Source organism: Liolophura sinensis, chromosome 6, assembly GCF_032854445.1.
Source record: "Liolophura sinensis isolate JHLJ2023 chromosome 6, CUHK_Ljap_v2, whole genome shotgun sequence".
In the NCBI taxonomy this organism is placed as follows: Eukaryota; Metazoa; Mollusca; class Polyplacophora; order Chitonida; family Chitonidae; genus Liolophura; species Liolophura sinensis.
The window spans coordinates 63,278,407-63,566,764 of NC_088300.1; the positions used below are offsets into that span (position 1 = coordinate 63,278,407).

The following is a 288,358-nucleotide window of genomic DNA, read 5'->3' on the forward strand; positions in this document are numbered from 1 at the left end:
AGCAGCTTAATTTTCTGTCACAATTTAAGTTCATAAAAATCGCCTAAAACGAGTCTCCGCCTAGTTAAAAGGCCAGAGCTTCCGGGACCTTGAAGGTGACTGTACCCTGGCCTCTTTGTCTGGAAGATTATTACAAGTTATATTATATGAAAATTATATGACTCTCTGCCAGAAGAACATTTTATCCTTGCTCCCCATATTTTTTATTTTAACAGAAATCTCCTAAAAAGCATCTCGTGTTATCTAAAAGGGTAGATTTCCAGGGCCCATGGGGACCTTCGCCTTTTGGGCCTGAGTAGTATTTTTCTTGGTTCCCATACCTCACGAAAGTTTGTGCTGTGTCAGTCATAAACCTATTCTGCGCTCCATCCCCCACCCACTCTCTCTCTCTTTTTGGAAACTTCAGGCCCTATGATATATTATATATATATATATATATATATATATATATATATATATATATATATATATATATATATATATATATATTCCCTATGGTATATATATATTGTCCAGATGGATCGAGTTCAATTTGCTTTCCTCTGTGTTCATCTTTGGTATCTAGCTGAGATAATATTGTCCAGGTGCATACAATTCATTTTGCTCAGCTTTGGGTTCATCTCTAAGATTTAAATAAGGTATATTGTCCAGGTGTGTACAGTTTCAATTTGTTCAGCTCTGAGTTTATCTCAGAGCTGAAGGAAACCGAGCAAAGCCCGGGAGAAACCCACGACTATCTGCAGGTTGCTGGAATACTTACCCACGTACGATCTGAGAGGAAGCCAGCATGAGCTGGATTTGTACTCACATAGCGACCCCCATTGGTGAAAAGTTTTTAATTCATTGCTACGCGCTGTCACGGCTAACTACCTCTGCCACATCCTGCGTCAGTTATACCTGGTATAATGGCTTTATTATGGGTTACATTGTCCTCTCTGGTGTTGGCAATATTTTACATAACGTCTGTTTTATAATTTAATTGCTTGGTGTTTCACTCATACGACGGCAGTCAACATTATGGTGGAAGGGAACAGAGCAAAGCCCGTGGGAAATCCACGACTAATCTGCAGGTTACTGGAATACGTACCACGTGCGATCAGAGAGGAAGTCAGCATGAGCTGGATTTGTATTCCCCATTGGTGAAAAGCTCTTAATTCATTGCTCCGCGCTGTCACGCTAACCACCTCGGCCACATCCTGCGTCAGTCATACCTGGTATAATGGCTTTCTTATGATTTATATTGTCTCTCTGGTGTTGGCAATATTTAATATAACGTCTGTTTAGGCCATCTGATACACATTACGCTGTGACTTCCGATCACAGTAATACCTGACACAATGTCTCTAATGTTCATCTTATATTGGCTTTCTTGTGTTCGCATTATCTTATTTATGTCTATAATGGCTCTCCAGAGACAGTGATACTTGACATAAGGCTATAATGTACATGATATACTGCCTCTATGGTGTTAGCATTATCTTATATGGTGCCTTAAGTGCCATACTCATTTATTGTCTCTATACGTGCGTTACTTTGGCTCTCTGGTGTTAGCATTATCTTATATAGTGTCTCTCCTACGGCCATTCGATGCGCGTTACACTCTGACATCTGGTGTCGGTTAGATCTGGGTATCTCGTACAGCCATCTGTTACACGTTACCCTGTAACGTCAGTTATATAATACGTGATCATAGTATCTGACATCCTCGCGTTGACCACCTCTGCCTCTTACATCTGCCACTATCCAACGTATAAACCTGACAGTATTTTGATACTGTGTCATTTTTCGAGGGAATGTTTCGAGGTTTTCGGTTGTGTGTCACAGATATGTGTTAAATGGGGTTATCTGACACAAATGTTGGCTCTAACTGCCCAGGGAACATGAATGAAAACAATTGTTTGTGTACTGAGGCTGAGCCACTGATCGCTGGTTAGAATACAGTACGAAGTGCTCACGTAGATCTAACCAGGCTCTGTAAAAGCTCTAGGTGACGGGGCCAGGCGGGGGGTGTTGACAATACGCTGCAGTGTGAGAGCCTCCCCACCCCTCTTTCCTGCCATCCACTCGCTGATGCACCAAAGCGGAGCACGTTCCAGATCGACCGCTATGTCACATTGGCCACCTAAAAATAACCCAGGCGAACGACAGATGTGATGAGGGGGCATATACGCAGCATGTCCATATGCAGCGAATATTACAATGCCAGTTTAGAGTAATTGTAAGACAGATTAAGACTTACGATTAAAAGTTTTTCAAAAATGTGTGTATTTGCACAAATTTGTAATAGCTGTGACATCCCGCGAAAAAGTTTATGTCGTCTTACCTCTCAGGCTTCGTTTAAAGGGAATGTTTTAAGATGTCAAAAATTTGACCGACCGATGGACCGACCTTGACCTTTCGGAAGTGCGGCAAAGCGACTCACAGTGCTGCTTGTCGCAACGAAAAGTCTAGAAGAAATGGTTACCCTTATATTAACCCTGTGGGGCAACTGTGGCTGACAGGCAAGCGTGCACTTTAATAGTTGAAGAGCCACTCGCCAATGTGGTCGATGTGAGTTCAATTCCAGCTTTTGCTGACTTCCTCTCCAGTCGTACGTGGGAAGGTATGACAACAAATCACTGTTTTTGCTGCAAACGTTTATGTGTGGGATGGGTAGTCTACATCAGGACAATGCGAGCACCAGTGCCGCAATTTTTATAGTGCTGCCTCATTGGAATGTCGAACACTTGGGCCAGCCAATCCTTGGTCTTTCGCGTTTGACGAGGCGTAACAGTGAATGAAATTGGGGGATGTGGGGGGGAGTGGGGGGGGGGATAATATAAATAATGCGTCTCAGGTGCGCTTTGATAACAACACTTCACATATCCAACCTGGCGACAAGATGCATCTGAGCAGTCCCTACTCCGAAGATTAAGCGAAATTAGACACAATTATGAAAGAAAGCTCCAGGGATTCCAGGACACTCAACCTATATTAACTTACAAGAGAGCTGTAATGCATGTACTTGTCAATTTTTTTTAAAACTTAGAGTGAAGCGATTAATTGCATGTCACTGACACTGTAGTTTTTAGTGTTTTGACATAAATATATCAGAACTTTAACCCATATACAACCAATAAAATGCGGTGTAGATAACGAGTTTTTAAGTTTTATCAAAAAAGTGGGCCCTTGATCCTCACCGCAGAAAATGAGGAGAGTCGAACATTTGAATGATAACGCGTTTCACGAGTATAGGGGTTTTGGGTTCGACCTATTTCGTCGTTAAAGGTAAAGACAATCCTGCTGTATCAGGTGACAAAATATTGGGCAGCTTTTGTTGACATTAATTTACCGATCACCTGTCTCACCGTGTCTTTAAGCCAAAATCACACCTTCTTCCTTCAGGAACTTTTCACAAATGTTCAACTCCTCAATTCTCTCCTATCGTTCGTCTTCTATAAATATGCAGCTTTTCAGGACGCCAGTGTTATACTAATGAGATCAAAATCAAAATAAGTAAAATATAAACGATAATAGATATCGAACTCAAAACTCCTGATGAAACCGATGCGCTAGCCTGACCAATGTCGATGGACATCTGTTTTTGTTTTTTGTTTGTTTATTTTTTTCTTTGTTTTCTTTCTTTCTTGCGCGCTTTGTAGACTACAAGTTTACACAACATTATCAACTTAATTTCGGATGAGTTTTTGGATGGAGTAGTGAGAGTTTTATGTATGGACAGTTCCTTGACAAAAAATAATGCATAAGTTCCACATCCCTTTCGTCTCAGGAAATGTAATTCCTTGAAAGAAATTGAAAGTTGCTCACTTTTATGGCCTATTATTTATTTATTTACTATTGTACAAGATTTACTTTTCATTATGTATTTGCTTAACTAGTAAGTTAGTCAAATTAATTTGGTATCGCAAATTAATGGTGAAACCAATTGTCTTTTATGCATCATTGCTAACTAACGGATGTGTTTGTCTTTTTATTTACTATTGAAATAATTATTTATTACATTTTCCCTTGGGAACTGGGCTTTGCGGTTGTTTTTGGAAATTAGTACTTGGAACGCCTCTTCATGGTTTAACGACTGGTACGCCAATGTCGGAATTAAATAGAAATTGATAGATTGGCCACATGGTTTATCTATTTCGTTAACTCCTCTATTCCATACTGAGACACTGTTTGTGATTATTGCTTTAACACATCAGTAGTCTTTGGCATTAAGACAGGGGAACTGGTGAAGTAGCCGACTGTAACTGTCGTCCCACTCATCACCCCATCGTCGGTATGTCAGGTCTAGATCATACCACTACATTCCACCCGATCTGTACTCTCCCCTATAAGATATTTAGTTCTTTCATCAGATGTACATATACCTCTATTGCACGTCTGACCCCGCTACTGCATGTAAGTTTTATACAGGTTTTATTCCCTGTCCAGTTTTCGGTACACATGCACCTGCATTCCATCTAGGCCTACATCTTTACTAGATCTAGACCCACCTAGACCATCTTAATGAAGCAGCACAGTGGAAATCTGTCCTGCAACAAAGAGGCATATTACATGCACTCTAAGAACCCCTTCATCGCCATATGACTGAAAAATGGTTCAGTGCGACGTTAAACCCACAGCACTCCCTCACTCACTAGTTTTTTGTGGCCCAGGCATACCGCGATTAATTCATTGCTGAGCCTAACTTCAGCTGTTACACTTTAACCTCAGGCATATTTGAGGAAATCGTCTCAAAGATGCAGGTTACGTTAGAACGATGAGAGCAGTTTGACGAGGATGGATTATTAATTTAAAATACCTAAAGATGGTTCTATACAACACAACAAATCGTAATCTGTAAGTAATGAAGTTTAACGTACCTGTCTAACCTACTTCACGGCCCGTTTTTACTTCATGCTTAGAATTAGAATTTGGCGCCAAGCGGCGAATAATTTGGGAAAGAATACTGAAACATGACATTCGGAAGAGTGTAGAAAAGGTCGCGTCCCTTGATAAGCCGTCTATTTTAATCCAAACTCTCTGTGTTTAATCTCGTAGAGTTTTATAGTATAGTCTACGTATACTTATCAGGTGTCCCAATCCCTCAGGTGTGGCTAATCCCACACCTCTCCCAAGTAACCATCCCCTCTATTCCACACACCTTTTCTCTCCCACACGTTCGTGAACGGAGCGCCCTCTAGGTCACATGCTCCTCTGTACACTGATGTAATTATAAGCGGCCAGTCGCAAGACCCTCTCATGTCTGCGTGTTATATCTGGTATAGTTTGTTTGTTATTGTTTGTGACTTAATGAATCATTATATCAGACAGATAGATCGTGGCAATATGACCTTCGAGAAAATCACATTCGAGAGGTTTCGCAGGTAATTTAACTGGATTAAAATCTAGTCTGCCGCCAGTCTGTGGCTAGAAAGTTTTTTATTTTACGACATTCTAAAGAGATTGTTTTGACAAAATCCCCTGTAATTTGTTTAAGATAAATATCTGAAGTTCAGCGAAAGAGATATTCGGATTCAATAATACAAGACTGAAATAAAATCCACGGCGTTTACGTTCGATAGCATTTTTACAACTTCTTTGTGCTATCCTGTTAAGGCTCACGGAACAATTCCGTACAAAGGAATGAAAGTTTTTTTTTTGTAATCAACACATATACCTCATGTGGTGGGGCTTTACACATTATTATGGTTTTACATTGTAACATTATGTTTATCAGGGTAACATATTTTATGTTGTTCTTATGTGGACTATAAAGCGATATTAAAGGCTGTCGAATATCACATGTCTCATGATGTATTCATTTTTATTAGACATCCCTTAGTCTTCATCAAAATTCAGATTTCACCTGAAATCTTTCTTTTCTCTTATCAGTTCGAAAATCTAAACCCAACTTTGATACACTGTCCAGAACTACACGTTTACATTTTAAACATCACACATACCTTTTCACATTACGCCATTACCTCTCCATGTGAGATGTTTTGTCAGAGAAAGAGGAGTATATGTATACAGGGTAGCAAAACATTCATTGAGACAGAAGTCACCTCAGTAAGCCAGGCCTGCAATTAGGAAAGGGAACTTCTCTGACTTAGCCAAATCCATGAGTTTTCAAGGTGTCAACAAATTCCCCCCGCCCCCCCCCCCCTAAAAAAACAGAAGATTTTGATTTATTTATTTATTTGATTGGTGCTTTAGGCCGTACTCAGAATCATCTAAATACATACATTCCAAACTGACTGAACAGTATGTAATGAAGGCTTAAATCTATATACACTTTCTGAATTTAGACGTCAGTATCGCTTTACAGGAAAAATTAATTTACCTATATCACAAATTCCCGTTTTTCTAAACTGTGGGATACAGTTCATATAATCCAATATCCCAGTTGATAACGTGAGTGAGTGCTTGGGGTTTAACGTCGTACTCTCATTTAATTTGAAGGGATTATTAATTGATTTCTGTATTTTATTCACCATGAATACTTATGGATGCTTATATTCATAACAGAAAGGTGGACTATGGCGGGGTTAAAGTCATTAAAATTGGTTGTATCCCAAAATATACATACATGGAATATTTAGTATTAATATGGGACTGACACGTGTATTTAGTAATAGTTATACAATCTAGTAAAATTCACTGTAAAGCGTCGCTTCACCTTACATAAATTCTTACTTCTTACTGCTCATAATTCTACATGTACTAACGAAGTGGTTTCTCCTCAGGCAGATGTGGCATCGCTCGCACTCCTTACATCATCGGCGGCAGTCCGTCATCACAGGGAGTCTGGCCGTGGCAGGTGTCTCTTCAGGTGCGCAGTGACGTCTTAGCTCATCGCTGTGGTGGTGTGCTGGTCACCTCACAGTGGGTACTCACCGCCGCTCACTGTGTGTATGGGTATGTGAACAATGTGTAGAAAAAAATATCCCTTAATCTAGTTCTCCATAACATACTTTTAAAATGTGTTTGATCCAGGCGCCAATCCTCATCAATATTGGACGAACCAGTTCAATAATCATGCGGCCGACTTTCTTAAGAACATTTAACACAAACCACCAAAGAACTAAGAAAGTATATTGAAGTAAAAAAAAAAATAGCACGGTGTCATTTGAAGAAAAGCGGTTTTCAATGATGCTGGAAAGAGAGTACGGCGTAAATAACGAATCGAATAAATGAATGATACCGGAAAGACGCAGGGAATGTTCTATAAAGCTGTGCATTTAAACAATATAGGTTTATATTATATTATATATTTATAGGTTTTCAAAATACTTGTGTTTATATAATGTAGTACAAGGTTGATTATCCATGTCAAATAAATGTAAAACTGCATATTCGTTGCTTATTTTCGAATCTTAATTTATCATGTATTCATGCGCTATGGTGGTATTTTGTTATTTCACTGTTTTTCAGCATTTTTAGTGCGCCGCCCTTGTATGTTGCTGTGATTGGAGAGTACAACTTGGTGGAGCATTCTGGAGACGAACAATACCGAGGCGTGGAGAAGATAATCCGGGTAATGTTTATATTAAGTAATCCTCAGATAATGCAACATTTATAGTTCTAAATCCTCGATTTGCATGTTACCTGGAAGCTCTCTTGGCTTACCTGTAGAGTGAACTATAACTGTTAAAGTAGAAATTCCAGCTATACATACAATGTTATGAAGATATATTGGCGCCATGGATCTCTTAATCTGATTCTTGGCCAGAAAACGCCGCATGTTTGCACCATGGCCATCTTTTGATTTATTGTTAGAAACTTGCACACTCCTTAGCCTATACACCATATCAGGACAGCCGGGGTTTAGCATGTTAAAAAAAAATTGTGGAACATAGTTTTCATTTATTTGAATAAAAATATTGCTTAAACAAAGATCCACCAGTCGAAACTCGACTACACCATTGAAGTAGAATAGACTAGGCTTTTTAAATACAGAATCGAGCGATTTAGACCTCAAAAACAAAAGAAAAACGTTTATGGCCTTATCCTTACTCATATCTTATTCTTCTAGGAAATGACCATTTCAGAAATGTCAGGTTCCCTTTAAGCCAAACCTGAAGTCGTAAGAACATATTAGTAGTTAGCGCTATTTTGTTTGACCTGACATCAGAGTCGTGGATATTCACTGAACGGGTCCGCGTGGTACATGGGCGATAACTCTTGCCTGACAGGCAGTCCAGGTTCGAGTTGAAGGCAAGCGGTTCCATTTGAATTTGAAATTCCCATCTTACATCTTAATTAAATCAATCAATCAATAAAAGTCATATAATTAACAACCTTGGATTACATCTGTATCTCCTCAGGCTTTATTACGGTGTGGCGATTTCTATCCGTCCGATTGTCTGTCCTCCACCCAGTTGTTTTGGGTGTGCAAGTTTAATTTTTAGTATATACATAGATCTAAACACAGGTGTCGATGCGCCTTATATTTATTCATTCCTGCCGATGCCATAGTAACCGGGTTACCATTTTTCCTAAATCTATGGTATATATATATTTGGGTGGAACTTTGTGTTTGGGCGACAATTCCAATTGATTTACATTCACAGTTTTAATTTCATAGTGAATACATATAGATACAGAGGTGGCAGTGTGCCTGGCCTTTCTTGTTATCCCATGTTAAAAGGATTGTCAATTATCCTATTTGTATTATATAAATAAGAATATACTTGTTAGGGGCATAGACTGAGTTCACCTGGAGTCTTTCTTTCATGAGCTGTCCTCTTGTCTCCCCTTAGCACCATGACTACACGGCAGAGGGAGGCTATCCTAACGACATCGCTCTCGTGAAACTCTCGCATTCTATCGATGGTCAGTACTCGGCCATTCTCCCCGCGTGTATCCCGTTCCAGGGTGAGGAGTACACATATCAGGACAACTGCTTCATCACGGGTTGGGGAGAGACAGAAGGTGAGAAAACACCCGTGTGTACACGTAGAGGCCAGTTCCCCAGGAGTACGTACTGATGGCGGAGCGTATAGAGAAGAAGCTGCCTATTTATAGTTGATCCACAAAACAGAATAACATAACAAATAAGCAAAATAACAAATAATTCCACCCGTATTCTTAAGGTAGCTAACCCTCAGGTCCTTAATGGAACAATCAGGGATACATGTTACAGCTATTGACTGACATCGGTTAAAGATGCTGAAGACAAAACCATTGGGGACAGCCTGAAAATGACCGTCTGTATTCTCATCCTATTGACATCTTTTTGTTTAGTGAAGGGCTAGATTTTTATCCAAGTTGAAGTATCATTTGTGAGTAGACCGCGGATAATTAATGTTAAATGCAAGGTCTATATGAATCCATTATACTCTTTACATTATCGTTGACGAACTCCTTTCCCAACATATCGTCAGAATCATGGCTTTGCTGAAATCGTCACAATACGGTAGTAGTGTGAAGTAAATTCATTCATTCATAATTTCATTCATTCTTTCATAATTTCAACATTGGAAAAACAAGATTCATAACTTAAAGCCTACATTCAGAACTTAGCCTCAGTGGTTTGTGCTTAAGTTCTGGAACTATTACGCAACTTTACACAGGTGGTTTCCGGCAGTTACAGTTTCCTTTGTGTACTATTTTGTACAGGTCACACGGACAGACGAATCCTACATGAGCTTCCCATACAGATACGGTCCCGGGACTATTGCCGGAAGGTGTGGGGAGACACATACGTGGAGCACTCACACATCTGTGTCGGAGACGGGGACACAGGGGCCTGCCAGGTAAGCAACAATTAAACCACATCTCTGTGGAGTGAAATAGCGCAAATGTAACTGGTAGTCTGATTGATTGATTAATTGATTGATGGGATGTTACACAAGTGACCCACAGATTTAGCGAGTTCAGTGTGTACAACATATTCGTAAATGGCAAGTCACCTCCAACGAAACGAGAGGCCGGTTTTGCGGCATGCTTTTATAACGTCTATCCCCGAAAGGCCGGTTTACCGGCATTTGACATAAGCCTATAAATAAACATGAGTTCTGGCAGAGTTTTAGCCAATCAACTTGCGTTTTACATATAGCTTTTTTATTTATTTCTGAACCTGAAGTACATGTGAACAGGTATGATGGCACAGAACACAAAAAGGTGCCAGTAAAATGCCCCAAAGCAGTTCAAGCCTACAATCAGTTTATGGGAGGCACCGACAAAAACGACCAAATGACCAAACTACATAAAAGTCGACGGCATTATAAATGGCCTCGGCGTTTGATGATGAAGTTCTTTATGTGGGCTGCATATAATGCCTTTGTAATATTAGGTTTTTATCACCCCCATATGTCTCAGGGACACAGGCAGCTTACATTCCACATGATCATTGAGAAGCTATGTCATAATCTAGTTGGCGACTTTCGTAGGTGTCCAACACCACAACCCCGCCAAGACATTGAGAACCGCCTCATTGACTATGGGCAACATGAAGTTCAGAGAGCCCCTCATGCTACTACAAATAACAGATGTGTGGTTTGTTCTGAAAAGCACACCAGGGCTAAAAATTTTAACCCAGATGCTCCTTATAAGGATCTTCCAAAAAAGAGCAAAACTGTATTTTGGTGTGTCCAATGTAAAGTATTCTTGTGTATAGGGTTACCTTCCAAAAATTGCTTTCATGACTGGCACCCAAAACTCCAATACTGGAGATAAAGTAAGTCAAAGCAGTGGGAAACAGTCATTATGTGTTTTATTCAGAATATAAGATATTTTTCATCACTAAACAAACATAAACAGTGTTGTTGTTTTTTTATTGTTAGTTAACGGGGAGCTCAGGGTGGGGGGGGGGTCTATGTCGTCATAATGGCCAGGGTTCAAAGGGTTAAAGATCACCTTGCGGTCCCTACCGATCATTTTTAGCCACCATGACACCAACAACTGCGAAAGGTAATCCCGAAAATTCACTGTGGATTATACCAAGAGATTGTGTGTCGGAGCATCAAAACCCCCGTGCAGCCATCTTACCTCCATTTTTGAATAGTGCATTAACCGCTCATATTAACACATCATTCAAAAGTACTAATGCATAATGCTGAAACCCTTTTATCTGCCCTGAAGGAAAACAAAAAGCTTCAATCTTGGTCGTACATAGATATCTGTAAAGCATATTTGATGAACACTCCACATCTTCCGTTTTTGGCCTTCAGGTATTCTTGCATTGGTATCATTTAACTACACCATAATACTGCTGTAACGGCTGAGTATTTATTTATTAGCGTGAATGCTGTTTAATGCCAATAAAGACCATGTAAGTGACTGTGTCTTAACTGTCCTGTTATATATCCCCCCACAAGAGCGATCTTGTTATGTTCTTCTTTGGTAGGGCGACTCGGGTGGTCCGTTAGTCTGCCGCCGGCGGGGACGCTATTACGTGGCGGGACTGGCTTCCTGGGCCGTGGTTGGCTGCAGAAGAGCGGGTTATCCTAACGCTTTCACACGGGTCTCCAACTTCGTCACGTGGATCGAGGAAACGATAGAAAGGAATTGATGTTAACATCTTGTTTAGATATTTCAATTCATATGAATCTGGTGATAAAGTTTTTATAGATGTAAAACTATGACAGTGACATGCAATTAATTATGTCAGTAATAGCTTGCTCTCCTGGACAAATACAAGCTGATATTAAAATTAATAAAAAAGGTTTAAAATAACTAGTATGGAATAACTATATAAGCATATCAAATAATGATGACATGCTGATGATATCATTACTTCATGATCATTATGTGTAGTTTTGTAATGTTTACAAAATTGTAATTGGAAGAATCTTGATCACCAGTACTCCAGAGTACTCTACCACAAAATCTCTGGTACTTTCAGTTTTCTCGGGGCAAAACAGCAGTGCACTCAACATAAATCAGCTTTGCTGTACTCGCGAGATAAATCGCATGCCCTTTGAAGAAAGGTCACCAGTAACTAGCTATAAATCAATGGTACTCCACATATAAATAATTGGTACACTCGGAATAAACCTTACAGCCGAATATTCTGGATGTAGATTATGCGTACGGTGTCCCTTTATAATAAAGCACCGGAACACGAGATGAGGACAATCAACTGGGCCTATTGTGATAAGTTCACAGAATACGTTTGCAGAGAAATTAAATCTAAGCAGAAATGTGAAAAGCGGAAATTTAAGGAGACCATGTCAAAACATTACATTTTGACTCCGAAGGATCCTCGCAAGATAACTATGTTGGCGTCGATTTTAGCCATTACTCTCTAAACCTATCATTAACCAGCTATATGTCGCATAGTACAGACATAAAAGACTCTCGCTTTCTTGGAAAATCATGGTCGATATTGTTTATTGAATAAGTTAAGTTAACTACTGTATAGTGTTTCAGAACATTTGTCATTCTCCTAAGGTTATCTCCCTTGAATTGAAAATCTGCAATTTCATCAAACCAGCAATAAGTGTAGGCCTGTATGGTGTCTGTTGGGGGTATGTGAGCAGGTGTGGACCTGGACGTTAAATTAGATTAACGACAACAAAGCGATAGTCTTTTGGTTTTAAGACAGTCTGTTACAGAGAGTTTATGTTAATATATTCTATATTAAATTGTATCATAACTGTGATGGTTACGTTTTTTTCTAGATTTTTATATGAAATATTCACCTGGGCGCAAATTTCTGTATTATATAGAGAACATTTAGTCATTTTATAATATAAATATTTCAATGTGATATCAACTTATATTTAAGGTTTACCACTCACCCAATACACAACTGGTAGCCTACACACATATCCTAAAGATAATGAAAAAAAGAACCTGCCTAAAACGATGATTTTTCAATCTTCTCCCTATGCAAAGACTGCATATTTTGGAACCAGGAAATAATTAATCTGACTCGTTTCATTCAGTAACCTCAAACTCAGTCGTTTCAGGTTAGTCGTTGTCCTCAACTAGTCGAACCTGGAAATTAAAAACATAATCATGGTTTACCAGCTCATAGACTCAAACAGCATTCAAACAGCTTCAAGCACCATTTCGGATCACGTCACTGGATTGTTCTGGAGGCTAATCTTAGAGCTTGAAACAGATCAAACAGATTCTCTCAAAAAATCCTACCTTGATCCACTTTCATAAAACTTTCAGTCTCATTTTATCGTAACTTTCTTCGTAAATCAGACAGCCTTATGGCTCTACACTCAATGAAACCAACGTCATTTATTAGAAAAGTAACGAGAAAACTGACTTACGAAGTTTCATTGGTAAGCTCTCAGCAAAAAGATGTTCTTCTTATGGAAATAGATAACTTTTTTGACAGTATCAATAAATACATCGAAGCTTCAGGATGTTAAATCCAGAAGATGTTACCTGGTCCTGCAAAACGTGTGTCCTTCAAAATAAGGTTTCCAGATCTTTGTAGATGCGGGCATTTCTCTGTCTATGCAGAGCTAATGCCATTTTTGAAAATAGTAACAGCTGTCAATTCCCAACCTTTCGTTCAGCATAATAAAGACTTGGGTCTATGATTAAAACAATGCCCAGTTTTGTGTTTGTATCTTGTTTTTCTCTGCTTTCGTTGTACTCAATAATCACCCGTTCATCCGAACACCATCGAGCACGCAGTATATGCATATATTAATAACTTTAAAGGCATACTACTACATCAGTACTTCTTTATACTACATAAAACCATTTTAACTCATTTAAATCAAAAAATCCATTTCTATGGTTGATTGTTGTTTAACACGATATTATAGGATATTTTACATATTTGGCGATGGTCGGGTGCAGTCGCGAGGATACGACAACAAATTGTCGTATACCTTCAGCTGCTGTCGCACACGATCCTACCTAAATTAGACTCGAGCAAACGCTTTGTTCAAGGGCTGGTGGTCTGTTTAGTTCAAGGAGGCCTTCCTGCATGTTAACCGGAAACAATGAACTATCTGCGATCGCACCTCCGACACATGCACGCGGTTGCTAAAACTGCACCCCACTCTAAAGAAAAAGAAGTACACCATCTTCAACAACAGCAGCAACCCACCGACCTCACCTCCAAGGTTGTTCGTCACATGTAAAACGTCAGTAGACGTCAAGTGTTGACTTCCATGAAGATATTGCAAAACACATGTAAATTGACAAAAACACAGATCCAATTGAAATAAGCAATTTCATCATCGATCAAAATTTGATATTAACACAGCCCAAATATGAAAAAAATGAAATTGTCTGCAGATTTCCATATAGATTATAAATCTACAAACCAAAACGGTGCAGGAAACTTCAAATTTATGCACCGTTAGCAGGATTAAGGCGATAAACCAATCAACTAATAAAAGAGAAACTGTAGCACTTCGATTTCCCTTATATATGTAGAACACACCAAATTTGTACATAAAACTACGTTCAATAAAAGATGAAGTGAAACAGAGATATAACAATTCAGTATCGAGAACTGTTATTGGGTAATACAAGCGCCAGAGACGTTCATATGGTTGTAATGATGTATATCTCATGTGCTTCACAACGTACCTGTCCAAGTACATCTACCGGACAAACTTCCTGACTATAGGGAAGAGCGGAACCAGGCTGAGCCAGATTCTAAAACGCCACCTTATTGGTGAAAGGATATGACTGGTTCCGGAACAAGCCGGATAGGCTATAACGATGATTCTACTTCACATTGAATACAGAGCATGGCGTGCGCGCGGCTGTCCACTGGTGTGGTTAAGTGGTTCAGTGGTAGTGACTAACACATAGCTGTGGTCCGGAAATCCCGATCAGCCGAACTACTTTAGACCTCCGCCTACCGTACACTCTCGTAATGACAACCGCACCGAGCCAATCCTTCACCACAACGATTCTCACAGCCACTGGTGTGAAAACAAGTGTAAAGCTGCTTCCGCCTATAGACGACTGCAATCGCGATCATCTTGGATCTAGAATAAAATATCTTCGGAATCCATTGCACATGGAACTGGGACATTCTTTGCACTTTCCTATCATCTTTGAAAACTGATGACTTCTTCTCTTTGCATGAATCCGTCTTAATTTCATACTTAATCTTCTTTCTTAGTCCTTTGGATGTTTGGGTTGAACGCTGTTTTGGGAACTGAAATTGCAAATATTGATTTGAAACGTTCTTTTTACTTGACGGCTGGTATATGAATGTCTGTTTTGACGCCTAGATTCACCATTGGCGCTTATACAGGCCTCATAGCTCCGGATCCGAGGATACGTAGTCTTGAGGGGGTATAATGTAGCTTCTGTCTCGAAGTGCGTATCGAAGGTTGTATCGGTTAATTTTCCGAATAATCCATGGATAGGGGTTGTGTATCCTTCGTGCTAAATATGGCTACCACGCTGGATATATGGATATAAGAACAACCACCATGAAAGCGTAATTGAAATGAAATTACACGGTACACAATTTGGATATTGATGAATTTCATTCCATGAGACTTTGGAATGACTACCCCAAACATTGACACAAGTCAAAACTGCAGAAACTCCAGCGACGACATCGCTAAATATCCAGCACGAGCAACCGAAACAACCCACATAGACATGCGTCGACGGCGGATTTCATGGTTATAGTTCAGCCGACCCATCATCCTACCCAAAGGCCTCTTTCATGGCCACACACACACACTTTTAAAAAATCGTTTACGATGGACATATTTGCCATATTAGTTTGTACACTTTTAGTTAAATGTTGGCCCGATTTCATTGACGTAAACTGCACAGCACACTTATGCGATTTTATAATTCTTAAACGCAGTTAAATTTGGACTTTTTAAGAAAAACCCAACGTATTTTAACATTCCTGACGAGTTGAAAATAATGGGGGAAAACAGCAAATGTCAGCGATAGTAGAATACGTTTTGCTATTCCATACAGCTTACAACGTTTGATAAAGCAGTGCTGTCGATGTGATTTAAATCGTATGCAGGCCTACACCGTCTTACTAAATCTGTTGCGTGCAGAATTTGGAGTATAATATTTCCTCAAAGCAAAGAGCGCACGGTTGGGTCCTTTTAGGGGCAAATCACACGAAGCCCGGCTACCATGTAGGCCTTATAAAAAAAAAACACGTCACTGGACGAACTAGTTACGACAGGCATTTAACAGGGTCGAACAAACTGCAGTCTTTAATATATTGGGATACCCTGAAGCGAAATGAAAAAGAACTGTTGACATTGTGAAGGAGTGATAAGAGGACAGTCTGTTTGTTTTCACTTACTTTCAGCTGGGTTATAGTATCTTGACTCAGACAACTGTCTTCCACCCGTAAACATTACGAAATACATGCATTTTACTGGTACTCAATTAACCGATTGGATGTTTTCTCTCCACTGTGATCTGTATTCTGTTTTGCAATAGATGTGTGTCAAAAACATATTTCCGTAATCGTGAAACATGAATGTATATTTAAACACTCAGTTGTGTTATATGCTCTATGTACATTTTGATAGTAAATTCCGACCAAGGGGGTATATACTACAAATTGCGAAGTCATCACTGCTGGCATATATGTTAGCCCAACCTGCCTAAACTGTAAGTGAAATCATTGGTAAGCGAAGCCAATCCATTTGAATCATTCTGTCAAACGTAATAACTCTAGTTCACTTGAACGTTAGCGCGTCTCAGCAAATATAAGAGCCGCACGTGCAAGCTGACGTCACTTACTGCATACGCTGTGCAAAAAATTAAAACAGCAAAGGGAAGACTTTTCGTTCTTATCTAAAAAGTCGGGATGCATTTTGTTCAGCTTTGGACAGCCGCGCTTTACTTGGCGTTCGGGCATGCTGCTGACACTAAAAGGCCGGCACCACCAAAGTACAGCTGGACGAGCATAGATTACGACTGGACTAGGCCATGAGACAAGCCTTCATCCAAACAGGAAAATACATTCCCCAAAACAACGGAGTGTCTGGGATAAAGGTATACAAAGGGGATGTGTACGCAACGATGCCCCGATATTTCGACGGAGTCCCTGCTTCGCTGAATAAAATTGTCACCAAAGATGGTGAAGCCGTCATGCAGCCATTCCCTGACTGGGACAACTACACCATAGGTAACAACTTTAAAATATTTAATAGTTATTTTTTGAAAATATTTGTCTGTGACGGGATATGAACGCCATGCCCATAAGTATATCTTCTTTTTGGCGTCCAGAGGTCAATGTGCAGCTTTACAGGCGATCAGTTAATTTGTTTCGGCTTCTGTATGGTGTAGTTTCTGTCATGAGCGGAACAGTGTAGATGCATTGTTCAAAGCCCGCGTCTCGCGAGAACTCTGGAGCACCTCTATAGACAAAACTATAATGGCTCTCGCACGCAGCAACCAGCCATTGGCAGCATTTTTGAAAGTTGCCAATAAATTATTCACATCCTGGCTTCAAAGTACACTTAGAATTGCACGTGAAACAAAAGTGAACGATGTACCAGCGAAGGAAGAAGAATGAGATTTACACTATAAGTAGGCCTAGTCCCAACATGGCCGCACTATAGTATGGTTTAACAAAGGCAACAAAGTCGATCGTTTCTTCTTGTTTTCTTGACCTGTTGGGTCATGTTCGGGGGGCATGATCAGATGAGTTTGTCACTTGTATTCAGTATTTGATCAGCACAAGTTCAACGATGCTCTAGTATACGGAAATTCACTGAATTTGTTGACGATCTGTTGACGATCTGCTGGCAGTTGACCTCTGGAAGAAATTCAACAGAAATAAAATGGGTCGTATATATCTTAAAGCTGATATCACGACGTAGAACCGTCAAAGGTAGTAAAATTAGCTCCATTTTAGAATGGGCATTCATGGCTTATTTGTAAGTCACTTGACAAAGCGACACTGCATATGGCCACAGTCCACAATTGATTTTCCATTTACTTACATGTTAACGCCTGGTCTCACATCACTGTCCCTAAAATTTTTTTACAGCCGATAGGGGTCAAAGCCACTCAGGCAGAAGCCGGTAAAACAGGACATTTCACTACTTTTGCCTAGTATGCATCTACGACCATTACCTGGAAAAACAGACAAGTTTGCACCTAGAATGAAACTTTGAAGCCTCTGCCACATGTACAAAAGGATACCACATAACAAGTACAATAAACGAAAAATATATCCAAAAATAACCAGGGATTACAGTTGTGGATTGTAGCCATATAGCGGCTGCTTAGTTGGAGATTAAAAACTTTATTATAGAAATGGGGATTGTAAAGGGAGATGTCACCAGCATACCTCTCAGTACCTGAGCATAATTTGAGTCCGTAATCACAAAGTGTGACATTTTAGAAACAAAATTTGAAATATGAAAGTGTTAAAGAACAATGCATTTGTTGCCTCTAAGAAGTTGAAGGTGATATTTCACCTGTAATTCATATGTGTATTCTAATTTGTGCATATTTTTTGTTCTCTTTTTTTATGTTAAGCATACTTAGCATGTTGGCTTGGCGCAAATCATCGTCATCATCCTCGCCGATTTGAAAATGTAGCTTAGAGTTGCTGAGTCAACACGTTTGAGTGAGTGAGTGAGTGCTTGGGGTTTAACATCGTACTCAACAATTTTTCAGTCATATGACGACCAAGGAATCCTTAGGGTGTATGTAATGTGCCTCCTTGTCGCAGGACGGATTTCCACCGCTCTTTTATCTAGTGCTGCTTCACCTCGCCCGAGTCATTATACTGCTACGGGTCAACCAGTTGTTGCACTGTCCCCTTCATGCTGAACGCCAAGCCAACACGTTTGAAATTAGCAGTATCGCAAATAAAGGCCATAATCCCCCTAGACGTAGAAATGATAAAGTGTGTTTTAGCCCTCTTTACTATACTTTAGACCGGTGAGATTTAATCCTAAGTAATGTCATATATCTCATCTTAGAGTTGTAAATCCCTGAGTTTGGAAGCATTTTCATCTAGCCCCTCAAATTCCAGTCTGTTTCCATATCTAAGTGATTTAAACAATATTTACTTCAATGACTGGGAAAACGGATAGGCTCGGATAGGTTCAGTGCTTCTTCACAGCAGAATTATATCTTTTGACAGAGAGACAATCCCAGTTTTAGAAAAATATACAGGAATATATTATATATATTTAAATTAAACTCACTTATACATAAAACTCATCTATGTGGTGGAAAAGCATATGTATTATTACGAAAGAAATTTCAGTGTGGTACATCCATGATGGTCTATACTTTGAGGCTGTGTATATGCCTCATTTGGGTGTAAAAATAAAATCGTGTTTTTAAGGAAGGAAGTTGAACGCTATAACTGAAACAGCATCCCTATACAACACTGTGTTGTTGCCCATATTCAGCTCTACCAAAATCGCCTTTCGTATAAAAGTGACACATAACGCCACAAGCTCTGCACATCGATGTGTTGGTCGATTACATTATTGCAAAGAAAATGCGGTTAGAATACTATTCAAATGTTTTCTTTTCCTCTAATACATCAATCAGTGACTCAGATTGTTTACAAGTACATCAATTTGTCAATCAGCCGAGATGTTCTTTTTCAACAATGAATGCCTTTTTGTCTTTTTTACAGAAGACTGTAATGGCTTACAATTTATGCAATCTATGGAAATTGACCCAAATACTGGATTAATGTGGGCCATAGACGGTGGTCGGACAGCATTATTCGAACCCAATGCCACAAGAAACTCTTGTCCCGCCAAAGTCGTTGGATATAACTTAGAGACCAAGAAAGAGGTACTTCGTTATACATTTCCGGCGGAAGTTGTTCCGAGAAAAAACAGTTTTCTTAACGACGTTGTTCTAGATTACGTCAACGGTACCGTCGGTTACCTTTAGATCATTAATCCTGCCATAGTGGTGGTCGATGTAAAAGGAAAGCGTTCTTACCGACTCGAAGACCCTGAATCGATGGCGCCGCGAGAAAGCCTACCAGTTGATATCGACGGAACACCATTCGATCCCAAACTTGGCATCAACGGAATAGCCATGTCGTCGGATTTCCGTTACGTGTACTTCTCGTCGATCAACGTGTTGAAGTTGCATCAAGTCCCCACTGGTGTTCTTCGAAATCAAGCCTCTAGTATATCCTCTGCTATTCGTGTCGTCGGCGTTTAACAATCTCAGTCTGACGGCATGGTCTACGCACATAATAACCTGTACTACGGAGGCCTCAACGACAGTACCGTTATGCGTTGGAACGTTGCCAGCGACATCAAATCGACGCCGAGTGGGTCGAAAGGGGAGGCAACACTTGATACCCTCCTTAAAGATGACCAAAAAATAGCGAGGCCCGATACAATGGCAATCGATCAGGACGGGTACCTGTGGGTTACCGCTTCAAATGCTGGACGCATCTTTCTTGGGCAGCCTCGATTTTTCAAGGATCATTCGCACTTACATCGGGGAAAAGCGCTACCTTGTAAAGAGGGAGGACGTAAATGCAGTTAGCCGAGTAACGTTGGCACAGACGCTCCTGTCTTTTTGCCTGTATGCAACCCTCTATATGGTCAAGTAAAAAGTCCATTATTACTTTGCAGAATACGGCATAACCATGTACTTCGAGTACATGTACTAATTCAAAAAAAATTAACATGAACGCTAATTGAAACACAATGTACTCTTAGAACAAAATCGGCGGCTAAATACAAAATAAAGTTTTTATTAGTGGTATATTCCCACATTGAAAGCACTTAATTAAAAAAATATATTTTTACTGATGCTCATATGAAAAGAAGTGATTTATTGCAACATATCAAAGACACAAAATGAGTAGAAAAAGCTTTTTGTTTTTATTTTTCTTTGTTTACATCAGGGGCCGATTTCGTGTAGCACACTTAGTTAAGTAAGCCCGTGTGTGGTAGAGCTATAAAGTGCACTTAGCTAAGGGCTACTCACACTAAGTACGCTACTTTTACTAAGTACGCTTCATGAAACCGGCCCCTGGTGACTTAAAAAGCAACCGCAGGATTATCCTAATAGAAATGGTGTACTGCTTTACTCTGGTGCCCTCAACCCTTAAAGATGGTCCCCGTCTATAAACTGTTTGCGCGTGGCTGCTTGTCGAAGAGCTCGGTGCAGCGAAAAAAATTTACATTTGGTTCCTTATTTGGTTCTAACTTTCCTTCCACCTGTGTAGCATGCCAAAGAACTTAGTCGTGTGCCTTGAAGAACCAATCTTTCTTAGAGTGTAAAGAAAAGAAAGTTAACGTGGGTTTCTTATGACGTATCCAATAATAATGTTACTGGTGAGGCAAGATAAAAAAATATGCAAGGAATTCGTAAAACTGTCACATCTGGCAATTGTGGTTCATTTTTGTGACTGACGGTTTATATGGACACACCTCAGCGACGCTTCATCTGACGGAAAGCAACTTAAGTCATGTAAGACAAGGCAGTGAAACAACGTTCTCCTGTCAACATGGTTGCAAGAATGTATAAACCATGCACAAGACAGCCATAGGCCCTGAACATTTCGTGTTTATATCTGCTAGGAAAATTTGATTTGATTGGTGTTGTACCCGGTACTCGAGAATATTTCACTTATACGACGGTGGGAGGAAACTGGGCCAAGCCCTGGGGAAACCCACGACCGTCCGCAGGTTGCTGCAGGCCTTCCCACGTACGGCCGGAGAGGAAGCCGGGATGAGCTGTACTTGAACTCATAGTTGGTTGGAAGAGGCTACCTCCTGAAAAAGATCTAACTCTAAGTAATTGCCCGAGTGTAGGTCAGTGTAAAATGAAAAAGCATTTGCTGCGGGAAAATTTGCGGTTCCTTATACATCATGGCCGGAAATCGAAAGGGAGACACGTGCGGGTTATGGTATACCACAGTGTGCAGAGGTTTATGAGAAAGATCAAAGCGCAATAGGCCTGGTGTTTAAGGTAGACATGATTCCCATACCAGAAGGAGGCGACCTACAATAAGTCAGGTCCGTGTACGTACATACCGAGGAAATTATCTTTTCTGTATGATAGGTTTCACAGTGTGCTCAGTTTCCTTGGCTGACACAAGACTAAAAATAATGAAAACAGAATTGTTCCGGACCAAATTATTACATTAATAACCAAAATGCTGTTCCAATTAAAAGTCCTGTCCTGTAATACTAGTAATCGGTACTAATAATTCATAAAAATATTAACATTAAATAAATTTGTAAAATGCACGCGTCTGCAAATGGAAGAAGTAAGTGGCCTGTGCATCAAACCAGCTCCACTAGGTGTAATCTCGGAAGAGCATTGGATATGCTTTATGAACGGGTAAGTCATATTGGTTACGACCGGCCCCGATAGCTGATTTGGTAGAGCCGTAGATCCAGGGTCAACCCTGGGTGGGGTCACACCTAAGACCTGAAAAGAGGAACATGGCGTTCAGCATTAAGGGGATAGTGCAACAACTGGTTGACCCGTATCAATATAATGACTCGCTTGGGGCCGCTTACTTGCCTTCGATAAGTCCTTTTTCAGTGAAGCAGAACCTGATACAAGATCGACGGAAATCCGTCCTACAGCAATGAGACACATTACGTGCACCCTAAAGGGTCATATGTGTGAGTGAAAAATGTTACGTACGAGGTTAAACTCCAAGCATTCACTCATATTGGTTACGTGCGGTGAAGAGTGTTGAACGAATTGTCTTATTTTAAATAAACCTTTACTTTAGCAATAGTTGATTGGCATTGAAGAGCTGAATCCCATGAATGCGTATCTTATCAACGAACTCTTGATTTGATTCATTCACATGTTTGACCATATACATGACATGAAGCATGTTGTAAGCGGCTTTAGATTATACCAAAATAAACACCTCCATGTGTTTAAAATCTGTTACAGGCTATAGATGGAAGTGTTTAAGATATAAACACATCAGGGCGTTTATTTATACTAAACAGTATGATTAACGTTAAATGTTATGTTAATGAAGTAAACATCTCCTTGCTTTCACTCACAAAAAACTTTGTGCTTAAGAGAATAAACATCATGTCAATAAAATAAGCACATAACTAAACGTACCGAAATGTTTAAAATCTGTTATATTTATGTGTTTAATTATACGTTCATTTCCTAAACGCTTGGTTTTACAGTGATGAAATGTATTAATGTTATCAACACGCTCCTTTGTACAACTCTGCCAAACGATAATAAGGCCAGAGTATGCCGTATATATTTTGGTCGTATTTAATTTGATCTACCCATTCTAAAAAAAAAAGGCCAAAGAGTGACGACACGTACATGGCTATGGAGTACATACGCTCAGCTCGGCGTGTACGGATTGAGTGACCGAATATGTTTTGTACAATCACAATTGTTAAGGTGGCGCCTATTGGAAAATTTAGGTACACCGTAAAAAAATGTTGGTTCATATATAAGTGGCTGATTTCGGTGCACGAATGCCATGCGCCAAACTGTAGAAGATACACTTATCATCATTTTGGACATGCATACCATGCAAATTATTTAAATGAGAAAGACAATAGTTTCCCCGTCTGTTAACTGAACTCTAAATCAACATAATGGTCAATGTGTTGCAGTTTAGGCCTACAGTCAAACAGCATACCCGTAGCCTGTAGTGTAGAAAAGGTAATGGTCGTTTGTTAGAAGTTTGAAGTATACTGTTTTTAATCTCCACTGGCTAGAAAACTATTACATGCTCAGCCATTGTATATCCAACATGATGGCAGACATATCTCCTACAGGACATAGAGAACATTTTGATGAATGACATTTCTAATTTGACACGAAAACCTGTATGGACTGAAATATATACTCCATACCTCTTGAATTTCATAATTCCTATTTTGCGCCCGAACGACTCTTTTTCTGCTACTCAGACCAATTAAATGTGACAAAAAGACGTTAATTGCCTTAATTCTGCTGAAGTGTGTGGGTTGCAATGCCTCACATTGAAAGAATTTCTTGTCTAATTTCGTCATTTTCGTCGTCACAAAATGTGTTTGTTATCAATAATTCTCTGAGGAAGGCAAGGAGCGTATATCACCCCCACAGCAAAATATTCAAATTCTAAAACACTAAGAGGGCGGTCAACCTCGACGGGTTGAAGAATGAGTTCCAACAAAGGGAGAATACTGTGCTAACCACTATTACCAGATAAAGCAAAACTATACAGCGTGTCCAAAACGATGGTAAATCGTTTAAAAGATACTTGGATACAGATTCGGGTGAGCACCAGAATGCAATGGATTGGTGCATAAAATTTCATCAGAATTTGTCCGTGTACCTTAGCTTCTTCCGTGAAGTTGCTAAACGCCAGTAGAAACAGGCCTAACCTCTGTGAATATCTTCGGATAATAACCATTGAAGCATTTGATCTAATTTGTCAGAGTCACTAGACAGATGGTGTTAATCAAAGTGCAGAGTGTGTCAAGTTATGGTCTGTAATAAGGTGTTTTATTTTTTGTCGGTCACATATTGGGCAAATATGAATTGATGGTAATGATTGTATTATCTATAAATCAACAATAGCCTACATTATTAATTATTAAACGGCACGCTGTTTAAATGAATTACATGTAGTCTCAAATTATCCACACGTTTCACCATAAGTTAAAAAGCTATTTAGAGGCTGAACATTTTACCAAAGATTCAACCTGTGTACGTTAAGATTACTCACGGCATACATATGTGTCGACGTATACATGTAAGTGAAATAGCACCTAAAAAGAAAAAAAAAACGTTTCCGGAAAACGAGTAGGAGGGCAATGATTGGTCAGATATTAGAGAATATTTGACAAAAGTGCTGTGACTGAGTGTTCTTTCCATAAGATAATGCTTCCAAAGTTAGTGTCAAGTTAATTGCTGTGATTCCGGGTGACAGAAATTATTTTCGCCGATCAGGAGACACTTCTATAACTAGTTAGTTGTTGCCATGGTGATTTTAACCACCACCGGTTTGTCTTCTGATTTATTTCAAGAAAATTGTCGCCTGTCAACATGTATGTTATTTTCACGTATGTTTTAAACGTAGTCTCAAGCTTTCAAGCAGCTGCATGAGCTATGTGGGTCAACAAAAATTTGCCTGAATAGCATTTTTTTGGTGTTCTCATCTCACAGGTTTCACAGATAATAAAGGCGGGTTTTTTTTAGACAGTACTGGAATTGATATACCAACAGTGAGCTAGGACACATTGGTGTGGAGGAAGATGAAGGAAACATATGGAGACCAGAAAAATGTCCTGCTGACACACAGCAACACTCGCCTAATTGGGAACAACACAATTTCACTTTCATCTTCCGGACATGAGGGTTAAAAACCGGAAAGGCAGACGAATGAACGGTACAGATAAGCCTGTTTCTCCAAAGAAACGATCGTCAGGTAGGACTGAGATGCTTAGCCTAACCTTTAAGGCCTATATGAACGCCAGTCAAAAGGATTTGGTAGACTAATCAATCATCTGTACCCCTTAATCGCCAGATTAATGATTAATCACCAGAAGCTGGCTACGTCTATATAGCCTCATCAGATCTCGTTATAAGCAGGATTACCCAGCCGCTGATGGCGTTCAATGTACAAACTTGATTAATAGGTTCTGATAGCTTAATCTAACCTGTTCCTGACTTTCAAAGCAGTCTGTCATTGGAAACATCTCATACGCAAGTCTACATCGATAATATATATCGGATATAAGCTAGGAAAGGTGTTATCCGCATTTTCCAGATTTGAACCGTCCTGATTAAGATGTCGGTGTAGCCTGTGTAACACCCGTGTTCAGGCACAGCTGGAAATGTCGTTTTATCTATCTCTGGTAAAGTGATCGATTTGAACATCGCGTATCTCAAGTTTGACGAAAGTCACATTTCAGCAGTATTTTTGGCCATGCGTCCTATAGAAGCAGTGCCGATATACTTATATATCGTTCTGAATTGTCACCGCCCATGACACTTCGTTCAGTCAAGCCGTACTGGTATGCATTCAAAAAAAATAATAACCTATTATTTTCAACAAAAGTTCTTATGTCTGAGTGTTGCTAGAATGTATTCTGTTATTATAACATATTATCATATTAGTGTATTGCAATCTTTATGTTGAGTGTTAAAATGTGTGTGATAGATATAACGGAATAATCTGCCACAATAACAGAATACATTTTAGCATCAATTAAACAACAGAGTTTCTGTTCAAATTAACATTACTAGAAAGCATCGGGGGTGACTATTCTCTTCCTGGGGAAAATTGCTTGCCTAAAACACATCAGTCCAGACGGAGTATTTTTTATTTCCTTCTGCAATGCAGATACGTCACTGTTTCTGTATAGTTCTTGCTTGTAAAGCACAGATGATAGTAAATAGTTCACTGCAGATAACGATAAAAGCTTTTACACAGCTTGGATCCGGCTTAGGTGGGTAGTACGCTATGCAGCTAGATAGAAAATGTCGCTCAGGTCGATTGCCAACCTGCGGTTAAGTTGGTATGTAATAGGTGTAGCTGATAAAATGGCTATAAATATACCGTATGGCGTTAAACCCATAGGATAATGTTCTTCCGTCTAATGGTATTTGAAACTTGTCTTACGAATTATATCGTGAATATATGACAGTGCCTTCAATAGACATTTATTGCGAAGCAAAAATTCACTCTGTTGTTTGCCACCGACAACTCCATCACGCTACACAGAATCGAGTGTGCAGACTGCCAACTGGATAAACCATCCGTACAGGCAGTTCCAAAGGGTACACAACACAATAACCTGACAGGAACTGCAACAGAAGCCTAGCACGCTGCACTTCAATGCGGGCTGACAGTTGGTCACCATGCATTTTGGCCACAAGGAATTGTCATTGGAGGAACACAATGTGTCATCTCTGTAGACATACTGTATAATATATTTAAACTGTTCCGCGATTGTCGTGTTCTCGGCATGGTGTGAATGGTGAGGGAATCGGGTCTGATGCTTGACAGCGGACGATGTGTAACTTGCAATGCAGAATCTATAATGTAATACGCCCTGAAGCTCATATGTTGATGCAATGTATACAATCAATTCAATGTGATGGTAGGAGGGGAGATCACTCTAACAGGAATCACAAAAAAGCAGCTAATTACAGTTAGGCTGTAACGTAGTCCGTTTTGTCAGAGCTATGCCCAGTGATTGATCGGGAGGCTGTGCACAGTGTGAAAGCCGAATAGGGCTTTGAAAGAACAAACATATATTTGCCGTTCTCATACAGGCTATGGCTTACACTGCATAAGGATTATCACGTAGTGCATAAACAGGAACAAAAAGAATATAATCTTCATTTTTCCAAAGCTAAAATTTCACAACACAGTATCAGTTTTTACCGATCTAATAACACATACCCCATTTCTCCACCAACACCCCACCACCTCTATCCCTACCCTTGGGAGGAGAGGTGAAATTGCTTCAGAGAAATACTCTTGTTTTGGGAGCTCCTTATCCGTGTGTTTTCCACACAGGTCATAATGACATCGGTGAAGCAATGCGGAGGGAGCCGAGTCCATCCCGGATCAATACATAGGCTGTCGCCTGCATGAGATGAAGACGAAAACAACGAACAGGAGGAAGTGGAGCACTGTACTGTGTAACAGATGATGAGACCAGAGTGCAATTCAGAAGCCGCTGAGGGCTGATTGATATGATGTCCATTAATGGCTTCCACTACAGCCCCTTGTTTTGCTTAACACTCTGTAGCGGCAACGAGAGCCCATACCCAGTACAATCGATACAGTAACTGACAATTCATTGCCACCTGAGAGTGATCGAAATCTGTGTAGTTCACCGCAGAAAGTAAACAAAGCCATAGTGTGTGTAATTCTCTCAGTAACGTAAATGACCTTAAATTTTGGGACGCATTTTGGTATAGACGCTATAGGGTTTTGGAGGTGTATATACAAGGTATAATAATATCATTAATGTGTTTTCGAACGTAATTAATATATTGGACCACAGCCATCGTGCATCGAAGGATTTGCAACGTGATTCAGACCAGATCTATAAACATGAACAAATGCCAAGAACTAGACGATTTGAAGTTCATCGATATCTCTGTGTTAATGAGTACATAATTATAAATAAATGACCGTGGTCTACTAGAATTGATATATTGTAGTGACGAGTGGAGTGAGATCGCACAGGTACAATAATAAGGTAGCAGCTGTGACACACAGTAATTCAGTATATTATTAATTTGGTAAGAGCATTATATTCAACGGAAAATCAAACAATACCATCGGTAACCGTCTAATACCCGGGCTGGAAATCGAACAGTCTATATAGTGAGTGACAATGGCGTAATATCAGCAGACCTGGGAGGAAATCGAACCTTGTGGTGACTGGGGTTTTACCGAGCGGAAATGTTCCGTTCTTTACAGCACAGCATATAGTAAATGTTATCTCTCTGGATTTGTCTGTCACAGGCTTACATAAACCTGGCTTACATAAACTTGTAAATTACTGAGTACACGGCGTAAAGCATCAACTAAGTAAATCAATAAAATTGATGTGGTAATCGCGTGACATGAGCCAAAATGGATCAGCTTCTTACGGTATCCATCCGTGCCAGATATAACAGGCCGATGACAAATAGCACGAACGTTGTGATAGATATATAACGGTGCAGGATACATAAAGGATATATAATCATTTGACCATTTCGCATAAGATCTAGTCAGGTACAGACAAGTCATCAAACTTTTGATCATAACGGGTGAGACACAAACTATATCACGCAAGATGTCCATAAAAAATAGCCCGGCAAGGCGTCTGATAAACTTATAGGCTCACACGTCAATAAATCAGTACAGTACTAATGTTCACAGCCCAATGGGCATAATCAATCATGCGTTTTGCGGACTGGGACGCAGCTCTATCGGCAAACCCTCACAGACAGTTTTATATAAGGGTAATTAAGACGATGGATTACATGCATTACCAGTGACAGAGTGATTCAATGTGGCCTCCCAGATGTGATATTTATATATTCAGTATATTTGGGAGCGATCTGTCAAGATCGATCATTTTATGCGACTGAGTAAAACCCTGTACAGCTGGAAGCCATGATGGCCTCGTCATTAAAATTTTAAGTGTACGTAGTGCAGCAGTTTTAGCATAACAACACTGTATATATACATATATATATATATATATATATATATATTATATATATATATATATATATATATATATATATATATATATATATATTACTGAACAAATTCAAAATAATGTGCTTTAGAATAACAGTACTAACATTTCATGTGTTACTATTTTAACCTTAATTTTAATTATCGGTAGACTACATCATACTGGTGTTTATACGATTGGTTTATTTTTTCACATTTACAGTAGTCTATTTACGAAAAAAAAGGTTAGGTGATGATGTACTTTCACAGCACCTTGGTTACGCACCTACGAAGCTGGCTGTAAATCTATGGGCAAAATGATGCTGTCTGTCTACCAAACAAACATGCTGCCAGCAAATTTCAGTGTAAAAAAACGCACCATTTGTTATTACAGCGTAGATTGGTGTGATGTTTTCATGTCATATTTTACAGCAGATGCAAAAATTTTTGTTTACAAATAAGTTATTTTTTTATTTTTTCATTTCATTACATGTTTTTTGCAGGAGCTTATACCTTTAGTGTACAAAGTTCATGTTGCGGCTAGACCCCACTTCCCTGTCTTTATTACGCATGTTTCCTTATCGCTTAGACCCGCTCAATGCGCCCTCTATCTGGTTACCCTCGCTAAAGCCTCCGGCAAACCTGTAAATACGGTGGCAATCCATGTTAGGCAAGCAAAGATTAGAGGTAATGCAAGTCACCCGTGCGAGCACACTCGATTACACGGGGAATACCCGGATTGACACAGCGCTGCCAATCCCCGCCCAGGTGCTACCGGCTCCCCAAAACCTTGAGGGTTCCATCCTATAGAGCCGCATACCGAGAAATTCTCACCCTTGTGTCGCCAGGCCGTATCAACACAGTCAGCCGACTCTAGATAACAGCCCACGGAAAACCCAGATCGCCCAGAACCACACACTGACATGCTTTTAAACACCGCAAATAACAAATATTGCCAAATTGCCACACGGACCAGTAGAGAATGCGACATGCTTTTTTTTCCTCTTCCACCTGGGCTTAAAACTAATACAGAGGTCTTGCTGTCGACATTTGAAGAACAAAACTAACTAACAGACATAATGACTGACCAAGTCAAAGTTGTATTAGGGGCTGTTTTCCCCTAATAGGTCCAAATGTGAAAGGGCAACTTACAATCCATGAGTTTATAATGCATACTGCCGTTGAAGTCTTTGTCACTAACGGCACCATGAAAAGAAAAAAGACGTGTGCCAGTCGGTGTGTTAAAAGTCAAAAGGTCAGACGTGCTGTTTTCTCGGTCATTTCTCATACTTCTGCCATTTTACGTCGCCACAAGGACTCTGTCTTGTACAGAAAAATAACATCTATAGCCAGGAAATATTGTCCTTGACAAGTCACTGGTTTGAGGAAACTCAAATGTGATTAATGTATTTATCCATGTATATAATTACACCTGTGAAAACATTTTTCGTATGTAAATCTCAGTTATCCAACATATTATTCATTATCAGTTAAAGGCTATAATTATTAATTTTTTATTTGGATTGTGCTCTACACCTTTCCCAAATATGTTTACATTATACAAAATGATACTTCTGATGCAGAGCTAGATTGATGAAGCTTCGAACTCTCAATATAAACCATAGCGTAGTTGTTTAGGGCCTTATTTCACTCAGCGTCGAGCAACAATGAAATAAATAAATAAAATAAAAATATCACTCAACTAAAACAAAAATGAAAAATACAAAAAAAAGATAACATTATTGATAACGGCAATAAATGCAATAAGATGATTTTAAAAATTATTATACGATGCACACAGAAAGAACTTCCAGCAGGAAGCACATGTCTATGTGATCTTTGCGGGCTAATGCTTTCACTTTCACATGTTGAGCCAAGTACATGTATACTGAATAAATGATGATATTGTCATATTCCCGCTTATTTGTCTGAGATAATTTAGAGATGAAAAACAGCGCGTGCAAATTATCGTTGTTAGCATCTCAGTACAAAATCCTTTTTACCTCATCCTAATAGCTTTTGCATGCTGAAGGTCATACCTCACATAACATAAACATTATTTTATGTAACACTACACTGTTTGAAACCTTTCCTTTCACATAATAAAGCTTGCATTTGGTTGCCATAGCAACCGCCACCTGCATGTGTAAAACCAAAGATCTATATACGACCCATGTTTATTTTCCAGTGGACACTATCTTGCAATCAAGACAGGGGAATTTCTGATGCAAGGTATCATAGATATTATATAGATGATACAGCATGGTAAAACAAATGTTAACAAGCATTCTGGTGTCACCTATCGGTTTGAGCCGCCAGGATGTAACAGCTTTGTCTTCGGCCATATCAAAATAAAGACGGCCATAATTTTACAGTCCGAAGCTCGAATTTGGTCAGTAAATTGTTTCGGTGAAGTCAGGTACTAGGTTTCAGTACAGAATCAGGACTTTCTGTCATATTCCATACAGGACAACATGTCCGGGACTTTAATCTGATCGGTATCTCGTCATGTTGAAGCTATGTATCAAGTTTCAGTTCCACAGGGTTAACCGTTTTTAGGGGAAAAAACAGCTGATTTATGGGTGACAGACGGATTGACAGACGAGATGTAAACCTATATAGTCTCCTCCGGTACCGTAACGGGACAAATAACTTATTATGTTTCAAGTAAGCATTATTTAAATAACATCAGAACGGTGTCTACCGGCTTGTGTAGGGCCGATCTCAATCTGGATGCAGCTATAGTGCTGCTTCACTGTAGAATCTTTTCATTCCGTTAGCCTGCCTAAATATAAACTGTTTATATATATAAGTGGTATAAGGACGCCTGAGCAGCTTTCTATACATTTTATCGGACTTGTAAGGAGGTATAAAGGATCAGATATCTTTATCAGGCTCGATCCTTCTCATTCACTTTATAGACGCTACATTTATGACCTAGATTTAAACCACCCACAAACAATAGCAACAACTGTAATTTGAAGGAGATACATTGCACTTCGCAAGATTTAAAGGAAACTACAGAATGTCCAATTGGTACTTCGTTTTGTATTTGTAGAAATACGAAAGCACATTGTTAATTGGTCTTACTTGGATAGCAAAATCCCGAAGGGTCTTGCATATGGCGTGTACATATCTAGCATTTGTTTCACCATGACTTGTGTATTGTGATTTCAATCAACTTTACAAGGTATTGCTACAAATAGATAATGTGTCAGTGATATTTCCTCAAACGTTTTCACTTCTTAAATTTACAATTGCAATACTGGTGTAAGTAAAAATGGACAGAATGTCCTGGCACAAGATTTTCTGGCACAACTGAGCCTAACTGCTTAACCTTGGGCTAGGGGGCTATTTCTACACCCACTTAGATATCATATCGCCTCGTTGAATATATGAACTGTTGCAATCACAGGGCGACCAAGATGTATACTTTGATAACTTATATACTACCATATTACACGATTCTGAATGCTGATTAAATGTGTACGCTCAGAAGATTCCTTGCGTCTTTTCGGCATCAGTTGACTGTTTCTCTTTACATAAACCTATCCAAATTTCCTAATATTGGTGTGTAGGGATTCATTGACTTGGAGTGTCAATTATGGCTTACCACTGGTATACATATGTCTGTTTTTACGTTTTGATAGTAAACGGTCATCAGAATTCCTTACTGTCAGTATTATTGACTACGTATTAAATGGCCCGTAGCTGGCAACTACTGCAGCAACTTATCATGAAAGATGTTCCATTCGGACTTCAGATTGTTGGTTATCTTCTGTAATTGAGATCAATACACCTTCTGCTTTTCTCGGCAGATCAATGTTATCCCTATGTCTGATCCTGAGGTATCGCCAGGCTTGGGATGTTTTTAGTGACGATCTGCCAGACTTCTCCACACATTTTTGGTCGTAGGAACTCTCAAGCCCATAAACCTACATAGACAGATTTCTTTTCATGTATACACAACAAATTCATAGGCAATTTATCCTAGCTGCTGTAGAAATGGCAAAAAAATATATAGATCTGGTGACTATTTCATTGGGTAATATGCCTTTACGCTCAGATTTAACCAATTGAATGCAGGATCGTACGATGCAAATACAGAAGATATACTATTAAATCAAAGAAGCCTGTTCAGATTCATTTGGAGAAAGGAGAAGAACCATTTGGAGAAAGGAGACCAACCATTTGGAGAAAGCAGACCAACAGTATATACATGAGAACAAATCCAGAGACTTTGTTCCCATTTTCCTCACAGTGCAGGTTTCAACAACTGACAATTTTCGGACAAACATCAGCTCTCTTCACAATGAGGAGACATTATTGGAGAAAGCGTCTTGTTAAATTTATACACTACGATTCTCAATAAAGCGCAAATGTTTCCAAGATGTTGAGGTCATTGACCTTGCATGAGTGGCGTACGTGCGATCTTGATAGTGATAGTGGGCTTTCTGTGTTTCACAAGCAAACGGGACGTCCATTACCTCACTAGAACTCCACCAAAACAACGATCAAAAATAACCCATTTGACCTACATGTTGTAACCTCGTACACTGTTATTCACCCGAACATACACGTACCAGCTGACGCGTTTGAAAAAATGAATCCAGTCTATGGTGCTCGTATGTAGCATTTTGTGATACGGCCCACTTGACGTTATATATGTTGACACGTATATTGTCGCTGTATTAGATTTGTAGGCCTATATGGTGGGTAGGTTGTGATTGAATTTGTCGACATAGATGAATACAATATCCTGTCTTGGTACATTGCGAGAGTAAATACGGAGTAAAAGCTGTATATATTCATAGTCATTTGTGCCCATAGTGTAACAATGGCCACATGACGCTTATATGTTGCAACGTATATCAGTTGTCATTCTGAGTAGGTTTCTACATGTTATGTGGGTAGAGTTTAGATCTGTCGACATCAGTGAACAGAATATCTTCTTTTGGTACATAGCAAGAGTAAATACGGAATGGCCTATTGAAGTCAACTAATCAGTAATGTTAATACCATTGATGAATGTAGACAACAATAAAGATGGTTATTGATAATGATTATTTTTGTCAGCTTTGGTGCAAAAATATCCGATTTCTGGTTAAATTCCAATTAATGGCATGTAACCATGATTCTGTCATGTCAGTATTAGTGTTGTCTCCAAATAAGCGACTTTTTGTGTTTCCTATCTTCTCGCTGCATGACAGCAAGATGCCGATTGTATAGTGGGTTTTTCCACGGCTCTGTTCAATGTTTTCCACCCATAATATTGGTGACCGCCGTCGTAAAAGTGAAAATTTTCTTGAGTGCGGCGTGAAATATGAACAAATAAATACATAAATCTAGCTGCATGTTCGAGAAGGAAACCGCAAGCCTAGACGTTTTGAAAGGGGTAAATACATGAGACATTATTTATCTTTAAAATTGAGGATGTATATAACTGAAAATTTTTGCAAAGAAAGTTTTTACCGTTTTTCCACTGTGACGCAAAATATTGGCATGGCTTAGCACTTACACCACGGGTTTCTATTAGTGGACCGCTATTTATCACAAAACTCTCAAAATAACTATTTGTACGCTAATACGCAAAACGTGACCTCCTTGGCATTTTCTAACCTGGCACATTTTATCAGGTTACAGTCCTATGGACCTTAACCCTACATGTACTGTAAGTCACAGCTGACAATTCCGCTTAATCGCCAGGTCAAAGATCAGTATACAGCTAGGCTTATTTACTACAAGTGTGCTGTCATATTACGTGTATACTTATACGATAGAATAGAGTAAGAGATAAGGGGCTCCAGCTGCAAAATGTATACACAGGTAAAGACTTTCCTCTGGGCGGCTTAATAAAACTAGAACCCATGGGTTTAAAAGGGATCTGGTTATTGTGCAGTGCAACTGCAGGATAATAGGCTATTAGCCGCACGAATGTTGGTCAACTGATCTAGCGATACACTCATATACCCAGCAGTGCTGAATCTATGCCTCGAAACAGACATTCGTATACCAGCCGTCCAGTAAGGACATTCCAGGTCAATAATCGCAAGGCCAATTCCGAAAAACGGCGTATAAAACAAACAACCAAAAAAGTGTATAAAGTACAGTATTCACATCATGTACCATGCTAGAATATCGGTTGTCGATAACAAACTAGATGTAGGTCAGCTGCGCTATGACTGCAACTGTTCATATATCCAACGTGGCGATCTAATTCAACACCATGAGTGTCCGGCGACTAACCCCGGGTTGAGCGGAATTAGACACAGTCATGAAGCAGAGCAGAGCGCGGAATCTAACTAAAGATAATTTACAATGTCTAAATTGAAACTACCCCTCTTGTCGTAAAGTTTGCGAGAGAGGAAACCGTTTTGGTCTTTGTACAAATATAGGTCCAGATAAGATGTACCATCTGGAGAGTCTGTGGTTTCCTTTGAATCCATTGAAGGTGGATAAATATCCTCCACAACCTTTCCTATATACCGATTATTTAAATCCAGAAGATCATCAATGTGCCGTTCTAGTGAATGAGAAAGATAGAGCCTGGAGAGGATTACTCGTTAATAGTTTCTGCATATAGTCGTATTCATACGAGAACAGGTAAAGGTCGGTCAAAAGGGGGGCACAGTTTGTTCCCATCGGAATTCCTATACACTGTTGACATATGGTTCCCCGGATTTCACATAGATGTTATTAATGAGAAATTCAAGAAACTCAATTAACATAGAAACATCCAACGAATGGTTAGCCTTATATGTAGTGGAACAAAAGAAGGCTTGGTTTATGTATGACATTAATTTAGCGGTGACCGGTTTTATTAAACGCCGAAACAATTAGTGATGAATTTCTGTCCGTGTGAGGAATCGTAGTATAGAGTGCAGAAATCCCAAGTAAATATGTCCTCACACTTTAAGTGTATTAGAGCGTCTAGTTTTTCAGTAAGATAGGTAGAGTTTTTAAGTATCCACATACACTTCACTCCTGATTTTTTTGCAATTTCACAACAGTACTTGTTCCAGAATGACTTCTTGTAGTGCTTTCGTTAATACAAAGTATTGATACAAATTTGGTTGTTCATGCAGCTTTTTGACCCCGCAATAAATCGAGCTTTGTATGGTGATTTATGCATTTTTTTGTATCAAGTAAAGCTGTGGTATGTCAGTGTGACGGGAAGGTACGGACGTACTCCTCTGATTGAGAAAAGACTGATGTTTTTTAAATAGTTCCTCCAGAGTATAGGCCGTTATGGAATACGTTGATATTGCGGCAGTTGTTATATTAAACTCCTCCTCAGAAACTTGATAGTAATAATACTTGCAGACAAATAATATATAAGGGTCTTTGTCCGGAGGAACAATAACGTATTTTCTCTGACAATCGTCAAGTACCTTTCGCACGGTAAAATCCTCCAGAACTTGTTTGGGTGTCACTTGAGCAATAATATTGATATGGTGGATTGCATACGCAACCTTTTTCTTAACTAGATCGAGCCAAGTGTCAAGGACTGAAGGTTCTACATTCTCCCGTTTATACCGTTTAGTTGCAAAATTTTCACGCGCGGAAAGGACTATCTTCTTATTAGCTCTCATATTTATCTTCCCTGCTCTCTATATTTCGGAATTGTCACCAGCAGATTACCACACTGACTAGTTGTATTAAACGGTAGTTCCAACGGATCTGTGACTATCGGCTGCAAAACATAGCGTTTTAAACGATGCCATTTTTAGATTGGTAAGGCTTACATTTATGGTGTGAAGATCAATATGCTGTAACGTATTCGATGGAATGAATTTTCTTTGGCAACGACGAGAGCAAACTTGTAATACTGAACCTAATTTCGGTAAATGGGAGCTGTGCAGTACGTGGTTTGTGTTCGGCAATGCTTTTCTCCCGAAGATAGAAATTCTAGATTGAGAGTAAACCAAAGCAGCGAAGATAAGGTGATCCCTAGCAAATGATCAAAAGAAAGCGGTGAAATCCGGCCTATTGTCGATTTAAAACAGAAAAAATACGACACTGGGTGGATTAGTACCAACCCATGCAGTAATAGCCGGTTTTCAGCTATCTACTTCTACACGTAAACATTGAGTGATGTGCTGGATAAAAGACAAAAATAGGTCTAGGCCAAGGGTGGTCATTGAACCCATGGGATACGTGATTACACTTAATACCTTACGCACATGTGACCTCTTATTGCGTGTATCCATATGTATACATATGTAAGTGGGTCAGTACTTGTATACGACGGGACAGGTAAATTATAAGAAAAATATAGCCTTTATTGATATTCAAATACAGGATCTCTTGTATAGAGAACAAGAACATGTATCTATCTGCTTAATTCTCTGGCAGACTCTTTTTAAGGGTCTCAAAAAAGAGCCCCATAGAGCTGGTAACGGTTCGATACATAACACATCCCATATATGTATCTCAGAGCCAGAGTTTACTGAATTCATATTAGCCCATATAACTACATATGTACTTCCTGCCCCAGAAGGCTGATAATATGCACTTCCTCCAGCTAATGGCCAGACGACAAAACATACCCAGATCAGTTAATCGATACAGTGTAATTGGCCGTCAAATCGGTACAAAAATCGTGTCAGCGGATACGGGGATGACAGGCACTCATAGACGGAAATCTTGATATACCGGGCAGATTCACGGGTAAATCAGATAGACTCAGATGGAATGTCAACACATGACCTGGTACGCTGAACTCTATTATCACTTTACCTGACAGAAAGAAAAATTGCCCGTGTATTAAGCCACTTACATTTATGTAAATTGTATCAGGCCTCAGAAGTCGCGTTCATACGTGCCTGCGATTTATCGCATCAACTCGCCGAATTCTTTTATATAGAAAAACTAGGATTTCATACGTGTCGCTCACACGATAGGATTTGTCGAATTCTACATTCAAATCATATGAAATAGCCTTTATCCTATTTTCATTCAACTAGTCAAATTCAACGAGTCGATACATCAAATCGCACAGCTTAAAGTAACCAAATGGTTTCGTAAGACGCGATAAACGTTAAAGAAAGCTTTCCATACAATTAAAGTTATAAGCCTGGAAGTATCTATGACTCGCCTTGCATGCAAACAGTAGATTAAAGGGGTATATATTATTCACTTATCTGATTGAGATGTACATACGTAATGCATAGTCTAAACCCGCGATATAGCTTCTTCTATAATTTTGCAGTCCTAGATATTTTCTTCTTAACATCAGTCCTTTTCTTTAAAAGCAAGATGCATGGTCCGCTTTCTCAAGACTCTTTAAACCCATATATCCCAGAACTGTTAATCATTTGCACATTTGATGCAACTCGAAAGCAGCTTCCACCTTTAAACTGTTGATATTTACACCTCGTGTTACAAAGGCACATTGTCCAAACTCCTGGCGACCACAGCCACATGCGCTATCGTTGACTTCTTGTCGGGAATTTCACACATCGGTTAGAACAATGGACACACGTGGAGGTTAGTGCAGGACAGCCTAATGTGTGAACAGGGCATACCTCCATTGACCACTGGACTTCCTGGTCTTGAACAGAATAGAGGCCGTGAGGTATAGTCCCTCCTTTACCTTGTATTAGCTAAGAGCGAACATTAAAATTTACACGACTTCCTCTACTGACACAGTAACCGAAGGGATTGTATTGATCGTATACCACGTTTTAGACAACATACCAAGTACACCAGTGCGTCATAGCAACAGTTTGACGTAGGCCTACTGTCGTTCCATTAACTATAACATATCTCAGAGAAGACAATGTATTAAAAAATTACTATCGAATTGAAACCGAGTCGTCGTGCTTATTTCCTGTTTATCATTCATTATTTTCCCGGTTTCTTGGAATTTCAAACATCATCATGGCATGTAACGCATCGTCAACTCATGTAAGTACATGTTTCCTCCATCCCATTTCACCATTCCCGTGTAAGGTAGACGAGGATACTTAAAAAAAATGTGCACTGCGTTGTGAAAGTGGGGTTTACAAATTCACTGAAATTACACATGGTCTCTGTGAAAGCATTTTACACTGCAACGTGACATATTTATATGAGACATCGCAAATGAGGACAAGCGTGTATGCAGTGTGTGTAATGCACATATATACGCCTGAGTATAAAATGACAGTATCATAGCACAACGATTGCCTTAACCGGATTCCAGACCTGGGCCTATTTTATTTTAATGGGATCTGGCTAAAAAGGTGACATGGGGCCTTCGTGGCCGAGGGGGTTAGCATGCCATCGTGGCGCAATGACTCAGGAGTCTCTCACCAATGCGGTCGCTGTGAGTTCAAGTATAAGTGAAATGTTCTTGAGCACGGCGTAAAACACAAGTCAAATAAATAATAAAATAAAAGAAAAGGTTTGCTTTTGCGACAAAAGACATGTGAAATGTTTTCCTTTAAATGTATAGTTGAATTAAAACTGAATTATTTTTACGCAAATGTCTTCAGTTCAGTAGCTACGAGTTGTTGATGGGTTCATCATCTGGGGAATATACAGCTGTTACGTGTAACTTTAATATGATTGGGGTTATCTGATGATAATTTCGTAATGGTTAATCATGATGGACACTAGGTGTCGTGAAATAGAACTAACTTTAATGTGATTGGGGTTATCTAATGGTAATTTGGTAATGGTTAATCATAATGGACACAGGGTGTCATCAAATAGAACTAACTTTGATATGACTGGGGTTATCTGGTGATAATTTCGTAATGGTTAATCATGATGGACACTAGGTGTCGTGAAATAGAACTAACTTTAATGTGATTGGGGTTATTTAATAGTAATTTGGTAATGGTTAATCATAATGGACACAGGGTGCCATCAAATAGAACTAACTTTGATATGACTGGGGTTATCTGGTGATAATTTCGTAATGGTTAATCATGATGGACACTAGGCTTTAATGTGATTGGGGTTATCTAATGGTAATTTGGTAATGGTTAATCATAATGGACACAGGGTGTCATCAAATAGAAAGAACATTATATTATGGCGCAACTGCTGGTGAATAACAAGAATTTAGACACAGGGATGGCGACTGGAAGCACATTTACAGTGGTGTTTTAATGATATGAAAGGTGTTTCCAACAGCTTTGCCTTAAAACATATGTTAAGAGAAAAAAATAAACATGGAAATGCATGTGGTGTGTGAAGGTACAGGCTTCATTTTAAACTGAAGATACCCAAAGACTTTTTGTTCTATCCACTGTCCCTTCTAGTTTAATACCGGCTATATTCTACATGGTATTGGCTACATTATACATAGTATTAGCTATATTCTATATTATATGGGCTCTAATCTATAATAGCATGGACTATATTCTATAATAGTATGGACTATTTTCTATAAAAGAACGTTTAATCACAAAAGATGCTTACTTTTTCGCAGCATAATAACACTAGATTAATTCAAAAGTAATGTCAGTGTGACCCTCTGTGTTTATTTTTATATTGCTGTGGGTGATGTATCTGTTTATATATGCCTGTAGAAGCATTTACCATGAAGGTAATCAACAAAATGTCAAAGCCACCATTATGTTGTTACAGATGATGAATAACCATTTATGATTTATATACATATAGCGGTATATATGTGCATTTTGATTTTACCTTTGGGAAATTATTTGACATCAACGCTATTAATATTCCTTTGGATCGTCTAGCCATGCGTTTGGCTTTAGTTTTATCTATATTAATTTTAATTTGCCTATACTCTATTGCTTACCAAGAAACAGTGTTTTGCATTTAACCTTATCTCCTGTACACCTTGGATCATATGGTAGAAGTTCTAGTTGTGTGTATTATGTCAATTATAAAGATATCTATACAAGCATGACATGTCCCACCGGTTCGTATTACAGATACTCTTTCTACGGAAGAAAATACGACGACAAAACAGTGGTGTTCATGATACATTTCCATTTATAAAATTCTTTTTTTATGGCTTAGATAAAGGTACATGTCACAATTTGAACGAAATTTGGAAGGGGTATGCCGTGTTATATGCAGTGTGGTAACGTCCAGATAACTTCTCACTGATAGCCTACAGTGTGGTAACGTCCCGATAACTTGTCATTGATAGCCTACAGTGTGGTAGCGTCCCGATAACTTCTCAATGGTAGCCTGCAGTGTGGTAACGTCCCGATAACTTTTCACTGATAGTCTACAGTGTGGTAACGTCCCTATAACTTCTCACTGATAGCCAAGAGTGTGGTAACGTCCCGATAATTTATCAGTCAGAACAAATGACTGTCAAACAATTAGTAGCTCACAATCCGAACATAATATCACAAGAACAAAGCCTCCTTAGAGGTGAAACAAGCAGACTTCCCCGGAATAATACTGAAACATCTGTATATTCGCTATTATGTCCAAATTGATGAATATAAAACGATTCTGAATATACCTACCAGAAGTTTACGACGGGAATGCTTCTGAGGTTTATTTAGAGTACATGGGAGCTCGTGCCGGTTTCCTCTAAAGCCCTATGTAGGAAGGTCTAATGAATGTTTATGCGTTCGGACGATGGTTAATTATTTGGTTTGGAAGATTGTTATTGAGCTCGGGAGATGGTTCATTATTTGGTTAGAAAGAGTGTTATTGGGCTCGGGAGATGGTTAATTATTTGGTTTGGAATATGATTTTTGGGCTCGGGGGACGGTTTGTTATTTGGTTTGGAAGATTGTTATTGGGCTCGGGAGATGGTTCATTATTTGATTTGGATACTGGTTATTGACCTGGGGAGATGGTTTATTATTTGGTTTGGAAGGTGGTTATTGAGCTCGGGAGATGGTTTATTATTTGGTTTGGAAGGTGGTTATTGAGCTCAGGAGATGGTTTATTTTTTGGTTTGGAAGGTGGTTATTGAGCTCGGGAGATGGTTTATTATTTGGTTTGGAAGATGGTTATTGAGCTCGGGAGATGGCTAATTATTTAGTTACTCCATGTGGCTGATATATTTTGGCGGCGGTCACATACAGTGTAGCTGACTGTCTCATAAGACGTAATTTTTCGCCTGTGACCATTCTATCCAAAGGTCTGTCGACGATATATGAGTTCAGGCCAGATGCGTGTAACTCCATGGAGTGTATCATCATCGGCAGTCGAGTTATTAAGCGTGACTCACAGCTCACGCTCTCAGCCAGAGGCTGTCTAACCACAAAACACATTCCCGGTTTTTTGTGACCTCATTAGCACATTGTTCTGTAACCATGTAAGTAATAAAACGAGGTCACGAATTCTCTGACTTGTCTCTTACTTATATAACCGCAAAAGTGACAAACAACACATCTAGGCATGTGAATAATGCGTTAACACAATCCCATTAAATAGAGAGCTATATACATGATTTAAACTGCACAGAAATGCACAACAACAACAACACACTATGTCATTCTCTGTGTACTAATTGCTTGTATGTATACCGTTTCGTTATTAAAACATTTACATGCATACATGGAAAGAATCCGAGAGGCACCTTAGCCATTAATGTTCATAATCAGGTTTATATCCAAATAGCATGTAATTAAGTATACCGTATCCTACAAATCGCAAGTGATTTTTGACCTACATGTGTACATGTAAAAACATCAGTTCCTTGCAATGTTTACCAAATGGGAGTATACATTACGTGAAGACATCCTCACAAAAATCGTTTAAACTAGTTACCTTGAACGTGAATTATTGGGCAAAAAAGAGCCTTGCAACCGTGTGTGGATTACTATATAAGCTGTACAGAAATCAAAACAGCAAAGAAATTATTTTAGATAGGACTGCTTTCCGCTCTTGCATGCAAGCTCCAAAATTCGCGATGCTTTTTCTTCGATTTTTGACAGGTACGCTTTACGTGCTGTTCGTGCACGCTGGTCACATGCATCGGTTACTGAATACCGCAAGGTGGTCGCCACCAAACTACGAAGTGATGTACAGCTGGACGAGTGTAGATTACGACTGGGCCAGTCCGACCATGAGAGAGGACTACATCCAGACAAAAAAATACATTCCCCAAAACAACGGAATATCTGGGATAAAGGTATACAGGGACGACGTGTATGTGACAATGCCACGATTCTTTGACGGCGTTCCTGCTTCCCTGAATAAAATTGTAACAAAAGATGATGGTGAAGCCGTCATGCAGCCATTCCCTGACTGGAACAGCCACACCATAGGTAAGCCAAGACATAAGTATATAAAAACAAGTACATTCCATACACTAAAAAAATTATTCTGTTATTTTTAACAGAAAATTGTGTTAAATACAACACACACATTCTATTAATTCAACATAAAGATTCCATTACATAGCATGATATTATTTTGAATGCAACACAGTGCCTTGTTATAATAACAGACTACATTCTATCAACAGTAAGACAACAGACTTTCTATTAAATTAACAGATTAATTTTTTGAGTGTAGACCTCTGTGATAATGTAAGTTATCAACTTTACACGGGGTTGATTACATGGTAGTCATTAATGCAGTATACTACAAATTGCAAGTCATTGTTGGCCTGTCGACATGTAGGAGAATCTATTCCTTATTAACATATATTGTTTTAAAAATAGTTCACAGATTCATGTATCATGCGAATGGGCAGAAAAAGCCGAACAGATTATGTAAAATGAAAGAAACACATTCAATTTATTAACAACGAAATGAAATGGAAACAACTTTCTCTGATGTTGACATTCTCCAGCCGGGACACCCCTGTCGTCTGCTCAGGGAACCTCGCTGCGTGCCCACGTGACGACGTGACCTAGATACCATGACGTGGTGGGGCTAATGTAAGCAGAGGTGTACAGTTAGTTGAACCTTTGAATACAATTTTCTGCCAGAAAGGGTGATTTTCCGCAAGAGACTTCACAGAACTTTGTGAACATCGCAAGCTCCAATGAATCGTGATATTTCTTGGTACTTCTTTGTGTGCCATAGTTTATCTTGGGGTGGTTTCGAATTCTTGAACATGTTCTTTTAATCCACTACGATATTGTAGCAATGCTGAAGATATATCTTTATAATTCGCTGCAATATCGTTAAAATCAGATCCTGTAGCCACTGCGCTATCATGTTCAATCGTAGTTATTCGTCACGGAATTTAATTGTCGGGAAGAGTCGGGAAATGGTTGGCGATTTTCGCAGACATGTAGCTCAAAAAATTTCAATAACAAACTGCGGATGGTTTTGGGTTTCCTTCCATAGTATTTAAATATTTTTGAGTATGCGGCAAAAACTCCAATTAAATTAGCAAATTTGTTCAAATCACGAACAAGAATGACCGAAATATCTCACACATAATCGCCACCATGGCGAGAAGCGATATATACGAGAAACCAAAGGCTGTGAAACTTATCACACAGTCGCCATTAATTGTCAGCATAACGAAAAACATGTAAAGATAGTCACAAAGTTGAAAGATAGTAAAAGAACTGCTTTGATATCCCACGATCTGTCAGGAATACAGCCGATGTGTCATGACATGTTATCATGTCCAAAAGATATGATGTAATGTAAACCCATGAGCCAGTGTCATTGTCTTAATTCTGCCAAAACATCATCACCTGTGCCTCGTGAATTGTCATAAACCACAACAGCATCGATTTTGTCCGAATGCTAGAATGCCAACAGGCCCCACAAACTCAATGGATAACTGGCTCAAGTTTTTTCCTGAAGAATATGTATCCTACTTTTGTGTGTTGGGTCCAACACGCAGCAGTTCTCTCTACATGGTGCAGGATTGTTTCTCTTTCCAAGAGCCATCTTCTGGTCAACACTTTCCTTAATCCTTGACCCTGCGACACTGCAAGTGGCCAGCCTGTATTTAATTATGTATTTATTTATTTGGTTGGTGTTTCATGCCACACTCAAGAATATTTGACTTATATACGACGGCGGCCAGCAATATGGTCGGAGGAAACCGGGCATTTATAGCCTGGTGAAAACCCACGATGAACTGTAGGACACTGACAGACCTTCGCACGTATATATGTACTCCTTTATTAAAGGAAGATGTCGCCCAACCTTTTCATACCAAGAAAAGTATACGTTCTCTTCGTGGCCATATCTCGACAGTGTCTGAGCTTTGTTGTGGTAAATTGTAGATACATGGCCATGAATTTTGCAAATATGCATATCTCATATTAAATCGTAGTACATCGTCCTGGTGTCTGGTCTGTTCGTAACGTATAGTTTCTTGCTTATTTTTGAAATAACCTTCGTACGTACAGCGTAGCATGTTGTAGTTCAGTTAAAGTAATAACTTGTATAGCCTAACAAAACAAGAAACTCTTGCCCTGCCAAATTTGTCGTGTGTGACACAGACACAGAGTATCGATTGGTCAATCAGTCTATGTTCTCTATTTCATCAATACTTTTTGGTTTACAGATGACTGTAATTCCTTGCAATATGTACAGTCCATGGAGATTGACCCAAATACAGGACTGATGTGGGCTGTAGACGTTGGTCGGTCAGCAATATTCAAACCGAGCGCCACAAGAAACTCTTGCCCCGGCAAACTTGTCGTGTATGATCTAGAGACCAAAAGAGAGGTCCTTCGTTATACATTCCCTCCGAATGTCGTAATCAGAAACAGCAGTTTTCTGAACGACTTGGTTCTAGATTACGTCGACGGCGCCGTCGCGTATCTTTACATCACTGACAGCCTTAAACCTGCTATTGTGGTGTTTGATGTACGAGGAAGGCAATCTTACAGGTTCGAAGACCCTGAATCGATGGCGCCGCGAGAAAGCCTACCAGTTGATATCGACGGAACACCATTCGATCCCAAACTTGGCATCAACGGAATAGCCATGTCGTCGGATTTTCGTTACGTTTACTTCTCGTCGATCAACGGGTTGAATTTGCATCAAGTTCCCACCAGTGTTCTTCGGAATCCAGCCTCTAAGATATCCTCTGCTATTCGCGTCGTCGGCGTAAGGCCATCTCAGTGTGATGGCATGGTTTACGGCCAAGATAACCTGTACTACGGGGGCCTTAACGATAGCACCATTATGCGCTGGAATGTTGCCAACGACATCAAATCGACGCCAAGCGGATCAGAAGGGGAAGTAACACTGAACACCGTCTGTACGCTCCTAAAGGACACCAAAAAAGTAAACTGGCCCGATACCATGGCCATCGACGAGGAGGGGTACTTGTGGGTAACAACTGCAGATGCTGGCCGCTGGTTCTTGGGTCGTCTTGACTTTTCGTCCGAGGGACCAGCTAACATGAGGATTTTTCGCATCTTCATCGGGGAACTAAGCTACCTGAATGAAAGAAAACACGAAATGATAAGCGACGTTAGCCCAGTGACGCTGACACAGATACTTCTACTTTTCTGCCTTCTTGTATCGCGCTGTATAAGCGCGTAATCTGTTCATTATCAGTTTTCAGAATATAGTGTAGCCATACTTCGAGATTATACAACATCTAAATTGTGATTACATGTAAAGGTAATTTTAAAGAAGGAACTGGAACGCTTATTTTAGCATAATTTTTATTACCGGTGCATCCCTATATGTTTGATGTACCTAATTAACAATGTGTCTTTAGAAGTTGTCATGTGAATGAAATTGATTCGACTATTTCAGTGACAAAATTGAGTTGAAACATTCTGCGTTTCATATAATAGTTTACATTTCATGTCTCAGAAAAAGTTTAGTGTTACTTTATGAGTCATATCACCTTTACCAATATTTTAGGCAATGCAAAATTTAACACTTTCACGGTTGTAAGCAATCGGTCATCAGTTATGTGAGTTTAAATGCAAACATTTTGGAACAATTGAAAGACGGAGCACGCAAATTCGCAATATCCCCACGTCCCGCAGAAAATCTTCACGGTCATGAACTCCAGACTCTTACTATGCGATTGAAGATATTACAGAGCAGGATATTACAAACTGGAAATACGAACCTTAACAGGAAGCTTATAAACTGAAATCAGAGATGTATATACGTTTGTCTTAAGTTCTGAAGTGAAGGCACGAATGTTAACTACATGGAGATAAGAATCTTTGTATAGTGACTGCAGGAATGCTCTGTAACCTGGAAAGAATCTTTGTAAAGTGGACACAGGAATGTTCGTGAAGTGGAGATAGGAGTGAAGAATTTTTGTAAACTTGAAGAATAAAACTTTGTAAATTTGAGGTATGAAGTTGGCCGATATATCAGCTTTGCAATGGTATCTTGTACAGTCTATTTCTGGACCGAAATTGTTCCTGATCTTTGTTTGAATGGAGAGCATATATGGAGATATTGAAGAGCATGCTATGATACCAAATGAAGCGGAAACCAAGTCTTTTCTGGATAGCACACGTGTTTTTGTTATCATGTTGTATGTTTATATTTTAATTTTGACAAATATGGTGATGACAGTTTATACATGTTTTTAAACTCAAAGCTGTGAAGTTTTAATGGATTTTTTTTATCAGTCAAGGCCAGTATCTTAGTATTCTGATATTACTTTTAATTTCTTAGTATATATTATTTACATTAAGCCATGCCTGCCGCAAAAATAAAAAGGTGTATTTGTACTGATAGTAAAACCGTGATGAAATAAAGATTATTATCATTATATTATGTGATGATCATTATTGTTTCTTTTTGTAACGTCATGCTTCGGTTAAGCACCATACAGAAAAACACCAAAATCACAAAAACTCTCGATCTATACTTATCTGCGAGCTACCCACAGAATGACATTTTCATACAATATATTGTAAATCAGTGCATGTATTTATTTCTTAATTTGATTGGTGGTTTACGTTGTAATCAAGAAAATTTCACTTATACCAGTATTATGGTGGAAGGAAACCGCAGTATAGGTTTCTGCCTTTGTCCAGTTGTATGCCTGTCTATGCGTGTCTTTATCCAGTTGTACGCCTGTCTTTGTGTGTCTTAGTGCAGTTGTATGCCTGTCTATGCGTGTCTTGGTCCGGTTGTATGCCTACCTCTGTATGTCTTTGTCCAGATGTATGCCTGTCTATTTGTGTCTTTGTCCAGTTGTATGTCTGTCTATGTGTGTCTTTATCCAGTTGTACGCCTGCCTAGGTGTGAGTTTGTCCAGTTGTATGCGCCTGTCTGTCTGTGTCTTTGTCCAGTTGTATGCCAGTCTTTGTGTGTCTTTATCCAGTTGTACGCCTGCCTAGGTGTGAGTTTGTCCAGTTGTATGCGCCTATTTATCTGTGTTTTTGTCCAGTTGTATGCCTGTCTATATGTGTCTTTGTCAAGGTGTTCCTTTCATATTTCATGTGATGTGTTTCTTTGTCCAGTTGTATGCGTGTCTTTGTGTGTCTTAGCCCAGTTATATGCCTGTCTTTGTGTGTCTTTATCCAGTTGTAGGCCTGTCTTTGTGTGTCTTAGTCCAGTTGTATGCCTGTCTATGTGTGTCTTTATCCAGCTGTACGACTGTCTTTGTGTGTCTTAGTGCAGTTGTATGCCTGTCTATGTGTTTCGTTGTCCAGTTGTATGCCTGTCTATTTGTGTCTTTATCCAGCTGTATGCCTGTCTATGTGTTTCTTTATCCAGCTGTATGCCTGTCTATGTGTGTCTTTTTCCAGTTGTATGCCTGTCTTTGTGTGTCTTAGTCCAGTTGTATGCCTGACTATATGCGTGTTTGTCAAGTTGTATGCGTTTCTCTGTGTGTCTTAGTCCAGTTGTATGCCTGTTTTTGTGTGTCTTTATCCAGTTGTATGCCTGTCTTTGTGCGCCTTATTCCAGTTGTATGACCTGTCTATGTGTGTCTTAGTCCAGTTGTATGCCTATCTATGTGTGTCTTTATCCAGTTGTACGCCTGTCTTTGTGTGTCTTAGTCCAGTTGTATGCCTGTCTATGTGTGTTTTCATCCAGTTGTACGCCTGTCTTTGGGTGTCTTAGTCCACTTGTACGCCTGTCTTTGGGTGTCTTAGTCCAGTTGTATGCCTGTCTATGTGTGTCTTAGTCCATTTGTATGCCTGTCTATGCGTTTCTTTATCCAATTGTACGCCCGTCTTTGTGTGTCTTAGTCCAGTTGTTACCCTGTCTTTGTGTTTCTTTGTCCAGTTGTATGCCTGTCTTTGTGTGTCTTAGTCCAGTTGTATGCCTGACTATATGTGTGTTTGTCAAGTTGTATGCGTGTCTCTGTGTGTCTTAGTCCAGTTGTACGCCTGTCTTTGTGTGTCTTAGTCCAGTTGTATGCCTGTCTATGCGTGTCTTTATCCAGTTGTACGCCTGTCTATGTGTGTCTTTGTGCAGTTGCATGCCTGTCTATGTGTTTCTTTGTCCAGTTGTATGCCTATCTATTTGTGTCTTTATCCAGTTGTATGCCCGTCTATGTGTTTCTTTGTCCAGTTGTATGCCTGACTATATGTGTGTTTTTCAAGTTGTATGCGTGTCTCTGTGTCTTTGCCCAGTTGTATGCCTGTCTATATGTGTGTTTGTCAAGTTGTATGCGTCTCTGTGTGTCTTTATCCAGTAGATTGCTTTTGTGTTTCTTTATCCAGTTGTACGCCTGTCTTTGTGTGCCTTAGTCCAGTTGTATGCCTGTCTATGTATTGCGTTGTCCAATTGTATGCCTGTCTATGTGTGTCTTTATCCAGTTGTATGCCTGTCTATATGTTTCTTTGTCCAGTTGTATGCCTGTCTTTGCGTGTCTTGGTCCGGTTGTATGCCTGTCTATGTGTGTCTTTATCCAGTTGTACGCCTATGTGTAAGTTTGTCCAGTTGTATGCGCCTGTCTGTCTGTGTCTTAGTCCAATTGTACGCCTGTCTTTGTGTGTCTTAGTCCAGTTGTATGCCTGTCTATGCGTGTCTTTATCCAGCTGTACGACTGTCTTTGTGTGTCTTAGTCCAGTTGTATGCCTGTCTATGTGTTTCTTTGTCCAGTTGTATGCCTGTCTATGCGTGTCTTTATCCAGTTGTATGCCCGTCTATGTGTTTCTTTGTCCAGTTGTATGCCTGACTATATGTGTGTTTGTCAAGTTGTATGCGTGTCTCTGTGTGTCTTAGTCCAGTTGTGTGTCTTTATCCAGTTGTATCCAGTGTGAGTTTGTCCAGTTGTATGCGCCTATTTATCTGTGTTTTTGTCCAGTTGTATGCCTGTCTATATGTGTCTTTGTCAAGGTGTTCCTTTCATATTCCATGTGATGAAGTAAAGGCCTTGGTATCAAACGACAAAGCCAACATGGCCTAAAATTTTCACTTCAGTCACTTATATGTTCGAACTACACCTGCATATAGGATGTTAATGGCTACCGACATTTACCAGCTACAATCAGTTTCTGTTATCTTTAGAGTACGTATGATATATGTATATATGTGTTACCCTGCCCTTCATAGCAGGGTATCTTCTAACCTATAATATATACATATACCAGTACATGTTACCAACTTTTTCAGGCTCAATGATTTTGTAGGTCGACGGTTTACAAAATGTGAAGTCATCATGTATCGTATATCTTGTGCGTTCTTTGTGTGTGGCGTTCATTGCATGTCATGTGAATCCTTGATGCATCACATGATAGAACAAGTTCATTTAGTATGTAGCACCATATAAGCCTGAATACATCATAAACTGTCACACCTGACATAATCTATCATTAAGAAATTAGAGCTACTCATCCCTCATTAGGGCAAGGTTACAACATTTCATTGCATGCAGCATATGCATGAGTATAACCTTTATTCAGTCTTCATACTTAAATTCATTGGGATTTCTCAGATTTGGTTCACAGGTGAATTTCATATAAGTATGATGCATATGCAGGTGTTAGGTTTATTTATAACATCCTGTCGTTTCTAAAACTGGATGATCCAGTACACTAAAGAAATCAATCCGTTAATTTGAACAGAAAGCCCGTTGTCTGAGTGATGCTAAAATGTAATCTGTTAGTATAACATAATCATGTCGTATTCAACATATTATGTTTGTCTAATAGAATCTTTATGATGAATTAACAGAATATATGTGTTATATTTAAATATATAATCTGTTGCAATAGCTAAATACATTTTGCATCACTCAGATTTTCTGTTAAAATTAACATTAATTGTTTTAGTGTAGCAAGAAATGGCATACCGTTATAAATTTCCTAACTGGCCTGCGCAGGCAATCTTAAACACCGTCGTATAAAATTCATAAGTCTATTCACCGCTAAAAAACTCCATTCAGATATCTAAATATATCGGGGAATTCAGTGACTAGTACTGGAGTTTCGCCGACAGTCTTCGATATTTATTGCAGCAACTTCATGTAAAAGTCAATACATGCACTTTCCTCAGACGAATCACTTTTATCCACAGGCAGTAGAGACAAGAAAATTGAGGAAAATTAATATTATTTAGAAGTTAGTCAACAGAGATGGTTAATGTAAGACCAAAAGAAAGGCGATTGCAGCCCATGCAGGTGTAGGCCTATGCCTCCGGAAGACAAGGCAAGCAGCCAATCCCCTCACTGAAGATTTCTCGCAAAAATCCGGAAAGCATCCAATTCGTGTCGCGTTGTTACGAATTTCGTTTGATGCATTTCTTGTAAATATGCATTGCATTTATGAGGAGAATGGAAAAACGGAGAAATCATTATCAGCTATATTGCCACTCATTACACGCCTGAATTCGAAAACAATGTTTCACTACACGCCGAGCCACGCCGTGTTTATCAAGAAACAGCAACGATACATGTAAAAATGGTTTGCAAAATTGTACGCATGTATACAGAAGTTTAAAATTTTTCCTGCCTTGAAGGACATTGAATCAATCAGAAACACTAACAACCTGATTCTGATCATGATGGAATGGCTTTCCTGCTCAGCTGCATTAGGGCTATCATTATATCAGCTTTAAGCAACCTGCAGATGGTCCTTGATTTCTACCTGGCAGAGTTCCTCCCGCAATAATGCTGGCAGCCGTCGTATGAGTGAAATATTCTCGAGTACGGCTTATAACACCAATCAAATAAATCAATAAATCAGCTTTAACAATACTTTCATTACGCTTAGAAACACCGTTACAGTATATGATATTTGTTTATGAATATCCTTATTTAAAACCGCTCTTAAACCTCATAAAAAAATGTCTCTCATTCAGGAGAAATAAACTTTGCGTGCCCGTGCAGCGTCTACATACTGTAAACACAATGCTCCGTTATACGGAGCTGGACTATTATGAAAGCAACCCCGTGTTCACCTCCAGGCACATGTCTAGGCCTTCACTTTGTACAGGCTTGGCAACAGGTTTGACCTCTATATGCACCGCGAGAGGTAACACATGTAGCCCGAAATGACCGATCACGATGAGGCAGCGTGGCTAGCCCTGTTCACAGTCTGACACCTTTGATGTGATTGATCGGATCATCTCCCGTGCCAAATAATCCGCTGAATAAGGAGAACCTCTGATAGCGTAATTTAACGCTAGGGTCTGTCTGAAGTCCATTTACGTCACGAAAATACCTGAATCTTGAGACATACCAATAGACTTAAATATGTAAATAAACAATCGTGCACAAACAAAGTCGAAAAAAAAAAAAGGACGCAGTGATATACATGATAAATTTATTACATCTTTCAGTTACAAAAGAGCACATTTTATCATTCAATACTCTCATACTTCCTTATCTGCAATCTGAACCGAAATATCAGACTTCCACGTTATGAAAATACTGTCGGTGCCCACATACAGGCTAATACACCAATCTAACTCGTCAGGCCATAACCATAATATTAACAATGATATTTTCATCCCCCGAGATCATGAATTTGTTACTCCGCATTTTCCAGGTTCATGTAACTCTGACCTTAGTAGTAGACCATGTGTCCAGACACAAACAGATAAAAAATAGTAACGTTCACAAGGAACCAGAAAAAAGGAAGAGTCACACAATAAATTCCATAATGTTATCAGACTACAAGTTTGCCTAGAAAATGTAATGGACAATATAAGATGGGTGGTGGCAAGATAAAAACGAATTGTTTAGCTGCTCATTATCACATCCTGAACCAGAAAACTATCAAAATAACAAGGGAATTCCCCATATCACACCTTGCATGTTAAGTATAGATTTCTTGGCAAACACAAGAGATTGAAAGACTGGATAATATTATACTAAGGGCCAGGCAAACTTGGGTCACTCAGTACACAATAAATACAGTGAAAACAATGTTTACACAAATTTGTTTCTTCATCTTTCTGATAATTGCGGATTTTTAAACCAGTGCACTAGCAGGATAAAGTAGTACAATAAATATGTACTACACCAGAAGAATTCACAAGCCCCACAACTTCTCAACACATCAGTGAAATAGTATATAATATAATCCTCCTTCCCACCACTTAGCACTGTGCTGAGGCTAACTCATCAAACACACATTCAGTGGCCTTTTTCCATATTACGATGAAAATCTACTCAACTTATTTGCATAATATAATTTGAGTAAATGTCAGTCAATGGTCGGTGCACTTTCTTTTTATTAATTTCATGTAAAGATAAGAAAAGAAAAAAAAAGCAACATCAAAACAATAAACAGGTCAAAAAGCTCATAATCTCTTTTGATACCAGATGCTCAACTGCTTAAGCTTAACCTTAAGTTTGCATACTCTGTACATTAACCTGCAAATCTATCTAAATTTTACGTTAAAAACAAATGCAATTTTCTTGACAGTCGATAACAACTGTTGAAGAAGAAGTTAGCATTTCCAACCACACTACTGCCTTTATGCCGATTTGATAAGGTTTATTCATATACATGACTGAATAAACACTGGAGCTTATCAGAATGGATTCCAACCACAGGCTCAAATACCTGTTGCACTCCTCCTTGGAAGGGCAGACAAAAATAGAAGTCCAAGCTGCACTCAGGTTAACCATTCCCGAAATAAATATATTCGGACGCGCGAGCACAGCATCAGTTACATATTTCTACCCAGCAAAAATGGCTCCTTCTTTCATCAAGGAACTTGTAGAACAATTATCCATTTTCTCATATACATGTAAAAAGTTACAATGTATAAAGCCCAACATGGTGTTACCTACTGCTATCTCTAAGTTAAAGGCAGTCACAAGTCTATTCTGTGTTATAAGGCGTTATCTGAAGCCGAGGAGCACCATGAACTTTATGCGAGTTATGCCCTACAGTAAAGTAGTACATGTACTAGACTATATTAGGAAGTACAACTGATGTACAGTAGCTAAGGTCTATGTGAATCATATCTCACTCATGTCAAATGCAACGGTTGGGACAGCTATAAATTACAGGCAGGTGACAGGCCTTTGCGAAAAACCAGTAAGCATGGCGTATTTTGACAGTCAGTCGGTATTTTCGGTTCTTATTCAGAGAAGCTCCTTGTTTCTTGTTGCAGTTATTTTCCCCTGGAATAACCCAGACGATAACCCTCGTATCACAGCAACCACGCCTTTGCCATGATTTACAGAGTGTGACACAGTCAATGGCACACACTGGAAAAGATAGGGTCTGAGGTGTTGCTCAGGAAGCCTGCACCACATCGCGGTATTCCTTCATCAGTGACATTCAAGCTTGTTGAACAAGGTCACACAGTAACATATGGCAGCCTCATTTGAGACTGAACAGCTTTCCTCACCAGTAAGGTAATGTTGTGTCTACATGATTCCAGCAAGCAAACTCTGTCCAAGACCCAACCTCTTTCACCTGTGATATTGAAGTCACTCCTGTCTTACTTTCTGGAGATGGTTTGCACTGATCCGAAATGACTTCATAATTCTGGCCATGATTGCTGTCCCAGTACTCCTTTGAGTCGCTGATAAAGCAAACAGCAAACATAATTTTCTTTGTACGATCATAGTTTGTTGGCACGTGAATTTCAAACGTGAAAGTATCATATGCCTTTCCCTGTGCTTCTGATGTGTTAGCAGCATACACTGCTGGCAAGTCTGTAAATGTATCCCAGGAGTCAAATGTTACTCTCACAAAAACACTTTTGTCAAACGAAATATTTTTAACCTTTATTGTCCCCATCAAGCTGTAGTCTTTTAAAATCACATTTTCCAAAGACACACAGTCTTTCTCCAGTCTATCACGGAAGAGTGCATAATCAGAAGCAGGCTGTGTAAAATTCAGTGATAGTGGGGATTTATCTGTGACTCCTGCTGATGCACCTTTTGTCAATGCAGACAATATTTCTGGGCGAATTTTGGGCGGTACATCAGATGGTTCGGTCATTATTCTTACCGTTGCCAAGGCGTGACCCTTGTGATCGGCAAAAGAGACTCGTTTCTTCCTTTTTCCATCCGCTGATGTCGCTGTTGTAGAGGTCACAGGTAACAATGAAGTGTCGTCAACATCAGAGTCATGATCTGCATTGTTACTTTTGTCATTCTCGAAATTCAGTGGCTTTGTTACAATGATAGGTTTCAAAGGTGGTAACCTACGTGTTTGACCATTTGTCTTTGCAGCAAAACAGGAGAACTGTTTCAGTCCTTTTGAGTGTATTGTAATGGGACAATCTCCTGTGTATGCACGACTAAGGAACTGGAAGCCTGCACCTGGAGGGCTTGATGCTAACAGATAGGATGCATAATCGACTGGCATGTTGACCGGCCTTTGGCTGCACTCCACCACATCCAGCATTGGCAATTCTGAATATAAAAATAACAGAAACTTATAAATTCTGTGGTAAAATCAACACCTCTAATATACAGTCAGTATAACTATCAGAGATATAGTTTGATATGCCAAAATAAATGTCAATGAGAAAACCAACTTTGATTTTTTTTTTGATTGGTGTTTTACGCCGTACTCAAGAATATTTCACTTATACGACGGCGGCCAGCATTATGGTGGGTGGAAACCGGGCAGAGCCTGGGGGAAACCCACGACCATCCACAGGTTGCTGGCAGACCTTCTCATGTACGGCCGCCAGCATGAGCTGGACTTGAACTCACAGCGACCCGCATTGGTGAGAGACTCCTGGGTCATTATGCTGCGCTAGCGCTTTAACCGACTGAGCCACGGAGGCCCCGAAAACCAACTTTGAGGTGGAGTTTTAAATAAATCTTGCTAAAAACTAAAGACGTGGTAACCTGAGAGGAAAAGTAAGGTTGAAGGGAATAATAACTGTTTACACAGAAAAGTCAATTTTGTCATCATGCTATTCTGCAGAAAAGCAACAATTGGCACATTCTGTTACATACTAAGTTAACACTGATGTGAAATATAAAACCAGCAAGAAGCAGTTTGTATATACAGTAATTAGGTACACGTACAGGTCGTGTAGGTGTTTAGCACCATACCCAGCGCCACTGATAGCCCAAGGCACACCTGCGGTGTGAATTCGGCTGAGCAACATTCTTATTTTATCATCAGACATATTGCCAAGAAAGGTCAAGGTCGGTGCATCAGCATTTTTTAGACTCGGCTCCCACAACTTCCCTCCCTGAAAGGCAGAATCTCTCGAAATCTGACCTCTCATTTCTTAATTATATGTTCCAGTGTTTTGACAAAACACCACGCACTCGTCAAGAGAATACCTTTCACTTTAGATCAAAATTATACCAAATCACATAATGTTAATCCATGACAAAATGTGGAGGTGGATGGCGGACGGCCACATTCAATTTATTTTCATTACAGCAAGTCTGTAAAACGGCACAAAATATTGTATTAAAGATGGTATTAATACAACAAGGCAGACGATCGAAATGACCCATTGTATTCTCCTCACATAGATATCAAGAAAATAAAAACAAACGGCGAGTTTGGATTGATCAAACCGCTAGAGACGTTCGGACATCAAACTGACACCGCCGGCTCCTGTGTAACTCACTGCAAGAGCCGGCGGGAGAAAACTCTCCAGTATAATGAGACGCTAATGTCCGTTTAGCAGCGATACAAGATAGAGGTATACCTTACCTGGTTTAAAACGGCCTATAGAATATATGCGTTCCGTCTTCCTCAGCCGCTTTCTGCATTGTGACAACACTCAACTGCCTCTCAACCATCATGTTCAGTGGACGTGCCTTCCTTGTCAAGGTCGGTCTTCCAACCGCTGGTGATCACGTGCACACTGACTGGCAGGCCATCATAACCAAGAGATGCGCGCATGCTACCTCGGCTTCAGCGAATCAGAATACAGACACACGATCGTACCAGCCAATCAACGGCTGGAATATGTAAACGTACACTCTATAAATAGTCAGAGACCCACGTGGATATGCAAGACAACAGTATCTTTGCCTTCTTAGACTGAATGAATAGAGTACCTGTTCTACTGAACAGTTCGAGCCTCAGGCGATAAAGTGATTGTCTTTAATCTCAACCTTTGATATGACGCGTTTTAGTGTGATAAGTAATGCTGCTTGCCCTGAATTGACGGTGTGGATATGGACTTCGTGAGGATGGATGTCCATGCGAGTCAACAGAAAGCTTTATTTTATAATTTTATAGAGCTCAAATGATCGCTACAAGTTTTATTTATTTATTACACCACCGATGAAAAATTGTTTATTAATTTAAAATATTGTAAAAAAAAAGTGTAAGCCTTACTGAAAAAAGTGGTAAGTCTTACTGAGAAAGTTAATATGCACGTAACTCCTGTATGTTGGAAAGGAACATTAGGACATTATGAAATAAAATATGTTGAACAAGCCAAAATTTCGAAAATGCAACTTCTGGTTTTCTCCCAGTTTGAATGTTTCTCAAATACATTGCAAACATATTATATTTATTTATTTATTTTTTTCGCACGAAAAAAAGGAAAAAGTTAACTTCTTGTCGAGAAATTCTCTGCTGCTGAATATATGTAAACGTTTGGTTGTCTGATACATCAAATGTTTCTGGAATATGTATGGCGATATATCTTGTCAATGGAGCCCGTGAATCCAGGTCAAACATTACAAACGTGTTTCTTTTCACAGATCGCTTCATGTCCGAAGTTTTAATATGCACGAGCCAATGCATACTTATATGTTGCTCTATACCATGCACAAAAAGTTCAGCCAAGCTCAAGGGCAGACAGGTTGACACTTCCTGATAGGTAATATAAATATACAGTACATGTGGAACCGCTTACCTATACCATGTTGTAATCACGTGACAGGCCACAACAAACTTTTGACGCCTGTATATAAATGAATACAGGCCTGTATCCTTCCCTCGTCCCACTTAACTCAATATAAATTCCATATCCTACTTCGTGTATAAACGGTTACAACTATGTTTATCTCATAGCATGCAATACTTCTCCTCCCGGCTCCTCACCATCACCTCCTCCCCATACAAGTATCTATGCATATATTTAGTGTTCCGTACAATATATCTAACACAAAAAATTAAGGAAAACAAAACCCAAAGACCAAAAACAACCTGGTTGACTTTAAAAATGTATGCAGTTTATATTAGCTTCAGTCCCTTCAAAGAGCGCTTCTTAGCTATTTGTGAAGGGTCGGTTATGGATGTTGCAGCATAGTTATAGTAGGCTAAATTGACGGCCATCAGATTTCAATCCCCGGAGAAAACATATACAACTATTTACAAAAGGAAGTAAATCTTTTTTTTTTTAAATCTAAGGTGTATTTTCTGCCACATGGTCTTTCACTTTTATAGCAAAACATTTTTTTTGCTAACGAAAAGTGCATGTTTTCTCATAGGAAACAATGGTCGGTAAAGTTTCAGAAATAACCCAACTTGTTTGTGCATGTTTGTTTGTTCGTGAGTGTTAAATTGGTGGTGAATTCATGCACTTAACTGCATTATGTTTGGTCAAAAAATAACAAAGGTAATTTTGGATATATATATAGTTTTCCATCATTTTTCCACTATCGCTAACTTATTTCTGGTAATTCTTTCATAGAAGGGGAAATATCTATACTCAAAAAAGTCAATGTGTTAATTTTAACAGAAAGATGCTAGAATGTATTCTGCTATTATAACACAGTATATTGTCATGTTCAACATAATATTCTGTTATAAAATGTGTAATAAAATCTTTATGTTAAATTAATAGAATATGTGTGTTATGTTTACAGAATAATCTTCTGCAATAGCACAGCACATTCTAGCGTCACTCAGACAGAAGACTTTCTCTTAAATTTAACAGATTATTTTCTTAACTGTAGGCTCCAACATGCGTATTTATTTGTATCGTATACAACAGAAGACAGCTGTAACAGATGTGTCAAAACAGATACATCCATATAGAACATGTTATATATATATATATATATATATATATATATATATATATATATATATATATATATATATATATATATATATATATATATATATATCGAGGAACACACATAGTAATGCACCTGTTCTGTCGGATATATATATTATGGTATTTTCAAAACCTGATTTTTCATAATGAGATTCGAAGGTAAACTCAGCACGGCTATAATAAATCATATATATTTAAAAAATACAATATGGATACATATAAATTTTGATTCATTTTTAAAAGACAAAGACAGCATGCATATACTTATTTAAATTTGATTCGTTTCTCTCTGGCCGTGCGAGGGAAGGTTTGTCAGCAACCTGCGGATGGTCGTGGGTTTTTATCGCCACGTTAAAGAATACTTCACTAATATACGATAAATAAGGTTTATCAGCACTGCAGGGGGACGATAGGTATATGGACTCACGGGAAAACCACGCATACCGCATGTCCATCGCCTGCAGGTAACTACGACAGCGAGAGTTGGATATAAACAGCCTAGATTTGTTGTTTTGAATGAATGAATAACTGATGTTTAACGCAACATTGACGGTATTTCAGTGATATCATGGAGATGATTGCTTCCAGAGATACGTTTTGGTCCACTGGTGTTAAATGAGCGCATAGCACAATATATATATACAACAGATGTAAGATGTTTGAACAGAAGTTTGCTTGGCTACCACATGCACTACCTGGATGTATTAACCATTGTACAGAATAGAGGTTATACAAGCTATACAAAAGGGCTTCATGCCATCGGTGTATCGATAATTTACCTATATATATATGCGCAAGTTACGTTACTATGACAACCGCAACCTACTGCGATATACCGCAAAAAAACAACCGTTTTTGTTTCAAACATTTAAGTGTATAATATTCCCAAAACAGACATTTATTTATTTATTTTATTGGTACTTCAGAATATTTCATTTCACTTATACGACGGCGGCCAGCATTGTAGTGGGAAGAAATCTGGCCGAAACCGGGCAGAACCCGTGACCATCCGCAGGCTGCTGAAGGCCTTCAACAGGTAGCGCTTGAGAGGAAGCCAGCATTAGCTGCCAAAAACTGATATGCCTAAGAATCTGAAAAAGTCAGTCTCTCTGCTGCATGTATAAAGCGCTATAAATATAGTAAATTCTATAAAATTACAAGACATTTCACGTACCTTTTGATATGGGCACAGATTATCTCCGTGGTTGTGTTGCTGAATGGGTCAGTGTTTTATTCGGAAATAACAGGTATAAGGCCTATTAATAGGACATTCTGCTACGGACAACTCACATCCAGTGTCTATGTATTGCATGGAATGCCTGTATCTCCGTATATGAGCTATAGACACAATACAACCATCATATCTTCATGGGTGATCAAAGCAGTTTCAATTTAAACCACCAGCGAATTAACAGAGCTGGCCCGGGATCACCAAGCAATCTTAGACTAAGTTAAAATTCAGACGCTCCTTTCCGTTATTTCCAGCTGAAATTTGTGTGTACAATAACTTACCCCACATTTTACGTTGTCAAAGAAGCTAAATTTTGACCTATAAAGATAAGAAAGAACAATTTAAGTGTTTTGAAATTTGACTCATGTCAAAGATCGCTTGGTGATTTCGGGGCCAGGTTTCAAATGCTATAGACCATTTGCTACAATTGGATATATATATATATATATATATATATATATATATATATATATATATATATATATATATATATATATATATATATATATATATATATATGTAGGCGCCTCGTGGAAAGTAGATTAAAGCGTTATTAAGACCAGCCTTTGTGGAAGAGCATCCGCTTCAATACGCGAGTATACATATACATGCAGAAGTGCCCTTAAACTTATTGAGGCTACACCGAAAGCATATAATGTAATCCGTCGAGTAACAGAGCAACGCATACACGCTTTACTGATTATCTAGAACATGAGATGTTGTATCCTGTTCTTTGCCCCAAAATACAAGACCAGAAGAAAAGAAGATGTAAAGGGGCTGAGTCGATGGCTATCATATATTTCGATTCAGGATATTAAGGCCTTTCAGGCGATATCACAAAACAACCTAACCTTAAGCTCGCCTAAGAAACTTTGTAAATTAAATACGAAACGTTCTGACGTCATGCACATTGAAAGTCCGATTTTTTATCTTACATAGACGTAGGCCTAATCATGTTTTTACTTGGCATTTCCCCCCAAAACTTTCAAGCAGAAGGAATAAGAAAATCTTTTCATTATATAATCTGTACATAGTAATAAGCTTGGACAACATCCCTAGGATGTCTGTTCCATCCACCAAAAACATTCCCGAGAGCTGGTCATGGCCGACTGGTAAGGATGTGTGTTATGCACCGCCAGTTGGCACAAGGAATACAGGTCCAATCCTGGATTCTTTTTGAATTCTTGAATTGGAAATTTTCTATAGATTCCCCAGCTCTCAGTGTTCGTGGAGCCTAAAAGATAATAAGCCGTCAACGGCAAGCTGTGCGAGCATTTCTCAATCCGTGGGTTTACTCCGATGCTAAGTTTTGGAAATGTGAAGACATCATGGGAACGATTAGTGTCGTGCACGTTGTTTTAGAGCCACTTGTCCTTCCACGAATATGCGTGCCATGTGATGTACTTCACTGACCCTGCCGTTGTATCATATTCAGACAGCCACTGATTAGGTCATCTGAACCTGCAGGTGAACCATTCAGAAAACTGATAATGACACCTGAATCTGCAGATGAACCATTCAGACAACAAGTGACAATGCTACCCGAATCTGCACGCGAACTGTTCAGTCAGTCCCTGATATGCCACATGAATCTACAGGTGAACCATTCAGACAAAAATTAATAATGCCACCTGAACCGTTCAGGCAACCACTGATGACGCCACCTAAATCTGCAGGTGAACCGTTCAGACAGCGGCTGTTTGAACGGTTTGCCAAGCTCCACACGTGAAGCATTCCGATCGTCAATCATTAAGCTTGGCTGTAAAGTTCAACCAGCTCGCAGTCATTGAGTTACGCTCTACAATTTCGTTTCGTTTCCTAAATCCTGCTCGAAGGAATCCGCAACGCACTGAAGTAAATTTACATAAAGTTTGCAATTTAGGTGTTCAGATATCAGATCAATTATTATTGTTATTATAGTCTCTTTGCTGACAATGGAGTCGTAAAAGAGTCGAGATGAGCGCTTGTGGATGAACGTCCGTTTGAGTAACTCTCGTGTAACACATAATATATACACATAGGAGCTTCGCCAACTATAATTGAGCTTATTTAGGTCACATACGCACAAAAGGAGCGTACATACGCTACACAGACTATTCAGAACATCAGATGTATTGTTCCCTTAACCCAAATTCAAGAACTTGAATCTAATTGTAATGGGACGGGGCTGGCTTTAACATACAATTCAGGATGTTTAAGGTCTTTGGTGCAATTCACATAACAACCTGACCTAAAAGTTCGTCTAACAATCGCAATTTACTCTTATACACAGAATTCATTGAAATTTTCTTCTGAAAGGGCATGAAAGGCTTTTGTTTGGTATTATATCACCTCCTCCCCTCCACAACGTTTCCAGAAAATGGATACAAAGTATTTCTACTACATAGGCTAATGAGCTGTGTCTCCGGGCGTGGATAAAGGGTAATGATGCAAGAAACATAACCGCTGGCAAATGTGATGTGGGTTCAATCCGAGCCTTGGATCGGGGATTTCTCTCATTGTTCGTGGAACCTTCAAGATGACAAGCGGTCGACAACGCCCTTGGGAACGTTTGACCCGTCTTACACGTTTGTTGAGGACCACGTGACTTCCAACCATGTGACGTCTCTACGTCAGATTTGGCAGTGGTTTACTGGGTCCCGATTCCACATGGCCAGTTTTGACTTGTCAGAGTTTAATACATGATTTTAGAACTTATTTTTGATCCCAGTAAATTAACATTTTGACCACCTCATCGATGTCATCTTAAGACAAATGTGCCAAAAACATCAACTTCCATAACTTCAAACTGTGACAACGTTTTGAGCCTTGAGTCAGAAATGTTTTTAAGTAACCGGCTCCAGGACTCCTACAGAAGTAATAACGATTACCATGTCAGCTCAGTGTTACCGGTCAGCATATCTGACAGTAACAAGCACCTGAACTCTGCTCTATGTTGCTGAACCATCCATATTCCAGTGAATATGCCCGGTCTGGTTATTATACATTCTGTAGGAGAACCATTCACATAGCCACTCATTGCACTTGTATAGGCTCCACTGTTGAACAGTCCAATACACTAGGATCTAATGAGTTAGAGTAACAGATAAAAACTTAATTTTGTCCACCTGGGATATAATACAATCTCATACTTTACGTGAAAACCATTCTGAATCCCTTGCTACTAAGCTTGTCTCTACAGCCCTACCATCCTGACAGCCATTATCCTTAGCTGCTCAACATATGATCGTCACTAAACAAGTCTCTAACATGCGGACAATCAGTGGACTGGGCTCCTTCGGTGAACCATTCCGACAGCGAGTAGGCTTTAGCTTAAACACGTGAACCATTCATACAGCCATTCATTACGTTTGGCTCTACCTAATGACAGAGACTACGTTACAAGCCATACAAAGGTGAACCACCTTGACAGTCACTCATTACGCTGGACGATTCGGAAAGTGACTGCGCGAGGATGCACGTACAGGTCAAGCTTTCCATTAGGCACCACCACTGCTAGTCTCTTTCTGTCAGCAATGATTTCTTTCTTTGACTGGGGTTCAACGTTGCTTTGAACATTATTTCAGTCTTATCACAAAGATTTCTTCCTCTAGCAGACAGAACCCAATGTTGACATTTACAGCGCTACCTCACTGAAACGCCATACCGAAGACACCAAAAAACGAACTCCCAACAAGTCACATTATACTGACACCGGACAGACCATTACTTTGCCTATTCGCCTTAAACTAATCATCAAGGAAGGTCGTGCCAAGATTACAGATGTTAAAATCTTAAAGGCAAAGAAAACACTAAAATGAGATATTTATCAAACAGAAGACAATTCAAAATTGTCCAAGAAATTAGTTCAATTTATTTATCAACCCAGTAAAATGGTATTAAAACGTTAGATCCTACGGTAGTCTGTAGTAACCCAGAGCCTATCATTGACATCACATGCATACATTTTAAAAACAGTTTGTTTCTAGGTTCAGTCGACGAATGCATTCATAGGTCTGTGTGCTTATGATTTACGAATGTTGAAATACAGCAGTTTGTGTGTATTACGTGGCAAAGACCTGATGTGAGGTCCAAACATGGTCAGGAAAGGCCACCCTAAAATCCAAAGTTTCATATACGTTTTACTAGGTTGAAAAAATTCTAAGAAATTAAATTTAACTATTTCTGTTGACAATGTTTCATGGTTCTTTATGTGAGATATACTTCAAGTTAATGTTTTTTCCCCCTTTAAATATGACTTGATTTGGGACTGAACCCTGGACATACTGTTCACCATTCAGACATTCACAATGATTACATATTACAGGTTATGCTGCATGTGTACATAAAAGCGAACAAGTCCGTCAATTCCACCCTTACTTGAATCATACTGGTGATTTATCCTAGGCTTAGGAGTAAACATTACATTGACATTAAACTTTTCGTCTGCATCAGAAGACATATCTTCATTAGCTAAATGTATGGGTGATTCTGAGAAGACTTCAAAGTTCAGATATTGGTACCTTCTGATTGTGGATTTTAGCAACATTTTGTTCTTGAATCCTATCTTGTTATTCATGTTAGTCACACCTTCAATATTAAACTGATTTGTACTTGTTTATATTTTTTTACGTTGTGCTCAGTATAACTATAAGACTGCAGCCAGCATTATGCTGGAAGGAAAACAGACAGAGCCCAGGGAAAACATCCGCACAACCATCTGTAGGTTGCAGCCAGGTCTTTGCAGTTACGACTGGACAGGAAGCCAGCATGAGCTGGATTTAAACTCACAGTGATGTCATCGGTGAGAGGCTCCTGGGTTACTGTGCAGTGTTAGAAGCCTAACCACCAACAATGCCTTCATTATTTATTTGATTGGTGTTTTATGCCATACTCAAGAAAATTTCGCTTATACGATGGCAGCCAGCATTATGGTGGGAGGAAACTGGACAGAACCCGTGGGGAACCCGTGGGAAACCCATGATCATCCGCAGTATATTGGCAGATCCTTCATTATTAGGTAGTTGATTTAATATAAGCAGCTGCAATAACATGAAGGCTTGAAATCATTATATCTTGTAGATGTATTCCTCTCATGTATTGATAAAAAAAACACAGCCACATCTAAACCTAATGCTGTGAATCTGGCCAACTATTATACATACTAGTTCCCCCACCATGAATGAAGATGTCAGTATGTCTTTGACAGAAAACTTCAATTTATTTATTTATTTGACTGATGTTTTATGCTATACTCAAGAATATTTCACTTATATGACGGCGGCCAGCATTATTAAATCACATATAACTTAACATGATTTTTTGAAGACTTTTCACTCTTCTGTATTAGTTCCTAAAACAAACCCAGAAAATTAGAGCCAATTTATTACAGATTAATTTTACCACATGACCTTTAGAAGACCGCCAACCTTCAGGTGTGACAGTAGGACCCACGTAGGCTGTGATAACACCAAAAGGGATGTCATCACAAAAACCACTTCCTCCAACCCTCTGTGGTCATACAGTGTCCAAGGTTTTAGCTTTGTTGTAGTCCTTCATAGTCTTTATTATAGGCCTTTCATTTCATCAACGTCACTCACACCTGTTGAAAATTCCACTGTTTACATTTTATACTCTTTTAAACATGAACAACTGTATACTAACACAAAGACATATACAACTGTATACAAAGGCAATGCTTAGTTTTATACTGTCAGCCTTTTCAGGAATATAATGTAAGTACAATTTTGGTGATTATTGCGAGTTTGACCTGGGATGAATCCTCAGATGCCTTCCCCTCAAAACAATGTCTGTTGACAATGTGTAGCCTTCTATGCTCAAAACCTATTCATCCAACTGGGTACATCCTATGTTCATCTAGTGACCTCTCTCCAGGAATACCATGGGCTCAAATCAGTGAGACAGCACCAGATGTGACGAGTGAGGCAACAGGCTTGTACCTCATGAGGTGCTGATCTGCCACCTCCAGGTCTATGATCTCCTCCCTGAAACATGACGACAAAATGGCGGTTAATTAACTTAGAGCAGTAACTGAAGGCAGCATTGTTTTAGTGTAAAATTGTCTCTTTTATGTAAATGCCTATATGATCCAAACTATTGAAAAGCACTTAAATGACTGTGTATTTTAACAGTATCGATATGTCAGTCATGTAATTGTATTTCCTCCTTGCGGAAACTCCTGAAATACAAAGATGGTAAACTGACTGAATGCCCGAAGAGCATCAATCACCTGATGGTATCTCCTCAATAGGCATGCTCATGAATTCATACAAATACCTGTAAAACCATGACAAAACTTTAATTCACAGAATAAAATTATTATCTCCTCCTGAAGCACAAAAGATAAGATTCATTTGTGGAATAACCTTTAGCATTCACAGCTGCATTAACTGGACTGATTAACCTATTTCTTCTAAAATTAAGAACGTCTGGTTTGCTCATTTTAGCCAATATATATGTAATTCTTGCAGGGATATTGATTTCTCACATGGTTAGACCATCTAGTGAACAACATGCTCATATTTTTACTTGAAATGTAATATTCTACTTTCAACACTAATATCCCTCCCAATTTTTAGAAGAATTAGGGTAGATAAAAATCATTCAGCTATTGGGTTTTCTCTATCATTTGTCTGTATTAAGTGATATATTGTTACATTTCAGCTTGAAAGAGGACAGTACTTTTCCCTCTCCTCCTATCGTTTTTTTTTCAACACTGTTATGTAAACCAAGTAGACTGGCTAATTAGTATTTGCTTGCGTGTGGCAGACTGCCAGCTACCTGTGTACTGGGACACACTGTAAGGACTGATACTCTAAGTTCACGGCACACGACGACCCTCTCCCCCAACCTCTGACACCCAACACGCACACGTCTATCAAAAGGTAGATAATAAACAAAAGTCAAGGTGAACACACGCACCTCCATCATGCCCATAAACATTAGGTTACTTGATTATCAGATTATTGATTGCAAATGTAACACCTTCTCCATATTGATACTGAGTGAGTGAGTGAGTGCTTGGGGTTTAAAGTCATACTCAACAATTTTTCAGCCATATTAGGATGAAGGAATCCTTAGGGTGCATGTAATGTGCCTCCTTGTTGCAGGACAGATTTCCACTGCTCTTTTATCTAGTGCTGCTTCACTGAGATGCCTTACTGAAGGCAAGTAAGCCGCCCCGCCTGAGCCATTATATTGATATGGGTCAACCAGCTGTTGCATTATCCCCTTAATGCTGAATGCCAAGCATGGAACATCTTGAAATTGAAAGTTTGGCATGTAAAAACGCAATTTCAGGATTTTTTTTTCTGTTAAGAAATTATATTATATAAGAAATTAACTTTATAAAGAACTCTTTACATTATAAGGTAGCACACGCACTATAAGGTTTATGAATCAATAAGAATCAATGTAAATGTGTCACAAGAGAAATGCTGAACTTAGGTGAAGTAAAATATATTTTCATTTTACAATAGTGGTCAGCTTTACGGGTGGACGAAACCAGAATGCCCAGAGTAAGCCGAGGACCTTTGACGAGCTCCTTGCATAACCTTCAAATGTGTCACTGAAAGCTTTCAATCACAATGGTCGCACACAGTGACGAGGGAAAACAATAAAACCCCTGCCAAGCATCTTTTTTACATTTAACCCATTATTGAAAGAGCACACTATCTCTTGCAAATATTGCTTTTCACATCAAATTCAGATGAAATCTAATTACATCAATTATGCACAGACAATTACTTATTCACATCCTAATAAATACCGCAGGGAAAAAACAGAAACTTGTCAGTGGCTCTTTAATTCACTCTGACTAAAGACAAATAAATTAGCCTGACATGCAAATACATGTAAATGTCACCACGGTTGTACTCATTACACTTTCAGTTAACGAAGCCTGAAGTTTGATTTTAGATAGTATTTCATGGCATAAAAACAAAAAATGTCATGCTAACACATGTACATTCATACAAAGGTCAACTTTCCACAACATTATGTATGAAGCCAAATGTCATGTTTGTCTTTTGTCCCCTGTCAAGCATTAATGTTACTAGTAAATATGCACTGGCTGTATTAAAACGCATACAGTGGCATGTTGCTGTACATGGTATACAGTTGTTACCTGTATGTTAATTTCATCACCACTGTGTAACCTAACACATTATCCAGGTCAGGTCGCACTGCTTACATCACAAACAAGGGCTTGCGGTGTGGAAAACACAAAAAAAAAACAACAACAAAAAAACAAAAGATCTAGAGAGTCAAAGTCTTAGAGACGACAATATGTATGCCAATGTTATTCAGGTGCACATAGTGTGCAGAGGCTGCAGGGCAGGAAGATACCAGACCATCACATGCTGAACAGCTGCTTTATCAGAGGTTCATGTATGCTCCCTAAAAAGAAGCCCAAGGCAGTGAAATTTTAAAGGCAAACAAAGGTCATAAAATATAGCCTTTTGGTGCTCATCCCACTTTGTAAACGAACATCAAAAGATATTTCCAACATTAATGGACCTTTCAGAATCACTGAGAAATTAAGAGAGTCATGAACGAAATTTTAGGTAAAATACAGTATTTGAACAATGCAATGAGCAGCTTCTGGATTACATGTCCCAGACAATAACATGTGTCTGACAGGCAACTCAGGGGAAATGGTGGGCAGGGGAGGGGTGGGGGAAGGGGGTGTTGGACTGGGGGTAGGGGTAATAGGTATACTCACCCCCAGGATATTAGTCATGATGTTCACATGCAGACACCATGACACAATTCTGCTACTGACATACATAAAGCTCATTTGGGCTGGATGGAATTCATGAGTGACATATATCCACACATGCTTGTTTCCACAACCATCAAGTACACATGTCCTCAGTGTACAGCTACATAATTGTAGTGCTTACAAAAACAAAACCAAAATATCAAAACAAGCAGCATTGGCTCAGAGTGATATTAACATGAAGGAAAACATATATGTATAAAGTTGACACCAACCCAACACCTCCCGAGTTACCTGTACTGTAATACTTCATCCTGTCTGCAAGGTTGCTCAGTGTGTATTCAAGCATATTCTGAAGACATTATTCTGTGCTGACTTATTAAGTTATGCTTTTTTGTTAAGCCCAAACACAGGCCAATCCCACCAATGCAGTTTTGTCTCCAAAATCGAAGTAAAAATGTGCATAAGTTGCCCTTTTATATGCACAAAAAGGTTTAGGAATTGGTCATTTCAATTTGTGTAATATTCTAGAAAACTGTATCAGACTATTTTCAGCATTTTCTATGTCCATGTTCACAAAAATTCTTGTTTTTATTTTTATTTAAGCAGCAACTATACAACACTGTAGTAATGTTTGATTTGAGAAACATTTTATGTTGGACTTTGGCAAAGAACTGCTGACAAAGGACCCTTGCATCGTTCTGCCAATTATAGTTCATATCCCTAAGGTTAAAAGTTTCAAAGCAAAGTTTTCCCCTTGTTACAGTGTGGACTACACATATACCAACATCATCAACAACAAATTAAGTGTGAAACAAAACTACTGTGAGAAAAGAAGTTTGTGAGGAATAGCAAATTCATTCTGCTACTATTCAGTCTCTTTGGTCCAAAAAAAAAACAAACAAAAAAAAAAACTACTACTAACTTTATTGAATAAGGAACTTGGAGAGTTTTGTAAAACTGGGTCCTGAACATAACCAACTGAAATTTATAAACTCATGATTCTGTAGGAGAAAACGTTATAGTTTGATTTATACATACATGTACGTGTTTTTATTGACTGTAAATTAAGCTTAAAACAATATAATTGTGTAAAAAGAAGTTTGTGAGATGTAGCAAATTCCTTCCAATACTATTCAGTTTTTTCAAAGCAATTAATAATGGCTCAGAACATGGAGAGCTAATAATGGCTTTCAACTACAGGCACTCTATATATTATAAATTTTGTGAGTGAAGAACATACACCTGTCAGGAGTTTTTTTTCTCATGCAAAACTCCTCCCAGATTAAATTTATTACCCTTAGATAAATAACCTTGGCACGATACCAATGTCTTGTATTCACACCTTACATGTACATGTACCTATTAAAAAGTTTATCCTTCACAGCCATGTTGAGCCCGACCCAATGCACAAACTCCCTAATTACCCCATGCAAATATATCCCAGTGCCACAAATAAAACCTTGGTAGTCCACAATTCGATTGATATATGTCTGGGTTAGAGTGACCTGATAAATGTAGGCTGAACACTTCAAGAGTGAAAACATTGATTAGCTGTGGGGCAAACGATGAAGGCTCATTTCCAATGCCGCTCAGGCCATCGTCATACATATGCCAACATGGAAAAGCTCTCATGGTTTCAAATGTGTGATGAGTGTATTAAAAAACTTTCAGTTAAATGTCTGAGAAAGTTTTCTGTGATTTGCACTTGCAAAGATCAATACAGATCAATGTATTCACCCACTTGTAACCACGGAGCCTAGCTTCAGGCGGATTGAAATACCAGTAGGCTAATTATGATAGTAGGCATCTTTATGAGAGTTTCCATGTGTTTTTTTTATGGCAGAAAGTTTCATGCCCTTAAATCTAAGTATGTAAAATTCCCTTAATTTGTAGACGACAAATTCATATAAATCTTTGTTTGAACATGATGTATAACAAGAGAAAGGGTCTATTTGATTCGATAAATTGTCTATGCACTCCAGACCCAGCTGACCAATCAAATGCCAAATCACTGATCACCACAATTTTTTTACACGGAGAAATAAGATCTTCTCTTTTTATTTGATAGGTGTTTTATGTTGTACTCAAGAATATTTCACTTATACGACGGCCAGCATTATGGTGAGAAGAAACCGGGCAGAGCCCAGGGGAAACCCACGGGCATCCGCAAGATGCTGGACTTGAACTCACAGCGACTGCATTGGTGAGAGGCTTCTGGATCATTGCGCTACGCTGGCATGCCAACCACCTTTGCAAAGAAGGCCCGCGGGAAATAAAATTGATATGTAAAATGCTAAGGTGGCCATCACCACAGTATGAGAAAAAAACACATACATGGTTCCAACAAATGTAAACAGAAATGTTAGTGACAACTTTGTGACCCTGAATCTAGCGGTTCGTTCATGTGGTAGATAGCTTTTGTACTACGCATGTGGTGCATATAAGTTGCAATTTATGCCTATGTTAAAAACATGTTTCAAGTGTAAAGGCAGAATGCACATGGGCTCATACAGGGATTATTGTGTGGGCATTATTTGCATAACACTACAACCTTTAACAATTCAGTTTTCTCACAGTCCAGGCCACCTTGTTCTGTACTCGCATTATTAAGGCTTGTTCGGCAAAAAACTAGGGCATTTAAGAATCTGTATCACGCTATGGTTAAGCTAACCTTGATTAATCAATCCACAAAATACATGAACACTTCGCATGTATGTACACAGATCTATGTAACCATGATACTAATGCTGGATGATTTGGTGGCAAAGGACTGGGAAATTTATATGCTGGTTTGAAATGTGAGAATAGGGGCCTCCGTAAGGTTAGTATGCCAGCATGTCGCAATGACCAGGAGCCTCACACCAATGTGATCCCTGTGAGTTTAAGTCCAGCTCATGCTGGTTTCCACTCCGGCTGAACGTGGGAAGGTTTGTTAGCAACCTGCGGATAGTTGGGGGTTTTCCCCGGGCTTTGCCCAGTTTCCACCCACCATAATGTTGGCTGCTGTCGTATAAGTGAAATATTCTTGAGTATGGCGTAAAAGAACTATCAAATAAATAAATATGAGAATACGCCACCTAACCTCATGGTTAAGCTGTAAAATCAATTAATTCTGATCAACATCAGGGCCCAGTTTCACAAAGATGTTGTGCATGTATGATAATCTCACATGTAGGACAAATGGTAATAATGACATACAAAATATCGTACGACAAACGTTTGATAAAAAAAATCTTGAAACTGGGCCTTCGCTGTTGGAGCTCAATTTAATCTAGAGGTAGTGGTGCACCAAATCTAAGTGAGGTCAAGTCAGACCAAACTTAATTTGTGACGTGACCTAATCTGGATTAGGAAACTGTTTCAGACACGTTTTAGGATACTATGTGACCAGGCACACCTATTTATATTCATATCAAAATATGAGTAATACACAAGATAACTGAATCCACATGTGCAACATGAAATTGAACTTGTATTAAGCCGAGAGATCAATTAAGTTTTTCTCCTTGCAAAAAGAATGGGTTTTTGCTTTCATTCGTACCATCAGTATTACACTACTGTTCACGAATCCTTCAATATTTGATACAAAGTGTATTTTCATAACTTGGGTCATCATTTAAGGGGTGTCACTCAACTGACCCTCCAAAACAGAACTCTAAAGTTTTTATTGGCCTTTCAATGGAATTTCCTTTTCTATTTTCTCCCAATGTTAATTTCTTTAAAATTCCTATTTCTTTCTTTAGCTGGCAAACAAAAAACAAAAAACAAAAAACATTTCCTACCCACTGACAAAGGATTGTGTTATCACCAGCCAATTTTTTTTAAAGGATGGGATTACAAAAAGAATCCATTTCCATACACTCATTTTTTCTAGGACTTGTGAACTAAATCTGCATTTGGATACGCCATATTCATAGCTGCTCAACCTGTAAAGGCATACCCAAATATTTCTCAACTAACAGTCAGTGAACTCAGACTAAGCAGTTATATCATATCTACTTTGGTAAATTACACTGCCTTATGGTATCACCTCTGAAGCAATGTTATTTGGAGGGAAAGGAAATTTTGTGAATATTCCCAAACACAGCACCAATGGAGGCAAGAAGAAATTATGGCATGCCCAGTTTACATTTTTCATATAAAATGCACATTTTTCACATGGGCATCACATGTGTCAAGTCATCCGCCTCATGTCATTCACTATTCCCAAGCTGACAAAGCATTCGTGCTAATCTGGTGACATGCACAACATGAGTGCTAATGTGTTTGTGCCGTAGCTGCGGGTCACCTGAGCTTGTTGATCGCACTTGTCCTTGTACTTGCAGTTTACATTGCCTGTCCAGGAAGTAGAGTAGTATTCCACACCAGGGGGCGCCACTGAATGGTCAAGATGATACATCATTCATGGTGTCCTTTATCTGTGCATGTGAATCTACACCACATCTTACATCATCTAGGTCACAGCTGGGCTTTCTGCTCACCATGATAACCATGTTCATGATGCCCTGACATGGCTATTATGCACGCACAACCACATGCTGAGTGATGGCTTAGTATCACACCACAGAAAGGAAGCTCTATGAATACTGTAATTCATATAATGTTAAGCGTTTCTCAAGTGACACATAAAAAGCTAAGTGTTGACAAGAAAAATGCCATTTTACAGCCTTATATGAGCCGAAAATGCATTTTCACATATGGTACGAAAGACACAGCACCGGTAGTCAAGATATTTACATCTTTTCCGACCAGTACATGAACACAAGTTAATCTCCACAGCAAATTCTTTTCTTTTTTTTTTTTTTTGGGGGGGGGGGGGGGGGGGGGGGGAACATGTGCAGAAAGTTGTTGTTAGACAAACCAGAACAGTAGGTTTATAAAATCACATCACAGATATTGAAATGGCTCCAACTTTGAAGCAAATAAACATCTGTACCGAAAACTTTTTAACATGACGGGATACAAAATGAAATATAGATATGTATGTATTACAGTGACCTGAGGATTTGATGAGATTGGTGTTAATATATCTAGATGTCTGTAGATTTACATCATATTCCAGTCAAAACTATCACCTAACCCCTGCTTTATGCTGGATCCTGCCCAGGACAATCAAGCTGTGATTGATTGATTAATTGGTGTTTAACACCATACTGAAGAATATTTCATGCACAAGACAGTCATCAGTTTCTTGGGTGGAGCTTCTGCTGAAAAGCACATGTATTAGAATTGATTTTAGAAACATTTCATCCTGTGACATGTGAAACATGAATCTTCCCCAACAGAGCAAGATCTGAAAATGTGTGTAATATTGGTGAAATGCGCGGGACCTCCAAGAAACTACATTTAAGACCACCTAAATGGGGGATATTCTAAAAATTCCTTGTGCAAGGCTAGGATTATTTTTTTTTAAATTTATTTATTTGATTGGTGTTCTCATCAATATTTCACTTCTATGACAGCAGCCAGCATTATGGCAGAAAGAAAACAGGCATGGCCCAGGGCATACCCATGCCCATCTGCAGGGTGCTGGCAGACCTTCCCACGTACAGCCAGAGAGAAAGCCAGTTTCTGATATAAGTCAGAGGCATTGAAGTCACTGTGCTGTGCAAGCCCTCTAAAACCTCTTGGCCACGGTGGCCCCAAGCTGGGACTGAATCAACCACACTGAGTGTCAAAGCATCTTAACAATTGTGCATGATTCGCCCAACTGTCTGGAATGATCATAATCCCTGATTACATCAGTGTGGGGATTCACTCTACATCTGGTCTCTATAAACCCCCACCACCTGGTTCACTGATTACTAAGCCTAGGCTGGGATCAATAACCGACATTTCTCACCCAGTCAGCAAGACGATTACTATGCAGTCTAGAAGACAGATTCAGGTTTCACAGTATCGATCACAAGTAATGAAATTATGGGGATACCCCCCTGTGCAGTCAATTCATCAATTACACCCTGTGTATGTAAATGTGCTTATTATAAAACATATATTCCTCTCCCTACGTCAAAAACACATCTTTTGTGAAAATAATTCACCCAATTAATGTGTTTAAAAGTGCGTGCAGAGCGAATCATATTTCATAAACATACACGTAAGAGGATAATTAGGCGTAGAAAAAGAGTGAGAGGAAATGAAAATCAGCATGCACAGTATTAAAAATCACAACAATACCTTGAGGGGAAGGAGGGATAAAAATGTGACTCTGTGATCAATAGAACTGCCTGAAGTTCTGAAGACACAGTGTATGTGAGACAGTCACAAACATGCAGGAAAAAACTTTCATCATTTCTGAATGATGTACAAAGTTCATGTGTACCCTAAATAATCTAAAATTTAGCCCACAAAGGTGCATTTTTAGAGAGAAAAAAAATGTCACAAAATATTATTCCTGGTGCTGAAAGTTACAATGTTCCACCAGAATATCATCCCATGTTCCAATCAAGCCTCAAAAAACTCTCAGAATCAGGAAGAATCGCAAAGTTAGTCATGGACGAAATTCATGGTCATTTAGGGTACATTCTTAATTATAGCCTGTGTTAAAACACATCCATGTATGTGGTTTACCCTAGAAAACAACCCAAAACCTTGTCTTTTAGATAAGTAACAGCATCATCATACATACATACATACATGTCCTAGCTCTTCAGGTAAAACTCTCTATCTGTATTAAGCTGACAGGATTTATTTATTTGATTGGTATTTTACGCTGTACTCTAGAACATTTCACTTATGTGACAGCAGCTAGCATTATGGTGGCAGGAAACCGATCACAGCCTGGGGAAAACCCACAGCCATCTGCAGGTTGCTGGCCAGACAGGAAGCCAGCACATGATAAGAGTCTGGTTGCTCCATCAATACAAGATTCTCTTATACTCCATGTAACAAACATGAATCAAGTATGGCTCAGCACACATATACTGTACATACACGTACATTTTGAAGTCATAACTTTATACACGCTGTTATATCAAAGGAAACAAGAAAATTAGTTTTACTGCTTCTGCCATTTACATCCTCACTGATTAACAACAGGACCAAGAAATTCACACTAAAAAGAGCATTTTTTTTTGAGCAAATAAAATGTTACTTTTGGTGCTGAATCTTACATTTTTGTTGTAGGATATGATTCTACTTTGAAAACATTTGTATGATCAATAGAACTCTTGAGAATAATCCCTCATGATTTGGTGGAGGTGAACAGATTTCTGGGTGCTGGTTATTATATGTTTGTAACATGGAAGAGCTGAGAACTGTTTCTCATCAAATAACTGTTATCTAATTTCTACAAAACCAGATCCAATACCACTAAAATACCATAACAAATATAAGGTCATGAATCAACTACATTAAAGAAATAACTTAAAGCCAAAAAATAACATGCTCTATTGTACCTACAGCCTTTGTCGCCCAGAGGAGAATAATCCATTATTAAATCGACTGCATTAAATTCTGCTGACAAATAAAATATGACATTTTTAAAAGAACCCTACATATAGCCACCTACTCTGCACTAAGTCACAGCACTATGGCAGATAAAACACAGTAAGAACAATGCCATTCTAAGACAAGCATGCTTTGCCCGAGTGCTTTCAAACAAGTATTTCGTGACCGCACATAATGCATTGATTGTTCTATGTAAGTTCATGTCTTCAAGTTAATAATGAAATCAGAGAAATTCATATTACAATGAAATACTGTGTAGGTGAGTAATGCATTCATTGTGCATCTTTGAGTTTGTGAAGTAATAGCACAAAATTTTTTGTTTTCTGATTAAGATATGCCAAATTGTGTTGTATAAATATCCAGCTTATCCTGATGAGTCTTGGGAGAAATGTTGAGTTGAAGAGAAATGTTGGAAAGGTGTATATGTGATGTGTGTGTATGTTTGGCGGGTTGGGGGGGGGGGGGGGGGGGGGAGTGCGGGTGGAGTGGGGGTGGAGTTGTGGCATTCCTCACTTCCATGAGTTTCACATGACAGTATGTATAATTTTAGTATGAAAATTTATATAAGACCTCTTTATTTATTCAACTGTTTGTTGCTTAATGCCACATTCAAGAATTTGTCATACTATGAGATCTCTTTTGGGTGCAAATTTTCATCATGTTTTGTGTTGTGGCTAAATATACTGATATGCAGGGCCACCCTTAGTCCGAGAGCTATGTGTACCCGATTTCGGTATAATTCTTACAAAAGAGGTACATCCTCGTTCAATTTCAATGCATGCATGTCAGATTCGTCTTTATTTGCCTTTACGTCACCATTCTCCTGAAAATTTTAGCCGAAGTCAAAAATAGGCTCATATTTAGCAGGTCGCAACATGTTTTGAAATAGGAGTCTGAGAGGCGCGCACGCACAGCAGTGGTTAACTTTTCCGTGAAATTAAAAGGAACGGATGGGGAAAATAGCTCCCCTTTATCACTGCAAACTTAATCTAACAGTTTGCACAAACTGTGGGCTCCGTCACTTTGCTCTGTAGTCTTCAGTTAATTGCAACTTCGTGTCTCTGCAGTCATTTCTGTCCGTCAAAACTGACAGCCAGCTGATCAAACCATAGTGACGTCGTGAAAGATCAACCATACATGTGCGTGGAGGAACACCCCCATTTATTTGGTCCCAATATCAACACAGCATGTAAGCGTCAGTCATAACTGTGAATTATCTTGGATTTACTGGTCATAAAGACTATAGAATGCGAAAAAAATTGACAGAGGAACAGAGAATGTCTTGGTGACAATACTTTATTGGAGTTTTGCCCGGTTAATGCATATACTGCTTCATTTTCTTCAATACCACTATTTTAACCTGGCTCTTTGGCTGTGATCTACGCCCATTACCATATTAGAAGATTACAGGCGAGATCCTTGATCATGATATTCACAAACATACACTATACATACACAGCAATTGCCTGAGAAGAAGAGAATGAGTTTAACGCCAGACAAGGTAAACTTTGGTCCAGACAGACAATGCTAATTTACAGAATGCATATATACATGAACATCTTGATTTTCTTACCCTAATAGAGAGAGCAAATGTTAACTTGCACCCTATTTTTATTTTGGTTATGTTTATATAAAGACAGATACTGTATTTACCCTAAAAATTCCCCTTTTGGGGCCAATATGGCGACACAAGTTTTATTTAGTATTTTAGGGGTGAGGCATCCCTGAAAAATTCAAAAATGGATTCAAAATAAAAGTGAAAATCCACCTTTTCATTCTGCCTGTTTGATGTTTTTATGATTCCCCTGTTATAGATCATGTAAATATGTCTTCAGCAGGAACAATGGCCAAGATACTCCGCAGAGTAAGATACGATGCCACCTTCCTAAAAACACCTGAAAACACATTTGTTAGATCAGCTCTGCAACTTTCAGCAAAAATCATAAAGAATGTGCAATTTAGTCGACTGTTAAAACATGGCCAAAATTTTAGGTGAAATACAGTATGGATGTCATGGGTGATGTGTAGACTTACCCAGCCTCCAGTGTCTCCTCCTCCACCAAAACTCCGTCTGTCTTCTCATTCACCCTTAAGAACACGTAGCTATCCAGGTTCGGCCTCGGAGCTGTTGACAAACAAAACAAGAGTGTGAGGAAAGCAGCTAGACAGTCTGAAAATATACCCTGATGAAAAAGAATTAGTTAACTGGCTGTCTCTTAAGGCTTTATTTACAGGTCAGAAAATGCTAAATATATCTTACTGAATTCTATAATATTTAAAATTTCATTTAATATTCCATTTTCAGGAGATGTAAATTTAGTTTGTCATTTATAAAAAAAAAAGCTTAAAAAAGAAAATAAGAAAGTTTTTGTTGAATTTTCCTTTGAACTGCAAATATATACTGAAAAAATTGAAACTAAACAAATTATTATTTTTATTTCAAAATAATTTATTTCAACATTTGAATCTGAATAAGTCAACTGTTACATGTATTGTTTGGATATTTGTTTTATGTCAGTACTGCTTTATACCTGTTGTGAAGGACAAACAGTTTGCACTGCCTTAATCATAATAGAGGTCAGTATATGCATTCATTCTGCAGACTGAAGACTGAATTTATTTATTTGATTGGTTTTCTATGCCCTACTCAAGAATATTTACGATGACGACCAGCATTATGGTGGGAGGAAACCGAGCAGAGCTTGGGGGAAACCTACGACCATATGCGGGTAGCTGGCTGATGTTCCACGTATGGCCGGAGAGGAAGTCGGCATGAGCTGGACTTGAACTCACCGCAACTGCATCGATGTGACTCATTACGCCAGGCTGGCGTGCTAACCCCCTCAGCCACAGAGGCCTCCTGAAGACTGAACCTTGGTACAAGTATTAAACACATCTCAATACCCAAACAAACATTTATTATCTTACTGTAACATTACTCCTTACAAAATCTTAACAACTTAGTAATGCACAGCCTTGAAAAACAAACAGGCAAAACATAAAATACATGTTGTTGTAAATAGTTCCAAAGTTCAGGTACGACAGGTTTATGTGAGGTATATTCATCTGAGCTACAGCTGACAGTGCAGATAATCTGTGCTCATTTATCAGGTTAAGGTCACCCCAAGGTGGTCGGAGGGCTGTCTGCACTATGTGTTTACTACCATTTACTGTCTTACAAGAAAAAAACAGATTACAGTCTACCCTGACAATATTGCGTGTGATAGCCGTATCGGGTGGCTAGAAATAACCTATGAATGAACAAAGGCTGCCTTGATCATTTCTTCAATATACCTGTCTAAGGATTAACTGAGGTGCCCAACAGACCAATCAAATAAGATATATTAGGTATTAACCCACAAGGGTTAATGCACACTGTGAAATTGGAAACCTCGAAGATCTCTGGCAGTGTCAAATAGAGAATAGATCTCTTAGGATAAGCCTACTGATCATCAGTCTTGATTGCACTGGATAAGTGTGTGAAAGTCTTACATGAACAAACAGTAGTGATTTTATTATTACCTTCTGCTAAAAGATGTCATGTTTTTGTCGGCGTCTTTGGCTGAACGCTAGTAGCTTTACCAAAAGGCTATGGATGAATTTGGGCAATATTTGGTCAGCAAATTGGCTTTGATTAAATTTTGGTGGTGTCCTGGAGCTGGGTACAGATGCGAGAAATTTTAAACAATTCTTGATCATTGTTAAACCAAATGTCAATAACTTTACGGAAAAAGTTATATGCAGAGATTTTGAAGAAACTTTGTGCACACCTTCACCTAGTCACAAGCACCAATACACAGAAGTTTGATGCCGATTCAGAGGATTTGAATATAGCAATACTTTAACGTCCCTTTACAACTGCCAGAAGTCTCTCTCTGAGCAAAAAAAGAAAAAGTTGTCCACCGATTTTGATGTAACTCTGTGCACAAGCCCCATGTAATATATTACATTTTGGTGGGGATTCTTACCTGGAATTATTTAAACAACTCTTCAGAATGGTCAGATATGACACAAATGCAAAGTCCTGTTTTCTTGTCTGTAGTGGGGAATTTGTGTATTAAACTGTTACAGAGGTCTGTACCCTCGGGCTGTCTTCCGGATTACTTATTTGTCTGATGTTTTTATTTTTGTCACACTCAAGACTAATTTACTGATGCCATGGGGGTTGGGTTTATGCGTTCAGAACTGAGAAGGACACTGCTGCACCCTGTCCAGTGGTAAAGTGGCTACATTGTGGTGTCAAGCAGGAAGTTAATCAACCTAAAACTCACAGCTTCAGCTGCGGCTTTAAGGCAAAAGGTTGGCAGTGTATAAGAACCTGCCATGGCCGCTGATCTTATACCTCGGTTTCTTCTTTCCATATCCAAAATAATGAAATCACCCAAAACTACCTCTACATTTCCTTTTAATCAATGTAAAATTATCATACATTTCAAATTACCCAGGGAAAATGTCTAAACATCTTGGTCAACATGGACGGTGACCACTTACAACTCAAAGAGACAAAAAAAAGCTAGTGTTATGATTAAAGGGACTCATTGCCTAACATCTATCACGAGAGTTAGGGTGACACTGCATGAAAGTTAGAAGGTAGAAGCAGCAGAATTTGGAGCTACGCACAGTTCAGATTAATAAAAGAAAGAAGAATGTACAGAGTTTGGAGTGTTTAGTGAATGTCACTTAATCATACTTCATTTGTGATGCAGCTCTTGACAGGAAGCTGAATTACCTCCTGCTACAACTTAGCCTATAGGTTAACCTGTAGCAGCTGAACCTGAAGGGGCTATGCTACAGCTAAACCTGCAAGAGCTAAGCTATAGCTGAACCTGCAGGGGCTATGCTACAGCTGAACCTGTAAGAGCTAAGCTACAGCTGAACCTGCAGGAGCTGTGCTACAGCTGAAACTGCGGGGACTACATGTATGCTACAGCTGAACCTGCAGGAGGTGTGCTACAGCTGGACCTGCAAGAGATGAGCTACAGCTCACAGTGCTGGGGCTACATGTAAGTTTAAGCAACAGCTGAACCAGCAGGAGCTATATTCAAGCACATAGCTTCACTGACCAAAGCATGCACGTACATATACTTGTCTTTTTCAGAAGTAAGGCCTGGGGAGATAAAACTGAGCAATAAAGGCATGCATCACACACATGTAGTTGGCCTTGGCAAGACTTTATACAGTGGCATGGTCATAAATCAAAAGTAACCTGGTACAACAACTGGCAACATCCCTTAATAGAGCTGAGCCTCAAAGTTCGTCTCAGCTGAGCATTAACCTTGACATATAAAACAGTGGCTGGGTTGTCTGCCAAGGCAGCCAATTCATTTCTGTACCTAAGCTATGTCACACTACCCTGTCCCTTATAATCTGTATTACATCGGACATTCGCACTGAATCATTGACGAGTCCAAATAAGTTACAGTCTACATTTGCAGCCAAGCTACATGTACCAGGGTTTTATCCAGAAATTTCCCTGAAGTCTGCATTTAAATTTTATGAAAACATTAAATTATTCTTAGTTTTAATACTAGATAAAAGACTATAACATTTTAAGAAATAAAAAAAGAAATTTGGTAGTGAATTTGAAAGTTTTATACTTAACTTTTATCCGTTAGTGTCATTTTCTGAAGATTTATTTATTTATTTATTTACTCAAGAATATTTCACTTATACGACGGCGGTCAGCATTATGGTAGGAGGAAACCGTGCAGAGCCTGGGGGAAACCCATGACCGTCAACAGGTTGCTGTATGGCTGGAGAGGAAACCAACATAAGCTGGTTTGAACTCACAGCAATCACACTGGTGGGAGGCTCCTGGGTCACTGCCCCGTGCTGGTGTCATAACCCCCTCTGCCATTTTATCTAGCTACAAATCTATCTACCACTGCCCTACATTAAAGAAAGGCTTGATGATTTTACACATCAGTTAAAGTCACTTTACACAGTGCACAAAAGCTATAATGTTGACAACTTTGACGTGTATGTCCAATTAATTTTCAAAATAGGACGCTCAAGGGCTCAAGTCAGTTTGTGGTCTATTATCCCCTGGCCAATGATGTGGCAGAATGAAATCCACATCTTGTCACTGTTTATTCTGGGTTTATTTTTAAAATGTATTACACACCAATAAAGTAATTACATTTACTTTCTTCACGTGATTCATGAGTGGATGCTATCGGCACAATAAGACTCCAGGCAAACATTTCTGCTACCCGAATGCTTGAAGAGGTAACTATTTCCTAACAGTGACTCACAGGTGCCTGTTGGCGTTTAGTACAAGCTACTTCAGCATGGTATACACACCTAATAGGAATCAGCCGCAGATACTGTGCGCAAACCACTACACAGTGCTGAATATAACACCAGCACTTGCCACAGTGTGAAGATAACTGGCTGAGATACAAACACTTACAGTATCCGTAACAGCTAATACCAAAGGCTACGTGTCTTTTTTTTTTAACCCATGAATTCACCTTGATGTGTGTTGGAAAGCGGAAATCCTATGCCCTTGTTTCAGAATCAGGCCAGGATGATCTGTAGCAAACTGTAATAATCCAAGTAAGAAATTATTAGGTCCTTCCTTGTAACCAGTTAGCAAGAACTACTGGTAACATACATAAAGGTGCTGTTTATATATATCATTAGATAGAGAAAAAACACTAGTACTTGTTTTAAGAGCCAAATGCATTTACAAGATATCCCTGTTACAAAATCTTTACTTCTGTTTGTTAAATCAGGTTTCTTTGCTATGGTTTAATGCTGTGATTATCATTACATGTATGGTAAATGACCTTAAAATTTCACCCAAACAGGGCATTTTTAGCGACAGATAAATGTCAGAAAATATCTCATTTTATGTTGAAACTTATGAAATTACATTTTTACAGATGATGACATCATTCTACCTTCCAAATAAACCTCAACATAGTTTTTCCAAGATCAAAAGAGCTTTCAGACTCTGGCAAAATGTGCAACTTAGTCATGGGTGCTATTTTAGTTGTCTAATGTGACAGGCCACTCTCGATGTCAACATAGATTTATTCCTAGTACTATCTCATTAAAACACCATGCCAAGACACCAAACACATCACCTAACCCACTCAGAGTATTTACTGACACTTGTCCATCCAGTAGTTGGTCTATCAATTTCCCCTAAGCACCAAAACAGGAAGTTCCAAGATTGTCTCTTTTATAGCCTTTGGGCGGAAGCCATGGAACCCATTTGGGATTGAACTATCAAGCTCGTGTTTACCAGCTGTTGAGTGTTGTTCCATCTAAAAACTCCAGGCTTGATTGGGTGGTGTAATCTTGCACAAACACACTCATAAAGATACACTATGATCATCTTCACTTCGACACTAAGCCTGCTTACGTAATATAGTCAACAGCCTAAAATGTCGTCTATGACTTTATAAGCTACTCATTCCACCATATTCTGAGAGTTCTTGATGTCCTAAGAATAGTGTATTGACATCTTTTTTTTTCTTCAGAAAGGTAGGATGATATCCCTGGGAAACTTCAAGTTTCAGCACCAAAAGTAATGTAATACATTTATTTGCCTCTGAAAAAGTGATTTTTGGAGAGGCAAAATTTTAGATCATTTACTGTACAAAGGCTGTCTAATTTGCCAACACAGTGAGAGTATGGGCACATCCCGCAGCAGCTTGCAATGTTATCAGCTGATACATACGCACAAACCTATATGTATATATATATGTACATATATCTATATATATATAACCTGAGGATGAGCCTAGGTTCGTAAGACTTGTAGTGATGTAACCAGGCCAATAATCAGTGCACAAGCTCTTGCTTCTATTCTAGAGATCACTGAGGATATTTTTGTACAAAAAGCTTGTTAAATGTTTAATGTGGTACTGGTATTTCTCACAAATGGACAGAACTTTCCAGGTCAATGTGTCCTGTTGTGTGGCCTAAAGTCATGTCAAGGTCATATTATGGTAAGACATCCAATGCTTGACCTACATTTGGCCTGAATAAACATACAGGGTCACCCTATATTCAAATTTGTCAACAAAAGCCACTAGATTCAGTTTAAACTGCACAGATAGAGAATAAAATTACATGTACCCTCATTCTTCAACCATATAAAAGAGCAATTTTCATTGTAATATAAGTACATTTTTATTTGGAGACAAAGCTACATTGATTGGATTGGCCAATTCCAAGGCTTCACAAAAGACACATAATTTTATCAGTCTAAACAAATTAATGCCTTTAGAATAACACCTTGCAAGCAAGCAAAAAGGTTGAATAACTGCAGCATGCATTCTTAAAATATTTAATATTGAAAACATTCCCATGAGAAACAAGCACTGACTGATATTAGATGACAATCTGTATTACAAAATATACATGAACACTAACCCTCATCAAATCACGGGTATGTTTGACATGTAGTAAAAACTGACACCCAATGTTAAGATACTGTACTCACTCAATGAGAGTGGTCATGTTCTCTGTGCCAACCCCACTTATACACTTGTGCACACCAGTTTTTAACGCTAGGTCACCCTACCCTGAGGACATATATGGTTACAGGTAGCTACTATAGCCTGAGGGCACAGGTATCATAATGGAGGAATCTGTGGGAGTGATGGGAGTGACTAAGGCATTGTGGTGGTCTGCCTTCATGTACACCCACCTCAAGTACCATGTTCTACATTAATTAGTTCGCATGACATGACCTACTGCGTTTCACCATGTGAAAGGTCTACGACCTCTGGTTCATCAAACTTTAATAATTTTGTTTAACGGAAAGATGATGAAAAAACAGCTCTGCATTAATTCAAAATATTTGTGCATAAAATAAGAACGAGGTTTACCAACACAACCATATACATATCGCAAGCAAGATAAATGCTATCAGTTTTTTGTACTGGAAAGTTGTGAGAGCAGATATTGCGTCAGTAAGTTATCACTGCTGGGCCGGGGCTTTCTTTTGTTCTAGGTAAATCAAAGATCTCAAAACAACTCACCTGTCTATGAGGGGTTCATGGCTTACAGGTTGACAGGTAGATGTCTTTAGACAACACACCTGTCTAAGGGGTCCATGGCATGCAGGATGACAGGTAGATGTCTTTAGACAACACACCTGTCTTCATGGGGTCCATGGCATCCAGGATGAAGGGTAGATGTCTAAAGACAACACACCTGTCTAAGGGGTCCATGGCATGCAGGACGACAGGTAGATGTCTTTAGACAACACACCTGTCTTTGTGGGGTCCATGGCATCCTGGTTGACGGGTAGATGTCTCAATACAACTCACCTGTCTTTGTGGCATTCATGGCATACAGAACGAGGTAGATGTCTTTAGACAACACACCTGTCTTTGTTGGGTCCATGGCATACAGGTTGACAGGTAGATGTCTTTAGACAACACACCTGTCTTTGTGGGGTCCATGGCATACAGGTTGACAGGTAGATGTTTCAATACAACTCACCTGTCTTTGTGGGGTCCATGGCATACAGGTTGACAGCTAGATGTTTCAATACAACTCACCTGTCTCTGTGGGGTCCATGACATGTAGGTTGACAGCTAGATGTTTCAATACAACTCACCTGTCTCTGAGGGGTCCATGACATGTAGGCTGACAGGTAGATGTCTTTAGACAACACACCTGTCTTTGTGGGGTCCATGGCATACAGGTTGACAGCTAGATGTTTCAATACAACTCACCTGTCTTTGTGGGGTCCATGACATGCATGTTGTCAGGTGGATGTCTCAATACAACTCACCTGTCTCTGTGGGGTCCATAGCCTGCAGGTTATCGGGTAGATGTCTTAATACAATCTTTTTGAAGTGAGATTCCATATTCTGTGCATACCTGCAGTAATTGAAAATCTTTGTTTATATGTAATGGGTAAGCTGTTAGCATTCTTCCACTTCATAAGTACAATTACAAAAACTATGCTGTACATCTGATGGAGAATAGCATTATAAATAGCATTAAGAAAAGATCAAGCTGGTTACAGTTTCTCTGGTTAGTGACTTGGAATATGCTTTTGCATTTTACACACACTAATTATAATTATAAGCATATTACCAAATTTAGGTTGCAAATCTGGATAATTCGATGTCAAAGCAGGAAAAACGCTGTGTCAAGACGCAGTGACATTTGTTAGTTGAAACCAATGCCAAACTCTACATTTTAAAACACCTAACTTTGGACGGTTTCCAGACAAATTGCTCATAAATTTACAGACGCAGACTAATTACAGTCAGCCTCACCCTTGGGTGGGAGATAGAGTTACTCACTCGCTGGCAAATTTAAACTCAGCTGGGGACATCAATGCATTATCATCAGAACTCCGATCTTTTTCTGCCTCCAATGTGTGAACTGTAAACTTTTCTATCTGAAATGTGTCAAACAAATAGCTTTTCTAAGATTATATGCTCTCATTTGATATCTATCATCATGTTCTTGTCAACACCTGCAAATAAAACACATAGCCAATTATTTTACAACTGCTGAGTCCTATGGCTCTTTTTTCAGTAACACTAAGATTCCTGTGGGAGTTATCTCCCTTTAAAAGACAGAATGCAAATCAGTTAATTGTGAAATACAGCATAACTTTGGAATGAATGTTGGGGTCTTGTTGTGCGATGGATATCCAAACTTATCTGTACCTGAACAAGAAAACAAAACAAATAACAGTTTCTTTAAATATTCATATCTACACTGTTTTTTTTCTGTGTAGAATTATGTCAGAAAGTTACAATAATGAAAAAATGTTTTGCTGACAAAAATAATTTTGAAGAAGTGATGGTCATGTGTGCTATTTATATGTTGGCTTGAAGAAAATATGAGATGTCACATTTCAGTTGAAAACTGCTCTAAAAAGAGCATTTTAGGGAACAATAAAAGTCAGAAAATATTCCTTTTGGTACTAAACTTGTTTTGTAAATTTTTCTTGTAAGATATAACCGTACTTTCCTGCAAACAATTTTCAAATTAAAGACCTTTCCAAGATTAATAGAACTCTCAGACACTCAGATTCAGACAAGATGAGCAACTTAATCATTAATTAAGATCAAAATTTACAGGTCATTTACAGTAATGCTACAGGTGCTCAGGAACCACTTACTTTTTCAAGTCTCCTTCTCAAATAACTGCTCAAAATGTAACGGATGCGGTCAATCTGAAAAGGTTGAAAGCAGTTGGTGACATGAAAATGTTGTAATAGTTGATCACCAAGATATATTAAAGGAGAAGAAAGCTTAAAAACATGACAATATAAGCTAAAGAGAGCACATTTTTTTCTGTCTGGTGGTGCCCGCGATTTTTCCTTGCCATACACGTAAAGCCTGAACACGGCAAAGCTGGCATAAATCGCTGAGTCCATCGCATCCTCCATCTTTAACACCCTGTAATTTATGCTGGGGGTGTGTTGCCTCTCAGCCAATGAGAGTCTTTAAAACTGTCAGCTTGTTCGTGTAAACTCGGAACCTATGTCCAACATTTCGGTTTCCCGATCGTCAAGCGGAAAACTAACTGTACAGTTCACTACCTACTGGGAAGAAGAGTTCTTCCGAAAATGTACAAGCTGCACTTCAGCGGTTTCCGACGGCAATTCTCCTCCTAACACAGAAGACTTCAGGACTAGTTCTTATGCAAATGGAGTCGCCCACAGCAGATGTTGGTGTGGACTTTAATTTATCACCTCGAGCTAAATATTAGAATATTTTTTATGGCTTGAAACCCACGAGGAAATGCATCCTCTTTTCAAAGGTATTTGATTGATATTTAAATTTTCTTCTCCATTCAGTTAAACAGCACAAACATGTTACTGTCTATTCTAATTCTTCTCACATTTTTAGACACCTAGGTCTGCTCGTTTTAGCCAATTTGCATGTAACATAGCAGTAATATTCAGTTTCATTTTTCAGTTAGTCCATCTAATGATCAACATATTCAAATCTTTACTTGTCCAAAAGTTAAAAAAAAAACTGGGAAAGAAATGTATTCAGCACTACTACTATCTGTATCTAAGCCAAGGTTACATGGATGATGTCACTGAACCACCTTTAGCAAGAACATTGTTGACCGCAGCTTAAAATGGTAAAATCATATTTTAAGATACAATTTGGTGCAATTTACATATTTCTAGCTCTCATGTTTTTCAATCTACAGGCAATTGAAATTACATAACTTCAAAATCCTAAAATTAGTTTTTTGGATGATATTTCATCCAGTAAAGCATAAATGAAAATAAATTTGTGTCGTTATATTTTCACTACCTGAACAGAAAATGACAAATGCAATGAAGTTTGTGGCTCTTACCTCTAGTCTGTGAATACTGACTTTGAAATCACCCTTCTTAGCTCTCTTGATATTTTCTTCCATTTCCTTAAGCTGCTCCAACATGCACTCAACCAGTTCTGTTTTAGAATCTAACAGCTCAGGGGCAAATTTTTCATTCAACCATGCCTGCAAGAAATAAGACATTAATAAAAGCCTAATATGGAAATACAAAATACAGATTCTCAAGAAATTTCAATAAGTGACATACCCTAGTTCTTCAACCTTTTCAACTGGCTCTTCAACCAATGGTGTGAAATATTCTGAGAGAATTGAAGAGTGTAGAGAAATAATTTGCACTTTTGTGAAGCTTGCATCCTTAATGACACAAACAAATCATTTTTGTGTTTTTTGCTTGTCAGACAGGCCTACCTGGATGACGTCTTGCAGGCTGACAAATCCTCCATAACCAATGTGTGAGCATATTTTCTAAATTTGTGTCCATTTTTTGGTCAGGTGTGTACCATTACAGAATTCTGCGTTGCGTTATTGCAGTCACACACATCCCCATGATGTGACCTTGAAATCAGTTGTAAAAGAACAGCAATTCTGTCTCCTAGAACCTGTGTTGTTAGCATAGCCAAAAGCCCACTGTCTTCAGCGACTGACTGCCATAACGTCGCAAGGTCAAAGGTTACTATATCATAGTAAAATTGACTTTCTGATGTTTGATCAAAACATTTGGGGGACATCAAACTTATTTAGCTGCAGCCAATAACAAAAGGTAAATGACACAGAAATAGAAAGGAGGCGAGTTTGATTGCCATGGATGGAAAGGAAGTGGAAGTTCAAATATTTCTTGACAATAGACAAATGCCACACAGTTCAAAGCTTAAAGTTTGTCCCTGCAACTCTTAATTTTGGCCGGACCTTGCCACAACTGCGCTCTGCATGAAGCAGAAACACTGGGGAAGACCCCTCCCTTTTCATATTTTCCCCATGTCACTGATGTAACACACGAGGAGCGAAATATCTCCAACTTGCTTACGTGAACATGTTGCCAGCCACCAATTTGTCATCATCACAATTCACGAATCTCCAAATTCTGTATGATGTACCTTTTCGTTTTTGCTGCTGGTGTATATGGTACAGTGAACAAAAGTGGATTTATGCAGGTGACGGCCGGTTCAGGTCAGAGAGTGGAGGACATAAAGAAACGGGCTTCCCCAGTGTGTCTGCTTCACACTGAGCGCAGTTGTAGCGGGGTTCGGCCTAACTCGAACGAATTCCAACATTGCTCTGATGTTAGGATTGGCAAAATTTTCTTTTTCTCATACCAATGTCACATTGCACTCTATTTAAAAACCTGATGCAGTTCCCATGGCACTTTGAGACACAAATTACCCATCAAACACGTCTCCATGGCCTCCATTATGGACACACTAACATTCCTTTTCTTTCCATCTGTCAATTTATGGCAAGCACAATGTTTATCGGCTATTTCCCAGGCCATGTGGACCCTGAGATTCTTTGGTAATGCTCAAAGACATCCGTTGTACTGACAGCCTCGACATATTTGAAAGAGCATGTAACTGCATCAAGTTTTGGGGTCATTCTCGGCCAAACAAAATTTTGTCAACTCTAAGGTCACAGCAGTCTAAAACTAAACTGAGAGGTGTGGAGATGAACTTCCAGCTTTGAACCAGGTAGTGTAAGCCGAGTCAGCATTTCAGGAATCCTGCGAGGTCAAGCACAAATGGACGAGATAGGGTTGGGGCTCTCGCAAACTAATGCAGCTAAAATGTCACATTTTATGGTAGACTCAATACACATCTCTCACACTCTGGTCTGTCGGTCAAATGGTGCCATTAGCAGCTGCCGTAAAATCACACCTGGGTCACGAGCCCCCCTCCCTGTCTCTTCTCAACCTGTGTGAACTCACAAGATTCCTGAAATGCAGACACGGCTTATTCATGGGTTTTGATGTGATGTCCTAGCTGCTCTCAGCCAATCATCAGCACACTCTTTAATCAAGTGACTGAAACACTGGAGATGAAAACAAACCCAATTCAACCCAGGCGAGATAGGTCTTGAATAAGATTTTAGCATGAATAATGAAAAAGATAGCTTTTAGGTAACAATTGTTTTCTGGAAAAGTGATCAGAATGTGACTAACCTCCAGATACGATAGTTTCATTGTCCTGCAGTTGGCTTATCCAACCTACCTGTTCTGGCCCCACCTGCATCCGAGGCCAGGTGCAAAAGGCTCTACATGTACCCGACCACGTGATCTTTTTCTTTGTTGTCGCTGGTTATGTAATACCTTTCAGCTAGGTAATCACTCTCAAACCCATTACAAATTATAGTTTATTTCTCTCAAAAAAACATCGCTTGTATCATTCAAAATAAAATTACCTTGTGTAACGTGCTGCAACAACAATGTCAATCTGATCTGAACTTTATTTACAATTTAATCTGAAACCCCTCCTGGGTTATGACTTACAGGCCTGATCATGGTAACAAAAATGATTTTGTATACCCTTAGCCCCTTTCTCAGTAAGTTACTTACTTCAAAAAAAGGCTGCTTTTTTGTAGTTAGATCTGACATTGAGGTCCTCAAGTTCTGTGAGAAGCACATTTTTTTTTAATGTGGGCAAATACGGCAAGTTTCCACGAGAGATTTGAAGAGAAAATCTGACAAGGTTTAACCCAAATTTATGGTTACCAAACATGAATTTAAAGTGAAATGAACCTTTAAATATGTGGTAAGTGCACCATTCTACATGTGCAGACTATTAGTTTTTAATTTTGACCCGGTTTTTGGTCACAAATGTTCATACTACTGTAGTACTTTAAACTTTAGAAATCAGAAAAACTCAGTATCTTTCCCCTTTAGCTCCATGTTATTTTTCACCTCCTGGTCCTTGCCAGGAAAGCCTGGAATTTGTTGGATAAGTGGCTAGGTTATTGTCGAGGAGCCAGCATCTGCAACGGTTCCAGTCCAATATAGCAAGTTGATACTGATGACAGTGTCTGCCAGAAATGAAATCCAGTCATATCGTCTCAAAGCCAACTCTTCTAAGTCATATTGTCAAGTACCTCAAATTGAATCGTCTACAGTCTAAGTCAGGTCGCCTAACAATGTATGTATTGGATATTTTGGATTACTGGTTCCATTTTATCTGCATTTGTTTACTTTGAGAACTTGTGTTTCATTTTTGATGTCTGTATTTCAGGAATACTCCATTTTTACTGCTCTGATTAGCGATAGCTATTAGCCTTGGAAGCGGATTTCTGGAAGTGGACAAGAAGTTATCTCTCTTTACGTCAGCTCGACTAGCATGAACAAAAAATAGAGACTGAATGGACATCATACACTGTTTTTATTTCCAATAAAATACAATAATACCAATATATGTACATTTTTTAAGCCACATACACTTTGGTTCCTACAGCACATTTTAATTTCAGCCACCAAAATATTTTCATACTAATGTTTCTTTTGAAAAGAGAGAATCTGAAACAAATGGTAGACAAATAATAAGCAATACTTGGACAAAAGACATGAATAAGTGTGTGTCAATGTAAACAAGCTATCTTTTATCCGAGCCCATTAAGGCAATATTCACAGAAAGAGACGAGTTTCTTCAGTTTTATTTCACTGTGCATGAGATATTATCGGTAACAATCTGAAATCGGTTAAAACAATAGTTATATGGATTTATTAGAATCGAACACTTAGAAAATTATAATGAGCTGTAATACCTGGTGCTGGTGCTGAAGTACGGCTGATTAAGGAACGGCTATACCACAGGAGGCAAGTGTCACTATATTTGGGGTTCAATCGGTATGGCTTATATGCCGGAGTATGTACATATGCTCTTATTTCTATGCTATGTTCAGGTAATGTATACATTTACAAACACCATTTGTCTGTTTGAATTATGTGGAAAGTGCATTTACACATATATCTATACATTTCATATCGAGATAACAACTGCAGCTGTACAAGCTGCAAATTTACCATTTATTGGAAACGGTTGATATTAAACATAATGCCGAACTGTTTAGGGGTTTAAATGATCATGGAGATCAGGAAATTCTCAAGGTATACCCGGCTACCCGTCCTGCCAGCTGATTTTGTGCGTCCGACCTTTGAGCAGTAGCAAGAGAAAAATGCAACAGCACCAGAACTTATAGCTCTACCTGATTATGTCCTCTTATATAATGATTATGAATATGACCGGTGGTTGATTCTGTGGCGCCATCTCTCCACATCACTGTTTGTCCAGATGGAACGCACTCTAGTCTATGATTGTCCACACACAGTTTACCATCCAGGTGGCTTTGACATAATCAGAAAGGATTTATTAGAATCTAACACGATCTTCCATTGGTTAGGACATGACTGAGAAGTTCTTTTCTCAGTTAGAAAGGAAGCTGACAAAGTTTCAGCATAAGGCTACCACAGATCACCAGTCAAAGATATTCAAGTTATGGAGAAATTATTCACACAGCATCATCACTGCCGAGCAACTAATAAATGGCCCTGCAAGGGACTAAGATACACAAATCAGTACATCGTCATTATCCTGTAGTAAATAATAAACTGTTATCAGGGTGTATTTATCATGTAAATCCATGTTTATCATTTGTATACAATTTGTTCAAGAAAGATACATGTATGGAAATATTTCTGGTGCATAACATAAACTGTCAATATATGATGAGTATCTTTTGTATTAAATATATGTTATCATGGTGTATTTTTGAAGTAAGACAAATTTATATATACATTAGTACAAAAAAATTTTTGATGCTGGAATTGAAATGTGCTTTAGTCTTAGGAACCAAACCATATGAGGCTTAAAACAGATATATATAATCGTACTTTATTGAAAATAAAAACAGTATATGTATCCAGATGTCAATTTATTCTCTATCTGACTTTTTACTGCATGCTTGGTGAGCTGACGTAAAGGGAGGTAACTTGTCCATTTGCAGAACCGCTTCCGAGACTACTCGCGGTCGCTAGTCTGAGCAGTAAAAATGAAGCTTTTCTGAAATAGGTTTCAAAAATGAAGTACAAGTTCTCAATACAAACAAAAGCACATAGAGGGAACCAGTTATCCAAAATATCCAAAACATAGCCCACATTGGTAGGCGACTTGACTTAGACTGTAGGCGATTCGACCTACGGCATTAGACGATTTGACTTAGATATGACCTATATTCAAATGAGAAAGTGCTGACTGCGCTCGGTGCCTGTAGTGTAGGCTTACCTAGTCAAGTTAACCCAATCATTATACCGGGTTCATTTTTCGTGACCCCTTAGGCAAAGCAAAAGCATAGAAGGCCTAGTATATCACCTCTTCCATTTTCTCTAAAACTTCTGCCGGTGTCATGGCTTCCATCTCTTCGTCGCTTTCATCTTGAAAGCTGTCGAGATCTGCCATATTCTGTTAATAAAACGTTTCAATCTGGTATCTGTTTCACGTTAGCTTCGTTCTCCTTTCTCGCCATATCACATAATTTCCCGCCATCACAAGCATCTGTGATTTAATTGGCCGGATTTAAATCTAGAATTACGGAAAAAAATATTTTTTAACAAGAAAGGAAGTTTGGTTTCCTCTAGTGTGTCTAGTGAAATATAGATGGTGGCTGAGAAGGGCAATATATTCTGAAGACGTCAAGATCAATATAATCAGTTCTCGTGTTGGTGAATTAACAGACGAGATTTGACGAATAGCAGGAGAAAGCAAGATGGCGTCGAGCCGTCGAGCTCTGTTGCCGAATGAACCCAACTCTCCAACCCTTCTAAATGACCCTGGAAGGGAATTATTTGAAGCATGTAGAAACGGAGATCTGAGCAAGGTGAAGAAGCTTGTTACTCCACATAATGTGAATGCCAAAGATACCGCAGGAAGGAAATCGTCACCCTTGCATTTTGCAGCTGGTAAGTACAGATTGTTCGAACAGTTCGATCAACGGCTTTTTCAGTTTTTGCCTGTGAACTTCCTTGATTTGGTGTTATGGATTCTTCTGGACACAAGTTCTTAGATGCATGTTTCTTTCATGAATATTTCGCTGTTATGGTTTTAAAGGTCAGTTTGATTCGACAAGTCAAATGATTAGTTTTGAGTTGGTCACTAATCGTTGTTCTTAGGATCGTCATTTGGTGTTGGTAAATATTAACTGAAAAAACAACAACAAGCTCAGTTCATTCTCGACATTGTCCAAACGAGAAGTGTTAAACAGACAGAATGTCCATTTACAACATTTAATATTCAGCATTTACCTAGACATACTAACATAGGCCTACATGCAGATGAAATCAGCCTCACATACATGATGTAAGTTTATTTTGGAACAAAAATCCATGTATGGGTTTTACTTCAACAGTGTTTAACTTCAGAGTTCAGGTATTTCAGTATATTCAGCACAATAACGTTTTGTACTCAGTAAATTAATCCTGTTACATTGACAAATTCTGTACTTCAAACCACTTTTAACATCATCAGTGAGACAATGCAAGTATGATTCGTCAGATCAGAAAGCTTCAGTTTCAAACCCATCATCTTTATTATTTAATCATACCTTTTATAGTAAGATATGGGTATGTAGATGTTTTATCTTATGGCCATGTTGGCTCGAATTAGAAAATAATGTGGGTTCACAGAGGTACTAAATGGCTGTACATGTGAATTTTTTGGGTGCACTGGAGAAAAGGGAATTTGATTTTGAAAGCTGCAGGAGTTATGTTTTCATCAGATATCATATTTCCAGTTTGAAAGCAGGATATCAGGTCCATCATAATAGTAGGAATTCACTTTAGAAAAGAAACGCTTTAGGTATGATATCACTAGTTTCTCAGCAGAGTAAACCAAGTTGACACTTACATGAACATTATAATCATACTTCATAAAAAAAACTACTGCATGAAATCCCTCCCACCACCCCCAATTTTCTATTTCCCTTTATACTCTTATATGTACCATGGTCCTTTTGAATTAATATTGACAAAAATGCCCCATTTTTCCATCAGATATTACAAGTTGAATTTATCTGTGAAGGAGAGATAGGGTATTGAGAAATCGTGGCTGCCAGATTGGGCAGGCTACGCGAGTCTATTACATGCCTAGAGCAGTTTTTGCTTTCATTTGGCATGCAGGCAGGCATCAAGTCACAGGTCTGGAGACCTGTAAATCACACTAGTCTGCTACACTCAAAACTGCCTTTAAGTCTGAAGACTTTGTTAATGACTTCAAACATACATGTTTTTGTCTTGATATTGTGCAGGGAAGCCATCATGACAGGGCATGGCTTACATGTCCAGTGTCATGAATATCTAGAGATAGTAAGAATTTTGTTATCATTATTTGGCATGATTGTCTTTGTTAAAGAGGTGCTTTAGTGACAAGACTTGAACGTCTTAAAAGCAAGGTTAAATGATAAGGATCGAGATATGTATTTTCATACATTTTAAAAAAAGAAAGTGCATTGTATTATAGCCACTGTTTGTGTATAGCACGGAAAGAAAAGTGTCGTTTATAGTTTTGCCTGGAGTGACATGCCATAACACTTGACGTCACCATCACTGAAGTATAGTTACCAATGACGTTGTACTCTTCAATGGGCATGACGTCATTTCAGCATAACTGCCTTACTCAATGTCATATCTGCCTGATTCATCGTCAAATAAGGAATATTTTGACATGTCAGGAGAATTCTATGGAAACTACCGAAGATTTTGTTTTTGAGGACTCTTCGCTCATAGGGGTTAAATGCAGTTATTCATTGTAAATTTTGTTTGAACCATAGTGCTAGCTACATTCTATAGGGTACCCTTCATATCAGTTTAACATTTCTGCATGGCTTGGGACCGAAGTAGCCCTTTAAGTCTTAGTATTATAACTGCTGTTTTATTTGTTTTATATGTGTAGACACAATCACCAATGCAATGATTCAGGGCCCGACAAGGTCTTTGAAAATCACACAGGCTTAAAATGAAAGGACAAAACTATCATGACTTTATATTCACCAATCTAGCCTTGCAATCAGTGTGTCAAATGAAATATTCATTGTTTTGTATAAATCTATTTATTTCTGGCGCCTCATGTATATTTTATTGTTTGCAATGAGAATTTAAAATTTGGTTTTTGGGTGAGCAATCACGTTGGGATAAAACAGTGAGGTAAAATTGGCAGGAGGTTGGACCATTTGTCAGCTGTTGTACTGCTGTGGCTACTCTGGTTTTATTTTAGTTCTTTAAATACATGCATTGACCAGTTTTGGTAGTGGAAAACAAATCATTATGTCTTAATAAAACTGAGTACATTTACTGTTTTCCTTGAATTGGGTGAGATGTCATTAAACAGTTATGAAACTTGAGCTTGGCAGGCACATTATCATTTTTTCATTGAATGGCCTAACAATTGTACTGGGTGAAATGATAGCTGTGGGTTCACTGTCTCTGAACTGCAATGATCTGTGTCATGTCAGCTGACAAGGAGAGAATGACTGACACCTTTCATGGCTTTGTTAGTGTTGATAGACACTGAGCATTGTCTGGGCTGTTAAGGTCAGCCCTGGCACACAGCTGGACACACCCCTTGTGTCATTGTCACCCCTCAGCCCCTAGGCAGCTGGGCCGAGTGTCAGAACAAGTAATGTCAAGTACCAGTCACTGTGACCAATATGTGCAACAAAACTGTTGAGCTCTTTTCACTTAGGTAATTGATCAATGCTCCATCCATAGGTACACTTAAACAGTCTCCTTCTGGAAACCTGAAAATCACACTGGTCTGATGCTAAAGTAGTCAAAGAAACTATCTTCAAGTAGTTATTTTGACAGATCTGCAATGGCCCAACCCATGTGCAAGAAGAAACATTCCATAGCTAAAATTTACAGTCAGCTAAATGAATGTATGTTATATGTTAAAATCTTCATTTTGAACACATTAACATCGGCGACCTCTCTTTGAAAACAGGAATTCTCAAGAACTGATTAGCCATTTGGACAAGAAAATACATTAATAGGTTCTGCTAAATGCCCTTTTGTGTGGTAGACATAAGAAAATTGCCAGAGACCTTTTGTGGTTTTTCTTTTTTTTTTTTTGTTTCCCACACGAAACTAATGTATAAGATGTCAGTCAGCAGCCTGTTGTTGAATTATTCATGTATGGATGTGTTTTGTGTCCCTGCAGGGTTTGGTCGTAAGGACGTAGTGGAACATCTGCTGGACTGCGGTGCTAATGTCCATGCTCGTGATGATGGCGGGCTCATACCCCTGCACAACGCCTGCTCATTCGGGCATGCCGAGGTGGTCCAGTTACTGTTGCGCCACGGAGCCGATCCCAATGCAAGGGATAACTGGAACTACACCCCTCTTCATGAGGCTGCCATCAAAGGGAAGATCGATGTCTGTATAGGTAATCACCCTCACTCCTTCTCTCCATCACCTCCTTACCTTGTTGTACATGTACATGTAGCAAAAATGAAGTAACCCATACTGACATGAATTAAATTCATGTTAATGTATGTAATGTTAATGAGTTTGGAGTTTGAACTTTTTTGTTGCTTAAGGTGAAAAAAAGAATGTCATACTTTACTATGTGACTGGTTAAAAATGTTTAGCAACTTTTGTTGACATTAATTTACTGATTGCTGTGTTCCACAGGCACATGTGGCATAACTCTCATTCAGGAATTTTCACAAGCATCTGTACCTCATTTTTGGTTATCATTTGTCTACTTTAATTAACCTGTTATGAAACTTTTTCCAGATGGCCATGATGTAGTAAATCAGAAATAGTTTCCTAACATTTTTGACTGGTGTCATGGTACAATGAGACTTTCTTTTGTTTTGTTTTGTTTTTTCTAGCTATAAAATAGTTCACACTCGAAACTCGCTTGTTGGAAACACCTTTAGGGTAATGTAGATACATCGCATGTAACTGCCCTGTGTACATGTATTATAGTTTTGCAAAGGGTGTACATCCAATTTAGTTGTCAGCATGGCGTAACTGTTGGCATGTGGTTTGGATTGCAGTGCTATTGCAACATGGGGCTGATCCTAACATCCGGAATACTGATGGTAAGACGGCCTTGGACCTGGCTGATCCCACATCAAAGGCTGTTCTCACAGGTAAGATAGTCTTAGGTACATAATGTAAACATTAATCTTTTAATAAATTTAGTACATTCCTCATTCAAGCTCTTAACTGAGCACATATTCATGAAATGTAGCTCACTGCAGGTCACTCTCATTCTGTTGTTTATCTATTAAATTTTTGAACCTAGCTGAATGAGACGTGTTTGTTCAGTTTGGAAAATTTATTGCGTTGACTAAAAAAGTAAAATGACGTCATACAGCAATCAAAAAAAAAAATAGAAAGTAAAAGGATCATAAGGCTTTTTTCATACAGCTCTGAAAAAATGTTCCTCTTGGAAGGTCTTAGGTGGGTCGCTCTTTAAATCATGACCAGTATCATTTTATCATTTCTGTACTTCAGGACGACTTTAATTGTAAGTCTGAGATAAGAATAGATATTTATGTGATATTTTATGTAAATCGCACGTTTTAATTTGGATAATTTCTTGTAGGTGAATACAAGAAGGATGAGCTATTAGAGGCGGCGAGGAGTGGTAATGAGGAAAAGATGATGGGTCTACTGACGCCGCTTAATGTCAACTGTCACGCCAGTGATGGTAGAAAGGTATGTACCCTTGCTGTATTAACCATGTGATTATGATGGCCTCGTGCAGAGGCTCGTATCCTGTCCACTGCCACTGCAGAAAGGGGTTCCAGATCTGATACAGGTGGCTAATTGACATAATCCAGGATGACCAATGACTGTAGCGTTGTAACATGTTGTGGTTGTTACTGTGACTGATCAAAGCAGGAAGGTGAATGGGGGCAAAATTTTACCAAATTCATTTGATAGAAATAAAGTTTTGGAGAATATTCGTGGTGATCAGTGACCCCAGGTAGTGTTGAAGTAGCTTCGGTTACAGTGAAATGCAAGAGCCGATAGTCGACACCCTGCCACTGTGTAAGTGATGTGGATGGATTAGTGTAAGGATTAGTGTATGGTTAATTGTTAATTATTCATGATTAGCTACCCATGTGTATATTGTTAAAATGAGTGTAAAAAAATATTGAAAAAAGCAAAAAAAAAAAACCTGGATGTAGATCAACGTCGGATAAGTCGGGATCTCAAGTCTAACCAAAGATGTCTGTGTCATGAATCGGAACTTCAGAGTTGTCCACTATAGGCTCAAATTGATACGGCTGTCTATTTGCTTCTGTGGCTAGAATCCATCTCAAAAATGACATCGTTTTGATACGAATTCCAATGTTATTTAGGCCAGTTAGACTTTGGTTGGCCTTTTATGACATCATCCGCTGAGCTTTACTGGGCAGCCTGCTGGAGATCGGCTGAGGTAGTAAATCTATTGTTTTGGTGGATTTAAAGTCATAATTACGTTTCTCAAAGGCCGTGTCGGTAACATACTGTTTAAGCAGATGAAAATCTTTATAATTAGGACAGGTAGCTAAATCTGGACACTACTCCTTCAATTAATTTTTACTCATTTGCCAAGGTAATTTGCTTGTAGGATGTGTTCATGTATATTCTTTATTTCGTCAAAGAATATCCCAAATATTTTATCTTTTCCAGTCAACCCCTCTGCACCTAGCTGCTGGTTATAACAGGACAAGAATAGTGCAGTTGTTGTTGCAGCACGGAGCTGATGTTCATGCCAAAGACAAGGGGTAAGGCCTGGGTATTTCCCTGTTCAATCTGATTGTGGATCCACCTTTAACATAATCACTATCCGGTGCCATACCAAAAGCCATTTGGTTCCAGAAAACATTTGAGCTCTCATATTAATCAAGCTGTATCAAATCTAACAAGTAAATTTACCAGAAATTGTTATACAAGTAATTTTTAATTTTGTACAAATTTCTATCATTTAGAGACTTTGAAAACTCTCAGAAAAGTTGCATTTCATGAAATTTATTTATGCACGGTCACAGTGTCACCTTTAAAGTTTGGTATCAAAACCTTCGATACTTTATTACATTATATGACCCTGCCCTCACACAGGTGAATATTCTTGAGTACAATATGAAGCACCAGTCTAATTAACAATAAAAAATTTGATATTTTCTTGATCACAATCCATGAAAGATTTTGTTGTATGATACTGTTTTAGTCAATAACAATGTCATTTCATGTGATATAAGCACCATGTACAGTTGTGTTTGAACTGTTCGCCATACACTGACACATTATGATGCTTCTTTCACATATTACCTATTTGACTTACAGAGGATTGGTGCCGCTACACAATGCTTGCTCTTATGGACATTTTGAAGTCACAGAAATGTTGCTCAAGGTAAACTTGTACTATTGGTACAACAGTGTGGTGTTTCCAGGCTGTAATACAATGTACTGATGGTGCAGTCTGATTAAAATCACTAACTAACTCCCTATCCCCAATGCCTTTAAGGGGTGTGTCATTCGATCACAAAAGTGCTGCTCGAAACAAGGCAACAGTCGGGGAGAGAGAGGCGAAGCTGGGCATAACTTACAGAAAATCATGAGCCAAGAGGCCACAGCATGGCAGCAAAGTCAGCATTTGTTTTATCGTTGATCTACTCGTAAAAGCCAGTGGCTTCACTTTGATGAATTTAAATCCGTAGAACAAACACTGGTTTGAAGGAAAGCGAGAGTACTTTTTCGTTGGTGTGTTCACCTTGTTGACAAGCCAAGCTACTTCCACTGCAGGGAAATGGGAATTCCCCTTTTTTCCGACAGACTTCTACTATTCCCAGCAAAAGCAAGCTCTGTAGAAAGCTTCATAGTGATTGGTTGTTAATCATGTGAATGACCTTTGGTTGTTTTTGTCATCTCAGTTCACCGAAGGTTACTGAACGCGCCAGGGATAGAATGTGTTTCAGCAAAAGTTGTTAGCAAAGCGATATACGTACGATCTTATTTCAGTCAGATAAATTAATGTTGTTGTGTGAATCTGAATTGTTTACTGTGGAACACTGGAAAATTTTAAGGTCAACTGACTGTAAAAGATGGTTGTTGAATAGTGTATATTAACATGTAGTTACACCTGCCCTTTTGCCTTTCCTCAGTCTGGAGCATGTGTGAATGCTATGGATCTGTGGCAGTTCACCCCGCTCCATGAAGCTGCATCCAAGTCCCGGGTAGAGGTCTGCTCACTGTTGCTGGCACACGGGGCAGACCCAACCCTCGTGAACTGCCACTCTAAAAGTGCTCTAGATGTCGCCCCAACCAGAGAGCTGCAGGAAAAACTACAGTGTAAGAACTTACCTCTCCTTCTTACTGTATTAGTAAGGTTGAAAATGAAATATTTATGAAACAGATAAAGTAGTTGTCATGTAAGCTGCTATTGAAAGCAAATAGTAGAATGAGCACTTTTCTAAATTTTCCTGTTTTTAGATGTGACAAGCTGATGTGTATGTTTCTCTGTGGATTTCTCAAAAACCTTTTAACATGCATGTAAGCCATTCACTTAACCAGTGTCTAAAGTGACTTTTTGTAGTATTCTGCAGCAGTTGCAAATCTGTGCTTTATTTCTAATCATGCAGTTTTGGAAGAATTCCTATTAATATGCATGCATTAAAAATTGTTTTCAAGGAGTTTCTTTTTGTATTTTGAATAATATACCTTTACCAAGGTTGACTGGATTTTATTGAATAAGTGTAACACTTTGATGAATTTCAGATGAATACAAAGGTCACTCTGTGTTGGAGGGAGCCCGACAAGCTGACCTTGCCCGAGTGAAGAAGTATTTGATAATGTTACCAGACATTATCCATTTTAAACATCCCTACACTGGTGACACTGCTTTGGTATGTTGTAAATAAATGTTTATTAATTTTCATAACTTTATTAGGTTATCGGAAAATTCATTGGCATACCAAATCAAATTAACAGGCACATATTTTATTGTATGGTTGTCTGAAGTTGGTTTTGAAGTTCATGGCTTCAGATGAGATTAGATGAGCATGTTTAATATGACAGGAGAGATGATTAATTGTACTTTTGCTTAATTACATATATTTTGTCTGTTTCATCATACTTAATTGTGATACTGAATTTGATTTCAGCATTGTGCATCAGTGTCTCCTTTTCCCAAAAGAAAACAGGTGGTTGAAGCTTTAATCAGGAAAGGTGCAAATGTTAATGACAAGAACAAAGAGTAAGTACCATTCAGCCATGTTTTTAAAGCTACTACAAATGGATGGGTGTAAAAAAAATTCTGAAGTGAATCTGAAGTTATCTTATTAGCATCCATTGTGCATGTACCAAGTTTTTGTATTGTCAAAAATTCATAAATAATTAAAATCCCCATACATTCTTTAGTATGCTGTCTGTGTTTTTGTAGTGTGTTACCCTAATTCTTTATCTTTTTGAAGTGCCTCTGCAACCAAGATTTTATAACATTCTGAGAAAACTATCAGCCATAGAGAAATAATTCGCGCTGATTTTGGAAGCTTACATTTTAAATGACATAGACAATTAATTTTTAGCGTCATTTTCACAATAGGTGTATGCATACGTTCCACTGAAATCAATGCTTTAGTGGTTGAAAAGGTTGAAGACTTACAGTATATTGACGTCAGATTGCATAAGGCAGTAAATAGCACAGTAATGATTAGTGTTGATCCTCTGAATGGATAGTTACTTATGTGTATATGTGGATAGACGTTAAGGTTATTTACATTGTCAATTACCATCATTTCTTCAATCTTTCAGCTACCTGACCCCATTGCACATGGCTGCTGACAAGGCTCACTATGATGTTATGGACGTTCTACTGAAGAGTATGGCAAAGGTGACCATATTTTTGGTATTTTCATTGTATTGGGTGTCAGTGTTCAGCACGTTCCAGGATCACTCAGTCAGATTTACATGAGGAATTTTTTTTACTTAAATACTCAGAGTTGTCTTAGTTCTTCATGATAAATAGAAAATTGGTGGTAAAGTTCAGGAATAATACCACAAGTAAATGCTGTGTCTGATTTAAATCTGAGACAGCTTCATGATCCTGATGCCTGTTGTACACTAACACTGATTAGGTGCTGCTGCTCAGAGGAACATACATTAGAAATGTTATATGACTTCATGATGGAAATACATGAGCTCTGATAGATCTGTTAGGGCACCTTTGATTGTGTAAATTTTTCACGGCCAAACAAAGCATATCAAGACCAATAACAGGATTTTAAAAGATTCAGCAGTAACTTATGAAAGAAACGTCCAGTAAAAAAAGCCATAGAATACCATAGACAGAAGACAGGAATGGATAGTACAGTAAAATCTTGTAGGTTAACTACTCATAAAAATGTTTAAAGGTGGGAGAGCTTCATAGAGGTCATTTTTCCATGTACTGACCACGAAATTGAGTTTTTCTTTCAACTGAAATTGAGTTTTGTTTTTTTTAGGTTTTAATAAACTGTTCAAGATAATAAAATTTAATATTTTTGTATGTTACTATACTTTATTGATTTAAGTAATTATCACTGCCTATATATAACTCAAGCTGGCCTCCTAATTGATACTGCAAATTGATAATCAGCACACAGACTGTGTGTTTACCTTGAAACAAGCTGAAGATATTAGCACCACCTGACCTCAGGGGGGAGGAAACCAGTCAGTCCACTTGTGCTCACATGGAGTCACTCGCGCTACGCTAATGTAAAAAACAGAATGATCATAGCCGAAGTAGGTCAAATTATTCGTGATAGTTGATTTGTCAGCGACCAAAGAGGCTTACCATGGCTCATGTTTAATTTGATACGATTTCATAGGGTAATGAAGATTTCTGTAAAAGGGAGGTAACTTGTAACAGATTGCTTCATGTAACTTTGGATGTGAGTTTGTGTAAATTTTGAATATTTCTTTCAAAAAACAACCTCATACTGATTAAATATAATCAGTTATTGAGTTTTTTATTTAGTCTATGAACCCCTGGGTGGCTGTATTATATTTCATATTTTCTTATATTACAAACACGAGGGTGTAGATATGGAAGAAAAACTAGTATTCTAAATAGTTGAATGATGCTTTTGATTTTAGTGAAATTACAAAATGTGTCCTATTGGCTGTGAGACAGAGGTTTGTCCCAAGGCTCTGCTGGATACACATGTAATACATTATTTTGTTAAGTTACATGTAAATATCAGCAATTTATCCATTCACATGACTTTCATCCAGTGTGGACGGTAATGAATACCTTGTGTGTTCTCTGCAGGTGAACGCCTTGGATGGGCTTGGTCAGACAGCTCTGCACCGTGTAGCTCAGCATGGTAACATCCAGGCCTGTCGTCTCCTCATGTCCTACTGTGTGGACACGAGCATTGTCTCCCTCCAGGGCTACACAGCTGCTCAGCTGGCCACTGAGAACATACAGAAGATGCTTAGAGGTAAACACAGCTTACAGCTGCTGTAGGTTTCACCAAACCTACAGCAGATTCACCAAACAGGCTGTTTCACAGGTCTCCCAAGCAGGCTTTATAACAGCTCCCCCAAGCAGGCTTTATAGCAGGTTTCCCAGTCAGGCTTTATAACAGGTTCCCCAAACAGGCTTTATTACAGTTTTCCCAAACAGGCTGTATTACAGTTTTCCCAAACAGACTAAGAGAGATAGGAATCAGGGAAACTTACTCAACTATTTTGCATTTGTGATACTTATCTGAACCCACTTTCACAGTCATATGTAAATAAGTTTTTTGATGAATCTTCTTGTTAATGCTCTGTCGTTTTGGTTCTGTAACCCAGACAAGGGAAATAAAAGATATTTGCTACTGGTATGTTATAACAGGCATTATTCAAGGAAGGAAGTTATGAGAAATATGACATTGACAGTTTGGGTTAAAGTTTCCCCTGTTTGTCTTTGTGTAGTCCAGTAGTTTTGCTTACCTTTTTATTGACCTTATGCCCATTGTACCTTGACACACGTCCTTGTTTTGGTGAAACCAACTATATAGGATTTATAAATCTTAGCTGGCATGTTTATGTACCGTTTCATATGAGAGCTGGCTGTAAACAGCCAAGGCCATGTTGTTTGAACATTAACACAAGTGGGCAATATTTCCGCCTTATTTCCGACATTAAGCCAGGAGATGAAACTGCCTCATATCTGGTAATAAGGAATAAAATGTATTGTATGAAATATTTTGTGTGTTGATGAAACAACTTCAAACTGCCTTAGAGGTACTTTTAATCTTTAGGCTTTCTTTAAGTTAGCCCATTGTGGGTTGGGCTAAATCACATACATAAAATCCATTCTGTAATCCTGTTATCTTTTGTAAACAAGATGTTGTAAGTGCTACTTCACTCCGAAGATAAAATAGGCGGAAATACTAAACTGATATGAAGGATACCCTGTGAAACATGGCTCAGAAATCTTTCGAAAAGAACAATATATAACAACAATAAGGAAGAGTCCTAAAAAACAAAATCTGTTTCACATACCATAAAATTTTCCTGATGTGATGTAATAATATTTGTTATGTGATTGCCTTATTTTCCCAAATCTGGCCGATAAGACTTTGAGTAAGGCAGTTGTGCTGGAATGATGTCGTGAATAAGGCAAATATCGTGAATTGCCTTATTTTCCCAAATCTGGCTGATAAGAGTAAGGCAGTTGTGCTGGAATGATGTCGTGAATGTTTTGAAAGGACATTGTCATCTGTGGATGTACACCACGGATGGGTGACATCCAGTGTTTTTACATGATGCCACACCAAGCAAACAAACTTGGAAACAACTGGAAACTTTTGTTTCCGTATTATCCTCCACAACACAAAACAGTTGTTACAGCACGATTTTTTTTTACAATTGATTAAAGCCATTCATGCTATCTCGATCTTTACCACTTAACCCTTCTTTAAAGATGCACAGGGGCCGAGGGGGTTATCATGTCAATGCGGCACAGTGACTCAGGAGCCTCTCACCAATGCGGTGGCTGTGAGTTCAAGTCCAGCTCATGCTGGCTTCCTCTCCTTGCAGTAAGTGGGCAGGTCTGCTAGCTACATGTACCTGTGAATGGTCGTGGGTTTGATCTGGGCTCTGGTCGGTTTCCTCCTACCATAATGCTGTTCACTGTCATATAAGTATATTCATGAGTATGACGTAAACACCAAGAAAAAAAAAATAAATAAATAAATAAACATGCACATGTCTTGACAGTGGAGTAGCTCCTTCCCTTCCCTATTGACTGAGCACTGTACTGGTTATGTTTACAGAGGATCCTCCTGTGGGTGGTACTGATGGGGAAATACAACTGCTGGAGGCTGCTAAGGCAGGAGACTTGGAAGTGGTGAAGGTAATGATCTTATCCCTGATAGGGTACACTGTGATGGAACATTCCGGATATTCTCTCTGAATTACCTGAACGGCCTAAAATTTCGTCCATGGCTAATCAGCTCTAGTTTCCAAGACTTTGAGAGTTCTATTGGTTTTAGAAAGGTGTTGTCTGGTTTGTATGGAAGGTACGACGGTATCCCACCAAAACAATGTAAGTTTCATTACCAAAAGTACTATTTTAGCACATTTATTTGCCTCCCAAGATGCACTTTCAAAGTTTTAAGTCATTTAGGATACATATAAATATGTGGATGTAAGATTAATGTGTGCAGCAAAAAAACATGTTGTTCTGATGTTCGACATTTTGTGAAGTAAACCTTTATGCACTTTATTCATTATAATTAAAACTGAGGAAAATATGAACTTTTGGTAACAGGAGCATAGACTGACTGCTCAGTGAAGCGTGGTCTTATTTATTACATTCCCTGACTGTCCATATAATCCTTTCACCACTGCTGATGCTCTCCTGCGACGCCCTGCCAATAAAAACCACAATCATTGCAATGAAACATGTGATACACTCACATGTGAGTCCCAGGGCTAAACGTCATTTAGCGTATGTCTGTCATACCTGTATGTGGAAAATGTTCTCAGTATCTTGCCAAAGGTCTGTGGTTTACACCAGGAACTATGGTTTCTTACATTCGTAAAACTGACCATCATCATGTATGTGAAAAATTAAACAGCAATATAATACCTTGGGTACACATCACGAACAGCATGTGCTTACTGGTGGTCTGTTTGTGGAAACTATTGACTGTCACTAATATGTCCAACTCCTCTGTCTATTACGTTGACAAGGCCCGCGCTATGTGTATGTCTTCAGAAACTGGTGACAAGTCAGCCTGCTGCGGTAAACTGTCGGGACCTAGATGGCCGTCACTCCACACCACTCCACTTCGCGGCTGGTTACAACAGAGTGGCTGTGGTAGAGCTTCTGCTTCAACATGGTGCAGACGTCCATGCCAAAGACAAGGGGTTAGTTCTGTTACTGTTTGATTCTAAGAGACTATTATTCACATCTTTTCATCGTATGTTATTAGCAGTTGACATATTCTGTTGATATATAAAGTTGAATAAATTATTGGAGTGCTACTTCACCTCTAAGAGACGCCAGGGTGAAATATTAAACTGGTATGAAGGATACCCTGTTGAATACAGCTGGCACCACGGTTCAAAAATGTACGCTGAATAAAGCTATTTAACCCCTATAAGTGATCAGTCTTGAAAACCAAAATCTTTGGCTGTTTCCGTAAGGCAGTTACGCTGGAATGATGTCATGCGCGTTTGAAAGTACAAAGTCATTTGTTGCTATAAGTCAGTGATGGGCGACGTCAAGTGTTCTTGCATGACATCACACCAGGCAAAATTGGAAACAGGAGAAAACTTCTGTTTCCATATTATCCTCCCAAACTAGCAAGAACGGTTTTGATGCAGTGCGTTTTTTTCTACAGCTTAAGAAAGCAATTCCAACTATCTCAATCCTTATCATTTAACCTTGCCTTTAAGACCTACATGTCTTAACACTAAAGTACCCCTTTAATGTGAGATCTTTTTTATGTTTCCAAAATTTTGATAAAAAAACAGCCTTTATTTGACACCTCCTTGTCAGATTCACATGTTTACCCATACAAATGATATGCCTACCATACCTTGAATATCTGTTGAGGTTTATTTGATTACCTGTATTTATTTCAGTGGCCTGGTGCCTCTCCACAACGCCTGCTCCTACGGTCATTTTGAAGTCACTGAACTTCTCATTAAGGTAACCATCATGGTATTCAATATGTTATGTTTGCAGGATTTGTTTACATGTAAAATTAACCACAGTGCATGGGTGTGTAACAGTGGGTATCATCTGTAGGCATCTGCTTCACAGTTAAGCTATTAATTTATCATTTCTTCATTTAGCAGAAGTCTTAACTTTAATTCTATACCTCAGTTTACTTCACCTTATCTCACAGTTGATGCAGTGAACAAAATTGTGTCCTTTGCAGCATGGAGCATGTGTCAATGTGGCAGACTTGTGGAAGTTCACACCTTTACATGAAGCTGCAGCCAAAGGAAAATTTGAAATCTGTAAACTATTACTAAAGGTAAGCTCTATGTGTTACAGGTCATGAAAATCATTAATTCATCGGTAAACTTATATTAACAATAAGCTCAGCTGTTACAAGTCAGGAAAATCATTAATTCACCATGCATGAGGTCTACAGCACTGCTTTAACATTTACGTTGATTCAACCTTTTTATTTGACTTCTGTTCAGCTCTTTTATTGAATAAAGCTCATATTTAGGTAGTCATGCATATGATAATTTCATCGTATTTGATTTTCATCCACGTAGCAAAATATTAGAAGATTTAAGCTGATAACTGTTTTCAGTCACTGACAGTTGGGTTTGCAAATCCTGGGTCATAAAATTTTTAGAATACCCTAAATATCAGGAGAGACTCATGCCTCAGATATCATTAGTTTGGGCTCATGAAAATGTGTTACCTGAGTGATGTAGCTGTCTGTGTTTGTGGTTGACAGCATGGTGCTGATGCAAACAAAAAGAATCGCGACGGGAACACGCCTATTGACCTGGTAAAGGAGGGAGATGTGGATGTGACAGATCTCCTCAGAGGTAATCCATTATTAAACCAAGCAAACAATTGAATGCATTTTCTCATACTATCCAAAGTTAAAACAATAGGATGATTGTAATGAAGGAGTTGAGGCATCACCACGTAAATGTAAAAGTTTTCACGAGCTTTCAGTGCCTTAGTTCCTTTATTATTATTATTGAACTCATGAACGACTATGAGACAAAAGCAGTACATGTTCATAACAGACCTGATTAACAGGTAATATCAGATGCGTCTAGATATTGTACATAAAACACATGAGCACATAAAAATAAGATTAGGACATACATTACAAATTGTAATTATACACAAATTATTTATTGAAATAATAATCTGATTGTTTTGAATAAAATTGCATTTTCACGAGTTTACCCAAGATATGGAAATAGATGAGATGTCAGAGATAAGCTTCTTATGAGACGTAACTTTATCTTGGTAATGATTAGGGTGACGATCTCCTATCAACATATTCCTGCACCATTAAATTCGTTTTGAAATGTATTATGCATTGCCCCTCAGCGAAAGCCTTCTTCGTGTAGGTGATTTCATCTTCAGGCTTCTCAGTTTTGGTTTGGTGTGTGTGTTTGTATCAGGAGATGCTGCTTTGTTAGAAGCGGCCAAGAAGGGGAATTTGGCGCGAGTACAGAAGCTTGCCACAGCGGAGAACATTAACTGTAGAGATACACAAGGGAGAAACTCCACTCCTCTCCATCTAGCAGGTAAGCTTATCTCTTCTTCTCACTTTAGATAGACACGTGTTAGTTGTGTCAGTTTATAATATAGGATTGATTCTACAGAGCATTAAGTCAAAATGTAAAACCTTATCACAATGGTTAGCTTTTGATACCATAGTAAGTTTAAATTTGGATACATTTGTTAATTTCTAGGGCCAAAAAATAAGCTCATAAGACTGGATTTAAATGAAAAGAAAAAAATAGTGAGAAAGGATATGAGCATATTTGTATGAGCAAGTCCTATTTGTTTAAAAAAAAGTATATATATAGACAAAGCCGAGTCAGGAAATGGCTTTTCTTAAATATTACATTTAATTTTCTATTTGTCCTGCTGATACCTGTTTCTTTTTTGTAGCTGGTTACAATAATGTGGAAGTGGCAGAGTTTTTACTGGAGAATGGTGCCGATGTGAACGCTCAAGACAAAGGGGGCCTTATTCCATTGCACAACGCTTCATCGTATGGGGTATGGCTGTACTGCTGGCTGTTAGTCACATTGACCTATAGTTTTCTGAACTGTCAATCAACTTATCAACACGCAGTTGACCAATCATCAGCAGTTTTGTTTCATATAGGTCAACCGGATGCCCCACACATTGGTTGCAAATGTTCAATCTTTTTGTGGTGTCATGACATCAAAATTTCTTTCACCGGGAATGGAATGAAAATTAACGAGAAGGGGTGTTGTGACGTCAGATGTGTTGGATCCATCATTCAGTGTCAATAGCTAGTTCATCTTTTTCATTGGTCGTTCAGTTTGTTACGGACATATGGTTACTATGCATGTCTTGAACGCTAAAGGGGACATGGGTATTTGCGACGTACGCATACAAAATAGTTTTTTAGGTGATATGGGATAAATTAGACATCATCATTTTGAGTTAGAATTCTTAAAAACCAGTGAATGAAACAGTTTGATTCCCACACTACATGTATGAATTGTTTCTCTCAGCCCCAGCCTTTAACTGTGAATTTTTACAATGTCTCCTTTACGATGTCTTCTGTTATGTTAGCAATAAGCCGTCAACCACATGTATACGGCTGTTCATGTGTTCTTGCATGAAGTTTGAAGATCACTTACAGTGTGGCATACACATTGAGGTCACAGGCTTCAGGCGTGAAAATTTACTGACACTGTTTCAGCTATAGTTTGGCATTTCTCATGGTTCACACTTTGCTTGATTTTGATTGATTCATCCATCTTGTAGGACAACTTAAGAATTTTTTTTGGTGAAATTTGATTAATATTTTATGAGGAAAACTCATTTTTTTGACATCAAAAATATCATTTTAACATCTTAATGTGCTGCTGAAAGTGAATTATTACAGGCCAAACTTTAGATGAAATACATTACTTACTTGCCGAAAGCTGAGTGGTTTTCTCCGGTCACTTGGGTGTCCCCATAATCGTGACCAACGAGTGTCATATCAGTGAAGTATTCTTAGTATGTCATTAAACACCTGTTAAATAATCGGTCGATCATCTTTCTAGAGTGCTTCCATTCATGGAAAGAAAGCTTTCACATTCATGTATGTGGTGCTCTGTGTAGTACGCCCATGTTTTAATTCTAATTCTCACCAATGCGCACGTCTTTGCATTGCAGCATGTGGATATTGCCGCTCTCTTGATCAAGTTCAGCACATGTGTCAATGCTGTGGACCGCTGGGGTTTTACACCTATACATGAGGCTGCCCAGAAAGGGCGCACACAGCTTTGTGCTCTGCTGGTATGTACTGGTGCACGTTACCTCTGAGTTAAGTGTCTTATACCATAGATAGTGAAACTCCCGACAGGGTCAGGTGTAGTGTGAATTGGAAGTATTGGTACTCACACAGTGAAAGATTTTCTATATTGATTGTTCTGTCTTATATTAATTCATTGTGTAATAAAGCAGTAATGTCTTGTATTGATGTGAAAAATTCGTAAGTTAGCACTCAACAACAATGGAGTTGTTGAAATTTCTTGATTATATGAGGCATTATGCAAGGAAAATTATCTTGGCAAAACTGCCAAGTCCACCAAGTGGAGAAAGAACAGGCCATTCTCAGTTCAACTTTAATCTGTGTAGCTCACCAAATTAAAAAAAGAGTTCAAAGCTTGATACATCTTTGTAACACTTACTGTACCTCTTTGTTTTTTTCATCCAGCTTGCCCATGGGGCTGATCCTACCATGAAGAACCAGGAAGGTCAAACACCTCTTGATCTGGCCACGGTGAGTACTCTCTAGGTCTCTCCCCGTTCCTCAACATAATTCTTTTTTTTAAAAAAAGAGGCAAAAAAAAAGGTCTACAGCATATGTGTACTTATGATAAAGTTTTGCTGTTTTCACCTTCAGGGGATTACTTAATTTGATTTCTGATTGTCTTGAGGCATAATTCCGTTATCATTTATCTAACATCATTACATCATAAAGTATGAAAATCACATCATTGAAGTAGGTTTTAAATGGAAAGGTTTCAGTTATCTCTAAGTAGAATAATTATGAAGTATTCACTAGTGTGTAGTTTTTAGTACTATATCAAGGTTTGTTTTCCCACCCCTCAGGCTGATGATGTGAGGGCCCTCCTCCAGGATGCTATGCCTCCACCTAGCATGCCTCCCACAACCACTAAGGCTGGTGTGGGTAGTCTGCTCACCCCGAGTTCATCAGGCAACAGGTAACAGTCCTGTGACTGACTACATTACACAGTGTGTTCAGTTATGCAGAGGGTAAATCACAATATCTAAAGAGTGTAACAAATGTTTTCCTAAGATTTGTTAGTTCTTTGATTTTTATATTGTGACACTTGTTTTTAGGATGTTTTCAGACCATTGTTTGAGAGTAAAGACCTCAGAAAATGGGAGGCTCATGCTGGACCATAACCATTGAGGTTGCAGGTTCAAGTCCAGCTCTTGATGGTTCAGACAGCGACTTTACATTGGGGAATTTGTCTAGTACCTGACAAAGGGCCATGGCCCAGGTTTCCTATGCTGACAACATCACTGTCATGTAGATAAAAAAAGTCTTCATTGCAGCATTAAATACCAATCAAATAATTTCACATAAATTGTTCTGCTCTTTATTTCAGTTCCAGTAACATGTTTAACAGCAGTGGTGACATGCCAGCAGGAGCAGTGGGTGGACCCTCCATGCCGCCCCCTGGTGACGGCTGTACTGAGCGCAACAGCTCAGAAGGGGAGAGAAGTCTGGAGACTATGAGTGTAACCGCATTCCTAAACAGCATCGGGCTGGAGCAGCTGAGAGACATTTTTGAAAAGGAGCAGATAACTATGGACATTTTAGCAGAGATGGGTCATGAAGAACTTAAAGACATTGGTATCAATGCTTATGGCCACAGACACAAGATTCTCAAAGGGGTGGAGAAAATGATTACTGGACATGGTATGTCACTCTTTCACGTCTCAGTGTCTTTGAGACACCCTATCCTGTTAAATTGCCAAAGGAAAGAGGAACTGTATCTTTGTAACCCAGCAGTGTATTTTGAGTCTTGGCCTCAAGATTTATCTGTCATTGTTACTCAGCTGTCATAGAATGTATTGTTTTCATTCTGTTGCTTGAGATTGTCATCATTGTACGTGAATGTACATGTAGTTATTTTTATGTCTACAGGGTCAGTGTATAACCCTGTCCCTACCCTGGGGACGGTGCTGGTAGATCTCTCCCCAGACGACCCAGAGTACATCTCTGTAGATGAACAGGTACAGCTAATGTTTTACCCTTGTCTATGTAGTGGGAGCAGGCCATGGTAAAGTGGTTAAAGGTGTTTGATTTTCAGTCACACTGGGTGCAGGTTGAAACTCTGCGTTAGACAGGAAGATCACATGCTTTGCACCAGTACAGTGTGTACATCATATGTAGGAAAGTATATCAGTAACTTGCCAGAGTTCAATAGTTTTCTATGCCCATTTAAAAAACTGCTCACCGTACTATAAGTAAACAATTCTTGAATTGAAACAAGAATCAAATATATCAGCCAAATCATCTCTGTATTAGACTCTCACCTTACTTTACAAAATATTTAGCATTGCAGTGTTTTACTGTGCAGACATAAAAACACATGTAAATTTCTACTAGAAGCAGGGAAAATTCTGTTCTCAGTATTGATAATTTTGTCTAGTTTGTAGTATTTGACAAGATCTTACTTTAACTTTACAGATGCAGGGAAGTATTTGTGAGCACAAGGACAATGTTGGGGGCCATTTTAATCGCTATCACATGCTGAAGATTCAAAAGATCCGTAACAAGCGATTGTGGGAGAAATACTGTCACCGTAAGAAGGAAGTGGCTGAGGAGAACCATAGCCATGACAATGAGCGGCTGCTCTTCCACGGTTCGCCCTTCCTCAACGCCATTGTGCACAAAGGCTTTGATGAGAGACACGCCTACATTGGGGGCATGTTTGGGGCAGGTGAGACTGTGTGCAGGAGTAAACACAATCACTCCAGTGGAGCTGTGATCAAAAATTAACCTGAATATTGGCCATTTTGGGATCTAAGACATGTCTGATTACGCTGCTGTTTTGACTTACTTCAAGATGAAAACGGAGTTGGAAAACTGATAACAGAACAGTATGTGCCAATAAAGTTTTAAGGACTTCTTTGGAGAGTCCATGCCCAGTTGACTAGAAAATGTTCTGATGCACAATCGCATTTTGTATGTAGATAATGGTAATTTTCATATTTGTGGCTTAATACAGGCCGAAAAATACATCACCTAGCATTTTGGAAAATATACATCACCTAGCATTTTGGAAAATATACATCACCTAGCATTTTGGAAAATATACATCACCTAGCATTTTGGAAAATATACATCACCTAGCATTTTGGAAAATATACATCACCTAGCATTTTGGAAAATATACATCACCTAGCATTTTGGAAAATATACATCACCTAGCATTTTGGAAAATATACATCACCTAGCATTTTGGAAAATATACATCACCTAGCATTTTGGAAAATATACATCACCTAGCATTTTGGAAAATATACATCACCTAGCATTTTGGACTTGTCCAGTTTTGGTCCAGTTCATAAATCAAATAGGTCCTCAACATAGTGTAAATAAAACTTGCTTAATTTTCACCCAAAATGCATTTTATACAGGCAAATGAATGTCATAAAATGTAGTTATTATTGCAGAAACTTGCAGTTTTCCAGTAAGATATCTTCCTGCCTTCTAAACAAGACTCAAAATACCTTTGTAAGATACAACCCTCAGAATCAGTCAAAATGTGCATCTTAGTAATGGGTGAAATTTTAGGCATATATTTCATTTGATTAACTTTTTGCCTCTTGAACATATTGGTCATCTTGAGTTTCATTGTGTTCAGTCAGAAAATATTATCTTTGTGTTGCAGGTATTTACTTCGCTGAGAATTCTTCCAAGAGTAATCAGTATGTATATGGCATAGGAGGTGGCACAGGCTGTCCAGTACACAAGGATAGGTCCTGCTACATCTGTACCAGGTAAACACACTTAGCTACCACACAGATTGTTCCCGTACTCTCGTAATGCTTCACCAATTTATAACGTTTTGAAACTTAAGAAAGAAACAGACAAGACGAGACCAAATGTATTTTGTATGCATCAAGCACAGGAATTTTGAAAAGCATAACCTTTTATTTTTGCGGTGATGAACAACTGAGATATTGGAGTTCAAAGTAAGCCAAATCGCACCCTCGGAGATAATCAAAACTGCCGCCATGTTATTCATTTTGACCAACCAGGCGCGAATTATTCCTCAAACCCGAGGATGCAGCTGTTTGTGTTAAATTCACTGGAATCCTGTTTAGTCCTTATGTGCGTGGAGTAAAGCAACATTGAGTTGCTCTGTTAAATATGGCACATCCCATCTCCTGATTAAAACTTGATTTATGGAGTGACCAAGCATATTACAAAAAAATGGCTGTTTTTATCTCTCTCTTGCCATATAAGTCATGTTGTCATTTGTTTTCTTTTGTTTTAACCTCAGAAATAAGTCTTCCCTAGAAGTATGCATGTGTGCTGTTTCACAGAATATCCATGTAGGAAAACAACTGTAGGGGGAATTAGTTGATTTTAAATAACTTCTACGAATAAAGGCTGCAAACTTCAGTTCTCACCTTAGGTCTTGAATCAGGTTCCCTGTACTTCTAGTGCTCAGCATAAAGAGATAAGCAAAGTAGAGGTCAGTCTGGTATATGTAGAGTGTGACAGGGTGTTGTGTCTGATGTTTTCTATGATAAATAGGCAGGCATTTGAACCTGCTGGCTACATGTACAAGTAGACATCATGGTGGAGCATCATTTATGTCAGACCATATCACTTATGCTTTAGCTTGTCTTTGTCCTAAGCAATAAGTGATTTCATGTTCCCTGATTAATTTGTGGTCACGTTTTGTGTGGTATGCTTACAGACAACTGTTGCTGTGCCGAGTGACGCTGGGCAAGTCTTTCCTACAGTTCAGTGCCATGAAAATGGCCCACGCTCCCCCGGGGCACCACTCTGTTATTGGTCGCCCCAGTAGTGGTGGACTGTCTTATCCTGAGTATGTCGTTTACAGGGGAGAGCAGGTAAGTTGTGAGAAGAATCTCTGGTCTGTTTTAGCCACAATGTTAATATTTCATATCAGGGGTGGCCGTTGTGAGGGTTTCATTGGTTTGGTCCTTATCTGCTGTTATGCATTTGTGTACAGCCAAGTCTGGTGGAATTTGACTCAGTTTTGTCACAGGTGATATTCAGGACCCACTATAACATATAAAAAGGATCTGTGTTTGACATGAAATATCAAGTAGGGATTACAGTGTGTTTTAAAGTGTGGTGCTCTAATTAAAGAGAGGAATTGAAAGTTGTGAGGTGTTGTGTAAATTGTTTTAAACTTTTTTCATATATTTGTTTTGGTTTTTTGTTATATATTTGTTCTTTGTTTTTTTTTTGTGTGTTTGTTTGTTATTTCTTGTATATTTGTTTTTAGTTTCTTATACATTTATTCTTTGTTTTCCAGGCATACCCTGAGTACCTGATTACATTTCAAATCATGAACACAGAGGGAGATTCCAAGAAGTCCTGACCTGTAGTCTGTCAGGAGAATAGACTTACTGTGTGAATGCTGTCATTTACCCTGACCAGTATTGTGTGAATCAGAGCGTGGCTGTGACTGGGAAATCTATGGCATTTGTTGTGTCTTCTTGTATACTGATCCTGTAACAGATTCACTGCTTTCATCTAACTGGAATGCTACATAAAAATAAAAATGAAAACTAGGTCTTCAACGAACTCGACAACCTAGCTATTCTGGACATACCTTCAGTCAACCTGGCTAATCTGGACACTAAGACGTTCAGCCAACTGGACAAACCAGCTTATGTGGACAGCAGGGTTTCGGTAAACTGAACCTGCTACATGTAGCTAATCTGGATAGTGCACTTTCAGGCAAATGACCCATGAATCTGAACATAAAAGATTCATGCAGCCAGACCACCTAGCTGACCTGAGTTTTAGGCCTTTAGACAGCTGGACCACCCTTCTTATCAGGACAGTGTTCGATTTCATTCTTTGTTGTGGAACGAGCACTTCAAAGGGTGTCAACTTGATTCAGGTGACACCTTCACTATTACTGACATTGATTCAGTGCTTCTAATTCAGATAAGGAATTCATGGTAAGAAGGTTGCCTGTACTTTATGGTGGTAATGTTTAGATCAGGGATTGATTTCATGAAGCACACTAAGTAGGCCTGTGCTGTGACAAGCTATGTTGTGGAGATATAAAGTACACTCGGCTTAGGGCTACTTAAAGGGACACAGAATTGATACTGATTGACTGACAGTGGAGATGGGTTTCTTATGTAAATGTAGCATACCTAATATTCAGCTTAGGCAGTGCATAGCCTGGACTTGCCTATGTCTGTGTTCTGCATCCCTTTAACACCAAGTATGTTTCATGAAACCGACCCCTGGCCCTTTAAGCTGCAGCAAAATCTGATTCGCTTTTATTGTTCAGTGTTTTATGCCAAAATTACTATATGCCAAAAATATCTGCTACTTTCCATGAAAAATTGTATCACAGCTTTAGATGACCACACTACATTGTTTAAATATTCAGACTTTACTGTGGTAGTGCCAGTAGTTTGGAACTGTGTCTCTGTCAATGGTTTGTCATTGTCTCCTGTTGACGGTCTTAACTCTAGCCCCTCCCACACCCCCCTGGTAATTGTACCTTAATAAAGCCATGAGTAAGGTAACCAGAGTCTAACCTTGCAAAGCTTTCATAGCATTACATGCATGTGTGTCTACCATTTCAACACTGTGCCTTCTGTGCTGGTTTGCTGTGGTAGTCATGCACGTTTATATATGCCAGGAGAGCCTTGCGAATCAGGATGATGGCCTCAGATAATTGCTTCTTATCCTTTTGGTGATACAAACCAAATTTAACCAAGGTACTTGCTTTGATAATGATGTGAAATGTGGTTGATTCATCTCACAATAGTTTACTTTAATACAATCACCAAGTGAATGTACCTTGCCTTATCATTTACTGTTTAACAGTAATTTTACATCTTGGACTGATATTTTACTTTTGTTGTACAACAGTGCATTGTTAGTTCATGTTTTTTTTGGAACTCTTTATTTTTCTGACATTTGTTTCTGAACTATTGAGGAAGTGGTAGTTAGTATCAGTAAAGCATAACCAGTTAATCAGATGCTAGTCTCAGTCTGGTATATACTGTACAAGTTTCTGTACAACATATTCAGCAGAGACTTTTTTTGCTCAGACCATGAAAAACAATTATTCTTATTATTGATAAATTAGACTTTAAACTTTTTAATATATAACAATTTTTTGCCATCTTCTTCACACATTTTAGAGTACCTCTTTTTAATTCCTTTATACAATAAATGATGAAATCAGAACTCGTAGAGTGAAAGAAGTTAGGAACATTTTACAGACCTTTTAAAATGTTTTCTGCCTTTGGTTTTCAAATTGAAATGATTGTCTCCTATTGGTTGTGAATTTTTTGTTTCAAATTAATTAAATCAATATGAATTAAGTCAACACCAGTTCATTTCAGTCCGTCACTTCTGAGTTATGGAATGTCTCCTTCAATTTTGATGTCAAAAATAGATTGACTGCATTAAATCTGACAGGCAATTATATCATTGTTGAACCTTGAATAACAACTAATGAAGTTATTGGTGGTCATCGAAATTTGTATCAATGTGATGGTACAATTTCGAAGCTATGGTTTACAAGTAATTTAAATAGACGACGGTTCTGATATTCCTTTGAATTAGTTACACATGAGCTACAAGTATGGTTTATTACCGATTTGTTCAGAGCCAGAATAGCATTTCCTATATACATAGGAGAACCTCTCCTGATATGATTATGCAAATCTTTTTATTTGTGGTCAGCTTGTGAACTCCAAAATTCAGATCTGATGCAATTTTATGACGTAGCATTTATGAGGATTTGCATCCTTTTGTCGAAACTCTTGTACCTTTTCTATCTCCATGCTTACGCTCTCCCTCTCTGCCGATATACAATGTGTTTTTCCAATGCACTTCTTCTGTTGTTGAATGTCTTTTAACCCTGCTTTATTATCTTTAGGTTGGAAGTGACATATGGTTGTGGTGTGTGTATATATATGGAAGAGTTTGTGTAGATAAACCATTGCTGATTAGATTATCAAGTTGTACATAAGTAGTATACCAGAATGCTGCTCAGACCTGTACAAATTGTTGTGTATTTATGTGGTAAATGTCATTAAAGGATTGCAAGTAATCTGGCAGTTTTGTTAATTTTGTTGAATTGGGCATACATATAAGAGGTATGCCAACACTATGACCCCACCAACACCAGGACCCAGCAACACTATGACCCCACCAACACCAGGACCCACCAACACTATGACCCACCAACACCAGGACCCAGCAACACCAGGACCCAGCAACAATATGACCCCACCAACACCAGGACCCCACCAACACCAGGAACCACCAACACTATGACCCCACCAACACCAGGACCCAGCAACACTATGACCCCAGCAACACTATGACCCCAGAAACACTATGACCCCAGCAACACTATGACCCCAGCAACACTATGACCCCACCAACACCAGGACCCCACCAACGCTATGACCCAGCAACACTATGACCCCACCAACACCAGGACCCCACCAACGCAAGGACCCCACCAACGCTATGACCCAGCAACACTGACCCCACCAACACCCCACCAATGCTATGACCCACCAACACCAGGTCCCCACCAACACTTTGACCCACCAACATTATGACTGTTCATTGTGACTAATGCAACTCCAGTTTTACGAGCAATGAAACACTAAAATCCCCATAAGTGGAATAACAATAAACTGAAAACCTGTGTTTTTATTTTGCTTAATGTTTTGCGTGTTTTTCTGGTTTTTGGAGGCTTTTCGATCATAGAAATACGAAATATGGTGTTGCCTAAGGCACCATGATAAAATGAGAATCGAAGAGTGTACAAATCTCCGATTATGGATAGGGTCAAAACCATGGATGGTTGTGGGCTTCCTCCGAACATAATGCTAGCTGCCATCATACGAGTGAAATATTCATGATTACCCCACACGAGACAAAATACTCTTCATTGGATAACAATGGTCACATGAGGGACATATTTCCATATCCTGCAGCCGACATCGTGTGTTTGCTGACTGGGTTATCTCCCTTAGCTTGATTGTGTAACAATGGTAACATCGCTGAAGCAATCAGTCTTACACGCCAAATTAATACGTTCTTTACAGAATAAATCTGTTACATGATCACTCCGTGACCAGATAAGGAAATGCATGGTGCCTGTACCCATTACACTGAGTGATGACTGGCACCATAAATTTCAGTATCCTGTCTCTGAGTAACCATGTAACAAATAATATGGCGAAAAACACCAAATAAATAAAACAGTGCCACAGTTGGGATTCCTGTACTTTACCACAGGGCCATGTCCAAAAGTTACAAAAACTTAACAAAACATTACTATATTGATTTCATAGCAATAAATTATATTTTGTCTCTTAAAACAGAAGTCGTCTACAACAATAATAAATCATGCGAGAACATGCTGACATTCAATTTGTAATCCACTGCAACAAAATTCTTATAAAGACTGTGATTAGTACACATGTATAAATAGTCCAGAAATATGCTAGTTTACAAGTTGTTTTATTTTTTATATTTATTTGATTCCTTTTTCAATGCCATACTCAAAAAGTTTCCAGGTATACAGTGGCGGTCACTTTTATTGGTGGAGGAAATCAAATTGCTGGGTATAACCCACAAATCTTTGGCAAGTTACTGATTTACATACAAAATTTAAATAAATTTACATATATGAACACCACATTGTTGGGAGACAAATCGTCTTCAAGAAACCTTAGATTTCCAAGAGGGACACACAAGTATTGTTGACAGCACCAAGGCCCGCCTAACAGGGAGAGTGAAGTTTTCCGTCTAAAGACAGGCTTGAATCCACATAGCTTATGGATAATCAGTTCATTTACAGTCACTTAATGTCACATCAGATTGTTCAATTGTTGTTTGATTTGTAAAATGTACCAAAAATTGAAGAGACATGGTCACCCAAATTTAAACTGTGTTAAACTTTGAACAGACACATTTCTAACTCCTAGTCTAATGAGAAGATTATTTGTAACCTTTTCTCATTGCTGGGTAAGTTGCTGTACTCTGCATGTATCAATGTGTTCATCGCCTGATTGAAAGTCCGTATCATACGGAACTTTCTGAATGCTGCGCGTGTACTTTCAGCCTTTCTGATTGAATATTAATGAGGCTAAATGGCTCGCCCTCTTTGTGTTGAATTCAAATAATGGCAGGACTTCTCCGGGCTTGTACAAGCTACATACTCAATTCTTACTGGCTCAGTCGGTTAGCGCGCTAGCGCAACGCAATGACTCTGGAGTCTCTCACCAATGCGGTTGCTGTGAGTTCAAGTCCAGCTCATGCTGGCTTCCTCTCCGGCGATACGTGGGAAGGTCTTTCAGCAACCTGCGGATGGTCGTGGGTTTCCCCGGGCTTTGCCCGGTTTCCTCCCACCATAATGCTGGCCGCCGTTGTATAAGTGAAATATTCTTGAGTACGACGTAAAACACCAATCAAATAAAATAAATAAATCAATTCTTACTGAACTCAAGAACTTTGCTAAGAGGTCACACTCCAAATTTTGAGCACCCATGTCACTTTAATATTGGTAAACCAAGAATCACGCAAAGTCCTCAAGTGCAATTACCTGTACATTTACAACAGACAACTCTGAAAAATTACTTTTTTTTCAAAGGTTGCCAACATTCCATGTTAAATAACCCAGGTTAATTATGCTTTTGATTCTGTGGAGTAAGTGAACCAGAACTCCTGCATGGCCTCAGCATGGAGGTGGAATATTTGTAGAGTGGAGGTGAAATAGAATAGCAGAATCATTCTATCCTGCATATACATGCATCTCCAGGGTTATGTGTTATATTGGCATATCCCCACTGTCAATAAATCCAATCCACCCAGATGTTTGGCCTTTTTATGCTGTAAGCTGTTACCAACTTCAATGCCACGGATATCAGAACAGCCTTACAATTTTTCACAGAAAAAAACAACAGGATTCCTTGGGAGCCAAGTTCAGCTGTCAAAGTCCCTCTCAGGCCCAGAGAACATAGATTGTGCTTGCATCTGTGCTCCTTTCTCCATCTCCTTCACCTTCTCCTGAGCTTCTTTCTGCATCTTCTCCATTTTCTCCAGGGTTACACTTTTCATGGGAAGCAGTTTAGGTTTGCACAAGACAAAGTTTGAGGCCTCTTCAGTATAAAGGGCTCCCTGCTTCGGTAAAACCTCCTTGAACCCAGTTTTTGTTTCCGGCATGCTGCTCATTCAAAACTACAAATCACAAAGGTACTATTAAAATGATGTGGATTTAATTTATTTAACTGGTGTTTTACATTATACAAAAGAATATTTTTATGTGGATTTTGTTTCACAATGAATAAATAGTATGGGCTCAAATACTACTGCAAATGCTTGGACCGGAAATGAGAGACTGTTACAGGTCTAAATGGATGTACACAGTTTCCTTATATAACATAATTAGAATGAACTACCATTAATGTTTCAACAGCTTCACCATCAGGCTGGTTTCAAGATCATACATTGAAAAGAAATTTACGATTTCAGAAGATTTAGATTAATCTGTGAACTGTGGCAAGTTCCGACAGATGCTGTTTACAAGTTTTCTCTTAGTACATTCATGAACTGATCTGACTTGCTTCTTATCCCTAGTGGTACATGTCAGTTTCATTCGTGGACGGAGCTATAGACAAAAGGCTAGAGGCAAGCCAGGCTCGCGTCAACAGATCAACATGTTGTTCTAATCATTCCACGGTATTATACCTTGGCAGTTTACCTCAATTAACCAAACTGTGGGATAAATTACCTGTCTCTCGTCTTCCAGGATTATCTGTTTATTTGCTGTTGTTGGGCAAACACGGTTCGCTGAAGAGCGGGGCTAAAGGGGGATCACCAGAGGATATTTCGGAATTAACCAACCGCCAATTTGGTTATCTCCCCTGATACTGTCTTCCCTATTACAATCTTGTACTCCATATATTATCTCACTTTTTGTTTCCATTATGTCAGCTGCCTGTTCTTCCACATACATTTGTAAAGTTACACCTATTCAGTTATCCCACATTTTGAAATGGGTACCTTCCCGATTTGCAATCAGCTCATCAGCTTTATATATGCAAATAACACTAAAATATGAAGATGTTAAGTTACAAACTTTTTATCCCTAAACTTTTTTGACAGGTTAAAAACTTTCCGGGATCATGTCCCGATAGTGCATAGTTTTCGCCACTCAGACATTTGGCAAAACTATTAAGTTAACACAGTGCAGGTACTATAGATCTGTACTTACAGTTGTCCATCATTCAAGTTGGTATATACATCAAGTACATGTACACAAGTTCACATGATGATCGACATTTGATCATGATGATCAGTATTTGATAGATGTATTTCTGCTGGTACAAGACTTTGTGAATATGACACTAAGTTCCTCTTGGCTGGATAGATATAATATTTGAATCAACTTGAACTGATAATAAGTACTGTACCTTGTTTCACATAAAGTTTAGCGATGCATTTATTTACTAATTTTTTTTTTTTTTTTTTTTTTTTTTTGATTGGTGTTTTACACCGTACTCAAGAATATTTCACTTATACGACGGCGGCCAGCATTATGGTGGGTGGAAACCCGGGGGAAACCCACGACCATCCACAGGTTGCTGAAAGACCTTCCCATGTACGGCCAGAGAGGAAGGCAGCATGGGCTGGTCTTGAACTCACAGCGACACTAATTTATTTGACTGGTACTTAAGAATTTTTCACTTATACGATCACAGCCAACATTATCATGGGACGAAACCAACCAGAGCCCAGGGGGGGAAACCATGACCATCCGCAGGTTGATGGCAGACCGTCCCACATACCGCTGCAGAGGAAGCCAGCATGCATGACCTGGACTTGAACTCACAGCGATCGCACTGCACAGTGAGAAGATCCTGTGTCATTGTACCACGCTGTCGTGGAGATGCATTAAAGTTGTCTAATTATATCGCCTTCAGTCACCTTTTAGGCATACTGCCACTCAGATTTTTTTTTAGTGGAGTCTAATTACAAGTTTTCTTAGTGAAGTTTGATTAACTTTGACCCGAAAATATGCTGCCATTGAAAGTGTCATTTTAAAGGCCTTTATGTGCTTCTGAAAGGGCATTTTTAGATACCGACATCAGAATGTTAACATTTTTTGACAACATATGGGCAGAAACGAATTAATCGATAACAGAAAAAAATGGACTATACCGATCACAAGAAACATGAGGTGACAATTGAATCCTGGTTTTTCCAATGGAAGAGCCAATCACAGGTTGTAATGTGAAAAGTTTATTCCTATGATAAAGTGGTGACCAGTAAGTTACACCCAAAATAAAAAAAACCAACACTGACAGTTCATATTGTTATGAAAAAAACAGATGTTATTAAAAAATGATACGTATAATTTGCCATATCTACTTAATTCAGAAACAGTAGGATGTCCTCTTTGGTCTGATTTTAATCAGTATATATGTTTCATTCATGTTATTGAAAAAGTCTGATGAGTGTTTCTAGGAAAAAATATCATAGGTATACCCCAAAAAATGATTATTATTTAACAAAAAATGATGACTAAACAAACGCAAATAAGACTCAGAACTTCATTAATTAACACAGATGTAGAAACTTACCAAACAAGTAGGGGCCTGCGAAAAATCAAAATGCTATATAGCTTTCATGTAAGATGACCTCAAGATAAATATACTCAACTTGGAAACAACGAGAACGATCTAGACTAGTATATATCAGTAACATTACTTACATGAAGTCAATTGTTTGGCATATAATAATAAAAACATATTTTAACATGCATAAAAAAATCATTTACATCAAGTATATAACTGTAATAAAAAGAGGTTTCAGTTTTGGCCGAAAATGTTAAAATGCTCACAAAAACAAACAAACAAAAAGAAACAAAAGAAAGACTAGGTCATCTTTATGACTCAAAATAAACTTTGTGGTTGAGATTCACCCAATAAATAAACAACTCCTTGAGGTGAAGAAAAATGATGAATGACGAAGTGTTTTCAAGGCGTTTTCCTGGAGCCACCTTTCAGATCCTTGTCATGGATTCTAAAAAAAACAAAGCAACATAAAAAAAAACAAAGAAAAATGTGATACATGCATAATCACCATAACTTATCAGGCTTCACTACAAAGAAATCACAAGTATATGTGCAAAACTTTTTGCAAAAGGATGGACAAAATAATGTAGCGTAACATTTTTAATGTGAATACTGGCCATTGCTACAAAGTGTGAATTTTTAATTACCACATTAGTGCAAGCTTTATATGAAAATTTGATCAATAGTGTATAGGTATAGCATGGGAATTTGATTACCCCAAACAGTCTTCAAATGAAAGCACATATACTGCCAATTTACTGTAGGAATTCCAAATTCCCTTAATGTCAGTACATGCATTTCAAATCTCAAATTTCTCACATGCCTATAATTATTCAAAATTCCTACCCTTTTTGACAGTTATCTTCAGACACTTCTGCAAATTTCCAACTTTCTGCAAGTTTATTTGATATGTGTTTTATCTTCTCAGTTTTTTTCTACCTTGACACTGGTTTCTGTTATATAAGTGAAATATTATTTTAATATCGCAAAAAACACCAATCAAATAAATAATTCAAACAGGTGTTTTATGTGATACACAACAATATGTTCACTTCTAGGTTGGCAGTGAGGTTTACAGGTGAAGAAAATAAATAAACTATGATGTGCATATTTCCCTGCACTCTTCGCAAACTGAGACTGATAGTTGTTTTTGGAATATCTTACCTGAGCATAGCATGGACACATGGAAGAAGTTCCTCCAGGCAGTACTCAGTCAAGGTGTCCAGCCTGGCTGGCCAGGTGGGGGTCAGCTGTAGACAGACCCGTGAGGCGGCAATGCATGATGCCCCAACCATAGATGGGGAGTAACTCCGGAACATATGATCTGCAAATACATGCCAGTAACAATAATGGTGACTAAAAAGTGTTAAAGGCAAGAGTAAGAAATGCAAACATATCCCTGATTTACAAACACAAAGAAACATGTGTACTGGCCAATTCCTTAATGAAATAAATCTTTCAGAATGGAAGAGACTGAGTGGGTCTTAAAGACATGGTAATATCATTTCCACAAAGTCATTTCCAACTTAAGTAAAAATGTGAAATTAAACTTTGGCCACCTGATCGATGCTATCTTAATAAAGTTAAAACATTTTAAAACGATGAGGTTTTAAAATCTTACTTAAGTTACAAATGACTTTGTTTTCATTTTCACAACATTTTAACTTAAGGTGCTATAAGTACTTTCTTACAGCAACTTTACACTGTAACATGTCTGTAAGTCAGTATACTAGTGGTGTTTTTAACGTGTAGAAGTAGTTTATTGTAGCAGCAGAATATTTCACATTGTAATGGTTTATCTGTATTACAGTCTATATAAAGACACAGTACAGTAGACATCAATTTGATGGTGTTCTTCACTCATTGCACATAGTATGTCATTTGATTTACTAATTTATTTATTTATTTGATTGGTGTTTTAAGCCACACTCAAGAATATTAAACTTATATGAAGGCAGCCAGCATTATGGGGGGGAGGAAACCCACGACCGTCCGCAGGTTGATGGCAGACCTTCCCACATATGAACGGAAAGGAAAACACCATGAGCTGAACTCACAGCGACCACATTGGTGAGAAGCTCTCGGGTCATCATGCTGCGCTAGCGTGCCAGCAATCTGAGCCATGGAGGCCCCTAAGTCATTTGAGCAGGAAAATAAATTACACTGTAATGATATGTCTTTGAAGTAATCTGCGTAGTTGTTCACATAGAGCGTCATGGCTTCTGTAGACTGTATGGGGATTCCCTCATACAGGTCTCCCGGGGCGACACAGCTGCTGCTGTAGTAAGGAACAAAGTGCGCTGTTGTTGGTTTAATCACATTCCATCTGAAGAAGTTCAGAATAGCAAGTTCCATCTCCAGGAACTCTGACTTGTGGTAGAAGGAAGGGAGTCCTGGCTTCATGGGAGGAGGGATGAATGAGTTCAGTACCTCCACACCTGGCACATGGTCACAACATTCTTCTATTTTAGCTGAAAAACAGAAAAAGATTTCACTGTAGATACATACATGTATATTTTTGTTGTTGTTAAATTCAGACGAAAAAAAAACCAAACACACACACACAAAAAAAAGAGAGACATGCAAATAATACTGCTCTAGATGATATTCATTATTTATACTGGAATGTTGATTTTTTCCTTTTTTTTCTGCTGTTGCTATATAATAAAGCCATAATCAGGAACTTTTAACATAAGCGATGCCAGCCAGTATATTATGAGGTAAGTAAACTAGAGTAAAGTGTAGTTGTTTTTGATTCCACCCAAGAGAGTTTCACTCACACCTACATGATAGCAATAAGATTAATCAGTGAATGAAGGATACCTGATAGAACCATCACAATTTACCAAATTTGCCAAGATGGCTAGCCTCCCAGCGTGGCACAATGACCCAGGAGCCTCTCAACAGTGTGTTCACTGTAAGTTCAAGTCCAGCTCACGCTGGATTCCTACAGTGCATAGACACATGATTTATAAAGTTTATATACAGATTTTTTGTTTACATACCAGCAATAGTTAGACAAGTTAAAGCTGCTAGGTGAAGCTGGCTGTACTTCAAATCAAAAACACCTTCCATGTAATAATCCAGCAGGTGAACTGCCAGGTGATACGTTGTCTGCTGAATGTTCAGCTTCTCACGGATGATGGCCAACCAATCCACTAGAAACGTCCGTGAAAAAATATGTGGGCTGAGTCCATAGTACGTGGGGATATTCTTTTCCTTCACCCTAAGCATGTTGTGGATATCTTGTGACAATGGGTCCTTCCACCACTGACCTGGCCCGGCCATGGTCAGCCCATGATAATGTGCAAACCGTGTTCGGCATTCTGCAACAAAATAAACTACTGATAATTACACACACATGCAGTCATCAATAAACTAGAATGCATATGTATATATATATATATGTATATATATAGGTATCACTGGCAGTGGTGTATGCAATTAAAGGACATTTGAAAATCTGCCAGATGAAGTCCACACCACTGACATTGCGAATGTAGCCTTCATTTATCTGATCTTCAAATATCGCCATAATTAATGTGGCAGGTAAATATAAGAAATTGTTGAAAATAGACCTGAAAGTTTAACATAGGGCCTAACATTACTGAATTTGGTTCTATTTGTCTCAGATATAACTACTGTAATTCTTCAACCCTTTCACATATTTGCCAGGTGTATATTCAAGCATTCTTGTGTGTAGACTGACAAAATTATACTGAAATCTGCCAATGCAGTTTTTTTCCAAAATCAAATTAACGATATGCATAAACTGCACTGAAAGCTGTTCATTCAGATGAGAAAAGGTTGAGGAATTAACCCACTATGCAACTATATCAGGTTGTTTGATATTGCTATGATCGACATTTTCAATTATTCACCTGGGTTAGTGAAGTCAGTGGTCTAAAGAGACAGATGTATTTGTCCACACTGACACTTTTCGCATCTTTTTTTTTTCTTCTATTTAAGTATATTACCAGCCATAAATATTATTTTTTATGGCAAGTTATTTTTCTCAGGTCATCAATATCTATGTAATTATGAAAAAATCTACTTGTAACTGTTTTCTTCTCAAAGTCAAATAAATGCATACGGCATATGGCATACGGCCATCGATGAAATTACGCAACGTGTTATGTTTTTATGACCTACAAAGACGCGTGTACAGAAGAAAACTGACGACACATACAGTATTAAGAAATTCTCAGAATATATAAATTCTTCTTCACACCGTTCACGAACCATGCAGATCCAAAAAAGTTCTCTACAATCCGGGGACAATGAATCACTTTAACAATCCTTGTTGTGCAATACCGCTGAGAACAACTTCTGGCAACTTACTTTACGCATTTAGCGCCCTTTTCCGCGAAGATAACTCGTCTTTCCCAAATGTTTTGAGATGGATAGACTGGCTTACCTCCCCTATTTCACTCAGCTTTGACTGAGAGCTCAACGAACTCATCGATGTGACCAGTGGGCCTACCTACGCCCGCAGTCTCTAGCCTTAGGAAATAAATTGGAAAACAAAAAGTTGGAAAAAGGTAAAAACCCTGGAAAAAATCTACCACATCGACCGGGACAGTCATTAACATGTAAAAACAAGCCAAAGATACAACTTCACAATGTGTTAATTTACATCAGTATAAAGAATTATAATTAGCTATTTGCAAATTGGCACCTTGTACATGATAGTGATTGCTTGGTATACACTTAATATGGCATGTATTATTGAAATTAGAGGCGCAATAAGAAAGCATGCATTTAAAGGTAATTTAAAAATAAGATATTGAAAAAATGTCACACAGAATCAACCAATGCATGATGCGAGAAAAAACTTTTTATAAATTATGTTTTAGGGTTTATTTTACTTTTTTTATTTTTTAAATATATTTGCTAACTTTTATTATTTCTCTTATTATTTATATATGTTTATTGTTTAGCTAAAATGCCAAATTTAAACTTTTAGCTATATTGCATTCGTATATTACCAAAGTAAATGGCATTTCAGAAAAAAATAATAATATGCACAAAAACTAAGGTTTTGTCACAAAAAGAATTACATCCATGTCACTGTAGTGTATTACTTTGTTCCCCTTTTCTATACAATAAATACGGGCCTTTATACGATGTACCTGTTACTCAGTTCACCTGTTCACTTTTTAAACACTGCTACCTTTTGATTTTTGTCTTTTGATTTTAAACTGAATGCGTGGCAGCTATAAATAAATAGTGAACAACAAATGGTGACATCGATTCAAGAAAGGCAAAAATAACCTCATGTCATATATGGGCAAATATGAAAACAAAGACAGAATAACAAAACAGCTGGGCGGTATCATCAGTGGCTTGACTATCTCCATATTTGGCAACCTGCGGGCAAGTGACATGCGCTCTGCATCAAGCAACTTACTCACTTCCGCGTTTAGGATTTGCCGGCAAACTCTATCAACAAATTAAGTTTACTGAACAAATAAGGGCTTTTGGGTGGCTTCAGCTCTTCTTATCGTTTCGGCGCTTCAGACTGACCAGCTGCAAAGATGGGAGACACCGAAATCGTGCCAAGTATGTATATCTTCACATATACCCCAACTTTCCTCCGGAACCTCCCTTTTTTCTGAGTCTCTCGCTGAACTCTCGTTACTCATTTGTACAAGGAGCTAAGCACTGTGTATGAGTCTGTCTGGGATGCTACTGCTGATGTTGTTGTTGTTTCAGCGGTGATATATATATGTATATATATATTTATATATGAGCTGATATATGGTGTAGAGCTGGAAACATTTGTTATTATCATTTAGCTTAGTTCTATCGTGCGCCCAGCTTATCGGAAAAGCTGCCGGATTACGCACATTCTGAGCCAGCTTACCTGGCCTTGTTGATCCTCGGAAGAGCATTGGTTGATGTAATAAGGTGTTTATTTACGTTCAAGTTGAATGATTATCCCATTCAGAGTTAACTTTATTGAACTGTTCCCTTCACTCACCCGGTTCAGTGTACCCTGAATGTGCCTTTAATTACCTGTTTTAATTGAGAGCTTTTCTGCATTTATTTTTGCTATGTAATTACAGTCTGGTGTTGGTCGCGTTACTGTATCAGTTAGTCAAATTACATGCTGTTAGTTGAGTGAAAGGATTGGTAGGTCCGACAGCAGGCCCATTTGTACCTATAGTTAGACAAAAGGAGGCAGGATTTAAAGGAATAAATCCTGTATTTACAGTATTGACCCTGATTGGCTAATGGCTGTAGGGTTTTCTGGGATAAACCATGCAGCCTTGGTCACGCTTGAGTAAATCTGCCAAACCTAAAATTCAGCTTAGGCTAGACATTACCTAGACATGACTAGATCTTTCACAGATCAGAATCGACATCCGTATTCCTTTAAATGAATGGAGAACACGGAGAGCCTTCATATGAAGGTCACCTAGTGTTTAAAAGTTTCTGATGACCACAAAACCCCAAAATTTCCAAGTTTATGTACTGGTACTGTTGGTGGGAGGAATCCAGAGAGAGCCTGGGGGAATCCCATGGCCATCTACAGTTTGCTGAGAGACTTTCCCGCATATGACAGGTAAGGAAGCCAACATGAGGTGGGTTTGAACTCACAGTGACTGCATTGGGAAGAAGTTCCTGAGTCATAGTGCTGCCCTAGCATGCTAAGCACTCTGCCAAGCACATTTACTTATATGACTCTTTAAGATGTCAGGATAGAGGAAACTGGTGAACTGTACCCCATGAAGTTACCGGAAGGAAACAGGCCGAGGTCTATGTCAGTCCAGTGCATTGAGCTTCATTGTTGAAGATGGACACGATCTTTATTCATTGTTCAACATGTTAAAGAACTTGCATGTAAGTCATCTGAATTGAGGCAGAATTTAACAGACACTTGTGCTTTTCTTTTCTTTGCAGAATGCATATTTGCTGCCTTACCACGAACAGAGCGTGGAAGAGCGATAGTTATCTCCCCTGATCCGAAAAATAAAAACTACCTGTATACAAATGGAAACAGTGTCTATATCCGAGATATTGAGGTAGGCACTACATGTGTATGTTATACTATACAAAGCAGGTCTATTGGAGTTCAGCACAGTTTACAAAGCACTTAAATATTGTTTATATCACAGGTTCATTCATAAGATTGCCATAGTATGGATGAAATATGGCTGACTTGGCATTAGGCCGTAATCATTCATTCATAGGATTTATGTGATGTCCACATGCAAGAGTTTCTCTTTTATTCATTTACATTGGGTTATCATGTATTCATTCTCTTCTGTTTTATCTGAATAATATTATCAGCTTACTGAGGTCATGGTCTTATTGGACATGAACAATTCTGGTTAGCACAGTTTACAGTGGCAGTGTCCCCTCTAAAATGAAGTATATATCAGATGTATTTCAAATTGCATTTATTGTTTTGTTTGTTTGGGGTTTTTTTGTGAGTAAAATTGTTAAAAGATCAGATTCTGTGGTGGTTTGTTGTGACCCACAAGGTACCAGTTGCGTCACATGATCTATGCTCAAGGTCAAATCAGCGAATGCATTCATAGATCTACATGTATTTTGAGTGATGAAATGTAAGAGTATAATGAGTGTTAAGTAGCAAAGACCTTATGTGACGCCACTGGTCTTATTGTGGTCAGAAAAGGCCACCATAGAATATAATATTCCAATGCATTTTACTAGATTAAACAAATTGTTAAAATATAAATCCAGCCATTTTCCTGGACAGTTTTTAATGGTGTATCATTTGATACTTCATTTTAGTGTTTTCTTTGCCCTTAGAACAGGCCTTTGGCACCCCTTGTAAGAGATTCCCATGTACTGAGTCTAATGTACATTTGGGTGTATCCATTATTGATAACTGCTGGATTCTTCTGTCATGTGTCTGTGGCTTACAATTTGTGAAAGTCTGTCACATGTAAATGTTAATAATGTAAGAGTAGAAAATATAAAGATCAAATAATAAATAAATGTATTCGTATGAATACTCATCAAAATCCGGTCTCATTTTCTTTGCAGTTAGCCCTGTATCTTTAGCCCTACGTGAATTCACTTAGCTAGCAAGAGTTATTTCTTTATGATATCTGTCCCAGACTGAATTATGTTATGCATTGTTTCTCCCCAGAACCCAGCGATTAGTGATGTCTACACTCAACACCCTGTCCAGGTCTTAGTGGCTAAATATGCACCCAGTGGGTTCTATATAGCATCTGGAGGTGAGTAGGTGTACTGAAATGTGTGATGTTAGAGGAATAGTGGCTGTTGAGATTACATTGGGGTTTAAAAGTGACCTGAGATTACCTTTGGCATTAAATGTGACCTGAGATTACCTTTGCTGGTAAATGTGACCTAAGTTTACCTTTGGCATTAAATGTGACCTGAGATTGACTTTGGCATTAAATGTGATGTTAGACATATTAAGTATATTGTGTAAAATATTTGATGTTGTTGTGTGAGTAATGGTTAAAGGATTACCTGAGAAATGTTTGTTGTGATGACCTGAGAAATGTTTGTTGTGATGACCTGAGGAATGTTTGTTGTGATGACCTGAGGAATGTTTGTTGTGATGACCTGAGGAATGTTTGTTGTGATGACCTGAGAAATGTTTGTTGTGATGACCTGAGGAATGTTTGTTGTGATGACCTGAGGAATGTTTGTTGTGATAACCTGAGGAATGTTTGTTGTGATGACCTGAGGAATGTTTGTTGTGATGACCTGAGGAATGTTTGTTGTGATGACCTGAGGAATGTTTGTTGTGATGACCTGAGGAATATTGAATTTGATGACCTTAGGAATGTTTGATGTGATCAGCTTAGTAATGTTTGATGTAATGACCAGAGTAATAATTTATGTTTTGACTGTGGTAATGTTTGAATTGATCAGCTTAGTAATGTTTGTTGTGATAAACTAAGTAATAATTGATTGTAATGTTTGAAACGATAACTGGAGTATTGTCTGATTTGATTTGATGATGTAGGTAATGTTTTGAGGTTATGATCTGCGTAATGTTCAGTGTGATGACCTGAGTAATGTTTGATGTGCTAACTTGAGTAATAATTGATCTTTTGACCCGGGCAATGTTTGAAGCGATGAAAGAGTAATGTCAGATTTGATTATGTGGGTAATGTTTGAGGTGATGACCTGAGTACTGGTTGATGTGATGACCCAAATTATGTTTAACGCGATGACCTGAGTACTAGTGGATGTGATGACCTTACCAATGTTTGATCCGATGAACTAGGTAATGTGTGATGTGATGACCTGAGTAATGTTTGATGTGATGATCTGGGTCATGTTTAATGTGATGATCTGGGTCATGTTTGATGTTATGACCTGAGTAATGTTTGATGTAATGACCTGAGTAATTTAATTAAGATAACGCAACTACTGTTTAATGTGATGGCTGGGGTAATGTGAAGACCAGAGTAATGTTTGGTGTGATGACCTGAGTAACGTTTGGTGTGATGACACTAGTAATGGTTGTTGTGTTGACCTGAATAATGGTTGATGTGATACCTCAGTAATGTTTGATGGACTGACCTGAGTAATAATGGATTTGGGCACCTGAGTAACGTTTATTATGGTATATAATACAATATGTTGTATCATGACCATTAAGTTAACTATTATTCTGTTGTAAGCGAATAGAAACTGTCCTTCAAATTTTAACTAACACAACTGGGTGGTGAGTCTGATGATAGATATATCTTATCCTGTGATTACATGTCCCTGTTTCTACTTTATTTTGCACAAGTAAAACATGACAGTTTGCATGTTTCCTAAAATAGATGCCTACAAGTGTATGTTCTTTGTACCCTGAGAAAATGTTAGCTCTCACAATAGCACTGTTATTTATTGCTGCTAGATAGCAGGAAACAGGTTGACTCTGGCTGTAGCCATACACTGAATCTAGTTACACTGTAAGGAACTAATATGTATTAATGGTCCAGACCAAAATACATGTACACGGGCAACTGTGTGATTGGTACATGTAAGTAATCCAGTTTACATGAAGCTGACATAGGCCAAATGTAGTCGTTTAAAGTCCTGTGGCTTCAGCTAAAGACCTCCCCAAGCCCCCCCCCCTCCCCCCCAAAGAAAAAAAAAAACAATCTGCAAATCCTACCATGAGCTATTTTAGAACATTTACCCCTGCACCTGGGGAACACTAATCAAAGTGTGTTCTTTCTCTTCTACTATCATGTGACTACTATACATGTACATGCATTTGACCTAAAATTTGACCAAAAAGCAATTTTAGAGGAAGACATAAAGGTTATTAATATTAGTTTTGGTGCTGAATTTGCTTTTCTTTCCCTGGGAGAAGATCATCCTTCCATAAAAAAAAGTGCCAAATGCCTTTCCAACAATCAGTAAAACTGTCAGAATAAATCAAAATGAGCAACTTAATCAAGGACTTCAGTTGAGGTCAGCCACAGTATGTAACACAATTTTTAGCCAGTAATAAAACATAAAAGTTGTGGAGCGTCTGTTTCTCAGTTTGTTTATTAAAGTCTTTAATATACTTTGTATGACTATAATTAATGAACACTTTTCTAACATGATGTAAAACTAGCTGTGAACAACGGGACATTACTGCGATCTGAAGTTGAAAAACACTGATCATTTTCCATGTGTTAATTATTATTTATTTTGTGTTATTTTTAAGTATTATTTATTATTGGTAATGGGTTCAAATCTGAAACATTGCATTCATTTCTGACTCAAGGATCCGTGGGCAGATGTATTTTGTACAGGACATCTGTACATGTACATGTGGCTTTTAGCACCATAAGATGACTCGATTTACAGGAGATAATAAGGCACAAGAAACTGAAGTTTGTGAAGTGGGACCCGATCAGCTGGTTTAAATGACATTAATCTATCATGTCCACAGAAACATTACATTTATTTACATTGTACTTGATGAGGATGTTGATCTCAGAAAGTATTCATTGTCAGATTCTCGTGGGAAGATTCGTATCTGGGACACAACACAGAGGACCCACTTACTGAAGTATGAGTACCAGCCCTTGGGCGGGTCTATCCGGGACATAGCCTGGTCACCTGACAGCAAGCGTATCGCTGTCGTGGGAGATGGCAGGGAAAAGTGAGTCGTAACCTCTGTGATGTTTTTCCTTGTTAATTTGCATAGACACATTGACGTATATGTTCATGTAATATGCAGTTATATGAGCTGTTACAACAAGGGTGTGACTGTCCTTTACTTACTGACCACATTGCTTTGAGGCAATTTTAACTGCAGCAGGTATGCAGAATATAGAAAACTAATGAAACATGATTAGATTATTATTTGGAATTATATGTTCTTGTGTGGGTTTGGGTGTCAAAAATAATCAAAGTCTATGTTAGGTTTATCTGAAACAAATACTGCAGATACTGTAGGAAAGCAGACCCGGAGAGTTAAAGAGCAAAACAGCGCCTGGCGAAAATATACTTCAGTTGAAAGGAGGATAGTCAAGCTTTCTAAAAAATATCATACTTTGTTGTCTTAATGAGATTTCACGGAATAACATGTGGCACAAAATGACAATAGGGGCCTACTGCTCGAGGCAGCCATCTTGAGAACACGTTGCTATCAGACTGCGTGACCTAAGCTGTGTCGTAGCCTTTACCCATTCACTCCATGAAGTGACATAATATCACAGAACTACTACATAAACCATGATTTTGAGATTGTTTACAATGATTTATTTACGTGTAGCCAAATGGCCATTTCACAGTTTTTGTGGGACAGGTCAGTGTCATTTGCCTACCGCCTCAGACCCAAACCACATTCATCTCCCCAGTAGACCTTTGGCCTACGTAGACACGCTGTTCAAATTATACCAGTGCCACAGATAAGGGGCATTCAGGCATAAATACGCTTAAAAAATTAGATGATCACTTATTAAAACGGGGCATACTGTATACGGCCGAAGATTTTTGTGTAAGCCTAAGTTCCTGAAAGCAAGCGTACATGTGAGATTTAAACCGGACAGTCCTGTCAAAATCAAGAGTAAATCTCCACAGCGAATCATGCGCTGGACGTTTTCCACTATGTGTTAGTTTTTACACTTTCTAGACTACAGCAAAAGCTCATCTGCCACCACCCACAGCCATGGAGAATGCCTACCTTGACATTTGTATTTGTGAGTGTCTGCCACGAAGAAGATGTAGCAAAGGGTTAAAATTGTATTTTTGGTTACTATACTGCAGTTTCTGCTTCTGTATTGCATAAAATTATCCTAACATCGCTTCCAATTGTCTGCTTTCGATTCCCCAGTTCCTGACATACACGTACCTATGATTTCGTGAAGAGGGAAGCTAATGCAGTGGAATAAAAAATATCACCAGAACAGCGAGCAAGATATGCACAGAAACACTTTATATTTATACTATTTTCTTCCAAAAATTAAAGCACAAAATAATAAATTCTTCTTGTCTAATGTTAATTCTAAATTTGAATTTAGCCTATATCAGTAACCGTTTTATCCTCTTTTGATCCAAAGATGGCAGTTGTCAACAAGTTTGTACGGGCCAAGAAATGTTTAGACAGGTAAAAGAAAATTTACCGGCTGCATCAGGCAGGTTACCATAGAAAAAAATAATGCTGCATCCTCTGCTATCAAAGCATAAGGAATGAAAAGTGCAGAATAAAATTACCAGTGAGTGGGTTGTTGAAGTGAACCTCACACAGGTTGATGCGACATAAATGTATTAACTTCATTCAAATTTATTCCTGTAACTGAAGAGCTGAAATAATTCCAGTTATTACTGGTGACCCAAAATAGTGAAGCATGGAGTATTTGAAAAAGAGTACGTTCTGCAGTATCACTTACTTGGAAAGTCAGAAGTAACGTACTCTCTCTCTTTCGAGGTCGGGAGTACCATACTCCTTCTGACAAAAAGTTATCAGTAGCTTTGTATGCAGATACATTTTTTGTCGTTCATATTAGCGTTTAGTCAGCATACAGTTGCAAAATAACGAATATCCAAGTCAGTGAAAAACTTTTTTAGGGATGCCGGAGGTTTATGAGAATGAGAAGACTGCATCTCATCAGACAATGCTTAAAATTAATTACATCGTATGATGCAATTTTTTTTCTCTGAATTTAGTTGAACTGAAGAATTTAAATTTTGTCCTTTGTCTTTCTCACATACAAGGGATGTTTTTTTTTAAATTTTCTTTTATAAAATAAAGTCACGGAAACGCCATGTTTAAGCCCAGGTACTTTCTCTGACATCCGAGATAACTAGGTCAGCCCAGCTGTCATCTTAGAAGCCAAGACAACAAAATTAAAGCATAAAATCCAGCGACAGTCACATGTCTAGATTAGTCTCAGTGGTGCTTAGATTTATTTCCATTTATGTCAGGATTGAGCATGAATCCAGTTGTACAACATACAACAATCCTATAGTAACTCTCTAAGCATTTAATAGGGGTCAGAATTAACGGTACCAGCACTACCCCTCCAGAGGCTATAACCAAAACCAGTAATACCCCAGCAGTGCTTCTGCGGGCTACTCGTAAACTGTGTAGACGATATAGTAGGTCTATCGTATGAACAGTTCAAACAGTGGAAGAAATATCCTTCTATATGCAATTCTGAGAAAGCTATTTATCACTTGGTCCATGACTTTAATCTGCCCTAGCCTGTTGCTTAGACTCTTACACAGGAAATACCTTCAACGTTAGAGAGCTAGAACAAACGTGACATCACCATGCTGGCGATAATGGAGATGCGCTGAAGCTGTGACAGGATTTCACTAAACTTTTACTGAGTTGCAAAAAATGTATAAAAATGTTCAATGCCGGTTTAAGATACTTTGAATGGACATTTTTCAGTGGACATAAACATTAGTCAGGTGCTGTCTTTCACTTCAAGCTGCGACACAATTATTACTGTGAGATTGCTGTGTTTTCATAATGACGTAGTTCAAAAACTTGCATATTAATCTTCTAATTATGAATTAGCCAGTATATAATTGTGTTGTTTCTAAATTAGGCACTGTAAAAAGAGCATACATGTACGTATGATAGGTGGTATGGTATTCAGAGAAAAAAATTGAAGGTTCTGATCATAAATTTCGAAGATAACATTGTGATCTTGAAAATTTTTTTTTATATAATCTAGCTCAAAGGGATGCTTTGTTAAAGCTGCTAAGTCTGTGAAATTTGTGTAAACATAAAAACATGTTTTTTTGTCTAATTTAATACCGCTTGATTAGTTTAGCGTGCAAACATTTTGGAGCTTGAATATGTTCAGGAAGTAAAATGGCTCTGGGTATTGCCCTGGTATTGTACGCGGATGTACATTGAGGTGTTTTGTTTTCAGATATGCCAGTGTGTTCTTGTGGGACACAGGGTCGTCTGTGGGATCAATGGAGGGTCACTCAAAGCTCATTAACTCTGTGGACTATAAACCCACTAGGCCGTACCGAACTGTCACTGCCAGTGAAGACTTCAGACTCTGCTTTTACGAGGGGCCACCCTTCAAATATAAACATTCCATGTCGGTAAGACTTCAGCTGTAAGATATCCCTCAATATGCCAGAATGTTAAATAAAAAGAAACAAACACAAGTCTGGCAGCAACCTGCAGATGGTTGAGAGTTTCCCTGGGGCTCTACCGGGTTTCTCCCACTTTAATGCTAGTGGTCATCGAATAAGTGAAATATTCTCGAGTATGGTGTGAAACACCAGTTAAATAAATAAAGCATGAATTTTCCAGATAATTTTCAGTATGGTTTCATCAGATTATTTCATTGCTTTAATACAATGATTGCCAAAAAAAAAAATAACAGCAGTCTCGTCCGATCCCAAACCAGTATCTGTGACCAAAGGGTCCATTATTCATTACCTGACCGCTGATCATTAGTTGTTGTTGCATGTTTACTGAGTTATTCTCTTTGAGGCATACTGATTTGCATGACTTATGACTACCTGTTCATTGTGTGACTGGGTCAAACGTTGTTACCTACAGGATCACACAGCGTTTGTCAACTGTGTGAGATACTCCCCTGACGGAGAGAAGATCATCTCAGGTGGCTCAGATGGCAAGGTGAGTGTGTACATGTAAGTGTATAGCTGTAACTCTCTATATGGAGGAAGCCCAAATGTCAGTTAGGCTGTTAGAAAAGGGTGATCAAACTGTGAGGAAGGGTTCGGCATTGCTGTCAGAAAATGGTATTAAAGCCACTCTGTCAGAAAAGGGGTAACAAAGCCACTCAGTCAGAAAAGGGTTACCATCTGTAAGAAAAAAGTTCCCCTGGATGTCATTAAAAGATTAGTGTCTAGATTGGTTATTTATTCATAATTAGCTACCCCTGTATACATTGTTAAATTGAGCGTAAAAAAAATATTAGTCAAAAGTACTGTAATTTGAGTAATATGGCATTAAAATAGCTAGATAATGAGGCTGGGTTTATACATTTTTTTCCGCCAACACTCGGTAGTTTCTACCGAATGATATCATACAAGTCCAACCTTTCCTAGCTGTTAGAGATTCGCCATTTCCCACTAGCTGTGTCTCTTCTGGACCAATGAGTGAGCTTCTAACAAATGTAAGATTTTTTTTCAGTATTGCCTTGGTTAAATGCAGGAATATTACTTCCCACAAACAAATTTTTGAAGTGAATCCACTTGGGGAATAGAATGATATTTATTGTGAAGAGGACAGAAGGAAAGAATAGGAAATATTAAATCTGATGAAATGAAATGTAGATACACAGTATAACACAGGATAAAGCTATAGCTTACCAGTATGTATTGCTTTGTTGGAAATGTCTGGACAAAGATCAAAATTCAGTGTCTCAAAACTCGCATTCTGAAGTCGGGCCAGAGAAGTCAGTGTCATAAATCAGAACTTCAGCGTCGCACACTATGGGGTAAAATTGATGTTTGCAGTATATTTGCTTCTGTGTAGCTAGAATTCAGCTCAAAAGTGACATCGTTTTGATACGAATTCCCAGCTTATATAGACTAGCTAGTCTTGTGTTGGCCTCTTTGACGTCACCTGCTGAGCGTTACTAGGGGACTGGCTGGAGATCAGTTAGGGTAGTAAATCTTTTGTTTTGATGGATTTAAAATCATAATTACATTTCTCAGAGACTTTCCTGTTAAACTGGTTCCCCTCTCTGTGAGAAAAGGGTTATCTTCTGTAAGAAAGTGGTCAGCCTCGCAGTGAGTAAAAAGGTCAAACTCTGTGTCAGAACAGGACTGTCCTATGTAGGAAAAGGGTCAACCTCGGTGTCAGCAAAAAGTCCAACCTCTGTCAGAAAAGGGCTATCCTCCATAAGCTGGCAACCTGGCTGTCAGCAAAGAGGCGTCCTTCCTGTTGAATAAGGGTCAACCAGGTTGTTGCCTGATGTCAAGTATTATCTTACCACATGTCAGAGTTTATGTGCAAGCTGCAATAGTGTCATTAAATACATTTGCAGTCAAGTGGCCAGGAAGGCCCGCGTTTGATGTGTATAATGACGATACCATCTTAAGCTGTAACATTTTGTTGCTGTAAAAGTTACTTAGACTGAGGAAAGGAGGAAAGTAAATATGGACCAGATTTTACCAATTCATTGATGGGAGATCATATTTTAAGTATGAAGAGCATTTATGGTTGAGTTCAGCTTGATCCAGATTGATTGACCAGATTTGGTCGCCTGTTCATTTCAAACTGAATGTCAAGAATTGTATTTAGTTATTTATTTATTTGATTGGTGTTTTACGCCGTACCCAAGAATATTTCACTTACATGACGGCGGTCAGCATTATGGTGGGTGGAAACCGGGCAGAGCCCGGGAGAAACCCATGACCATCCGCAGGTTGCTGTCAGACCTTCCCACTTACGGTCGAAGAGGAAGCCAGCATGAGCTGGACTTGAACTCACAGCGACCGCATTGGTGAGAGACTCCTGGGTCATTATTATAATTATTATCATAAGAATTATAGGTTTCAACCAAGTACGTTTGACGATAATTGACATGGATTAGGTGATACCCTGTCTTTATAGTGAACATGTACAGTCAAGTAATCCATGCCAAATATCATGACATCTAAATACTTGTTTTCCCATCACTGCTGATGGTGTCATTGGTGAAGTGTACTTGATATCCTATAATCTTTTGCAATATTTCCAAGGGTATAAGATATCTAGATATTTAGGTATTCATTAATAACGTGTGATTTATTTATGTACAGAATGTATAAACTACCATATATACAGCTGTTTCTGATGAGACCATTATGCCTGTACAATCAAACCAGTGCTCTGTACAATCAAAACCAGTGCTCTGTACAATCAAAACCAGTGCTCTGTACAATCAAACCAGTGCTCTGTACAACTTGCACTCCCTTTAATGTGTGCCGTTTATTTCAGGCTTTTGTGTATGATGGGAAGAGTGGAGAACGTGTTGGGGAACTGGGCAGTCCGGCACATAAAGGAGGCATATATGCTGTGAGTATATACACCGATAGAACTCATATTGACCTCAATATGCACATTTTACCCTTTCAAATGTATATATAAGTATAGATAAGAACTGTTCAGTGTGAGTTTTTGTTTTTTGTGAGTTGTTCTCATGTACATTGCAAAGTTTGTTGAAGTGTTATAGCTTGAGGAAATACCATGTGTAATATAGTAGCTGGTAAATCATTTAACTGACCTACCCTTGATGATCATAAATTTCGTCCATGACTAATTAGCCCATTTTACCTGACCCTGAGAGTTCTTTTTATTTTAGAAAAGTGTTTTGAGGTTTTCTTGGAGCATGGGGTAATATTTTATTGATTTTCACCGTCAAAAATAATATTTTGTGACATTTACTTGCCTCTAAAAATGCACTTTTATTGATGAACCAGGGTGACAAAAACCACACTCCAGTGACACCTTCGCTTTATTACTAACGATTCAACCTGATTGACACTTAATGTGTGTTTATTTGAATTCCTGGAAACCTGAAGTGCAGGATCAAACCCGGTCCAGAACAGAAAAGTGAACAATTCGTGAATGTGGTGTTAAACAATAATTAAATAGATAAATAATGAACTGTGTCCTGTTGTCCTTAAACTAAAAGTGATATTATGGTTAATACAGTTTTTGTATTCACATATTTCTTGCTTATGATTGTGTTTGTTTCACTACCAGGTGAGTTTCAGCCCAGACAGCAGCCAGGTGCTGACAGCCTCAGGTGACAAATCTGCCAAGATCTTTGATGTGGCCTCAGGGGAATGCGTTGTGTAAGTATGAAGGGACAGATTTCTGAATCAAGGGTGTTAAGCTTGTTCCCTGTTTCCTGTGTGCTCATCGATGAAGCATTTGCTTGAATTCCCAACTAGGGCCTCCGTGGCTCAGTTGGTTAGCGCGCTAGCGCAGTGTGAAACCCAGCATTCTCTCACCAATGCGGTCGCTGTGAGTTCAAGTCCAACCCAAGGCCTCTTCTTCTCGGGCCATAAGTGGGAAGGTCTGCCAGCAACCTGTGGATGGTTGTGGCTTTCCCCCGGGCTCTGCCTTTGTTCCACCCACCATAATGCAGGCCGCCATCATATAAGTGAAATATTCTTGAGTACGACATAAAACACCAACCATATAAATAAATACATTCCCAACCATTGAAAGAAAATATGCATGAAATAGATGGGTTATTAAGAAGTATAAAATGTATTGCAAAAGTGAGTTTTTTTGTCATTTTTTTCTTCATATTTTTCTTTCTTTATGTTTCTTAAATACTCTTTTTGTTTTATAGTACCTTTTCATGTACCCTTTAAACACATATAAAGCAAATTAATAAATCAGTGTAGGGTTTAACACTTTCACCAACGATTCTATTCATGTGTATTATGTGGGGGTTTGCCAATTTCTATCCACGTCTGCATGCTATTTGTGGATTGTCAAGGTTTTCTTCTCACTCTAATGCTGACCGCTGTCATAAGATAAAATATTTTTGAGTACACCAATCGGTTAATGAAATATAATTTCCATGCTGTATGCTGAATTCTTTTTTCTTGTGCAGGGTTTTTCCAATGGGCACAGATCTGGAGTATCAGCAGCTGGGGTGCTTGTGGCAGGGGGAGTACATGCTGACTGTGTCACTGAATGGTCAGATCAACTACCTGGACAGGAACAACCCCTCAAAGCCCCTCAGAGTCATCAAGGTAAGTCAGGGTACAACTTTCTCAAAGCTTTCCCATGAAAATATATTATCAACAGGAAAAATGGCCAAGACAGTAAACATTTACCACAAATAAGATTAATATTTTTTTTTTCATTTTTATACCCTCTAACGACATTGGGGAAAAGATTTATCCTGCCTGTAAAAATACAATTAAAATTGATGTCATCTTACCTTTCTTTTCCATCTTAGGCTTAAAAAAATGATTTTTTTACTGATAATATAAGATAATCAGATAATATTTACCTAATTTTAGTTAAAAAGTATATATGTGATGCAAACTGTATCACATGTTATATACCCTAGTTCCTCAACTTTTTCTCGCATGAAAGAGCAAATTTCAGTGCAGTTTATGCACACTTATATTTCTATTCTTCTATTTCCATTCTTCACAAAAGTTTTATTGCTTAACACAGATTAAAGCCTTCAGAATATGCTTGAATTAACAAGCTTGCAAACATGCCAAAAGGTTGAAGAATTACAGTAATTTCTCAAGTACATATGTGATGCAAATAGTGCCATGTGTTATAGACTTGCTTGTAAAAGTTCATTCACCATTGACATAGAGATAAACTGAACATATATGTACAAGTATGTGTGTATGACTAAAGGAGGATGACTAAGGAGGATTGCGTGTTTACAGGGTCACAGCAAGCCTATCACAGCCATGTGTATCCCAGAGGACAAGTCAACCATCTACACTGCCAGCAGTGATGCTCTCATCAATATCCTTGGACATTTCATTCAAATGCCCAAATACTATGTATTAGTGAGACAGCATAGGGCACCACCTGGCTGCAGACCGCATGCCACTGTAGGCTACATTGTATTACCAATCAGCCTCTCAGTGTTTGCCACAAGTAATGTGAATAAGCTGTTGTATCATATTTTATTGTGACTGGTGTTTTTTTTTTTTTTTTTTTGTTTTTTGCAAGGTTTTCAAGATTATATCAGTGATTGCCTACAGACTAGTTGAACGAATTCTAGAAGCGTTCTGTAGAAGGGCAAGTGCCTAGGGGTGATCATGTAGTGAGAACCTTTACCTTGATTGGTACTTTCCATTCTCTATATTTCCATCTAGAATTGACACTGTAAATCAGGTGAACTCTTCCCAAGGTTCATGTCTACATGTCAAAGATCTGCTTTGTCATTCTCCTTAACATTCCCACATTACTGGGACCCAGTGACCGGAGAGTGTGAGAGCATAAAGGGCAAAGGTCACAGTAACCAGGTACAGGATATGGTCATCTCAGACGGGGTTCTCATCACTGTCTCCATGGACGACACAATTCGCTTCACGCAGGTTGATACCAAAGAATACGGGTAAGAAGGTTTTAATGTGCTAGATATTAATGGAAATACATCAATTCTTCATTAATACATTTGATCATGTACATAAACACATGGATGTAGTTACTGCTGCTGCCCAACCCAATCTGGACTCATTGAAATAAACACAAAGCCAGAATGTCAGATTTAATACACTGGTCTTGAGAGTGTGATTTTTATTGATAATAAAGGGACCTCCATGGCCAAGGGGGTTAGCATCACCACAACAGCCTCTCACCAAAACAGTCATAAGGTTCAAGTTCAGCTCATCCTAGGTTCCTCTGCGGCTATGGGAAGGGCTGCCAGCAACCTGTGAATGATGGTGTGTTTCCCGCGAGCTCTGTCCGATTTCCTCCCACCATGCCTTTTAAATGAAATATTTTTGAGTATGGAGTAAAACATCTATCAAATCAATAAAGAAATAAAACTGAGACCCAAGACACAAAAACTGAGACCCAAAACAAAAACTGAGACCCAAAACAAAAACTGAGACCCAAGACAAAAACTGAGGCCCAAAACAAAAACTGAGACCCAAGACAAAAACTGAGACCTGTCCTGTGTGCTACTGTCATTTCATGATATTCATGCGGTGACATTGCTAGCTTTGAAAATCCTGCTGGTGTAAATTATTCATTTATGAGCGTTGGATTATTATATAAGCTATATATGCGTGTTCTTTTTTTTCTCCTAGAACTGACCAGGTGAAACTGGACTCTCAGCCAAAGGCCGTAGCAGCAGCAGAAGGTGGGCTGGCTGTGGTTGCATGTATCAGTGAGGTCAGTTTTGACAGTGTGATATGTAATATATCAGTTTGATTAAGGACTGGGACTGGATCTTTCAGCTGAAGCATCACTCTCAGCCAGTTGGCTCATGACCAGTGAGGTTTCATGTTTCAATCCAGCTTCTGCTGGTTTCTCTGAATATTTAAAGTATACATGGAAAGGAACCATATAAAACAAAGATTATGTTTCTTTACCAAATGAAGAAAATTATCCCCTGGCATTTTTGTTAAAAAAATGTCATTTTGGTAGTATTTTTATACCTGTTAATTACCCCTCTGTATTATGCATATTTTCCATCCACAGTCAGATTTCTTCAGAAATTATGTTATCGTGGAACTCTGTGAGCCCCGTGAACTGTGTCGCCACAGTGTGGGCAAGATGACCTGAACACGCATACCTGATGGCTTCTTCGGGCCAGCTTAGCGCCCCCTCCGCACTCCTACACCTGCCCCCATTTGGTCTGTCCCCCACAAAGTTCATTTTAAACAGGGATCATTGTTGACGTCACTGCTGCATGCACTTAATTTCCGGACTGACCAACTGGGCCTTAAGAAAACTGTACTTTGAAGCCATTTTTACCCCCAAAAGTGAAAGTTGAAAAAGTTGTCTGTACTGTTATGTTATTACAAAGGATAATCTGCACATTAAGAAATGAAACCAAAGAATTTCATGTATCCTTTTAATTATATGATTCCCTTTGTGTAACTACTTGCACAAATTGAGAAAATTGAAAGTGCCATCATATTATCAGTTTGGATCAATCATGCATGAGTTATAACCCAAGAACGTACCATTTTCCAAGTACGTTACCCTAACCCTGATATGCCTTCTAATGGGACATCATGTTTCCAGTTGCTTTAACATGGCGCATCTCAGGGTGTCTTCAGCATTCCAGATTAAAAGTTGATCAAAACACTTTGAAGATTAATGGGGATGAAATGTGGTCAGAAACAGTCAATATTACTGTAACTTAGCTCATCTTAGGTGACAACTTTCATAGTGCTTTCTTTGTTGGTTTTTCTGTGGACATGTTAAGTACCTAATTGCCAAATCATTTAGTAAATAATAATGCACTCTGGTGGGAACTTGTGGTTATTCTGTAAATTTGTCTTTGTGTGGTAGTTCTGTTTCACCTGTACATCATCAGAAACAGTTCAGCGTTGTGGGTTCTTTTTGTGCTGGTTTCTATTTTGTTTTATCTATTTTGTTTTATCAGGTTGTAGTTTTCCAAAACAAAAGGAAGGTGTTTACCCAAAAGGTGCCTTATGAGCCATCCAGTGTGGCGATTCACCCTGGCAAGACAGAAGTGGTAGTAGGGGGTGGTCAGAAGGTAAGTGAAAAGGGGGATGTACCTACACCTGTTGTTAGTGTCTCACATCTCAGCCCACCCCACCCAGACAGAACAGAGGGGTCATAGGTTAAGTGAAATGGGAGATATATCTACATCTGTGTTAGTGTTTCACATCTCAGCACACCCAGACAGAACAGAGGGGTCAGAGGGTAAGTGGTTAGGGGGGTGTACCTACACCTGTGTTAGTGACTCACATCTCAGCACACCCAGACAGAACAGAGGGGTCAGAGGGTAAGTGGTTAGGGGGATGTACCTACACCTGTGTTAGTGTCTCACATCTCAGCCCACCAGACAGAACTGAGGGGTCAGAGGGTAAGTGGTTAGGGGGATGTACCTACACTTGTGTTAGTGTCTCACATCTCAGCACACCCAGACAGAATAGATGGGTCAGAGGGTAAGTGGTTAGGGAAATATACCTACACCTGTGTTAGTGTCTCACATCTCAGCCCAACCAGAGAGAACAGAGGGGTCAGAGGGTAAGTGAAAAGGGGGACGTACCTACACGTGTGTTAGCATCTCACATCTCAGCACACCCAGACAGAAGAGAGGGGTCAGAGAGTAAGTGAAAAGGGGGATGTACCTACACGTGTGTTAGCATCTCACATCTCAGCACACCCAGACAGAAGAGAGAGGTCAGAGAGTAAGTGAAAAGGGGGACATACCTACACGTCTGTTAGCATCTCACATCTCAGCACACCCAGACAGAAGAGAGGGGGCAGAGAGTAAGTGAAAAGGGGGACGTACCTACACGTGTGTTAGCATCTCACATCTCAGCACACCCAGACAGAAGAGAGGGGTCAGAGAGTAAGTGAAAGGGGGATGTACCTACACGTGTGTTAGAGTAAGTGGTTAGAGGGATGTACCTACACCTGTGTTAGTGTCTCAACATATCTTTGGAGGAGGTGACGTTGTGGAGGCTTTATTTGTCAGGGAGCACTACATGCATGGCATTGATTAATTGAATATTTTCAACTTTGCTCTACCTCAGGAGTATTACAGTTATACATAGATTGTTTGGACATGGTATTCGTAAGGACAAAGCATAATGACAGGTCCCAAATTATAGCAGCTTGAAACATTTCCCGTTTTCACTTGAAGTGACCTAGTTCAAATGTCTGAAGAACACCTTCATGATCAAGCTCAGTTTGTATGTTCCACAGGTAAATGGTATTTGTTTTGTTACACTTTTAGGATATGGCTATCCATGTGTATGAGTTGAACAACAACACCCTGGTGGAGAAAACTGACGTGGAGTTGAAGATGGGAGGTCAGATAACCGATCTGAAGTATTCACCTGACGGTGCTTACCTGGCTAGCTGTGATACCAACAGACGCCTCACTGTCTTCAAGATGCCTTCCTATGAGGTAAATAAGAACTTGCTTGCCTGAGGGTAGAGGTAGACGAAGAAACAGGCAGCCTTGTTTCAGCATCACCTGTGTCTGACATTATGTATGTAATGTTAGGCATTTCGGTATTTGGGAAAAGCAGCGCAAGAATATACTGGTCATGCAATAACTGCTTTGAGTTGGTATCCATACTATAACTGCTGCAAGCTGGTATCCATGCAATAACTGCTTCAAGTTGGTATCCATGCAATAACTGCTTCAAGTTGGTATCCATTCAATAACTGCTTCAAGTTTGTATCCATGCAATAACTGCTTCAAGTTGGTATCTATGCAATAACTGCTTAAGTTGTATCCATGCAGTAACTGCTTCAAGTTGGTATCCATGCAATAACTGCTTCGAGTTGGTATCCATGCAATAACTGCTTAAGTTGTATCCATGCAATAACTGCTTCAAGCTTTATCCATACAATAACTGCTTCAAGTTGGTATCCATGCAATAACTGCTAAAGTTGTATCCATGCTATAACTGCTGCAAGCTGGTATCTATGCAATAACTGCTTCAAGTTGGTTTGTATCTGTGTTATAACTGCTGCAAGCTGGTATCCATGCAATAACTGATTTAAGTTGGTAGCCATGCACTAGTTGAATCAAGTTGGTTTCCATGCTTTAAATTGCCTGATTTTGCCTAAATTTTAGGGGAAATTCATGCCGCTCAAATCAAGTTTGAAAACTGCCTTGCTCCTTGTATACTTCTGCATATTTAGTGTAGGATATAAATTATAGACTTTCTAAAATTATATCTGTGTATTTTCTTGTATGTTCACTCAGATATATCTTTGGTAACAAGTTAACTTGGAGTCAAACAAGATATTTATTTATTTATTTGATTAATGTTTTATGCCATATGGGTACTCAAAAATATGTCACTTATATAACGGTGGCCAGCCTTCCTATGTATGGCCGGAGAGGAAGCTAGCATGAGCTGGACTTGAACTTACAGCAATTGCATTGGTGAGAGTAAACAGGAAAGAGAATTGGCTTGTTTGAATATATCCTTAATATTGCACATGTATATTTACACAAATCTGTGTTTTGTAGCAATTTTACCAGGGCACTCATCACACGGCTCGCATCAACAGTGTGGCCTGGACCTCTGACTCGGCCCATCTAGTCACTGGCAGTCTGGACACTAACATTATAGTGTGGAACATGAGCAAGATGGCCTCTCCATATGTCATTAGAAGTAAGTCCAATACTCTGCATGCAGTCTACATTCCTCAGTGCCAAGCGTCAGAGTGTAATTTTGACAGAATATGAGGTTTCTAAGGTTACAGTATCATAGCAACATGTTGACATCCCCCTGTGGCATATCACTTCTTGTTTCAAGGCATATTAAGGCATGTTTGTAGTTCAACATATGCTTGAATTAAACAACAGTGAAAGTATCCTGTAAACTGGATCTGAATTATGTATTTCAGTATAATTTGGCAGAGTGCAAAATGGAGAAATACTGCTAGATTTTGCTGAACCTTAAGTGTAATACATGTATCTACAATATTATTGTGCGTCTCTCTCAAGAATTAAGTGTTTGCAATACAGTCAATCCAATACATTGTATAATGAGGATGAGATGCGTTGGAGCTGTGTCCATTGTCCTGCTACACGTGCTACACTTTAACGTGACCCAATGTCTTAGTTATAAGTAGAATTAGCTTGGTTGTTGGTATTCTTATTCCAGTGCTCATTCCAGAAAGAGACTTAGGAGTATGAAGCTATTAGCTGGCAAGGACTGTGTTTGCCTTTATACTTCATTCATCTCCATGTCACAACTACGAATGTTTGAGTATTTTGTTTTCTGCTACAGGTGCTCACCTACAGAGTAACATAACCCGTGTGGCCTGGATAACGGATAACACAGTGGTGTCCGTGGCTCAGGATAGCACTGTGCGTCAGTGGGACATAGCCCACTAAACCCAGCACCATTACAAGCTGACTCTCCAGACAATAGCCTTATTTCTAACACTAATAGTAACCTTGAACCAATTTATAAAGTAATCAAGGCTTGTCTCAACTCTCCATAATCATGACCTCACCCTTTTCTGCCAATCTCTGATATACGGCATGCTATGTTTTGGGGGTTTTAGCTTTTCAAATTAGTGAAAGAAATTTCATGAGTTAAAAGTTGATAATATTTCTGAGATCTCATATTTACTGATTTGTGTCTGGTTAGTTTTTTTCATTGAAATAAATGCAAATGGAACATGTTCACATTAGAAAAACATGCTTCTGGAGTCTTTCAGACCTGTTCAAAGGGTAGATATGCAAATGTTGCCTAGATTAATTTAAAAGCAGTTGAGTTTGGGCTGATAACCTAAATGAATTGCTGAAGAGCAGTAGTATGACTGAAAATCGAATATAAAATGTATTGCTATTTAATCAACTTGTTTAGTCTATGATAGCTTTGTGCAATCAGATCTTGGTATACCGACACTTCAGCACTCGAATTTCAGGCAAAGGGAAGTTCTCCATTACCACGTTGTACCATGTAAATTTTTAAGGTTTTATAGGTTTAGGACGATCACATACTGTTTCCTGCAGTATCACCAACAGGATTTGGCCAGAAAATGTCATATAAGTGCCCCAGCTAATACATCTGCTTCCGTATCTTTTTTTGTAAATTTTATTACTGTGTATATACAAATATATATATGGAGACTTAGCTGCCTGATGAACTTGTACATTTATGTATGGTTTATATAGAGGAGCTGGTGATGATTGTACCCGGATACATGTTTAGATATAAGCACTACTGTGTTTTCAGCTGCAGGGTTAGTAGTTATTTGTTGCTATTAAATAGTATATGCATTTTCAACTGTATTTATTTCCGAAATTTCCTGTATCATGATTATGATTGATTTGTATACAAATGTAAATGGTTGAAGACCACCATACTGGTTTTATGTACACAGTTGTATGCATGAGGAAGATCTAGGCGTAGTGGTTAACAAGCTAATTTAGTATGGATTAATTTGGGTCATCACTGAAAAATGGCAGTTAAGGACAAAATGAATTGCTGCAACTTCATCCTCCTTGTAGTGGGAGGTGTAAAAGTTTTCGATATGCAGTAGACATGACAGGAGGATGTTTGATCAAACGCTGTGTTTAATTGCATTCTTCATCATCTGTAGTGTAAAGATCGAATGTTCAGGAAATCAGACAAATGTTCAAGTTTTAATTTGCTAACAAGTGTTAAATGTTGAACACGTTTTATTGCTCTTTTTATAAAAGTAAGACAAAATTCATGCTGAGCCTCATCTTCACAATCTGGGCTGCCAGCACCCCATTTCATGCTGCACAGGTGATGGTGTACACGTGTGATAACTATTGCTATCAGGATTGTAGACATAAGTTTAGCTTCAGTGAACTTTGTTCAAGGTTTCTGGGATGTCTAAATGGGGCTAACCAGCCATCTGCAGGGGGAAGCAAATCTTATAACTGATGGGACAGCCATGCCCTCTGCTTACCTGAATAACAATATCAAGTGATTCATGATCATTGAATTGTTATTGAAATACTAGGCAATAACTTATTTAAGTAGGCAGAGGGCATTGCAATCCCAGCAGTTACTACCCTTTTTCTCCTTGATTTGTCTTCCTTTTCAGAGGGCTGGTGAGCCCAATTTAAGTTCCAGTCTGTCTAAGTACATGTATGCTGGGGGTTATTATGCTATTAAGGCTGTTTTAATAGTGTAACAGAGAGCACACAAACGTCCACAAAGCTTCATAAAAAACACATGGAACTCGCTGTATTTTTATACAAAATAAACCAAGACCTTTAATACAGCCATGTTTTGTGTTTTCACTGTTCTGTTAAACAAGCCAATTGCCTATCATAGACCCTCCTTCCAGCCAGAAGATTGGCAATTATGAGCGAACAGAGGCCCTATCTGGCTCAGATAGTTGAAAACTAACTTGCTGCGACATTTGGGCGGTTGACCTATCGGGTGTTCTTGTCAAGAGACATGCCAAGGGACATAAGTCAAGATTCATTTTCAATATGCTTCCGGGACAGTGGTACATGTAGACACATAAGCAATGAAGTTTGCGATGTAGTTTTGTAGATATAGCCATCTAGAAAACCAAACATCACAAAGGGGCACAGTGCTAATACTTTTGCTATTATGGATCCATATTCAATAGGGGAGTGACAAGGTCACTCTTTTGTTGCTAAATGTAAAAATAGTCTTTCTGAATCATGTAACTTGTGAACACTGTTGGTCATCTTTTGTGGACATTAATTTAGCAATCACCTGTCCCACGATGTTCTGGATACACAAATGACTCCGCTTTCCTTCAGGAACTTGTTCACAAACTTGTTTCTCAACTTTCTTCATCATTCGTCTAAACTTATAAAACTTCAGATACCCATGTAAATGTAATCAAAATTAGATGCCTATCATTTCTTGCAGGTCACATGGTATAAGAAGACATTTTTTACCTTCTGCAATAGGAGTCCAAATTTGAAACTATCGCTTTCTGAGCTAGTGGTAAATACAGAAGCACCTCAATTTCTGTGAACAAAGTGTTGATACACAAAGTTCACAGATGGACAATGCCATGCCATAATATACGTATGTATGCTTGGGGTTTAATGTGGTACAAAATTTTCCGACGAGCAGTCACTAATTACGTGTACTTACATTGTTTCCTCTTGTGGCAGGGCAAGTCATGCCGCCAAAGTGCTGCTGCCACTGATGTATCATGCCGAAGACACCAAACATGACACCTCACCCAATCACATTGTAATGACACTGGGTCAACAAGTCCTGTTTCCTTGCTCTAACCTCTCAGTCCGGAACACTAAGTGAGACAATATCAAGTACCATTTTTTAAAGTCTTTGGTATGACCTAACCCGGGTTTGATCCCAGGATCTCTCGACTTTGAGGCAGACATGGTCACCCTTAGGCCACCAAATCAGGCCCCATGCCATAATGGAAATACAATCGATCATTAATGACTTGAGTATGGCATTAACACTAAACTAACAAATAAACAATTAGGCAAAGTACTAGGCTGGCTGTTTTCTGTATACTGAGACAGAGGCACCTGTTAGTATGACATCGATCTTTGTTGGGCGACAAACTGGGTATCCTGTATTCTCAATGTCTGTACTTGATCTAAAACCAATGACAATTCTGTGCTACTACAGCCCACAGTAATGAATAACAGCTACACATGTACAATTCTTCATATTTATCTTTATTCTGTAGAGACAATATATACATGTATACACATATAAAGTCTTCAATCTGTACACAAGATTATTCCAAGGCTCATATACACCACAGAAAATACCTTTTTTTAGTATATATACACTAAAATAATCAGATATATGTAACGCCTAACCTGTATACATGTGGATATAACAAGAATTAAAAATGTATTCTTGGTATAAATAATAGCATCACCTGTCTTAAGAGTTAGAGGAATGTTCAAAAATGAAATCCATGATTTTAAACCCATGAGGATGACATCAAACAGCGCAAGAGTGATCGCTATGCACTGTTTGGGTTAATATTGTGCATGGCTCTTTGACTAGCTTCTGTCATGTCAAAAAAGAATGAAAGCCTGCACGAAATCCAGCCATACATTTTCATCTTTACTAATGTGGAAACTACTTGGTCCCTCAAGTCAATAAGTCAATGGTAAGGCTTATGTCAATGTATTTGTACTTCTAACACGCCATTTATCTGCCAGACACTTGTGCTTAAACTTGTACAAGTGCCATTGCTGCTAAAACACTATATTATAGTCCTGATCAATAAAACTTTAGTCATCATTACCAATCCGGGATAACACCTCACACGCAATATGAGAGCCAAAACTGATTATTTCTGATACAACTAGAGAGTTCAAGAAAACTTTAACACAAAGCTTGAGAATAGGTGATTGGCATTTTGAAAACATGAAGTGGCAGTACCTATACCGCCGTACTTCATATAAATAAAGTAGGGTTACTGGAGTAGAGAAATCTTGCTCCATTATTATTAAGCATAGACAACATCTGCCTTATCACTTCCTCAAAAGGGGTGTTATCAAAAATATCAGGCACAGACTCTATCTTCAGGGTTGTAACATATGCACATTACATGCCCTTACTTTTTACATGAGCAACATGTTCAACAACATAATACATATACATGCAACATGCCTATAATGTTGTAAACTTGTCCTCAGTGCCGACACCATAACAGTCTAACTACCATACTTGTGGTCATTAATCAAAAACAGCTTTGTACGCAAAACATCCCAGGTGTAACATTTAACTTCATACTAAAAACTTTTTACAGCGGTAGATTACCCCCAGGGCTCCCGTAACTACCGCGACAACCATGGCAGTTACTTGTTCTTAATGTTTGGAGGGCTTCATTTAATTTTTACCCAGGGTAGTTTTCTGATATGTCAGCACCTTCATGGTACAGAGGTGACCCGAAGTGAATTTGACCCAACTACCATCAACCTTGCACAGTGCTCGTGGCTAACTTCACTTTTACTGCAGAACAGACAGTATCTCTCCCAGAGACCATTAAGAAGCGTTGCCCACACATTTTCTATGTAAAAGAGATCACACCTCTCCTGTATCCTTCACGTCTAGGGTAAGCTGAACTAAGTGGCTATTGCGGGTACATATATACACACACACACATACATATATATATATAGGTATGTAATGTGTCGTTTGGGTAAATGTCACCTGCGGTTCGATCACAGTAACTTTGGAGTGAAGGGTGGTTATTAATGACTTGTGGTTCACTTCTGGAAGGATCCAAAGGAAGAGAAGGCTTGATCAGTTCTATGTTGCATGGAGCCTACCATGGTGGTCTGTAAACTCATGGTACCGGTCTGCATACCCATATTGCTGCCCTGTCCCATACCACTCATGCTGCCCTGCCCCATACCACCCATCATTCCTTGGGTGGGCGAGGCCATCCCAGCCTGTGGGTGCTGCATCTGCATTCCTAGCAAAGCAAAACAAAAAAAATTTTTTACTTACATGAATGTACCTTAACCTGCACGCTTCTCAGGCCACAAATATCCACCAACTTCACAACATATATACATGTACATGTGGTAAGATATTACTCCATGCTCAGTACATATACATACAAGTAATGAGTCAACTCCTAGTGAAAGAAATCATTGGTTTACTGATGTTACGTTTGTTTATTTCCCTTAAAAGATATTTACCAGTGTTTAACACCACTGCTCAAGAATGGTGTTACAGGATGTAATATCTTACTCAAAAATATTTCATTTACCCCACAGTGGACAGTGTCAAGGGTGGAGGAGACCCTAATGACCAGAGTAAAATGATTGGCCTTAGGCAAGTCAGTGTGAAACTTTCCAAGGAAATCCACATATTTTACCCACAGACCTAGCTTAATGTGGACATTATGATGGTGGATGGTACACAATCTACAGTGAACTTCATGCAAAACCACCTAAAAAGACCTACAACAGCAGTATCCAGTTGTCCGGCAGGTTTCCATGTAATTGTAACATTAAAGAGCTACCACAGACCTAAATGTCTTAAAAGCAAAGTTAAACGATAAGACTCGAGATTGTATTAACATTTCAATTGCTTTCCTAAACTGTACAAATACTGCGATTTATTCGAACTGCTGTTGTTAGTTTCTGAGGATGACACAGAAACAAAAGTTTGTCATTTCCGATTTTGCCAGGTGTGACGTCCTGCAAGAACATGTGGCGTTACCCATCACTGAGGTATAGCAACAAATGATGTCGTATTTTCAAATGGGCATGACATCAGTCCAGCACAACTGTGTTACTCAACGTCACATCTACCTGATTTAGCGTCACATAAGGAATATATCACATCACATAAGGAAAATTTTACAGAATCTGCCAAAGATATTGTTTCTGAGGACACTTCACTTATGGGAGCTAAATAGTGTTATTCATTGTAAGTCTTTTTGAACCATGGTTTTTAGCTATATTCCCTAGGTATCCTTCATATCATTTTAATATTTTCACCTAGTTTCTCTCAAGACTAAAGTAGCACTGTAACAGTTCAGTTTATTCTGTAAGATTTAGACTGAACTACAGCCAGTGGAAATCCTGAACAGACCACTTCACCTAAGACTAAAAGCATGCCACATTTGCTGGGGTCTTATCTGTCAAGCCAGTCCACGTGCTAACAAACTTAATAGTGCTGCCTCACTGGAACACCAACCCAAAGAAAACAAGACATGGCGCCCTGCACACCACCTAGGTATTCTGACAACAGCCCATCAGTACTATCCTCTTTACGCAGAGCACCAATCAAACATTTGGTGTGATCTGGCATGACAAGACAGCTTCAGCTGATCTTACCCATGGTCTGTCCCATCATTGATCGCTGTCCCATCATGTTTGCCTGTGGACTGGCAAGGGTCATGCCTGCCATGCCCTGGTTGATCTGGCCCATGCCTGTGTTATCCATATACATCTGCTGATTCTGGGGGTACATGTTAGGTGAGTTCTGCATTCCTCCCATTGTGTTAGCTGTAGGTGAAAGAAGAGAAGAAATCTGGTCAGGATAGATAACTATATGTAGACAGGAATATGTCCATTTGTCCAAAGAAGAACAGACTACAATCACTGTGGTAATAATGGTTATGACAAAAAAAAAAAAAAAAAAAAAAAGAAAAGAAAAGAAACTGCAGGAACACAGGCACATTTTTAAGGACAGAATGCTGTATGATATCTAGCATAGATATATTTATTTATTTTACTGGGTTTTTTTATGCCACACTCAAAAGTTCCACTTAAATACCACTGTGTTCAGGTTTATAACAGCTAGCAGTAGGAGCTTTGGTCAGGTTATGGGCCAAACATTCCCACTTGACACCGCAAACAAACAAACAAACAAACAGACAGACTATACAGAGAACTTGATCATAAACATCAATCGGAAAGACCAACACTATAGCTGGATGACTGCATCACTAGACTTGTTGGTATTACACAATGGTTGGTGTGTTCTTTGCAAATGAATAATTCTAAAATCTTCATTAAATAAATGTATAAATGGAAATCCAGGTACCAGTTTTCTCACTGATGACTTTCTTAAACCTGTAACCAAGGGGACAAATATGTTGAAGAGCAATATCAGATGTGGCCACTATCAACTAGGTCAGATTGAATATCACCCAGGCCAAGCCATTATCAAGCAGGTCAAACTGAATATCACAGAAACGTAGCCAATATCAAGCAGGTCAGATTGAATATCACCCAGACTGAGCCAATGTCAAGCAGGTCACGGTCAATTTCACCCAGACATAGCCAATGTCAAGTAGGTCACGGTCAATTTCACCCAGACATAGCCAATGTCAAGTAGATCACGGTCAATTTCACCCAGACATAGCCAATGTCAAGTAGATCACGGTGAATTTCACCCAGACATAGCCAAGGTCAAGCAGGTCACGGTGAATTTCACCCAGACATAGCCAACGTCAAGCAGGTCACGATGAATTTCACCCAGACATAGCTAACGTCTAGCAGGTCACGGTGAATTTCACCCAGACATAGCCAACGTCAAGCAGGTAACGATGAATTTCACCCAGACATAGCCAACGTCAAGCAGGTCACGATGAATTTCACCCAGACATAGCCAACGTCAAGCAGGTCACGATGAATTTCACTCAGGCATAGCCAATGTCAAGTAGGTCACGGTGAATATCATCCAGTATGAGTCAATATCACACAGACTAAACCAATGTCAAGCACACTACAGTCAATATGACCAATACTGAGCCAATATTAACAAGGCATGGGCCAATGTCTCCCAGATATGGCATATACAGTATCTATTTGAGTCAAACAAAGGCGCAGTGATTTCGAGCTACTGTACTGTCAGAGAAGGTAAGCCGACACCATACAATATGCCATATACATAGGTGTATCACGAGGGCCAGGTGCAAGAGGAGCAAGAGGAGCAAGAGCTCAAACTGTTTCATTCCCCAAGTACCAAATGTAATTAGAACTGCAACTTTCCACAAACCATTCAATAACAATATCAAAAGTGCCTGAAGATCAAAACTGACAAGGCAAATCATGATCATCACATAATCACCATCTACTACAACTTGTACATAATTAGCACAGTTATTTCTTTTACAAAATGAAAAGTTACGCCATACTAAAGACAAGCTCTTTTATTCTGTACCAACAAAAATCTCATCTCTTTCGACTGGTTGTACATGCATCTCATGTCAAACAGCAAAAGATATACAACAACATTATTGGGTGGATTGAAAAAAATCAACAACTACAATGTACATGTGTCAATAGCAGGTTGCCTGTATCAGACGTGCCCACTACCAAGTAGGTCAGATTGAATATCACCCAGATGTAGCCAATGTCAAGCAGGTTGCCTACATGTGTCAACAGCAGACTGTCTACAAGTATCAACAGCAGGTTGCCTACATGTACATTTGTCGACAGTATGTTGCCTACATGTGTCAACAGGTTGCCTAATGTATCAATAGCAGGTCGCCTGCATATGTCAGTAGCAGGCTGCCTACATGTGTCAATACCAGGTTGCCTACATTTGTCAACAGCAGGGTGCCTACATGTGTCAATAGGTTGCCTACGTGTGTCAATACCAGGTTGCCTGCGTGTGTCAATACCAGGTTGCCTGCATGTGTCAATACCAGGTTGCCTGCATGTGTCAATACCAGGTTGCCTGCATGTGTCAATACCAGGTTGCCTGCATGTGTCAATTCTGGTGAAGTTTAACCTGGATTCCAATTAAAGCAAAATCAAATTAAATAGCACGAAATCAGTCTACTGATCCAACCCAATGCATTTTAAAGTGAATGTTTTTCATGTAAACAAAGCTACAGCATTATAGTAGCTCAAGTCCGATAAAACTTCCTTCATCACACTTTTTGTGCTCAAACGCTGATTTCGAGACTGAGAGGTACAAAATTTGAATTGTGCTTGTGTTTATTGTTGTGCTAAGAATGCATTGCTATTTTTTAATTTATGCCAATGACTACATGTAGTTTCAGGAATCGATACTTTGAGAACAGACACCTCCCAACGGTCCTAAGATATGTTTCCTATACATGTAGCTACAGCTACAAAAGTTAAATGTAAATGAGGAAAAGGACATTGTCAAGAAAAAAAAAACACAAGTGCAAGACCAGAATGTGTAGGCACAACATAGTCTCTGATCATCTTGTCAACATCAACATGGTCAAGTCAGAAATAAAAAACTTCCAACTGTAATGTACCCATATATAAAACATTAAAACTAGACTGGAATTAAACAAAGATTTTTTCCTGAGTTGCTGTCAGGCCACTGGAAGAAAGCATTTTACAATATACTTAAAATCTGAACCAATGTTAGAGAAAGTAACATGTACACAAAACATGCAACTGTGGAACATACACGTGATAGTAAGTCATGCATGCTAATAGTAGGGCATGCCTCTGTTAGCAATTAAAGGAGAAGAAAACATGACACTATAGGCTGAAAAGAGCACATTTTTTTCTATCTGGTGGTGCCTGCTGCATAATTTTGTTACTTTTCCTCACCATACACGTAAAGTTTGAATACGGCAAAGCTGGAATAAATCGCCGAGTCTATCGCGTCCTCCATCATTAACACCCTGTAATTTATGCTGGGGGGTGTGTTGCCTCTCAGCCAATGAGGGTCGTTAAAACTGCCGGTTTGTTCGTGTAAACTCGGACCCTATGTCCAACAGTCCGGTTTCGCAATCGTCAAGCGAAAAACGAACTGTACTGTTTGCTACTTTCTGGGAAGAAGAGTGCTACCGGAAATGTACGAACTGCACTTCTCCTAACACAGAAGACTTCAGGACTAGTTCTTAGGCAAAATGGAGTCGCCCACAGCAGATGCTGGCGTGGACTTTATTTATAATTTATCAACTTGAGGTACATATTAGAAATATTTTTATGGCATGCACCTGCGAGGAAATGCATACTCTTTTCAATGTTATTTGATTGATATTTAAATTTTCTTCTCCTTAAAAGTCATGGTTGTTAGTACACATACTGTTTGATGTGGCCAGTTAGTACCAAATGTACATGCAAATGAGTTAAAGCATTTATGTCATGCGATAACATCCCAGACAGTAACATCAACACCAGCCTCCTAACATGCAAAAACTGACAACATCAGTGTGGAGAAGACACCTGGATGTTTGGTTTCTACAAACCTGCATATCCCATCCCCAGCTCTGGATACCACACTGTTACACGACCAAACAGCGTAAAGCAGACATTAGTTCACTGCATTTCAGTTAATACAGCATGGCTACACAAATAGGGTTTCTATAGCTATATTCTGGCATAAACTCATAGTGTTAGTATTAATTATGTTTGTATATATATATTAGGACGGATATCATACAGTTCCTCATACAATATGACGTTGAGAATAAATACTGGAAACAAAACAAAATGCATGTACAAGAAGTATTAATTTAAAAAAATTTTTTAAAATTTTAAATGTACTTCGTTAACGTTTTCCTACATCATTAACAAGTTAAGCTACAACTTTTGTCATGATACACAGAGGTTTAATGAGTGAGACAATAAAAATCTACACAGAATAAAATTGATTGTCCCTTAACCTTAGTCCAATCTCTTCTATTTGGTGAGTCACTAATATTCTGCCTACCTACATTCAGCATATGATAAACAATGCCTTACTTTCTTCTCATACAGTATACATATATGTTTGTTAAGTACAGGCCAAGTGCCCTAGATCTGCTGGTGTACGTACCTTGCTGTTGTAACTGTTTCATTGTGGGTGGAGCCTGCTTCTGGTAACGGTTGGCTGGGTTCAGGGTGTCCAGGCTGATATCTACCCCAGAGACAGAAGACCATGTGTTTGGACCCTAATTGAACACATGGAAACATTTGTATCATATTTCAGAAATACAAAGTCTCTAGATACAATGTTGAGAGAAAAGATGATGTCATATGATGATTTCAGGTGTTTGGAATTTACTAGGAGTGGATCAAAAGCAATGGTTTTTGTGGGATAGCATTAGACGTAAAATTTTGCTCTCTTTTGTGCCATTAATAACTCATAAACTTGATTTCCAACTTAATTCACTGACTGGCATAATTAATTCTTATACAGGCAAAGTGTACAGACAATATATCATAAAACAATAATATGTTACAAAATACAACAATAAAGTGACTGTAATTGTAAAAAAACAAATTACATGTGACCCATCTAATACAGTGGGGAAAAAAAGCAGCAAAATAATGGGCAAAGAAAAGAAAGCAAAACCAACCTTTGCAGCTGGTGACTTTGTGGTTGTGACAGTACTGACATTGCTGGATGTGGTCTGAAGGAGAAGGGTATATATACGCCATGAAGATGTGCTGGGGTGCAGGACATAAACAAAGCCTGGGTGGGATATGATTCAAAGATTTCCACATAAATATATATATGTATTTTTACTATTACGGTTCCCTTCCAATCCAGAATACTTCTCATGCCATTACCGTTCACCACAAATATGGACAAAAAAAGTCTGTCATAAAACGGTAAATAAATACAGAGGCAAAGTAAAACAGGTGTAATACCACAACAAAAGACAACTAGATCAGAAAACAAAACATACAGGAAAATCTGCCTTAGGTTTAAACAACATAACCACTGACATTAAGACTCTTTGGTAGTATTCTTGTGGTACATCCACCATGACCAGGCCTCATGCACACGTCATGTATACTGTATACAAACATGTATCTACGAACTGAAACCATTTAAGAGTTTACTGTTAGAAGCAGTGCAAGATCTACATGTCAGTAATTTATGATAGAAGTCCATTTCACGCAGTTCTGTAATTCTTCAATCTTTTCGCATGTCTGCAAGGTGTTTATTGAAGAATATTCTGAAGGCATTATTCTGTGTTCACTGATAAAATTATACCCTTTGTGAAGCTCTGAAATTGACCCATCCAGTCAATGTACTTTTGTACATAAATTGCAGTGAAAGTTTCTGTTATATGCGAAAAGGTTGAGGAATTAGGGCATACCTGAGACAGATTCCTACAATGGTGGCCACTGCATAACAAGCATTTGAATTAGTATTAAGATGACTCTACAGCACACTTTGTGAAACAACCTACTGAAGCTGGGCCATGTTCCTTACTCACCTTATTGGCAGAGAAAGCAGAAGTAGTGGGTATATTGGCGAGGCTAGAGGGTGGGATGGCAGTGGGGGAGCTGGGGCTCACCACACCCTGTGTCATCAGGGGGGAGTTAGGATACATCATGGGCTGTGGGGTGGTCAGAAAGCACAGTGTACAGGACCGAGAAAAGGTGATCCTATAGTACATCTACCTCTACTTTACAAGGAAGAAGTGTATCTTTTTAATACTTAATCTGAACACTTGACATAATCTTCTTCATAATTTTCACATATAATCTGGTTGATCTTAAAATTGAATGTAGGAACTAACTGAAAAAGTCTTTTTATACATTTGATTTGAAACATTGTTGTCTTCTTGTTATGCGGGGTGTTTAAATAGCCATTAGATCTGCCAGCCCATTACCATGGTTAATAAATAAGCTTGAAGAAATTGTCAGTTTGCTACAACTATGAAATATCATGCTGTTGTAAGCTGTAAGAAATAGCATATCTACTTCCAACACCAGATAATAAATCCACACGTGTTTTTACAATGTAAATGTGCAGACTTGTGCAAAATGCTGTGTTCATAGGCTGTACTACTATGAATTCTAGTCAAACGTCTGTTCTGTAAAATGTTAAAATGTTACATGATGTGTATGATGAGTTAAACTATTAACTAGTTGATTTAGTAATGGATTAGCCCTTAAAACTTAAAAAGAAGCCACGCCTGTATACCATAAAGGTTACATTATTTTTTGAGATTTTCCAAAAACATTAACACATACTGCATTCAGGTATCTTATCTTACTTCAGGCACTCACTACAAGAACATAACCTACAGACGCTTGCATTCTCTCAGGCTAATGAGTGGTGTACCTACCTGTGACATTCCCATGACTGGCTGTTGGGGAGTCATCACAGGACCTCCCATCTACAACACAAACAGCAACAATATCAGCTTTAATGAGGTGGATATGCCTAAAAACAACATGCTGTGCGCAGACTTGAGTACAGATGAACACAGGATTAGGCAGAAAAGTGAAACAGGCTAAAAAAAAAGAAAAAAAGAGTTCATGTCACATCCATCTGGACAAAACTTTACTGATCTTCTTTATACACCCAAGTTGTGAATAAATTGTACTCACTGGTTGCATTCCCATTTGTGTGGGTTGCATTGGCGCCATCCCCATCATATTCATTGGCTGCCCACCTGCTTGAATTCCTATGGGTTGTGCTCCTGGTTGCATTCCCATAGATTGCGTTCCCATGGGCTGTGCTCCCATTTGCTGTGTGCCCATAGCCTGAGGTGTCATAGGCTGGGCACCCATTGGAGACATTCCCATTTGCTGTTGTGTTCCCAAGGGCATCATGCCCATTGGTTGCATTCCCATTGGCTGACTATTCAAAGTCTGTGCACCCACTGGTTGCATAGGAGAGGAGTTAACTGGCTGTGTGGTAAGCCCTGGAGATGCCCCAAACACATCAAGCAAATCGCCCGAGGAGGATCCACCCGCTGTGCTGGCTGGACTTGTAGTACCTCCAGATGGAAACTTGGAGAAGTCGGCAAAATTGCCTTGCCTGGAAAAGCCGTCAAACTAATTTTCGATTGTGCATGTTGTAGACAAACCGAATGTAGTGTAACAGCTGTTTAATGGTGGAGTGGCATTCAAACATATGCTCCCATGGCTTCCTTATGACTTTTTCATTCCATACAATATCGTTTAATCCATGAATTTCCATAGCCAAATGCTCATGACAAATATTTCTCGACCTCACTAGAAATATTGTATTTCACAATCAGTTTTGCGATTTTTGATGGATTCTGATTTTAGAAAAAAGTTTTGAAGCTTGTTTGGGAGGTATAGAAGAGACCCTACTGGGAAAATGCAAGTTTCAGCACCAAATGCACCAAAATTTTAGGTCAAATTCAGTTAATATTTACTGTAGTTAAGATCTCTTTCTGAAAAATATCAGATAAAAAACAATCTCTCAGACTGAGATACAAAAACAATTTGAATATGTTCTTTATGAATAGCTAAACCAGGAGCCTTTAACCACCAACAGGAAAAAGGACTGCAAACACAGTCTAATACTCACCCTTGAGATGGAATTGCCTGAGCACCGGACTGGAATTGTGCAAAGTCCCCAAATTCCCCCTGACCTGAAACACAAATGGAAACAACTAATCTCTCTCTGTTCTTCATACACATTTGGACAAGTTAAAAAATCCAGTGATTTACTCAGAATTTCTTATTGATGTGCACACTGTTACATATAAATATTAAACCTTATTCAGGAACAAACCAGGCCTTCAGTCTAACATGATGAAACAAACGAGGCATTCAGTATAACATGACAGGACAAACGAGGCATTCAGTATAACATGACAGAACAAACATGGCCTTCACTATAACATGACAGAACAAACAAGGCATTCAGTATAACATGACAGAACAAACAAGGCATTCAGTATAACATGACAGAACAAACAAGGCATTCACTATAACATGACAGAACGAACAAGGCATTCAGTATAACATGACAGAACAAACAAGGCCTTCAGTCTAACAAGATGGAACACATAAGATTCAAGAGCTAAAAATCTAGAAAGTAATCCTTTTGATATAATACAACTTCTTAGACATCTTGTTTAGGATAGCAACTTTTATCCCTCACCCTCCCACCTCAGAGTATTAGAATAAATATCTGATTTACTCATTTTATTGCCGCACTCAAGAATATTTCACTTACATGACACAAGAAATCTGGCATAGACAGGGGGAAACCCACAACTGTCCACAAGTTGCTGGAAGAACTTCCCACATACATGTACAACCGGAAAGAACACTAGCATATTCTGGACATAAACTCACAGCGCTGGTATGGGCGAGAGCCTCCTGGGTCATTACTCTGTGCTGGCATGTTCATCACCAGGCCACATAGGCCCCTCCCAGAAGAAATAATAGCCAATGTGTTTACCTGGTGAGGTGGCAGCAGTTCCTCTGGGGTTGAAGTCATCTCCATTAGACACAGACGTGAAGTCAGCAAAGTCTCCCATGGAGTTCTGAGATTTAATACTTGAGTTTGGAGTTAGACCACCAGTGTCTATAAGGCCGGATACTTTATCACTGGACTGCAGAAAGAAGTAAACTATTATTCAAATAACTGAATTTAAACACGCTACGAAAGGCTATACCACAAATTTTTGGCAAAAAATCTATCAGAGCAAATTTAATCCGATTTTTGGGATTATTTTAGAATAGGCCAAATGATTACCTTTCACAAACTAGGCAATAGTTTGAGCTATTATTGATATCAAATACAAAAAAAATATGATTTTGCAAAAAAAATCACCAGTATAGCCTCTTTAATTTTTCAAAGGCCTCTATCATCCTTTTGCATACTCAATGCATAGTTTAATCAGTTCATGGGTGCTATTCCACGCTTTCTTTGAGAACTGTATTATTGTTATTTGTGATTTACCTCTTCTAAGTATAGCACAGATTCTTTAGTTCTGAATACTAGATCCACCACTAGGCTGAAGTGTATCAGTTTGTGCGAGACCTGTTTTTCAGAATGGTCTAGATGGATGACATTCACTGTCTGACTCTGAGGTCAATGGTTCAAACCTTGGGGTGGTCACAGCCAATTTTCAGCAGAACCCAGGAAGTGTAAATCCCACATAATGTTAACGTTGTTAGATCACAATCATAATAAAACAATTCCACTCACATCTTCCTTGCCATAGTTTGTTGCCGCCCCAAGATCTATCTTCCCCTTCGGTGCTCGCCCAGAGGAGCGCCTGTTGGTTGTGATTTTCTCTGTGCTTGTTGTATGCGTTCTTTCCACAGAGGTGAATTCATCATCATCCCTGAACTCGTCCCTGAACCGACCACGATCTCGATCCCGGTCTCCTCTGTCAAAATCTCCACGATCGCTCCTCTCACCACGATCGCTCCTCTCACCACGATCGCTCCTCTCACCACGATCTCTCCTCCATTCTCGGTCATCATCATATCGATAATCAAGGTCATCACTGAAAACAACAAAACATGACATGAAACCGTTGCACACCATCCCAGGTCATGAGGGTGTTTACCTTGGTGAACGCAGCATCAAAAACTGCAAAATGATCAAATCTAATTAAGCAAAACCAAGGTTGACAACATGACATCTAACTATTGTCCAACACTGTAGGATATATGGGTGTTTCACATCGGTGAATTCAGCACAAGAAATCTGCAAAATGATCAAACAAAATTCTGCAAAACCGTGACTAAGAATGGTGATTTACCAGTAGTGCAGCACACTTTTTAGTTCCATGCATTCTTTCTTCTGTATGTATGTACACTACTGGAAACTCAGAATTAGTGCATTACATGTAGCAACCTCAATTCATTTAACTAACAGAAGTGTCACTCTCACAAGGCTTATCAGTCTGTGACCAGTTTACGAATGTATGTATGCTTGAGGCTTTAAATAACATCATATTTAATAATTTTTCAGTCAGATGACGATGAGGAATCATTTGGTGTGTATATTTACTGTGTCTTCTTATGGTACGGCAAGTCTATGCTGCCACTGACGCATCATGGCAAAGATACTTGACATGACTTGCACAAATCAAAAGGGTGCAGCGCCCCGTCCCTCTCAAAATGCGTCCTCCCCTCTAGAGAGCCATAAATATCCGCCCTGCCCCAAGGGGAAAGGGCTGATGAGCACTATTGTTTATTTATTTATTTATTTATTTGATTGGTGTTTTACGCTGCACTCAAGAATATTTCACTTATACGACGGCAGCCAGCATTATGGTGGGAGGAAACTGGGCAGAGCCTGGGAAAACCGAAAACCATCCGCAGGTTGCCGCAGATCTTCCCATGTACGACCGGAGAGGAAGCCAGCATAAGCTGGACTTAAACTCACAGCAATCGCATTGGAGAGAGGGTCCTGGGTCATTATGCTGCGCTAACGTGCTAACCAACTGAGCCACGGAGGCCCCCGATGAGCTTTATCACCCAGCAGAGCCATTTCCAGCCAGACAGTAGTAATGCCTTCAAAACCTTGCAAACATGAGAAGGTTTTAAGAATTACAGTATATACATGTAGATCAAAGAAAATTATTGAATATTTACTTGTAGTCTGAGGCATCATCTATTCCTCTCCTGCCATGGGCTCTGTTCCAAAAATCTTTGACTTTGTCTAAAGCCTCACTAGCTACAGACTTTTTCTTATCCCAGTCTTCTAAATCATCCAGTCGCCCTTCATTTCTTGGCCTGGGATCTTCATCGTAACGATCACCTTCAACAAATGGTATAGATTTAGGATTAGTTTTTCAACACTTTTTATACTTATCCTATTGCTCCAACATTAATTATTCACCCTTGACAGATAAAAAATATTACTGGTGTCAGATGAACAATCCTTCCAGGAATGTCAAGAACAAATCGTATTATTTAAGCGCATAAACAGCATTCTAATTTGACTTTTTAATAATCCAAAACATGCTTGTAAGTAGCAAGTGATAGCAACAACATTTCCACCTGGAGAATAGCAAAGGTAGGGGTATCTAACATGTCCTATCCGACCCAGTGACTAAACCAACACCATATGTGTTCTGATATAATATTAAAGACTGTAAAAGAGCATACAACTCACTGTATCTGTAGTTTGATGTGGCCAATTCTCCTGACATTCCTACATATTTGTCCTTGTTTTTCTTGGCTTTCTTCCTCTCTTCTCTTAACCTGTCATCGTTCTGTACAAATTCTATCAAATCTTTGGCTTTTTGTCGCACTAAAACACAAACACATATTTGCCATTATTTCATAGAACATTCACAGACATGATTTGTGCACATTTTGAAAAAGATACTGGCAAATTTTGAACAAATGAAATCCACCACACATACTGTTACAACAGTACCATTAAGTTATCATTTGATGCAAGTACAATGTAGTAGGCAATTAGACCAAAGCTTAAGCATGTGTTGAGATATTTATACAACAAAAACATCAGTAGCAAGTTGATGGAAATGTACATGAATTCAGATTTAAGCCCACAAATAACTTTAATCAGATTCACTTTACTATTGGGATAAGAGTTAATTACATGTAATTAATAATATTTAAGTTTGACTTGCCTTAATTCCTCAACCTTTTCGTATATGTAAGACCAACTTCCAATTCAATTTATGCACATTTTTAATTTGATTTTGGAGGCAAAACTACATAGGTTGGATTGGCCAATTTTAGGGCTTCACAAAAACTATAATTTTATCAGTCCACACAGAATAATGCCTTCAAAATAAGCTTGAATAAAAACTTCGCAATCGGGCGAAAACGTTGAAGAATTACAGTAACCATAACCTTCCATACACTTTCAAAGAACTTGCTCTGGGTACCAGTACAACATCATTAATGAGCCCTAACTTAGCAAAGTCCATGGACATTTTTCTCCCTTGAAAATGGAGTAATTAACCTGTGTGAACAATAGACCCATCAATCACTAAGCAACAGAAACTGACAGTTCCTACCATTTAGACCTTGGTCTTTGCCATGTTCGTCTGTAAATGTGTAGTTTTCTAGTTGACGTAGATCATACAGATGTTCCCTGGCACTTGTTACAACACGTTCAGATCCATTTCGCACCAAATAAGACAGCAATAGTAAGGACTACAAAATAAACAGTACAAACATGTCAAACAGATAGAAAGAAAATTCCCAAAACTGCTTTGGAGGTCTCTCAATAAACAGGTTAACAGTGAGAAATGATAGATCCAGATGTGGATGTATACCCAATTATTAGGACTACCTCATTTTTTGTACAGTTTTTATTGCTTGAAGGTATGGTAAATACTTGACAGGAGCATGTCTTGTTTGTGAAATTACACCCATGCCACAGCCCCCCCCCCCCCCCTCCCCATTTCAACCCTGTTGGTTCCAAACTCAAAAAACCGATCACACTGAAAGACGGGCCACAGGTGCCTGCCCTTTTCCCTGTTTCGAATCAGGTGCTGACCACTTTGTTAGTTTTATTTAACTGGTGTTTTATGCCGTACTCAAGAATATTTCACTTATATGGCAGCAGCCAGTATAATGGTGGGAGGAAACCGGGCAGAGCCCAGGGAAACCCACAAGCATCCGTAGGTTGCTGACAGACCTTCCCAAATAGAACCGAAGAGGAAGCCAGCATGAGCTGGACTTGAGCTCACAGCAACCAGGTGCTGAACCAGTCTGTATCACGAACAGTTAACCTTTAAATTGTCTACAAGTCTGGATGAACACACAATAATAAAATATGAAGACACACCTTGAATGTGTTAACATGGGGCAGATGAAAACAAAATGTCACAAAAAAATTAATTATGTATTTAAAATTGACTAGCTTTACACTTACTTGCATGATACAACAAAGTGTAACAAATTGGGGGAAAAAAGAGCGACCTTTGTGTCTTTGCGTAGTCAGGAGAAACATGGTGTTCCTCTAAAGTGGTTAAGCAACAGCTGAAAGGTTTCACTCCATAACATTACCAAAAAGCAGGGTATGTTTTCATCTACAAAATTCATTTGGTTTGTTACTGGACTTGTTTTTCAACAACACCAATTTCGTATATTTTACAGCTGGAATGCAAGATACAAGGGCAGGCGTCTGTGGATGGGCTTGTCATGGAATTTATTACATGAATGTCTTTTCCAATCTTGACACTTTATAGCACTAGTTTAATAAGCATGAATTTTTAACTGTCATGAGCTAAGAGTTCTTAACTTGATTCTTACAAAACTTGAACTTGATTCTCGGTGAGTCAAACTCAAGATGCTTTCATATCAATCTCCTGGTGGCCTGAGAATCATGGAATAAGATATTTTAATCTCGAGTTATAAATATAGAACAATTTTTATTGCAATTTCATACAAACTAGTATGCATACCTTGTAGACCCTCCGCCAGTTTTTTCTGTTTTCGTGTAACAACCGTTTCCACAGCATACCCATGACTTCAGGAAAATGTTCATATGTGAAGGTGTACTGGCCAATCTCATTCATCAAGCTGCCATGAGGTCCCCAAGCCTCATCATTTGTTGCCTCTCGGACTTTGGCCTCCACTTCCGAATAGTTCATCACCACATTGGTGCTGTAATGAGACAAAGCAATACAAAAGTGAATATTGAAGGAGGTTTAACGTAAAGCATAATTTTCCCAATCTTCCAAAATAATATAGTGATGGTACATGTAAATTCACATCATATTGATATCTCAGGGTCTGGGGCCACTTTCACAAAGCGGTGTATGACATTTATTTATCTATCGTACATTTGTTGTACATCACTATTAACGTACCATTGTTCTATATGTGCCATATCATACAAATACCACATCTTTGTGACGGTGGCCCCAGATAACTACACAACCAACAGTATTTGAATAACTAGACAATGCTTGGATTGCCTACTGTGTTTTTAATTTTTGTTTTCTTTACTTTTATTTTAGCAGTCAGGCCTTTATATTCCCTCCAAATCAGGGTGGTAAATGCTGTGTCGAAAATAAAATCCGCCAAAATTAAGCTTAACTTAAAAAAAATCTTAGAAATCAGCGATTAAATAATTAAGAAATGTTTTTCATGTCTTCCCAGTGTAACTCATACATCAGTGTGACAGGTAGGGAATGACAAAGCACGTGTGATTCAACAGGTAGAGAATGATAGATGGGAAAGGTACCAGTTGCCGAAAACTGACTGGAGTTAACGACACTGTGCGAGCACAGTACAACAAGAACAGCAATACATAAGCACGAAGCATACAAGCGTAAACGATGAGTCTCCACTGACGTTTTCACACACGCGGGAAATCGCAGTAGGGCAGCTCAAAATACGCACCTAAAAGAAAAACATGCTCTCTCCAACTGTGTGCCTTTTAAGGAAGGAAAGACCTTATTTCCATCTTTTTTTTTTACACAATTTTTACGATTTTCTGTTCATTAGGTGTGTGTACATATACTGTGTCTTCTTGTGTCTTTTAACATGTAAACTATACACCAAGCTCAATTATTCATGATGAGAAAAATGGGTTTATTAAGTTTGGTACCATATATATAGAGTTCCAACACTAGATATGAGTTGTGGACACAGTGTCGCAATGAAAGATAGTGAGCTATAAATGCATTAGCTTTCAAGATTAAACAGGTAAGTGGAATTAGTGCAATATGAGATCAGGATGTGACACAACTGTTAACTCCCAAGTCCTGAAGTTCTTTATACAAAACTCTGTATAGAAATTTGACTTCATGAGTAAGTTGCTTTAAGGGCTGGACTGTATAGAGATATACAGATGACACCATCAGGTCAAAAATACTATGTCAATAAACATTTATTGTATTTATTTATTTATTTATTTGTATTATAAAATTCAGTTATGGATGTGAAGTATCACATATGCAGTAAGCTTTGCCTATGGGGTAGCTCATAATGAAATAATGTATTAATCAGGTGCACAAGTCACCCTGGCTACGATTTATTATAGCCATGAAGGCTTCCACGGTATACACTCCTCAGCAAATGCCGCCATGTTGAGCAGCTATGTGCATGTCCTGCTTTGTAGTGGAGGAGTGGGAGTGAGTGAATGAGTGAGTGAGTGCTTGGGGGTTTAACGTCGTACTTAAAATATGACGAAGGAATCCTTAGAGTGCATGTAATGTGCCTCCTTGTTGCAGGACGGATTTCCACCGCTCTCTTAACCAGTGCTGCTTCACGGAGATGCCTTACCGAAGGAAAGTAAGCTGCCCATTCTACTGATACTGGTCAACCAATCATTACACTACCCCCTTCATGCTGAACCCCATATGAGGAAGTTACAACTTCCTCTTTTAAGGTCTTAGGTGTGACTCAACCCAGGATTGACCCTGGATCTACTGTTCCCGAAGCAGATGCTCTACAGACTGTGCTATCGGGGCCGGTTGGTGGAGTGGGAAGACGTTGGCATTTGTCGATGGGCGTACACTGTGGAAGACTTCATGGCTATAATAAATCTATGCTAAATCAGGGTGTATGGTGGTGATGCGGTGGATGCAGAAAGCAGGTCTTTAGGTTGGTGTCTTATTTGCACAAGACTTGTTCGAAACAAAGACAACCGGCCTGGACCTTCGTTCAGTACGAAACTAAGAATATGATAAGACAAGGTGTTGCGAGTCTTTCGGGGCTAGACTAACATGTACATGTATCGGAATGTAATCCTTGTTTACCGAATTAACACCTTTGTTATGATATCACATAATAGACAACATAATTTCATAGTCATGCATATCATTTGTGAGTACAAGTCACAAAAGAGGTGTAAACTGCCGAAAAGATGTACGCAACTGTCAAGCTAGCATCTGTCAAATTGCATGGGGCTTGCCACTCAAGAGATGTATTCCAATGTATGTCCACCTGATTATTTGGATTTACAGATATTTAGATAATATACGCTTCCCAACAAATTGTGGTTCGCAACCCTAAATATTTTGTGCGAAGTAGTGGCTTATTTATCACAAACACGATAGCTGACGTGTAGTGTTTTCTAAATAGGTCACTGCATTAGGGACATTTGCAACAACAACGCGGGCCGGAACAGGCAGTCGTTAGTGACCGGCAAAGTGAGATACTTACACTTTATCCGTTATTTCGCGTAGTTTCCACATTATTGATCTCCTGACACAATACTGATAACTTTTAAATTGTCAAAGGGGCAACTCAGTGCCTAGATGGTCGACGATGTGATCACCACCCTTCTCACAATCTGTTCTGCTCTAAGTAATATGGCGCGTGGTCACGTGATCAGATTGACCTCTCATCAATGAGACCGTGTAGTGACATTCCCACGAAAGGAGATTAGATACAAAGTCACAAATTTGACAAGTGAAATTTTTCATGCTTCTCGATAATACGACCAATATGTAGCCCGCAGTGGCTTCTATCAAGGTGCATCATGTAACAGCAATCCTAAACAAACAGTGCACATACATGGCTGGCGAAAGGCCACAAGTCCACTTATATACATGTTAGGTGTGTATTTATGTCCACAGATTGCCTGGCTGGCTCAGATGTTCAAAAGCGTTGGCTTACTGCCACTATAATCAGACACATGATGAATGAGGTCGCGCGTTCGAATCCAGCTCTCGCTGTTTTGGCTGAAGCCTAAGGTCAAAATGTTTGTTAGGTATCTGATTTAGTTCTTATTTCTTAACTGATTCGACCTGTAAAACTGATCGCTGTTATATACAGACACAGCATATATAGCTAGGAATTCGTCGCTGAGAGTGCAAGTCCAGATCATGCTGGCTTCCTCTCCGGTCGTACATGGGAAGGCCTGGCGTCAACCTGAGGATCGAATGTCGTGGGTTTCCCCCGGCTCTGTTGGGGTTCCTCCCACCATAACGCTGGCTGCCGTCGTATAAGTGAAATATTCTTGAGTACGGCATAAAACATCAATGAAATAAATAAATAAATCAAATATATAGACAGGCCAATATACTCATAAGTGAAATTAATATTCTTGACCACGACATTAAGCAACAATCGAATATGAATAAATAAATAAATATATTGTATATACGTGAACAGTGCCTAAGGTGTGGAAAGGAGTTTTTCTGGTTTTACTTAACCTTTTGAAAATTCTTGTGTTTTAAGCTTTAATTATTTGCAACCATGATCTATCAAGCAAATTTTTGTCAAGCTTACACATTTTTAAGCTAGCATACATGTACTTGTAAGCTTTGTAACATGTTGATGGTGCACATATAAAAACAAGCTATTCCAATAATAAATAGATGATGCTTGGGGTGAAAAGGCCTTTCTGGCACGATCAGCACACACATGTATAATTTATGTAACTAATAATAATAAAAATCATGCCTATAGACCTATATTAATTATGTTCGTTCAATCATTTGACTGACATTTCTTCATTCAAAAAATAATAAATAAATAATAATCTGCAAAGTAAACGTGGTTTGACATGTCAGCTAGTCTGACAGACAGGTATGGACAGGTATGTATATAGGCCTATAGGCCTTTCTGGAGACTAAGAATATAGTTTATGATTTTCAAAACTTACAGATGTAAATCTGTTAGTGCTTGTGTAATCTGCCTATTCGCTCTTGCAATCATGCTCCCGATGGGTGTAGTGCTAAAGCACATATAGCCCCGGAAAGCTGCTATAGAAACCCCCTCTGCCCGAATCAAGATTGTCCATAGCTGTGACCTTATCTGTTTTTTTTTCTTTCTTTTATTAGGTCACAATTGCGGGTGTATCTGTGCTCATGCAGACATGAAGTGCACACGCACTGAAACGTCACAGAGGAAAACGTTGGGTTCTACTGCCATTTGGGCCGTCTGTGTAGTTCGTTCTCGAGTCTCCCATTGGGGCTATACATTTTTAAAGATCTATGATTTGTTAATAATGTATATTTATAACCACACGTGGAATCAGTGTATGCATGCATGGGTAGGCTCCCATCTTGACGATTGTTCAGATGGTCAGGAACTATAGTGGGCAAATCGTGCATGCCTATTTTAAGTGGTTTAACATTTGTCAGGTATCTGACTAGGTGGGGTTACCTTACTAGTTTCAGTTTTCACCAACCACGAAGTTATTCTCTAAATATAATTCTCTAAATATAACCACCGTCACATACTGTTGAGTATATGGGCCAAGGAATTAAGGCATCGATATAGATACAGGGATTGGTACAAGGATATGTCTTAACACTGTAAAATGCTGGCAAAGAGAGGTAATGTGAGAATTCTTCTATACTAATTGCTTGATTGATTGGTGACGTTGTACAAATTTTTATTCATATATGACGGTGGGCAGGTTTATTTTTCGAAGAAACCAGAGTGAAACCGTTAGTAAACCACAGCCTTTCGACAGGTATACTTTGCCAACCTCCTGACGTAAAGCCGAAGTCATTAAGTGTGAAATACGTGTACTGTGACTTGGCGAGTCCATGCCCCCTTGGGTGCCTCCGCGACTTAAGTATTATGGCGAAAACACCAGACATGACACCTCATCCATGCACATTATACTGACACCGGGGCCAAACAGACCCGTTTGCTTGCACTAAACTCTCCGTGCTGAGTGACTACACTCGCAGAAATCTTGGTTCTTCATGGTTTTTCAGAGAACTACGTGGTACTTTGCTCTCATAATTGGTTCTCTATGGAACCTGTTGGTATATATGTAATATAATCCAAACCATTTCATTGCTACTGCATAGGTAAGCAATAAACGTCTGTGGAAATAAGTGGGAAATCTAAGCGTTAGTGTTGGCTATAGGTACTCTTGCGGTCGTTAGTTGGCTCTGGTTCAGCCTAAATGGCGCTCTGGTGGTGTGGGTCTAAAAGGATCAACAGTGCGGAAAGACACAGTGCAGGCCAGTGACGATTCACTTTATTGGTCTATAGACCAGCCGTGTTTGCGCGTGGCTGCAGGTGAAAGAACTCGGTGCAGCGAAAAAAAAAAGATTTACATTTGGTTCTTTGTTTGGTTCTAACTTTGGTTCCAACTGTGTTGCATACCAAAGAACGAAGTCGGGTGCCTCGAAGAACTGTCCTTTCTTAGAGTGTAGTGAGGCAGCAAGAAGTACTATTTCTAAGTCTTTGGTATTACACGGGCGGCTCGGGTTTGATCCGGCCAGGTATTCAGGCTTCGAGACGGAGGCTCGAAGCATTAGGCCACCGAAGCGGTCTAATTCCGACAGTTCAATGCATATACATCTGTAATGTTTTAAATAGGCCTCTTTCCTAATCCTTTAATTTTTTAACTCCAACTTAAACCACCCTACCGATTAGTTTCAATTTTATTGGGCTTGGGCGACATGTATCTGCATGTCAGTCAACGTGAAGAACAATCCATGTAGTGAAGGTATTTCGTATATGTAAATACGGACTCGTATGTGAGAGAATAGGTGCTAGGAACTAATCAGGATATAACTATATATGCTCTACTATATGTGTTTTAGGCTTTGCTGTACATGGTCGTGGGTTTTGCCCGGGTTCTGCCCGGTTTCCTCCCACCGTAATGCTGGCCGCCGCCATGTAAGGAAATGTTCTTGAGTACAGGGTAAAACAACAATCAAATAAATAAATAAAATAAATGTAAAGATGTCCCTCTCGGTTGAAGTGACCCAAATAAGTGATCGAATCACCGGCCGCCAAGCCGCCGTATGGCCTAGCCAAGACGTCCAGGCATGTGTTGGTATAAACAACTCCCTGGCAACTGTGATATAGAGGGAGAAGTACACAATGAAAGAGTGAGGTGGAAAATCTATACACGTACCTGTGTATATACCTTATATATAGTGTTATGTGTTCATCATGGCGGACCGACAATATCATCTGAAATTTGACAGTTCCAAAGCGGCTTCTGTGGATGATTACCTCGAGTATAGAAGGTCAGCTTTGTACCTCACATAACAGATCAAATCTAGAGGACTGTGTTATTAAAACGGTTGTAATTAATTGTTTATTATTTTATCATAAGTTAATAATGAGGCTTTGTAGGCCTACCAGTACAGGTATATTACGATTTATGATGTGTCGTGTATATACATCTGTGTAGGCTCACTTACATATGTCAGTGAATGAATGAATGAACGTTTGGGGTTTAACATCGTACATAACAATTGTTTAGTCAGATAGCGACAAGGAATCATTAGGTGTGTGTACATATACTGCATGTGTCTTGTGGCAGGGCGAGTCCATGCCGCGAAAGTGCCGCCGCCACATAAGTATCATGCTTGAGGACACCATGCAGACATGATACCCCACACAGTCACATTATACCGACACCCGGCGAACCAGTCCTGTTTCCTTCATCTAACCTGTCGGTGTTGAGGCAGCAACAAACACCATTTTTAAAGTCGTTGTATGACCCAACCCGGGCTTCGAAGCAGATAACATATCTCAGTGATGTACGGGTAAATGTTGACCAGTTTCCCTCAGTAATAACTATGCGAAAGTTATTAAAATTTAAAATCTGTCGCATAACAAAAGTCTTTTTGTGTTGAAAGGTCAATGTAAAATAAAATAAGCCTGTGTACATGTCATATGCGAAGGTCAGGCGGTATAGATACATGAATGATGACGTTTTTGTTGGCCCTTGTTTTTTGTTACCTTGACCGTATAATACAATAAGTGTCTGGGTCAATAGGCGCTGGGTTAACAATATTTCAGCAACATGTATAGTATTCCCAAAATATGGAGCCTGCTTAACGATGGGCGCAAGTTCTTTTTTTTTTTTAAAGTGTAGAAAATGACATTATGCATTTCGTCGATAAATCTTTGTCAGAAGTCGTTGTCATTGACTGGTAAAAGAAGGTAGGCGCATGTTTATAGATCCAATCTGTAGGCCTAATACCGTTTCAATGATACCAGCTGACAACAATTTTTGTTGATTTATTGGCAATCAAATTGTACAGTTAACCATCATAATTATAACAAGGCACGAATATGAACACTTAGGCAGGCGTGTTGACGAAGATTTGCAATAGTAGCATTACATTTAAAACCAGCATTTCTGAATGTTCCTCTAACTTTTCGCTTTCATTACTAGAAATTTTTCCCTGTCAAAGGAATTTTCATCGCATATAATAGGCCTATAACACTAATGTACTCTACTCCACATTTGTTCCCTGCGTGCTGATGGTCTATTGAATTTAACTTGTATCAATCAGGTATTGATTTTTGAGTTTCTTGACGTTATACTGGGAGTTTGATAACCAAATTCAGCTTGTTTGCAACTCGTTCAGGTACCTGTTTTTTTCCTCCTCACAATTATATGTGTAGAGTAGCCTCCCTCGCAATGCGCTGCATGACTGGATTACTGGTTGCTGTTTATTGACTGCAGGATTGTTGGTGACGATGATGGTGGAAAACTGTTCACTCCCGAAGAATACGAAGCCTACAAGAAGAAAGTACTGCCCATGGTAAGCAGCTTAACACTTGCAGCAAATCCCGATTGTGTAGAAATGTTATCTTCTGTATTGCAATGGTTGCATTCAAACCCGCAAAGGACCTGTCGTCTCTATACGAGCTCTAGCTCTCCAGCTGTAGCTCACTGACTCTCTATATACCACTCGCCAGCACTGCAGCTAATTTCCAAGTCACTTTTGATACACAAAAGCTTGTACTCAAAACACAACATTTATAACCATTTGATTGGTGTTCTACGCCGTTCTCACGAATATTTCACTTGTACGACGGCGGACAGGAAAACCCACGACCATCCGCAGGCTTTTGCCTGACCTTCCCATCGTACACGTGTGTGTAATGCTGAGGCAAACCACTCTTGACAGTAATAATAATTCACGGCTCTATATAAGGTAGCTTATATACAGGTGAAAATGTTTTTAATATGCAACCACGAACATACCTCTGAATTTCAATAATTCGCATATAAAACATGGTGATGAACTGGCTGTCTCTGTACGCCGAGACGTAGAATTAGAATTATTTATTAGAAGTAGAATCAATTCTCCGCCATTTCCGGGAATTAACCACGGTGACGTCACCGCCCTTTGTTTCAAACGCAAGGCAGATGGTACTAAATTTTCTGGCCTCTGAAGATCAAGGTAATTTTTTTTAAAATTTGAACTAAAGACGTCATATGGTAACAGCAGGTCAAAGTTCTGGCATGGAAAGAATTATCCAAGTTGCACTTTTCGATGGTTACATGCAAATGAATGTACCATTAGAATTGAAATGATGATCGAGTGCTGCACGTTTAGATTGTACCCTTGGAATCATTGTCCACCACTTCCTGGTACGAATGTCTGCCGTTATCGGACTAGTTAAACATGAATATTGATTCTAGCCGGCTAAAGAAAATTATTTGTCTAAGGCATTTTTATGCAGAGAACTTTTCCATCTGGTTTCTTCAACAGCGGGAAAAGAATCGGTTGTTTACCAGCTGGTCGTCATCCACTGGTATGGACTGTAAGATGATTGGACCGGAGACCCTCTGCTTTTGTAAACACAGGTATGATTGGTTCGATCCGTGGCTACATGTATCTGCTTCTGTAACCACAGGTAAGACTGGCTCGGTGGCTATCTTTATTACTCTTGTCTGAATGACTGAAAGGCTTTAAAGTCCATAACCTTAAAAAACGCGTTTCGGAAGGTAGGTATAGGGCGATATAGGATTGGTCACATGTAGGCACGTCCTGTACTTCGTTTTTTTTCTTTTTTTTTTGTTTATTTTTGTTTGTTATGTTTTTTTTATTAACAACAGTCTTTTTTTTACAGGTGATGTATTATAAGTCTGGGCATATATAAGATCGACGACAATACAGTACAATATGTCATCACTATTTCACCTTAAGGCTGTTGAAATGTAAACAATTGTGTTAACAATTCTATTAAATGCCAGTTCTTTCCTTGTACATTAAAATTATACCTTTTATTAGCAATACAGACATGTATGAGATTGATTACAATACAATACAAAAGTACAATATTTTTTAATAGATCATTATTCCACTAAGCCGGTTGAGATGCGAACAACTGTGTCCAAAGTTTCCATCGTCTGCCAAAGACTAGTCTTTTGCTTAAACATAAAAAAGATACCCTTTCGATCTCCCAGTATTGTCTATGAACATATTTGAAAGCTGAAGCTTTTGGTATTTGTTTTCTAATGTTACATTGATAAACATACAATTTAGCCAAAATTAACGTAGTGTGTGCCGTTCATTCTCAGAAGAACTATACATTCCTTTAAATTCACTGGGCCACGTGAGGAAGTTTTGAACCACGGGTGTGACCCCTAAAACCCCACAATTCTTTCTTATCCTTATTTAGACTATCTAACCACATTATTTTGCATTTATCTAAATTGACGTGTAGTCCGGAAATCCGGCTGAAGAGGTCTGAAACGAAAACTGTAAGCCGTAATGAAGTTTCAGAACCATTTAACACATACTTGTATCATCTGCAAATTCATTAATTTTGTATTGTGTCTCGCGTACTGTAATTCCTTTTAAATCTGAGTTATTTTTTATTAGTGTTCCTGAAATTTCTACACATATTATTAATAAATATGGTGATAGAGGGTCCCCTTGTCGACAACCTCTTAAAATACAGAATTTGTCACTTAAAAAAACACACTGTATATACAGAGGAGGAAATGTTGTTATATAGTGAGCTGATCCATTGTAACATTGACTCCCCAAAATTGAAAAATTGTAAAACATTTTTCAAGAATGACTAAGGTATTGTATCAAAAACCTTTTTAAAATCAAATACAAACAATAATCCTGGTAAGTCAACCCTTTCTGTTCTTACTAAGCAGTTTTCTCCAAGTATTTTTTATTCTATTAGCTATGCAAGAGAATCCCCTTTGGAGATACGGGATATTATATCCATTGTTTGGTTTATAGTGAGTTCAACTTTTTCGTACGCTTAATTGGCACTTTTGATCGAAAAATAATTTAAGTCTAACTAAAACGATTGAAAAAATCAGCATTGAATCCATCAGATCAAAGATTTTTGCCTCTTTTAGAATTTTTTGAGTGCATCTAGTATTTCAGTTTTAGTGACTGCGCCTTCAGACTGTTAATTTAGCTTAGGAATACTGTCGGTGATTAACATGTTCAAACTCATCTCTTATACTGGCTTTTCGTGGTATAATATTGAATAGAACGGCTATACCGCCTCTGGTATATCATTTTGATTTGTTATTTTATTTGTCGCCAGTTTGAATACATAGAACAGTTTTGTTAACATAATTCTTTTTTCTAACCCACAGAAATAACTTGTAGTTATTTTCTCCCTCTTCAAGATATTGTGCAATAACCCTCACAATTGCACCCTCCGTTTTCACTTTCCGAATTTTCTCTAATTGATATTTAATTCATGTAATTGTTTTATCTTTATATAGTCACATCTTTGGATTTCTCTCTCAACTTTCTCAATTTCTTCTTGATATTTTTGTTTTCTTCCTGCTTTGCTGCTTACGTTTTTCTCCTAGCATGCCTAATCCTGTTCCGTCGAATCTGCATTAGTATAACATCCAGGAGTAGTTATGGATTAATTTAAGTAAAATTTAACACTTCTAGTCTAGTTCTGTCAAAGTATTCGCATATATCGTTTCCGCTGAATATTGTTTTATTGTTTCCAATTTTGTTGATTTCATCAAGTTAACATATTCTATATCTTTAAGTAAGAACTCGTTGAATGTCCAAACACCCTTGACCCCTTCAAAATCCAAAAATTTATATTCTGAAATCACCATGGAGTGATCTGAACTATAAGCAAGTTTGAGAAAAACATCTCTAATAAAGGTAAGACATTCCTCTTTTATTAAAAAGAAATCTAACCTACTCTGTTTAATCGTCGCCAAGCAAAGGCTGGGTTTGATCCACGAAACATTATAGAAACATCTGCAAGTTTTTCCGATTGCATAAGCTGCTGTGCTAATTCTCTTGCTTTGGATTATTTACAGTGTTAGAAAATTGACATGAGTAACAGGGTTTAACACTAAATTCCAATCTCTGCATATCACATAGAGTTCATTATTAAAATCTTTAACAACTTGTTTGATTTGATCCTAAAAACTCGGCACTATGTCAACACTCAAAGCAACGAAGTTGCCATCATCGGCTTGTTTTATTTTTCTGACATTGAAATCAAAGTTATCTCTAAAAAGTATGCCTTCTAGTCTGGCACAAGATAAAAAGGATGAAAAATAACAGTAAGTATTGCCCCATTCGGATTTAATAACATCCTCATGTTGTAATGTTTGTCCTTCAACATACTGAACAAATCCTATCTATTCATAAAGTCAGCAAGACCCCTACAATTGGCAGAGATAATTTGTATATTATTACCCAACATCTTTTCCTGTATTTGTTTCCTGATAAATTTTATAAACACTTGCCTTTCTGGTTATCTTCATGATGGTAAGACATGTCGTTATTTTTTTTCCAAACATGAAACGCATGAGATTAAAATAAAAAACATATGTAATATATGAATGTCATATACTAAGTAAATAATGCATCTATTATACAATGAAGACTGGCATTCATACGATGCCAAAACCCAATAGGTTGAATATGAAGTTTAAAATGTACTTAAATACTTCCATGATCTTGTAAAGATTCTTACATACTAAGGCGAAGAGAGCACAACTTTATGCCCAAGACTACGTCCCCAATAAACAGAAAAAAAAAAACAATAAATCAAATACCGGCAGAGTGTTTTCACTGTGAGAAAAAATTGTGGGTTCCCAATTTCGTGCCAGTTTCATCTTATACGCAGAACCCTATAAACAGCACTTGTTGACAGCATTCTATAAGACGTATACAACCCTGGTAAGTAAGTTATATACTAAATAAATAATGCATCTATTATACAATGAAGACTGGCATTCATACGATGCCAAAACCCAATAAGTTAAATATGAAGTTTAAAATGCAATCGAATACTTCCTTGATCTTGCAAAGATTCTTACATATTAAGGCGAAGAGAGCACAACTTTATGTCCAACACTACGTCCCTAAATAACAGAACCCCGCTCCCCCCCTCCCCCCAAAAAATTGTGGGTTCCCAATTTCGTGCCAGTTTCATCTTATACACAGAACCCTATAAATAGCACCTGTTGACAGCATTCTATAACACGTGTGCAACCCTGGTTAGTGCGAACAATTCTCTTTGACTCAGTCTTTGGTCAACTTGACCTGATATAAAAAAAATAGGCATATCAAGTCTTACAAACATGTTTATGTAATAGGATCATTGCAACTCCACAAACCGACCACAAACATTCCTCTACATCAATGTCAAGGAAAAGAATTACCTTTTCCTTAAGCCACACTGCTCAAGAACTATATGTTTGATTGTTCTGCCCCATTCACTGTTGCTTAATGTTATAGAAACATTTATTTACGTCTAAAAGGAAAGCCACTTGCCGTTTCTCTCAACTTCCAACACTAGCTCCACTCCCACTAGTTTGATGCGTGTCTTACTCAGGTCAGTTTTCCGGATTTCGTAACCTTACCCAGCCTGTTCGGTCCGTTTGATTTTCAGTCTGTTCGCCAAATCTGTACGAATGGAAATACGACCTCCTTTCAGACTGCGTATACATCCTGTCAGCATATCGTACAAAAGCTACAATGTCTGTATGTGGAGGGGTGGAGGGGGGAGTGTGTGTTTGTGGGGGGGGGGGGGGGGGGCGGTCATCATCATTACTTCGTTGGCACAAACAGTACTGCTTGATCTGTCATCAACAGCTGAAAATGTGTGATTGATATGAGAAGACTAGTTGTGCCTCACTGAATAAAAGTAGGTACATGTACGTCTAGTGCATACTCGAAGAACTGAATCTGTGGTGTAACTGGCTAAATCTTGACTTCGTGCAAAATTTCAATTTTCCGAACTTTTGTGGTTTGCGTTTTTCTCATTCTGGACAACCTTCTGGATGAGCCTCTGGAAGAACTTGAATATGCTCCAAAAGTACCTCCATGAGAAATTTTATTACTAAATGCAATGATGATCTTTGAATCAGCTGGAAAATATTTAGGGCACGAGCAGAGCCCTTGTGTTATGTATTAATGCCAGTGTTCTGATCTCTAATTGCTTATATGTCACCCTTTCAACAGGTACAAACAGCACAAGACGGACTTTGAGACGTTAGGGGAGACTCGGCCCATCCTATTACCTTGCAGGGTGAAGGGTTGTAAATGTGTGAGTTACCACTATGTTCCCATGAACGGTAGTCAACCAATCAGATGTACGTGTAAACATACGTCAGAGGATCATCTGGAGGTAGCGCCATTCCTCTGTAAAAAGTGTAAGTGGACCACTCCGGCATCGGCAAACTCAAAAAATCTGTTAATTTTTACAGAAAGTCTGTTGTCTGAGTGATGCTAGAATGTATTCTGTTATTTTAATATAATACTGTTTCATATTGTCTATAATATGCTGTTAATCTATAAGAATCTTTATGTTGAATGTTTAATTAATGTGTGTTATATTTAACAGAATCATCTGTTGCAATAGTAGAATGCATTCTAGCGTCACTTTGATAACAAACTTTCTGTTAAAATTGACAGATGAATGTTTGAGTGCATCTATACACGTCCCGTGATCTGTCTAACTGGGTTAATGGTGTTCGCGAAAGAATACTTTGAATGTGTTGAATTATATAATATTAAATCGACGAAAATTTGAAAGTAAGAAACCCGAAAAACTAAAACTTTTCTTAAATAACACTATAATATTGCTTTTCGTAATCTGCACTAACACAGTTCCAAACACATGCATGAAGTGTAAAGGGTTCTACAGTGCCTTTACATGTGGGTGTGGCGAGCCAGTGTACGGGCACTCTACCGTGGTGGAAACTGCTGCGGAGAGGGAATCTCGTGGGCACCCGGTGGGGCACGCCACGCCCTACCAAGCCATGGGTGGATTGACCGGCTTCTCTTCTCTGGCAGAGGGCTACATGCGCCTGGACCCCAGTGGCCGAGGTAAGCTGCCTTTCATCAATTCGTTGTCACACGACCTTGTATTACGCTTATATACATGCTTCTAAACAATCTATGCCTTTAGGACTGGCAATATTTGGCACATCATACACGCATTTCCATTCACTAAGTTTCTAAACCCGACATGCATTTAGGATTATTTAATCATGGCTGCATTGGTGCAAGATTGATCCAGAAGACCATTTTTTCTGCATGTGACAAACATGTCCCATTACAGAAATGATTTTTATTCACAAAATGAATAGAGAAATTCACAATTCCATATGTTTTGCATGGTTCTGAAACATTAATATTTCCTCTATAACTCAAAATCCAATTCCATCTTCTGTGATTTGTTCTATATACTTATGTTGGAAGTATAAATGGTATAAGAGTCCATTTAAAGTATTTCAGCCACATTAGTTTTTGTTAAGTTTTGTATGCTTATGCTGACAATTCATTTGTTTACCTGTGAAGGTGCACCACCGAAAGCCTTCCTCGAGCAGGCCATCACCGCCCACGACAATCCTTTCCTCAGGGCCAATGTCCACTCTATAAAGGCGTACCAGATGGCAGGAAGATCGGATCGAGGTAAGCTAGGTTGGCCCGTGTCCCCAACATTTATTTTTGTTTTTGACATTATGCATACAGTTCGTTGTTCAAGTTGTATTTCTTCACATACCTTACTCCAGGGGTCGAAAACTGAGTATTCTGCGTGGCACTTATATGACACTATAGGCTGAAAAGAGAAAATATTTTCTATCTGGTGGTGCTTGCTGCATAGTTTTGCGATTTTTTTTCGCCATACACGTAAAGCCTGAACACAGCAAAGCTGGCATAAATCGCCGAGTCCATCGCGTCCTCCATCTTTAATACCCTGTAATATATGCTGGGGGTGTGTTGCCTCTCGGGGCAATGAGAGTCTTTAAAACTGCCGGCTTGTTCGTGTTAACTCGGAACCTACGTCCAACATTCCGGTTTCCCGATCATCAAACGGAAAACGAACTGTACTGTTCGCTATCTTCTGGGAAGAAGAGTGTACGAACTGCACTTCGGCGGTTTCCGACGGCAATTCTCCTCCTAACACAGAAGACTTCAGGACTAGTTCTTAGACAAAATGGAGTCGCCCACAGCGGATGTTGGCGCTGGCTTTATTTATAATTTATCAACTTGAGGTACACATTAGAAATTTTTTTATGGCATGCACCTGAGAGAGAATGCATACTCTTTTCAATTTATTTGATTGATATTTAAATTTTCTTCTTCTTTAAAAGGAAAGTCAACACTAGACCAAATGTGTACACGCATTCCTAGTCCATCCCCTTGCTTCCATGCAAGATGGTATCATTGCAGCCCAAAGTCTAGTATCCGGTACCAAACTTGTAGATAGCAGTGGCTGAGTTCTTAATGTATGGTATAATTCATACAGCGTTAGCTCCGGACGACGAGGTGTTCGACGACCTCACTGAGAGGGTATCTGGCATGAGGAGACCTGGAGAGACCGACATGGATTACTTTGAAAGGCGTTACCAGGAAAGGGTAAGAAATCTCCACATTTTTAACATATTTCTTTGGGCATAGTTCTTCATATCATACAAAGTAACGTCAGTTATCTGTTTCCTCAGGCTAGAAAACAGAAGATATGCATGCTGGAACAGACAACAGGCCGTTGACCAGTCAGGTTGCGTGTTCGATTTCAGATGCCTCTGATTCACATGTGGCTTTATATCAGGCAGAAGGTTTCCTAATTTAAGGGTTTCCTCAACTAAATCTAACCGCCATGTTGTGAATGAAGTATATCTGAGTACACGATATGACCGTTACCGAACAAATTCTCCATTAATAAATACACAGTGTGTCTCTTGAACATTAACAGTCACTTATTAATTAAAGTATTCATTTCATTAACGGCATAATTTCAATCTGATTAAATAATATCGTATGTATATCACTTCCCTAAAAACGTTGTTACCATACGATCTGATTTTATTGAGATTGCGTATAAATATAGATTTCATGGAATGCGATCGATTAGCTGTGTGTGTTTTTTACATTTTATTTGACACCATGCATGCCATGACGAACATGCCCATTGTCATAGTTTCTCCGCTCGCTTTGCAATATATTTATCATTACTAATATGCATATGTACCTCCTTTGTGATATTTAAATATGTATTTAAACAAAATAAACCACTGATATATATTCCACATGAATTTTATTGTAGAGAAAAAACGAGGTCAAAGGCAAAGCAATCGAAGGACCATCAACGACAGGTCGCAGAAACCCAGCAAAAGCGGTTTCTTCTGGATCGGCGAAATCCAAGTCATCTAGAAAATGATGCCAAGATCCTTCCACATTAACATCGTGAGACGTAAAGGCGTGTTTGGAATGACTGGTGGTTGTGGACCACGATGTATATGTAAACCACCCATTGCAAGGCAGAGAGCGTATATGTAAAACGCGCAGCTCCTCAAATTACAAAGATATACGGTCTAAATAATATGAGTAGAACCCTTCTGATAATAATATTAACAAATCATTAGTTACATTTTACAGTATTACATCATGTTAATAACATATGAACCTACAAAGCCTGAAGATAATTTTGAAATAAAAATTCTTCTTTTGTAACGATGTTGCCATCGAAATATTATTTTTTTTTAAATAAAAATTGGTATAAAGCAGTGACCTCTTCAAATCTATGCATCAACATCGGTGCCATTCATTCTGATGGTTCTATATCTTTTCGTTCAGAATCTAAAATAGTTATATATTAAAGCTTTACATGTGCAAAATTATGTAGGCCTACACATTCACCTCCAGTGGTTTATGATGAAATATTGGCTCGACATTTTTAACAGATAGATCAATGCCAAACTTTACCAGTGTGTGTTATTGAGGTTTAGATGGTTTAGCCATGTGGCGATAGTATCAACTTCAGTCTAACAGCTTACTCAAGTCTGTGCATGTATGCATGCCTGGTGTTTAACGTTGTAGTTAGCCATTTTTCAGTGATGTAACGAGGAATCGTCATTAAGTGAGTGTACATATGCTCTTGGCAAAGCAAGTGCATGCCGCCAAAGCGCTGCCACCACTGACGTGTCAAGCCGAAACACCAGACACGACATCCCAACCAGTCACATTATACTGACACCGGGCCAACGAATCATGTTTCCTTAGAACTCTAACTTCTCAGTGTTGAGCGCTAAGCAAGACAGCGGCAGTTAGCATTTTAAAAGTCTTTTTTATGACCCGACCCGGCCTAGTTTGACCCCAGGTCTCCGGACTTCGAAGGCCGAACTCAAGTCTGTGTGTATTCGTAATGATTTTATGTGCACTTCACCCCAACAATAGAATTCTGACAAACTTAAGAGGATCTAAAGCTACCTGCTGATATGAAAAAACACTGATAATAGTCCAGACAAGGGAAAGTACAGGAAATGTAGCGTGTTGACAAATGATGACAAATTTACCATTTCTTGTTGAGCTCAGTATGTAGATAGATGTCTGTTTGCATAGCATATAGTGTTACTTTTGACATGGGTACTGTTGTATAACGACAAATTCCGATCTCACTGCTTGTACATTCTTAGTTCTGCCTCACTAAAACGCCATGCTGAAGACACCAGACAGGACACCTCACCTACTCACTGGAGATGCCGACATACCAGCCCTTGGACCTAAGTCAAAATTTCTAGTCACTTTAAAATTGTTATTTCTGACGTAAGAAGGTCAATGTATTGCTTGACAACTTAAATTATGGGGCAAGTTATTGTAATACAAATTTCAGCTAAAATAACAGAAAGGAACATATCTTATTTTGACTTAAGTCTAAGATCGCTTCATGATCCCGGCGCCTGTTCTTGTCCCTTTGTGCTTAAAGCTAAACACCACACTAGCATGAAGAACATGTCAGATGAAAGATCATTAAATATGGCCCGGGAAAATAGTCTAATTTACTGTTTTAGAATAATTTTCGACCTCGTAAAATGCATTTGCAGTGTTGGATTCTACTGTGACCTTTGCTGTATTTGGATCATTGATGTTACTTCAGCATCTTGTCACTTGGTACACATAGGTTGCTATATTTCATCATTCAAAAATGGGGGCCTACGTGGCTCAGTTGGTTAGCGCGCTAGCGCAGCGTAATGACTCAGGAGTATTTCACCAATGCGGTCACTGTGAGCTCAAGTCCAGCTCATGCTGGCTTCCTCTCCGGCCGTACGTGGGAAGGTCTACCAGCAACCTGCGGATGGTCGTGGGTTTCCCCTGGGCTGTGCCCGGTTTCCACCCGCTATAATGCTGGCCGCCGTCGTATAAGTGAAATATTCTTGAGCACGGCGTAAACACCAATCAAAAAAAATCATTCAAAAATGCATCTTCATTTAAAGCTATGAATGCATTCAACTAATGGACCTTGAACCGAACTATTTCCAGTCAAAAATATAGCTGTGACGTCACTGATATCCTCTGGGTCCCAACAGATCACCATAGAATCCTATGTTTTAAATGCACTTAGAAAAGTTTCCAAAAAACAAATCGAACTATTTTCATGGACAGTGCTTAATGGTCTTTAATCTGATAAATACTTTACTTTAGTGTTTTCTTTGCCTTTAATGCTAAGCGCGATGGAACCATATTTTCTCCATCTTTAGACCATGTGAACCTTTTATAAGTACAGTATCCAACATTTGTTAGTGTTTGGCAACATCGCTTAAAATATATTGTCTAATATGGTTATAGCATGGCGATATATTGCGATCAAACAGGAAGTGTGGCGAATGAATAATTTCCTGTATAACTCAGTCCAACATTCTCCTGTCACACACACTCAAAATAATCATAAAAACCCAGTCGAAACATTTCATTAACTCATTTTGCAAGTATTTATCGGAGTTTTTTTCTCGGAATCCTATGCATCATACAGAGCCTTCTGCGATTTAAACTATTTGGACACTTCGTGCTGTGGTTTATGAAAGTAAAACTGACATTTTCATATTTTTCAATGTAAAGCGGTCGAAATCTAATCACTTACACAAGAATATCATACCACTAACCAATAAAGGCAAACCATTTTCCGATGGTGGTATTTGTAACTGGATCTGCATTTAAATATGGAATAAAAATTCTTGAGAAAATTCTTTGATGGAGAAATAAATCTGCTCTAGAATTCCTGTGTCCCGCGCACTCAAGTTCAGGGGCTATAACTCTTAAAAGGCTAGAAAGGTACATAGTGGCGTCCCTTTAAACTTCCTGCGGAATAAATAAATAACTGAATAAATTTATTTCATTCCATGAAGTCCTATGCACTACTTATATTAATTCACATATACGAGTGCCGATAGCATAATGGTGATCTAAACCAACGTGAAGATCTGTTGTCTTCTGCCAATATGATCAAATGTGGGAAAGTTTGTCCATGACTTGCCAAAGGTCCGCGGTTTACGCCAGGTAATTTGATTTCCCCTATTTATAAAACTGACCACCAACGTTCAAGTGAAAGCCTTCAGTTAAGCATCAATGAAATAAATAAATAAAATATTTGTCTTTACAATATTCATTGTCTTGCAGTCTTATACACATACCTACACTGCAAATATTAACGACGCATGCCATGTATTTGTAAAAACACACGCATTAATGTGCAAAGGCCTTGCTGTTTTTATTTGAACGCAGACGTTTTTTCCATTGCGCGTTAGGGGCCTACATGTATACGGTGGGACAATACACGAATACGTTTTTGTTAAAACATTGGCTGGCATCCTTTTCATAACATCGACGTTTTCAGTAAATTATTTCCAATGTTTTCTCCAAAAAAAATTGTGTTTTATAGAAACGTGACATGTATAATAGACTCGTCAGATAGCTGTTTTCGTTTTAACATACATGCAAGGTTTTGCGGAGTATTACTTCTAATGTTTAATACAAGGTCATTGTCCAGTGTACGTCAGTAATGTCATTCTAGCTCACATCCCCTTTAATTGAAGGCCACCGTTCTAAACTGAGGCAGTCTGGCTCTCCCCAGACAACGTGGGTCCGCTATGATTGCGTGTTGGTCACATAAACCCTAACTGTGTGTGTAGTGGGATTACAACGACGCCAGTTTTTCAGATCAAGTGGAACTGCGTACGCACATGTATTTATACTAATCAGAAATCAGCGTCTGTGTGTTGCCGACCTTTAGGCTCAAACTTACATGAGGCCTATATATGCTAGCACCAGGTCAAAGTTGCGTGTAAGTATGCACAATCTAAAGTTTTCAGCACGTTGGGACAGGATTTCGAGATCAATATCTTGGACGGCAGCGTTCTCCATGCAGTGGGTTATTCCAATAGATGGTTTTTGCCGACTTTTGACCAATGAAGTCAGATATCCAGTCTCGGGATAATGAGCTTGTTTACGCCGTGGGCTCACGAGAATCGTGGACCATCAGTTTTCATTATTCAGAATGATGTTATTTTTCTACTGTTGACCGCAGAGCGGTAAATCCTTTAAATATGAAATGTAGATGATTGACAACATGGATAAGTCCACTGACCAGTGAGCTACACTTTGTTTACAGTTTCATATAAATGACAAAAGTTCCAAACTGTAATATTATAACTTTTTCAGCATTAACACAGGCTAAATTATAATCAGACACTAGTATATTAAACTTGAGAATTTGAACGTTATGAAATGTAAGCTGATAAAATTTATACATTTTGAATGCTGACATTTTATCAAGGAAGCTTTCAACTTTCCAAATAATATTTACTGGACAGACGGCTATATTAAAATATGTCTAATACTTGACGTCCCTGGATGGCTAACTTCATTGTTAGATTGGTGACATCTACATAGTCAGTTAAATCTATTCAGTTTTGTAAACCTACTGATATCATATTATAGCTCGCTGAAGGCCGCTCAGTGATAGCCACTAATCAATCGTCTGTGGACAGATTGTCGTCTTACCACTGCCATTCTCAGTCTTCATCACACCCTTCTCCTTATCACAGAAAAAAAACATGCTTTATTAGAGAGTCCTTGAAGTCTTCGTCATTTCCACTTTACAACCAGATCGGGCAATCTACTGACGTGGCGCGAATGCGGGAAGCTAATATTTCACAGCGATACTTAGCGGCTAACAGTCTGTGACTTACTACTTTTACTGAACCTTTCAGCTGATGTTTGCTCTGTAACTTCCAATACCCACTAGTCCCGCTATATGGCCATTACAACACAAATGATGCACGATAGTGGGAATCCCCGAGGCGCCAACACACCAACCTGTAACAATGTCACGTGTACACCGTGCATCTACAACCTTTCCCTAAACATAGCCCCAGGAGCTACTTCAACTCCTCTCATTATATTAGGCTGGCGGAGTATCGTAGCCACAGGGGGAACCAATGGTAAACCATACACCGATTCACGTCATGTCCGATAAGTCCTTTCCAATGGCTGCAGTCCAAAAGTGGTGTCAACTTTGGCTCTTACCAGTCAGCTCACCCACGCACGCATTATCTCACATATATTCCACTAGGTAAGGACACACGAGACCCAAATTTACCTCACAGTCATCGCTAAAGCAGCAGCCATTTTGCCTTCACCACAGTTATCGGCCTTGAAAAAGTTATTGTTCCTAGATGGCGCATGTGGGTTAAACCTGAGAAGCCTTGTATAGAAATGGTCTGCCGTGAATACGAGGCTGGTGTGCCATTGCTGAATGGACCACACCTGGGATGTTGCGTGTGAGGGCGAGTTGAAAAATAACAACCAAAGCTGACACCACTTTTGGACTGCAGCCATTGTTTGGAAAGAACTTTTCGAACATGGTGTGAATCGGTGAGCCCCCGTGGCTACGATACTCCGCCAGCCCAATATAAAGAGAGGGGTTGAAGTAGCCACCTGGGGCTAACCTAAACAGCGATTTTCGATTAAAAAAGTCAAAAAAAATTCTAAAAGTGGCGGTGAGTGGATTTTGAAGGCAACCAACTTGCAATTACATCAGGAACATTTTGTTTTAACCACCCGTCAGACGGTGATGGTATACAGTAATGCCAAATGGAAAATAATGTAGGCCTATGTATCGTAGGCAGCTCAAATACATTTGTTCCATACGCCATTTGTTCTTTTCACTGAGAAAGAAAAATAGACAGGTGAAATTATAATTTAAATTCGATGGATCTCCATAATACTAGTTGGAGAGGAATAGTTTACACATTTTCGTAGTTATGTCATTTACTACATTACTGAATGAAGGTATAATACTGCTAATATTGCTATATCTGATTCAGTTGTCTGTGAAAGTATTTGTAACTATAGCCCTATGCCCTGCTGCTGTCCTTCCCCATTAACTTGTCTGCATTCTGCAGGTCTTGGTAATGATCAAGGTAAGGCTTACGAATTACTCACCAGTTTCTAACCTCAGCTGTATTTGTAAATTAAACGAGAAAATTAAGAGACGGAGTCAGGCGATGTGTAACCTACTAATAAAATACATCACTTCACGCTAACAGTTGGTTTACTTTTATCCCCCAAGCCATTTGAAGTTCCTCAGAGTTAGCTAAGACTCTCAAAGCCAGTGTCCGCTAATCAGACTTGGTAGACACGCCACAGGGCGATAGAAGGATGAAATCAGCCAAGTGTATATATGGGTGTTAATAAATAATCTTAACTGTTTTTAAAACTGCAACTGTAAACATTTTAGCGCATCAGTCTGAGCTTAAGGACGTTAAGAATAATCTTGTAACCTGATTGAAAGACTCTTCCACACATGGAGAAACCACACGCAGGCTTTTTGTCACAAGCTTTCTGTCATGCCAGACAGATGGCCGTGACCGAGTGGTTAAGGCGCTTGCCTTTTCTATTTCTTTATTTATTTACTTGTGTATTTATTTATTATTTGATTAATATTCTACGCCGTACCGTTTGCCTTTTCCACTGTTCGCGGGGCCCTGTCGACAAGAGGAGCTCGCCGACTCCCGTGTTTCAGTGGCGTTTTGCCCAGTCTTAAGTTCCTTGAAGACCATTGTTCTCCCTCAGCAACATGGGGTTTCATTCGTCAAATGAGGTAACACACCACAAACTGACCTAATCAGTCAAACATTCTTGAGTAAAGGGGGGATAAGCAACAGTCAAATAAATCATGTGGTGCCATTCTATTTTATTTCAATAAAAATCATCATATAAAGTGCAATTTACACACTGATTAAAAACTCAATTGTCGTGACATTTTCACGACGATTTTCAGTGGTATCGTAAGAAGTGAAGATCATAACAATATCCGTTTGATCTGAACCTAAGAAACGCACAAACTGTGGGCGTTCTATAAAGCATTAAGAATTCGGTGAATTTCTTGGACAAATTGCACAGCGTGATCGCAGCAGGACTAGAGTATATCCCAGCGGAAACATTAACTGTAGCTATAACAGTTAATAGCTCCTCTCATAGAGTACTTATTTATGACTCGCAAAGGATACACATACATCGTTAGATCTGCGAAAACTGTTTGTAAGATCTTGTGTATTTTCAGATAGAAACTATACCCACGAGATTTCCATATACTGACAGAAATGGAATTGGTGTGGAAAGTAACTGAGCGTCCCACAAACTAGTTTAACAGTTCTACCATGGAAAATTGCAGCAATTTGCTTTTGACATGAGTAACAAATCTCTCTTGCTAGTATTTCCGGAATATCGAGTTAACAGTGATTGATGTGGTGAAAAACGGACTCGCGGGACAAATCTGCTAGAAATTGCTCATGCAAAAGTAAACATTTCGATTTAAGATAATGCCAACATTTATTTCTTCCAATTCTGATCTTTTACTTGTTTTTCTGTTATGTCTCTTTTAAGGACAAATGAATGCTTCAGCCAAACCTGTGAAGGTGACTCAAGTCTCTTTAATTGTGCACTTAGTTTCTGTTCTATACTTGTAGTCTAGATTATTGTACATTATTCATTTCTTCGATACACAGGACACGCTGATTCCGAGGAAGGATATTACAGCAAATGAACACAACGGATATATTATGATTGCCATTCCTGATTGCACGATCTTCTCGTTAAACGTCTTTGTATTTCAAAACAGTGCGTGAACAAAAATAAATAATAAATAAGATAAAATTGTAATATCCTGAAGATGAATTCTGCGCACAGTGAGCTTACTCCCGACATTTTTCTTACAGGAAAAGCCCGGCAAATTGATAAGATGGCCTCGGCGGGACACCAAGGTTTGCCGAATTTAAAATCTCTAGTCTGAATGTATTTTATTTTGAATTAGACATTTTGACGTGTCAAATGATATAACTGACCATTTTGTTTTTCGTTTGTGGTATAACAGAACAAACCAGCGAACAAACATAACAAACGGACCAACGTCCCCACGTCCACGAGTTATGGGCATACTATATTGGCGGCGTCTCCGCCATCACTTTTTCGTCGGGACAATAATGTGTTATTGCTTTTTTCTGGAAGATTTTAATGGACAAAAGAGATTAAGCACAGCTAGCTGATGTTATTTCGAGCGAAATATTACTGTACAACTTACGTGTCTATAATAGACATAAAACATGGCTAGATAATGTTTCTCACAAGGTTTCGGACGCATATCTCGGTATCTTTTCCATTTAGCAAACGTTTGTATACGTTTTCCATACCCATGCATTTTTGCATTATTTATGACATGTGCAAATCTATCTTCATTTGGCTGGCGCCAGTTTGTCGTTATTGTCAAGTGATTCCTGTTTTGCACACGAAGACACAGGTGGTTAACATAAAATGCACAGGTGGTGACCATAAAATGTAGTTTACTTTCAAGTTGAATCTGGTACCCATTTACATACCATTTTCAAATTTAACATTTTAAATTCAGATCCTAATTCGTAATTAACGCTAACGTTTATAACGAATCAGCTATTCCCTGAGCACAACCTGTTGTCACTGCGGCTCTGGCCAAATCTTACGATCAAATACATCAGTCGTTTCTGTGGTTTATATTTGCGCAATTTGTGCCCATTAAAAGGCGGAAAGTGATGTTTTTCTGAGCAGCATGTACGACAGAAATTGGTAGTCCTATTGTAAAGCCTAGCCTTGGCAAAATTGCCAGGCAATCAAGGCCTACCGTGTCTCATTTACTGTGCTGAACTTTTTCAAGCTCTATTCGGCTCAATTGCTGCGAAGACGCCAGGAAAATCCGCGAAAATAGGACAATCAGTTATCATGAAATTGAGACAGACATGATGGAGTCTCGTCCGAACAGAGATTTTTTTTACAACAGAGCGATTTCAGCTTCAGACGTGACTCACGTTATGGACAGAGGTGCTGAAAAATTGTCTGAGCGTGGAGGAAAAATGTGCCCTCCTTCTTTGACGAACTGGAATTCTAATGACACAGGAAATAGCCCATTGCTGTTTCTCCGAGCCTGAAATATCCAAATACTGCCGGAGAAAAAGATGCTGTAAATGTACCACGTGGGCAGTTTGCAAAAAACACGAAATCAACCGCACTATCACATGTAGTTCATTCAGCTTACGTCCCACACAAAAATGCGTCATCTGGTATAGGCTTCCAAACATAAAGCCAGTTGTTGCCTTGGAAACAGGATTATTATCCTATTATTAGGAGAAGGAGAATATGACTAATATGGTATGTGCCTAACGCCAATATCTTAATTACATCTCAGTGTACATCAATGTCATGACTTGAGTGATAATGATAGTTGACTTTTTAAGTTGATTGATAATGACGCTTGACTTTCTTGAATTGGATATATGACGGTTCACATTCTTCACTTTTTAAATAATGACGGTTCATTTTCTTCACTTGATTGATAATGACGGTTCACTTTCTTCACTTGATTGGTAATGGCGGTTCATTTTCATCCCTTGATTGATAATGACGGTTTACTTTCTTCACTTGATTGATAATGACGGTTCTCTTTCTTGACTTGATTGATAATGACGGTTCTCTTTCTTCACTTGACCGATAATGACGGTTCCCTTTCTTGAATTGATCTCTCGACTTTTGCTTTTGACACAACAACGTTTCACTTTCTTGAGAGAAATTATACAATGACAGTTTAGTGTATACAAATGACTTCTTCATTGTTATCAGGATTTATTATGACTGTTCACTTCATTGACTTAATGCATACCTATGGTTCAATTTCTTGACAGGATCTGTTAGGACTGTACGCTTTGTTCACAGGATTTATTTATTTACAATGATTGGTGTCTTACAGCCTACTCAAGAATAATTCAGCCTGCGGATGGTCGTGGGTTTCCCCGCGGGCTCTGCCTGGTTACCCGCCCACCATAATGCTCACCACAGTCGTATAAGTGAAATATTCGTGAGTACGGCGTTAAACAACAGTCAACGAAATCAATCAAGTCAAAAAGCAGCATTACGGTGGGAGGAAACCGGGCAAAGCCCTGGAGGACATCTTCACTATCTTGACAGGATCTACATGTATAACGGCGATTCATTTTCTAGATACCATGTGTCGTTGCACCATAATCAGTCATTCATTTCCTTAATAGTATTTATAATGACGATATAATCTCCTGACACGATTTATAATGACGGTTTACTTTTTTGGCAGAATCTATAATGATAGTTCACTTTCCTGACAGGATTTATAATGACTTCTTGACACGATTTATAATGACGATTTAGTTTCTTGGCAGAATTTATAATGACCATTCACTTTCTTTACATCAGTCATAATGACGGTTTACTTTCTTGGCTGGATTTATAATGACGGTTTGTTTTCTAGGCAGGTTTTATAATGACGGTTTACTGTGTTGTTTTGCCCAGGTTGAGTCCAATTTCCACCTATACATCTAATTAGAATTATACAGACGAGGTACGTTTGACTGCATTTTAAACGGCCCAAATAATTTATACAGCAAATAAATGGAAAATGTCTTTCACATTGATTACAACTTTACTAATTACAAACCCTAAGTGAAAATCATATGTTTTTAATCATCTGAGTTTGTTGGTCTACACCGAACAGTGCTATTGTAATAGGCGTCATCGTTTGGTTTTGACTGGTCTACAATGTTTTGTTCAAAATTACACTTGTTGTCTCATTTGACCATAGTGGGTCAGTCACCGGTAAATGACGAGACATTGTTTTGTTGAAGATAATTTGAAGGGTAGTCGGAACGGTTACAGAAATTGTCCTTTAAATTTAAATGTAGACGTATAGGAATGTTCAAATTATTACTTAGAAGTAAAGCTTATATGTAATGCATTAGCTTATGACCACTTTTCCGTGTACTTTCCCTTTTTTATCGATATAATTAAAGACGTACAGCACAGAGAGTAAGACCAGAGCAGCAACGGTAGGTTGATAGCTGGTAAATGACCGCACGTTACCGGTGAAATACGGTCTCCTATCGATTTACCTCAGTCAGGGTTTTATTCTATCTGTTTACGTAAACACATAAAAACTAGTAATTTACACCCCCCATCCCCCTAGCAACATGGCTTAAGCAGAATTGGGTGAAAAATATATGTAGTGATGTTAAATGTAATTTATTAGACGTCACTGGAAGCGAGTTACTCAAAGCGTTGTGTCGCCATATTTAGCATACAATCACATTAAAATAATGCTTGCACCTTAGTTGCTGTTGTATTTGAAATCCTCCTGTCTTTTCTCTGCGCCTGTGCACCTGCGTATGACAGATGTGAAGAAGATGACCCGAGGCCTCCCTGGACAACTAGACTTCAGAACAATCCCTAAGATCGCTTTGATGCCAGTTCTTTTTTTCGCTCTGTTGGTTGCAATCACTTGCAAGCTTTGCGGATATCTATTACTTCAGCCGAGGGCTCGTAATCGTGCTCACTTCAAACAAAGACCATAAAAGGGCATCAAAATGATGGCCATAGTCGTATTACATTGACTTCTAAGGCTGTGTATTTGGCATTCTCCGGAATCAATTCATAAGCTAAGTAATTGAGCTAGTTAACAAGCGTAAACATATACGTTACAATCAGCCTGCCGATTGGTTTCGGCGTTGATTAGCTGCTTTGTGTGTTGTTCCTGTGGTGATTGTCGAGATGCCGTTAAAAGACTACAATACTTTGTACTATGACATAGTGTGACCGCAGTTTGATATACATGTACCGTACATCATCATTAGGCCTATATAGTTCTAACGGGCTTTTCTCAAGGTGAAGTATAACTATTTTATGCAAAAGTAAGACAACCATGTCCAGCTAACGTGCGTCATCCCATCAGCAGCATGAGCTACAATCTAACCAGTTATACAAACCAGTGGTCTGAAATACAGACGATGTCAGTCTGACCACCAGCATCATGGACTACACAAGCAATGCCAGTCTAGCCGTAAGTTGTGCGATCTTCAAACAGGAAACACTCCATTAGCAACATTGCCCCATGGAGTTCTATTTTTGTCTTTACATCGTAATGAAAACCTTTGGAATCTACACGCCAAAACAGGCATTTATACACCAGCAATCAAACATAAAACAAGTTGAACCGTTTTGAGTAGTCTGGACAATGAGCCTTTGAGGAAATCGAGTCCTTCACTGCATCAGCTTATTGAGGAAGTCGAGTTTTTGACAACGTGGAGTCTTTGACGACATCGAATCTCTGATGAAAATGAGTCTTTGACGATAAGTGAGTGAGTTGCTTGGGGTTTAACGTCGTGCTCAACAATTTTTCAGTCATATGACGACGAAGGAATACTTAGGGTGTATGTGATGTACCTCCTTGTTGCACTGCTCTTACATCTTGCGCTGCTTCACCGAGACGGCTTACCGAAGGCAAGTAAGCTGCCCCGCCCTAGCCGTTATACTGATACGAGTCAACCAGTCGTTGCACTATCCCCTTCATGCTGAACGCCAAGCGAGGAAGTTACAACATCCTCTTTTAAAGTCTTAGGTGTGACTGGACCCAGGATTGATCCTGAATCTACTGCTCCCGAAGCGGACGCTCTACCAAATGTGCTATCCGGGTCGGTGTTTCTTGTGTGTAACTTGTTGTTCTTTTGGTAAAATATTTTAAGACAGTTTTTGACAGGGTAACCTGTCTTTTTTGAGTAATATTTGGAGGCCCCTGCCTTTCATACATACACAATTGTAAACTGGCCAGTAACGATAACTGTAGATTTAGTCAGCAGTAATACGATTCCGAGCACAGATCAAACATCACAAGCGTTGGAACTGATCATATTTAATGGATGCATCATTTGTAACGAGCCCCCCATGGAAATTAGATCTTCTCTTACATTTCTGTTAATAATCGCTTGAATATATCAGTAATGTACGCGTAGCTTTATCATATTTGTGATGACTTAATTTGAATAGGAGGATATGGGCGCGAAGCTCCCAAAAGTCAATAAAGCTTAGTAAAGTATCCACAGTGGATCACATCCATCAGTACCGTCAACCTCTCGATCTCGTATTCATCCTTTGGAACATCGAACAGGGAAATTCTGTATTCTCTTATGTCAGATCTAAGCCATGGAACCCATAATATAACCGTGGTCGAAATTTTCTGATGCTTGATTCAATGGGTAGGTTGTCATAATTAGACACCATTGTCTGGGGTCGGGACCACATCACTAACACGGTAACTTTGTGGGTGGTGACTGGTAAAGGTCATTAGTCAAGGTTACAGACTACCAGACTGCCCCACGATGCTCGCTGTCACTGGACACTCAAATACAAATCAAATACTGTTTATAATATAGTCTGGCGAACCCACCTTGTGGGATATTACTTGTCACGATCGTTTGCTTTCACCACTTATAAATCTGAAAGCCGTCGTATATTAACTTCTTGAGCTCGACCTTAAACACTTATCACATAAATGAAGAAATTTACTCATTCATGTATTATTATATACCTCGCAGACAAATAAATACAAATCATGGATGAAGTGGTGGACAACATGAAACTTTAGGCGGCGAGAGTATGGTTTCGATGAAGGGAGGCAAAGGGGGGGGGGGCTTTGATCGAGCAACAACAACAGTATACCGACGCATTATCTTATCCCCAGGGCTGTAGTGGTTAAATTGTTGCGCTAATAGAACTACTGCACTGACGATGTTATGTAACATTTTGTCTATTTCTGGCTTAAAATAAGAAGTCATATTGTGTGTGGAAATCTCGTTATAGCGCGAGAGCTGCCGTTTTAATTTATCCCAAGATTGAGACGTGCAAATAAAAATAATAACTGATTGCTTCAGAGAGGAATACAAAATTATTGTCTAACATTCGGTATTAAGAGGAAACTATTCTCATAGACTGAGTGGAAGTGGACAGAAAACACCGGTGGTTCTGTGATTTCAATGAGTATTTTTTTTTTGATCATTTGCTTGGCGTTTAAATAGATTTCATTATATGTATCACGCCCGCGGATGAGGGAAAGACGCAAAGGGATGTTCTGGGCGAATGAATTAATTCAGCATCTAAATCATGTGCCATGTTAGTTCATAAGTTGTTGTTTTTCAAAAGATTATCCGAGTCTCGATTTGATTTCAACTGTACGTATATCCAACGTGGAAATCTTGTTCAGCACCATGAAACACACCTGTTGAGTGGAATTAGACACAATATTGAATAAGGGTGGCATATAGATCCTGGTAAACTTTTAGGGTAATTGCGTTTGATTGATACCTTTGGTGCACCAACAGATCATTCCGCCAGAAGTTGAGGGGCTGATGCTGAAGGCTAAGTCACCTTAAAGCGTTCATCGTGAAACAAACGATCGTCCCATGAGGACTGAGGTAACAGAATCGTGGCCAGCGCTCGGTTTGTCAGGACTAAACCACTGTGAAAATTACAGCTTTGAAAGTTCCACTTTTGCAGGAGAATTTGAAAATTATCCCTCTGACTACTTTGAAATAAAAATGTTCCAGTTTTGAAATTAAAACTCACCTTTTTCACAACTTTACTGGCAGAGTTGATTTTTTTAAAGAGAAATTTCCATCAGGAATGGTGAACGGTAGTTTCCAGAAATATTTCAAAACTGATCTCTAAATGGTATCTTCCCCGTTTATTTGTCGTGTTTCCAACGACTGAATACAATTAATTATTGCAACGCGTAGATTTTCAGAATTTGGCGGACGAAAACATTTAACCTACGTAGTAGTTTAAAGTTTTCCCCTTTTATATATGTATATTATTTTATATTGTATTGCTAACCACCGTATCTATTTTTTTGCAGACAAGCCGTGCCTCGGAGACCTTGCGTCATCCAGCCCCAGTCCTGCATCACCCAGCACCGGCTATATTAGTTGTCCACATAGAAGAGGAAACCAGTCATGTGTTTGGCAAACTGTTCCCTTCATTTCCATTGGGTATTCATTCAACTATATTGTAGTCCCAGGCCAAACACTTTATATACAATTCATTGCACTATTTCCTCCAATTTCTGGCACCGCAGCACAAGGTAAGCAATATGTCATTGTCCAGTAGGAAGGATATGTAATCAATGGATTAGTCTCATGGAATATCTTACTAGCGTGACTAGGAATCAAAAAGAAATCAAATCAGAAAGAAATTAGCCACTCTGGCGCGATTGCTTCATATTATTTATGCACCTCAGTTCATGTTTAAAATAAAATGGCGTTAAACAGCAATCAAATAATTTTGATTAAAATTATTTTGAATAATTTTGGCCTATGGAACCTATTAAGGTCATTATAGCTTCATCGTACTATCGCTCGAAACTATATATCGAAATCTATCGGCAGGATAGTACGAAATGATAGCACGATAGCGCAAAACTGCGAGGTCAAACGATACTGCGAACTGATGAAACGATACCACGAAGTGATGAAAAGATACAGCGAAGTGATGGAACATCGATATCATCGCTTCGTTCAGCCATCCATTCTGTTCGCAATATCGTTTTGTTGCCTTGCTACAATGGTGCAATTGCTTTGATCCATCATCGCTCGATGGAACCAAGGGAACGATGGTACGACGATGGCGGTAATAATTCAGACATATAGCTGTATTTATTGGGGAAGATAAAATGTTGAGGAAAATAAAATGCGTTTTATTCTTTATTTATCTAGATTATATTTATTTGATCGGGGTTTAACGCCTTAGTTTTGGCTCACATTGTGGTGGTCGGGTCAATTTGCTTGATTTATTTGATTTGTGTTTTACGCCGTACTCAAGAATATTTGACTTATACGACGGCGACAAGCATTATGGTGGGAAGAAACCGGGCAGAGCAAGTAAAACCAGACTTCATCTCGAGCTGGTGTGCTTATTCCTGTCTTATATTTGCTGTCACCAAAGGCACTGAATAACCCACTGGTAGGCCTACAGGCCAGTCGAAAACTGCAGTTACGTCTCCCAAACTCATTCGGCTCGCAGAGCTATTTATGACGGGGCAACCTTTGAATTAAAGACCTTTGGGTTTCAAGTCCACGCTCTTATCACTAGACTAAGGGCAAATTATTTATTACTATGTTTTGAGGGTTACTTAAATCCATACAAAGGTATTTTTCCTTGTATGATAGCGGTCAGTTTTGTGGGGAGAAAGAAACGGAAATCATTTACTGTCGAATTTCTAGCGTTTGGCGTACACACTTGCACGTCATATTCGTCCATAACAAGTGTTGTGCAACAAAAGTAATACCACGGAAACAGCTCCCCCCCTCCCAAAAAAAACAACGTGGGCCACTCATTATCCCCATTGCCTGAATTTAAAATTGGGAAATGTACAAATTCCCTGTCCAAAACCGGGCATGGCTTGTTTAATTATTAGTTTATTACAATATACCCAAGGGTTAATTCACGGACAAATAAGGGATGGGCCGACAAAATTTAATACAGAGACAAAAACAAAGTTATGTCCCTTTGCGAAGTTGCATTTTCTTACTGCAGGACGGAGCTCATGTGCTAAGAAAGGTATACCAAGTTCTTATGGCGTTGTCACTTCACTCTTGTTGTGGTTATATATGTTCAACTCACAGCTCTGTCCCATCTCTATGACGGACTAAGACGGAATAATTTCCTTAATTAAGAGTCAACTTTCAGATTTTCTGTCAATATCGTCGTCTTGACATGAAGCGAAATACTAACGGAGCGCATTGCTTTAATAATTCACCTTTAAAAGGTTTCTGAAAACGAGCCGAGATCTCAATGATAAGGTGGATCCAATCGAATGTTACATAAATCCTCTTATTAGGCCCATGGTGGAATGATTGATTGCCTTAGGTTTGACGTCTCTTTCAGCAGACATATCAAAACGTCTTAGTACTGTGTCCTAGTGGAGGAACGGTTTATTCATGGTTTATTTTTATTTTTGTTTGTAAATGTATTAAACATTTCGATTGAAAGTACTCCGTGCCCAAGCGTAAGCTAAGGTTTACGTCCAAAGCCGCCGTATTAATCAGCCCTCCCCAAGTGTTCTCAGACAGAAAAATAGGATTTTTTCTTCCAGAACCGCTTCGTTTATCGTCCGTCAGTCTGATCATAAACGCTTTATGAACAGCCGTGTTGATACTTTGGGATAATACTTTGTCCTGACGAATCTGACACCAATGTGAGGTAAGGAAAACTTGTTCGGATGGCCTTTCCACGTCTTGATATGATACTTTGTCCCTGAAAAAAAAGGGAAAAAACAACACAAGTTCAATGTTGTGTCCTGGAATGATACTGGTTTATTGAGGACCACTTGTCTTCCACCAATAAGGTGTGGATATATGTGTAAACCTATCTAACGTGTGGAATTTCGACCGTAACATGGCAAAGATCTGTGGTTTACAACCGGCATTCAATGTTTTTCCACCCATAAACCTGAGTGCAATCCTAAAGGCGATTCTTGAGTGTAGCGCTAAGCTTGAACAGTAAATAAAAAACAACTATATAAATAAGCCCTTAAATATTCACTGAGTAACTCTTGTAAATTTCCACTTGTTCCTCTAAAGCCACACACTATGTTAACCTTTTAGATCGTCTCTACAAGTATTATCAAGTACAAAGATTTATCCAAAGTTTTTATAACTCCACCTCCGGATAAAAATCTCTTATTCTTTTTTTTCATATTTAAGAAATGAAGAAAGCTCTGTCTGGAAAACGTTATATAAACTGACGGCCAAAAGAAATTTTACAAATAGTTCAACTCAATTTATTTTGCCAAAGCAAAAAACAGGACGACTGATGTTTAATATATTGAAAAACCAATCAATATCGCGTGTGGCAACCATCGCACTGCCGCCACCACACGGTACCACCTCCTGGACGAATGATGCAGCCGTTCGTTCGCCTCTTCGACGGTAAACTCGCTGTCTACCATCGGCTCGGAACAGACAGAAGCGTCTTTCATCCATAAAAACAGCACGTTGCCAATCACGTCGCTGCCAACGGCGTACAATTCGAGCCCATCGCAACCTCTGGCGGCGATGTTCGGCTGTCAACAACTGCCCTCTGAATGGTCGATAGACCCTAATTCCGTGAGCCATGAGTCTCCTGGACACGGTCTGCCGACTGGCCCAGTGACCTAAGGAATTGATTGACGATGATGTCACTGTCAGGAAGCGGTTCCTCAGGTGTAGGGTGCGCAGGTACCCGTCTTCTCTGGGCGTAGTTCCCCTAGGCCTGCCTGTTCTTGGCCTGTCCGATGTGTGAGCTGTCTGTCTGTAACGTTGCATCAAGTTCGACACAGTTACACGAGAGCAATGTGGGCATGGGTGGCTCCCATACCAAGGGTCTTCTCGCGTTGTTCTGGAGACAATCGAGGCATTACTTTCATTACTTTGTTGTTTTTAGTCAGTGTGCAAGTCCAGCACACTGTGTGTAACGTTTTTATACACTTATTACATGTGCAGTTGCGGCCATCTATGGGTCACGTGATTTTTCAACTTTCTTCGTTGTGTCAAAGCAAATTCGTGTGGGTGTATATGGCGCTTGTCGCACATGGGAATATGCTTCGGACAGTGTTTTCCTAAATTAATTTGGTATTAATTTGCTGAAAAGGCTGATTAAATTTAACTCACGGAGTGGTAAAGTTTTTTTGGCCGTCAGTTTATAATAAAAAAAAAACAATAACCAACTCGCACAAAACAGTTTTGTGTTACAATCCCTTGTAATCATATCTTCTTTAAATGGAAATGTTGGAACTGTTTCAGAACGCTCTTCACCAGATAAGCATTATTGACCGTGAAACATCGTTGCGGGTACTCTAGTCGTACAAAAACTTCTTATGTATTCAGAATAGGGCACTTTTATGATGGTGGGGTTTTCTTGCCGAAGGATAATCTAGTTACGCCAACTGTTTTACCGCGCCAACTCACCAGTCACGAGTCCATCTTTTTGCCAACAAGTATTACAGTACTATACCAAAGTCAACATGTTCTAGCTAGTGGTTACACAAAGTGAGAAATGTAAGTTAACACGACAAAAAAGTGGAAATTTCAAGTAAAGATCTCTCGAGATTAATAACGTATGGAGTTCGCTTCAGTCAACATCGGTTGTAATGTAATCAGATTCAAGCTGTCGTCTGCTATTGGCAGGGAACAGTTGCAATTGATCGGATACAAGTCCTAGAAACATGTAAGATCAGATGTTACCTGTGGCCTTTCTCATGGAAACTTAATCACGTCCCCTCAGCCTGTTCAACGATGTGCTGCGCGGAGAAAGCAGAACACACGGGTCAATGGTAACAATCTGTTACCATTGACGTTACACCATACTATCTTGCCCTGCTAAGCCTCACAACAACTGATGCTGTTGTTATTTGCAGGGAAAGTGATTAATTAGATACAATCTGCATTATTGATTAGATTACATACTTCTCCTTCTTGATCAATCCACTTCACGGTCAGTTTCACAACAGACTGGAGGACCCGTATAACTCACCCTCGATGTCTAGTTCAAGCCCTCCAAGTACAGAAAGGCTTAGCCCTAGATTTGTGCAATTAGTCGTTTTCGTGAGTCCAATATTACCCTGTCATGAGTCGTTAGTATGGCACGTTAAAAATTCATTGTTATGTGAAACTGTTACTTTTGCATATGGCTGAAGCCTGATATTCGGTTGTTGGGCGGATTCGAATGCTCGAATCCACTTTTCGGTGTCCATATTTCGGCATTATGCCATGGGGCTTGCAGGTAACTACAGTGAATGTATATAACACGGTGTAACAGGGATTCTAATGGGTTCTACCGGGTTCTTCTCGTTTTCGTCAATCCATAAACCTGACCGCCCTCGTATAAATAAAGTTTGACGTAAAAACCGAAATAAAACAAAGAAATTACATTATTGTATCAACGATTACTATTACAACTCTACTTCAAACCATATACACATTTCTCGTACAAGACCTTAACTTGTTCCACTTTTTATCTCTATATTCAAACCCAGAATTGCCTTGGGCGGGGATCATCTAATCTTGGTTCTAATGTAATCGCCTATATACAGCACGTTACAGATCCGTACAGTTCGTGTCCAATATTGTCCTTGGCTACCGTCGCAGATGTGGCCCGAAGTTTTAATAAAATCTACCCATAAGGAGCGATGGCAGGCGGCATAGCAGGGGGATAGTGAGGGATTGTCTCAAACACTTGTGGAAAAATTAGCGATCATGTTGTGGTAATACTCATAGCGATTTATCGCACTGATCCCATGGCCTGAATTAAAGAACACGCAATATATAACAAACAGGTTTCACTATAAAGCTATGTATGCCAATATCCGAGGTCTTGAAACGTTCCAGAGCTAGTTATTTGTCTTATTCCGCCCACGTATCAGAAATGCATTGATTTGTCCAACGTTAGAGCGTCACAACCAGTAATTCACCTGCGAAAAAATCCCTGTTAACGAGAGAAGCTAAAACACAGCTAAACTAACAGTAATAACAGGGAACAATTAATAGTTCCACAAGAATTCAAATTTTTTGGGGCGGGTTGATTTGGAAAGCATACAGGACTTTGAGATAAATTCAGGTTATTTATATAATCCGATTCTTGCGTAACGCCATCCGGGGTATTGCTTGACAATCACTACTATGGTACAGGAAACCGGCATGCCAAGTATAAACTCCTGACTTTGGTAGCACTATACCTGACTTTTGGGTAAAATTGATTGTTGAGGCGTTCGGTCGTACCAATATGGCGCGCAAGTATGTAAATTGTCAGTAATTTGCCAAGTTCCTCCAAACATATTATTGAGATATATTATTATTAGACATCAGCCTGTTATTCAGCCACTTACTTGTGCCTCAGGTCGGGAATGTAGCATGCTCAGTTAAACAATGGCGACATCGGAGACGCCAGAGGACGCCTTGATTTATGTGAAATATAACAAACAATCAAGATCAATGTTACTAAAGTATGGAGTCTACATCCTCATGACAATATCCGGTCTTACTTTCAGCGATATTCTTGGAGAATGTCTTACTCATAAGCACACATTAACGTCAAACACAGGATAACTAACTTGATTCCAGTTCATGTTATTTTCCGGGGCCAAGCTGTGTACTCCTGATAGATTGGACCATGAAGAAAGATTTACTCATTTCTCTCAGTTCTGCTCGCCTGAACGCGTTGTATCGTCTTAAGGGGTTGTCTCAAATAAACCACTTATTTATGATCGATCACTGCTTAACACAGCTAGTCTCGATTCTGTTCGAAAGGAAACCCGTCTGCAGATGCAAGACGCTATTGTAGTCCGTAGAAAACAAGTTGTCTCCAACGTTGTTTGTAGGAGCCTGAAGAAAAGAGATAGACCTCGATTAGCGAAATGATACCCTGTCATGTCAAGTCTTTTGTACGTGGGGTTATTATATAACCCCCCCCCCCTCTGTAAATGCACAGTAAACCCACAGACGTGTTCATTCAGTTGTGGAAAACCATCGAGCGCGCGCGTTCTGACTGATAGCGTGATTGTTTTCACTTACATGATGGCGGTTCAGTTTTATTTGTGGACAAAACACGAATGGGGTAAACCATAGTCATGTGACAAGTTACCGCCGAAATTCCCCACGTGTGACGCAAGAGTACGGCGTAAAACACCAATAAAATAAATAAATAAATAAATAAATATGTTCATGGAATTTTGACTAACATCAAACCGCTCATTGCTGTCCTTGAAAAGAAAAGACAATTAGGTCTACTTTAATCACTCGGTTACAGCCATCTCTCCGAAGACATAGTTTGGCTGTGCTTTTACACCAGGAGGTTGGACAATTACCTGAAGAAGAACGGTTGTTTTCGACAGGACAACCTCAGGTTTTCGCTGTCCAGAAACAAAACTTCAGTCGTGCAAAAAAGTTGGTCCACAATGATAAACATTGGGCCATCGAGGCAAAGCGTCGCTCTCACCGTGGCCGAGTTCTAAATGAAAATGCCAGTAAATATAAAATGACAATGGATGATAGTAGTAATGTATAACACTTTCTACACAGTACCGGAGGCTTGGCAGAAAGTTAAAATGACATGAAACAGTTGTTTGTGTCTTTTGCAATTACACCTGCTGACAAAAATTATGAAATCTGGCCGCCTTCTAAAGTGAAAAAGAAGTCAAGAAATTTTTGAAAAACAGCCAACAATCTTGGTTGCTATCTAAGTCTTTAACAAGACCACCAACACAGAAATGTAACATACCGATACTGTATGAAGCAAGAAAAGAGCACATATATTTGGATCGATTTGTTACAAGGCTAAATGCATGGACCTGGAGAAAAATTTATATTACTCAAAAGCTGGTAAAAGCCAGAGGCTTTCCATGCCAAGGTAGCCGTTAACAAATGGCGCCTGATGATGGCAAACCACAAAGTGTGTTGGCCTATAATGGTATCGGCAGGGCCCCATCTTTCGTAAAGCTACTTGTTTGATATTAAATTATAGCTCACTGAAAGCCGTCCAGTGATAGCCCCTAAATCAATCGTCTGTGGACAGACTGTAGTCTTACCGCTAGCATTCTCTGTCTTCATCACACCCTTCTCCTTATCACAGAAAAAAACACGCTTTATTGGTGTCCTTGAAGCATTCTTAATTTCAAATTTACATCCTGGTCGAGAAGAGCACTGGTATTAAAGACATTTCACAGTGATACTTCCAGGCTAACAATCTGTGAGGTGGTACTTTTACAACATCTGTAGTCTGATTATTGCTATATAACATGAAATACTCACTGTTTTGGTTTGTTCATGATGGCATAGGCTGCACTGGACGAATTTCTAAGACTCCGCCATACCAAATTTTAACAGAGCAATATGTACCTAGAAATGAATTTTCGTTATGAATGAAGTATCACTCTTTCATTTCCCTACGTTTATGCATTGTTAACAGTTAAGGGGTAGAAATTTGGAAATGTGAAGAGTACCTCTGGAGATGGATGTTCTAAGCTGAAATTTTGCAACAATACTTGTAGTGCCTTCTTTCTAACGTACATGGTTATTAACACGTTTGTCGTATATGTTGTAACACTTTATATCCACATAAAGACGAACTTCCGCAATGCCAAGATGGTAAGGTGCAGTTTTACTTCGTTGACATTGTGTTTCTCAAAATTATTCTCATACTTTATATTAATCGACAAAACAGACATTACGACGTAATTTTGACGAATTTTTATCTCTCTTGCTAGCAACAAAAAACAGATAACCATTAATGTGGTAGACAAATACAGAAATATATAAACTCCCAATCTGTGCTGTGAAGAAATAGGTTGGCAATATTTAACATCTTTCCATAACGAAATTCTACGACCGAGGAACGTCATTACTAATTATCCAATTATCGCAGCAACATTTCTGAATCTATGACAGTGTTCCTCCCAAAGGATTTCAATTTCTGGCCGTAAACAGGATATAGTAACAATGGCAAATCTACAAAACAGCCTTCAGCCTGGAGTATTTCAATACACTTACCAGAGATTTTTATCATATAATGATAGAACAAGATCTGACATGGACAATACCACAGCGTCTTCCAAGTACCTCTTCGACTCATCTGTACAAAAGTAATCACTGCAACTTTATTTTGGTAACGCTAACAAGTCGCCCTTGTAGTTTTTTCTTGACTTAATACTGATTGTTCTTGAAATTAGCGGCGCCAAGGGACAAATCTATTAGACACCAGCTATGCACAAAAATCGATATAACATTATTCTATCATTCAAATCTCCAGATTCTACACTTAAATTATGTTCGTTCTGTATTGTATTGTAGACTCTATCGGCAAATATAAGCTACAGCTAATCATGCAAATTACATTTATAGCAACAAAGCACTCTCAATCCCATTAAAGTAAAAAAAATTTAAGCAAATTTATGTTGCAAAGTTTGTCTTTAAATTGCTGTTTACAATAATACTATGTTAACCAGTCCAACGTAAAAATACACTGAATTTGAACCGTCTGCCTATCTTCATACCATGAAGATCTGCCGGGTTAATCTATTCAAAAGCCCTGCAAAGCATTGGCAAATTCAGCCGGGCCACTACCCACTGCGTGCTTTACAGAAGCAATGGTATGGTTTGATCGATATTTATCCAAACGTGTACACCTCTTAATTAGAACCCAGAAATCATATATGTGAAACAGCTTTACAACAAATACATGTAATATGAAAGATAACGGAGTTGCATTAGATCCTTAAAACGTGTGTACAGCATGGCGACGTGGGCGACACGATGATCGATTTTCTCTCACATACCTGCCACCGAAGATTTCGTTTTCGTTTGGCTGTATTTTGGGATCATCAGTTAGCATTTGCTTGTAGTAGACCTATATACCAGGATGAATTAACAAGTCTCATTCGACTACATGTATCAATACTTCGTATAATCGAAAGGCTTTTAGACTATATGTGTTATTGTATTTTCTGCCACCATGGGCATGGAATTTTCTCGAAATTAGTTCAAAAAGTATAACGATTGTCTCCTGTGGTCTGTGTTGTACACGTAGAGAGGCCCCATATGTTTGCTGGTTGTGTACTGCCGTGAACTCATCAGGTCAACGGTGGCTCGATCGTAGTGGAGTAGATTTTCTGATGTTTGATCACCAAATTCTATAGTTTTACTTCGTTTTATATTATCAGAATAAGTTCAGGGGACATGGGATTATCTACCTGCAGTTTGACTTGCGATCTGTTTATTAATTTCGATCTACTTTAATAATCCCAGGTTTATGATATCATTGTGATGATTCATAACAATGCAGTTAGGGATCATCACAATGCAGTTACATGCTATCAGCAGTCACGTTACAAACCCGGAGAAAGTGATCAGACATCAGTGTCCTCAGAAGTGAGCAAAGGCTATATTTGAAATGCTATCTGCTTGTTTTGTTTGTCAGTCAAAAACTCGCGCATCGAATCGTGAAATCTGTTTGCGTTCTTTTCACAGAATTACACATGTGGTGAAGAACATTAACTTTGTTATTCCTGATCTCACCATTTCGTAGACACATTCTATATATTCTGCCAGCGTAGCGTGCTCAGCAGGAGTAAATCACATTAGATTCGCATTTATCTCTACTCTTTGACTATTCGAATGCTCATAATTCCTTGGAACTGGGCGAGTCATCTATAATGATGTTATCTTACGCTTATGTGAGTCAGCATCTCCTCCCCGATCCTTGCTGGAAGAGCATACATTCTCGCAGTTTGGAAACACTGTTAAATGTACACTGAAGTACTACATTTCTCCTAAAGTTTAACTCTTTACAAGTGCCAAATGTTGCTTTCTTCCACCTGATTCAACCACCTTAAATATAGGGTCAGTTTTTATGTGAAGCTTGATTAATTTCTTACGACAAAGACTTAAACGTGACATCAAAAGTATCATTTTAAGATATCGATGTACTTGTGAAAGTGCATGTTTACATATCAAACTTCAGGTGAAATACAGTAAGGGGGAATGTAAATCGGAGATTGTATCCGGCATTTCTGCATCAGGTGTTTTGTATTTTATTTGCCCCCAAAACGATATTATTTGTGACCTTGTGGTAAAGGTGTATTTATACCTTAGCGAATCACTAAATTTACAGACTGTGCATCAAACGAGCTATGGTATTATTAAAGACCCATTATAGACTTACAGTGACAATGAGCTGCATCATTTCCGACCGTTTGGTTAAATTTCACACACCAGATTTTCGGTTCAAACGTGTTGGCAGGAATGTCAAGTTTATCAGTTTTTTAACAGGTGCCGTTTTCAAGAAGGTTTCACATGTACATGTGTTCGGCGGTCAATTTTATAGATAGGGGAAATTGGAATACCGAGAACAAACCAGGGATATATGGCAATTAACTCAGGAACTTTTCATTATATGACTTCTAGGTTATAAATTAGGTAAAAAAATAATGCAGTGATGTTATTTACAATTTATTAGACGTCTCTGGTCTTCCATCATTGATCTTGAGCCCCAGACGAAACCAGCGTCCTTTGCCATGTACATGTACGTGACAAACCTCATGGCCAAAGGGCACAGTCCAACTAGCGGAAACTTTATGCGACACAGTAATTTAGTGGTCGAGTCTTGATTGTCCTCTAAGACAACCAATTAGATGACTCGACAAGCGAGGGCGTTCTGATTTAGGCTTAGCACAGTCTTCCGTCTAGACAAAACCTGTAACAGCGCCAACCTTGACCTTTGTGTAAAGCTACTCAAGGGATGGCGAAAAATCAAGACTTTGGCATTTATCTAGTGAACATGTAACAATTCACTTTGCATTGTTTCTAATAGCTGCTTTAAAGAATGTACTTGCTAAGACCTCTAAGAACTGATACTCATAAGCTGTTCGGCAACACTGTAAAGGTCTATCACAAATCTTGAAGAGCGATTGTCGAATACTAAAAGGAGATAGATCTGATCAGCAGTATCTATCATCTGTTTTTTTACCTGTGGCTTCGATCGTAAATATACCACGCGGCTCTTTCCATCCGAAAAACACGGCATGAGAATCATCCGATAATACGATAATTTACTTCGTGCCTAGGTAAAAAGCCCTCGACGAAGCCTGCGTGACCGTTTGCACAGTTTCATCATCCATCTGAATAACAATATTTTCCACTTAAAGTATGTGTATATTTATTCGACACAGGAAAGTTCTTCAGAAACTTGACAAAGGTTGGTGGTTTAACCCGGGCACTCCGGTTTCTTCCACCCATAAAACCGAAGAAGCCATCATATCGGAAAAAATGAATATGGCGTTAAATAGCAATAAACAAATAATATTATAAATAAATAAATAAATAAATAAATAAATAAATAAATACATGACCATGTATCTGTCATATTATAATGCTATGGTTAAAGCGCTCGCCTTTCAATCGATATATCACCCTCAATGAAGTTCAACCTGATCACCATCGTAAAGTTAAAATATCTGGAATATGGGGTTAAACAACGAAAAAATAAATAGATAGATAAATAAATATATAAATGTTTGTCACATTGTAATGTTTAGTCAAATATATATGAGTATAGCCATGTTTAGTTTTCGCGTGGAAGTGGATGGTGAACTGACATGTATGACAATCGCACACATAGGGCAATGACACGGTAATAGTGACGTACAAAATATCGTACGACAAATGTACGATAAAAAATGTTGTACCCTGCTCTGTGAAACTTGGCCCTGATGTCGTAATTTTGTGAACATCGATTAACATATCCGGTAAACTTCAAAATCTAGTTGTATATGTTTCGAAACTATTTCTTAAGAGTAAGCCGATTTACATATTATAGTATTATATATAACTGATCAGGCTTGGCACCCTTATATGGGTAAGAATTATTAAGTTTTTACGCAAACACTACATAATTCTGGCTGATGCAAAAGCCACAGTTCATCTATAAAGCCGAGTTTATCTATCACTTAGTTATTTCTTAGTCATTTAACGGACTAAATTTGCTGCAAGCTGCACTAATCCGATTACTTGTTGTGTTAACTAGAATTAAAAAGTCGCCAAGACATTGCACCATTTTCTGGTACACCGTTACAGCACATATCTATCTGCTTGCCTGCACTTGCTTTTCTTTCGCTCTCAGGGTCTCCGTGTCCGAGTGGTTAACGTACACGCACAGCACAATGACCCAGGAGCCTCTCACCGATGTAGACGCTAAGAGTTCAAGTCCATGTCTTCTGGGTTCCTTTCCATACATACAGGGTAATGTCTAACAGCAGCCTGCGGATGGCCTTGGCTCTGCCCAATTTCTTTCCACCTTAATGTTGGACGCCGTCGTGAGAGTGAAATTTTCTTGAGTACCGGTAAAGCATGAAACACCAATCAGTTAAATTGATCTTTTTTCTCACTAAACTTCTCTGCACTGAATCATTTTTTCTCCGAACTCACAAGGCAATATATCTAGAAGTTCTCACAGAGGATATGGACATTATTACTAAAGGACAAAAAAATTCAATCAAGCATTTAATGTAAGTGAAAATTAATACAACGTAGCCTGACGATCATTTATACCTGAGATTTACCATCCTGACATGATGAATATGATTATTGTCTACTCGTGCCTTTCACAATAAGAGCTGAGCCTTGTGGTGTAAGCTGAGCTTGATGGATCGATTCTTCTTACTGTTCAATCGCTAGTTTCAGATTGCGCATGCGACCGTGGATATGTCACTGTCACGTTTCACCACGATGCAATGTGGCCAACATTTTTGCAACTGAAACCCTCAGTCAGGGGTTCAGCACTGACGTATAACCTATAATGAATTATGCGCGTTCCTGTGCGATTACTGAAAGGGAGACCTCAGTCTGGATATCCATCCATTAGGATTACCCAGTGTGTTTAAGTATAACAATCTAAAGGTGAAAGATAAAAAGGTGAAAGGAAAGGAAAGGAAAGGAATCTACTGTTGAAAGTATAAGCTTTCCACATTTGATATCCTTACGCAATTATTCGTTTCTTTCTTCATTTTAACATTGGAGAGTTCTGTTGAATAATACAAGTGTTCCATAAATATCTTTCCATTTGCCAAATTATCATCTCATTTACCGTCGCAAAATTAAAAAAAATTATCGTACGTCCAAAGTAAGCTGCCTGTTGAAGAGGTTCATTCCCTACTTAGCACATGTGATCTCTTCAAAAATTACGGAAATACCTTTTGATACAAATATAAAATAAACTTAAATGCCTTGAGCTGTCACATTCTGCCGGCCTAGCAGACGCCATTACTCCAGCGGAGACAGAACAGCAGCGATTTAACAGCTCAGTTCTGATTAGTGGAAAAACCGTTGGAATCTTAAAAGTTATATCATTAAGGAAGACAACAGAAAACGGTATGGTTTATATGGGCTGAATCTTTATACTCGACTCTATCTGCGCTATCGGTTTACTTCAAGAAATAAGCGTATCGCCATGAGCGCTGATCTTCACACGAAAAAGTTTATAAGAGATAAAAGGTAAAACAGGATGTCAACAGTTTGGTATTGATATCTTTTATCCTCTTATGCAAGTCATCTTGTTTCGTGACATGTCTTGCTATTTTCTCTGGGGCTAGCTGATTGTGGATGCTGCAACCCTTATCAGGTTTTAACCTCTCCCACTCTCCTATAATTGACCTACGACAGTCCTAAGGTTTTTCGAAGCATAATAAATGGAAGTCAGTTTTGTATGCAATAATTTGCGGTATTATCGAAAGATGAGATATATATTTTTGTATGGTGTAGATAGTACAATGTGTTAAGTAATTTTAGTTATTCCAAGAGTATGTATCGTACATCTTCATCAGATTTCTACAGATACACTTCCTCCTTAGATTCCCAGTTCACAAGGTATTCTATTACACCATAACTTTATCATGGGTTAAAATTTTAAAAAGACCGAAAAAATTCGATTTCGCCTGCCGTCCTTCACAGGAAGCGAGATTTATTTCTTTATGTTTTTCAAGTGAATGATTATATCTATATAAAAACATACCAATTCATCGAATTTTTCAGTTGTCTAGATTCCAGGCCTATGTCTAAATTCAAAAGATTTTATTTTCTTTCGCCTATGATTGCCTGTACTGGTTAACGAGGCATTCCATTGCGTCATTAATTGTCAATAGATAGAAAAGTTTTGATTTCGCTTCACATCCTTCCCATCCTTTCTTTATATATTCCAAGTGAATGATTATTTTAAGGAAATTTTACCAGTTCAATAAATTGTCTTTCTGTCTAAATACAAAGATTTCATGTCTTCTATATCTATTACTAAAGTGTTACATTTGCCACAGTTGATCGTTTCTCGACTTTTCCTGAAATGAAATGTTCCCGAGCTGAAATGATGTTCCGTCTGATTCTACTGTAACTTTAATTCAGGACGTATGTCAGGTGATATTTTTTCTCCATCTTTGAACTTGGTCAACATCTTATAAGTGAAATATTCTAAAGAACGCCATTAAACTACGGAAGCCGGATATGGACATTTCCTTCAGCCCCCAAATCCGATAAAAATAACAGTGTTAGCGCCTCCATTTTTTAATTCCTTCATAGCCTTTGTCAAATCAGGTCACATGATACTATAGAGATCAGGACAAAGAGGAAGAACATAAACGCATTACAGCCTCTTTTAAACAAAATAATCAGGTTATTGTCAGTGGAAAAGATTGAATATCAGGTGGAAAAACTGTTTAAAACATTTGATGTCTTGATGTCGGGGTTTAGCTGTATGATGTGGTTTAGTATGCGGCTTGATAAGTCACATTAGCAACTAGTTTGGTGGCATACCCACTTACCAAAAACTTCTCCCCACACATCTGAGTTTAAAAATTTAAAGGCGGATTTTTATGCCAGAATACCCTGAAAGTGAAAACCTAAGCACCTGATAATCAAAGACTTCTTCTCAGACGTCAGATTTCATATTTCCCGATTGCTTAAACTGAATCGCCCGATCTGAAACAGCGGATCTCGAAATACCAAGATCTACACACCTGAACATAAAACACTTCAGAATCTTGCTGACAACAAGCACATGTTTGATTTTAAACCAACTGTAGAATCCGAACCGCAAGATGTCACAAAATGTGAGCACATGAACACAAATAAATCAGATTTAAAGGCGTCATCCTGACCATGACAATAAAACATCTGAATGGAAGCCTCAAAACACAAAGTCATCAGCACAGATTCAATAGTCAAAAATCACCAAACACCACTTAGCAAACAACTGTAAAGAAGTCTTGAATCAGGATAGCAAAGAGGTTACTCGATGGGCAATATTTACTTCTAATTATACTATCAGAAAATCTTTTAGGGCCATCAACATTCGTTTACTTCTAAATGATAGGCCAACATTACTGGTAGTGTGTAAAAATGCCTTGAACACTCTACAGTATATAATATTCGCTTCAAGTACACTTTTTGGTAGGAAGTACCACATACTGGTACTTTTGGTAGGAAGTACCACATACTGGTACTTTTGGTAGGAAGTACCACACACTGGTACTTTTGGTAGGAAGTACCACACACTGGTACTTTTGGTAGGAAGTACCACATACTGGTACTTTTGGTAGGAAGTACCACATACTGGTACTTTTGGTAGGAAGTACCATACACTGGTACTTTTGGTAGGAAGTACCGCACACTGGTACTTTTGGTAGGAAGTACCACATACTAGTACTTTTGGTAGTACTGGTGATTTATCACAAGACTACAAGAGCAGCTGATAAGTGACCATACGTCATCGGCTTCAATTTACTTAAGTTACGATTTTATTTTAACTGTTCATGTCATTTGTGGGGGCCTCCGTGGCCGAGGGGAATAGCAAGCCATCACGGCGCAGTAATTCAGAAGCCGCCCACCAATGCTGTGAGTTCAAGTCCAGCTCATGCTGGTTTCATCTCCGGCCGTGCGTCGAAAGATCATTGCAGCAACATGCGGATAGTCGTGGGTTTCTCTCGGACTGCTCGGTTTCCTCCTACCATAATCTTGGCCACCGTCGCATAAGTGAAATATTCTTGAGAACGGCGAAAAAAACCCCCAATCATGTAGGTCACACGTGGAAAAGTTCCTCAGTAGCTGTTTAGGTATGTGATTTATCCTGGGCACTCCAGTTGGCCTTAAACAAGAATTTAATAAATAAATAAATAAATAAATAAATAAATAAATAAATAATAAATAAATAAAGGCACCCCTTTCATCTAACTCGAGTGGCCCTGTATTCCTATCCAGCTATCCTTTAGACAGTTAAGAAACAACCAAAATATCGATCCATTTATTCTAGTCGGTTAGTTTACACAACGAAGACTCGAATTCCTGAGGAGCCAGCAATTTAATTGTCGTCTAGCACTATTATTAGTTTAGCTATGTTTTTTAGGATTCCTCTTCAACTGGGCGTTAATAGGGGTTTTCAGAGAGGCATGCCGAAGTGACGCTGCAACAAGTTAGAAAACACTCCAGTTACGAGCGCAATGAACCTCACCCTTTAAGCACGCCTTGGAAATTGAATAGCGCTGCATATATAGTGTGGTACATGGTTATTATTGTAGGCCCATTCAGGTCACGTGAGCACCGTGTTAGCCCATTGAGAGTAAAATCGAAATTTATAAATCACCTCTGTGTGTCACCATTGTTTTAGACACACTATGTCACTGTCTCACAACCGGTATCTCAATAATACGCAAGAATGGACATTTCTTTTCAGCCAATACAATCAGGCTATTATTAAAGCTTCGGGGCATATTCTACGATGAACTGGTATAACAGGACAATATTAAATACGGAATATAGGGATCTGTAATGTAGCGTATTAGAGACCATTACATTGGCATCAAAGTTTTTTGACATATTCCCGCCCAGACAGCTTTGGGGCTTACTTGTAAAGAAAAGTGGAGCGAAACATGATCTTCATGCACCAGAAATGTATGTATCCGTTATTGAAAGTAAAGAATTTATCGTGATTTGATTTGCATGTTTTACTTATTTAGTAGGTCCTATGTCGTATATATTCCTTTGTGAACTGGGTTTTTTAGGATGTTTGGAAATGTGTCTTGAAATTATTGGCTTAGATCGCTACTTTATGGCCTTCGAGTCATAAACATGTACAAATGTCGCAATGGACGCTTACATTCGAGAACATTCCACTTACTGGTATATGACAATGGTCGGGTTTGTGAATGGAGGAATGCGGCAGTGTCCACTTGAACCCATCGTTAGTTGCTAAGTATCAGACAAGCCGACAAGCCGCATGGCATAGGGCTGTTATTTGACCAACCTGAACTGGATTAGAAAACAAGACCATACCACTAAGTAAACGGCAATGGAAGTCAAGTGTGACTATCTACTCTGCTTCACTAATGTGAATTATCGGCTTTTAGCATTTCTACCATTAGTTTGAACCTAAACAATATTGCTGCTGAAACATATTTGCTAATTAACATTTCAAGTGCAGTGTAAATATTAACAAACTAGCATGGCTGGAAGAATATATATTTCTTCACAGAATTTCAAGATATTGTCTAAATACAGGCTAACTAACACAACCGGGATCAAATTACTCTTTACAACACGATATACTTGCTAATTACTATTTCATTCTATTGTTGAATTAAATGTAAATTAGTAATGAAGTATTGTCTGGAGTGAACATTAGCACCATGTTAATTGAACGAGGGGAAAAAAGGATCAGCGGAGATAAAGTCGATAGTGCACCTATCTCGCCTGCTCGGACAACGAGAGACCTTATTAAAGGGTATATCATGGAACACCGTTGAGTGAATAGGAACGTAAAATTTTCACACAAAAACAAGGGTTCGAGAGATAAGCAGTCTATACTTGCGACACGTCAGAAATGACTAGTTACACAAATCAAGCATAAAGTGTGTGTGTACTTGAAGGACTTGGACTAGACATTGAATGTGAGTTATACGGATTCACCAGACTGTTGTGTAACTGGCTGTGAAGTGGATTGATCAAGAAGGAGAAGTATGCTATCCAGCACGGAGATCTTGGACAGAGCTCGTACTGAGGAGGTCCGAATGTTCCTCGAGATCGGCATTAGCCTGTTCAATGGACTCTAGACTGACAGTCGGCATATTAATCCTGTCTGCCGATGGCCACAAGAATACAGCCTGTGAGATGGCTGAGCAATGAGATGGTGTGTATGACAGCTGTTGGACATGATCATGCTTTTTCAGAAACTATCCAGGTGTGCTGCTTTTCACCGCAAATCGTTCAACACCCTAAGCTATTTCTCTACACCAGACACGGTTGAATTTCCAGGATGAAAACTATCTTACACCATACTGCACATTTATTCATGAATTACAACTGTTCACTGCGGATTTCATGTGACAACATGAACAGATCGTGTCACGTCATCTGATCAAATTGCACCATAGTATGGGTCAGGTGATTTCAGAAAATAAAAACACTTAGTTTTAAATCAAATTTTCAACAATTGTCGCGACATGATTGCTCAGATGCTCAGGAGCGCTTCTTGTAACGTCCATAGTAACCTATACGGTCATCATGGTAAACACGGTTGACGCAGCGTTGCGACAGGTTTGTAAGACCTGCCCCGCGTACTTTCCATCGCTGGTATTCGACATCGGTATACTTTATTTAAGATGGACGTATTCCATCTGGACAAGTTGATTTTTGCATTTCCATTATCAACCAGAATTGTTCTAAGGCGTCTGGATTCGCCAGAGCAAGCATTGTTCACTTGTGATTCAGAAAGAATGTTCAGACCAGTTGTTATTTTTATGAAAAGAAAATTGCACCAATTTGTGTAGTAGACGTGGCTAACGTGTTTGGCAGACTTTCAATTTCTTTCCTTGTCATTTCTTGTTTTATCGCAATATATGAAGTTCTGCTGGTATATTTGGTCAAATATACCGGAATGGAGACAGTTTCCGTAGATTCTTCATTATAACATAGTGTATAAAATACACTCATCAAATGCAATTCTACGGCAGTAAGCCTTATAAATTTTGTCCGAAGCTAGAACATGTTGATTTTGCTGGATTAATATAATGCTTGTTGGTATAGGGGTATGACAGGATTAGTTCACGCCTTACCGCACTCGGTGGAACAGGAAACTGGTGGATTAGCGCGTTAAACTTTGGGCATAACTAAATTATCCTTCAGCGGAATTCTCACCATGCTACGAGTCACATTGTCCTATTCCAGATGTCTTTATACACCAACTATATTACCAGCAAAGTTTCGCGGTCAATAATGCTTATCGGGCACACAACGTTGTGGTAGAGTCCGAACATTTCCATTCAAAGAGGTTGTGTTTTTGTAGATTGTTTTATGCGAGCTGGTTAATATATTTTATATCATTTTGCAAAGTGTGCCTTCTTGATTTTTTGATTTCATATCTGCGTTTTTTCTCGGGAAAGGGGGCCTCTAAAACACTTTTGATAAAAAAAGGAAGGATCTTAAAAGATTGACATTGTCCAAAGAGGTATAAACAGATATATACTTCCAAGTTCATTGGAGAATTTCCCTGGAAACTAGATAAAGAGGAAATACATATATTGCACGAACTAAAAGCCTTTAGTCTTTGTTTACTGGGTTTTTATTTATTTATTGGTCTGTTTTGTTTAAACTCTCGAGAATTGTCCGCATATCATGCGGTTGTGGTAAGTTTTACAGGTGGAAAATGGCCACCTCCAACCTTTTTGGAGTTTCTTCATGGACAAGTGTCATCCTAGACATTCTTGCGATATTTGTATATTTTTATAACTCTGGGACAGCTCCGGCAAGTCGGAATAACACTGCGGTGTCCGTAACCCTTAGCCAGCTATCGAGTTTTTAAAGGGTTCGGGGGCCACGTCTGAACTGTCTATAGTGTAAATTAATGCATTCCCTGGGTCCGTGTGGATCACATCTGGCCTAAAGCCGTTCCTTGAGCTTGTCGCTTAATTAATAAAAGGCGTACAGCTGTGGTTAGAGGCATTCGAGTGATCTGGACACCTTTTTCTGAAAAAATAGGTATTGACTACTGGCAGTCTCTATACCTAATACATTAAGAACCATCTAAACACCCTCTTGAAAATAAAGCTGAAACAGGAGCGGAGATTTTTGGCGAAAAGCTAGTCTTGTGACACATGTCACACATAAATATGCTAAAGTCAACCAGTAAACATGTGTGACAAATTAAAACGTTGTGCCTTGTCTTGCCCAGATGGGTAGTGTTCTACTATAAAAATCTGGAGATCGAAACTGAGCTTGATGAAGTGTTTTCCTTAATAGCAAAGTTCCCATTTCACCGGACTCGCAATATTTAAAGGACGCGATGATGTCTGGTGTTGTCGTAATGAACAAGCGGAATTTTCACGAACAATTCCCCTGGAAAGTCCCCTGATTAAGGCAACCACCCAGGTTAATACACAGGATGTTGAACGACCAACAGAAAGAATGATCGACTTGCAGTGGATCCGCTTACATTTATCCAAAATTATCGCTATTATAGGAATGTCCCTCACTATACTATCACGTTGTTACATATCTGTTGATTGCGACATTAAACCTAAAGCAATCAGTCTTTCTGCGATCCATCTAATGAGCGGATTTAAGTATAGAACTGGGTCAAATCCGATTTACACTGAGAACGAGATCTCATTTTTCGCGAGATTTTAAGAGTTCTTAAAGCAATGTCTCCAACAGGTTTCACATGGTTTCTTGACGACGATTCTGATGGAAAATCTAAAGTCAGATGCTTATTTAACAGTCTTGATTGGTTACTCCACCATACATGTAAACATGGTACAGGGCTGTGGGATAAAGCTGAAGATACATTCATGCATGAGATAGTAAACAGACCGCCGTAAGAACTCCATGTGTCTTCCCAACAGGTAGTTTGCTGATTACCGTGACAAAATGTAACGTCGGCTAAAAATATAACTTTTGCTTTGTCTGTGAATGAAAATGTTGGGTATATTTGGTGAATCTTCCTCGTCTCGTCCAGTTCTAGTAATAAATAAATATATGACTGGAGATTTACACTGAGGTTTTATCACGTGCTGCATGTCAATATAAACATGGCGAAATATGTGATAAGAGAACAATGCAACAATGGAGTCAATACCGGTATTGTATCCAAAATTTATGATTCTATAACGCACACCTTAATCCACTTTAATCAGATAGTGTACTTTTACACCCAGAGAATTAATTTCTGTGAAGAATACCAAAACAATAGCAAGGATAGACATTATTCACACTTGCAGCTCCAAAAATTTAGTAAATATCCATGTGGCCTTTGCAAAGCATACAACTGGAACAGTTGTAATGAGAGTTTAAAATTCTATCCCTGCCTTTCAATCTGCTTAATATCCCCACAGAAAAAAAATCAAGACTCATTCGAAAACATTTAAGAGCACATGTGTTTTGCGTAATGATTGGAAGCTATTTGAAAAGAGCTGAAAATATTCCATATGTTGGGAGTTTGTTGAAGTCTACTCGGACGTTTTTGCTAATGCGGCTGAAGAATCCTACATGACCATTATTAGGCCTGTATAGGTCTAATAAGATCCATGAAACTGGCAGCGTGAAAGAAAGCTGTCTTCAGTGACATGTAAATTGGGACAACAGAAATGGGTTACTGGATGAAATTACTAATGTAAAAAGAGTTCTTGTCTTATAACTACATTTTTAGACCCGGTTGTAAATTGCATGTGACAAAACCTTGGATCACAGAAAGAAAACATGTTCTTCTAATAAGCTGAGGGGATTATATAGGAAGTATGATGTTGAAAGTATTGAAGACGAACGAATAGTTTAAAGCCTGCCACTGGATAACGTTCTGTGAGACACAATTGGATATCAGACAGATTAAAGAACACAGCTCACTAAAATCTCTTATTAATAAATTAATAAGCGAACTTAAATCTTTTTCATTATTAAGCGTAGATTGTATTACTGGAAACCATCTTAACATTAGTAACTGTAGATTCCACCAAAAAATAAAATCATTTTCAAAGATGCTCTTTATATGTATAGGGCAGAGTTGTTTTTAGCATCACTGAGCAAAACAAGGGCGTGAAGACTTTAAGCAAACGCCTGTACAAAAGTCATCACAACATCCGATCGGTTTACTCTTTGATTATATTTAAACCAACCACCACTGCTCAGATGTAAAGGTACATTCACACAAATAACTATCGTTCCACACTCAATGTTATGCCAGGGTATATGTTCTGCTATCTATAACTATATAGACGGTCATTATATATAAAATTAATCATAATACATGTATATAGAATTTTGATTTTTCGATAGAAATGTGAGCTGTATGCGTTTCAAGCTGAACAATCGTTGTGATATAAACACTATAAAATTATCTAAGCCCCTTACCCCACCCCTAAATTTCCAGATTTTTGGTTGAACCAAATGCTGGGACCAAAACGTTCACTGCGGGAGATACCACTATAGATGTTCCAGCTGAAAATTACGGGAGATCCTGAACAGGTTAGTTTCCAACTGAAACTACTCAACCGCTTTTCTCGATAAAACGGTAAATGGGACAAACGGTTTATACCTCTTTCTCAGGATAGAAACTGTGACCAAAGATTATGACATAAAAAGACAAAAATATAATTTAATTATTGAGGTATACGGTTACACATGGCTTATTATGCCCTAGTTGCATATATACATGGATTTAAAACAAAAGAAAAATAATTCTGTGGTGATCGTATAAAATATGTTTGATATTTTTGGTTAATAAAGTGGAAAGATGGGAAGGGGAGCAACAAGAAATCGGAAGGTCCATACCAAGCATTTGCAACTCACTGTACAACTTTCACGAAAGAATAGGCAGAAATCATATGAATAAAACGTAACTTTCCAGTCATGGTTTGTAGCTAGGCCACGCTGACCATTCTTTTACAAATCCTGTACATACAATATAAATCAACTTCTCTGACTGCCTGATATATATTTACCATCAGACGAGCATCTGTTAAAATGTTGCTCATTCAGTGTAGTCAGTAGTGACGGTCTTGGGGCTGATACCATATAGCCATTTCTGACTTAAGTCAAAATTTGAAAGAGTTTATTTTTCGTCTTTAGAGATAAAAGGTTGTCCACCTAATCATTGTTACAAATATGTCCAAATTTCAACTTCCCGTTCCAAAAACTTAGCTTCGTGAAGAAGTTTCAAATTTTGACTTAAGCAAGAAATGGTTTTGCGGAATCAGCCCCTTATGTATATTAGGTAGGGTAGACAAATGTGTATTTCTTCGAATTTCGAAACAGTTCTGGAGGAAAATGCTCCTGCATGGTGATAGTGAGTATAGATATACTTCACCAGAGTGAATACACGTTATATAACGCTGCCACAACTTTGTACAGTGGGCCCTGACATCTACGTTTCAACATTTCCGTCAGTCACTTGAAACCAGACATTTGAAATTGCTTGTACAATTGTTACACTCAAAAGCCATTTACTATTACTATCAACGCAACACAAATTGGACCCCTTCCTTGCATGAGGCATTCAACCAAGGTTTGCTACTTCCGGACAGTTTCCATTTGAAAGAGTTTTCCCTGTGTGTTAGGGTATAAGCTGTACGTCACAGCCATACCGGTTATATGGTTTGGATGAAGGAAGCTGTCATGGCGCCATCAAATGTTTTCAAAGCAAAATGGCTCGTGTTTTGTGCTCGGTTTGAGGAGCGTGATATATGCTGATTGACTCTTAATTTTGTAAATGGACAACTTATTTCTACGGGCTTTATGCTTTATGAACATGATAATTCCATTAGGCGTAGAATTCATATAAAACCATCCCTTTGGTAATAATTTTGTTAATTTTAATCAAAACTTGGTGTTAAAATGGAGTAAGAAAATAACATTCCAATTCTCTGCTTCAACAATTTCTAAATGCCAGAAAAGGTTTCACACATTTCATAACTTCACAATTTACGAGTCGAAAATTTGACTGATATATGTGTAATGAGAATGGAGCCAGAAAATATATGCTTTACCGATTTTAGGAGAATGCGCATTATTCAGGATGCCGGTCGTTTGGGTAACAAGAAGACCTTAAACATCCCAAATTATTTCCAGACGGACCACTGAAAGAGTGGGTTTTACATATACAATATTTTACCTTTACTCCTGAATTTAACTGACAATATCCGGTATTTGGTACACCAGTAACGTCATTAATTTTCAACATTTTTTAATTTGATGAGGTTTGCCTACGCCACAAATGAAGCCGAACCACTATGGGAAGACATAAATTCTGAAGATCAGTACACTAGTGACGTCATTAATTTTCAACATTTTTTAATTTAATGAAGTTTGCCTACGTCACAAATGAAACTTAACCACAGAGTTTGTTTTTGTGGGAAATGGAATCTCGGAAAAATAAGCAAAGTGTTTCACTTGGTGGTTCAATTTTGAAAATCTTTCTCAACAACTGTCTTCTTGGGACACGTGGGCATGGCATATTTTTTAAAAATAAATATACCAAGAATATAAAGCGTGGATTTCTTTTTTATTTGACAGGAGTTACACGAGAACATGAAATTCGAATTAATCTTCGTCTACTATATTTGTAGTATGAATCTGTATTGCCATCAGTGGAATCTATTTCCTTTCCAATTCTCTGTCGGGAGCGGTAGATCCTGGATCAATCCTGGGTCGAGTCACACCTAAGACTTTGAAAGAGAAAGTTACTTCCTTGCTTGACGTTCAGCAAAAAAGGGGATAGTGCAACGACTGGTTGACCGTATCAGTACAATGGTTCGGGCGGGGCGAATTTCTTGCCTTCCGGATTAGATAAAAGAGCAGTGGAAATCCGATCTGTAACAAGGAGGTACATTACATACACCTAAGGATTCCTTCATTGTCACATGACTGAAAAATTGTTAAGCACGACGTTAAACCCCAAGCACTCACTCACTCACTCACTCCAATTCTCTGAAAAAAATAGAGCCTGGGATAGTCGGAAACCACGAGAAGACATAAATACTGAAGGTCAGGTTGGTTCCCTAACGGACATTTTGATCGAGATTTTGAAAACATTATAGCGGTCTTCTACAACGATTTGAGCAAAGAAATGGATTTTACAGGAATAAATGTAGCTTTAACTAGGCAATACAAGTGGGTCATACAAAGGTTGCAAAAAGTACCTCATTCAAGACTAGAACTTGGAAGATCTCCGTGGTGGAAGTCTAATCCCAGATTGTCAATTTTTTTTCAATTTTGACAAATATTACGGAAACTCCCCACAGCAATTCTGAATAAATACACACTGGCCATTTGTTACATTTACATGAAGAGAAAAAAAATGCAGCTTTTTCGTCGGAAAATGCGTTGATTATATTCGCGTTTTGGTGACCGTGTGGACCTTTCCATGTTAGTATACAATATGTCAAGATATGCACCCAGCTTGCACATGGAATTGTGTATGTGTCCGTTGGAACAGACATTAGCACACCAGCAGTCAACCAGTATGGACGATCCAGATCATTAATCGCTAGGCCAATTCCCAAAACGAGGTTTAACAAAAAACCACCAAAGAATAAAGAAACTATATTTGGCCACAATTATGCAAAGGGAAGCAGTAAACAATTTTCATTCATTTGGAGGGGCGCAAGGAATGTTCTACTCGAATGACTGAAATCAGTACTCAAATAGTGTGCCATTCTAGTATATAAGTTGTCGACAGTAAAACAAAGTAAGTCTGTGCAGGCATTTCGGTAGATCTGAAGCTTTCTGGAAGTGAATCGTCTAGTTATTTGTATACGTTTTGGACGAACAAGTCATACTTAAATAACACTCTCTTTGTACCAACAGCATATAAAAAACCAACCAAACCAAATCCCGTATTGAGCCGCGAAAAAAATGATGAGCCCAATAAATATTATACGTCAGTTCCTTTCGGCATATATGCAAAGGTTTGATCAAGATATAAAGAGTTGGCCCCATTAATGGGATTGAAAGCGATGTGTTGTGTACCAAATGTAAATCACGTGATCATCTGTATCTTACATTGGTCATAATAAGCCTAGTAAAACGAAACTATTTAAGTGCGGAATATGACGATATGAACGCTGGAATTATCCTCATATGGACTTGCATATCCGACTTCAATAGATTTTTACTATGGGCGCTACTATTTTCCAGGAACAATTAGTGTTAAGTCGAGATTAAGGAAAACCTCAATGACGACAGTAATTCCTTTGAAAATATGTCAATACCAGTTCAAGGGATGCTCCAGTATTTTCCTTGTCAGTTGTTCTATCATTACATGTAAAATCACTGATCGATACTTTTTAATAACTTTCACTTGAAATAAAATCACTCGCACTTAGGATGAAATTCCGTTATGGCCTAATTTGCAAAGATCCAGATCTACAAGTGAACAATTTTGATACAAACATTGTTAATAAAATACCAAGACATTTAATCATCTCTCATTGCTTACTGATTGCTTTTCTCTTGAAATAAAACGGAAGAATGCTACAATAGCAAACGTGTCAAAAGAAAGCACACTATTTCTTGCAAAATTTTTCGTCCCGGACATTTATAGCTGGGCTCTCCTCTATACATTTTTCAGTTTCTACCTTTTACTTTTGAACAATACCTAATCATCTTAAGAAAGGAGATTCAACCAAATACTTCGTTCTTGCTGCTTTTAACACATTGGTAAGCTTCACGTGACACTGTCAAGGAGTGGGTGCGATGGCGGCTCTCAGTCGTGACGTGTTAATACTGTATATACCAAGATTAGTCAGTATTTGGTGTATGATTACAATAATTAGATTACATGGGTAATAAAGGTAGCATGTCACAGGCTGTTAGCCGCGGAGTATCGCTGTGAAATGTCTGTAATATCAGCTGCTCGCGTTCCCACCCCCGCCAGAACATTGCTCGACCTGCTGTAAACTGGAAAAGACGAAGGCTTCAAGGACTCGAGTAAAAAGTACTTTTTGTGATAAGGAGAAGGGTGTGATGAAGACTGAGAATGGCAGTGTTAAGACGACAGTCTGTCCACAGACGATTGATTTAGGGGGCTATCACTGGATGGCCTTCACTGAGCTATAATTTGATATCAAACAACTAGGTTGCAAAAGAAAGAGCCTTAGCTGCGTAGATACGATTATAAACACTTTGCGGTTTGCCATCAACAGGCGCCAGTTCTTTAGGGCTACCGTGGCACGGAAGGACTGTGGATTTCAAAAAGTTGTAAATAATGCAAGTTTTTCTCTTGGCCTATCCTCAAACTGCAGTTAGCCCTGTGGGAATAAACTAAGTGGTCCAAAGCTATGTGATCCTCTCTTCTTCCCGATATTAAGTGACACTTTTGTGTGAGTATATCCTCATTAAGAATATTAGTAATACACAAGCACTGCTGCGGTGTTGCAACAGAATACAATGTGCTTTTATGGCCATTTATATAGCCCTTAAGTCACTAGATTTTGTACCTTAGAAGTATGGTGGACCAAAGTTCTTAATTTTTGCCACCACCTACTTGTTTCTGGTGCGTTGCAGGCATGTGTTGACAATCTTGTTAGTCAATGTCATTGGGTATTTATTTTCCTTTCATTCCAGAAATCAGCTACAGTGGAAACAACGCTTTGGTCATTAAAAAGGATATATTTTTAATGTTTATACTTAATAACATTCTGTCTTATTTGTCTGATGTCCATGAGATGTACTTTTGGTTTCGGTGTGCACTCACATAATACTGCAAAATCGATAGTACCACAATGACCAATTCCACATTTGTTATTTATAAGATTTCATTTATTTTGCATTGTGTGGCCATCCAGATAAAATATTATATAAAACTGATCCCTTCATTACTCGAGAGTTATATACCACCGGAACGCCATAAACAGAGAGGAAATAGTGCAATCAATTCTAAATGAAGTGTTTGGTCTGGGGCTTCGGTATAGTTGAATGGATACCGTATCCAGTAGAGATGAAGGGAACAGCGTGTCACACAGACGACTGGCCTGCTCGTCTATATTGGCTCATGCTAGACAGCCAAGAGCCGATGGATGTCATTTCTCCAGTGTGGGGACGTTTTGTCTGGGAATTCACATTTTGGGTTTCTTCTGGTCTAAGAGTGGACGGGTCAGAATAAAAAAATGGGGAAAGTTATATAATAAACCTATCTACAAAAGAGTTGGCGTGACAGGGATATCATTTTCATTGATCGAAGTCTAACTGATTTCTTCATATTTCTACAAACCTTCTATGGGCCATGTCTTGTTATCTGTGTACTATTGTGGCGCGTAGCATCTGTACACGAAGGTGATTTTCATGACAATACAGGCAGACCGTGAAACAGTGATCGATCAAAAATAAGTCGTTTATTAGGGACGACACCCTCTAAGGCGATATAATGTGTTCTGGCGAGCGGAGAAGAGAGAACTAAGTAAGTCAACGTTCACTCTCCACTCTATCAGATGTACATAGTCTATAAGTATGTCAGTGCAGGAACAGGCTATAATGTGTCTAAAACATAGAATAATATTTGGGAGTGTTTTCCAATTCCATATTCCTCAGCTAAATTTGTCAGCAGTAATACATCTGTGCGTGGTGGTGGGGTGAGGGGTGGGGCGGGGAGGGCAAGCCCCGATTCTTTCATACGCTTTATCGGGATGGCTCTGTTGTGAAGCCTGGTGGGCATTCCAGGTCATATGAACATTGCGGTAAACCGTTATGGGGACTTCCGCAGTTTAACGATCACCTCTTTTTGTCAGCGCTGTTTGTGACATCCTATAATAATTAATACCGCCAAAACACACAAAATAGACGTTTTCTTGCCAGCCTGCAGTCATTATAGGCAGGATTGTATTAAAGCTTTGGGGCATGTTCCACGATGGAACCTTAACCATAGGCGATATCACACACAAAATATAGTGATGTGACTTATGGCGTATTAGAGGAGATTACATTTGGAACCAAGATTTCTTGATGAAACATATACCCGCAAAGGGCACTTTAGGGTTTACTTACACTTATAAAAGTGGTCTCGTTGTACCAGAAATGTAAAGCCTGAAGAATTGTAATTATCTTATTCATAAATTGCATACTTTGATTTCTTGCTTATAATTACAGTATTTGTTTTTTTTCTGCCATACTCAATAATATTTCACTTATACGACAGAGGTCAAGTTTATGGATGGACGAACCGGGGCAGAATCCAGAAGAACCCACCAAGTCTCGCTGGGTACCAGACAAGCCCCTTAGTACAATGTTGGCATGTGGACATCAAGAGCTGGATTCGTGCACGAGACCACCCTATTGGTAATGCCCTGAGGGTTCAAACAGACCGATCATTTAATGGTATATCAGGAAAGGGGGTTCTGAAGTAGAAAGGTAAATATTTTCATATAAAAAAGTTATCGACGTATTATTCAACATGTTACTGGGTTATGTTGCACTTAAATTGAGATCAAACCCGGGTCGTTTCATACCAAAGACTGGTACTTGCTGTCGCCTCGCTTGGCCCACAGCGCTCAGGACAGGTTGGCCCAGTGTCAATACAATATGATTGGGTAGGTTGTTATATCTGACGTCTTCGGCATGTCGGTGATGGCAGCATTTTGGCAAAAAAACACAAGCCCACAGTATATCTACACACACCTATAGACTCCTCATCGTCAGATGACTTAAGTACAGCGTAAAACCCCGAGGATACATACAAACACCTGGGCTGAGGGCAAAGGACTAATTACACAAATCTAGGACTAAGTAAGTGTGTGTACTTGGAGGCCCGAACTTAACTAGACATCGAGTGTGGGTTATATGGATTCGCCAGTCTGTTATATAATTGGCCTTGAAGTGAATTGATCAAGCAGGAAAAGTATGCTACCCCGCACAGAGATCGTGGAAACAGACCGCACTGAGGAGCTGTGAAGATAAGCCTTAGTAGCGGACGGTAGATTGGCAGTCGGCCAAATGGCGTTCGAGATGACTGAGGAATGAGATTGTGTGTATGACAGCTACTTGTACCGGTCTGGCTGTGCCTTTTAGAGATAATCGTACGTGCTGCTTTCTCCGGTGGAGCGTTCCACAAGTCCTTTCAATCCCACGTCCCCAGAACGAAGGCTATCGGTTCTGCAGCTTGTATCCGATGAACCATATAGGTAAAGAGGTACAACTGTTCCTTGCGAATGGCAGACGACACTTACCACGTGACACATCATTAGATCACACTGCACAACACGGCGAGGGAATTTCTAGTTTAAGCTGATTTAATTGGCAAATGGCTACAAAGTGTCATTCATCTGATAGAGATACTTAAATATTTATGTATATGATTTCCATTTCATTTCTCCTTCTAACCCATTTTATGTCCCTTGTGTGATCTCTGATTTTGAAGCATACATACATCTGAACACATGTAGTTCAGAAATGAAATGAGTGAAAAGTAGCTCTCACACACGATGTGAGGACTTTCGCACGTATAACCGTGTAATTTCAGTACATAAAAACGTTCAGTTCTATATAAAAATCGAGATAACTTTGTTGGTTAATTGTTGAGATGTGCAGGTTCCATCTTATGCAGCGATCGCAACATGCGTCAGTCGTAGCGTTCATCGCAACATATGGTGAAGAGATAGGTCACCAGGGTAAATGTGCTTGAAGCAGCGTGTTCAGAGAAGTAGTCATTGTTATCAAAAGAAAATTGTACCGTTTTCTTTGACAGATGTGGTTAATCAGAGCAGTGACGACTGTGTGATAGCTGGCAAATGGCTAAACGGTTCCGGCCTCCTGTCAGTTTACCTCAGTCAAGGTTTTATTCTAAATGTTCATGTAAATGCATAAATAATAGCCGTTTGCACACCCCCTAGCACCATGGCTTAAGCAATACAGTATTAGTTTTACAATAATGCGGTGATGCTAATTGTGACTTGTTAGACTTTGCTGGCCTAGAATTACTCAAAATGCTGTGGTGTCATCACATTTAACCTAGAATAACATCAAAACAATGCAAAGGCCTCCGGGTTGCTTAGTCTACCAGCAGAATTGTATGTCCGTTTTTGTTTTATTGCAATAGATTAAGTGCAGCTGATGAATTTGGTCAGATATGCCAGACTGGAGTGAGTCAGTTTCTGTAGATTCTCCATTATAACATAGTCTCATATGCGGTCATCAGATACAATTCTACGGCAGAAAACCTTTTGAATTTGGACCGAAGCTAGAATCTGATGATTTTGCTGGAGTAATATAATGCTTGCTGGCTGAGGGAGGAAAGGATTAGATGGCATCTTATGGCGAGGAGTGTACGAGAAACTGGTGAGAGAGGTAAAACAGTCGACCAAACCAGATTATTCTTCGACAAGAGAATCCTGCCATCATGAAACTACATGTCACACAACCACATTAGAGATATCTGAGACGTCCTTATGTATTAACCGAATCATCAGGGATGACGTTTTGCGGTCAATAATGCTTTTTGCTAACGTAACGTTGTGAAACAGTATCAGCTAGCATTACCATTTAATTTAATCTTGTGAATTGCATTTTGTATTAATTTTGCAAACTGAGCAATCTTTATATAAAATAAAATATAAACCTTTGTTAGCACTAAAACCATTTACAAAGGTGCCAACACATACCCCACACTTTCTATGCACGGAATTTTTCAATGGAAGTTCAATGTAAACAGAGACTTTCATTGCTCCAGAAGTTTGTAGCGGATGTTATTCATCTCATCTCAGTAAAACCAGAACAGAGACGAAGTGGTACTTGGCATTAGGCTGTCCATAACCCGTGAAATACAGTCTGTATTAAGCAGACAGGTAAAATGTGCTGCAAACTGTATTATTTTAGACATCACTTGTCTAGGCTTACTCAAAATGTTTAGCTTTGTCATTACATTTAATATACAAATTTATTTAAAAAATGCACGGTCCTAAGTGTACAAGGCAGACTTGATGTCAGATAATCACACAATACCGATCTAGGAACAACATGTGACTGGAAATAAGAATAGAATTAGAATAAATTCCAGATTGAGGGAAATTGACAAGAGGCCCTATTTCAGCGGTTACTTGTGACCATTTGCCAACTAACACGCTGTCGTCTTAGCTCCGTTTTTTTTTCTCTGTGGCGTACGTCTTAATTATACTCAGACATTTGACAGGATGAACTAGTTAATAATAGCTAGTCAATAGGTAGAAAAAGGTACAGTATTTTAGTCATCTAAGGGATCACTTCGAGCGAAGCGAAATAGAAAGATTGATATTATGTAGCTGCATACCATGATATAATACTACTATTCCTCAGGTTGGTTAGCCCGCTAGCGCAGCGTAATGACCCAGGAGTCTCTCACCAGTGCGGTCGCTGTTAGTTCAAGTCCAGCTCATACTGGCTTCCTCTCCGGCCGTACGTGTGAAGGTCTGACAGCAACCTGCGGATGGTCGTGGGTTTCCCTCGAGCTCTGCCCGGTTTCCACCCACCATAATGCTGGCCGCCGTCGTATAAGTGGAATATTCTTGAGTACGGCGTAAAACACCAATCAAATAAATAAATAAATAAATACTATTCCTCAGAATGACAGACTAACCGGGTTTTAGATAAATCCCGTCTATCCTCCTTCTTCAAAGGGCAACTCCAGCAAAGTCACCTAACTTGGGGGCTTAGTCCGTAAACCTTGGCTAACTCATGTGTCTCAGATGCTTGTAGTGTGAACTAAAGCATTCCATGAATCCGGGTGGTTCACATTTAGTCTCAAGCAGTTCCTTACCCATGCCGCTTAGTTAATAAAAGACGTATAAGTGAGAAGTACCATTGTGATGTATAAGATTTATCTTGAACAAGAGCAGGGTACACAGGTTACAGGCGCAATGCCTAATGTCTTTACAACACTCGTACCTCTCGGAAATAAAGCCTGAAACAAACGCAGCAATTTTAGGAAGAGCTAATCATAGGGCATATGTCACACGTAAGTATACAGACATACACGATCAACAAATAGGTTAAATCAAAGATTAGAATATCGTGTCTAGCATTTCTGGTGTGATCGGAACAGTGCTTTGGCGGAAAAAAACCGCTGGATAACCGGTCTGAAATGGGATCAGAAGATGACACTGGTTTCAACTTCACTTGACCTGAATCATTTGCAAAACCGGATGGGGTGTTATTTCTGTTGTCATTGGAACAATGGTTCGTTCTAAAAACAAGCACAACTTTGCGTTAACATTGCGCAAAAATTTGGCGTCATCTTGTACACAGGCCCCAGGTTAAGTCATTGAACCATGGTAAAAGATGGAAGGTCAAAACTTTCACTGACAAAGTGACCTATAGAATTATTTGTCCACGCTAAAAAGATAGGTAGTATAGGATTGTCCACTCCTACAAAGACAACTATGCTAAGTTGAGATATGTCTGTTGATGAGGACGTCGAACCTAAAGCAATAAATCAGTCTGCCGTTGGCCTATTGAGCGACTTTGAATAACATTGGATCCCATTACATTGCCTTTGAGATCTCCAGTTGGATTGGGAAGCCTTTACAGTTATATTCTTAAAGCAATATGATTGGAGTAGGTCCCATTATAGGATGTGGCTTCACATCGAGACAACAGTTTTAACGGAATATCTTAACTCTGGTGCTTCATTATTTTAAATTAGACAGCCATAGATATGGGACAGAGATGTAGGCTGAAATCAGCTCCAGATACAGCCATGATTTTGGAATCAGAAGGCCGTAAGAACTTTCTACGTCTTCACAGCATGTGTTTCCCGCACTATCGTGGTTAAATCAAACTTCGGCAAGAGACATAACTTCTACTTTCGCCAGGGTTTTGTTCGGCCCGTGGAGCTATAGTAATAAACAGTATTCAGTGAGAATGGTGTGCAACTTCTAGCCAAGATTTATTGATTTGATTGGTTTTTTGCACCGTGCTCAAGAATATGTCACATATACGACGGTGGAATCTCTCCAAGTCTTCCATTTCCATTTTGGGTAGTATAACCTTAATTATACCTCAGTTTAATAATTCAATAAATTTGAGAAACACCTAGAGACAATGTTTAACATATACAGGTCAGTGCATTACGATTGAGTTACATAAAATTGGTGACTCACAATCTCAAGAGTTATACTCTTTTCGTGAATTAAACTCTTGCACATTTTTGATCGGCCCGTTCAGCTTTATTAATAATCTAATGATCAGGCGAGTCAGGGGCGGTACGTGAGTTTGTGAGAAGGCGCACAACTTTTAGCGGCGAGATGTGTACGAGGAGTGGGTTCAGTATTTTGTGGGGCTTTGGTTACAGCAAATTGTTGCCAGTGCTTGTGACGCTGTTTGCGTAGTATGTCCTCAATTCTCATTGTTTGTGGAACTTTGGTTACAGCAAATTGTTACCAGTGCTTGTGATGCTGTTTGGGTAGTACGTGCTCAATTCTCATTGTTTGTGGAACTTTGCTTACAGCAAATTGTTGTCGGTGCATGTTACGCTGTTTGCGTAGCACGTCCTCAATTCTCATTGTTTGTGGGACTTTGGTTACAGCAAACTGTTGCCAGTGCTTGTGACGCTGTTTGGGTAGTACGTCCTCAATTCTCATTGTTTGTGGGACTTTGGTTACAGCAAATTGTTGCCAGTGCTTGTGACGCTGTTTGCGTTGTACGTCCTCAATTCTCATTGTTTGTGGGACTTTGGTGACAGTAAAATGTTGCCTGTGCCTGTGGAGCTGTTTGCGTAGTATTATGTTCGAAGAGGACCACATGTTTTCGACGAATATGTGCACGCCACACGTTAGAAACTTCGCCCAAGGTCGATGATTTAAATGTTCCCTCAGACATTTAGTTTCTTCCTCGCATCAAGCTGCCTGTCATCGCACAATGTAAGATAAAATCCCCTAATATGGTTTTAAATAACAATCAGATAAATAAATGTAGTGTGACAAATTTTGATAAATTTGACAGAGGTCTGAAGAAAACATGCACGCTACAGCTTTAAAGCGAGTTATAGCTGAACGTATACAAGCATACGGATGAATCAGTTTCCATGTGAAAATTAGCGTGCGGCACAAATGCAGAGCTATACCTTAGAAAAAGCCAAACGGAGTTATTCTTTTTGATTGTCAAGGAAGTGAATCATGTCATTATTGCTCCTAGAGAATACCAAGCAAATGACCTGAGTTGCAAAAATCAACAAAATGCCCATTAGCTCTTGCAAGTTAATGCTTTACACCTCCTGTCTGGGAATTGCCACCCCAGCTGTTAGTTATGTACCTGTCCGTGTCGGTCTGTAAGGATCACTTTATATAGCCCTCATTTAACGCTAGGGTAAAAATGCGGAAATATTGTTGAACAAAAAATTTTACACTGAAAATCTGGAAGGCTCCATATCCCCAGTTTACAAATGTATTTAATCCTATTGGGGACAATGAACTGTATGTTTTTTTTTAGACTGGATATTGTGGGTGTTTTAAAAGGCGCTTAATCATTCTACTCGCCACTCCCTAATGACCGATTTCCGAGTAATCGTTGTAAGATCTTTGAAATGAGCTGAAAATGCCATAATTCACAGAAGTTTACTGAAGTGAATAGAGACAGCTTTATCTAGTATTTTTGTCCTTTTCTGTAAAACCATTAATGCGTCTCTGATAGACCCCTGTGGCAAGAAGAATGCCAGTAGCAAGCGATGTAGTAGACAAAGACACTGGATGGAACAACTCATGTAAAACAAGCTCTCGTCGTAGTGCTTTTTAATTAGATGTGACAAGAGCTTCAATGATAAAAACAAGAAGACAAACGAATGATTCAGAGCAAGCCACTAGATAGCGTATTTTGAGACATCATTTGATATGAAACAGTATTAAGAAACATAGCGTACTGAAAATATAGATATTGCTAATGTAACCTCAAGCTTTGCCATCAGCAAACGCCAGTTATTGTAAGACATCTTGACATTACTAAATGTAGTGCCCACCAAGTAGACATGACGGACAGTAAATAATCACATTATTCTTAAAGATGAAGAATTCCACTACACTAAATTCTGTGAATAAAAAGACATAGGGCACCGTTGTTCAAAGCAACTAGAAACGGCTAAGTAAAATATAAGAAAATACTGTAGACAGCAATAATTCATCGAAGCCTCTGACCAGTTTACCCAAACGTTTATTATAAATCAAACCATCTACCAATGCCAATACATTGTATGGCATGCCAGATTTACTGCTCTATTTAAAATAGATGCATCAGATCACTTCCTCACACATAACATTTAAATACTTGAATCTTTTGAATTGTCTAAATGATCAATGTCCTGTTATGCCCGAGTCCCAGCCGTCAAACACTTGTAATCGGACATTTGTAACGGCCCACAGAAAACAATATACACCGAGCAGCCGTTCAATGTCTCTATCATTGTACTGGATCGCCACAAAGCAGAAGGGACCTTTCAATGCATCAGTTATGGCAACAAGCGGTTTTTGGTCCGGATCGTTTCCTTTGAAAGAATCTGTTCCTTTATGCTAGATGTCGTCATATCCACACCGGTTATATGGTTTAGATGAAGGAAACCGTGTTGACGCCTTAAGATGTTTTCAAAGTAAAATGGCGGATGTCCTGCCCTAGGAGGGATGTCCATGACCTCAAATGCTGATTGACTCTGACATGTAAATGTATGAATGATATTTCCACAGATAAAAATAAGCTTTATGAACACGTCAATTTGATTTGACGTACACTTTTTGAATGCATATATATAAAAACATGTTTTTAGTTCACTTTAATTTTTTTTAGAAATTTATCTGTGTGTTGTTGAAAAATAATTTCAAGATGTCTATGAAAACTTTCATCAAAGAAGTTTGAATTAACTCATTTCATCTCATTACGTGTCTAAATTCGTGTGATATGCATAGCGAAAATGGAGAGGTGTCCTGAAATAAATGCTGTGTGCGTCTGTGAGATATCCTCTAAATATATAAACAGCTTACATGAACGTATTTTAAGCGCAAAAAACCCTCAAAAATGCCCAGACGCACTTAAATAAGCCAAATTTTACTTTTCTTAAAATCTTCTATCCCCAATTTAATTTCCAAATTCTGCATTTGTCCTATAAAAGTAATCGCTGTAAAGTTTAATTATGTAATGTGCACAGACCGATTTATAAGATTCGACTCGCGCCCAAAATACTCAGTAAACGGTGAAAAAAACGCTTCTGACGTCATTAATTTTCAACACTATGATTTCTATATTTCAAGACTATCTTTGAAATTAAACTCTAGTACACATCAAGACGTTTTTTTCGGTCCGAAAAGTGTTGTTATGAAAGTTTCCGGTAGCGCGTCGAGGAACGGAGGGTTTAGTTCTGAGTTGTCCTTCCCCATATCATCTGGTGATGATTCGTTCAGGAGTTCAGGGGAATCTATTGCTTTTCTTATTTTCTCCTAGTACAGCATCGATGGAATGAAAACGATTGTACGTTTAGACTATACATGAAGAAAAGGAGATCACAACTGTCAGAAACCACGCAAAGACATAAAAAGACACACGCCCGCTATATAACACTGTCGTCGCTGCTCTACTTTCACTTTGTATTCTGCGCGTCTTTAATTATATAAATACAGAAGATTAATTAAGTTTGTTACCCGATGTTTTGATTGAGATGCGCAAAATTGTAATTATTATTAACAGGGATCTAACACACAAATTGATTTCTCGGGCATAATTGAAACCTGAGGTATGAATTGTCCGTCCAGTGTCTACAAGAAGTACATGATGCAAGATTACACCTGGAGGATATCATCGTAAAAATTGTCTCATCATTTTGGATGACCAATGTCAAAGAAAAGTGCCATATGCACCGCCATTCACCTCAACAATCTTTGTACCACAATTTATGAAAACGGAGGCCATTTGTTAGTGTTATTCGAAGGCAATTGCACCCTATTTGTCCGTACACTGGGATTTATATCCTTTGAAAGACAGCAGAGTTAGTTTTTACTTTCTATGTTAGTATGAAAGACAGGATTTGTAAGTCGCACAGGGAATTGTGTTTATATTAACCGGACTATTATCATTCTAGCATTGCTGGGGTTAGTCTGTCTCTTGAAATGTAATGTATAACAACTCTAACCAAATTGTTAATAATCATTAAAGAGGAAAGCACTACGAGTGTTGCAGCAAAATTTCAGCATAGAATATCTGTTTCTTGCACTACTTTGTACATTTTCCAAATTTTACCATTCAATATTTAGCAATACTTAATCGTCTAGAAATAAAGGAGAATCGTTCTATCGCTGATGTGTCATTGTGAAACGAGATTTCTTAATCCAGACACCAAAAAAGTCCACGAAATTTAAACGTGTGCGAGAAACAAGAATTCCTGGATCTGGAACATTTAATCCACAGATTCAGCTTGTTCAATTCTGGGCCAGAAAAAATCCAGAAACAAATGAGCCAGGCACAAGATTTCGCTCCTCTGCGGGCAGTCTGGGTCTTGTGAGATCGTTGCCGTCTACAGCAACAAGTTAGTGCCTATGGAAATGTCATATGATTTATGAATGTTTATAATGTTTTATGAATCTTCAAAAATGGACAACGCATGCTGCTCGTGTGCGGGTTACCGATATTCCGGATCATCTAAAAACGGGTTCTGAAAATACTGTTTTCGACAATAAATGTTGTCCGTGTGCGCTTCAAGTGATAAACTGTAGCGTCGATCGTACCGGAAGCTAGTGACATAGCGCTAAAAAAAATCACACTCGGCCCAAGCACTAGCTGAGAAAACATTCCTCCAGCGTAAAACTGTGAGCTACACCGCATCATTATGCAATTCTGAGACGTCTTTATGGGATAAGCGAATTAAGTGCAATGACGTTTCCTAGTCAGTGATGATATTGGAGTTTTGGAACAATGCCAACATTTCCTTTTAAGTTATGCAACCATGTTTTATTAGGTAAATGTACGGGCGGTGGTTTACTCCGGCCTGTCCGGTTTTCTCCACCTGTTACCAGATTACAGTCGTATGACAGAAACATTCTTGACTGCGACGTTTATTAAAAAAGCAATGAAATAAATTCATATATAAATAAAGTCAAGATATGTCACATTTTAGTTTCCTCACTTTATCTTCCCTGAAGATAAAGTTATACAACTTCATATGTTTACATACAAGAAACAAACTCGTTGTAAATGTTACCCGTGTAATGTACACTAAAACGAATCTCTAGCAGGTTCAATCCGGTCCCGAGGGTGGAATTTCTACATTCACTACCTTTAATTGTTGTTGGGGTTTTGATGATGATGAAGGGTTGTCGTGGCTCGTGAGGACATTTGTCTTCTGTTAATATGGAGTGGAAGTTAGTACGTCATAAATAGAAAGTTTGTCAGTTACTTGCCCATGGTCGGTGTGTTTTTTCTCGGGTACCCTGTTTCACTCTACCCATAAGAGTGATAGCCGTTGAATAAATGGAAATTATTAATTGTGTCTTTAAACAACACTACAAAATTAAACAACAGAAGAAAAATGCTTTACTTCTGCATGGACAGAAAGCTTTCTTCCGAAAATAATTTCCGTGGAAAAACAAACTAAAGAGTTTTCAGTCTTCGGTGACCTATTTGGTGATGCTTGATTCAATATTGAGTTGTCTTTCCCTGCAACAGTGTACACACTTCTGGGTCATGTCAATCATGTTAGATATTGTGTAATTAATTGTGACAGTTGTGACATTTTCCCTTTAGTCATTAATTCATTAAAAGCCGAGCCTGTTTTGATTTTTGTGTTATTTCTTTTTCTCAGAAATAAACCATTAATTTTATAATCTGCCCTGCAATATATCTGGAACAAATAAATGTTATACATCATTTCTTTTATGTTTGATCGAGTAACACGAATGTATGATCGAGAAATAAAAATATAATTGGATTGAGAGAGATTGTAACACATGTAATTCACATGATTCGCTGTGGCTTATATTTGCCTATAAATGAAGTTTATGTATGTAAAATGAAGACAAATTCGAGTGCAGACTTAGACAGTGTAATTGGTGGAATTATCCTATCCTTAGAAGTGGATTTTTTGCATATCCGATCAAACGGATTTTTTGCCATGGCGCCGATATTTAAAAAAAAAACACTTAGTGTTTGCAATTGAGAAAAACCCAGAGACAACTTGTTAGTGTTATCAAAAGCAGATTGCAGGAATTTGCTTTGTGTACTTGGCAATACTTGTATTTTCCATGTCAAGTCTTGTTCTATCGTTATGTGTAAAAGTCTTTGGCAAGAGTGGTGAAATAGTAGTATGCCAGGCTGAAAGCTGTTTTGTAGATCTGTCATTATTAGAATGTGATTAGAGATTGAAATCTTTGGGAGGAACTCCTTCGTAAATTAGCAAAATTTGGCGGTGGTTGAATAATTAATAATGACGTTCCGGGGTCAACAGTGAAATGCGTTAATGAAATTTGTTGAATTTTGTCAACATTTTCCTGCATAGCAGAGACCGGGACTGTGAATTTCTGTATTTTACTACCACATTCATGATTATCTGATTTTTGTTACTGGCACAGAAGAAAAAAAAACAACGTCAAAATATCTGGTTTGTAGCTTAATTTGAGGTATTGCAGATGAAGAGAACAGCGTTGATAGACACATTATTAACGACGTAAAACAGGATATTATCATTCTAGCATAGCCGTGGTTGATCTCTATCTTGAAAAAAAATGCTACAATAACTAAAACCAAATTGCTAAGAACCATTAAATGGTTAAGAGGAAAGTACTACAAGTGTTGCTGCAAAATGTCAGCATAGAATATCTGTTTCCTGCACTCCATTTTACGTTTTTCTAATCTTACCATTTAATATTTAGCAATACTTGATCGTCTAGAAGTAAAGGAGAATGGCTCATGGATAAGTAAAACTCATTCTTGGGTACACATGGCATTATTAGATGTTGGTGTGATGGGGTCTTGAGGATTGGATTCCTCCATTTTATCTTGGCTAGTAAAGGGAGCACAGGCTGTTGGCCACTAAGTATCGCTGTAAAATGTCTGTAATATTGGCCTTCCGCGTTCCCGCCCCGTCAGAAGATTGCTCCACCCGGCCTTAAACTGGAACTGACGAAGGCTTCAAGGACACGAGTAAGGCGTGTTTTTTCTGAGATAAGGAGAGGGATGTTAGGAAGACTGAGAATGGTTGTTTTAAGACGACATTCTGTTCACAGACGATTGATTTAGAGGCCATCACTGGGGGACAGCCTTCATCAGCTATAATTTCATATCAAACAAGTAGGCACAACAAGATCACCCTTGCCTTGTACATACGATTATACACACTTTGCCGTTTGCCATCAGCAGGCGTCAGTTGTTTACGACTATCTTCACGTGGCAAGACTGGCTGTCACAAAGTTCTAAACAGTCAAAGCTTTACACTAATCTGTCTGTCCGTGAACTGCCGACAGCCTTGTGAAAGTCAACAAAGCGGTTCAAAGATATGTGCTCATTTCTTGTTTCCTTCATTACGTCACACTTACGTCACATGTTTATGTTTTTATAAAGCAACCCACCCTTGACTTCAACCCACAATTGATACTTCCGGGGGAGACGTAATGTCTCTCTACTCTTAGACTTGTTTTGTTTTGCTCCTTTGAGCTCGCTTTTGTCCGTGTTTTTTTTTTCTTGCTGGGTGGTGTAGTTTTGTAGAACAGTCTTGAAAGCTTTATTCTGGAATAACTTTTTGTATTTTTGATCAAAAGACGGATAGACACTGGGCAAAAGTAATGAAAACCGACCGCATTGAGATCCCTCTGAGTCATTGCGCCGCTCTGGCACGCTAACCATTTTTATTTATAAGATTTGATTTCTTTTGCACTGTGTGCCATGCAGATAAAAGATTATAATATTATAAACTTATATAATGATTACATCGCCTTCCTTTTCATTGACATATTGCTTGTCGTTTTTTTTTTACCAGAAATCAGAGAAAATAGTATAATCAATTCTATATAAAGTGTTTGGCCTTGGATTACAATATTGCCAAACAAATACTCATCGTTTTCCAAACAGAAGACTGATCTTCTCGTCTTTGTGAGCTAATGATAGACAACTAACAACCGGTGATGAGGCCTTGCCGAAAGGGGCTGGGGATGACGTCGTGTCTCCAGGGTGGGGACGGTTTGTCTGGGAATTAGCATTTTGGATTTCTTCTGGCCTAAGTGTGGTGTGATCAGGACAAAAAAGGTTAACTACAGATTTACCGGCAAAGTTCAATAATAACCCCACGTACAAAGAGTTGATATGGCAGGGCATCATTTTACTGATTCAAGTCTAGCTGATTCTTCAGACTATTACAAACAGCGTCTGGGACAAGCCTTGTTTTCAACGGCATTCTCTGGCGCCTATAGCATCTACAGAAGGAGTGCTTTCGAGACTACCTGTGTTAAAAAGTGATCGATCATAAATAGGTCGTTTATTTCAGACAATCCCTTAAGGCGATACAACGCATTCCGGTGAGCAGAACAGAAAGAACTGAGTAAGTCATTCTTCATTGTCCAATCTATCAGACGTACACAGCCTAATCCCAGACAACAACATGACTAAAATAAAGTTACTTATCCACTCTTTGACGTTAATGTGTTGTTACGCACAGGACTCTCTGCAAGCATGTCACAGAACGTACTGGCAATACGGTATCTAATACCTATATTCGAAAAATCTTGGAGGAACCTCGCATTCCACATGCGTTAATGGTTCTGCCCTCTCGAAACCATTTCCTTGAAAACGAAAGTACTGTGCATGTCTGACAGTTACTTGGCCGAAAACATTAAGATAAACACTCTACCCAAGAGCCTTTGGTAACATTGATTTTGATGCCTGGATGCACGGGTAAGTTAAGCATACAGCTATATTCGGTTAATTAGATCTTTTAGAAAATTAAGCTACCTTTCAGTTTGATTGTTTAACTGATTGATTGGTGATTAACGAGGTAATCAGTAATATGTGACATCTACACCGGCAGTTCAGGACACCCGGATGTCAAGAGTAAACTAACGGTCTTTGGTAAGTAACACACCGACTTTGTGATGATCACATACTTCGTCAAAAAAGTTTTATTCGCAGAGCCATCTGAATATGTATGCCATATTGGAATTATGATGCACCGCAAGTAGTCTCCGACAAATGCCACATAATATGACACCGGCTCTGTAAGTTTTCGCACTTTCTTATTGTTTCCATAGCCCTGACAACAGGAACTGCCTTGTCCGCATGGAATGGACACCTCGTGGGTCCTAGAGATTGAAGGACAAATACCATAACTCGGTAACCCCTACTCATGACTCGGTGCCTTGGTGCTTTTGTGAACCCTGTTTCTAATAGCTAGTTAAATCGAGGCGTTTGCTGTGTTGACGGTCACCTTTTGGCGATATTTGCCACATGCTTTTGGGACCAGAAACGTATCTTTTGGTTTTATAGGCCATATATTAATAAAACGTTGTTTGAGTATGCAGTAGATGGATAGAAAGCAAAGATGAGACAAACGAAGAAAACGTGTCCATTTCAGGAGATAAGCTGTCTTTGCGACTGAATGTTAACTAAGTATATGAGAAAACAAGATGACAGTGCAGTTAGGATCGCCGCCTCGACTAAGACAGCCAGGGATCAACTCTATTTTAGGATTTAGATTGTGATGTCAATGGATGACAATGTCCCTCGTGTCCTCATATTACCAAGTATCTCCGTCTGAGTGAAGTGTTTCTTATCCACATAAGACTAGGAGCTAGGAAGAGCATTGGAATAATTTATTTATGTGATTGGTGTTTTATGCCGTGGCATTGGAATGCTTTCCTAGATAAGATACACACTGTAAGGAAATCTGATTTTCACAATTCGGTCACTTGAATGATGCATACGAAAAAAACGTTTACTGTGAATATAACTGCCTTTGATTCACTAGCTGTACTAAGGGTATATCTCCTCCCTTTGTTCAAATTACATTTTTATCCCAGGTATGATACGTTCCAGATGACTTACAGACGTATAAAGGCAAGGCCCTATTGCCAAGCGTGGGTGCGCATAAATTAACTCTTTCAGGATAACACCGTTTCATATGATGAATACATTTAACCTTATACAAATATGTACGAGATGACGCAAATTTGTGATTATGAAATGTGGTCAGCAGGATGTTGGGAATACCGCCCAGAAACTACATCTACGGGTGAACGGGCATCGTAAGTCCGTGCGCAAGAAACAATTGTTAATAGGCAAGCATTTTTCTGCCTCCGACCATGACTGGGACCATTTCAGCATTCAAATAATAGAATCGGTTTATCCATCAACAAATGAGACTGATGTTGAATTTGAACGTAAAATCCGTGACCGTGCGCTTTTCTGGATGCTAGAGATTGGTTCAGTCTTCCCATATGGGTTGAATGATAACGTTATGGGAATCGGCAATGTAGCATTTAACCAACCATATGACTCCATCGTAACAAATTTATTCAACTACCATAAACGTTGACCTCGCAGTCATGGTAGGAGGAAGTTCAACAGAAACATGATTCGCAAACACGTTACAGTTACCTATTTAGTAGGATTGTCGTATGACACCAATAGCATGCATGCTCTACGCACAGTATTATATGCACTGCCATTGAACTTGCTAAAACAGGTCGTTCAAGACGTATCCAATAACATACACAATTTTAATGTTCCACCTCAACGTGTACGTCTGTGTCAAGACATTGTATTTTCGATTGTATCGCCCTGTAACTACAATTGAAACTCAACACGATCGACTCTTTCTGAAGATAAAGTATTTAGACAGTGGCCTTGATTTAATTAACCTACCACGCATCTTTAATGAACCTGATGTTCGTAGTGCTGTGCCTAATTATTTTAATATCCAAGAGCCACCTTGCATATCTTATGAGTATACAAAGCCTATCGCTTCCAAAATTTTCAATTATTCCCAGGCCATCAAGGAGTTCGATTTGGCGGCGTATGCTTCTGGCGGCTATAACTGTGATTGTGAATCCTCAGTTTTCACCTACGACAAATGTAAACATGTCCTGACTGGTGACCTTAATATTATTAAGAATCATGATCTAAGGAATCTCTGTGAGGGGTCCTAAGTATAGATAAAAGAGTTATGTCAATATTCGTTCAAACCAAAAAATATCTTCTCGGCACTTGAGGAGTATGTTAAAAAATGGTCAAAACGGGAGAAAGTGGATTCTTTGGTACTTAACGATTGGCTCGAGATTGTCAGAAAGAAAGTTAGTTTAACTATACACCGTCTAGACAATGATGCTCTACCTAAAGTTAAACAGGTTTTGAAGGATCCCACTGTGCAAGAAACACTCGCTGACCTTCATAGTAAATTTGTCATCACTGTAGCAGACAAAGCTCCTAATAATGTCATCTTTATTTGCAAGAATTATTATTATCAAATTCTTGTTCAAGAGCTATGTGCATCTACAACGACATCCACGTATTCTGCTACTACATGTACTCTGGAGGAACTATTTTACAAACACAAAACCCTTCTTAAAGAAAGGCGCATAAATATACCTACCCGTCACACAGAAATACCACAACTTTACTGGATTCCTAAAATGCATAAATCCCCATACAAGGCTCGATTTATTGCAGGTTCAAGAAGCTATACCACCAAACTCTTGTCAACCCTACTTACGAGAGCGTTACAAGAAGTAAAGTCATTTTGGAATAAGTATTGTTGTGCCACAACCAAAAATTCAGGTGTCACCTGCATGTGGACTCTTAACAACTCCAAACGTCTTACAGAAGAACACGATGCTCACATGCATATACCGTACAAAGACGTATCCACATGGGATTTCTCTACTCTCTATACTACGATTCCTCACATAAATCTTATTGAAAGAATATCGTCGTTAATTGTCTCGGTATTTACTAAAACAGGTCACCGTTACATTAACGTCAGAAGCAATAAGGCTTTCTTTAGTTCTACTCTTTATAAAGGTTACCACTCATGGGATGTTACATTATTTATTGAATTACTTTAATTTCTCATTAATAACATCTATGTGAAATTCGGAGATACCATTTACCAGCAGTGCATAGGTATTCCAATGCATGGGTACCAATTGTGCGCCTCTTTTGGCAGACCTATACCTGTTTTCATATGATATCTTTAAAACTCGATCCTTTTCATTTACCAAGCGGTATATTGATGATCTACTGGCGTTAAATAATCCCCATATTGCTGAAGCGGTGAAGGAAATCTATCCGCCTTCATTGGATTTAAAGGAGACAACAGATAGTCCTGATGGTACATCTTATTTGGATCTATATCTGTACAAAGACGAACAAGGTCTCCTTTCATGCCGACATTGCGACAAAAGGGATAATTTCAATTTGATATTGTAAATTATCCTTATTTAGATAGCAATATACCAAAGGGTCCTGCATATGGCGTATACATATCTCGCCTTGTAGCATTTGTCAGATCTTGCGTTAATTTTGATGACTTTAATCTGCGTCACAAGTTGCAAGTTCAAAAACTAGTTTGTCAAGGATACTCCATCAAACGCCTTCATTCTAAGTTTCTCAAATTTTACAATGAGTATAACACTCTCGTTGGCAGGTATGGACAGAGCGTTCAGAATCTCTGGCGATCAGCATTGTGATCAACCACACAGATGGCGCTGTTATCTCTATGTACATATCTATCACGTACATGTATTTAACAACATAGATGACGCTGGATGCCCAGTGTAACCGTCTATCTTGTATGTCATGTGTAACATCATAGATGGCGCCTCTTGTAGCATGAGATCTTTACATATTAACGGGAAAGACGTAATCGTCCGTTACTTTTGAATCACAATCTGATCGGTCAGGGTCTGTAACGCTCGTCATTTTCAAACTGTATCTAATACCGCTTAACCTGTGGCTAGGGGCCGTAAAGGTAGCCATGCTAATTACATCAGCATGATGCCTTTATGAACAGTTGCAATTAAAGCGCGACTGAGATACTTGTTTAATTGTTATTTGACATGGAACTCATTCACGGACTACAAATTTGATCTTTGATATGGAATTCATGCCTGGAATATTCACTGTCTACCCGGCATCATTGAAAACTGATGACCGCTTCTCTATTGTGTGTTACCGGCTTTATTTCTTATTTGTATAATTTCTTACATACCTTTATCTTTGGGAGTTAGTGTTAAACGTTGTTTTGGAAATGGATCTTGCGATTATCGACTTGGAACGCCCTTTAGGAATGTCGGACTTGACGCTTATATTTAATCACAAAGAACAGCTGCTCTACCATTTTATCATTTAAGAAGTGTAATGGGATTTTGATATTTGGGCATGTTCTAGGCGGGTGTAACGACAGGTAATACGTCATCTGCTGAGTCCTGTTTGTTTCTTTATTTAAATTCATTCTGCGACAAACTACAAAGATCACGGCTTACATGAGATGACATAACCACAATAGGAATAATGTGAATGCCACAATACAGTGATAACATATAGAGCATTAAATGCCAAACTGGTCTCAGAAAATCACAAAATCGTAAGTGTATATACCGTCTAAAACAGATGGCAGAAATTTAAGCCATGGATAAACGAACACGAACGTTACCAAACCCCACAAAAATTCAGCCTTTCATCTTTAAAAGGATTTGATCAGAAATCCTTTTTTTTACCTGAAACAAAACTCTTTTCAGTTTTGTTTTAATAGTTTTTGGTGAGAGTTAAAATGCCAATAACACAAAAGTTTCTGATGATATCATTTTAAGTATATTGCGTTCTCAAAACTGTATGCTTTATTTCTACTCACTGAGACGAATTCTCTGAAGTTTAAAACATGAAATGCCCATAAATGTCTAGCGAAGGAGAAAAGATACTGTGGAAATAATTTCAGTACACATATGGTGACTATGCACACTTCTGTATAAAAATATCCTGCCTAAAATGTAATGAAGCTATATATATGGGTTACATGCGTCATACAAAGAAACAACAACTCATTTCGCGTTAAGATAATTTTACTGCCCTTCTGCACAAACAGCACATGGTAGTTATACGTGCGAGGCTGAAACGAGTCTGTCATAATATACTCTGGCGTGACTCACATATTTCCATCGTAATGTAGATATGACTGTCATATTACTACGTTTTTGCGGAATAGGGTATAAAAAGGTTCATATCAGTAAATGAAACTGGGTAGGCTTGGATTATCCTTAAATATATTTAACAAGGGTAGGATTTAAACTAACCAATATTTCTAATACGTGCTGGACAAACACAAAATACAATTTTCACTTTTGAATCTGTATAAAGTGTGCACCTGTAAACAATTCATAATCATTATTCATGACTTACTTGTTGGGCAAAAACGTATGTGGCATTTCACTAAAGGGGAGTGTGCTGTAACTGCACATAAATGTAACATTTTTTACAAATTTGCGTGTAGAATTATTACATCTTATGAAAAAATCGATATGAATATCAACGCATTAAACTTTTTACCTTAAAAAGCGTTCGGGCGCTTCGTGTCGTCTGCATCTGTTTGTTCCAGTACACAGTCATTGGTCATTAAATGACACATGTAAAGTGGCAATTGGTCAATATTAGCCATCAACAGTATGACACAGCACAATGACGTAACACTGGTACAGAAAAACTCATGGAAGATAATCAAGTCTTGGTAATACTATGATAAATAATACATTAACAGAATACGACGGCGGTCATGTCCAGGGATGAATAAAACCAGACAAAGCTTGAATCTAAAATGAAGGCACATATGAAACACAGGGACCAAAGTTCCAGTTCACCCACAGCCAGGATTGAACCCATACCTCGTGTGTCCCGTAACCGTAACTGAAAACGAGCGCTCTTAACAACTCCGCCACGGCCTGATCCTCGAGAAAACTTTGAAGCATAGCGCTTGTCCCTCCTTTTTAAAGTTTCTCTTGACCGGTAGCAGTAGATCTAATTATCCACAGTTCTGAATGTCCAAGGAAGCTGCTGCTGAGCTGGTACCTCTTTCCTCGGGAATCAGAATCAGGCTAACAAAATCGCTTACCCTTTAGGATAAGTTTGAAACGCAACAGTTCTTTATGAAGTTTCTAAAAAAAAACACAAAGCTGACGGACTTAATGTTTTAAATCATCTGTAATAAATGATCCGTCTGAAGTGAACAAAACATATTTTGTTATCGATCATTTCATTCGCTACAGACCGGAAGCTAATTTTTGTTTAATATTTTGGAATGTTTACATTACGTCAAGAATAATTTGATCCCAAAATAAAAGACAATGGAAAGCTGTGTCCAGCAATACTTTTTATATAACGAGAATAATTTTCTTTTTATCAAGACATTTCACAAAAGTAAATATTTCCTTACGTGAGTTTTGAGAATATGCTTTCTCATTATCTTGAGCGCCTTAAATCTATTAAAACTTAGTACAATGATTCCATGATAGTTCATCAGAAATGATTTCACATGATTTTTGCAAGATAATTATTTTCAAAATGTTCCGTAGACAAATAGAACAAATTCTTATGAAGAAAGTGAAGTAAGAGTTTGATGTATTTTTATAGCATATCCAAATTCTAAACAGACAATTGAAAATAGTTTCGCTTCCACTTCTGTCCAGCCCTTTGAATGATACTGACTTGTCTCATGGCATGTCTCATGCGGTATTTTGACATACAACAATCATGCAAACCCAACGTGGCCACGTATAGCACAGCTAATTGTGCTACTACCGTAGTTGGATTGAGAATTAAGGCCACTAACCGCCTATAGCTATTGGGAACAGAAATGACTGGTATCTTGCCAGGAGGTGAAGGCGGATAATGCTTAGTGATAACAGATGGTCGGTGAGAGTTGATGGCAAAAGTATGTTGTCAGTCCAAAACACCGACAGCCACGAGACCTGCCGTCCAATCGATACACTCCGGGCAGCTAAGTTTACTTAACGATAAGGGATACTTTAGGTCACGGACACTGTTAGGCATGTAAAATTCAGAGGCGTTTGTATCTTGACAGGAGGACACCATTTATTTATATATTTGATTGGCATGTCTACAGCTTTGCCATTGCCAATACCTGCCCTGCACATACGTTACAAGTTCGTGTATAATAGCATAATGTTACATATGCTAACATTTACTGAATGAAATGGACAGATGCAGTTATTATTTATACAAATTTTTTTATTTGACAAAAATCTTTCGCTGTACTTTGGAATATTTGATTTATACATCCCGGTGGTCGGATTTATTGTTGGAAGAAACCATGTAGAGCATGGAGAATGTTTTTATCATTGTAAAATTGTTAATGCATTATCAATGAAGCCTTAACTTCGAGAAACCGTAGTGTACCAGTTTTGTTGAATATGTTTCGATACAGTTCAGTATTTAATATAGTTTTAACAGATGAAATCTTTCGGCTTCCGTTTGAAGTCACAGAAGTAGGCGACGAAGCGCGCTACCTTTGATGATTACAGACGATGGATGGCGCTTAATTGCTTAGTAGTCAATAGAAAATGGTACAAAACGGTCCATTAATTCCGACTAAATTGTGGTAGCAATCATTTGGTCTCATCAAGGACGATTATTTGGTCGGATCAATTTCAGCAGCAGACGTAACTGTCAAGATTGTACAGAGAACCAGTCTGTAAAAGTGTCTACTAATTACACTAAGGGATGACTTGTTGCCCTTTCGTGGGCTGAGACACCGATGGCTTTGAAGGTGGGATAAATATCCAGGATGTCTCCTGCGACAACACCTCATTCGTCAACGCCACACGCACTATTTAGCGATATTATTGTTCCCCACTGAATGTGTAGGTCAGGAAAATTCAAAGAGTACTGCACTCGTAAATCTGTACTCCGAATCGTGTGGGTAGCGGATGTACCACATTCCAACGATGATACACCTTGATCACATGCACTACAGTGAACTTCAACCTCATCTCTCTTTTTTCTTTTTTAATACCAGTACAATTATTCGCGAAGTGAGTATGGAATCAGGAGCGAAAAGTGGATAGAAATAAGTCCCTATATGGATATTACTGTTGGTCTCTTGAATATACAGTTGATCTTATTTCAGGGCTGTGTTACAGACCTGTGGAATAGAATATAACATATATACATTAGTGCATTATATGTTAGCGTGCTAGCGCAGCCCAGTGACTCAGGAGCCTCTCACCAGTGTGGTCGCTCTGAGTCCAGGTCATGCTGTCTTCCTCTCCTGTCGTACCAGGTGACTTTGCCCGGTTTCCTTCCACCATAAACGTATCAGTAAAATTTTGTTGAGTATGGCGCAAAATACTAATCAAACAAATAAACACATTTCTACCAAAAGAGAAAAGGGGCACACAGTGTGTTATAGTACTTTTATAACATGTTATGTGAAGAACTGCCGTCAGCTTCTAAATTTAGCTTGCCACTGTTTACATATGCTTAGTTCAGGGCCTGCTGTCTGCCTCTACCTTAGAATGTTCCGGAATACGCTCAGTTTGGGGCCTGTTTGTTTACAACAAGTGTTCAAGAATTTTCTTATTCTAGAAAATTCCACCAGTCTATGTAAGACCTATGAAAGCAGTCAAAGGGAGAGAAAGGGGAATTATTGAGAGTTTTGGATGCTTTCGCTGTGTATTACTTTAGTAGGCCTTTTGTGCTGAATTTTGGTGTCTTTATAGCCTCTGGCTTTGTTATATCATATCTCCACCAAGCACTTGATCAGTCTGAACTTGTATATTTAATTTGTGCTCTTGTGTACACAGTGCTTATTAGTGCACGGACCCTGTCCGTGGAATTTTGTGTATATTTGGTCATACGCTCAGTTATACTGTGGATTTTCCCTCTTATGAATATTGCCTCTGTGCATTTTTTAAGCATTGTGGAGTATATGCCTCCGTTTGGACTTGACACAGTTGTACGTGTAAGTAATTTAGTATTTGTATAGATACTGCTATCCTTTCTTGTTAAACTTACGTACTTTAGTATTTGTAAAAGTCTTGTTATCTGTTCTTGTTAAACCTAATAAATTGTTGAAAAATAAAATCTGCTGGTTTTGGTTACTTTTTTGTGCGGCTAAACTGTCGTGTATTTCGAACAAGCCACCTCTTTATAATAGACAGTTTGGGTCGTAACAAATTGGGGGCTTGTCCGGGAAATGAATTTCAATTGGAATTGAAAGGATTTTGTGTAAGTTGTGTCATTTTTCTAGTCTTTGACTTTGTAATAAATTTTGCCAGCAGATTTTATTCATCATGTCGGATGTTAGGCCCGACGAGTTTATGGAAGCGCCAGATCAGAACAGTTTTGATGTGTTAAATAAGAATGATTTATATGCTTTAAGCAAGCACCTGAATATTAATATCAAAAGATCCTTACGCAACAAAGATATGCACTTTAGTATTGCTAAATGTTTGGTAGAATTACAGGAGTTTGATGAAAGTACATTAGATGCGTACAGGCCTGAGGGCGATGATTCCACTGTAATAAGACTGAAGGAGTTAGAACTGAAGAAAACGGAAAATGAAAGATTGTTTAAAGAAAAGGAAGATGAAAGATTGTTTAAAGAAAAGGAAGATGAAAAATTGTTTAAAGAAAAGGAAGATGAAAGATTGTTTAAAGAAAAGGAAGATGAAAAATTGTTTAAAGAAAATGAAAAAGAAAGATTGTTCAAGAAAAATGAAAGATTGTTTAAAGAAAAGGAAAATGAAAGGTTGTTTAAGGAAAGGGAAAATGAAAGGTTGTTTAAGGAAAGGGAAAATGAAAGAGTGTTCGAATTGGAGAAATTGAGACTTCAGAGCGAAATTGATTTTTTTTTTTGATTGGTGTTTTACGCCGTACTCAAGAATATTTCACTTATACGACGGCGGCCAGCATTATGGTGGGTGGAAACCGGGCAGAGCCCGGGGGAAACCCACGACCATCCGCAGGTTGCTGACAGACCTTCTCACGTACGGCCGGAGAGGAAGCCAGCATGAGCTGGATTTGAACTCACAGCGACCGCATTGGTGAGAGACTCCTGGGTCATTACGCTGCGCTAGCGCTTTAACCGACTGAGCCACGGAGGCCCCGAGCGAAATTGAAGCGAGGAAACTAGTAGATAGGTCTGGCTTAAGTTTTTCTGATATGCCTCCAAAATTTGACGTCGCTAGAAACATAAGATTGGTGCCACAATTTCGTGAGACTGATGTAGATAAATATTTTCTACAGTTTGAGAAGATTGCTCAAAATTTAGAGTTGCCTAAAAAGTTTTGGACTACCCTTTTACAGAGTGTGCTAACTGGCAAAGCTATGGATATATATATAGAGTTATCAACAGAACAGGCTGCAGATTATGATTTTGTGAAAGATGCTATCTTAAAAAGATATGAGCTTGTGCCAGAGGCCTATCGGCAGAAATTTAGAAATTTTGAGAAAAGAGATCAGACTTACATTGAATTTGCTAGGCAGAAGGAACAATTGTTTGAGCGGTGGTGTTCTGCTAAAAGATTATGAAACGTTAAAACAGATCATTCTGATTGAAGACTTTAAAAGGTGTATTAATGATGATGTCAGAACTTTCATTGAGGATAAAGAGGCTGATACATTAGAAGCAGCAGCCACTATGGCCGATACTTACACGGTTACACATAAGGTCTCATTTCAGAAAAAGCCGTCTACATTTAGAAAGCCACAACCCTTTGCCAGCAGTTCATTTAACTCAGACTCAGGCCTACCGAAACAGACTCAAAATTTTGACAAATCAGGTGAGCAAAGAAGCCCTGTTAATTTGAACACCACTCAACGAAGGTCTGACCATAATTTACTAATAGACAGTTTAGCAGGGTTACATGTAATTATTGCAGGAAGCCAGGCCATGTCATTTCAAATTGTTATGCTTTGAAGAGAAGTCAAGAACAGGAGGGGGGACTCCAAGCCTACTGGTTTGTGTGTTACTGCTAAAAAGTCTGATATAGTGAACAATGTTGATGCATTTGATTATGTTAAAACTCCACCAGTAGATTGTACACAGAAATCACAGGATAATGTTATGAAGGTTTTTGAGCCATTTATTTGTGACGATAAAGTCTCACTTAAAAGTGACATGTCCTGTGATACAAAGATCAGGGTATAAAGAGATACTGGAGCTTCTCAGTCTTTATTGTTACAAGATGCTTTGCCATTTTCTGATGAGTCATATTCTGGATCAAATGTATTAATTAGAGGTGTGAGCTCTGCTGAATTTGAATCTGTGCCTCTTCACAAAGCTTACTTGTCATCAGATATTATTTGGGGTCCTGTTACTGTCGGCATTAGGCCTACTTTGCCTTTTAAAGGAATTCATCTAATGCGTGGTAATGATCTTTCTTGGTGACAAAGTAATGGTTAATCCTATTGTGACTGATAAACCTTGTTTAAATCAAACTGTTGATCCTGCTGAGAAAGAAATTCCAGATTTGTATCCCTCTTGTGCTGTAACGAGGTCTATGTCAAACAAACTTTCTGATGACGGCAAAAACACAGTAACAAGATACGTTTCTTACACAAATGTTTACTCAAGGCAACTGCATTGATAATGATGAATCAGACCATTGTACACCTAGTGACATATCACATGTTTCTAAACATCAGCTTGTAACTGAACAGCATAAAGACCCACAAATTTCATGTTTGTTTGACACAGCTCTCGATGATTGTGTTATTTCATCTGAGCCTGTGTGTGTTATTATGTCAAGTCTGATATACTTATGTGTAAATGGAGACCACCTGATGTATCTGTTGTTAATGACTGGGCTGTTAAACATCAGATTGTTGTACCTAAGGCATACCGAACTGAAATTTTACGTATGGCACATGAAATACTATTAGCTGGTCACTTGGGTGTTAACAAGACCTACTACAGGATACTGAACCACTTCTTTTAGCCAGCATTAAAGGGAGATGTAACCCAGGTTTGTTAATCATGTCATACATGCCAGGTAGTGGGTAAGCCTAATCAGACTAAGGCACCATTAGAGCCTGTGCCAGCTTTTCAAGAGCCATTCAGCAGAATATTGATTGATTGTGTAGGCCCTCTACCTAAGACGAAGTCTGGGAATCAGTATGTGTTAACTATTATGTGTACAGCAACAGATTTCCCGAGGCTGTTCCTTTAAGGAATATAAACACCAAGTCTGTTGTCAAAGCTTTAACAAAGTTTTTTTTACTCTGTTTGGTTTACCCAAATCCATCCAGTCTGATCAAGGTTCAAACTTTATGTCTGGTATTTTTCATCAAGTTATGTACCAGTTAGGCATTAAACAATACAAGTCTTCTGCCCAGAAAGTCAAGGTGCAATTGAAAGATTTCACCATACATTAAAGAACATGATTAAGACTTATTGTTATGACACAGAGAAAGACGGGATGAAGGTATTCCATTTCTTATGTTTGCTGTTCGAGAGTCAGTACAAGAATCATTGGGTTTCATTCCATTTGATTTAGTATTTGGACATACTCTTAGGGGACCATTGTTAATTTACAAGGAACAGTTTCTCAATGATGACATAAGTAATGTAAATCTTTTGGATTATGTATCTGATTTTCGTGCTAAGCTTGTCAGAGCATGTGAATTGGCTAAAGCCAATCTTGAATGTACTCAGAAGAATATGAAACGTAAATGTGATGAGAAATCTGTTGTTCGGTCATTTCAACCTGGTCAGAAAGTATTAGTATTGTTACCTGTACCTGATAAATGCTTTGATGTTAGATATTTTGGTCCATATGTTGTTGACAAAAAGCTGAGTGAGGTTAACAATGTTGTTAAAACGCCTCATCGACGCAAATCAAGTCAGTTATGTCACATTAACATGTTGAAACCCTATGTAAACAGAAATGACACTGACAACACTGCTGTACATTCTGTTAATGTTGTTGCTGCTGACGATGACCAGAGTTGTTGTGATACAGATGATATTGGCGAACAATTGGTTGACTCTAAGATCAGCTCTTTAAAGCTTCAGAATTCAGATGTCTTAAAACAACTTGATTCTAAACTGCAACATCTGGAACCCATTCAGCAACAGCAACTGTCTGAACTTGTTTATGAGTTTTCACATTTGTTTCCGGATGTACCATCAAGAACTGATGTCATTTTTCACGATGTTGCTGTAGGTGCTGTTTTGCTTCAAGAAGACAATCTTGGTGTTGATCATCCAGTTTGGTTTTTTTCCCGTAAATTTAACAAGTTTCAGAGACGTTATTCAACTGTTGAAAAAGAATGTTTGTCTGTTATTTTAGCTCTGCAACACTTTGAAGTTTATTTAACAGCTTCGAGACAACCTGTCATTGTAAATACTGATCACAATCCACTTGTGTTTCTACAGAAGGTTAAAGGAAAGAATCAGAGATTGTTACGGTGGAATTTACTGTTGCAGGAATACAATATTGAAATCAAACATGTTAAAGGAAAAGATAATGTTATTGCAGATTGCTTGTCTCGTGTATAAGTTGTGTATAAAGTGTTTAATTGCATGTGGTTTTACAATGTTGTATATATTATTGTTTAACACATATTGTAAGTAGAAAAAAGAGTTAGGAAAACTTTTTTTTCTTGAAGGGTGGGTGTGTTATGTGAACAACTGCCGTCAGCTTCTAAATTTAGCTTGCCACTGTTTACATATGCTGAGTTCAGGGCCTGCTGTCTGCCTCTACCTTAGAATGTTCCAGAATACGCTCAGTTCGGGGCCTCTTTGTTTACAAGTGTTCAAGAATTTTCTTATTCTAGAAAATTTCACCAGTCTATATAAGACCTATGAAAGCAGGTCATAGGGGAGAAAGAAGAATTATTGAGAGTTTTGGATGCTTTCGCTGTGTATTACTTTAGTAGGCCTTTTGTGCTGAATTTTGGTGTCTTTATAGCCTCTGGCTTTGTTATATCATATCTCCACCAAGCACTTGTTCAGTCTGAACTTGTATATTTAATTTGTGCTCTTGTGTACACAGTGCTTATTAGTACACGGACTCTGTCTGTGGATTTTGTGTATATTTGGTCATACACTCAGTTATACTGTGGACTTTCCCTCTTGTGAATATTGCCTCTGTGCATTTTTAAGCATTGTGGCATATATGCCTCCGTTTGGACTTGACACAGTTGTACATGTAAGCACTGTAGTATTTGTATAGATACTGCTATTCCTTCTTGTTAAACTTAAGTACTTTAGTATTTGTATAAGTCTTGTTATCTGTTCTTGTTAAACCTAATAAACTGTTGTAAAATAAAATCTGCTGGATTTGGTTACTTTTTTGTGCGGCTAAACTGTCGTGTATTTCGAACAAGCCATCTCTTTATAATACAGACAGTTTGGGTCGTAACAAACAAAGCATTTTCTTCGATGAACTGAAGTAGTTTACTGATAACGTCAAGTTTCTGAAACATTTATTCGACGTGGAGTAACACAGAACTCAGTGTTATGAACAAGACAAGGTATGTAAATAAGTCATTCAGAGATTGCATAAAGAAGTAAACAAACAAATATGCTGTTGAGACACACACTTAAGTTAACCTGACACATCCATGGGTTACAGTGTATAACCTATATGCTTTCCCCAGGTTACTAAAAGTGATATATGTTAAAAATAACATAATAAAAGATGATGATTGACAGATGTATACAGAGGCCTCCCACATCTAATCTAGGAATCTTTACACAAGTACTCAAGCGACAGATAGTTTGCAAAATTAAAGATATAAGGTTTTCTATAAATCGCTGATTGCAATGTTAACAACCGAGGATCAGAACCCTTATTTATGAAGTAACTTAAGTCTTGTGACTGCGTCCTTTAAAAGCCAAATTCAAAACAGGAAATAACTCAAACTGATTTATAGCTGTGTCTATATACTGACTCAAGCCCTAAGACTTTTGATTAGGACGCACCCAGAACGCGGTTAAACGGCCATTAAATGTGTCTGGGACAGGATATGCCTGTCAAGATCCAATAAGGCAGACAATGTCAAGGAGACATCATTCGACGCTATTTTCACCAAGTGTGATGACTTAAATATAATCAAATGCAAGACGTCTGGGTTAAATCGATAATCGATGTTAGATGCTGTCAGATCCAGTGCGATGCAGGCGGACAAAACATTTGATCAAACAATTACAACCAGATCAGACGCCTTGGTATTTCTTTGGCTTGGGGCAGTTGGAACGGTATAGTATATCTGGTTACAGGAGCCCGGGTGAGTTTAACTCCTGAACCAGCTGCCACAGTCATTTATAGCTTTGCCGGGGTTATCCAATCGGGCTGTAATATTATTAATATTAAAATGTCAGCCTGTATCACCTGCGCCTTAACTAATGGCTACCTCAGTGCATGTGCGCGATTCATTATACTGCTACTTATATCAATAGAGAAGTAGTTTTAAAAACCACGATTTCTTCCTTTGACCTTTTTTTTTTGGGGTGGGGGGAGGGGTGCTCCCCGTGTGCGAGGTGGGTAGTGTGCAAGCGCGGCACAATGACATGGAAGCCTCTCACCAATGCGATCTCTGTGAGTTCAGGTCTACAACATGCTGGTTTCCTCTCAGGCCGTACACTAAAAAATCAATGTGTTAATTTTAACACAAAGTCCATTGTTTTACTGATGCTAGAATGTATTTTGTTACTATCACATAGAACTCTATCATATTCAACATAATATCCTGGTAGTCCAAGAGAATCTTTATGTTGAAATAATAATAAATATTATGTGTCTTACATTTAGCAGAACAATCTGCTGCAATAGCAGAGTATACTCTAGCATGACCCATACAACAGACTTTCTGCTAAAATTAAAAGAATCATTTTTGAGCGTACGAGGATGGTTTGTCAGCAAAATGCGGATGGTCTTCTTGTTTTGCCTCCGTCGTATAAGTGAGATATTCTTGAGTACGGCGTAAAACACCAATCAAATAAATTAAATCCATCGACCTGTTATCCGAATTAATAATTAATAAGATTAATGGGGTGTATTGCATCAATACATATTTGTGACATATAAATTTGTACTTTGACATCGAAGTTGCGAGCTGAATAAAATGTATTTTGAACTGAGAATTTCCCAGAAATCAACTCTCCTACAGTTGTGTATGACTAGGTTATACAGGCATAAAATCTGTGTTAATACGTTATCAGTCATTTACAATGCAAATTTCCAAAACGTGTCTGTTGGAGGATTTGGTACGTGACGTGAGACTTGAGACGTGGTTGATGTGTTTTCGCAACATTATACAGTTACATCAGTGTTTGTGCAGATGTTAAATGGTTCAACGAATTATAACAGGATGCGAAAAAAAGAAATCAGATAAGATCGACTTGAGGTGAAGTGGCATTGAACGCATGCTGAATGTGGAAATCCCTAAATAATGAGATGATATGCTCTTTAACTCTTTTTATAGCGATAGGTTCAGATCTATTTCGTTTTTTTTTCCACTGGCTGAGAGCATTGGTCCAACTTTTTTGTGAATACTTGTTAATGTTCACTCGTATGCATCGTCAGACATCGAAGTTAGATTTACATGTAGCTCGAGAGAGGTGATTAAATGTTTTGCATGTAATCTTTGGCTTTATCAGGAAAAGGAAAAAAAATTACGGTGATTTATTAGGATTTCAATTCCACATTCTTAGCAAATATTATCATCAGTTACACTGGATAAATCCATTTGAACGCTAGAATAGCAACAGGCAACACGTAGTTATTGCCCATACAGAAATAACCCGATTCATTTGAAAATGAGTCGATGTAGTCATTTTAATACATATACTATGCCTCACATAATTGGTGTTATTTCTGTAAGTAAGCTGCAGATGATGTCTGTACATAGAACATTCAAGGTTAATCAAAGCAGCATCAGGTGCTGTACGTGCGTCAGTCATTCACACAGCTGGAATAATCTTGGGACAAGTAGCAGATACCTGAGCCTGGATTTACTTGTCATCTGGAAGTTGTTATTGGACAGGATGAATTTTGCCCTAGTGTAGTGGGAAAATAACCATTTACATCGATCTGAACAAACCGAGGATCGAAAAGCAGGTTTGAATGAGGCCGCTCTGTATCACGGTTATTATTTGCGCAATGTCGTAATCAACGTGCCACTGACAAGCGGTCAACGAATGCGCAAACGGCCATATTATAGCGTCGATGGAAAGGTCTTGCAGCAACCTGCGGATGATCGTGTGTTTCCAGCTGGCTCTACTAGGTTTTCTAACACCATAATGCTGGCCGCATGGTATAAGTGAAATATTTTTGAGCACGGCGCGAAAGACCAATCAAATCAATAAACAAATAAATACGGCGTCCATGATCGCTTATTACGTGACCCACAAGCAATGAGAGCGAGAGAACCTACTGATTTTCTGTTTTAGCAGATAGTGGGCAAATAAGATATCTTTATTAGGGTGTGTTATGTGAACAACTGCCGTCAGCTTCTAAATTTAGCTTGCCACTGTTTGCATATGCTGAGTTCAGGGCCTGCTATCTGCCTCTGCCTTAGAATGTTCCAGAATACGCTCAGTTTGGGGCCTGTTTGTTTACAACAAGTGTTCAAGAATTTTCTTATTCTAGAAAATTTCACCAGTCTATATAAGACCTATGAAAGCAGGTCAAAGGGAGAGAAAGGAGAATTATTGAGAGTTTTGGATGCTTTCGCTGTGTATTACTTTAGTAGGCCTTTTGTGCTGAATTTTGGTGTCTCTATAGCCTCTGGCTTTGTTATATCATATCTCCACCGAGCACTTGTTCAGTCTGAACTTGTATATTTAATTTGTGCTCTTGTGTATACAGTGCTTATTAGTACACGGACCCTGTCCGTGGAATTTTGTGTATATTTGGTCATACACTCAGTTATACTGTGGATTTTCCCTCTTATGAATATTGTCTCTGTGCATTTATGCCTGTGTGGTTTTCAGCATTGTGGCATATATGCGTCCGTTTGGACTCGACACAGTTGTACATGTAAGTACTTTAGTATTTGTATAGATACTGCTATTCTTTCTTGTTAAACTTACGTACTTTAGTATTTGTATAAGTCTTGTTATCTGTTCTTGTTAAACCTAATAAATTGTTGAAAAATAAAATCTGCTGGTTTTGGTTACTTTTTTGTGCGGCTAAACTGTCGTGTATTTCGAACAAGCCATCTCTTTATAATACAGACAGTTTGGGCCATAACGGGGCCATTAAGCATTCTGTCGGAATTATACATAGCTGTTTTATGAAATTTATTCAGCATGTTAGGTGTGTATAACAGCATGTATCAGGTACATACTGGGCTTGCAGATGAAAGGATAAATCGTATGTAAAAACAAACAGTTGAATTTTCATTATCTTTAACAACCCTTACTGACAGAACAAAGCAGAAACACTGCTCTAGTTATTTCAAATGGAGAAGCTGAAATTTTCCGCTCAATTTTCTTGTAACTGGATTTTTGTTATTTTTCTGCTGCATCATGTTATCAAAACGAAGCATCAAACTCCACTCTTTGTCATTTGCACGTAGAGAAACCAATATTTCTCTGAACTTATCAAAACTCATGAAAACCCCTCTACAACAAACCGTATTTGTTTGGTATGTATAAATGCGATTTCAGAGACACAGTAAGTAAAATGAAACCTTGTATGCCAACATTTAGGTTTTTCTGACAAGAAATTAATCAAACTTTACAAAACCAAAATTCTTAGGTTGGCTAATATGTTAGGTAAATGAATCAGAAGAGTGCAAATTGTCTCACTTGAAACCCGTCAAGATTTATGTGAAGGTTATCACAAACACTCATTTGGCTATCTTAAGACCACCTAGTCACATGAAGCCAAGTGAGTTTAATATTCAAACTAGATTCACTCTCACGGCCATTCACAGCGCTGCCGGTTTTATCCAATCCGGCTGTACCTGGATTCCCTGTCACGGCCATTCACAGCGCTGCCGGTTTTATCCAATCCGGCTGTACCTGGATTCCCTGTCACGGCCATTCACAGCGCTGCCGGTTTTATCCAATCCGGCTGTACCTGGATTCCCTGTCACGGCCATTCACAGCGCTGCCGGTTTTATCCAATCCGGCTGTAATGTGATTAACATCAAGATTAATGTCAACCCTCTCCGGTCAACTCGTCGTAATCTTTATACCCAAGCTCAACACCTAGTGTAGTGCCGATTTCCCAAAGCGATGTCTGACTTAAGTCAAAATTTGAAATACGATCTTAGAACTTATTTTGGGTTTTCGAAATTAAATTTTGTACCCCTTATCAATGTTATCTTAAGACTAATGTGCCCAAATTTTAACTTCCAGTACCAAAAACTATGCATCGTAGAGAGTTTTGACTTAAGTCATAAAGGACTTTGTAGAATCGGTCCCATAACTATTGTGTTTCTTCGATAAATGTTCTACGAGATCAACTGAATCAGATAATCAGCCAAAAAAGTTTTCTTTTATCTATTTTGCGTTTTTATACCATCCGAAAGAATGTTTTCACTTATGTAGAAGCGGTCAGGTTATAAGGGTGAGGGGAACCAAAGTAAACCAGCCCCGTTGACCTAAGCCCCCAGATCACAAAGAGATCTTAGGCTTACGTCAAAATTTCAAACCGCTTTAAAATGGTTATTTCTTACGTAAAAAGGTCCAAATATTGCTTGACAACGTAAATTCTGGGTAAGTTATTGTAACACAAATTTCATTTAAAATAACGGAAAGTAATATAACGACTGAAATTTTGACTGAAGTCTAAGATCACTTCGAGATCCTGGGAGTATGAAAACGGTTGAAAGAAAGACAGTTTACTCCGTGTGGCAAAAGCCAGTACAAACAGCTTATTTATACGCCTTTAGTTTCATGGGTGGAGGAAACCGGAATGGTTGGTGTAAACCTTGAATCAATGAGCAAAAAACAGTTCACGAAATTATAGCTATTGTGCAAAAAAGACTTCCCAGTGCGCCGACTGGCTCATGAAATGAGTTTGGGCGAAATGATGAAATTCTGCTGTACAGGTCAATTATTCAAACTGCTGCCGAAATCGGCACGAGGGATGACTGGGTCAGTACACCCAGTCTGTTTTTATACCAAATTCTGGCTCTGCCTAAGTGCCTGGAATTTCCTTTGGTTGAGAGTAGCTGTCACTGTTTTTGTCTCTTTTATGCATCGACAGACAACGAGATTGGATTTTTCTCCAACAGAGCGGTCAAAAGTTTTGCCCTACGGGCGTTTTACACTAATGGAAAAATATTATACAGTGCATGAGTTGGGAGGTTTTCAATTTCAGATTCTGTGGAATTGTCAGACGAGACGTCATGAACATTACAACTAAGTAAGGGAATTTTTATTTTATTTATTTATTTATTTTAATTGGTGTTTTACGCCGCACTCAAGTATATTTCACTTATACGACGGCGGCCAGCATTATGGTAGGAGGAAACCGGGCAGAGCCCGGGGGAAATCCACGACCATCCGCAGGCTGGTGGAGACCTTCCCCCGTACGACGGTGGAAGCCCAGTGAAACCCAAGTCCTACAAGGCAACACGTATTCAATCATACAGAAACAACTAGAAAAAGTCAAATCAATAAAACCTGCTTGCTCTTGTAAAAGAATGGTCGTTTTACAAGCGAATTAACGATGAAGTTAATAAAATAATTTAATGGATGACTAAAGGTCTAACTATAGGGGCTGAGTGTCAGCAGCAGTACATAAATCGATGGAAGTATATCATCGCGTTCTGCTTGACATGTCTGATCAGCCATTGTGACTTAAAATAAACAGCGCGATGCCCAGGAATTATGGGAAATAGATTTCCGTGTTACTGTTGAATCTAATGCTTAAGCCTGAAGTCTATTCTTTTATATAGCAGGGGCCTCCCTGGCTCAGTTGGTTAGCGCGCTAGCGCAGCGTAATGACCCAGGAGTCTCTCACCAATGCGGGCGCTGTGAGTTCAAGTTCAGCTCACGCTTGTTTCCGTAAGTGGGAAGGTCTGGCAGCAACCTGCGGATGGCCGTGGGTTTCCTGCCACCATAATGCTGGCCGCCGTCGTATAAGTGAAATATTCTTGAGTACGGCGTAAAACACCAATCAAATAAATATTGTTATGTGCACGACTGCCTTCAGTTTCTAAATATAGCTTGCCACTGTTTACATATGCTAAGTTCAGGGAGTGCTGTCTGCCTCTACCTTAGAATGTTCCAGAATGCGCTCAGTTCGGTTCCTGTTTGTTTACATCAAGTGTTCTGGAATTTTCTTATTCTGGACAATTCCACCAGGCTATATAAGACTGGGGAGAACAGAGAACAGAAAAAGGAGAATTATTGAGAGCTTGGATGCTTTTGCTGTGTATTACTTTAGTAGGCCATTTGTGCTGAATTTTGGTGTCTCTATAGCCTCTGGCTTTGTTATATCCTATCTTCACCGAGCACTTGTTCAGTCTGAACTTGTATGTTTAATTTGTGCTCTTGTATACACAATGCCTATTAGTACACGGACCCTGTCTGTGGAATTTTGTGTTTATTTGGTGATACACTCAGTTATACTGTGGATTTTCCATCTTGTGAATTTGCCTCTGAGCATTTATGCCTGTGTGATATATATATTGTGGAAAATATGCGTCTATTTGGACTCGACACAGTTGTACATGTAAGTACTTTAGTATTTGTATAGATACTGCTATCCTTTCTTGTTAAACTTAAGTACTTTAGTATTTGTATAAGTCTTATTATCTGTTCTTGTTAAGCTAATAAATTGTTGTAAAATAAAATCTGCTGGTTTTGGTTACTTTTTTGTGCGGCTAAACTGTCGTGTATTTCGAACAAGCCATCTCTTTATAATACAGACAGTTTGGGTCGTAACAATATAAATAAATAAATTCCTTTTTATATAACAACATGTTATATTTCTCTTTAGTGTAATGTTTAGTTCTACATTTAATACTTAGGTTACAGGTGTTTTTTTTTTATATAATAAAATGCTAAACGAATTTCAATATAATTTCAAACAAATTTCCCGGTTTTCTCTCGTGATAATGCTGGCCATAGTCGTAGTCAAACACCCCTCGGAACAGCGTAAACCTCCAAGTCAGTGAAATAAGTAAATCAAACAGACACCGTATATAATCAGTATAAATACTCTACATGTATTTCATTTTATTACAAACTTGTTTTCATCTCCTACTTTGTTTGAACATCTACAAGATGCCCTAGAGGTATAGAAAAGGCTGACTTCATGTCTGAAACAAGTTTAAACTGAGTGGTTGAGTGCTTCGGGTTTAACGTCGTACTTAACCATTTTTCAGTCATATGACCATCAAGGAGTCCTTAGAGTGCCTCCTCTGTCCCTCAGAATGTGCCTCCTTGTTGCAGGAATGATTTCCACCGCTCTTTTGTCTAGTGCCGCTTCACTGAGATGACTTAGGGAAGGCAAGTAAGCTGTATCACCCGAGCTATTATGCTGATACGGGCCAACCAGTCGTTGCACTTCCCCTTAATGCTGAACGCCAAGTGAGGCAGCTACAACTTTCTCATTTAAGGGCTTAGGTATGACCCGACCCAGGATTGGACGCTCTACGAGCTGAGCTATAGGGACCCGTAAAGTGTAAAATAAAGCGTTCGCTTTCGGTGTTTGGTCGCAGTTATACATCTCGTAAGCGGTATTATGCCAGCTATCACACGGTCGTCACTGCTCTGGTCTTATTCTCTATGCTGTACGTCTTTAATTATATACGTCTTTAGTTATATTATGTAACCGCTTACTTGTATAATGTGTATGTGTGATAACGCGTGACGCTCAAGTTCGGTTTATTGCGGGGTCAAGTCGAAGTATCTACTCTGTTAACGAAGGCACTATAATCTATGTGCCGTTTCAGGTCAATAATTGCAAGGCCAGTTTCCAAAGTGAGGTTGACCGCTTCGGGCTTGGTTAGATGGTTAGAGCTTCAGCCTCGAAGTCGGGTCATACCAAAGACTTCAAAAATGGTTCTTGTTGCTGCCACGCTTGGCGTTCAGCACTGAGAGGTTAAAGCATGGAAACAGTAGTTGGCCTGGTGTCAGTATAATGTGACTGGGTGGGGTGTCATGTCTGGAGTTTCCGGCATGATACTTCAGTGGCGGCAGCATATTGGTAGCATGGACTCTCTTAGCGACACAAAAACACCTTATGTTCACACACCTAATGACTCCTCGTCGTCACATGACTGAAACATTGTTACGATGTAAAACCCAAGGAATATATATATATATATATATATATATATATATATATATATATATATATATATATATATATACACACACACAAAATATACCAAAATGCAAAGAAAGTATATGAAGAACGAAATTAGGACCGAATCATGGAGTCAAGGAGGAGAGGGAGTCAATATTGTTCTTGGCGAAAGGGTTAAATCAGTATTCAGATCGTGTACCATGCTAGTATGTAATGTGTCGATAATAAAATATGTATTCCAATTGCGCTTTAATTGGAAGTGTTCATATATCCAAAGTGGCGATCTAATTCAACACGATGAAGATACGCCGTGGAAACAATCATGAAGCAGAGTACCAGCTATTCTGGGCGCTCTGTCCTTATTTACGCGCAAGAAGCTTATACCAAATGTAAAACTTTTTACATCAATATGAAGACGTTTGATGTAATAACCTTGACACATTAGTTTTTGCACATTAGTATCTTGTGATGTCGCCAACTAGCACAAAGGATCTAACAAATGCTACAAGGCGAGCTATGTACACGGCGTATGTACGAACTTTCGGTATATTGCTGTCCACGTAAGGATAATTTATGTCTAAATTGAAACTATATCCTCTTGTGGGAAAGTCGGCGAGAGAAAAGCGTTTTACTGGTCTGTGCACAAATATAGGTCCAGATAAGATGCGCGGTACCACCTGGAAAGTCTATGGTTTCCTTTAAATCCAGCGAAAGTTGGATACATACCATTCACAGCCTTTGCTATATACGGATTGTTTAAGAGAAGCATATAAATATACCGTTTAGTGAATGAGAAAGACCTGGTCTGATGAGGATTACTCGTTAATAGTTTCTGCACATCGTTGTATTCATAGAAGGACAGGCATAGGTCAGCCAAAAGGGGGCACAATGTGAGCAATAGTCGCTTGTCTGGTTTTGTTGGGTATTTCCGCCTTTAGTAGGTAACGTATTCGGTTTCTGTCAACTCGGTCTTCGGGCGAAGATGGCTGATTTATATGACGTCTTTTTTCAGATTACAGTGCTAAAGTTAGCATCTAAACGGCAAGGATTCTGTTTTGAAGTCCGAAGCCTTTTTTGTCAGCTATTTCGCGTTTCTGATCGACAGGACTCTACAAGATATCCTCGACTTTGTCATGAAAGGCAGTCACCATCAAACATCTGTGTAATGTAAAGACTTTAAAGACCTGATTTTTGAGCTAACCCAAAACTCATGACATTGCATTTACAAAAAAAAAAAACAAAAAAAAAACGCTGGTTTAGGTTGTGGAGCCGTGAGAGCCTCCTTGGTTAAGAATATTTTCAGCCTATCTCACAAAAGGTCTGATTGTTTAAGTTATAAATTTAAAAAACAACAAAACAACAACTAAGAAACCAAGATAGAAACGCTTTTTACAGCTTACTCGCTTGCCTACATGAGAACATGCCCTCTCAGAACGATTAGAATCACAAACTATGTATATCTGGGCACAACTGTCCTCTTATCTGCGATGTATAACTATCCTGTTGTATTTTTACACCTCATGTCATGATCGTGAATCCTCAGAGAGTTTTAAGAATTCGTGATGCAAATGAACGATATAAAACTCAGCTCAGTTAAAGCGGCCACTCCCGCGGGGAACACAACACTCCACTGTGTCGTTTTAGGCGATGAAATGGAGCATCATTTGAAAGGTAAACCGAACATGTACCATGCCCGGGAAGGAAGTTAAGTTGGTTTGTCACAGCAAAAGAAAGTGACCTTACCTAATCCAATGGCACCACTTCAAGGGCAACTCTGCGAACTCGTGTATCACGATTAAAATCACCATGTGCACTTCATGTAAAGTGACGTCTTCTTTGATTGTCTTTGTTCAGTCATCAGACACACATATCTGCTGTCTTTGCCCATGCCGCCTCCAGATTCTTGCATTTATTCCAGTGAGGAAACATGTAGAAGTTCAGTATGGGATTCACTATAGGCATCTCGAACTTTTATGTGTAAATAGCCATTGTACATTGTATGCTTTTTTAAGGGAAAACACAATGTTAATTACGGTGACTCTCTTGTTTCTTGCCTCACTGAAGGAAAGTATTTTCACAGATGACTTTACCAATAAAAACATGTTGAAAAGAAATGCTGCAAAACGGTGCTCAGGAAGAGAGTTGTTGAAACGGGGTGGCACACAAAGTGTGTTGCTGATTTCTTACGCTCCCTGTCCAGCCGTGCGTGGGAAAGTCTGAAAGCAAGCAATGCTGGCCGCCGTCGGATAAGTAAAACACAACTCAAATAAGTAACTAAATACTTATAATAATTTCATTGTACTGGTACTGTTCTCTAGACCATTTTCTTCGAAACTCTCGTAAATAGTCCGAAAAGATACATATATTGGTGTGACCTTATCACATATTTTTATTTGCATATTTTTCTTTACCCTGACAAAGAGCGTGAGGTCTGCACATGTTGCTGTTTCTGTCTACACGAATATAACGCCAGCTGGGGTAAACTGAGAAGAGACCGTGTTTCACCTGTTACGTATGACCATTTGTCAAGTATCATACTCGCTGCTCTGCTCTCACTCTCCGTCTTGCAGTCTTATATGTGCTAGAATTACCCTACGCCCACGATGTTACATGCACGTCTATACCGTTCTGTGAAATGCTTCAAGAAATCAGAGAGAAACTGATTACTCATATCAAAAGACATTCGTGTATTTAATGACAGTGTTGGGTGAAAATAGCGTTTTGTCCATTGAGTCTTTACGCCGATGTATTTAATTTCTTCTTGACGCCAGCTGTGCCCCAGATGGGTGAACTGCTCTTAATCACAGAACGACCATGGGACTCTACAACACTTCTACTCTTCATCAAATACCATCGTCTTAACCCCGCACACAACATCAATGGCAGGACAGTCATATATGCCTAATTATTTTGGTGACTCAGTGGTTTCATTTAGTTCAAAGAAAATATATAAAAATGTTTGTTCTGTACAAAGCTTTCTGGAACCATTGCCTGGGAAGGACACTGGTATACTATATCGAACGGTCTACCCTAACTGCCTGTCAGCTGGAAAAATATTGAAATGTATTCAAATACTACTCACTATTCTTTTGTGTCATCTCAAGAAACCTGTAACTGCTTCGATCTCACTGGCTTATTAATAGCATGTACCATACCTCAGAGAACTGGCAACTGCAGTTTTACACGCATGTCGTCCATTGCTGATGTGTTTCTTGTTTGAAATGTCTTCTTGTGACGATATGGCTGAAATGTTGCCGAAGTGGCGTAAAGCCATAGTCATTCATTCATTCATTCATTCTATTTTTAGACACCAGTACTAAGTATATTTTATATACATGCACATCAGCTTTCTCTATCGTACGTGGGAAGGTCTGTCAGAAACCTGCGGATGGTCGTGGGTTTCCACCGGGCTCTGCCCCGTTTCCACCCACTATAATGCTGGCCGCCGTCGTATGAGTGAAATACTCTTGAGTACGGCGTAAAACACCAATCAAATAAATAAATAAATAGCGTTCTCTGAGATTCAACTGTTTTTACCAAATATATAAATGCTTAATACTATTACGTAGACTAAAAGGAAAACTAATGCTAGAAGACATAGACTCGCACGACATATACTTTGGTTACTGAAGCCCAATTTTCTGACCCAAAAGGTCACAAGATCATTAAAGACAAGCATAGTCAAAGGCGTCTTTGTGCCTTGGCTGTGAAAGGTATGACATGATCTCAAGAACAAGACACGTATAGGTACACACGTTTGAAAATAATTAAGTAAATGTAAGAGAATGGAAACAAGGCAGCTTACTAATGAAATTTTTAGATGTGAAATACCTCAAGTGGAGGGTATCGCAAGTAAATGGTTTACGTTCCAGGTCGACCTAATCCACAGTTGACAAGAATGCTGAACGATGAATTCCCATATTCCGGTGACTGAGGCAAAAACCAAGCTTATATATCTCATTTTTGTCCCACAGAATATTCCAGCTGTGTGGACACCTTTCAGTTTCAGTCAGCTTTTATCATAATCTGTGCTGATATTACCAGTAATTTTTTCCAAGACATTTTAGTCTCGATAGCATCATGCCATAGAACTGTATAGATGATAAACACCATGATGGCATCACTAAGTCATTGCAGTTTCTCTCCGGACCTCCGCTCGCCGATCAACTAAATCGCTGGGTACGTATTTATTAAGCGACTTAAGGCATACATTGCAAGTGCTTAAAAAGCCAAACTCAGATTCGCAAAGAACTCACATTTTGGTTGGTACGATGGTCTGAAGTAAAGAGCCATTTGACAAATTTTAATCTTCCTAGAGCCAAACATTTTAACTGCAGCTGTGTTTGAATTTTTGAACAAAATCTTAAAACATTTAATAAATGTGCGACTTTTTCTTTTTGCAGTCGATCTGACTACGATTTACTACACCGCATTCTTGAATTATGCTCTTGCAAGTTCTGCTGTGACTTTACATCAGGAGGTTTGCCAGGTACTTGAAGAAGAGCTATGCTTTATTTTATTGTCATTCCGGTTTCTTATATATGTGAGATATTCATGAGTTAGACGTCAACGAATCAAGTACAAAACAACTGTAATGTTTTCCTTGTTTCAATATAAGTAGGAAATAATACGTGCTCATATATTTAGGTCAACTGTTTCAGTGGACAGAACTGGCCGTCACTCATTAAGCCTGCTGTAATGTTGATGCACAAAAGTAAACTTTAATTTGTATCCGGTATTTGCACATTGATGGATTACTACATACCATCTTCAGTACAGGCCACTGTTAGTGACAGTGCAGTTTTGACTTAGGTCAAAAATTGAAATATGAATTTACAGTCTATTTTTGAACTCTCTACATTAAGATTTTGACCACCTCGCCCATGTCATCTTAAGATAAATGTGGCAAAATTTTAACTTTCATTACCGAAAACTAAATACTTTGACTATTTTTAAAATTTTGACAAGTCAGAAATGTCTTTGTCGAATCGGCCCCAGGCCTTGGGGAGGCTTAGTCCACCAGCAGAACAATATAGTTAAAGATGTACAGCATGGGGAGTAAAACCACAGCATTCCTGATGAATATGTTAAATGTAAGTTTGATACAAATACTTTGATGTAGAGTTCTAGATGAACTTAACTTTCGTCTTTCAGAGCACCATCGTTAAACTGCTGCTGGGCATATCGGTCAAAATAAAATCATTCTTCACCGGAATATGATTAAAAGACACTGATTTCCTTTACTCATTTAGAAATAAGGATGCTTCTTTTCAATATAAGTTCTTCTTTTGTGCTTTTCTCAGTGTCTGCTGTAGGCCTACACTATGAAGTTGATAACGAATGGCCTAATCGTTTGTGACATTTCCTTAGAATAAAGAAAATTGAAAAGCTCACACTTCTTATATCTTTCAAAGCCAATTATTATGGTCCAAACAGTTCACATGTTGTCTGCCTCTGTTTCCAGTTTCTCTGTCTGTTGATGCATAAAGGAAAATTGGCGAGTGCTGACAGGGGACGACAAAAACTCCTAAGCACTGACACTTGATAGGCGTGAATGTGGCACAAAAAAGCAGACATTGCTAATGCTGAAAATTACAACAACGAGGAAGGAATTCTTTTATCCTGACCCTTTACCATAATCAGTCAAAGATTTCAAATCACCAGTGTGTGACTTTTGCCTCATTGCTGGAATTCTGTGAACATCAAAAGCTATTAAAATATCTATTCGTTATTATATGAGCAAAGCACAATAAACATCGAACTTCTCGATCTCTAACGTAATCTGTCAATGACCTACAGAAACACGTTTAAATGTTTACCAAAGTAAAATGAAGTATAAATCTTTTAACGCACATGATAACTATGTGAATGTGAACATAATCTGTGTGGCAGTTGAATTTTTAATCTTTTTAAGATATATTAAAATATTCATTGACGCAATTTTAACTCACAGTTTTGTAGTAAAACATCATTAAACTCAGTACGGGTTTATGGGAAAAACCATGACTCTGGAAGTGTTTTACTTAGGCTGTGTGTGTAAGTATGACGATTACAACGCGGGCAGTGGAAGTGGATAGCCATTGATCCAGGCGCAGGTGATACGGACGCTGACATTCTGATGTTAATGACATTACACCTGATTGGATAACCCTGGTGAAGTCGTAAACGACTATGGCAAGAAGTCCAGGTTAAATCGGTCAAGGCGAATGCCTTGTTTGATGATGACCCAGACATTGTTATATATCCAATATTGGATATCATTTCTCCAGAGGCATATGATCGCTGTCCGCCAAACTGTAGAAAAGGTGAGATCTCGAACATGATATGAATTTAACTGTGCCGATCGTTTTTTATCGGGATCCATCATTAATATTACCTTATTGTGTTTTACAGTGATGTGAATAATTCATCCCGAAAATTACTGTCCGTGTTCAAGAAATTGAACATAAGCAAGTCTACCATTAATTAGGACATGTTTAAGCAGGATATACAAGTGGGTACTGGCGGCCTTTAAGCACGTGGTGATACGTCATCAGTTCCAAGGCGCAAATCAATGTTCCAACAACAAAACATTGTATTTATAAAAAGGCCCAACGACAAAACATAGAAATATTTTTTTATTTCTCCCTTTGCCAGATAATGTTGTAATTAACCTGATGTGGGTGGTGTTATTTAATATTTCTTTTGTGTCATACATCGAATGTTTCACAGGACGAATGTTTTGTCGTAATTCGCTTGCATCTGTTCTTTCATTCATGTTTTGTCCATTTATTTATTCGATTGTTGTCTTATACTGTCATGAAGAATATTTCACTTATCCGACGGCGGCCAGCATTATGGTGAGAGGAAACCGAGCCTTTGAAAAATAAGGTGTGCTTAGGAATACGTTTGTTGGAATATAGTTCACAAGAGAGTTCACAAAGGAAATGTTAATATCAAAAACGGTCTGCGGAAAATAGAGACAACTACTTAATGAAACATGAAAGGCCTAATATTTTTATACATCACGCGTTCGGGAACGTTATTGCTTGGCCCAACATTTCAGTTACTTAAGATATTGAAGTGTTGCGGAATAATAGAAAATACTTGCAAGATCATGCCAACAACACGAGAGTGATTTGTTCCGATCGATTTAAACTCGGGTCAAAGACATTATTGCTATCCACCCCCTTGCGCTAAGAGTTTTGTTGAAAAGTCACAATATTTAACGCTATAAAGTTAACACCAGTGGAGAAAGTAAAGCGGCTGGATGTAACTTTGAGATGATGCTTTTGCAAGATCATTCAAAGACACTATTTCTCAACAAGATTTAAATATGATCAATTCCAGTCCGGCCATGACTCCGCTCCCTCGTAATCCATGGACGAGGTTCTACTTCGGTGTCACATCCTCTCTTTACACAGCATCCTCTTTGTTGTGTTGTCTTTGTAATCCCAAACTAATATCAAATTATATAGGGCTTCTATCACAAGCCTTTAAGGCCTCATGTCATTTAACAGAGCATAGCGGAGAGCACAGTTTCGAAAATCCTTTTGATGCATTTTTTCAAGGCTTTTGAAACCTTTGTTATAATTCTTTGCTGTAGAGATTCGGAGGGTCTGTTAATCTTTGTGGAGGCACGATCACAGTTTAATCAAAATTCAAAAGATTTGCGGAAAATGTCAAGAACGAAAGCTCCTTTGGCTTTCCATTTCTGTATATATATATATATATATATATATATATATATATATATATATATATATATATATATATATGTGCCCTAACATGTTTGTTGTGTTAGTATGTGCAACAATAACTAGGTTCTGACACTTCGCCAGGCCAGATGTGGTAAGATCAAACTTGCCCTAAAGAATATGGCTAATGGGCTCAGCTATTTACACGCCTATATTTTTGCATATATATGTGACTAACTCCAAGAAAATCCTACCAATTCACTGTTTCACGATGAAAATGTTTGCAAAGGTTTGTTCAACTATTCAAGACCTTCTGGAGAATATGTGTTGTGCGTTTGTCGGAGTGGTGCGGCTAGTCGGTGGTTGCCTACAGCACTTGTCCGGTAGATTATAAGAAGATAATATTACATTGTACTAGTCGCCATTGCAGGCTAATATCCTCAAAGTGTTGGATTTACAGCACTCATATATTGAGGTCACAGAGACTGGCTCTATATTAGGATCCTTTTTATCGGGTGACTGGCGAAGGCAGGTGTATTTCTTCAGTCACTGTGTATTCCTGAACTTCTACGATTGTGGTCAGTTATATGAGTTTTTTTCAGTACAGCGTTACACACAAGCCGAAAACAAAAATTTAATAAGGTTTGTGTTTTTGAGCGTTGTTTCTTAGGTCATATATTCCCAGAATAGTCAGTTTCTTCTCCAAGTTCGTACGTCTTAGTCTTGTTTTGAGTACTGTTCATATAATAAGAAAGTCTGAAAAGGATTATGTCAGTCTTAACTCCATTGCCACTAAATACAACAGTGCGGGGAAATCTCAGATTAGTAATAATGAATATTATTCCAATTCATTATGTAGGATAACCGAGGAAAAATTGTCTTAAGGATATGTTATCTGAATATGTTATTGATTTTTTTTAACAGCAGCTTATTTCAACTAAAATTAAAGGAGTTATAAGTGAGTTGACACAATGACCTGATGAGAGAAAATGAATATCAATATTCTTTATTTGGCCGGGGGGGGGGAGAGGGAGTGGGGCAGTCATTTCTACCCGCTATTGCTATTAGAATGGCCAGTGTAAAGCTTTTCCTTAAACGCTTAGCTGTCATTAAACTCGGTAACTTGACTACTTAAATGTAATGACGATAACCAGAAAGCACAGAAGTGTGATTGTTGGAATTCTTAAAGATAACTTTATGCCTTCAGATGTCTGAAGGTAAAAAGAGTCTTCCTCTAAAACGCTTAAGCCCTGGGGGATACTTACCGAAGATTTCACTTGGGATTGGAGTTAATAAAAAGATGTAACAGACGATGACATGTTAAAGTAGGCGAATCCCAATCCAGTACGTGTTTAAGAAGTAAGCTGTTTTTCTGCATCAGGTTTACCTCAATCCCTCTTATACGAGTTTTTGGCCATCGATTTCTCCAGTACATTTTTACATAACTTCCTGTCCCGCCGTATGGGTTATCCTGGTGTGTGAAAAGTCAGTAGTCGGCTGTCACATTAAATATATCCTTATTGATAACTTCTAACCAATTCAGACAGCTTCGGCGTCCTAATTGTTGGAGGGTCCTCTTCGAAGTCTAGAGATCCAAGATCAAATCCGGGTCGGGTCATACCAAATATGTTTAAAATGGAGGTATAGTAAGTGAATAGTGATTAACCAAGGCGGAGGAGATACGCACACCGACATTCTGATGTTAACGACAATACAGCCAAATTGGATAACACCGGCGGAGCTGTAGATGACTGTGCCAGGAAATCCAGGTTAAATCATTAAAGATAAACATTAAACGCCTCCGGGTTACTGTAACCAGGTGTTCCATACCGTCCGCAACGAGCCACTCTGTCAAATGACGAAGCTCCATAAGCGCACAGCCCGCGCCACTTATCGGAATGGTCAAAGGTTTGCCAGCACATGTTAGGTCTAACATCGATTTCCAAAATTAAGTCCCTTGGTGTTTTCGCTCATAATTTGTATGTGGAAGTTATATCTGATGAATTACTTGCTGTCATTTATGAGGAAAGATGAGTTTATTGATGACCCAGCCATTGTCATCCATATTGGAAATCAATTCTCCATAGGCATATGATCGCTTTACATATCATGCTAGGATAGCATGATATGAATTTAACAATGTCCGTCGGCTTTGTATGGGACCCATCTTTAATATTATCTCACGGTGTTTTACACTGATCTGAATAATTTATCTTGAAAATAAGTGTTCATGTCCACGAAGACTCAGCTACCAAGGTGAATGGTTCGAAAGTTGATGTTTGTTTTTCGGCTAATTGGGACATGTGTTAGAAGGATAAACACATGAATATTGAGCTCGTGGTGCTACGTCATCATTTACCAGAAGCAAAGCAAGGTTGCTACGACAAGAGATTGCATTTATGGAAAGACAGAAGGACAAAAAACAAAAAAAGTCATATCTTCATTTCTTTATGTCAGTCATTTCAACCTTTCCTAACTTCGATAGCAAATACTTACTTTGGCATCGGAACCTAAAAGGAACAACATATCCCCTTTTTTGTTATAGGCAGTACTTGCTGCCATCTACCTCATATATAACTGCATGATATTAAATTTGAGATTTCTTTCCTAAATCCGTCTATTAGGGTAATCGTTAGTAAGACGTTCACGTTTTGACATTTTTTTTATTTCCACCACTGGCATAAATTTTATAACACTACTTTAACATTTGATTTGCGACAGTTTCTCAGAGAATGCCAAAATCCGCATGATGTATATTTTTTCCCCGAATATTGGATTTGAGAAAATTATACTATGGACAAAGTGTCAGTGGTTGCTATATGTTGTGGTCCTCTTTCCTGTATTGTAGCCGTTAATCTCACAAGAGAGACTCTTGCACCCTTGACCAATAAGATGGCGTTCTTGAAAAAAAAGGGGATATTAAAACACGTTGAAATGCACTTGTCAAGTATTCTTTTAGTGAGAACAATAACAAAACGTGATAAATTAAAACCAAATCTGCTTTTCAGAAATATTATATAAACCAAATAAACTAGAGGACACATCAACTCACATGGTAGAAACATCCACAGACGAGCTTTCAAGCAAGGATTTTGTTATCCGCAGGAATATAGACAATCAATGTTTGCTGATCTGGTTTCAACTCGTTTTTAGATAAAAGTTCCTATACTATCATTATAATATAGAAAATAACTTCATTTTCAATGTGATTGCAAAAAGCAAAAGTGCAAGGCCAAGCACATGGACCAAAGTGAAAGTACTGACGATTATTGATAACATCATTTACAATGCAATATAATTTCAGTCTAATATTACCTTTTGGGGAAATTGCTGTATTTTTAGCGTGGAAATATTTACTGCCAAAGAGATCCTGGGAGTGTCCGTAAAAGAAATGATGACATCAATCACCATCTGAAGAAAAATAAAGAGAAATGCAGGATGAATCCTGGACGACCTAACGTTTCTTCCGATCACATTTTCGGAGGCGTTCTTGCTTTGCTTTCAAATTTAAGTCACAGAGGAAGCATGACGGAAAAATCAAAAATGCCTGCACGATCATTTCGACGGCACGGGACTGTTTTGCTCGGATTGTTATGATGCGTCAAGTACACACAAAGCAACGGAATGATACTCCGCGGAAGGTACAGATACTATCTATTCAACAAACTCGGATTACAGACATTAATGCCATCCATCCCTCTTACACTAAGAGCTTTTCTTGTAAGATCACACTATTGAAAACTACAATGTTAACACTATCTTTGTGATAATGCCTTTGCAAAATCTGTAAACATTTTCTCTGTAAGACCCAGTAGGATATAAATATGATCAATTCCGGTCCAGCTTAAATTCCGCTCCCTCGTTATTCATGGATGAGGCTCTACCTCGGTGTGGCTTCTTTACACATCATCATCTTAGTTAACGTCCGCCTCACGATCTCAGCAGGAGCACCTTATAATCTCTCAACATTCATAGCTTGCTGCTAAAATCTCTCCACATCACGGTGTGTCTAATAAAGATTTATGATGAAGAGGGCCTTGATTTGCTAACCTGATAAACACGTTCTGGAAATCTGAATAGCTGTCTTTGTAATCCCAAAGTGATGGCTGTTGAGTATGTTCAAGTAAAACTACGTTTCGACTTAGTTCACCAGGGCAGATGTCGTAAGACCTTGACTAGTGACAGAGCGTCCGATACGGCCGTTCACAGATTGGCCTCACACGCACAACGTGGTCTAAGCCCGATAATCTCCTCCCCGCCACTAGGAGAGACAACCAGTTAACAATATGGCTAATAGGCTGAGCTATAATTTACACGGCTATTTTTGCACACATACGTGACTAGCTCCAAGAAAACCCTACAAATTCCATATTTCACGAACCAAAAGTTTGCAAACGTTTGTCTGAACTATTCAAAACCTTCTGATGAAAATTTGTCACTGTGGTTGCCTACTTGTCCGGTAGATTATCAGAGGATAATATTACACTGGAACACGGGTCCTGGGTGGCTAACATCCCCAGTGTTTGGAGTTACAGCACCCACATATTAAGGTCTCTGAACCCAATTCACTGTAGATAGGATATGTGTTAGGTGATTGTCGAAAGGTGTTTTCTTCGGTCACTGTGGTTCCCTTAACTTCTACGACTGTGGTCAGTTTTGTGGCGTTACAGCGTTACACATTAGCCAAAAACATAAGTTTAACGATGTTGGTATTTTTGAAGGTTGTTGTTTAGGTTAAATATTTCCAGATGAGTTTCTGGTCAAATTTTTCTTGTTTTGAAAACTGTTAACATAGAGAACCTCACTGTAGGATTCAAATGATTTATAGACAAGAGACAACCTATTTGATCTAGCGCTATAATAATACAATAATAAAATCTGAAAACGATTATGTCGGTCTTCATATTGCAGTGATTAACGCAGGAAAAGTTGTCTACAGGCCTAAAAGTGGTCTGAAATTTTTTAAAGAATGTTTTTAATTCTAGATGAAGAAGTTATAAGTGCGTTGAGACACTAGACTGGTGAAAGGAAATGAATAAAAATATTCGTCCTGTTGTCAGTGGGGGCCATCAATGTTTTTACTTCTTCCAGATATTGCTATTAGCGTGGTCAGTGCACAGCGGGGCAAGAATCCAACTACGTTGGCCGTCCATCGGCTCCGATAGCACAGTTGGAAGAGCATCCGCTTCGGGAGGTGGTAGATCCAGGGTCAACCCTGGGTCGGGTGACACTTAAGACCTTCAAAAGAGGAAGTTGTAACTTTGTCGCTTGGCGTTCAGCATGAAAAGGATAGTGCAACGACTGGTTGACCCGTATCAGTATAATGGCTCGGACGGGCGACTTACTTGCCTTCGGTAAGTCGTTTCAATGAAGCAGTACTAGACAAAAGAGCAGTGGAAATCCGTCGAGCTACTACGAGACACATTACATGCATTCTAAGGACTCCTTCGTCGTCATATGTCTGAAAAATTGTTAAGCACTACGTTAAAGGCCAAGCACTCACTCACTCATTCGCTGACCATCGATGCATGAAAGCGAATATTGTCGAGCATTGACAGAAATAGTGATGAATTCATTAAACCAATGAAAAACCTAGGGACTGAGTATGTCAGATTGTGGCAGAAAAACAGTTTAGATTTTATTGGCTAAATTTGTGCAGACATAATATTACCTAATTACCTTGAGAACAAACAACTACTATCGAATTTGATTGGTGATTATTGATGGAATTCTTAAACTTGTGTCTCTATAACGTGTTGTGTAATCTAGCTTTACCTATTTGTGATATAAAAGATAACAGCATAGAGAGTAAAACCCGAAGAGCGCGGTAGTTAGTAAATGGTCGCGCATACTCTTGTCAAATTCCAGATAACTGTGGTAAAAGAAAGCTTCAACCCCAATATATTATATTAGAGTTCTAGTCGAACTTTGCTTTCATCCTTGTCAGCGTCATAGGTAAACTGGTTCTGAACACATCGCCCACAACAGAATCAGTCCTCGGCGGAATATGATTTTAAGGCATTGTCGGTATCTACTGGGTTATAACGACCGTCCAAGCCTTTTGACGACTTAATATAAAGTTGACGAAGATAGTCAAATTGATAGTGACATTTACTTTGAACATGGAAAATTGAAAAATTTCAAAGCCAATGAGTATAGTCAAAACTTTTTACATTTTGCCTGCATCAATACCCACTTCCGATTCCAGTGCATGAGGGAACACCAGTGAATCCTGATAAAGGATGACAAACAAGGATGAAACTATGTACATCGTTATTCTTATTAAGATGAGTTAAAAATGTCACTTACGCAAAACACACCGCATGTGATGCTCTTTGGTATTTTAAATCACAATTTGTCGCAAACCACTCGTCATGTTCAGTTTTTCTGATTTCAAGTTTATGAGGGAATCAGTAATTCTGGAACTGTTACTCTATGTAGGTGTGTGTATAGGTATAATGTTTACAACGCAGGGGGCTGAAAGTGGATAGCGCAGGTGATACGAACACTGAGACTCTGATGTTAATGATATTACAGCCGGATTGGATAACCCCGACCGCGCTGTAAACGACTGTGGCAGGGAGTCCAGGTTAAATCAGTCAAGTTTAATATTAAATTCATTAATGGCCAGGTGTTCCTTACCGTTTCAAATGAACATTAGCTGTGTCAAATGACGGAGTTCATTGCAAAAAAAAAACACAATTTGAAAGATACTTTATAAACCAAGTGTTGTGCTTTACAACAAGGGTGCTCTAGGAGAGCTTACATACCTAAAAAGATGAAATTTTTGGGGGAGATGGTAAAACATGCCACGGCAATACACTCTTAAACTGGAAGTACATCGGTAAATCGGTAACAATTTTCACCACCTACGAAATGCCCTCATAGGAATATTAAACTCATTCGAGCTGCTGTTCCTTACCGTTCCAAATGAGCTCCAGCTGTTTCAAATGGTCAAAAATTCATCAAACGCACAACTTGTGACTACATTACATTGAAAGATTCTAAAGTAGCCTAATATAATAATTATATAATGTCATTTTATAATAGGAATGCCCAGCACATAAACCAATGGGTTACTGGTATTGACAATTATTTGCAACGATATTTACAAGGTATTATAAAGTGAAATTTCAGTCTGGTGATATCGTTCCGGCCAAATTGCTGGGTTTTAGCGACGGTAGGAATATTAGATGTGAGGGAGTTCGTGAGGGTGCACGCGAAAGAAATGTAAACGTAAGGAGTGTCATTAAAGTGAACATACGAACGATTATTAATAGCACTATTTACAATAAAATATAATTTCACACTCATCCTATCCATCTGGAGAAATTGCTGTAGTTTTAGCGAGCGTGGAAATATTTGCTGGAGTTGATAGTTCGTGAGAATGTTGGCTAAAGGAATGTTGACATCAAAAAACATCTCAAGAAAAACAGAAACGAATACTCGATGAAACATGAAGGGTTTAGCATGACTACAGATCGCGCAAAGGAAAACGTTGATACTTGAAATGTGACGGAATAATCAAAAATATTTGCTGGATCGTTGTGACAACATGAGAATATTTTTGTTCGAATCGATATCATCCGCTTAAGGTACAAAGAATATTTATTTCGTAAAGATGGATTAAAGACACTAAAGCTACGCACAGCTTTGTCTTACTTGAACTGAGAGCTTCTGTGATAGGGTAACAATGGCTAAAGTTACAATGTTAACACTACTGAATAAAGGATTGCGACTGGATGTATCTTTGTGATATTGCCATTGCAAAATCACTCAAAGGCGGTAAACGATTTCTCAGCAAGAGACCCAGTTGGATATAAATATGATCAATGTTGGTCTGGCCATAACTGCTCCCTCGTAATCCATGGATGAAGTTCTACCTCGGTGTGGCTAGCTCTCTTTACATAGCATCATTTGGTTAATGGTAGTATCACGATTTCAGAAGAAACACCTTGTATTCCGTGAACATTTACAGCTTCAGTTTGTGTTATGATCTCTTTTCAACACTGTGTGTCTAATGAAGAGTTAAGAGGTTCAAGGTTTGCTAACTAGAACCCATGGGCTTAAAAGTGGTCTGGTTATCGTGGAATGCGTATGTAGGATTATAAGGCATTATCGGCGCAAATGTGGGTTTGGTTGTTCTAACGATGCACAGACGTATCGAGTAATACTGAGGCACACTAGTGGCGACAAACTGTACGTCCAATGGATCTGTGACTATCTGCTGCAAAATATTAGGTTTTAAACGATGTTAGATTTTTAGGTTATTTATTAATTTATTTGATTGGGGTTTACGCCGTACTCAAGAATATTTCACTTATACGGCGGTGGCCAGCATTCTGGTGGGTGGAAACTGGGCACAGCCCGGGGGAAACCCAGGTTGCTGGCAGACCTTCCCACTTACGGCCGGAGAGGAAGGCAGCATGAGCTGGACTTGAACTCACAGCGTACGTAGATTTTTAGGACCTAAGATGGGTGAAATGAATTTTCTTCTGACTCTGACAGGAACAAATCTGTAATACTGAACCTAATTTGGGTAAATTGGAACAGTGCAGCTCGGTAAAGTTAATACAAGATTCCAACACAACATTCAGTTCCATATTCGCAGCTGCACGAGTTGCATTCTGGTGAATATGTTGTTGAATGTTGTGTTGGAATCTTGTGCCAACTTTACCGAGCTGAGCAGGGCATTGATTTGTGTTCAGCAATGTCTGTCTCGTGAAGAAGGAAATTCTTACAATTCCCGAAAAATAATTGAGTCGGCTCGAATTTAACGACTCGGTGACGTTACCTGCAGGGATTTTAAATCCTCGCCTGGCCGAATCAACGGAAACACGATCATTCTGTATCATGCAGCTAAAGAGTATTAACATACAGCACTAAAATTTTATTGTAAAAATCTTAATTTGACCGTTATTTTAGGAATCGAGTGTTGTTCTTAACATTAACGATACTCTGGGAGGGTTTACGTACCGAAATAGATGAAATGTTGATGCTAAAACATGCCGCGGCAGTACACTCTAAAACTGGAGATACTTCGGTAAATCGGTAAATGTCACCACCTAAGAAATGCCTTTATATGACTGCAAACCCCAAAATCTGTCTCTGTAATCCCAAACTTATATGGAATTATATAGGGCTTCTCTCACAAGCCTTTAAGGTATCATGTCATTTAGAACATAGCGGAGAACACCTGATTCCTGATCAAAGCATGTACAACTTAGTCTTGCGTAAAAGACCTTGTGGTGGAAATGTTCTTCAAGTCTTGGGAATCTTTTATAAACAACAGACTGCCTATTTGGCCAATAATAGCCAAATCTGGAAAGGTCATATTAGCAATAATGGATATTATTCTAATGCGTTATCTAAGATTATAGGGATTAACCTAGGAAATGTTGTTTAAGGGCCTAAATATGGCCTGAAATGTTTTTCAACATAGGCATGTTTTTAATTCCAGCTGAAGAAGTTATAAGTGCCTTGACACAGTGGACTGATGAGGGAAAATGAATTCCAATATTCCTCCTCTTTTCAGCGAGGAGAGTCAATGATTTTATATCTGCCCGCTATTTCTATTAGAGTGATCAATGTAAAGCTTTTCCTTCCACGCTTGTCTGTCATTAAACTCGGTAACTTATCTACTTAAAACTAATGATGATAGCCTGGAACCACGGAATGTAGATTGTTGGAATCCTTAAATATAATGATGACTTTGTACTTTCAGATATATGTCCATAGATATAAAAGGAGTCTTCCTCTAAAACGTTTTAGCCATGGGGGATATTTACTGAAGAATTCACTTGGGATTAGAGTTAATAGAAAGACGTAACAAAACGATGACATGTTAAAGTGGGCGAATTTCAGTCGAGTACGTTTTTAAGAAGTCGGCTGTTTTTCTGCATCGGGGTTACCGCTCTCCCTTACACGAGCTTCTCTCCATCGGTTTGTGTGTATAAATGTGTGTGTGTATAAAACCTGTGCACGGGTTATCTTGCTG

General features: G+C 38.7%; 10 protein-coding genes across 17 annotated transcripts in view; 6 read left to right on the forward strand and 4 right to left on the reverse strand.

Moving 5' to 3' along the window:
* LOC135467423 (serine protease 44-like) overlaps positions 1-11,494 on the forward strand; it is a 12,884-nt gene extending 1,390 nt beyond the window's left edge. The window contains exons 2-6 of the mRNA XM_064745196.1: positions 6,726-6,897; positions 7,414-7,516; positions 8,742-8,913; positions 9,601-9,737; positions 11,330-11,494. Of these exons, the coding sequence (XP_064601266.1) occupies positions 6,726-6,897; positions 7,414-7,516; positions 8,742-8,913; positions 9,601-9,737; positions 11,330-11,494 (749 nt within the window). The remainder of the gene's footprint in view (positions 1-6,725; positions 6,898-7,413; positions 7,517-8,741; positions 8,914-9,600; positions 9,738-11,329) is intronic.
* Positions 11,495-16,839: 5,345 nt separating this feature from the next.
* On the forward strand, positions 16,840-20,397 carry LOC135467424 (major royal jelly protein 1-like). The gene is made up of 4 exons (XM_064745197.1): positions 16,840-17,038; positions 19,520-19,683; positions 19,786-20,029; positions 20,219-20,397. Exons 1-4 carry the CDS (start codon positions 16,840-16,842, stop codon positions 20,395-20,397), a joined length of 786 nt encoding a protein of 261 aa, XP_064601267.1.
* A 22,601-nt stretch (positions 20,398-42,998) lies between these two features.
* On the forward strand, positions 42,999-46,450 carry LOC135467425 (protein yellow-like). The gene is made up of 2 exons (XM_064745198.1): positions 42,999-43,245; positions 45,462-46,450. Exons 1-2 carry the CDS (start codon positions 42,999-43,001, stop codon positions 46,448-46,450), a joined length of 1,236 nt encoding a protein of 411 aa, XP_064601268.1.
* A 6,141-nt stretch (positions 46,451-52,591) lies between these two features.
* Positions 52,592-57,091, reverse strand: LOC135466855 (protein phosphatase 1 regulatory subunit 3B-like). The gene is made up of 2 exons (XM_064744604.1): positions 56,938-57,091; positions 52,592-55,664 (listed from the first exon to the last, which is right to left on the reverse strand). Exon 2 carries the CDS (start codon positions 55,654-55,656, stop codon positions 54,646-54,648), a length of 1,011 nt encoding a protein of 336 aa, XP_064600674.1. The 5' UTR covers positions 55,657-55,664; positions 56,938-57,091; the 3' UTR covers positions 52,592-54,645.
* Positions 57,092-65,521: 8,430 nt separating this feature from the next.
* Positions 65,522-94,426, reverse strand: LOC135468014 (DNA replication complex GINS protein SLD5-like). Its single transcript, XM_064746013.1, has 7 exons — positions 94,281-94,426; positions 88,954-89,100; positions 87,758-87,811; positions 86,928-87,025; positions 86,408-86,496; positions 78,682-78,772; positions 65,522-66,460 (listed from the first exon to the last, which is right to left on the reverse strand). Exons 1-7 carry the CDS (start codon positions 94,365-94,367, stop codon positions 66,364-66,366), a joined length of 663 nt encoding a protein of 220 aa, XP_064602083.1. The 5' UTR covers positions 94,368-94,426; the 3' UTR covers positions 65,522-66,363.
* Positions 94,427-94,671: 245 nt separating this feature from the next.
* LOC135469238 (poly [ADP-ribose] polymerase tankyrase-1-like) lies at positions 94,672-118,870 on the forward strand. The gene is made up of 27 exons (XM_064747832.1): positions 94,672-94,867; positions 98,118-98,342; positions 98,962-99,057; positions 99,516-99,628; positions 100,592-100,686; positions 101,246-101,312; positions 102,064-102,250; positions 102,677-102,804; positions 103,063-103,154; positions 103,712-103,790; positions 105,210-105,381; positions 107,206-107,285; positions 108,153-108,304; positions 109,025-109,091; positions 109,324-109,422; positions 109,861-109,954; positions 110,549-110,674; positions 111,045-111,154; positions 112,293-112,415; positions 112,837-112,902; positions 113,235-113,347; positions 113,759-114,072; positions 114,301-114,389; positions 114,847-115,099; positions 116,054-116,162; positions 117,092-117,248; positions 117,680-118,870. Exons 1-27 carry the CDS (start codon positions 94,675-94,677, stop codon positions 117,743-117,745), a joined length of 3,465 nt encoding a protein of 1,154 aa, XP_064603902.1. The 5' UTR covers positions 94,672-94,674; the 3' UTR covers positions 117,746-118,870.
* A 6,590-nt stretch (positions 118,871-125,460) lies between these two features.
* LOC135468906 (cyclin-J-like) lies at positions 125,461-130,348 on the reverse strand. 3 transcript variants are annotated; one of them, XM_064747373.1, is made up of 5 exons: positions 130,237-130,342; positions 129,011-129,331; positions 128,168-128,476; positions 127,170-127,329; positions 125,461-126,453 (listed from the first exon to the last, which is right to left on the reverse strand). In XM_064747373.1, exons 2-5 carry the CDS (start codon positions 129,291-129,293, stop codon positions 126,408-126,410), a joined length of 798 nt encoding a protein of 265 aa, XP_064603443.1. In that variant the 5' UTR covers positions 129,294-129,331; positions 130,237-130,342; the 3' UTR covers positions 125,461-126,407. The 3 variants fall into 3 exon arrangements, with proteins under 3 accessions (XP_064603443.1, XP_064603444.1, XP_064603442.1); XM_064747374.1 differs by having other exon boundaries at positions 130,195-130,335; XM_064747372.1 differs by having other exon boundaries at positions 125,462-126,453; positions 130,248-130,348.
* A 1,061-nt stretch (positions 130,349-131,409) lies between these two features.
* On the forward strand, positions 131,410-153,825 carry LOC135466283 (WD repeat-containing protein 1-like). Its single transcript, XM_064743698.1, has 16 exons — positions 131,410-131,567; positions 132,912-133,033; positions 134,131-134,221; positions 136,968-137,115; positions 140,345-140,525; positions 140,992-141,069; positions 143,383-143,460; positions 144,151-144,242; positions 145,016-145,157; positions 145,818-145,899; positions 146,344-146,497; positions 147,195-147,279; positions 148,502-148,615; positions 149,828-150,001; positions 151,082-151,226; positions 151,848-153,825. The coding sequence occupies exons 1-16, from the start codon at positions 131,543-131,545 to the stop codon at positions 151,952-151,954; spliced, it is 1,818 nt and encodes a 605-aa protein (XP_064599768.1). The 5' UTR covers positions 131,410-131,542; the 3' UTR covers positions 151,955-153,825.
* A 2,861-nt stretch (positions 153,826-156,686) lies between these two features.
* On the reverse strand, positions 156,687-174,952 carry LOC135468289 (clathrin interactor 1-like). Of its 6 annotated transcripts, XM_064746452.1 has the most exons (16): positions 174,809-174,952; positions 172,099-172,300; positions 170,704-170,842; positions 169,827-169,964; positions 169,304-169,469; positions 167,904-168,207; positions 167,151-167,304; positions 166,269-166,332; positions 165,317-165,749; positions 165,052-165,102; positions 164,194-164,316; positions 163,324-163,377; positions 162,801-162,915; positions 162,232-162,264; positions 158,378-158,548; positions 156,687-157,002 (listed from the first exon to the last, which is right to left on the reverse strand). In XM_064746452.1, the coding sequence occupies exons 1-16, from the start codon at positions 174,838-174,840 to the stop codon at positions 156,794-156,796; spliced, it is 2,388 nt and encodes a 795-aa protein (XP_064602522.1). In that variant the 5' UTR covers positions 174,841-174,952; the 3' UTR covers positions 156,687-156,793. The 6 variants fall into 6 exon arrangements, with proteins under 6 accessions (XP_064602522.1, XP_064602526.1, XP_064602525.1 ...); XM_064746456.1 differs by lacking the exon at positions 164,194-164,316; XM_064746455.1 differs by lacking the exon at positions 163,324-163,377.
* A 3,507-nt stretch (positions 174,953-178,459) lies between these two features.
* Positions 178,460-189,285, forward strand: LOC135468777 (protein FAM221A-like). Its single transcript, XM_064747197.1, has 8 exons — positions 178,460-178,593; positions 180,048-180,126; positions 181,084-181,178; positions 185,797-185,987; positions 186,445-186,663; positions 187,138-187,251; positions 188,090-188,199; positions 188,888-189,285. The coding sequence occupies exons 1-8, from the start codon at positions 178,517-178,519 to the stop codon at positions 188,999-189,001; spliced, it is 999 nt and encodes a 332-aa protein (XP_064603267.1). The 5' UTR covers positions 178,460-178,516; the 3' UTR covers positions 189,002-189,285.
* Positions 189,286-288,358: the final 99,073 nt, after the last annotated feature.

Coding starts and splice junctions, on each gene's coding strand:
- LOC135467424 (XM_064745197.1), top strand. CDS start 16,840: ATGAGACAAGCCTTCATCCAAACAGGAAAATACATTCCCCAAAACAAC. Junction 17,039..19,519: donor CTGGGACAACTACACCATAG/GTAACAACTTTA, acceptor TCTTTTTTACAG/AAGACTGTAATGGCTTACAA. Junction 19,684..19,785: donor ACTTAGAGACCAAGAAAGAG/GTACTTCGTTAT, acceptor GGTTACCTTTAG/ATCATTAATCCTGCCATAGT.
- LOC135468777 (XM_064747197.1), top strand. CDS start 178,517: ATGGCGGACCGACAATATCATCTGAAATTTGACAGTTCCAAAGCGGCT. Junction 178,594..180,047: donor GATTACCTCGAGTATAGAAG/GTCAGCTTTGTA, acceptor TATTGACTGCAG/GATTGTTGGTGACGATGATG. Junction 186,664..187,137: donor CCTGGACCCCAGTGGCCGAG/GTAAGCTGCCTT, acceptor TTACCTGTGAAG/GTGCACCACCGAAAGCCTTC.
- LOC135468289 (XM_064746452.1), bottom strand. CDS start 174,840: ATGTGGAAACTACGCGAAATAACGGATAAAGT. Junction 164,317..165,051: donor CAGTCATGGGAATGTCACAG/GTAGGTACACCA, acceptor ACCACCCCACAG/CCCATGATGTATCCTAACTC. Junction 157,003..158,377: donor AATGATGGGACAGACCATGG/GTAAGATCAGCT, acceptor TTGCTTTGCTAG/GAATGCAGATGCAGCACCCA.
- LOC135467425 (XM_064745198.1), top strand. CDS start 42,999: ATGTACAGCTGGACGAGTGTAGATTACGACTGGGCCAGTCCGACCATG. Junction 43,246..45,461: donor CTGGAACAGCCACACCATAG/GTAAGCCAAGAC, acceptor TTTGGTTTACAG/ATGACTGTAATTCCTTGCAA.
- LOC135468906 (XM_064747373.1), bottom strand. CDS start 129,293: ATGGCCGGGCCAGGTCAGTGGTGGAAGGACCCATTGTCACAAGATATC. Junction 128,477..129,010: donor AACTTGTCTAACTATTGCTG/GTATGTAAACAA, acceptor TCTGTTTTTCAG/CTAAAATAGAAGAATGTTGT. Junction 127,330..128,167: donor CAAAGACATATCATTACAGT/GTAATTTATTTT, acceptor ATGTATTTGCAG/ATCATATGTTCCGGAGTTAC.
- LOC135468014 (XM_064746013.1), bottom strand. CDS start 94,367: ATGGCAGATCTCGACAGCTTTCAAGATGAAAGCGACGAAGAGATGGAA. Junction 87,812..88,953: donor TCAGTATTCACAGACTAGAG/GTAAGAGCCACA, acceptor CAACCTTTTCAG/ATTGACCGCATCCGTTACAT. Junction 66,461..78,681: donor GAGGAGACACTGGAGGCTGG/GTAAGTCTACAC, acceptor GTCATGTTTCAG/GGAGGAGATCATAGACCTGG.
- LOC135466283 (XM_064743698.1), top strand. CDS start 131,543: ATGGGAGACACCGAAATCGTGCCAA. Junction 143,461..144,150: donor ATAAAGGAGGCATATATGCT/GTGAGTATATAC, acceptor TTTCACTACCAG/GTGAGTTTCAGCCCAGACAG. Junction 144,243..145,015: donor GCCTCAGGGGAATGCGTTGT/GTAAGTATGAAG, acceptor TTTCTTGTGCAG/GGTTTTTCCAATGGGCACAG.
- LOC135466855 (XM_064744604.1), bottom strand. CDS start 55,656: ATGCTGGATGTGGTGGAGTGCAGCCAAAGGCCGGTCAACATGCCAGTC.
- LOC135469238 (XM_064747832.1), top strand. CDS start 94,675: ATGGCGTCGAGCCGTCGAGCTCTGTTGCCGAATGAACCCAACTCTCCA. Junction 94,868..98,117: donor ACCCTTGCATTTTGCAGCTG/GTAAGTACAGAT, acceptor GTGTCCCTGCAG/GGTTTGGTCGTAAGGACGTA. Junction 113,348..113,758: donor CCGAGTTCATCAGGCAACAG/GTAACAGTCCTG, acceptor TCTTTATTTCAG/TTCCAGTAACATGTTTAACA.